At 35.0% G+C, this 227,709-nt stretch overlaps 9 protein-coding genes across 14 annotated transcripts; 4 read left to right on the forward strand and 5 right to left on the reverse strand.

The window, feature by feature from the left end:
* Window positions 1–1,557: 1,557 nt before the first annotated feature.
* Gpo1 (glycerophosphate oxidase 1) lies at window positions 1,558–52,018 on the reverse strand. The gene is made up of 15 exons (XM_089651509.1): window positions 51,882–52,018; window positions 20,222–20,339; window positions 17,292–17,460; window positions 16,523–16,745; window positions 13,431–13,594; window positions 12,471–12,604; window positions 11,491–11,648; window positions 9,677–9,870; window positions 7,436–7,630; window positions 6,729–6,850; window positions 6,460–6,596; window positions 6,168–6,321; window positions 5,711–5,899; window positions 4,009–4,107; window positions 1,558–3,277 (listed from the first exon to the last, which is right to left on the reverse strand). The coding sequence occupies exons 2-15, from the start codon at window positions 20,321–20,323 to the stop codon at window positions 3,143–3,145; spliced, it is 2,175 nt and encodes a 724-aa protein (XP_089507635.1). The 5' UTR covers window positions 20,324–20,339; window positions 51,882–52,018; the 3' UTR covers window positions 1,558–3,142.
* Window positions 52,019–59,255: 7,237 nt separating this feature from the next.
* Window positions 59,256–69,640, reverse strand: Spase25 (Signal peptidase complex subunit Spase25). The gene is made up of 5 exons (XM_089631319.1): window positions 69,476–69,640; window positions 69,065–69,133; window positions 67,778–67,911; window positions 63,129–63,281; window positions 59,256–59,535 (listed from the first exon to the last, which is right to left on the reverse strand). Exons 1-5 carry the CDS (start codon window positions 69,530–69,532, stop codon window positions 59,349–59,351), a joined length of 600 nt encoding a protein of 199 aa, XP_089487445.1. The 5' UTR covers window positions 69,533–69,640; the 3' UTR covers window positions 59,256–59,348.
* Window positions 69,641–73,712: 4,072 nt separating this feature from the next.
* On the forward strand, window positions 73,713–90,747 carry Spt5 (Transcription elongation factor subunit Spt5). The gene is made up of 4 exons (XM_089651510.1): window positions 73,713–74,080; window positions 75,585–75,660; window positions 75,813–75,944; window positions 87,859–90,747. Exons 1-4 carry the CDS (start codon window positions 73,845–73,847, stop codon window positions 90,745–90,747), a joined length of 3,333 nt encoding a protein of 1,110 aa, XP_089507636.1. The 5' UTR covers window positions 73,713–73,844.
* On the forward strand, window positions 78,616–84,274 carry LOC149424382 (uncharacterized). The gene is made up of 3 exons (XM_089631010.1): window positions 78,616–79,006; window positions 79,523–79,888; window positions 84,257–84,274. The coding sequence occupies exons 1-3, from the start codon at window positions 78,863–78,865 to the stop codon at window positions 84,272–84,274; spliced, it is 528 nt and encodes a 175-aa protein (XP_089487136.1). The 5' UTR covers window positions 78,616–78,862.
* A 1,872-nt stretch (window positions 90,748–92,619) lies between the features above and the next one.
* On the reverse strand, window positions 92,620–158,090 carry Acsl (Acyl-CoA synthetase long-chain). 3 transcript variants are annotated; one of them, XM_089651511.1, is made up of 12 exons: window positions 157,716–158,090; window positions 129,954–129,987; window positions 104,661–104,796; window positions 102,634–102,849; window positions 100,586–100,763; window positions 99,174–99,425; window positions 95,599–95,817; window positions 94,990–95,105; window positions 94,442–94,883; window positions 93,928–94,062; window positions 93,530–93,805; window positions 92,620–92,779 (listed from the first exon to the last, which is right to left on the reverse strand). In XM_089651511.1, the coding sequence occupies exons 2-12, from the start codon at window positions 129,974–129,976 to the stop codon at window positions 92,625–92,627; spliced, it is 2,148 nt and encodes a 715-aa protein (XP_089507637.1). In that variant the 5' UTR covers window positions 129,977–129,987; window positions 157,716–158,090; the 3' UTR covers window positions 92,620–92,624. The 3 variants fall into 3 exon arrangements, with proteins under 3 accessions (XP_089507637.1, XP_089507638.1, XP_089507639.1); XM_089651512.1 differs by lacking the exon at window positions 157,716–158,090 and adding an exon at window positions 131,780–131,898; XM_089651513.1 differs by lacking the exons at window positions 129,954–129,987; window positions 157,716–158,090 and adding an exon at window positions 111,601–111,759.
* Window positions 158,091–161,515: 3,425 nt separating this feature from the next.
* LOC149424384 (ATP synthase mitochondrial F1 complex assembly factor 2-like) lies at window positions 161,516–165,371 on the forward strand. The gene is made up of 6 exons (XM_089651515.1): window positions 161,516–161,684; window positions 161,789–161,982; window positions 162,494–162,604; window positions 162,693–162,873; window positions 162,963–163,078; window positions 163,464–165,371. Exons 1-6 carry the CDS (start codon window positions 161,606–161,608, stop codon window positions 163,614–163,616), a joined length of 834 nt encoding a protein of 277 aa, XP_089507641.1. The 5' UTR covers window positions 161,516–161,605; the 3' UTR covers window positions 163,617–165,371.
* Window positions 165,372–167,875: 2,504 nt separating this feature from the next.
* On the reverse strand, window positions 167,876–174,139 carry mTTF (mitochondrial transcription termination factor). Its single transcript, XM_089631320.1, has 6 exons — window positions 174,117–174,139; window positions 170,786–170,964; window positions 168,956–169,052; window positions 168,712–168,865; window positions 168,286–168,436; window positions 167,876–168,142 (listed from the first exon to the last, which is right to left on the reverse strand). Exons 2-6 carry the CDS (start codon window positions 170,927–170,929, stop codon window positions 167,891–167,893), a joined length of 798 nt encoding a protein of 265 aa, XP_089487446.1. The 5' UTR covers window positions 170,930–170,964; window positions 174,117–174,139; the 3' UTR covers window positions 167,876–167,890.
* A 5,078-nt stretch (window positions 174,140–179,217) lies between these two features.
* On the reverse strand, window positions 179,218–185,427 carry PlexB (plexin B). Its single transcript, XM_089651516.1, has one exon. The coding sequence runs from the start codon at window positions 185,235–185,237 to the stop codon at window positions 179,532–179,534; it is 5,706 nt and encodes a 1,901-aa protein (XP_089507642.1). The 5' UTR covers window positions 185,238–185,427; the 3' UTR covers window positions 179,218–179,531.
* A 1,480-nt stretch (window positions 185,428–186,907) lies between these two features.
* On the forward strand, window positions 186,908–223,142 carry Nipped-A (Transcription-associated protein Nipped-A). 4 transcript variants are annotated; one of them, XM_089651518.1, is made up of 40 exons: window positions 186,908–187,044; window positions 187,227–187,384; window positions 192,944–193,249; window positions 193,594–193,788; window positions 194,081–194,247; window positions 194,573–194,808; window positions 195,265–195,469; window positions 196,399–196,650; window positions 198,124–198,421; window positions 198,760–198,960; window positions 199,054–200,889; window positions 200,973–201,171; window positions 201,587–201,822; window positions 201,927–202,167; window positions 202,294–202,492; window positions 202,982–203,309; window positions 203,403–203,564; window positions 203,646–203,897; window positions 206,296–206,495; window positions 206,728–206,798; window positions 207,343–207,548; window positions 207,643–207,813; window positions 207,901–208,149; window positions 208,231–209,413; window positions 209,530–209,767; window positions 209,870–210,056; window positions 210,155–210,291; window positions 210,373–210,526; window positions 210,682–210,825; window positions 211,053–211,323; window positions 212,749–212,960; window positions 213,100–213,804; window positions 213,879–214,043; window positions 215,150–215,290; window positions 216,902–217,105; window positions 219,440–219,620; window positions 219,896–220,121; window positions 220,212–220,996; window positions 221,090–221,229; window positions 222,326–223,142. In XM_089651518.1, exons 2-40 carry the CDS (start codon window positions 187,238–187,240, stop codon window positions 222,620–222,622), a joined length of 11,727 nt encoding a protein of 3,908 aa, XP_089507644.1. In that variant the 5' UTR covers window positions 186,908–187,044; window positions 187,227–187,237; the 3' UTR covers window positions 222,623–223,142. The 4 variants fall into 4 exon arrangements, with proteins under 4 accessions (XP_089507644.1, XP_089507643.1, XP_089507645.1 ...); XM_089651517.1 differs by having other exon boundaries at window positions 186,910–187,090; XM_089651519.1 differs by having other exon boundaries at window positions 186,910–187,090; window positions 219,440–219,602.
* Window positions 223,143–227,709: the final 4,567 nt, after the last annotated feature.

Consider the following 227,709-nt stretch of genomic DNA (forward strand, 5'->3'; position numbering starts at 1 on the left):
ATTTTTTGTGGGGAATTACTTCCTTCAGAAATTCTTTAACTACCCCCTCCCCCCCACGGATTCGAATAATTTAGAAAATTTGTGGAAAATCGTTGTGGGCAGAAATTATCTGAGTACATTTTACAAATGACTTATTATCAATCAATCCTCAAGTCGGTATCAAATACTTTTGAGTATTTTGTAACCGGTATTTTTTGTACCTGTAATTCACTGTACCCAGTAACGAAAAATACTCACAGGACCCACCTCTAATTCATAGATTGAAAATTTATGTATTAGCTGTAGTCTAAAATACCCCAATAGATGTTCATATTCCTATCCTTACCTATAAAATGAACTAAATTCTAATGAAATTAGTATCAATAAATGCTCAGAAACCCTGCATTTTCCATACAAAATACCCAATTCCGCAAAAATCTTAGAAATTCCTATCAATTTGAGGAATTCCCCACGAATTGGCAACTCTGTCATAAATATACCACAGGTTTATGTATATGTGACTGGTTTATTTATGTGTATACTGATTGGTTTATTTATGTGTATACCACTTCATAGTATGGCTCAGGAGAATGGTTTATTTATGATGGCTCTGTATGGCTGCGGGAGAATGGTTTATTTTTGGGGAGTGGTTTATTTATGGCTGTGGTGATGGGCATAGTCGAAACATTTTGATAATCGAATCTATCTGTTTCGAAACTTTATAATAATCGAAGGTAATTATTCCCCTAGACGCCGCATGTAAAAAAATATATTACTTTCAATTGCAAAGTTTGTACGCGATGTAGGCACAGATTCTAGAAATTACACTTGGTATCAACAATTACTACAAAAAACAACTATTTATCTCCACTAAATAGATTATTAGGATGTTAGTTTGAGTTAATTAAGTAATTTATATATGAACAGCTACCCCCCCTCCCCTAGAAAAATTGGTGATAAAAAAAATGAAAGGTAAAGAAGACGTTTATAATTGGCGCCAAAACAACAAATCTGTTATTTTAAAATGCATATATTTGAGGAACAACTTTTTCTTTTTAGCTTATTTTGAAGGTTACACCGATCAGTTTAATATATCATTGAAGAAGAATACTAATAAATCTAAACGAAACATGAAACAGAACAAGACACAGAAAAATAAAAAGATAACGGTCACAACTAGGAATTGAACCCAGGATCTCTTGTCTTACCGGGACAGGCGTCTTAACTACTCGACCATTGGGACCTATTTATTAAGCGTAATAAATAAAAATCGGATTTGTTTATCCAAGACATTATCTAAATTACAAACCAATTTCATTATAAACTTTATTTCCATTTAAAAAGGTAGATGCCAAAAATATAGGAAAAATAAGTTGCAAGATGATATTGTTAATTCTAAATTTGAAATATGTTTCTGACAAATATCATATTTTAAATATATCATTCTACCTGAGTAATCTATTATGTTTGTTAACATATCCTGCGAGATCTGAATTGGAACATGTATCAAATTCTTACCCATACACCGTGGCATATTTCAAACACGTTTTTTTAACAAAATGATATAAAATGGACATATGTTTTTAAATATATTTATTAAATAACATTCATAGTTAAGTGTACACGAAATTTATTTAAACATTTATACATAAAATTGATGAAGATGCATGAAGATTGTGCGGTAGTTGCATTAAATAATGATACTTATATAATATTCTCGTAAGGTAGGAAAGCCAGATCTGCCCTCTGGCAATAAACAAGGCAACTTTAGGGCGGCCCTATGCCTAGGGACGAGTTTGAGTAGTTATATAGATTCTAATAATACACTGATAAATTCCAAAGTCCGTGTATAAGGCCAACACTTATTATTATAATACATTTCCGTAGTATAAAACACATATTTTCCAAAAGAAATTTCTATCTTCAATTAATGATAATCAAATCTCATAGAAAGACAGAATTTTGGGATTTACAAAAAATGGTCATTTTCAGAATGGTTTTTTCATATTCTCTACAACCCAGTTGATCTTTCATAAGTACCTACTGTCAGCGCCAGCTCTGTGCAGGCACAATTGGGGCAGTCCGCTCCAGGCAACAACTTGCCAAGATGATGATAATACGTAACACCTATTAAAACGCCCTTGTGCTTTTTACTAGGCCAGCCCTGCCTATTGTATACTCTAGCATAAAAATCAAAAGGAGATTTTTTTTTTTAATTACTTTGATATTTATTTCATCACGTTGAAACAGCATTTTCATTAATATTTAAACAAAAGTTCAATACTTAATATGTATTACTTACAAATAATATATTAGAAAATAACTGAATAATTAAAATAACTATGTTAAACACAGTGGAATTTTGAAATTATCATTTTTAAGTTATAAGATATTGTCTTTTCAATAATAATACAATTTATATCAAAATTCATTTTATCTACATAATAATAATGTCCTTTTTATCATGGAGGTGCTGTAACTTCTCAATTTGTAAAACTTCTTTTTTTGTTGAAATTTTATTTCTAACACAAAAATCTAAACAAACTGATATTTTTGTCCATTTAATTTATTTTCAATATTACTTACGATAGCTGTAAATCCATTTCTGTAAGTAAATCTATTATGTTTGTGCTGGAGCAAAATCAATAAGCAAATCCTCGCAAATAAATGTTAGTTTACCAAGTCAATAAAACAAAGATCACAACCTTTATGTAAAAATGATTGTGAATCAATACATAATATATTTGTACTTCAATAAGTTAATACTCAAGTCAACTATGTAATTAAATCTGCATTCAAACAAAAGTAAAAAATGCGACATTATCAATTTCTCTAGCCAATAGTGGTCGGTCAAAACTTTAAACAATGGTTGCCGTGTAAGTGGCTGATATTTTCTAGAAATCTGACTCTCGAGTGCCTTTCAATTCCCGTCTGAATGCAGCATTAAATTCGTTAAAGAAATTAATAAACATATTATAATTTAAGTAAGAGAACATTTAATCAATACTCCGTCTGACCTCAAATACATTATTGGAAAGGGATTGATCGAAAAGACACGAAAAGAATGATTCAAAATTACATTACATGTCAATACACGTAATTTAAAACTGTGTTCTGTTTGAAAAGTGTGCTTGAGAAGCATCGAAAACTTGGCTTATATAATTTAAAGACCGCCTCCACTGCGATCAACTGTTATCTGCTTCTTGAGAATCTCTTGGGCATGATGTTCTTCCTCCATCTCGGCCATCTTTGCAAATCTTGAATAAGCCACATGGCCTGACTTGATAGCTGACATCATCTGCGTAACACAATTATAAATTATCGCCTTGAACCATAATACATAATATTAGTGTAATAAGTTAATACAGAGAACCTAAAAAAACACAAAATATAGAGATTTAATGAATATAAAACAACACTTCATTTGATAGACAAAGTAAATTATATGTTTGTTAAAATGTTTGAAACAGTCATTCAAAGAAAGATTACACTTTAGCTTTTTTTATATTCCCATAGTGTGAAAGCGAGTGACTTCAAGTGAGTAATCAACAACAAGTGAAGTAAATCAGACTGGCAATCAACAATTTACTGCTTGGTTAAGCTTTACAAAATGTAATAATGAAAATGATGAGAAACACTGTCCATTATCACATCTATATCATCGATGATATTGATACCTACCAAAATGAGTCAGATTAAGATTATTTAAAACAACAACAAAAAACTGATGTATATTTCATATGTAAAACCAATATTACCTATATCCAACTGATGTAAAACTGGGCTTACCCCAAAAAAGAATTGAAGAAAATAAATTAATATAATTTTTTCCTTCTTTTCTTGGGCATGCGCAGCTTTACAGCTTCTTTGGATGCATACCCCGGAAATTCGTAAACCAAACCCGCTTTGATTGCTGTTTGCACTATAGGTAGGTATACAATGAAATATTTTAATTTTGTAAGCATAACTAATGAAATAAGGTTCTCCAGTGAATGTTAGTAAGCGTAAGCACACAAAATAAATAATAACCTGAAGATATTCGTCCAACTCGACTTGGCCATTCATATTGGTATCTATCTCCCTGAGGATTTCATGTAACTCTTCCCCAGGTACCTCTTCGCCAGTACTCTGTGGACAATGCAACACAAAGCGTGAGACACAATACGCACACATAAAAACCTAACATAGACCATAGAAAAAAAAAAACCAATATTGCACTGATATTTTTTGTTTCAAATTTTATAAAATGAAATCAAAATCATATAAAATTTAATGCAAAGTTTAACTTACAACTCCTTCAATTGTGAATTTATCAAGGAGTATGCTACAATAAGTCAGTGTGTTAGTTAAATTATTTGTGACTGCATTTTTCTATTCAAGTGCAATATCAGATCTGTATTTTCCTATAAAATGTAATAAAGTTTACAAGATGACAACAACATGTAAAGCCCCGTTCAATTGAATTTCTGTTTTTAAATACTACCTGTAGAAAATCAGCAAGTTGCATGTGTCCACTGTAAGTAAAATCTATATCGCTTAGTAATACTTTGATTTCTTCTTCTTTTAGTTTTACTCCAATGTCCTAAAATTTCCAATTATTTTATAACACAAATTCGAAAAAATTAAATAAAACGTCGTAGTGTTTAAATTTAATAAACATAAAATATTGTTCTCAATTGAATCTATGGTCAGATCTACAAAAATCCATCTAAAAATTATGATTAATTAATTTATTGTTTTTGATTTAATTAAAATCAAATTTAATAATATAATTATTAAGTTCTGCAAGTATTTTTTGGTTTTTGTTATTGTTACAGCTGTTTCGGCTTTCAAGGCCATTTTTAAACTTAGGTTTTAGCCACGTTTAGACTTATTTATATATATATATATTTTTTTTTTTTTTTTAAAAAGAAAGACAAACATTCCCAGGTTACGAATAACCCAACAATGTTTGAAAATCTCCTACTACCACCACAGAAAGCCGAAAATGTTGCTTGTGTTGTGATGGAGGACTTAGCCAGCCGAGGAATCGAACACGCAACGCTCGGGTGAGACCCAAGCGCTATGCCCACTCAACCACTGACTGAATATGATTCTATGACTTATTTATAGGAGGGGGTAAAATAGAATCATATAAATAAGTCGTCTAAACGTGGCTAAAACCACAGTTTGAAAATGGCCTTGAAAGCGGAAACAGCTGTAACAATAACAAAAACCAAAAAATACTTGCAGAACTTAATAATTATATTATTAAATAAAAAGATTAATTAATGCAATTCAGTTTATAGACAAAGCTTTGAGTCCAAACTGTGGTATCAATCCTCTGTTTTCTAAATCGTCCATCATTGCACAAGTAACAATTTCAGCTATTGATGATGGTAATAGAGATATTTCAAATAGTGGTTATGTGTAACCCAAGTATGCAAAAAATTAACCCATGAAAAAGTTTTTTTACTATTTTACATCTATTTTCAAATGTCTTTTAAAACTTAAAAACAAAATAATTGGTTTGACTGTGGATTGAACCTTCCTACACAGGAACTGGAGTCAAAAACTCTACCAACAGAGCCAAATCCCGTATTTATTGTGTATATTAACTACTGTAATGTTGTTGAATTTCAGAGAAATGCCTATAAGTCCATGTGTGTGTGCGTGATTGGCACCAAAAGTTGTCAAATTAATGCATTTAAAAAAATAATAATAATTAATAATATTAATAAAAATAATTTACCTTAAGTCCTCTCCTAATGTCATTAATAGAAACATATCCCTTTCTGTCCTTGTCGATAATTTCGAACCTCTTAATGTATGTTGCAATCTCTTCTTTCGTTAGGTTGATCGGTAACTTATCCTTACTGGCGCGGTTGACCATTTGTCCCATTTCATTCTGCAAGAATTCTGAAGCAAGCTTTTGCTGTTTCTGAAATTAAAAGCACACTTATGTAAATAACTCAAAAGTGATTAATTTTAGAGTTTAACGGATTCGATAAACCCGAAAGGTCACCCATTCGGGACCGGTAGCAGAGAACGAGTTATCAGTGGACGATAAGCTTGTGCTGCACAGAGAATTTGGTATGGTTTATTTACATAATTTGTGGACCATTATCTCAATAGTATGACCAGGTGGTACATTTCATATAGTTAACGAGTTAATTTAGTATAATAATGTAAGCTTTTCAAGATGATACCTTTTTCTCATCATTGGACCATTTGAGTTCCTCGGCCATAATGTCAATGATTCCAGGTAGAGCTTCTTGAGCTGCTTGCACGTTGAGGAAAGCGAGACGTAATCTTCTGGCAATCATATCAATGGCTGTGCATGCATATTCCCTTACTCCGTATCTGAAATAAGTTAAAGTATAAGTATAATATAAGTAAGTATATATAATATAAGTCAAATTATTATTAAACTAAACTAAAAAAATAGTAATTATTTAACCGGTTAAATAAAATAATGTAATACAGGTAGTGTTTTATTACCTGATTTCAGCATCAATGTAGGGGAATTCTGGATGTATTTTACGACCAATGATAGGCCAGCGTTTACCGGTCAAAGCTGCCAATTTCGCTACTGCAAAAGCTCGGTCACCGTAAGACATCGACAGATGTTGAGCAACCTGGATATAATACAAATTAATTAAATCTCTGTTCTTTCACAATCAAATCAATAAGTATCATAATGTCATTTAAATGGGATAAAATCGATTAAAGTAATATAGGCATTTGAAATGTATGCCAATAATTTATACCTCACATTCAAGACCAAAGTCCTGCACAAGGCGAATATACATGGTCGGTGTCCAGCCATGGGCGCCTTCAATGAGGAAACCATCCGTCTGGCAGTCTTTATACAGAGGTTGTAAGTTGGCAGCTGTAATAGGAAAAAAACAATAGTGTTATAAGAAGAAAGGAACCACAAATTTAAGGCAATAATTATGGTCAATTCCCCAGTATATATGACACTCATCTAGTATTCAAGACAAGATAATAATCTGTTAAATGGAGGTCATTAGCCCAGTAGATACAACACTCGCCTAGTATTCAAATGGATTCAGTTCGATACTCACAGCTCTACTGTTACCGACTTAATCCCTTCTCAGAACAAAGTAACTAACAAACCATCAGGGATAGGCACAGAGGACAAACCGTCAAATAAATCTCCCTTGGCACACATTCCTTGCTTCATTCAGATTCATACATCGTCTCATACATACTCTTTTGTTACTCTGATTCTTGACATGACCCAACTCAAGTTTTTGGTTCACTTTATGGTGCTTTTAAAAAGCCTGTACTATAAATCTTAAGGCTTATGGCGTTTTAAAATTAATTTTGATAACACAGGTAACAAATTGGTCCATTATCAAAACATGCTGTAAAAACAATAAAAAATCATAGACATGTTTTAATTTTTTATACACTCGATCTAAAAAACTCATTATGTTTGAAATATTTTTACATTTGATAGTGGCATCGATGGCATGAGCAGCCATGGCCCTAAAGGTGGTCCACTTTCCTCCAGCGATGGTCACCAAGCCAGACGGGCTGACGTGGACGATGTGGTTTCTGGCAAGAGACTGCGTATCATCCTTGTTGGGGTCAGACACCAATGGCCGAATTCCACTCCACGCGGACAAGACATCTCCACGACGTACTAGAATTCAACAAATATTCTTCAGTTATATATTTCAAATTTAATACATCGTTTTTTTAATGTATTTATCATTAGTATTCTAAAAAAAAACTTTTACTCTCTGAAAGCTATAACTTAAATTAAAATAGTATCCACTGTGCAGAGCAGGTACCTACCTACCCACCAATTACTTTTAAATGTCGGAAGGTAGTTAGGTACCTAACTTACTAAAGTTTTTCACTACAAAATAGCCAAAAAAATGTGAATTCACTGTCAAAACCGATTCTACTAAGATGGTGTCAGTTTTAGCCATAAATAAACCACTCACTAGATCAATATCTTCGGGCTTTTTGAATGAAACAAATTGGTCCTAAATAACCATATATATGCCAATATGTATATGGACAGTACAATTCTCATTCGGAGCCCACTTAGGATACGACCAACTACAATACCAGTTCAGTGAAATCATGACTACCTTCAGGTGCACTGCAATATGCAGTGTATAGAGCTAGGTTTTAGAAGTTTTGAATGCATTTCAATATTATCCATGAAAATTCATAAGTAAAACGTTGACATTATAGATGTCTGTCAATCATTTTAAATGTAATTTTCAATATTATTTTTGGCATTGAGTTTTTTACAAAATATTAGCTGTCTTCTAAGGGTTAAAAGGAACTTCCAGTACTTCCAGAACTTCCGGAACTTTTCACTAAGGGTTAAGACACAGTCCACCCAAAAAAAGGTGGTGGAACACCCACTCTATGGGGAAGGGGGAGGGGTAATTTAAAAAATATGCATGTTTACAAAATAGGTCGAGTGAGGTATCGTTTCCTATGTTTTCGTTTGTGCTGAATCGAATGAGACCACTCCCAAGTTAATAATATAAAAAAATATTTGGTGAGATAAAACAGTTGGCAGTTCTATACTTTTCTACGACATTATTGATGTTGTGATGTTATCGTGCACCTGAAAGTGTGTTTTATTTTTTTTAAATAAATTTTTATTTTATATTTTCAGCTACAGTTGCATAATGTCATATTTTTCAATCTTAGCACACTTTATATGGGCGAAAACAAGGGTCCCATTCGAAAAAATGGATTTATTTTTTAAACAAATATATCTTTGAAAATAATAAATATATTTTGGTGAATTTTTTTAACTACACCCCAACTATAAAATTGTAGTCTGAAATTAAGTCTACTTTTGTAATACGACTCTATAATCTGAAGTTGAAGCCAGTGTTGGGCCATTTAGTGATGTTTTATTTGTAAAAAATTTACATATTTTTTATTACGCTACAATTTTTTTTTTTTTTTTGCTCAAATCATTACAAACAAAACAAAAAACTTTCGAATTTCCGGTGCAATAATTGGAAGGATGTATTAGCCATCCTACGGATTTAAATATAGTTTACATTTTTGATAAAATATTCTTCCGTACAAAAGACAACGATTTAAAGATATGGGAAGGCTTGGTTCACATTTTTAAATACATATACATACAGTTGTATGTAAAATTATCAGACTGCAATGCCTTTTCCGCCATTCAAGCAGGACCGGCGTAAAAAGTAGAACTACCCTTCCCGGACAAAGTGTGTTAATATTTTAGCTCACTGAAAAGTCTACAACTGCCACTGAGAAAGTTTTTAGTGAAGAAACATGAAAATAACTAGGGTTAACCCAGAGAGGTTTTCCATCACTTTATGTTGGATATAAATGATGATCAAAGTTCATGAATGCACAAATTTTATCATTTATCAAACTCTATTTTACCTGTACTTTTAATGACGGTTTGGGTCCTTAAGACAACAAACAGTGTAAACGCTTGGATTTTTGAGGTTGTGGATAGCAGACCCCACTGACTAAACACAAAGTCATATTATATAATATTACACATTGTCAGTATCATTTTGTGGATGACAAATATTGAAGTGTCAGTGATATAAGCACATATAAGGCCCTGAGCCAAACGGCGCCTTGCGCTGTGTTAGGTTGGCAAGTACTGCACCTATTACGCCCGCACAGGACGGCCCCTATATATGTATATAGTTTTGGGTGTGTGTACCTTCAACATCTGGATTGAGATAGTTCTTAACCTCTTGCAGAATGAACATGATTTCGTCTTCTGTGGGCGTGGGGTTGTGGGTGATCTTGCAGGGGAGGTCGGTCGTTCCTGCGATGGTTTGTCTCTGCCAGGGTAGGAAGAAGATTACTCGCCCATCAGAAGTGGAAGGATCAAGCAGTCCCATCTGGTCAGGGCTGAAATTAGTTTTATTAATCTAACTAGTTTTGAACTGAAATTAGTTTTATTAGTCTAACGACCGGTTGGTGGCTGAGTTGACATCGCGTTTGGTTCCCACCCAGACGTAGTATGTTCAATTCCTCGGCTGGCTAAGTCCTCCATCACAGGAGAGTAGTAGGAGATTTTCAAATATTGTCAGGCAAATATTTAAAACTTTTTTTTTTTTTTTTAAGCGTAATCTTTCACCCCCTTTATTATTTTTTTTTTATTATTTATTTATTTATTAACATTTAAACCTGCTAAACTACTTATGTGGTTTGTCAGCTGGAAAAAAATAGACCATGAAATAAATAAAAAAATACTTCCGAGATACTTTAAATTTTTTTCACTACCAGTGTAATATATTTTTATCTCTATTCGCCCTGCTACTGGGCGATGGCCTGGAGTGTTTTCCAATCTCCAGTAGCGCTCACTCGTCCCGGCTATTCTGTGGCGCATCAAGGCAACAAACCCTCTTCCCTCTGCGAACATCTGTGAGGCGCTGCATCACCAAGGGAGGCCAAACAGCGCCCTGTATGTGTGGTTATACTTTACTCGGATTGTCTAGTGTAAAAGCTCAAGCAGTATGTCTGGAATAGTTGTTTCTTCAATGAAGGACTGCACATGTTGAATCTCCTGGCGGGCATATTGGCTCACACCCTCAGTATTCTTCTTTGACATTTTATGTCACTTTTATCGTTTACTTCATCAGTGACGACATGCTCCAAATATTTTGTTTCGCTGCAGATTTTGAGATATTTTTGGAGCTGACGGCCTTGATTTAAAGCTAAATCTGGCTCTAAAAGAGTTTCGACAACATTGTTTTCGATAGCTTTGACATTTTGCTACTAAACCATAGATTACAAGTATAGTAAGTCTGATTGATTTTTCACAAATACAATGAAATTAAATTTATTTAGAGTGTGGTTTATTTTTTTCCCAGAAAAGCATACAGTTATAAAACTTTTAGCGTACCTAACTTATTATTTATAAAAGTAGACATGGTCTTTTTGTATTTTCAGACCTCCAAATATGTTAATTTTTTAGGAAAGGCGATTGGTTGTTGATTTTTTGGCGTAAAATATGGCGAAACAGTAGTTTGAAAAATACATTAGATAAGCCTTAAATTCATTCAACTTGAGCGGATATGTAGGCATTTATGACATTAAAAAAAGAAGGTACATTATACAGTGCTTTCTGTTACTTAACACAGTGTCCAGGGGGGTAAAGTACACTAACTTCGGGGGGCGATTCTTTATGATTTAAAAAGTAAAAAAGTTAAATCCCTTTTTTCGAAATCAATGTTTTAAGGTAGTTCTCAGGTTAAAAAGTTGAATTTTTGTGTGGAAAAATAAATATAAAATATTTTTGTATGGGAAATAATCATTAGAATTTCCAAAAAAGTCATTCATATTTTTTACTTCTACCATCACGTAGAATCACCTCTCGAAGTTAGCGCACTTTACCCCCGGACACCCTGTATATATATAGGCACTTCTAGTACTAACCCCAAAATTTAAAGCCTTATACTTAATGATTATTGTTTCCAGTAGATCTGAAAGTGTATTACTAATGTAGTACATAATTAATTTGTATACCTGTAGTATCCTGGAAGTACAATGTGAACTCCGGAAGAAGGACAGCAGATCTCTTTGACAGTTGGGTCGTCCATCTTCCTAATTGTGTCGGTGAAGGGGCCTGTGGCATTGATGATAGACTTGGCCTTGACGTCCCATTCTTTGCCAGTGATTTCATCCTACAATGATCAAAGTCATTTAAATTGATAACCTAACAACAACAACAAAATAGGCAGGAACCTTTTTTATGTGTATTCCACACAAGAGTCGTAATTGCTCACATCCGTCTGGGGCCAGTGAGACTATAGCATCCCTAATTAGGATATGTTATGAGACTGAAGATAGTGGAGAGGGGAAGGAAATGGGGAAGAGGAGGGAAAGTACCCGAATATTCAGATCAGGTCACCACACACGGCTAAAGCCATTTCAAGCAATGTTTCAATTCTGATTGGAGGTATCACACCAGGGTGATACTGAGAGTACCACTTTGGAACGTGCCCGAAATATACTATATTATTTTAAATGTGTAAGTTGGGAAACAACACAAATTAAAGAGATAAAAATTACTTGTGCACGCCGGGGTTTGTACCCTCAATTTCCCTTAGCCTTACCCCTCGACCACGGAGGTCGTCTGTGATTTATTGAAAAAATAATTATTTTAAACAAAGGTAGGTAGATGGGTAATGCACCTTCCTCTAACCCATCTCCTATCCCAGCCCACTACCTTCAGCCCCACTTCATACCCCAATTGGGGATGCCATAGTCTCACTGGCTCCAGACGGTTGGGAGCAGACTCCTATGGCATAAAAAATAAGAAACTATCCCTTTTAAGCATTACTTTATATTTATAAGGTAAGATATTTTAAAGGTAAGTTCTAAATTTACAATGTGCAGCACCTAATTTACAGCACACAAAACTGGTAAAGAAAAAAAAAACAAAGTCCCTAACCTCTGGGAGAAAAGATATATTGCGAGATGATATTGATGTTAAGAGTACATACCCGCAATCTAGCACCACTAAGTTTCCCATCTGTTTTGTGTAATTTAGTTACAGTAACGTGATTAGCTACAGTCGCTCCGTGTCGAGTGGCAGTTAGGGCGATAGCTAAATTCATACGGGCATCGTCCTGTTGCCCTGGAAATAAATGCAATATAAATACATAATTTAAAGCAGTTCCTTTTTCACATAATACTATGTATAAGTTTGTTTATTCACTGGATATCTGAGCGTTCAATGACAAATATACATAAACGCAAAACGCTAATAGTTCCAATGTAACCTCCTCCTTTTCTCATTAATCCTCTTGAAAAATGAGGCATGTGTTACTGTTATAAGAGAGGTTAGAATGGCGCTCTCAGTGGCAAGACTATTGATAACTTTTGAGAAAAACTGTTTTATTTCCAATGGATTGTTACAATTATTTTATTAAGGTGCTGGTAAATAAAAGATACAAGATAAATTGCCTATTATTGCCAATTGCTAAAAATTCTTGACCATCAATATTAGCGTATCTAGAGAGGTTGCCGTAATGTATAAGACAAATCCACAACACAAAAATACAATCTCCAACAATAACTCTGGAGTATAAACTTGGAAGCGAAATTATTTATTAATCACCTTCGAAATTAGGACACTTTTGATATTAGGTAGGTGGCAAAAAGATACGCACATATGTAACGAAGGGAGATAGCCCCACAATTTTGTCGTAATATCATGAGTCAAATGAACTCTCCTGTAAGACACGCCAATTACAGCAACAAGAATAGTCAATACACAACAATCTTGCCCGACAATATGAAAATCTTATCAGTGTTCAAATGACATTCAATGACAAACACATTGCCAGCAAGAGATTTAAAAAGTTTCTCGTATACCAGAGCCTTTAGGTCGGTACTTATTTTTTTATTTACCTACTAGTTGAACAAGGTTCCTACTTACAATTTATTAAAATCTAACTTACCATCGTAGTAAACAATTGCTCCTTTTAGTTTATCGCCTTTCAGCATAGGGAATAATTCCAAAGCATTTTTCTTTGAGAGATAATAGGAACTCTTAACATTTCTATCGCCAGCAACTAAATCGTACATTTTTATTCCGAACCAGAAATAAGGGATTTGCCAATATCTGAAATATAAAAAATCTTTTATTCATATGGAACACTTTGTTTTTACTAAAATTAAAATTATTTTCTTTACACAGCAAAGCATTTATTTTAAATGGCACGTTGTGGCAAAATTGCATAAACCATACAACCGTGTAATGTACATTCAAACAATGATTCAAATGATCCAAACCAACAGCAGCGGCGTGTCATGATTTTTCAACTGATTTTCCAGAGAATTCAATAATTTTTTTTAAATTTCATGGAAAACCTGAAAAGAGTAATATCAAGATGGCTTTTCAATACAAAAAAATTAGAAATGCAATTCTAATATAAGATTAGGGGTAAGTCTTTATCTTTTACGTTAGTCTAAGGCTGCATTATTCGTGGAGGCAAACAAGATATCCTAGCTCTTCTTGGAACGAATTCAAATTTTAAATTCCTTTCGTATAGACTTTGCAACCACGCCGGTCCTGTGTAGGTGCAATTGGAGCAGTTGGCTCCGGGTGCTACCTTGCCAAGGAGCCAAGGAGCTGAGTAGCTAAGGCGTTGATAATACCTAAAACTAACATGGAGCATTCGTTCACTATACAAATCATTCAATATGGCTGATGCAAGAATGAAAAAAAAAAAATAAAGCTCTCGCCTCGCACATCGCATCAATCTATATTGTACCTATGCATCATTCCAAGGTATATGTAATATTTTATTTGAACGAAAAATTCACAAGTGTGAGTAACAAGCAGATGCAGAAAACTGCAGCGTGCCTACAGGCGCCAGCTGTTTCGATTATGAAACGTGTACATACTAACAAGTTTCTTTATGTGAATATGTACATGTGAATGTAAAAACGAAATAAGGAGATGTAGAAAATAACAGGGTAAAACGAGATGCTTATAGGCGTTGATCCGTGCTGACTATTCTAATGAAAGAGAGACCGTGTTTTATGAATTAATACTGTTGTCTCATTGTTCCAATGGTTTTGGCCAGCCAAATAAATTTATAAACAAAAATCAATTGGAAATACTAAATACAGATGGTACTAGTTCTGTCAGCTAGCATGCGCAGTGCATCCCTCTAGCATGTCCAAATATTATGGGATGAGTTTCGCTTTGCTCGGTACTCTGTGGGAAAAGGAATTCTATACACTACAGGATGATTTTTCTATAGTACATCCTCCCTCATACTTCACACGATTGTCTTAAGCAATTTTGGTTTTGACAAGGGGTGTCAAAATTATACCATCGCCAGTCGCCGTTTCGTTCAGGGATGGCCCTGCCCACGCCCACGCGTTAGTCTAATGCAAAAGATACAGAAAAGATAAAGATACTCATTCCCTGGTATAAAATGCATATGACAAAGCTTTTACTGTGGAAAATAATGAAAAACAAAAAAACTGTCACGGTACCCAAGTGTGACAGTCATATATTATGATACTGATTTGGCTTCCATCCCAAAATTGTCTCACTAATGACAGGAATGTGTGTCATATTTCTTGAATCACATGCAAACCTCGTGGCAAGATTTGTTGGTATGTTGCATAATATTTTATAGTTATTCTAGGTAATTATTATCTATTCACAATAGCATAGGAGGAAACTTCAATTGTAAATTTCAAACATGACTCGTTCATTCTCACTCGAAATGCGTTGCGTTTTTTTCATATGTATAAAGATTAGCTGATTTTAATAATATTGACAATTATCATTTTCTTATGAAAAATGATTAACCTGTGCAAAGCCCACTTGAAGCGTTTTAAAAACTTAATGGCATGTTATAAAATTTACCAAGAATCAATGTCCAATAAATTTAGGATATAATTTGTTTGAATGAAAAATATCATTAACTTAAAACATAGTATTTGATTAAACAAACTTAAAACATGATATTGGATTCAGCTCAGATCATAGTGTAAAAATGAAAGAATTGAAAAATTAAAGAATGCTTTAACCTCTTAAATGTTGGCGTATCCTTAAGGATACATCTAGAAATGTATTCCTCCAAATATAAGTAGCTATTCTGGCAAATCATATACTATTTATATAAATTTATAAACACATTATCTGGTAAGACGGTATGATTTACAAAACATGATTTTGCAAAAAATAAGTAAGTAATGACGAAAATATAATCAAATGGCGCACGGCGCAAACTTTGGGTCGGCACACTGAGAGTTAAAGATTACGAGAAGTGTGAAGAATCCATTACACGTAGGTAGGTACTAGGTACCTATTGAAAGGGAAAAACTCCTTTAATAACTGTCGGCTAATTTGTTCGCTTTTGGGAACAAACAGCTATTACCTATAGAGTCTATTTGTTCGCTCTGCGGAACAGCTCATAAGGTCATATAGAAATCGTTATGTCCTTACCGTCGTAGGTAGAAATATGAACTAAACGGTGTTAGAGAGAAAACACCAAGATTTATAAACAAAGTTTTTAGTTTTTGGATATGTTCAGATATATCTTATTTATTTGGATTTTATTGAGAAGCGGTAATACACACAAATTCTCCAACTTTTCGACAGCGTCTTTAAGAAATATATAACGGGCAATACTAACTTACTATGAAGAGAGATAAAGGTAATTTTCTTCTCATCTCTCCTACTTTCAAATTGGCCTATTTTATCCAATGCGCCTTTGATTCTAAGACCTTAGTTTTGATCTGTTTGATTGCAGCCAATAGATCAATCCTCTATTATATACAACCAAAACAGAATGCAACAAAATCTTAATAGGTGAAAAAAAAATATTTCTTCAAAACTAAACTATAACATATTTTTCTTTGAATGTTAAATCGTCTACACACACAACCGACTCGCCCACCATTATCTACGGTTTTTAAGAAAACATGTGAGAAGGGATCGAACAATAGGCTTGACTTTCTACATTGTGGCTTCAGTTAGTACTGTGCAAACTAGCCTTGTGTAGATGCCATTACAAATTTAACTTACGTGTATACTGGCAACATAATGGGGAGGGGATGTGTGAGGTGAGGAGCCGAGGCGAGCATGTTGGCCCTCTCGTGTAGCGCCTCCTTCACCATGTTGTACTGCTCCACGTCCAGCTGCATGATGGCCTTTTGCAGGTAGCGCACTCCGCCGTGGATCAGCTTGGTGCTGCGACTACTGGTCCCGCTGGCAAAGTCGTCTCCTTCCACTAAGGCCGTCTTCAAACCTGGACAAATTGATCAAATATTATTATCTTTGTCCTGTTGGATAGAAGAAATATCATAGACAATAATCTGTGTGGTGCTTATATTTCACATCAAATTTAACCATTACGACTTTAGGACATTCGGATGGAAAAAAAGGTTCCTTCCACGATGCACATATTCCAACTAATGTTTTAATGGACCGTGGACTTGCGTTTCAAGGGTTAAAGGACTAAGTACTACTTTTCTCTTAAGTTATTTTCTCATTCTTTTCTTAAAAGTTTCTCCAAATGCATCACATTTTGTCAACGTGACCTGTCAACTCTGACCTGCCCATATCAAATAAAATAGCACTAAAGGTCTGATGCAAAACAAAGCAAGCAGTAAAATTATTATTCAACTAATAAAATGGTCTTGTGACTAATATGGTTGTCGTAATACATATGTGTGGGTATGCCACTGAGAGCTCTATTGTAAAACTGCTCCCTATTCCTCGTTTAATTGAAAGAGAGGTTACAATTGGATCAAGCAGCAGTATCCTTTTGGTAGATACCTCCTATGAATGTTACCTCTAGTGGTGGCATCAAGGGCACATCCAGCTCCAGTGGCTCCCCCTCCAATGATGAGCACATCGAAGAGATCGCCGGACTGCAGCGAGGATATTTGCTCTGAGCGAGGGGGCAGTGGCCTTTTCTTCGGCAGACCGGCTGTCGCTGCGTGGACTACACCCACATTTTTCTGCAAAAGAAACACAATACATATTGAACATTAAATTATTTGGAAACTATAATTTAGAAACTAATTTTGTATAAATTCTGTAACAAAAGAATTTCAATTGCCAGCCTGAAGATGTCCATAATAGGATGAAACCGGTAGTGGTAAAATAAAAAAGTGGAAATAAGTTAAAAAATGTTTTATTTTCTATTTTAATTTAGAAACTACTAACCTAGGTACTTTTTTAGGACATTATTTTTTATTTTGTTTATTTTTTATTATTTCAAGGTTGGCTCATACAGGCACTTTTCGGAAAAAAAGAGGATGCTAGAAAAATTCGGGGAAGCCCAAGGAAGACTTAACGCATTATCTCTGACGGAAATAATGTACGCGGTTGAATTAAAGACGGTATATTTTTAACAGTAGATGACAATATGGTGTACAGAAATGAAAGGTAGAAAATAATCGGGTACGCCCGAGGAAGTCATGGCACGATCAAGTGAAACAAATACTTTACAATTCTTATCAACTATATTACGTATTTCCACCTTAACTAACCATCCATAACCCTGAGCAACTCATATATCCCTGTATCATATATCCCTTCGGCTCCGGTGCACGTGACAAACACGTTCCCAACATTTATACTTGGCCGACATTATTTATATCATGAGAACGGGTCGTTTCTACGACTCGTTCAAGAGTTCGGCTGTGGAAAGATTTTCGTGTTCCTCCCTCCTACAATATGGGTCTCTTCAAGACACATTTGCACAACCTCATCTTCTCAAAAAGACCTACCGCACTGCATCCCCAAAGATTACATGTGGAGTTGATGTTGAATTAAAGAAGAAGGTGAGAAAGTACCTGGTCACCAAATACAACTAAAGCCATTTCAAGCAATGCTTCGATTCCGAATGGTGGTCTTTCACGACTTTCACCAAGGTGATGCTGAGAGTATCTACCACCTTTTTGTATAAATACAATTATCCTCAACACTTAGTCCTCAACACTCTATCCACAACCTGTCATACATACCCTTGTCATGATAGTTTGCTAAATGAGACTTTCAATTAGAAAATTTGAATGTCTTCAAAGGCAATATGTACAAGACTCTAGTAAATAACCTCGATTCTTCAGCATCAATGCATAAGTAACACTACAAATATTCGTAGGATTTTCCCCTTTTATTGCGAACACTATTTTGAATATAATTGGTATAATAATACCAACGCATTATAAATAAATCATTGCAAATGCATTCTGTCACTTGTATTGCAGTATATTCAAATACAAATTTAGCGCTATACAAATCATACAAATATTATTATTTTTTTTTATTATCTAAGTCACGATTTTTCTAGCCAATCTTCGTTCTACCCCCTCGATGAGCTAACCTTGTTGAATACGTTTTTTATATATATTGGATCTATAATAAAGCAGCCACTGAGATAGTGGTAGTTTTACCTTGTTTTGGTTTTAGTTTTAAATAAATCTCTATTATTGACTATTGGTGAGTAGTGTATCTATGGACTATTGGCAGCTGATGGTGTAATTTGATATAGATTACAGAATATAGATGCCACTTTTTTTTGTAATTCAATATGAAATTCGAAATGTTATTTTAGAATAAAGTACCAATGATTTTGGCATGTTATTGTCAAATAATCACCGGAAAATAAAACAATGTAAATTTTCTGATCCATAGACAATGAATGATTCCATGTATACATGGTGTTCGGAAACTAGTGGTACAAGCGACTAAAATGGTGAATCTCCATCACGAGAGTCGATTTTGTAATATATGTTTTTTTTATTTGAGCTTTCTTTTTCGAGTAAATTGAGTCTGAAGTAATTTTGGGTATTTTTTTTTTTAATTATTCACTATGAGATTAATATCAGCTGTTTATTGTCTTTTAAAATGCATCAAAGCTTAGACATGGCTCTAAATTCGGGAAAAAAGTTTTTAAAATGTTCTCTACATGATGTAGCTTCCTCAGTTTCCTGATTGTACATACCACTTGTTTCCAGACACCGTGTATTTATGTGTCTATTTTTAAAAAGCACATTAAAATTTGTATAATAGAAATTTGTTTCCAATGCCAAGAAGAATTAAGACTGAGGAAAACAACTAAACATGGCTCTTGGCCAATTAAATAAAGTTGATTTCACAATACAAAATTCAAAGATACATAGCATATTAAAGTTAGTAACTGTGTCCTAAAATCTAAATATTATAAAAGATTACATTGTTACCTGTTTGTTTCGGAATCGTTAGAAATCTGTTAATGTATAGTTCAAAATGCCTACCTTTGTTATAACTATTTTAAAATGTCATCATGTGGAAATCAAAAGAATTATTTTTTCTTTTCTTACTTGCAAGTGTCATGCTCCAGAGTGGTAAATACTTTCAGTATTGCCATGGTGAAAGACCACCCGAAACGTAGCTTGAAATGGAATTATTGCGTTTAGTGACCAGATCTGAATAGACAGGTAACCTTCCTGCTCCCATTCCCGTTTCCACCCTCTCCCCACAACTTCACAACATAGATTGACTGGCTTCGGACAGTTGGAAATCTTGATCGGTATTCACATTTTAAAAAAGGAAAAGAAGAGAAGCTGTATTTTTATTTCTCACTCTAATAGATAGAGCAAATAATTAGTAAGCCGTATACATACAATATTTACATATCCACATAGTGAACACCTACTTCATTAGTGTTGCCCTAATCATTCATGTGAAGCTTGTAACAGTGTTGCCATCAAAGCGGAATAATGAATCACTGACCTGTTTGATGGAGTCATCCCCGGCGAACAGGTAGGCTGCGAGGGACACCCCCGCCGCCGCCCCCGCCCCCTTCACCGCCAGCCGCCGCCACCGTGCTGACATACTCTTTCTCCCCTATCTGCAAAACCACACAAAGACAACGTGTTTTATTAAATTGCTTAGTAGGCACCAGAAGAAAAGGAACGTAAAACATTGTCCACCAGAATAGAATGTAGGTGGCGAGCAGATACAAAATAAATAGTAGCGTTGTCTTTGGAACAAACTCAAATATTCCCAGTCGAAATGCAAAGCACTGTTCATTGCAAGTCGGTATGTAGATTCTCCGTCGCATGCGAGCGTTGTCAAAGCAATCACTCTTCGATGCACATACCAGAAATGCAACCAACCGGAGATGCAAGATGCAATGATCCAGAAAATGTATCTATTGTTTATTTGTGAAAAACAGTGATTCCAATAACATTTCACAACATTTACAATGAATAATATACCAACGAGTACATTTATTTATTTTTTATTATTAATAAAAAAGATACACGAATTACGTTACACAATATAATACGGTTATTAATTACATAATATAATATAAGTATTTAATGTACCCCCATAAATAAGCAGGGCTTGTGTGTATGGGGGTGTTGTTATATTGGTTTAAATTTGATATGATTCAGTTCAAGTGTTCGGAATACTTTTTAAGGTGGCCTTTGAATTCTTTTATATTTGCATTCATGTTTCTAATTTTTTCTGGTAATGAGTTCAAAAATTTAACTCCGAGATATTCATTGTTGAACTTTACTGTCCTATTGTTTTTTTTACATTTAGGAGTAGAAAGTATTGACGTGTGTCTTAGATTTCTGTTATTTTAAAAAGGGTGCAACTTTATTTTGAATATTGTTTTTATAAATTTGGAATGTTGCATGGTAGAAGCATAATGCACTTAATTTTCTGACCTTAAATTGTTTGAATAAAAGTTCGGACGAATATGAATAGGGTTTTTTTAATATAGTTTTTATTATTAGTTTTTGTGATATGTAAATCGTTTGTGTTTGATTTTTATATGTACCGCCCCAGCCTATAATGCCGTATTGTATAATTGATTGACAGAAAGCGAAGTATGTGGTTCTAAGTAATTTTTCGTTTAAAATATCTCTTAAACATCTAAATATATATGTTAGTTTCCTTATTCTGTCCTTCAGAATATTTATATGTGGAGACTATTTTAAACGCTGGTCTATTGTTATGCCTAGGTACTTGGTAATATCGGTCTTGTTTTCTATATTTGTACATAATATATTGCATTTGTGGTTTTCTGTATTTTTCAATTATATAAGTTGCGATGAGAATCGTGTTTAAAAAAACTTATTCTAACCTTGAATTCATTGAGGTTTAACTGAAACATGTCTATATCTGAATGAAGTTGGTTTAAAGGCATAGTGACGAAGTAAAATCAAAAACATATCATTCAAATATTTAATAGGTAATTAATATTATTATTGGATTCGTTGTTTTTTATCAGCATTTTGAAAACAGAAGTAACTAACTCAATTTGAAGTAGGCTAGAATTCGAAATAGTGAAGACAGCTTAAATTTATTCGACCGGATAGTTGATTGGATTCCTGTAGAAATGTTGACACACAAATATTAATGTGCTGAAACCATAGACTTAATAAGCCCTGGACGGAACTATTCGAGAACATTTTGAAGCCGCGGGGTTAGTGGGAAGATGTATGAAAAGTGCCAAAACTACTTTAATTTTTTAATGACATATCCCATTCCCTGTCTTATCAAATACCCAAAAAAATTATAAGCCGTTACAATTGCATTAACAGTACAAAAATAAAATGAAAATACTCCATTATATTCCACTTTGCTTACAACTCATTTCAAAAGTTGGTCAAACAAGATGGCTTCCAGTCATTTTCCCCTCACCCAGTGGCGGATTAACCCTAAGGCAAAGTAGGCACGTGCCTAGGGGCGCCAGTTACAAAGGGGCGCCGGCGGGCGCCCCTAGAATTAAAAAAAATATATATATAAACTTAATTTTGTAAGTAAGTATGCACCTGCTTACACAATATAAAAGATTATTTACTTCTGTAGAGATGCAGAGCTTCCAAAGCATACTCGCCTTCTTGATTATTCCTCCATGCCTCCATCGCATGATTTTTTAATAGAAGACCGCTCGCTCGTGGATTCGTTCGCGGGCGTTGCTAGATTGCAGGGCAAAGGGCGCAGCGGGGGCAGGGGCTAAGCGGCCGGCACCGGACTTCCGAACGGATGACGGGGTGACAGTCACACTCATCACTTTCAGCTTGGATGTCGCCGGTTACACGCGCTTCTATTGATTACGTACTCGCAGCGGTATTTGTGTGAATTAATTAGTACATTGCGTTTTAGTTCATTACCCAAATAATGAGTGAATTGAAGAAGAAACCTAGTGGTGCAGCTTATAAAAGGAAGGCTAAGGAAAAAGAAGAAAAAAATCAAACTATTATAAAGCATACGAAACATATTGAGACATTTTTTTCTAAATTAAAAAGTGATGATTCGGAATTTTCTAACGCAATTCACAGTGCGTCTTCTACCGAGTCTATTCAATGTGAAATTCATACTAGTTCTAAACAACACGATTTGTCCATGCTGCCTACTCCGTCAGCCGCGACTGGTCGGGCTACTTCAGAGTCAAGTTAAAAACATAATTTTCACGTAAAAACATCAATTTTAAACAATTCTCTAGCCACCACCCCCCCCCCCCCATGAATTTTTTTTTCGGGACAAATTTATTTTCTTGAAATTCTCTAGCCACCCCCCCCCCCCCACGAAATTTTTATTTTCACGTAAAACCCACCTAACTACAAATTCGGCTACTTTAGGTACTTGTTAAAATTTATAATATGTGGTCGCTAGAGGGGCGCCGATGAGGTGCTTGCCTAGGGCGCTCTCAACAGTTAATCCGCCTCTGCCCTCACCCTAGATTTGGCTTTAATGCCGCTCATATAAAATCACACTAATGCTAAATGCCTTAACTTTGGAGTACATTTTTGTATTTAAAGCTCTGTAGTAAGCGTTCAAAGATGGTTTGAAAGGGAGATATGTAAATACGAATGTCAGAGGGAGCGCGCTGATATTAAAAAAAAACGATAATACGCGAAAATGGTGAAAACATTCAATAAAATAAGACTCGTTTGAAGTAGAGCAAAAATCTCTCGACGAATGCTTTAGTTACATTTAAAGATACACTGTGAATTTCATGCGTATAACATATTAAATAAGAGAAAGAGCGTGTTTTTAATAATTTTCGGAGCTTACTTTGCGATTTTTTTGAATTTCATATAATTAACATTTCGGCATAACAAATGTATCGCAACATATTATGTACGTAACATTTATATTTGTTGTAACTTAAAAACTTATATTAGAGTTAATAAGAATCTTGTTATAAATCGATAGAAATTGGATATGCGGGGGCTTAACCAGTGGCGTATGTTCCCCTCGAATTGGAGTTTAAAATTTTGCTCCGTGCCGGGGGCGCCCCTCGAAACCGAATTCCAGGTAAGTACTGGTGCATTTCTTTGATTGGTCGAAAACAGGACTTTCGTTCTAAATTATGATTGGATTAGAAATATGGACAATGAAATAGAGCATCCTGAAGAATGAAGCATGAAGTTCAAATTCATGCCGAGTTTCATAAAAAATATTAATTTCAAGTGATTTATTCAAGACGTCAGTCTTTTTTACGAGTACCGCAAGTATTTGCAAGGTTTAGGGTGTAATATCTATTTGTGTTAATAAGAAAACATACTTTACTATATGTAACTGTTTTCTCGTAAAATAAACGAAGAAAAAAACAAAAAAATTTCAAACATTTATTTAACCCAATTTCTGTTAAATGTTGTCTTTTTTCGATCCTCCGTTTTCACCCATTTATCTCTATATTAACCTGTTGAATGTGGGACGAAATTTCGGAAACGGCGCGAAAATTACCTCGATGTGTTCTGCTCAAATATCTTAATGAAAACTAAGTATTTGCTTTTTTTTCGATTGTTTTCTGTTTACCAGATAATGTAGCTAATTATTCATATATAGTTCATGATTATATCGTAAGACGTTTTCCCAGAATAGCTAACTTTATCTGAAAAATTAATAAAAAATTCCCCCGTTCGGGAAACAATTGTCAAAAAAATTATGTATATGAATATAAACGGATTTTATTATTTCTACACAAACCTGAATAAATAGCCTATATGAAAAAAAAACAAACCAAAAGTGTTTTCAAAGAAATAATGGCATTTACGTTGTTTTGAAAATGTAAAATATTTTAGGCTTTTCAAAAAAAAATGTCAAGCCAAGCGTGCACTTTAGAATTTTTTTGTGTCGTATTGTATAAAGTTATGAAAGCAATTCTTTCAGTTTTTGGTAGTTCATACTATTGTTGTTACTAATAATATTTTTTTATACTAGAAACCTGTAAATAAATAATGCTAAAAATATATTTATGCACTATGATGTAAATTTTCGCTGTCACTTTAATAACCTGGTTTTTGACACAATTATATTGCGAAATATTATAAAAATTACATCAAAATAAACTAGATAGAATTACCTTTCTAATGGAACCTCACACCTATTATTTCGATAATGAATTTATATCCAAAACAATGCTAATATATACAATATTTACCTCAGACAGTTGACCAACTTCAATACATCGATATCCAAAATGGCCGCCATTTTTGTATACAGATATTTATCGAAATACAGAGTGGTGCAAAGAATCATGATTCAATGAGAATAAAAATAAATTTTAGTGATATTTTTTTTCACAATATTTATTTCAATTTTATATAACATAAAATGCATTTTTTCAATTTCAAGTAACTGGGTGGTTCAATAAAAATAAAAGTCGGAGATTTATGTTTCATCATATTTATTTCAATTTTATATTACATGAAATACATTTTTTTATTCAAGTGCTGTGGGGTTCAATAAAAAAATGTTTAGTAAAAAAAGTTTTTTTTCATCGTATTTATTTCAGTTCCTCTTATGTTATGTTCTCTTATGTTCCTCTTATGTGGCCGATTTGAAACCTGAAACAGTAAACATTTATTGTTACACTAATGTCTTTCAATTCTGGAAAAGATGAAGCGTACAATCAACCTAATATAACTACTACTAATACAAAACATACCGTCATGGCGATCGATGCGGTGTCTTTGGTGGTTCTGCCCCCTGCATCATGTTGTATTGTGGTCTCCATTCTGCAAAGCGATAGAAGCAATCAGACATATACTTGTATTTATATAATTTTAAAAAAGATATTTATAATTGCACACTGTTTTTTTTTATCATATATAAAAAAAAATCTTATAATTTTTTTTAGCACATCCTGTACACCTGATCTAATTTTGTGATATTTATTACGATTTTTCATAAAACAATAAATAACAAAAAAAATATTTCCGTAAATAAAACAATAGTTTTACATTTTCTAGTACACCCTGCTGTGGTGGATTCTTTTGTATGGAGATTGCAATATTCACATATCACTACAGGTGGCGACACTAGTCATTTTTCAAAGCTTTCGTAAAATTCCGTAAACACATACATTCAAACAAATTGGAAATCTTGATTGTATTGGTGTCAATTGCTGAGATGCAAAACTTATTTTTTTATAATATTTTAACTAAATATTGACTAAACAATGATTTTGAAACACAATGCCAATAGTTTTCCCTACATAATGACATATGAATCTCTACAAATAATATAATATTACGATGTCAATAATGATAAACAAAAACGAACTTTTTATAAGCAAGTTTTTTTTGACATTTTCGGCCAGTAATTCATTTTTCATAAAATAAACACTAAATATTGACAAAACAAAAGCTTTTATATATTCTCTCAAATGGTTTTTCTACACAATAACATGTAAATCATTCCAAATAATGTAATATATGACATAAATAACTTGATTCAAACACAATAAATTTTCAGAGCGAAAACACTTCCAGTTTTTGACAGGAATTTTACGTATTTGTCTTTTGCAAAAATGAATTATATTTATGAAAAACACATGACTTGTTCAATGAACTATGCATAAAATCATGTTTACTTACGTTTCTTTGGGAAAATCGTCGTATAATACAGTATTTACTGTAGCAGTCCGTCCACCAGCGAACGTTGAAAAAGATGCACAAAAAAGATGACAACGGCTTTTCATAGAGAAGTCAATTTGAAAGCTACCAAAGAGGCTACACTAATAAAATAAAAGGTATCTTCTAGACTGATATTAGCGCAAGCGATTTTGACCTTGTTCTTCATACAGTTTCTTTATAGATAAGGGTTAAAATAGCACTTAAAAAAAAAAAAACAAGCAAAAATATTTCTCGGATGCCGGCGTCCGACTCACAGTCGTTAAATTGAGTGGTTTAATACATATAAGTTCCTCAGTCATTAAACTTCAATATTTGGCTATACATATCCATCCTAATTTTATATACGTTTGGTGTAAAAATAATGATAAATCCTAATTTTATCCAGAAGATAAGGCTAGCGTCAGGAACTGCGATTAGCCAAAACATCCTAGATCACGGTTTTGGATTAGCTCGAACACTCAACGGGTATTTTCTAGACGTACATTATAATCCAAGCATTCATAGATTGTAAATTTAATTGTTTTATGAAAATACACTTTTTACATGTTATGTTTTAAAATATTTAGACGAATTATTTGTTTGCGCGTGTACATACGTAATATGCGTATGAATAAATAGTTTTCTCCGTATAAACACTAAATTCTTTCAAGAAAGTCATACAAATACTACAATTGATACAATATTGTACTTGTGTGCCTTTTTGAAATAATTGAATTTTTATACGAACAAAAATATTTGATCATATTCAAATTGCGTTTGTACGGACGCAAACAAATAATTTGTCTTAATATTTTAAATCATAACTTGTGAAAAGAGTATTTTCATAAAATAATTAAATTTACGCCATGTTCTTCTTCTTTCGTATGGTGGGGGGTCAAAGGGGAACATCTAATCTAGGTCAGTGAGAAGGTCTAGGACATCGGGCGTCGCCCTGTGGATCTCATCAATCCCGCCGGGGAGTGAATGCAGCGGGCATTCGTTGATTACATGTTTGGTGGTCTGTACTGCACCGCATTCACACATCGCCGACTCTTTAAGGCCCCACCTGTACATCATGTGGGCACAGCGGCATTGGGAGGATCTTATCATCCATTCTTACCATCTATGAGCGCGTAGATTGTAACATACGTTACGGGGATCTTTTTTTAACAGTTCAACAGTTTAAAAGTTATTTTTTAGGAACTATTAAGTCGGAATGCCCATTTTTTTACAATTAAATTAATATTTCAAAGTTTTTTTCTCATGATGGAAATAAACTGAAAATAAGTTCCACGTGTGATTTGTGATAAGTTGTGATAATTTAAAATATTCTGCCATGCTACTTCGTCAGTGTTACGCAGATTGCCTATAAAAAGGCGCACTTCATTATTGATGCAGTCCAACAGATTTTTTTCATACTTCTGAACTTGGATGCGAATGGAAATACTATTAAATTAGGTTCAGACCATAGACATATGAATATTAGTAGACCTGCCATAAGTGATTAAAAGCGTATTATCCCCACTCCCCATACCGGTTCCATTGGAGCCGGCTGTGCTCGCGTATGGCCTCAAGTGAAATTTGAAAACGTGACGTCATCATTCTTGTGCGAACTATGGTCGAGGCATCATCGGTTCATTTTACGAAATAACACGGCAAAATGTTGACTTGTACTATGAAAACTTGTAAAAATAGATATGAAAAAGAGAATAAACCCAATTGTCGTATTACATTCCATATATAAGCATTATTTTACTTTATTTTAAGCATATTCACATCGTATAATATGAATCAGTTGTTACTATCACATCGAGAAACGTCTGGACGCGAAACACAAAGCTGGTTGATTGCTGGGAAGTAAATTATGAACATTTATAAAAGTGTCTTAACTAAATACTTAAACGAAATATTCGACTCTGAAAATAGAACCGAATTTTTTTGCCGAATTTGGACTTCGCAAATTTGTTCATAACGTGGCGAGTAATTTGCGCTCCCATGTAAAAATGTCTATTCATTCAAAAGCAGATTTTACTTTTAAGAAGTAAATGGTGATATTATAATGCGAGATGCCTATATACTGTCAGATTGATTTATTGACGAATCACAGTCAGCTTCACTCCCTTCGTTCTTCAACAGTTGATTTTACCCCTCGCCATTATCTTCTCGTCTATTAATTCCTATGTCTGTGGTTCAGACGTTTCGATTTTAGTTGATCAACTCGACACTCAAAAGCATAATGATAAGTTGATCAAGTGTTGTTATATTAGGTTAGTTAGGTAAGTTTTTCGTTAGAAATCTTGACGTTCAATAAAGGTTGATCAACTAAAATTGAAATGTCTGAACCGGTGAGACATTTCATCAATTTGGGTATTCACCAGGTAATAATAATTATTAGTTTATCAATAAAGAAGTACGAACACGTAATGCGTTAAAACAGATGATGATTTTTTTAATACAAGTAAACCACAGACACATGAATATACATATGTCTATGAAGTAAACCAATGTCTAGCTGTCTAGTAAACGAAGTATGGGTAGAAATCCACATTTTTTTATATAATTTTCCCAGCAGGTTGAGTTATTTTGGTATGACATGGACATTTACGACTTTTATAGCTGATAATTAATATTACGTAATTTTCAAAAATATTTTTTTTTTATTCTGTAGAATTGTAAGAAAATTTACGACGCACCACTGGTATATGGCATTGGTGAAACCATACTGGCAATCGCAATCATGTTATGAATATGCATAACATATATTGAAAAAAATTATAAATGAGATTCTGATACCAAGGAAAAGTAATAAATAGGTTTACAAATCTTACCTTTATCTTGTATTATCATAATAGTAGGTACTGTTGTGTAAATTTCCTTTTAACCAAAACTACCTCAATTCAAGATGGTTGTTTAACACGGCCATAAAGATAAACCTCAAAGCAAGTAAAATGTAAGCATATTGCACATAGGTACATCACACTAACTTCCATAATCTAATATTCGCTAAGGTGGTGTTTCTGAACCTTATTTGCGCTATGCCCCACTTCAACACTTAAAAAATCTTTATGTTCCTGTACAAGGAGATTTGCTTGCAACCCATTGCTAGTTTAAGTCCAGTCTCATCCAATCCATTATTCTATGATTCCAGTAGTATATTCATTTTTTTTTCAAACAGCAGTTACCTAATGCTGTTGTCCGTCTCCTATCAGCTGATTGAACCCGAAACGTTTAGTGTACACTAGCATACTGTGCCAATAACGGCGGCGGAACAGCCGGGAGCAGGAATAGAATTGGCAGGACTTGCACAGTAAAGCACAGAGATGCAGTTCTAGAGCATTGTCATTGCGACGTGGCAGTATCATGCACATAACACATTAGCCCATTAGATCCGTCCACCTTGTTTGGTTGTATCACAATACTCACACAAATGCATAATATTTACATGCAGTGTGTTTCGTTTTGTACTTTTATTAAAAAAATCAATTATAGATAATTTCACAATTTAGAGTTCAAGTTCCAGTTGGTTAAATAAAATGCTTGTTTGTTTTACTTCAATATCTCTAATCTGTAAATAGCATAAAACAGAATTGCTATAAACCACGTAACGGATTTTGACAGGGTGTTCACTATAATTTAGAGAATTTCTTCCGGAAGGTATATATACACGGTGTCCGGAAACTCATAGTACAAGCGGGAAACTGGAGAATCTACACCACATGGGGAACCCAAATAAACATAAAGTTTTTTGATTTAAGCATTTTCACAAAAAAAAAAAAAACAAAAAAAAAATATTTTTCGGCTATTTTAGGGTTAAAGTTTTTTTTGGTGTTTAGGGTTGAACAACAGATGTTTTAACCCTGCAAAGCAGAAATATTTTATGATTACACCGGATTAAATGGAGGGTGATTTCAAAATAATGCTTCAAATCCGAGTTTCTTCATTTGTTTTACTTTCAAATAGTTTTTTAGTTGGGTACTTTGATCTTCAGTAATAATTTATAAGAATTTGATTAAAAATTTTAATAAAAAAAAAAAATCAACTTCTAACTCGATTTACTCGATAACGAAAGCTCAAATCAAAAAAAAATACTACAAAATCGACTCCAAATTTGATGTAGATTCACCAGTTTCCCGCTTGTACTACGAGTTTCCGGACACCCTGTATACATAATTCATGCATATTACATTTATAGAAAGTAGAGAAAAGTCGAGCAATGCCAGGTACTACCAATGTCAACTTAGTAAAATACTGATGGTTTTCAAAATACGCTATATTTACTTTACTAGATCTTCAGGACCTAATTTTTTTTTTTACATTATTTTATTTTTTATTTTTTTTTGTTGTAACTATGGAAAAATCGAATTTATATTTTAATTTTTATTGTTTCTCTGTGTAACTAACTCCACTGTATTGTTTTAGTATTATATAACTTTACAATTGAAAAAGTCCTCCACAACACAGGTGAACTCCTAGCGTGGAGGACAATATACTATACCTTTGTAATACAAATATATTTAAGAATAAATAAAAAAAATAAAAATTCAAATGGATATTAATAAATAATGATTATAAATATATACATGCATTTAAGATAGGCCTCCAAGAGTAGTAGTCCAATGCAATTATTTAATGACTAATATGGTAAATAAAATAATAATAGATTACTGACCCAAAAGTAAAAAATATGAACTATTAACACATACTATAACACATAAGTATTTACACTATGCATAAAATAATTAAACACACGGAATGAAATTTCACGACTTTGTTCATTTAATGTTTTGCCATGTCCCGTTTTGTTACAGGACGCCCGCCATGATGTAGTTATAAATATGGTTCCATGCTAACTCAACATAGTGACTATTCAACACACCTTTAAAAATTGATATAAAGTCATTAAAAACGATGAAAAAAATTTTTTTTTAACCTAACCTACTTAACCCAGTTAATAAAGTTTTTGTTTCATCACTTTCCATGACTTTATATAACTTTTTAAAGATGTGATGAATAAGGAAGTTGAGTGAAAAATATTTTGACTTATAAAAAATATGTTCATGTAGATCAAAAAATATCGATTCTAAATATATAAATATATTTCTATATTATTATTCTTACAATTAGTTAAACGTTCTTGAAAAAGCATTCAATAGCAATATACTGTATACGCTCCACGATTGGTCGAAAGAATTCTGTCGTCACATGTGTCGTGACTTGTACGTACAACGGAACACCTATGGTGCATCTCTTTCTATTACATGAGAGATGGTCGATTTAGATGAGAGAGGTGTATAGGCCAAAGGTTTATTTGGGTTTGTCAAATATATGTACGTATTTGTTATTATTATTATATGAAATGGATTTCTAAAGATACATATTCGTATAGTGCTTTATAATAATATGTTGTTTATTGCATAACTTAGATGTTTTTATTATTATACATGTCACAAAGCATGTGATACACTTCAGGCCGCCGGCCGCTCAGAAAAGTCTCACAGTGAACTGGGCTGTAAACCGTTATTTTACTTTTGGTCTTTACTTTTCTGCGCGGTGGTCCTGAATTCGCGCGGGGAACGTCAACAAGTAGCGACGGCGATACCGTACAAGTACCGTATCGGGCGTGAAAAGCAAATATTCTAACTTAAAATATTAATTTAACTATGAAATCTTAATCAATTTTCTTTTTTTTTTAATAACATCAATTATAATAGACGGTTAACATTGGTAAAAAAATTACTGGAATTCCTTGTTGAAGAATTAATTTTTTTTCCATACATAATGCTTAAGCGACGTGGTTTTCACAGTTCTAATGACGTCACACTACACCCCGCCTGTTACCGCTCGGATTCCGCTCGTTTTGGCGGGCTTAATAAAATTTAAACTTTGAGAATTAATTTAACTATGAAAACAAACTTTAAAAAAAAAAAAAAAAAATACCAGTATTTAAGTTTGAATGCGAACATTGATAAAAAAAAATAAAAAAAATGGACTCAACTTCCTTATTACCATTTTGATGATTTATCCAGTCACCATAAATATTTACACTAAAACAACACTGTGAATTGAAAATAACGAAAACTGGAACTATTTCACTTACGATAGGTACATGTATGTATACGTATACTCACACAACCCTTACGAACCAAATGATAAGCTGTAGGTACATATATTATATTTGGAGATCATAGAAACTTGCTGTCCCTTTTTCGCTAGTCATAATAATTGGGAGTAATCGAGTTATGGGGCCGTTTCCCACAGAGACACATCGCTGGAAAAGTATACCGATGCATTTATACTGGAAAGGCGAGGGTTCGAGTCCTAGATGCGACCGTATCTTTTTCTGATTTTTCAGTTTTAAATTTTCATTTAAGAATCGCTAATATTGTATTCAATAATTCAACAAATGCTAATTGTTGAATTATTGAATACGGTCCTAGATGTGACCGTATCCTTTTCTGATTTTTCTGTTTCAGATTTTCGTTTAGAAATCACTAATATTGTCTTCAATAATTAAATATTACAATTTGAGGTTTTACTCAATAAAGTTATTCCGAAAAATAATGATTTAATAATTGCAACCCCATTGTTTGGAGCCAAGTTGTGCTGTAGTAAGAAACTATGAAAAGCAAGGAAATTGAAAAATGTCAATAACCATAAAAAATATTAATATAAATATTAGGCCTATATTTTTCGGTAATCTCATATGAATGTTGGTGAATCTTGTACGTACAATCTAACATATTTATTGTAATTTTTCATAATATGATTAAAACTGGCACCTAGGCACTTCACAAACCTTATCTTCGATCTAATGTATGAGTTTTGTGGTTTAGAATTAATGCAAGGTCGGTTAAATGATTGAACCGATTAACATTTGTTAATATTTTTAATAAAACTAACAATAGTGACTACATTTTATACGGAGGTAGAAGTAGGAAGAAGGCCATAGCTACGGTAGCCATGCGTTCAGTTTTGAAGAACTCTCACTCTATTTAATCTCTTTGTGTATTAATAAATATATATATTTGGGTGTTTGCAATTTTAATAAATTTCTGTATACTCACCTTCCATAGTTCGCAAATCATTAACATAACCATAATATCCTAAGAGTAGACAAAACGATGCCCACTGCAATATTTTTACAGGACTTTTGATATGATCAAATCAGCTATTTTTGTAATTTGTATCGTCCGAGTATAACACAGTAAATACGAAGGTAATTTTACTTGCCGCGATATTTGGTAGAAGATGTAACCACGCAATTCATGTGGCAGCGTGCAATTTATGTGTCAGTATAATTATTACACTGCCGTGTGGAGCTCGATCAATTTATCTCGCAGATTATACTTCTACCTAACTCTTACCATATAATAATAATAGTAAATCGATCAAGTAAATGACGTCATTTATGTGAAAAACCACCTTCAAGGGCGCCTCACTATTATTATCGCCTTCCAGAGGTAAATAGTGCATAGCAAACAGAATGAATAAATACCTGGTAAACGTTACTTTATCAAACGATAACTAAGAAATTTAATTCTTATTGCCTTTGCGTCAGCTTAGTAGAAATGAATGAGCTACCACTACGCTACGCATGCGGAAAACACGACCCGAAGTAATGTCACCAAGTCATTGAAGAATGGTTAAGATTAGAGCCTGGCAATATCACGTTGAAGAAAACACGCGAGCGAAAGGAAAATGCCTCGCATATTAATCATCTACAGATCGAATTAGAAGATCTATAAAGATAAACACAGATTGGTTATAAAAGAACAATCATCAATTTTACAGGTGTGCAGATGCTGCAGACTAGATTAAAATTAAGCCATGGCATGCGACGCACATTTCACGGATAAGCTATTGAAATCATGGACTTTCTTAGAATAATAAGTTGAAAGTTGAGAGTCATTGCAATTACTGCATTGATTTTAAAATTCTAATATTTACAAATTCAGATTTTTACCTCTGATTTAATCAATCTATTTTAGGTCAACGATCTCGAAAATATTGAAATGTTTTATATTAGACTATCTGAAGTCCCCTAAGGGCTTTAGACAGAATTTTTAGAAATCAGATGTAGACAGTTATTTTCCTCTTATTTTGAACGTCAGGTATGCAAAAGGTGTCCATAAAAAATCTGCTTTAAGGGGGTGGGAAAGGGGGATGTGGAGTAGTTTTTCGAAATCCCATATAGACAGTGACCTTCTCCTTGTTTTGAAGGTCAAGTGTGCAAATTTTCATTTGATTTGTATAAAAATCAAATCCATTATTTGGAGTAAGAAATGTAATTGATCTTCCACATGTCGTCACTGAAAAATTGTGACCACTCAGCCTAGTAACCGACCAACCCCTCACCCCGTCCACCCTGTCCGATACCTACGGATTTCATGTTGTTGAAAAAGAGATTGTTGGAAAGGAAGTTCTGGGAAGGAAACGTGTATGAGGGTAGATAGGAATCTGGCGGTCAGTGTGTCCAAGAGTGCAGGGCTGGTCCCATGCGGGCGCAATTGGATCAGTCCGCTCCGGATGCCGAATAGCCACGGTGTCAATGCACTTATAATACCCAACACCTAACACATCGCCATTAATTGACATCACAATCAATTTTCAATTTGGGAGGCGTGTATGGGTACTGCCGCCCCAGGAACTACTTATTGGATAACCAACACCCTGCCATAGGTCACCACAAGTGGTTCTTGGGGTGAGGTTTGTCTAGGTTTTGGCAGCGGATGCGTTTGTCCACCTTCTGCGTGGCGCACAGTGGGCTGAAAATCGCCTTTCATAGACATAGAGACTTGAATTTTCAAGGGTATTTTTTTTTGGCTAGAAATGGATTTTTGGAATGGAGGGATAGATTCATACTTTCGTCACTCTGCCTTTTTTATTCCCAGAACTTCCTCTCCATCCTTTCCATAAAAAGATTCTCCACACAGCATCACCAAAAATGACACAGGCCCTGAGGGAATTTTCTCCTGTGTAGAGGTAATGCAAAAAAAATTAACATTATTTTTCATAAAAACGGCGCTACATAAAAATACTAATCATCCGTATATCATTGATGACAGTGCTCACCTACTTAGGTGTCTACTGGCTTTGAAAATGGGCGTTAAAATTTTACTCATTCCGTTTGGCTCAGGGCCGGCCTTGCCAGAGTGACGGATGTATTGATCCATTCCTCCAACTGCGGTACAAGGCAGTGGCTCGAGAGAGTCCGGCAGGAGAGGTCAACCAGTGTCTCTCTCCGGGACAAACCTCACCCCATGTACCCGGGCACTCCTGGTGATTCATCAAACGTAGCGAACCACTTGGGGTGACCTATGGCAGAGGTATTGGTTATCCAATAAATGTTTCCAAAGGTGGTTGTCAGTGGTACCCTAACCCGCCTCCCAAATTGAAGTAGTATTAATTACCCGATGAGTATTAGAATCATTTTTGCTTTTTGGTTCTCTTTGAATTGTCAACTCATTAATAGATTATCCTGATTTGTAACCGAATTCAGAGTGGAAGGTACTCTCAGTATCGCCCTGGTGTAAGACATCAGAATTGAAACGTTGCTTGAAATGGCTTTGGCTGTGTTTTCTGACCAGATCTGAATAGCAATACTTCCCCACCTTCCATTCCCCTTCTCCTTCCCCTCCCCGCTGCCTTCGGCCTCACAACATACCCCGATTGTGCGTTGGGACTCTTGTGCGGTTTATCTTTATATTTTTTTCTTTCCGGAATATTTCAGGAATATAATAATATTAAACTCATTCAGTTTAAAAAAACCTTCAGATCAGTAATTATTATTGTTACCCATTTATAAACGGCACCTACATGACGGTGACCGGATAAATCATCACAATGATAATTCATCACATCTTTAAAATGTTATATAAAGTCATGGAAAGTGATGAAACAAAAACTTTATTAACTGGGAGATTAGGTTAGGTTAGGTTAAAAAAAAAATTCAACGTTTCTAATGACTTTATATCACTTTGTAAAAGTGTGTTGAATTGTCACTGTTTTGAGTTATCATGGAACCCTACATGACATAAATAGAAACTGTTTGTGGCCTCCGATAAGGTACTCTCTTGCAAAATCATGAAAGGGAAAGAGGTAGAAGAAGTACCTGCCGGTTGAACCTATCTAGGTCATGATCATGAAGCAGAACTCAGCGGCTGTTTAGTTTAAAGAATTCTATAAACAATATTATAGGTATAAATACTTGTCGTAGACAGATTATGAGCTCAACTCTTCACTTGGTTATCAACTCCTCGTTTTGGAATTTCGAAGCTAGGTCGTATTTAGAATTTGCAGACCCCGGCTGAACCAGGGTCAAGTAAGGTAAGAGTCTGAGGTATAACCCTCAGTAAGCAAGTAACATCGCATTTCAGAGCACTTTTCGAACTAAAAACTTAAAACGAACGATCATTTAAAGTTAATAAGGAAACTGTAGAAAATTTTACTATACAGGGTGTATCGGCAAGTACCCGACAAACTTTAACCAGCTATTCCTCAGCACATTTGGAGTAAAAAATGTAATGGGCGCTTTGCTGTCCGGTAACATTTTTTTTCCATTAAAAACAAAAAATAAATAAAAAATCCACACTCCGTCACTGTCATTTGAATTGTTTTTCGTGTTCAAGAGCTGTTATTAGCAAGTGTGTCAAAAAGTGTCCTCGCTCTTTCGTACACACTAAATAATAATAGTTAAAAATGAGACGAATGGTGCCGTGCAATTCGTTGTGATTGTAAAAGCGCGCAAACGTAGGTACGTACGTACATTATTCAACGAAACTCGAACAAAATATTGCCAGACGGGTTTTCAAAGTTTGACAAAGGATAAAACATTGGTGACATGTGGTGAAAATATGAATAATATTTTTTTTATTAAAAAAAAATGTTACCGGACATCAAAGTGCCCATAGCATGTTTTACTCCAAATGTGCTAAAGAATAGCTGGTTAAAGTTTGTCGGGTACGTGCGGATACACCCTGTATAATCTCAGTATCGCGCCGGTTATTATTCATAATATATTACATTCATTCACGGTCTCACTGGCTCCGGACGGTTGGGAGCAGTTGGGACTCTGCATGAGGTGATGTAGTTTTAGAATATGTAGATACACACTGGATATAAAATATAAAAAATTTATAGTGAAATGAAATAAGCTTTAAAATATGTAAATTTATATATTATAATGGCAGAATTCATTGGCTAAAAAAGATACCGAAAACATTTGCACTTGCAATTTAAACACGACGTAGTTTTTAAATTATAAAGATTGTTAAGGTGAGGTAAAAGATCAAATTCTGGTTCATAATCGGTGTTTTTTAGCCAATGCAGCCTCAGCACACGAAATTGCTCGATAAATTGCTGAAAATTACAATCAAAATCAGTTTTCAAATAATTGCATCGCACTAAAATCTTAAACTATTTGCAAAATTAATCCCATTGAAAACGGAGGATAATTAGGTACCTAGTGAGGTAGCGGTTACCCTGGCAACGCGGATAAGCTAATCAAAATATGATAAAAAAACATAATGAGTTTAATGTAGATTCCATACACTCTTCTACTTTAATATTTAAACAAGTAATACTAATATAATAGTAACAAGAACAAATAATAATGTTTTATTAAATAAGACCTTCACCACTTTGAACTTCACCACCAGGCAAAGTGAATGCCTAATAAATTAAATCCATGATTTGGTCTTCATAACATGTTTTATAGGTAACACAGAATATAGGCTCTGCCACACGTACACTTCTGTCGCGCAGAAAAGTCTCACAATGGAGTGCGCTGTAAACCGTTTCCTTTCTTTTCGACTTAACTATACACCGCGGCGCCATCCATTTCTAGCCAAAAAAATACCCTTGAAAATTCAAGTCTCTATGTCTATGAAAGGCGATTTTCAGCCGACTGTACGGCGGCCTGGAGTGGCGCGTGGTACCGCCATTCCGAAGTGTACGTGTGACAGAGCCTAATGTATACGATGTGCCCATTTCTAATTCATTAATTGCATTGAATTCTCTATTCACACCACTATCCCAACACACCATGGATATTTGTTATTTTGTTTGCTGTGTTGGTCTATCCTCTCAAACGCAATTGTCACCACCTGCAATAATGCTCGCGATACTATAATAATCTATCCGATCCAATTTGAACCTCGTATGATTTATGTAGGTACTCACCTGTTTCACCTAAAAAATCTCTGACAAAATTTTCCATAACACGGTGGTTGTAGAACCATAAACAGGAGAAGACAAATTGAATGATAAAAAAAATATAATATTAGGTATTGTATTTTGTAACGGGGGGGGGGGTACTTTTAATGATCTCCTGTCTCCAGAGGATTACTAAGAGCGTCACTATCCATGCTGCCATCACATTAACCATCTTACTAATAAGATTCTTACACGCCGGTTCAACGTTGGTGTGGTAAAGCCGGCCTTGAGCCTGGTTTAAGACCGTTTTAACCAAACAAACGACATAGTAATAAGTCAAGTATTTCAGTGTTCTAACCCGGGAATATACCATAAAAAGTTATGTCCTTGGAGTAACAATATAAAAAATTTAGCCCAAGGTTACGTCGATGTCAATAAATAAGGATGCACGGAAACTTTTATCGACCTGTCGGTGTTTTATTAAAAAAATACTTTGGTACCTGATCGATATTATCGTCATATTATCAGCATTTCCTACCTTGTGAGTGTGTACTTAGGAAGTTATTTACATACTGACGAGTGTAGCAATTGAAACTGAATATAATACAACATATATTATTACTGAGATAATAAACCAATTAATAAATGAACATAATCGTTATCCCCGCTATCTGCAATATTGCATGTAATATATAATATACTAGGTTTACATTATATTACACACGTGTCAGATAAATTATGAACACCGACGTTGAGAGAAGAATGAACGTGATTGTCTTAATTATAAACAAGCTGAAGTTATTAATTAAATCTTAACTATAAAGTAGAAATTCCAGAAAAGTGCAGATTGGTAAGAAGAACTATTTCGTAAGAACTCTTTAAAGTGCAAGATAACTATTTATCCAGTTAAATTAATAGACCTGCTAAAATATCAAAGAATATAAATGTACCATACCTATCCCGATACATCTAAGGACACTGATTTGTTAGGACTACGTGCTCTGTGATGCAATATAAAAAAACGATACCTGCTAAATATCCTTCACCCATAAACATAATAATATAACACGACTTACGCGACAGACTTTAACCAGCGGTTCAGGGTTTATTTGAAGTAAAAAGAGTAGATTTCATAATATAACGTATAGTGTACTATGATTTTTTTACCAAATAATTTAAGAAATCACTGAAGCCTGCGGTTACGTCCTGTATTCCTATATACATGGTCCCATACATATTGGTATATATACATGGGTAAAGTGCACTAACTTCGGGACGTGATTCTACATGAAGGTAGAAGTAAAAAAATAAATAACTTTTATCTTTTCTACTTCTAAAATCATGTAGAATCACCCACCGAAGTTAGTGCTCTTCACCCCCGGACACCCTGTACCTACCTAATTTTTACCTTACACTACGAATACGCTGTTAGGACTACAATGTGATAAACGTAAGCACAACCAAGAATCTTAGTGGATTCTTCGACGACTAGTATAGAGAGATATGTAAATAATGCACTATGAATAAAAAAAAAAAGATCCGACCAACGATAAATCTAGTATAACCTAACTTGTTATTCAATGTACCATGTATATGCAATGTATGCGTCTACTTAAAGTTCGTCATCGTTTACCATGCAACAGACTGCATCTCTTATAAATTAAAATAAAATAGAGTTTTATAGTTACATATGTACCAGAAAGAGAGGTTACAACCGTCAACGGAGCTATCAGCAGTATTTACGCCTATACAACCGGTTTACTTGGAATCTACTGAGAAATTAAAATAATCAGCTGTTGTTGTCAGTATTACGAATATTATGACATCACCAGTTATAACCTTACGCTCGTAACGGCAGCCCGTCCCACGGTACTGTCTTCGCGCTTTGTTACACCGCAACGTAACACTTTCATGACGGTAGAAGAGTTGTTAAGTACGCTAAAAAATGAAGTTCAAAAAATACAAACCGTTAAAGACTCGAAAACCAAAACTAATATCGAAAAAATTATCATTGATCTTGACAATGAAGTGAAATCTGAAATATTAAAAATGCAACAACAAATAATTCAACTACAAGACAAACTTATCGAAAAAAACGACCAACTGGTGGGAAACTTTGAAAAAATAATGAAAAGCGCAACAACACCATCCTATGCACAGGTATTATCAACAACCAAAGTCACTCCTCGAGAAGAAGAGAGATTCTCAATCATCATTTCGTCGACCAAAAATAATGCTAAAGCAGAAGAAATTGAAAAGATAATAAAAAAAGAAATAAATTTAAGCAACATAAAGATAGGAATAAATGGTTTGAGAAAAACAAAAGAAGAAAAAATAATAATATCATGCCCAAAAAAGGAATATGCAAATACCTTAACCGCCGAAATAAAAAAACTGAATACCGATTTGGTGGTAAATGAAATTCAAAAGAAAAGACCAAAAATAATAATAAAAGGATTAAAATCCAATCTTACTGAAGACGAAATAGTTTGCGGAATAATTACCCAGAACGAAGGAATTGAAGATGTTTACAAGGAAAGTGAAGACAACAAAATCACACTTATAACGGAGATAAAAAACACAAACATAAACGAAAAGCAGCGCCAGTTCACTAGCTACATCATGGAAACTAGTGGCAAAATGCGAAAAAGTCTCCTTGCACTCGGTAAACTAAATATACAGTTTCAACGAGTAAAAATTGAAGATTGCGATCCACTGACTCAATGTTTTCATTGCTGTATGTTCATGCATACGGCTAAAAGATGCCTACACCGAACCAGCCCTCCAATTTGCCCACACTGCATGGGCGACCACATCCTTTCAAAATGTCCGGGAAGAGAAAAAACAGTACCAGCATGTGTAAACTGCACCAGACAAAATTCTAAATATGGAGAAAAAAACACCACGGACCACGCAGCCAACAGTATTAGGTGCAACTATAGAAACAAAATGCTGAAAATTGCGAGGGATCGCATCGATTACGACTAATGATGCATATTATTAATTACAAGTGTAACGAAAACCTAAATAATATGCACAATATTTCAAAAAAATATTACGAAAAGCCCGCCCGCAAAGTGTTAACACGCAGTGATAATGTACAAGCCAACACATATAATATTATAATTGCAAATGTGAAGTGTATTCCCAGCGCCAACATTATTGTTAATTTTATTACTACCTCAAAATGAACGACTTTATAATAAACGCAATAGATAATACATATAAAATAGACGAAAGGATTTTTGACACGGTAAATAATACAAACGATTTTATAGATATAAAACCTACAGCCAGCCTAATAATAATACACATGAACGTTAGATCTTTGGAAAAAAATTTCGAAGAATTTCTAATAACTATTAAACAATTAAATAGACTTGACTGTATAATATTATCAGAAACGCATTCATCGAGTGAAATTAATTAATAATATACCGGGCTACTCGTACTATGCAACAAAATATAAAATTAACAGAAATAGCGGCGTCGCCATATTTGTATCAAATATTTACGCTGTCACAAGTGTAAATGAAATAATGGTGAGTAATGTCAATTTATTAAACTTGGAGATAAATTTTATGAATTATTCATTTAATATCATTGCTATTTATCGGACACACTCTTCTGCTATAACCACGTACATAGAAGAATTAAAAAAAATATTACAACATCATAGAAACAAAAAAACAATACTCATCGGAGATATTAACGTAAATATCGCTAATGACTACTCCTCTAACGATAAAGATAACTATTTAAATATGTTAGCAGAATTAAATTACATTTCATGTATAAATTCATACACCAGAAACATTATCGGACAACGACCATCTTGTATCGATCACATATTCACAAACACCAAAGATATACAAAATATATCATCTGCGGTAATTAAAACAACTGTAACGGATCATTTTGCATGTATATTTAAATATGACTACAAACATCAAAACCTCCCATTACCAACCACAACGGCCGTTAATAATACTGATAAATACAACTATAATATTAATATAAATTCTCTCACTAAAATATTAAGTAACGAAAAAGAATGGCAAGAAATATATCAATGTAACGATGTAGAAGAATGCTGCAAAATATTTGATAAAAAACTGAGTTTTCACATAAATGCTTGTAGAAATATTACATCTAACAAAACATCTTCAAAACTAAAGCCAATCAAACCATGGATACCTCATGGATTAATCATCTCAATTAGACACAAAGAAACACTCTACAAACAATATACAAAACAACCGGAAAATATAACATTACAAAAACATTTCAAAGCTTATAAAAAAAAACTTACATATCTAATAAAAAACACAAAGGATGACTACTACAAACAAAAACTTGAATTATCTGGAAATGACAGTAAAAGGATCTGGTCCATCATAAATGAAATTGTCGATAAAAAACATTTAAAAAATAAAACAATCAACAGTGTAAACCATAATGATTCAAAAATCTGCTGTAAAGATAAACCTCTAGAAGCCGCAAATGTATTTAACAATTTTTTTGCTAATGTAGGAAAAAACCTCGCTAAAAAATCCAACAAGGCCTTACCCCAAATGACCCAAATACTACAGTAAATAATGAGCATAAATTTGAATTATTTCAACCGACAACACCAGAAGAAATTGAACAAATTATTTCAGGTATGAAAGGAGGTTCTGCCCCTGGTTTTGATGGGGTCACAATACAAACACTGAAATGTATAAAATCACAAGTATCAAAACCATTAACTCATATAATCAATACAAGTTTTCAAAGCGGAGTTTTTCCATCCATGTACAAACAATCTGTAATTATATTATAGAACTGAGGATTCTGTGTCAAATGATTTTGTGAATTACTTCTCGGATAGCATCAGCAACATGTTACATAAATGCAATCACAAAGCTACTAATATTGTACTGGAAGAACTGCCTCACAGTTTATTTATACCAAGAGCTACTATAACTGATATTGAAAACATTGTTAAAAAAATGAAAAACTCTAAAAGCACAGGTATTGACAATATAAGAATGTTTGATTTAAAAAGAAATATAAAAACTCTTGGGCCAATAATTACTCATTTAATCAATACGATAATAAAGCAAGCAAAAATTCCACAAGAATTTAAATGTAGCATTACTAGACCAATATTTAAAGGTGGAAAACACATTGAACTGGGAAATTATAGGCCTATTAGTATACTACCTGCGTTAGAAAAAATTCTCGAAAAATTTTTATCAAATAAATTAAATAATTACATTGAAAAATTCGCTATCATAGATCCAAATCAATATGGCTTTCAAAGAAAAAAAAATACTGAAAAATTACTGCAAGATTTTTCCAATTACATAAATAATCAATTAAATAATAAATTACATGTTATTGTGTTATTTATCGATAACTCTAAAGCTTTTGACACAATTAACTCTAAAAAACTGCTAGAAACCTTAGAAAAAATTGGAATAAGAGGAAATGTGTTAAATTTATTTAAAGATTATCTTAGAAATAGAAAAATATGTACCAAAATAAATAATACTTTTAGTAAAACAAAGAATGTATCTGCAGGAGTTCCACAAGGTTCCATATTGGGACCTACACTATATATAATTTATGTAACTATAATGAAAAAACTTTTCTCTTTTGTTAAACATTTTGTATTTGCAGATGATACGGCATTGGTCATATCACATAAAGATCTAAAAATTGCAATTGAACTCATGCAAATTGACTTTAATCAACTTTGTAAATGGTCACATGATGCAGGACTATTAATAAATGCTAAAAAAACCAAAGTTATGCATATAAGATCACCTAATGCCAGATTTCAATTTAATCCTAATATTATTTCTCATAGTTTTAATTGCATCCATAAAAATATCCCGACTAATTGTAAATGTGAAAGCTTAGAATTAGTTACAGAATATGTCTATCTTGGTGTTACAGTAGATTGCTTTTTCAAATGGGACAAACATATTAAAAAAACCTGTAAAAGACTCAGATCAATTGCTGGCAGAATGTACACATTAAATTTTTTCCTATCAATTGAAACACTTAAAATAATTTATATGTCAATGGCAGAATCTATTATAAGATATGGATTAACCATATGGGGAAATACTAGTATAACCAATCTGAAACAAGTCCAAGTTGTACAAAACGCAATTGTAAAATTACTAGTCGTCCCTAATATTTTTAAACAGAGACATAATACACCGTTGCTGTTTCAGAGTGCCAAAATTTTACCTGTTAAGGCTATACTATGGCAAAAAATCATAATTCAGTATATATTTACCCCGCAGTATAAAGAAAAATTAGAACATAAATACAGTACTAGATTCACGCGCAATGACGGGTTAATAGTTCCGAAATTTAATAATAAATACGGACAGAGAACGTTTGAATACAACATACCGAAGATATTTAATTTATTACCTGACACTATAAAGCAATGTAAATCTATGAATAAGGTTAAATATATGGTGAAAAATTGGCTATCGGAAAAAAAATATTTATTTTAATATGTATGAAATATTGTATGAAAAAATTGTTAATTCTGTAGATATAAGATGTAAATTATAACTTTAAAAAATGTATTTGAAACTAACTTTAAGCACCTGTTGACAAGCCAATTCAATCGGCTTAGCAGGACTTGTTTTTTGATATTATGTATTAACTATTTATTCAATAAAAAAAAAAAAAAAAAAAAAAATACCAATATTTAAAACCGGCAATCCGGAAGAACCAACCAATTACCGCCCTATTTCTTTACTATCAAACATTGCAAAAATATTTGAAAAAATTGCCAAAAAAAGAATAACTCAGTTCATAAAGATTAATAATATAATTCACGAAAACCAGTTTGGATTCATGGAAAACAAAAGCACAAAAGACGCCATTGCTAAATTATCTAGTACCATACAAGACGCTTTAGACAAATCTTTAAAATGTGTTGGTATTTTTGTTGATCTCCAAAAAGCCTTCGACAGCATATCTCATGTCAAACTAATACAAAAATTAAAGATCGTGGGTTTTAATGACACAGCATTAAGTTGGCTAAAAAGTTATCTTCACCAAAGAACACAAGTAGTAAAAATTAATCACGCATCTAGTCTACCACTCACAAGTGATTTTGGGATACCACAAGGTACTGTTTTGGGTCCATTACTTTTTATCATGTACGTAAACGACATTTTTAAACAAAACCTCAGTGGAACAGTTATATCTTACGCAGATGATACAATTATCATAATTAAGGGTAATGACTGGAAAATTGTAAATGAAAATGCAAATAATGACATCCAAATCCTAAAAAACTGGTTCGATACAAACCTACTTACAATTAACGCAAAAAAAACAGTTTATATACCATTCACAATAAATAAATTCAAAACTTACCCCAACATTCATATAATAATACACAACAAAAAATGTAACAAAGATGTTTGTAATAAATCATGTACCATACTAAACCAAACAACTGAAGTAAAGTACCTCGGTGTAATTGTAGACCAACATATGAAATGGAACAGACACATATGTGAACTTGTCAAGCGCATTAGAAAATGTATCTATATATTCATTAGATTAAGAAATGTTCTCAAGCTAAACAACCTGAAAAAAGTCTATTACGCACTAGTCCAATCATTACTTCAGTATGGAATCATTGGGTGGGGAGGTGCATATGAAAAAATTTTAAGCTCTGTAAAAGTGGTACAAAAACTAATTATAAAAGTAATTTTGAAAAAAAAACCAACATTCTCTTCAGCATCACTGTTCAAAATTTTCGAAGTACCAACAATTGAAGACCTCTATAAAAAAGATGCAATATTACAAATATATAAAGAAACTGTAATAAAAAAACTTAAATTTAACTCATCCTTAAGGCATAATTTTAACATCCAAATTCCTCTATTTTCAACACAACAAATGCACAATAATTACATTTACAAAGGCATAAGATATTTTAATAGTCTTCCCGAAGAAGTGAAAAAAATACCAGATTTTATTTTATTCAAAAAGAAGGTCAAATTTATCTTTAAAAAAAATTAATATCACCTATCAAATGTTATAACTTCAATTCATGTTACAACCAAAATTAACGTCACAATTCTCTTTTAAGTTTATATTTATTGTACCGTATTTATGTTAATTAGTGATATAAACATGAAATAATTGTCAAATAACTCCTACGCCAAGCTCAAGAGCTAGCACTCTTCATTGGAGTAGAAATTCAATAACTTATGTTTTTCACTATTACCTATGATCATCTAATTTTATGTAAAATGTAACAATGTTATAAGTTAAACAATAAAAATAAAAATAAAAAAAAACCTATAAGCTACAATCCACATTATCCACAATCATTTCAATGCCACACTTCATAGGTACGAGACGCTTTGGCCACAAGGCTTTCAAAGAGCTGGCATCTTTTGATGGCGAATTCTTTTCCTGAGGAAAATTATTTAAAGGGGCACAAGTTTTAATGTATTTAGGTACACCGATAGTATCGAAAGTTTTGAAATTTCACCCGCAAATGCCAATAGCGGTTTTGTCTAATGTGCGGATGTGCAGTGAATACCCAAAGAATACGCCAAAGGCTGCCTTCACATACGTAAGTTTTTTCCCGTCGCTCACGTAAGTGACTTACGGCAAAATAACCAGTATAAACGACACTGTCTCTTGCCGTAATTTATAGCAAGTTACAGAAGTCGTAAGAAGCGTAAGTTTTTGGCAGGTCTAATTGATTTTTTAAACATATGTAACCATGAGTTTTTTTTTTTCATTTTCTGTTCAAGATAAGCAGAAAAATGTCAGAATTCGACTGTCGTATATAAGCAAAAAAAATTTTTGCAAAATTTCTTCAGTGTTTTTTTTTTCATTCATTCAAATTTCTTGTTCCTTTTATAAATAAATTCAAATTTCAAGTAATTTTGGGGTTTTTCGTCTCAATTTAACAAGTTTCTACTGACAATGTTTCCTCTTGATAAAATAGCCGTAAAAGTTCATTTTCTTAGGTTGATGCTTTGTCGAATGAACCTTGCCCTCAGGAAAACCTTTCGATATTTTGCGGCTTCAAGGATATCTTCAATAGTTTTTTGGGGTAAATAATGAATTTGTCGACGCACCTTTTTTTAAATGGCCTTGAGTTTCTCTACCTTGTCTATCATCACCGCTCCGTAGGTTACATCAGTGTACAAACTTTTTGCATACAAAAAGCCCGAAGATCTCGATTTAGTGAGTGGTTTATTTATGGAATATAAGCCACTTGCACAAATATATATTATATTGTTTTCAAGTAAATGATTACGCATTTTATTTACTTGTTTCTGCATTTCAACAATTATTATTTGCACCGATTTCAAGTAGGTAAACTATTGTTATCGTTTTTAAAATTGCTTTATTCAATTCCACATATTCCCAATCCACCAACGTTCAATGGACGTATTATTTCAAGTCGCCAATGTAGTTGACTTATATTGGCACTGATATTTTTTTACAATTATTTTTAAACTTTATAAACAATGTGTATGGTATGTGCGCTAATTATTTTCGAAACTGTCTCCTTGATCTGAGTATTTTAAAATGACGTGACTCTATACATATATCATGAAGAAAAAGAGCTGCTCACAAAAGGCCGATTTTCTTTCCTTTTTAAATCGCTTTACTGTTGAACTCCCAGTGACCGCCATCTTACCAAAATGTACCATCTTTCCCGCAAAAGGTATTATATCCTCCTTGGAGGAAATTGTATATACGTATATACGTATTATTGACCGGTCAGTGGTTGAGTGGGCATAGCGCTTGGGTCTCACCCGAGCGTCGCGTGTTCGATTCCTCGGCTGGCTAAGTCCTCCATCACAACACAAGCAACATTTTCGGCTTTCTGTGGTGGTAGTAGGAGATTTTCAAACATTGTTGGGTTATTCGTAACCTGGGAATGTTTGTCTTTCTTTATTAAAAAATAAGAAAAATAAGAAAAAATATCCTACAAGGTACGTGGCGACGTTTATCAATTCAGTCGATATTTAGACCCTAGATTCAATTCGACAATGTTTTTATTTCATTCTTCAGCCGTCGAGTACTACACAAGCTTTAATTTCTTTAAAATGATTTACCTGTATTCGATATGACAGTATAGATAATTATGGTCCTCTAATATAAGTAATAATATCTAAGCTAGTAGTAGGTAGGTATAGCCTTAGATCATACCTTAGACCACTCCCCTCAACAGGTGAGCTATTTCATTCTTCCCGTGTTGTTTTTATTTTGTAGTAGGTCTCGTAACTGACGAACGATAGGTCCCGTACACATATTATTCTAACATAGACACTAGAGAGTTGTTCAAGAAACATAACTACCTACCTCAATGCAAAATAACAACAATGAAATCAATCACTAAACAGGCAACTTAGATTATTAAATATCCACTGTTCATGTTACCATGTATATAATAAGTAGGTAATAAATAAAATTATGATTTCTTAGGTAAATGTCCACATATGTGATAATTATTATTAATTATATTCATTATTTTGCGCTAATGAATAGGTTAAACCGGCGTTCTCACACTATGCCGCTAACATATAGGTACGTTCCACCAAACCAACTGTTACCGCTTGCACTTCATTCAACCGAATAGCATTCACATAATATTACCACGCTGGGCGTTATAGAATCAGTACAAAATACTTCATTAAAAAAATAACAACAACACAATCGTCCTGGCGGTGAAATCTTATAACCTACGCCAAAATAAGACGATCTTTGTGCGCCGCGATAGACAATGTTTGATGCCACGCTCCGGCAGCTGAACTTTGCACTACATAGATTTTAGTTAAATTTTATTTTTCATTATTAGTTTTTTAGCAAATTCTGTGCGTTATTATTAGTTTTTTAGTAAATTTTCTTTGCGTGTTCATGCATTTCTCCAACCGTTTGCTTTTAATAGCATTTGTAAATCTACTAGTAAACAAATTTTGTGTTCATCATCTTATGTTGCTAATAATTCAATATTGTGTTGCGCTATCTCTAGTTTGGTTTCGGATTTCGACAATAAAGTAGTTGAATTTAATTATTTTGACGCAGTTATTCTTGTTAGTTATACCTAATATTGCCAAATGGCGAAATTTAGTGTTGTTTACATATAAAATAATGCGAGTTAATGGGAAAGGGGGCTTGAAATTAAAAATGAGGGAAATCCGTAAAATTTTATGAAATGGGTATACAAATATAATAACTTCTCTTGATATTCTGAACCACCAGTGAAAAAGACTACGAACCGCCACTGGTCACATAATACGTATTTATTTATTTATAACTACAAACTACTAAAAACTACTACAAACTCAACTGATAAATAAAACGATAGAATATGTTAAAGAGGTAAAATTATGGCTGAATGACACAGATATTGAAACGCTTTTTCTATAAATTTATTGATCCTTTCTACAACTCACTTGCTGAAACTTTATAAACCATTGTACATAATGTTTTCTCTTTACTTTTTATAATAACTATAAAAAAAACTTTTTCTACTTATATATATTATACTTAGGCACTTGAAATATAGTAATCGTTTTATATTACCCACACTCAGGCAGTGCCTTTGTGGGTTTTCATATCTTGTGTACACTATTTGGTATTATATATTATGCTATTATATACTATCTATTAATATGTATAATATGTGTAAAGAAATGAAAATAAATAAAGTAAAATATATTTATTGTGAGCTGATGAGTTAGTCATTCAATCAATACAGTATATGTCTTGATATCAGGAGCCTTTACTCATGAAGTTGGTTAAGAAACTGTAGGATGATGTTTTGTACGAAAACGTTGACACGAAGATTTTATCTAGCCGAGAAACTGGTTTGAAGTCATCGTTGAATTTCTATACCTATCAAACATAAAATCAAAGATTCCTACGAAACGAATGCGGAGTAAATATTAGAAGTAATAAAAAAATAACAAGTGTTATTTTAATTTATTCCTATAATTGAAAAGGAGTCTTTTATTGTTTTTATGTGAACCGCACAATATTACAAACTGCCCGTAGCCATGTTGGGGTATGTTGTATGTTGTGAGTTGAAGAGATTGGGTAGTGGTAGTGGAAGGAGATGGGAGAGAAGGTTAGGAATTACCTGGATATTCAGATGTGGCTACTAAACAAGGCTAAAACGATTACAACGTCTCGATTCTGAAGTCTTTCTCCAGAGCAACACTGAGAGAATCACTCAACAAATTGTACCTAACATCTCTAAGTTATGATTTACAACTCACTGTTGTAAGTAGGTACATAATGGTAACTAATAACTAAACTTGAATTATCAATTAACAGAAGAGATAAAACATTATTTACATACCTAACCTAACCTAATCTAACATTGTACTGAGGAATTTGACGTAAAACTGTCCACAATAATCTAAGTATTCCGTCAAAAACAAGAAGTGTTAGGTAGGTACTAGGTACCCACAACGGTCTGAGCGAACGAAAATACTCTTCTATCATTTTGTAATTTATTTAGGTGCTTACTGTTACATACTGAATATCGCAATCATGGGCAACTTGCCATTAATTTATATGGGTTGATTGACTTATAACAAGTATTTTTATTAATTGCGAGTTAGACGAGACAATTTTTAAGATGTTGCAAAATAAAATAATGCTGAACGCACGAAAATTGCATATTTTTTAATAGAAACGCGTAATTAAATTTCGAACAGGTACATTTAAAATGTTGTATGATTGAATAACATTTTTTAGTATTACTAGAATTATGAAAATTGGTTTACCTAATTTTTAAATAAGTCGGTGGGTACTTTTTTAGGTGAAAAATAAATGTTTGGACGGTAGATACTTTGGTAATTAGTTTTGTGACTGAAATCAAATTGTGCCGGTGAACTCGAAGCTTGTATAAAATTAACTATGATGCAACCATTGAACTAATTCTAGGAATCGCACACGTAACACTATTGTACCTGCACTCATTAGAAACAATTAAATATTTTGCATGACAAACATATTAAAATTCATAGATGCAGAGAAACATCGCCCCAGACGTGGGCACATAGTTGCGTTTTATGTTAAAAAAAAAAATATTGTGCATGTATTTTATATTCACAGAAAGCAATAGACAATCAAATTTCATTTTATCGCCTCGGTTGTAATTTCATTGAAAACCCTTCGTGGAATATGCCAAACAGTTGATAATAAATACATAAATATAAATAAACATCTCTCGGCGAGAAGAATTAGTCAGACAAAATAAAGATACGTTTAGAATATTGATTGCTGAACCTCTCAGTCAAGAGAAATGCGTAAAACGTGGTTTAATTGACGGTGTTATTGATATAATATATAAATAATGTATTTACCTTATTCAAAACACAAATTAATGAAAAGGAACACTACATGAAACCAAGCTAAGCGTGTACTAAAGATGCACTGAATGACAGACTAAATTTTGTGACTGCGCCAGAGGAACTGCGCGGAAAGGCGGCGTGGTTCGGCTGCGAGAATAAAATAAATACTAAATGCCACGTTACAAAAAGAGCCAACGAACCAACTGCTTGTAAATACTTACGCTAAATAACGTTAATTTTGATTAGAAGCCGCTGCTTTATCGTGTATCAATCGGCGTATTTCTCGGCTTGGTGGAGACCATAGAATTTCCCTCCCGAAATAGCACCAATAGCGAACCCCCTCCCAACTCCTAACTGCCTCCCATTACCAGTGACGTAATGGTTCCGAACTTCGCATTAGTCATACATGTATCCGACGATCCGCCTCAATCCGACTGTTGTTGTCCCTCTCCTAGCGATTAGCGTGTGAGATCCATTCTATTTCGTTTCCTCGACATCCTTAACAAATCCGTAGGCAGGTACCGGTTTTGCGACTCCGTCAAATCAACACGAATTTGTATAAAACTAATAAGTGTCTACCTATTTATTTATTGTTTTTGTGTTTAATTCGTAGAAATCCATTTAATTTTTTTATAAATTTAATTTAGATTAAATTTGATAATATTATTATTAAGTTCTGCAAGTGTTTTAGTTTTTTATTATTGTGACAGCTGTTTCGGCTTACAAGGCCATTTTCAAACTGTGGTTAGTCCACATTGAGACGACGTTTTTATACTATTTCAAATTTAAATTTTGAAGGTGCATACATTGATTTATTACTGGTTACACCGATGACATGATCTATTGTTGGTTAAACCAATCTATGTTTTCCCCTCAGTAAATGGTAATGGGTTCTTAATTATTTACTAATGACTTTATTGCTATGAATTATTTGGGTGCATTATACTGCTTGGGTTTTGTGAAAATACTAAGAAGTGGTGAGTAAATTATTTTCCGTACTTTATTAATTAGTGTTAAATTTGGGTCATTCGTTCGTTTATTGATTTCTAATTGTTCAAGTAAATTTAATCTAATGCCCTTTTTTTCTATATGCAATGGTTTAGGACCCTTGTTGTTAAGTGGGGTATGATTATTCACCAAGAGATGTTCTGCGAATTTTGAGGATGTGTTTTTATTATTATAACATCGTATATGTTCTTGGAATCTAGTTGAGAATGCCCTCCCCGTTTGTCCGATGTAAGTGGCGTTACAATCGGCGTGGTCAAATTTTAATTCATATATGCCACTGTTGTTGAGTATAGGGATTTTACTTTTAGAGTTTTTAAGGCTTGTTCCTAAATTATTGTTTGTTCGAAAAGCTATATTTAAACCACATTTTTTAATTTCTTTTGCAATTTTTTCAGATATTGGGCCGAGGAATTCGAGACATGCAAATTTTTCTATATTTTTGTTATTTACCGGATATATTAAATTGATTTTATTTTTATATTTCTTATTTTTTATTATTTTTTCAATGTTATTTGCCTCATAGCCGTTATTAATCGCGATCGTTTTTATCGTTTCCTTTTCTTTTACATAAGCTTTATTGTCTAAGGGAATGTTAATGAGTCTATGTACCATTGAATGGTACGCTGATAATTTATGAGACCAAGGATGATTTGAATTTGAATTTATTGTTGTATCTGTAAAAATTCAAATTCAAATCATCCTTGGTCTCATAAATTATCAGCGTACCATTCAATGGTACATAGACTCATTAACATTCCCTTAGACAATAAAGCTTATGTAAAAGAAAAGGAAACGATAAAAACGATCGCGATTAATAACGGCTATGAGGCAAATAACATTGAAAAAATAATAAAAAATAAGAAATATAAAAATAAAATCAATTTAATATATCCGGTAAATAACAAAAATATAGAAAAATTTGCATGTCTCGAATTCCTCGGCCCAATATCTGAAAAAATTGCAAAAGAAATTAAAAAATGTGGTTTAAATATAGCTTTTCGAACAAACAATAATTTAGGAACAAGCCTTAAAAACTCTAAAAGTAAAATCCCTATACTCAACAACAGTGGCATATATGAATTAAAATGTGACCACGCCGATTGTAACGCCACTTACATCGGACAAACGGGGAGGGCATTCTCAACTAGATTCCAAGAACATATACGATGTTATAATAATAAAAACACATCCTCAAAATTCGCAGAACATCTCTTGGTGAATAATCATACCCCACTTAACAACAAGGGTCCTAAACCATTGCATATAGAAAAAAAGGGCATTAGATTAAATTTACTTGAACAATTAGAAATCAATAAACGAACGAATGACCCAAATTTAACACTAATTAATAAAGTACGGAAAATAATTTACTCACCACTTCTTAGTATTTTCACAAAACCCAAGCAGTATAATGCACCCAAATAATTCATAGCAATAAAGTCATTAGTAAATAATTAAGAACCCATTACCATTTACTGAGGGGAAAACATAGATTGGTTTAACCAACAATAGATCATGTCATCGGTGTAACCAGTAATAAATCAATGTATGCACCTTCAAAATTTAAATTTGAAATAGTATAAAAACGTCGTCTCAATGTGGACTAACCACAGTTTGAAAATGGCCTTGTAAGCCGAAACAGCTGTCACAATAATAAAAAACTAAAACACTTGCAGAACTTAATAATAATATTATCAAATTTAATCTAAATTAAATTTATAAAAAAAAAAAAAAAAAAAAAAAAAAGTGTCTACCTAATTTGCCAGTACTTACTCAAAGGGAATGAACTATTTATCAGATTTTTTTAATGATTTGAATCAAGATTCAATATACAATGACTGATTAGATGTGGTTATGGTGTGTCGGCATTGTGTCGGTGTACGCGGGTGGTTTCATACTAGCTGCAGTCGGATAAAGTAGGTACCCACTATTATTAAAAATCGAGGTCAATGTGATTTTGACCCTGCATGAAAGTTACGCAAATTGCCGACATTCAGTTAGCCAGGCGTTTGCAGTGATTTTGTTACTGTTTCTCTGGGATAGTAAGATGATCGTGTCTGGATAGACACGACCATGTGTGATTCAGATGTACGTATATTTTATCCGTGTTCTCACAAATTACAACTGATCAGAGCCAGTGGATATGTGGGTTGCCTATACTGAATATTATGCTGCTGAAAAAGTCGAAGAGAGAAAGAATGAGAAAGTTGGATGTTGTCTGGGAATAGCTAAAGCCATCTCAAGCAACACTTGAAACTAAGTGATGGTCGAAGCGCCGAATATCAGATAGCAAATAAGATAGATTTTTAATTAAAAAGTGCTCGTCCCAATCGTAAGACAAACAGGTCCGGATCTAAAAAACAAAAGACAGTCAGAAAACGTATCCAAGGTGCCCTTGGGGAGGTGGGAGGGGGCGCAAAACATACTTTTATTTTAATGAAAAAATCTTTTTATTGGAACGGCTGCGTGGCCTTATTCAAATACAACTTAATTTTGAATTTGAGGCCAAAATACCTAAAAAAATCTATGAACAGAAACCTTTAAAGCGTATCAGCTTAACAGGCTAGTGGCCAAGAGGACAAATGCTTAGGATTCCCACCCAGGCGTAGTAGATTTGATCTATTATTTTATTTACAGAGCATCACTAAAGATGACATATTATGTCCTAAGGAACTTATTTCCTATCGGGGCCCTATCCTATATGTGGTTCCATGATAACTCAACACAGTGACAATTCAACACACCTTTGAAGAGTGATATAAAGTCATTAGAAACGATTAAAAAAAATAATTTAAACCTAACCTAACCTAACCTACTTAACCAAGTTAATAATGTTTTTGTTTCATCACTTTACATGACTTTATATAACTTTTTAAAAATGTGATGAATTATCATTTTGATGGTTTATCCGGTCACCCCTATCTGTATGAGGTTAATGTTAAAAATAATGTCTTTTCAATTACAGACTTTTGTGTTATTTACATATATAATGACCGGTCAGTGGTTGAGTGGGCATAGCGCTTGGGTCTCACCCGAGCGTCGCGTGTTCGATTCCACGGCTGGCTAAGTCCTCCATCACAACACAAGCAACATTTTCGGCTTTCTGTGGTGGTAGTAGGAGATTTTCAAATATTGTTGGGTTATTCGTAATCTGGGAATGTTTGTCTTTCTTTTTTTTTTTTAAATATTAAAAAAAAAAAAAATAATGACAGCAAAATTATTGACATGTTATTTTTTAAGTAACCATTTAATTTATTGTGAGTATCGTAATAATAATGGGATGATTTGCTGAAATGCTGACCGTTAGATCCGCCCCTGATTAGACAAACCCTTACAACTGGTGGTATGCAAATGTTTATTGTTTATTGTGGTATTTTAAGTAGGTACATAGTTATCTATGTCCTAATACAATCCTTATATACATATACATATAATAATTATAGTAACACATTTAAAATGAATCAATCACATATTTTCTTAATTTAATTTTAAATGTTTTTATGTTTTCTTCTGATTTTATTTCTTCTGGTAGCTCTCCAAATATCTTCAACGCTCCGTACATCAATGACTTTTGACTCTGTGTTTTTTTCCTGAAGGGGAGTCTCAATTCATTTCTTTTCCTTGTCTCATGTGTGTGTTTGTTCTGTAGTTTATCAATTTTTCTTAGGAATTCACTAGACGTATGGCAATTGATTATCTTGTAGATTAAAAATATGTTATTAAAATAAATTATTTGTTTAAATGACAAGATATTTAACTCCTTCAACATGTTCTTAATTTTTGTGTATCTATTTTTCTTCAATATGGTTCTCATTGCTCTATTTTGTAGGATTGTCATTTGTTTCATTAAACCGTCGTTAGATAAGAATAGGATGCTGCTACAGTAATTTATGTGTGGTACAATAATTGCGTTGTACACATTTTTACTGGAAACTGTGTTAAGGAATCTTCTTATTCTTCCCAACAGTGAGATTTTTTTGGCAATCTTTTTAATAATTTGTTTTGTATTTTGAGCAAAAGTTAATTTGGAGTCAATTATTACCCCCAAATATTTCATTTCAAATACTTCTTTCACTTCACCGTCTATCAATATGTCTTTTTTGTTTGCGTTACTCGTTTTCCAATGTTCATGAATTTTGTTTTGTTTACATTCAATTTAAGTTTATTTTTTTTCAGCCATATTGATATATTATGTAGGTCTTCATTTATATGGTTCATTATGAGTTCATAATCTTCTCCTGTTATATATATCAGTGCGTCGTCTGCAAATAATCTTATTTTACAATGTTTCAATACTTTTACCATATCATTAATGTACATTATAAAAAGAATAGGTCCGAGAACCGACCCTTGTGGTACTCCCAATGTAATCTTTACTGGTTCGGATATTGTCTCACCCACTTTTGTGGTTTGATATCTATTACTTAAATAATCCCTGAACCATTTCAATGCCCTTCCTTTTATTCCATTTTTAGATAGTTTTTTAATAATTATATCTCTATCTATCGTTTCAAAAGCTCTCTGAAAGTCCAGGAAAACCGCGATCACATATTTATTTTTATCTGAGTCTTGTTTCCAGTCCTCCGGAACTAGATTGAGAGCCATTTCACAAGATTGGTTATTTCTAAATCCACACTGTTCTTCACATAATATATTCCATTTTTCTATAAAATCAACAAGTTGTTTTTTTATTATATGTTCAACTATTTGTTCATACTTAGGGAGCGTGTTCACTGGTCTATATTCTTCACATTTTTTTGTATTTTTTATTTTCGGTATTGGGATGACTCTTGATATTTTCCATGATTGAGGGAACTTTCCTAAGGTGTCCAAGCCTAGTTTGTTATAATTTGTCTTTCATCACCTTCCAGTAGTGTCTATGAGAGACATTTTTTTGAAGCCGGTATAGTCTACGAAGAAAAACGCAAATATCTGCTACCAGCAAACTCAGAAAAACTGTTTTTTTTCGCCACAATTTTCCTCTGATTGATTTTAAACGCTTATTAAATAGACACGTTTTGATAGAAATGTGTTTTTATTTTCATTATTAGGTATTTGGTATTCGGCCAAATAGTATTAGGTCGAATACTGAATTAATAAAATAGCAGAGTAAGCCGAATACTGAATATTCGTTGCATCTCTAGTGTGTAATGCAGCACTGTTGATTAAAAGTTTTTTTTCAACCAGTGAACTTTCCATAAAAACATTCCTGGCTTACAAATAATCAGACAATATTCGAATTTCTCCTACTTCGATCATTTTAAGTGGAGAATTTCCTTGTGTAAAGATAGAGGCATAAATAGAATAAAGTCTTCAGTGGGTGGAGTACTTAACTAGCGGAGGATTGAACCCACATGATGGAACCCGACGCATTTGTCCACTCGGCTACTAACTGGCTAGCCATTTACAAGGATCTATTCATGGACAACCTCCGTGGTCGAGGAGAAAGACTCTCGAATAAGAAGCCAAAGGTCGAGGGTTCAAATCTCAGGGTTCGCAAATAAATTTTATTGGATGAATTTGTGTTATTTTACAATTTATTAATTTAAAATAATGTATAGTATACTTGCGGCACGTTCCAGAGTGGAATATACTCTCAGTATCGCCCTGGTGTAAGACCACCATTCAGAATTGAAACGTTGCTTGAAATGGCTTTAGCCGTGTTTAATGACCAGATCTAAATAGCCAGGTACTTCCCCACCATCCTCTCGCCCATTTCTTTCCCATCCCCACTACCTAGAGCCTCACAACATACCCCGCTGGCTCTAGACGGTTGGGAGCAGTTGGGTCTTTTGTGCGGTATTCACATAAAAAAATTAGCAGATCTGAAGATGAGAAAGAGTTTGAATGATGTGAGAAATGTTAATAAGTTACCACAACATGAAATAAGTTGTTTATCTAACTATTTAATATACATCTTAAAATGAAGCAAAACTTACGAAATGTACAACATACTATGCAACAAACAACACTTCGCATCACATTACATATACACTTCCACACGCAAGTCAGCCGATCATTATTTCAGCCCGCGTGCGGAACCCAAAAACCATTGCTAGCTGAGGCTGTTTTATTTTTCAAGTCCTGTGTCCTCAACGTGTACCATTTTCATAGCATCCCCAAAAATGACATCTTATGCAGAAACTTATTTCCCATCGGGGCCTCCTGTGTGGGGTTTCAGAGCACGTTTTGGAACGAAGTGGGATGTTACCCTCGCTCAGAAACGTAGGCGTAATCGTCACTATTGTGTTACCATAAAGCTCCCTTCAAGTTTTAATGCTTACACCCATTTTTTCTGTATTAAAAGATAAGGTAATACACTTAGAAGGCTTGAAGTTGCTATCTATGTACATATATTTTGAAAAAAGAACATTCATGTAATTTAAAATATTTATTTTTAAAAAAACACGGACAGTGATGATAAGTTAGCCAAGAGTTAGTAAATTGACACTAAAAACAAAAAGTATAGACTCATTTGTCTTTTTTTTCTGCACTCAGAGAGTTCCACAGTTTGATGACTTCGTTTTCAATAAGATTATGCATGATGACGCCCTCAGTGTCGATGTAGTTGGCCACGGACTTGTTGAAGGAAGATTCCTGGGTGTGGCCAGTTTTAGGGTCGTACACGTTGAGAATCAGCTGATACTTATCATCGTACCTGAAAAAAAAAGAAATTGTTAGGGTGGCATATAGTTTTATACATTATTTGAATATGTATAGAACAACTAGATTAAGGGATTTTTTTTCCGAACTAGTGCTGAGTACCTCATCAAGATGCACTACAAATGACCCATACAAAAAATGTTAAATGTCCCGCCACCCAGGGCCGGTCCTGTGTGGGCGCAATAAGGAATTCCAGTGAAAAATATAATGGCATTAAATTATTTTTTTTATTTATTTATATATATTTTTAAATCCTCATTTAAAAACTAATAAAACACCATCTCATTAAAACACACGGTTTAGTTGGTAAGACTGAATCTGCTTATTCATCACTAACAGTCTACATGAGTAATATATCTATGGTCTACGTCTACAACATCCACATTAAGGTTGCCAATTCACGGAGAAATCAGAAATTGCGAGGAATTTCTAGGATTTTCAAGAATTGGGTTCTTTGCGGGGAGAACCTTTTTGTGGGGAAACTGCGGAGATTCAGGGCATTTCTTGAATATCCAACCATATTGAAAAATAATATTTACAACTAGCTGTACCCCGCCACGCGTTGCTGTGTCTGTTGTCTGTGCAGACAACAGCGCTTGTTGTTTTTACGTCCAACAGATGGTACTGTTTTTCAAAAAAGCATGATTTACCTGTCGCAGGTGACATCTATATAATGTATTTGTTTAAAAACACATGCATATTCAAATGAAGCAATCGGTGAAGAATTTTCGGAGATTTAAGATTTTGAACAAACAAACATTAACATTTTTATTTTTATAGATAGAAAGATGATTGTAAGAATGTACTATATTTAGGATGGGTTGTTTCATAGAATTTAAACAATTCATCAAATTTCAACCTTCATTTGCGAGTTCTGTGAATGTCCAATTCTAGTTCTGTTATTATATTATTATAGGCCAGTTGACAGAACTGAAATAATGACAGAACTCGAAAATTAACTTTGAAATTTTAAGAAATGTTCAAATTCTACGAAACAACACATCCTTAGTTTTCTTTCGTGGTAAATTTTTTAGTTTATTTTTAAAGCATGAATGAAAGAGAAAATTCGAAAATGGCTAGATAATAAGAATTTTGTTTCATTTTGGAGGTATAGGAACTTGTGGGGAATTTGAGTATCTCTTTATCTCTTGTGGGTATATTAGAACATTATGCGTTGGCAACTCCGGTCCACATTCACATTTGAACCAATGAAAAAATTTTAATGCAGGTTTTTAAACACGGGTAAATTGTTTATCAGGTGCGGTCATAGATGCATTTTTGCACTTTGGTTAAATACGATAATATTAGTGACGAGATAATAACATTTTACCTATTGTTCTTCAATGTTAAAAGCGGGTATTCTTAAGAATAAAAGAGTCTCGACTACCATTCAAAATAAAGCACCGGTTGAAAAGAAAACTTAGGCTTTTTGAGACTGGTAACGTCACGGGTCATGTCTATAAATTTAATGCATTAATATAGTTATTTGAACTATTCTTCTTCTTTCGTATGGTGGGGGGGTCAGAGGGGGACATCTAGGTCTGCGAGCCAGTCTAGGGCCTCAGGCTTCGCAAAGTGGATCTCATTAACCCCGCCGGGGATTGAATGGACCGGGCATTAGTTGACCACATATTCGGTGGTCTGCACCGCACCACATTCACGCATCGCCGACTCTTTAAGGCCCCATCTGTGCATCATGTGGGCACAGCAGCTATAAGAGCACCTTAACCTATTGATGGCGGACCAGGTTTCGCCAGGCAATGAGAACTCAGGCTGTCTCTCGGTGGGGTCCTGTATGAGATGGGCATTTCCCACGTTGGCCATTTGCCACTCAAGTTTCCACCTATCTTCTGGGGTGAGAGAGAGGTAATCGGAGGAGCCTCTCTCCTTCCGCCCAGAAGGGCTTTCGGGACTTTAAGCGACATACTGGGTGGGAGACGACATCTTCGTGCAAAGGTATTGCGCTTTTTTGCAGCGCCTTCTTGAATTTTCTCAGCGTTGCAATTTCTCGCCTGATGTTTGGCGGGGTTATGTTTGCAAGTATGGGGAGCAAAGGGAGAGGAGTAGATTTTAAAGTCCCGCTGATGGTTCGCATTGTGGCATTAAGCTGAACATCTACCATGGAAGTGTGGGCGCTTCTAGCCCATACTGGAGCACAGTATTCAGCCGTTGAGAAAACCAGGGCAATGGATGCTGTTGTTATTATTTAAACTATTAAAACTAACTACCTACCGCAGTGCCCTTGAGGTTTTTACTAGCACAAGGCGCCCTTTGCCTTAGGGCCAGCCCTGTTGCAACCTCACAAAATATATATGTCCCAACTCCGTTTATTTGTATTACTACAAAATATTTACTGTCTTAGTAAAAAATGTGGTGAAAATTTTAATCAATTTATAAATGACAGTGTATGCGAAAACCGTGTATGTATAATTGGAACGTAAAATATGAACCGACATAAAATAGTTCATGGAAAGATACATAAGATGTATACATTGCTGATCCAGTCAAAGGGGTTAGTAGTTTATTTGTATGTATAGTAATAATTTCAAAATTCTTCCAAGGTATTTTAAATTTTCTTCATTTTGAAGATGTCGTAAAAACAAATACCAATTTGGAAACTAGATAAAATTACCTTTTAGATTTTTGTATTTGAAATATACTTTAATGTTTAAAAATTGCAATATTTTAATTTCAAACATACAAAATTTACAAGATTACCTCACTTTTTATCTCATTCAAGCAATTAAAAATGATTAAATATTATAGTGACAATTCCCAGAGAATTACAAAAAAATCAATATGAACGTTGATTTTTTTTAAACTTTGTATTTACCCACACATGTATAAGGCATTTATGTTATCAAACAACATCACTTTCAAGTAAGTTTTATTAAATTAACGCGGTGAAAGTCAATTAAAAAATAATAATTAGGATATACCCCCCATTTTCTGATAAGATGAAACTATGTTTTTCACAATATGACATTATTAACGGATTAAAACTGACACACAAATAATAGTAAATATATTTAATCATATAATAGTAAATTTATCAGAATAGAAATTATTATTAAAAACATGATTTTAATCACAAATAACTAACCAACACAGTCATTCGCGGGGATGACATCATGCATGAGGCGCATGCGTGTAGGTCTGATAATTGCAATGTTGTTATTGGTAATAATTCCAACTAAACAGTGTACAATATATAACAAAAACACCGTTTAACGAATGTTAAGTATTTTTGTATTAGAGTTGTATCTCAGAATTTGTCTATTCTCTAGCCACCCACAACGCACGCCACTAGTGTGTAACAATCAAACTTACTTCTTCATGTAGGAACTGGCCTCCCACATCCGGTACCCGCTGCTGGTGGTCTCCTTGACAACCACAAAGATTTCTCTATTCTCTAGCCACCCACAACGCACGCCACTAGTGTGTAACAATCAAACTTACTTCTTCATGTAGGAACTGGCCTCCCACATCCGGTACCCGCTGCTGGTGGTCTCCTTGACAACCACAAAGATTTCTCTATTCTCTAGCCACCCACAACGCACGCCACTAGTGTGTAACAATCAAACTTACTTCTTCATGTAGGAACTGGCCTCCCACATCCGGTACCCGCTGCTGGTGGTCTCCTTGACAACCACAAAGATTCCCTTCTCCTTGAAGGTTGTGTAGAGAGTAAGGATTCCCATCAGGACAAAGTATGCCGACACGCAGATTATAAGCACCAACCTAAAAAAATAAAAATAAATTACATAAAGGTGATTTTGACTTGATGGGTAATATTGAAGCACATGCAAGTGCATGTCAAATGTAGAGGTTTATTTTTTTGAAAATCTGCTGAAAGTTACATTTTTCACCAAAACACCGCTCAACACCGCTCAACACCGCTCAACACCGATATCCACACTGCGGGGGTTGATTTTGATACTTTTAATTTATCATTATAGTCTAGGATCCCGCTACAATAATTCCTTTATCATCGGGTACACAGGTGTAAATACTTTGTAATGAGAAAGGACATTTGAGACAATAGAGAAATATTATTGTGACAAGTCATGTTTGAATAACTATTCCAGATAAAATACTCAACCTAACTAACAATAACGTACCAGTTAGACGAGCGTACATACAAAAGATAAAAACTCCGACGATAAATACAAGCTTTGGACAAAGACACCACAAATTCCAGGCAATAAAAGTGTTCAACAATCTGACACTCAACACAAAAAAATGAGGGAAACAAAAAACATTCCACAAACAAAATTAAGATATGTATAAATAACAAAAAACGCTATAGTATTACAAAACAAATTTATCTTCAAAGAATAAAAAAAAATTATAATTGACTATTTTATTTTTATTACTTTAATTTATTTTATTTTGTTTTATATGTTAATATTTGATTTAAATTCGTTTAATTTTATTTACCTATATTTAATAAAATGGGGGCCTCAGCACGGGTAAAGCACCCAGTGAGGCTCACATTACAAAAACATATTTTATAAAAAAATTAGTCTAATAAAAAATATATATATTGTAAGCCATAAAAAAATGGTCTACTGGTGCCTCTTCCCTTCCAAGGTTCCGCACAATTATGGAATTAGTGAACGAATTTTTTTAACAAAATTACGTCATAAGGTAGATGAACGAGAATGGTTTCTTTTGATAGGGGTCAGTGAGTAGTTGATAAAAAACAGGTCTGCCGACCGGCAGCCGGATTTAAAATTGGGTCAAAATTGATAAATTTTACTTCAACCATTACATGAATGAAACCAACGAATAACTGTAGTCTAGATCAGTGTTCCGCAAAGTGTGCTCCGCGGCACACTGGTGTGCCGTGGCCATTTGTAAGTGTGCCGCGAGTCCCGCGTCACTTCTCACAAAGTGCTCTGTAAATGGGTCTTTACTTTTCTGTGCGGTGCGGCGGCCGGAGGTGGCGTGGGTGGGACTCGATCGCTGCGAAGTGGCCGTGTGCTACGCCGCTATGCTACATTATTACGTGTGCTACACTACATAAGTGGGGTGATATTGCTACATTATCACGTGATTGCGCACAAGCTATCGGGGTGCATGCGCGTGACAACATAACATACGAATTACGACGGCGAAGTTGCGCCCGCTTGTTTAGTAGTCATTCGTTAATGCTAGTGTTTGGTTGTGTCGTCGCAAATTTAATTGACTTTTTTAATTGCAAAAAAATATCCCATATTACGTGTATATAATGGATAAATTCGTCAAGTGAAACTAATGATTCCCAAGAAGAAGCAGAGTCAACAAAGAAAAAACCTAAGCTTTTTGATCGGAAATACGATGAGAGCTATGTGCGTTATGGCTTTATATTGCGGTGACGAATCGTGCCCAATCCCAAAATGTCTTGTTTGTGGAGAAACTTTGGCTAATAATTCGATGGTGCCCAGTAAACTTTCACGACATTTAACAACTAAACACCCATCGGTGGCTCACAAAGATAAAGCCTTCTTTCAACGTATGAAAGACCAGTCTAAGAAACAGGTAACTCTCATGAGTTCGTCTTTCAATACATCAAGCAAAGCGCAAAAAGCAAGCTACGTGATCGATAATATGCTGGTTAAATCGAAGAAACCTCATTCTCTCGCTGAAACTTTAATTTTACCTGTCTGCAAAGAAATCGTCAAAATTATGATTAGCCAAGAAGCCGCTAAGGAAATCGAAAAAATACCTGTGTCAGCAGATTCGATCTCAAGTCACATTAATGAAATATCCACCGACATTCAATCAATGTTAATTGAAAAATTAAGGCTAAGTGGAGTTTTCGCGCTACAAGTCGACGAGTCTACTGATATCAGTGGTCACGCGCATCTCATCACAAATGTGGTACACGGATGGATATGAAATAAAAGAGGAGTTTTTATTTTGTCTGCCACTACCTGGTTATACCACCGGAGAAGAAATATTCAGAGTAACAAACCAGTACTTCAGTGAACATAATTTGGAATGGCGCAACTGCTTAAGCATTTGCACAGACGGAGCAACAGCTATGACAGGAAAAATTAGGGGATTTATAACCAGGGCTTCTGAAAAAAATCCTAATATTAAAAATTTACATTGCTTTTTACACAGAGAGGCACTGATGAATTGTTGTCTGTCTTACAAGAAGTCGTCAAAATTGTCAATTACATCAAGTCGCGACCGCTGAACTCTCGTCTATTTAATGCATTGTGTCAGGAAATAGGAGCAGATCATCAGTCACTTCTGTTTCATACAGAAGTACGATGGCTTTCTCGCGGAAAAGTGTTTTCTCGGATTTACGAGCTGAAAAATAAGACCCAGACATTTCTAGAAACCCAGGGTTCAGACTTTGCTTCTCTATTTAAAAAAGAAGAATGGGTAGCAAAACTTGCATATCTGGCGGACATATTCGCTCAATTAAATGAGCTGAACAAAAAAGCAGATGAAAAAGATGCAAAGAAGAAATTGTAACATTTTAACGTCTTCGGACAAGATTGAAAGCTACCAATGGTAGTAACTAAATGTTTCCAAATGTCATGGCTGCCGATTCAGAAAAAAAAGTGCAGGCTTTGATAGTGAAACACTTGGAGCTGTTAGCAGAAAAAATGAACTCATATTTTCCTAAGTGTGACCTACAACCTATGGACTGGGTAAGAAATCCATTTTCGGAAAGCATTTCCCTTGGACATTTACCAATAAACAAGCAGGAAGAATTCATGGAGCTTAAAACTGATCGGACACTAAAATTAAAATTTTCTGAAACAGAGTTAGCACATTTTTGGCTCCACGTAAAAAATGAGTATCCACTGCTGTCAAAGCGAGCTATTGCAATTCTATTACCATTTGCCACGACCTATTTATGCGAATTGGGGTTTTCAACTCTCACAACGATAAAGTCAAAAAAAAGAGAACGCCTGAGGACGATCGACGAAGAGATGCGAGCAGCGATATCAACGATTGTTCCAAATTTTGATCGTCTGTGTTCAGTTAAACAGGCTCACATTTCGCATTAAACATCTTTTCATGTTATATTGATTTTAATAATAAATATTAATAAAATATTGTTTTTGGTAAATTTTGGTTCGGAGTGGCCACTCTTATTGCCAATATTTTTTAGAAAAAAACTTTAGATATGCCGTAATTACTATAAAAGGAAACTTTTTGGCTTGGTGGCGGCGGAAAAAGATGCATTTTAATTATCAATTGCGTAAAATTAAAATTCACTTCTCGAACCGATTCGGTGACAGTTCGCGGTCATTCTGTCACTGTTATGTGATAAATATCAATCATAATTACACAAACCCGGCTAGACAAACCCTGCTTTGCCAAACAAACCATTCAAAACCTGGGATGTTTTTTTAAATTATGATGACATGCAGCTTTCGTAGTTTAACCTCAAAGTTCGCCGTTATTCGTAATAAGCCTAGCCAATCCTATCCAAAATTTACCTTGTTTTTTTTTTCTTTGGTGTACCGTTAAAATTTCTTGATTAGTTAGGTGTACCGTGAACATAAAAAGTTTGCGGAACACTGGTCTAGATCATCCCATTGAAGAAAATTTTTTGGTCTGCCGACCAGCAGTGTGATTTTTTTTATTTTATATAATTGTTTTCATTTTCATTATCTTCTTTATTATTTTTATTTCAATATGATTTTAAAAACTTTGATTGCCAAACATTAAAAAAATAAGTTATATAATTAAAATTAATTAAATTATAATATAATTAAAAACAAATTGAGTGTTCCAAGTGTTCTAAATGGTTGAGCGAGCCTTTCGACGTGAACCAACTTTTAAGAACCTGGCCGCGGTGCCCCTCACCGCTGTCGCATGCTAATATCTTAATATATAAAAATTTAGATATAAGGATGCGACAGTGGTGCCAGGTTTCATGGTTAGTTCACGTCGAAAGGCTCGCCCATCCAATTAGAACACCCCGTTCTAATCTGATGGGCGAGCCTTCCGACGTGAACCAACTTAAGAATCTGGCCGCAGTGCCCCTCACCGCAGTCGCATGCTTATATCTAAATATATAAAAATTCAGCGTGCAAAACCAACCAATACCAATATCTATGAAAATATCAAAGTTTGTTGTTATTAGCACCTTAGAAGAAGTCGGAGACGCTCGAGTCGAATTAAACTCGATGTAATGTAGTTTTTTAACAGTAACATTGTGGTATACAGTAGTTAATGGTGGAAAAACTTGCGGGGTCCACTAGTTAGATATAAAAAAATAGTACCTGGACTGTGGGAAGGGGTAGAGATAGTCCCAAAGCAGGGCGTATAGGGCAACTCCCACAGCCAAACCACAAAGCACGAGTCTGCCATCCATCAGGGCAAAGTTCTCCTCGCAAGCCAATTCGCTTTTAAGGACCTGCAAGCAAAAACAAGTTACGTATTGATATTGAGCGCCAATTATTGTTGTATTTTACTGCTGGGTGAAATTTAATGCAGCCTATTATGGAAAGATGTGAGGAACAGTGGCGGTTTTCTCTAAAGTGCGTTTGTGCGGCGAACCCCCATTAAAAAGATGAGAAAATAAAACAAACTTGTTTTATAATAATATAAGCACATTACAGATAGCACGCTATTAAAATTTCGCCTTCAAAACCCGCGCCACCGAAAAATACGATACATATTCCAAATTTTGTGCGAGTTGAAATCCGCGCCAAACTCTTCATACAAAAGAATTTTAGCCGGTACAGATCCTATGACGGTGACATATACAAAATTTGGTCTTTCTTTGCAAAAGTAAGACAAATTGTGTGCGCCGAACACGCGTTATGTTATCACGTGACCTCCGAACATTGACGAATGTAACCGAAGAAACCCGAGAACTTCGCGGTCGACCTTTGAACCATAGGGAAGCAAGTGTTATTTTTTATGTTATATTATGGTATTTAACTTTGTAGTCATTTTTGTACATATTTTTGTTTTCTTGTTTCTGCATTTCTCCAACCGTTTGCTTATGGCATTTGCAAATCTACTACCTATTGAAGTAGACTTAGTAAATTTATTTCGTGCCACCTTTATTTGTTTTTTTTTATGTTTTAAATATCTTTTATATATTCTACGAAATTATTCTTCTCGAAAAAACAATAATAATTAGCAACATACATTGAGTGCTATGAAAACATTAAACAATTTAATTCCTATAAAACTTTTCTCATTATCTAATATTTGTGTCTAGTGTAAAGTGATTTAAAAACAATAATATGTAGGTACCCCTCCCACTAACTTAATTTAAGTTGTGTGACTGCTGCCGTATTCGACTATTTGACGAAGGACAACAGTAAGTAAATTTTAATTAGATATGTTTATCTTCTCTTGAATTTCTGAACCCCCTGTTAAAAAGACCACGAACCGCCACTGGTGAGGAATATCATACTTTCGAGCATGCTCGTGCCACTCAACCAAACCATGGCTCAAATAGAAGAATCCATTAGAAAATAAAGAGCATAGACTGCATAGAGTCGCCATCTTCATTCAATTGAAGGGTTTGAAAATATCAAATATATATGACTTACATCTTTTACAGCATCATCTAGAGCATTTTTAACTGCTGATCCATCCCATTTGTTAACTTTGAAGACAATCTGTAAAAGAATAATAGTTTTGGCCACTGAATCATGAAAGTACAACTGTTTAGACTATTTCTAAACAATCGAAGGAACTAAATAAAAAAACAATGAATATATATTATGCACAATAACCTCTTGAATACCTGCCTAAATAGTTGCAAATAATGAGATCCATTATTGGATTAAATTATTTCAAATGTACGTTAATTTTAGTTACATTAAAATGATAAATCAGTGTGCATTCGTTCAAATGTCCGAGTAAAGTAAAATATGCTGAAGTCTGACGTGTCAGTTTAAAAATTTAACACCTTTGTACAAGAGAAAAATAGTGTTATATTTCATTTTACATCGCAATACCTCTGAATTAGCTTCTTCTTTTCTGGCTTCAGCCGGGGCAACCTTTTTAGTAGACATCACTCCAATATTTTTTAAGTTTTTAGTCAAAGAATGAAAAAAGAAAACGAGAAAACAATACTCAATATTCGACAGCCGGCAGTGATACCATGCGCCGTAAACACGAAGGAGTAGCCAGATGTGAAAAATTGTAATTTCAGCCTTTCTTTTTATTTTATGGAGGGCTTGTTTTTGTTCTTTTATAACCCACACAATCTTTTAATCTATCAAACCTTTGCAAGAAAGGAGATAATTGAATACTTGGGTTCTATAGAGAGATCCTCTTGCAAGAAAACTAAAATAAAAAAATATCTAACAATAGTTTGTCGTTTCACATCTTACCACTTCTTACCTTGGTAAAAACGTAAATCTATACCTAATCAGAAAATTCGTGCAAAGGATTTTTTAAAGTATTTAGGTACTTAAAAATGTACTTAAAGTGTTTAGTAAAAATGAAATTTTAAATAAACTAATAGTATTATAATCCATGCGGGTGTGGAAAAATCGACTCTTTTTAATTTATGTGGATAACATGAGTTTTAATTTATGTGGATAACGTGAGTAACATGAAACATCAGGTTTAAACATTTAAAAGAGTAAACATAAAAATATCTTAAAAAGTAATTTCGCACAATTCTTTATATGATAAAGTAAATAAATATGACTTTCACCACTAACAACCAAAGTTCGAAGAAAAGATAAACTTTTGAAGGTTGGCTCATCGAGGGGATAGAGAGGTGATTAGTTAAAAAGTTGTGATGTAGCTTGAAGTTCATTTTCCATTGGTAGATTTGAATTTACTCCAATACAAGTGGTGTCAAGCAACTATGAATGTAATTATTATTTTTTGGTAAACTAATGTTTAAGACAAGATTTTTTATGCATAGCACAAAGGGTAACAACTATCGAAAGGACACGAGTTCAAGTCCCGTTGGCGTCATGTATCTTTTATCAGGAGATTTTTCAATGTGGATGAGTGTTTCAGGCTAATAATTATTGCTTATAAAATGACTATGAATGTATTTTCAAATTATTTATTTATAATACGTTGGTATAGGCGTCGACAGGTGGAGGAGCGGGAGCGCCCCCCCCCCCCCCCTATAGTCAAATTGGTGAGCAAAAAAATTAAAGGATATATATTTTTTTTAATATTAACTTCACACATGGGCCCCGATAGAAAAAAAGTTCCTTTTTTATTTATTTATTTTATTTTAAGAACTTGTTGAACATTTATACATATTTGTGATAATACATCCGCCATGCTAGGGATGTCTCTGTGTTATGGCGGACGATGTTTACAGATTGGATTTATAAAATAAGTTAATTATAAGTTATAAAGTTATGCAAATTAGATTAAAATATAATTTAATTAGATTATACAATTAAATTAAATAATAAGTAAGTAATAAAAATATACAAATTAAATAAAATTAAAAGTTATTTAATTATACAAATTTAATTGCATTACAAATATTAAAATCATGGTTTCTAAATGTATTTATAGTAATAAGAATAGTATTAAATATTAAAAATAATTGATAATTAGTTGATAAAATTATGATATAATTTAATTTATGTACCAATTTTTATATATTGTAGTCTCCAAGTGAACATATCCATTTTGGTATTAGTTTTTTAAATTTATGGGGTTGGGTTACGGTTTTTAAGTTTTCAGGGAGAAGGTTAAATATTTTGGGAGCTAGGTACATGAAATGTCTTCGAGCTGACATGGTATGTAGTGTAGGTACGTTGTAGTGTCGGTTGGTTATTGTTCTGGTGGTGTAATTGTGGTGTACGAGGGTTTTTTCTTATATTTGTACAAAAAATGCATTAGAGTAAATTTTATGTGGAGTTGCCGTATGTTTAAGACATTGTATTCAGTGAAGAGTCGAGTGGAGGAGTATCTTGTCGGTCGCTTGTTGATAGCACGTATTATCGTTTTTTGGGCTTTTTATAATGGATCAATAAGATAATGTGCACAACCGCCCATATGCTAATTGGGATTGGCAGAGAGCATAGTAGACTGTTTTCAGTATTGTAGGAGTAAGGATATTTCTTAATGTTCGAAAAACATAACAGAGCTTGCGAATTCGGGGAGTTAGGCTGGCTAAGTGCTGATCCCAACGAAGATGATGATCAATTTGGACCCCTAGGTATTTTATATGGGATACTTTTTCTAAGTTTGGGCAAGTACAGGAAGAATAAGGTCTTGGACAAGAGTGAATTGTTATTTTCTGCTTGTTAGTAGGTTGGGTTGCAACAGATAGACTGAAGGTTAGGAATTTTGTTTTACCAGCGTTGAGGGTCAGGAGATTATCATCTAACCAATTCTTTACGAGGCCTATGTCGTGTTGGGCTATGTCAAATGCTCCTTTCCAGTTTTTATGACGAGCTATGAGCACAGTGTCATCTGCAAAGGATATTAGTTTTCCGGTTATGGGTAGGTTACAGAGTTTGTTGATGTAAATGAGGAACAAAATAGGGCCTAGGACACTCCCTTGTGGGACTCAGAATTGAATTGGTAGAGTTTTACTTTCAGCTGTGTTGTTAATTTTTACAGTTTGTGATCTACCACTTCTACCAGTTAGGTATGAGGAGAACCAGTTAAGAATTGAGTCCCGGATGCCTATTTGAGATAGCCTTTCTAGGAGTATGGGGTGGGAAACCGTGTCAAATGCTTTGGCTAAATCTAAGAATATGGCTAGACAGGAATCGCCTTCATCCAGGCTATTAGAGATGTTCTCAGTCAAATCTAAGATTGCAGATTCTGTACTAATTTTTTTTTTGGAAGCCAAACTGATTGGGCGAGAGAATCTTCTGGGTTTCCAAATGGGAGATAAGTTTACTTTTGACAATTTTTTCGATGATTTTTGATAGGACACTTAGCAAAGAAATGGGTCTGTAGTTTTCGATATTTGTTTTGTCGCCACTCTTATAGATTGGGATAACCGTAGCATGTTTTAATTGGTTGGGGAAGGTGCCACTTTTGAAACTTAGATTAACAATGTGTTTTAACGGTGTGGTAATTAAGTGAGCTATGTGTTTTAGTATTTAAGGTGAAATTTTGTCATTACCTGCAGCACTATTTGTTTTTATAGAGAGTATAGTGTCAACAATTTCTTTGGTGGATGTGGGGGCTAGGATAAGTGTGGGATGTAGAAAGTTCTGTTGTCTTACCCTTGAAGCTAGAAGATTTTGGGTTTTATTTGTGGCTTTCAGAATTTTGTTGGCTAAGTTTGTGCCGATATTACTAAAATAATGGTTGGCGTGATCAGCTAAGGTTTCTGGGTCTTCGTGAACTTGGATATTTTTCCCATTTATAACTAGTGATTGAATGTTGAGTGAGGTTTTTTTTTATTTTCTGATATGTCGTTGACTACGTTCCAAATTACTTTGCTGTCATATCCTGATTCTTCAATTTTTTTATTATAATATTTTTGTTTGGTTATTATTATCAGGTTATTGCAAATGTTACGATACTTTTTAGAGAAACGTGAGAATTGGGGGTCAGGGTTATTTAGTGCTTGTTTGTGGAGTCTGTCTCTTTTACGTATGCAGAAGATAAGGCCGTTCGTAATCCAAGGTTTCAACTTCTTGTTTTTGTTGGAGGCTGTTTTGGTGGGGAAAGACGCGTAATTAATGTGGGCAGTTAGTGATGAAGAAAACGTTGAGTCCTTGAGGCATAATGCTGAAGGATTTAGCAATGGTTTAAACTCGCGATGCCTGGATGGGATTCCAAAGCACTCAGCTACTAGCCGGTTAAGCTGATGTGTTTTAAAGGTTTCCGTTTTAAACAATATAAGTTTTTTCCCTTGAAGAAAATACTAAAGAATTTTCGTCTAAATATTGTTGAGATACCTCTGACTTGTCGGTATAATAATTCCATCTTCACTCCATTCACCCACACAACTTACTACATACCTATCGCAATGGGATACCATGGAAAAAATTGGTGCTTTTCCGTTTCTTTGTGAGGGTTGTAACACTAGGAGGTTTTGCTTCTATCCCCCGGAGGAGCTAACCTACAAACCTTGCACATGGCCATAAATCAACCATCTACACATGGCTACCAAAGAATATTTTTAGGCAACGACATTTTGTATCTTTGAAATCTTTTTTAACCAAAGACAAGAAGAATATAGAAGTTAATTTATGTCTATGACATGTAACTACTTTCATTATCTGTGGTAGATAGTTGATTTATGATCTGTGGGTTGTGCGTTATATTTGCTAAAACTGCTGAGCATCTGGCTTTGCGGCACCAAGTTTGGTTATTTTAATTTAAGTTGACATGACAGTTTCGCTGTCGAATCGTGATTTATAATAACAAGAAATGTCTGATTCGGAAGCAAGTAATTATTCCGGCAGCGGATCAGAGGCGGGAAGTGCCGTATCGAACCATTCGAGAGTCAGCGTAAGATCACAGAAATCAAATCGATCTGCTCAATCAAATAGATCGCGTTCAGCTTCAGGTTCTCGATCTAGATCGAGGTCTGGTAGCCGATCTCCGTCTAGAAGTCCTTCCCGGTCTCGTTCAGTTTCAAGGAGTCGATCGAGATCCCGATCCAGGTAAACCTCGCCTGTTTTCCCAAAACATAATTATGTTGTCGTGTCAGTTTGTCTTAAGTTTTGTTTTATTTGTAGGTACTAGATCTCAGCGTAATCGAAACGTAAATATTTAGCAAACCGGAAATCACGATATTAGCACCTAACAAAAAATATTTTTTCTGGTAAACAAAATGTCTTCCAATGTCTGTTGTATTATTTTGACGTTTCGATAAATATACAGAAAATAGGACATTTATTTTAAAAACACTTTCTATGAGTTAAGTTGGTAATTATTCGGGATCGCTGGCAATGCTTAATACGTTTTTTTTTTTAAATAAAACCTTTTGATTCACCTTAATTACTATAAAAGGAAACTGACTGCATTTTGGAAATTTTAAATTTTTAATTACGTAAAATGAAAATTCGCTTTCGTTGTATGGGATGACAGCCATTTTAAAGAATTTCTGTCAATTGGTATTCATGATTCGACGTTAGTAGCTAGAAAACGAACGGCTAGAGACAATTGAATTACGTTAATTAAAAAATATATATATAGTGTAATTTAATATCCGGCAAAATAGTGCCTACCTAGAAAGCATAAATTATTTATTTAGGTATTATTATTATTTTATTTAACCTAACCTAAACTATCCTAACCTATCCTTACCTAACCTAACCCAACCTATAATAGACTAACCTTTTAAAAAAATATTTATTTATTTATAAAACATGCCTAAATACCTTTATTTTATTTTCAGAGTTTGGCCAAAATAGTACCTAATTTGTATAGAGTAAATGGTAACTCTAGCCACTTTTATGGTATTACATATACCAATATAAGAAAATGTCATCAACAGAAATTATTTTGGCTGTCATCCCGTATGACGAAAGTGAATTTTCATTTTACTTAATTAAAAATTTCCCAAATGCATTCAGTTTCCTTTAATAGTAATTAAGGTAAATCAAAAGGTTTTATTTAAAAAAAATCGTATTAATCGTGGCCAGCGATCCCGAATAATTACCTTTATATTTTTAAAAGTAGGAAGTAAGTATTTCAGTTTACGGAAATGGAAAATAATGCAATTAGGTATTCTTCGCACCATGTTTTGACATGAAAATATTAAAATACTTAGTAATTTCTATAATCTGTGCCTATTAAAAGTGCAGAGATTACGGAAATATTTACAGCTAAAATTTACAGGACTAAATAAGAGAAGAAAAGCTAATTTAAAACTTTAGCATCTAAAACAATAGCCACCAAGTGAACAATCGATTTTAATTTGAATGAAATAACTATTAAAATGCATTATTTTCCATTTCCAGAAACTGAAATATTTCTCATTATTGTCTAACTACTGCATGTTCCTATATTCTGCATGTTTACCGACGTTTCTCCTTGTACCTTGTGCGGTTATTTCCTGTGCTCAAAATTATGATGCAGCATGAATAACAATTTCTTTGGTCCGAGTTTAACAAAACACTGTTAGTGCTTACAGTAATTTATATGAAATTATATTGTTTTTAGGTCAGGTTCGGCAGCATCGAAAGGGAGTGTTCAGAAAGATGACGAAGCCAAAGAAGCTTCTGAGCCCGAAGTAGAAGTGAGTGTCCATTTTAATTTTAACACACCAACTCGAAATATTAAGCTTGACCTATCTATGCCCAGACGGTCATTACGAATGCCAATGCCATCCAAGGATTGGTCTTTATTTATTATTCTATCGATTTCCACCATGATTTTGTTGTTTTCCAGGATGAGCAAGAACCAGAAGGAGAAGACATTGTGGACTCTGAATATGACGAGGAGGAAGAGGAGGATGAAGATAGACCGAGAAAGAAGAAGAAAAATGACCGGTTTGGAGGATTCATTATTGACGAAGCTGAGGTATGAAATATTCTATTATTTGTCTTATATTTTTATTTATGTTATATATTTTTATAACATAAATAAAAATGGCTGACTTTACGTTGTAACTAAAATTACTGGTAACAAAAATATATAATAAAAAAAACACATTTTATTACACAAATGTTTTAGAAACTATTCTCACCTCAATCTGTTGTTCAATATAAAATGTACAAGATTCATAAGTTTTTTTGAATTGCGGTCAGAACCTTTGGTTTCATAAAGGTGTAAATTTTAATTCTTCTTTGGTTAATTTCTAGAGTCGAATATAAATTTTTGGTTCACCTGTATATTGAAATAAAAATTAATTGTAGGGCATTCATCCTGCCAAGGGAGCTACATCAGAATCATGTGAAATTATTTTTTTTTCCAACCTCAATCCAACGCCCTCTCCGCTAAATGCTTTCTTATATTATAGTTATATAAACAAATATTTTTCCACCTCCAGACCAAATTTAACATTCAAATCATGATCAGACACCATTTTTGTAAAAATGTGTAGTAGATGCTTACGAAACTAGCTTAGCGTGCTGCCAGCACTGTCAGTAGCGTGCAACTGACGTCAAACCCGTTTCCGACGCGTCGCGTTGTGTACGAATACAACTGTCTGACAGATACTCACTGTATGTACATAGTATCTTCGTGTACGGATGGCCTAACTCTAAAAAGCTGATTTCATAATTGCCTATTTCATTTTGTACTAATTGATATCTCTAAATAGTATTAAAGTTTCTATCCGCATCTGTCTGTTTGTACGCTTAGTTCTTCTACTCAATTACGCAACGCATTTTTATAGAGTTTTCACTATCATTTAGAGATTTTCTTCTGGAAGGTTTATATATATATATATAAAAATTTATATATATATATATCATATTATATTTATAGAAAGTAAAGAAAAATCTATGTTTTGTAATAAGTCGTAAAAAAAATATTTTTGGGTGATTACATCGGTAACGCTGGCTAAACTTTATGAGGTAAATCAAAATAATGTACTAAAGAATTGTATATCTTAAAAAGGCCTACAGAAAAGTCCTTGATGTTATACACGGTGTCCGGAAACTCGTAGTACAAGCGGGAAACTGGAGAATCTACACCACATGGGGAACCCAAAAAAACATAAAGTTTTTTGATTTGAGCATTTTCAAAAAAAAAAAACCAAAAAAAAATATTTTTCGGCTATTTTAGGGTTAAAGTTTTTTCTGGTGTTTAGGGTTGAATAACAGATGTTTTAACCCTGCAGAGCAGAAATATTTTATGATTACACCGGGTTAAATGAAGGGTGATTTCAAAATAATGCTTCAAATCCGAGTTTCTTCATTTGTTTTACTTTCAAATAGTTTTAATTAGTTGGGTACTTTGATCTTCAGTAATAATTTATAAGAATTTGATTAAAAAAAAAAAAATCAACTTCAAACTCGATTTACTCGATAACGAAAGCTCAAATAAAAAAAAAATATACTACAAAATCGACTCCAAATGTGATGTAGATTCATCAGTTTCCCGCTTGTACTACGAGTTTCCGGACACCCTGTATATCTATCTCCTAAGAATAACCCACAGTAATAATTTTTATCTTTTTATATATATAATTGGTTATTTGCAAAGCTATTTTGAGCAATATAATATTAATCCTTATCCAAATAACACATTAGTCTCGTTGGGCATTTCATGTGGATCAAAATTGCCCTTTGCAGAATATCATTCAAATTAATATCTTAGAAGATATCATAGATTTAAAATTGCCCACAACAACAAAAAAAAACAGTTAAGAACCGATATAGTTTAAATCCTTACCCATTTAGTCATATTAGTTATATTTGGCTTTAAATGTAGATAAAAATGCATCGAAAAAAAAAATCGCAATTTGAAAAATCACTCGCAACAAAACGGTAGGCCGCACGCACAAATGCAGGCACCTCTACGAAGGTGGACAATCTGCCACTGTGCGAAACCATGAAATTGACAACCGATGGGTCGTTCCCTATAACTCACTACATACTTAATAAAAATATTCTTTGTTAACCCTTCAGTATTTTAAATATGCATTCAAAGAAGTCTTAACCGTCATTGAATTTCTCATGAAATTTTCGAATGTTTCCGATGTATTTTAAACTTACTTTTTGTTTCTTATTTTAGAAGTTGTCATAAAGACCAATACCATTTAGAAACTGGATAAAATTGTCTTTCATATATTTGTATTTAAAAGAAACAATAATATTTCTAAATAATACATTTTTAATACCAAACACGAAAAATTAAAAAAAAAAACTTACCGAAATATTTTTACTCAAAACGCCAATAACATGGAAATTATTCCATATTTAGAAAACAGTTTCATAAAAAGGTAAAAACATGGTCACTTCACTTTCTATGCTGTTATTACAAACTTGTGAAAATTATTCGACATCAAGGAAACAGCAAAACAATATTTACACTTAAAACTCGATTTTCAATCAAAACGAGGTTTCATTTCTTAAATGTATATTAGCACACACCTGCAAAAGGCATTTATGTTATTAAAAAATATCACTTTAATGAATTTCTTTGATATACAGGGTGTATCGGCACTAACCCGACAAACTTTAACCAGCTATTCCTTAGCACATTTGGAGTAAAAAATGTTATGTACACTTTGCTGTCCGGTAACATTTTTTTTCTTTTAAAAACAAAAAATAAATAAAATTTCCACACTCCGCTACTGCCCACAGTATAGGGGTAAAATAATTGGCAACGCCGCGCTACTGTCATCTCTTTCACACATATTCTGTCTCAAGTCCCGTGTGGTTCCCGCCACCCCGTCTCGTATCAGTGGTCAGTGCTGTTTTGGGAGTTCGCATGTCATCAAGTTTCTAGTTTCGTTTTTGTTTTGTTATCTAAGTTTTTACTGTTGAAATATGCCCCTCAATTATCCACCTGCCGAGCAAGCAGATATTGTTTTTGTTTATGGATTTTGCAATGGAAATTCACGAGCAGCCGTAAGGGAGTATCGCATGAGGTTTCCTGGAAGACGCGTCCCACACCATGCTACCTTTGTCCAGGTTTGTACCCTATCAATTGTTTATTGAAACTATTTACATTCATTGATAATGCCAAAAAGCGATTTTGAAATTTAAACTGGGAACATTAAAAACATAACAAGGGGCCACCAACTTTAAAAATGTAAATTGTACTTTAGGTGATTTGTGTTCAGTGGTCACTAAACGGCGTTTTAAAAAGTTAATTAATTTTAATCTCTAATAAATGCATCATTCACTGCAATTGAATTCACTCCCTTTCTCACCATGGGATTATTTAAATTACTTGAATTCAATTTCACCCCTGTGAATCCAAGATATCAACCGTACCTAGTTAAGAAAATTATAATTTAAAACACTTTGTTATACATTTTACTATAAAAAAATGAAATAAATGAAGAGAAAACGTAAGTTTTCTGATATGTGCCTAAAATAAGTGTTCTTTAAAAATAAAATGAGTGAAAAAGCCCGCGATTGTTTATTTGACATTATTACTGAGCTGAATAATAAAAGCAGTTGTTATTTGTTGTTTTGTTTCAGATGTATCAACAATTGCGTGACTGTGGCATCGGACGGATTGAAGGCGCCGGCGGAGGACACAACATCGTTCCTGTGGCAGTTGAGGAGAGAATCCTGAACTTAATTACCGAAGACCCCACGCTGTCCGTGCGTCGGGTCGCTCTGATGATAGGACACAGGGAACACATGGCGGTATGGAGAGTTCTGAAGAAGCACGGGCTCAAACCTTTTCACTATAGGCGCTGCCAAGGCCTCATGGAGAATGACCACTTTTCCAGAGTCGTGTACTGCAGAAGAATGCTGCATAATGTCATAAGAGATGCAGACTTCATGAAAAACATATTGTTTACCGACGAAGCACAGTTCACTAAAACAGGAGTGCTAAATGTGCACAACTTGCACCATTGGGCTGAACAAAACCCCAAGCTTGTTCGGGAGTCGTCGAGCCAGGACAGATTTTCCATCAACATGTGGGCAGGAATCCTGGGAAATCAAATACTCGGTCCAATCGAGTTGCCTCCCAGACTAAATGGACCGATGTATTTGGAGTTCTTACAAGTGCAACTGGGCGAGATTCTGGAAGATGTGAACCTCGAATTACTACGGAGAATGTGGTTCCAGCACGATGGAGCCCCACCACACTATTCGATTGCCGTGCGGAACTACTTGGATGTCGAGTTTCCTGGTCGTTGGATAGGCCGTGGAAGTCCGGCCATTGCTTGGCCACCAAGATCACCCGACCTGACCCCCCTGGATTACTACCTGTGGGGGGCTCTCAAGGAAAAAGTGTATGCTAAGCCAATAGCCTCAAGAGAGCAACTGCTCGAACGAGTGATGGAAGCCGCTGCAGAAATTAAAGCAAATCCTGCAAACTTAAATAATCAAAATATAACAAGACTACACGCTTGCATCGAAAATAATGGTAGTCACTTCGAACAAATGCTCCAATAAAAAAATTAACATAAACTACATGTCCGCATTTTCATTTATTATTTATTGGTAAAATTCTCACAATGTCATTCATTTACACATCAATATTACCTACATATCAATATTTAATAAAATCTGTAGAAGAGTATGCCCGTCGGCATTCAACAAGTTTTTCGACAAGTGTGTCGAAAAGCGTCTTCTCTCTTTCCTACACACTAAATATTAATGGTTAAAAATGAGACGACTGATGCTTGTAAGCGCGCCAATACGTAAAAACAACGAAACTCGAATAAGAATTGCCAGGTGGGTTTTTTAATCGCTTTAATCTGACTTTAAACAATAATTAAACACGTAAAAATTATTTAATATAATATTACAGTACAGTACTTTGAACCTTCGCAATAAATTTATTTGATTTTAAGTTTAGTTTGTAGAACTCCATTTCAATTTAGAGATTTTTTTATTTTAACAGTCTTATTAAAAAATTTATAAAAACAGTGTGTTTATAAACAAGTTCTGCTAGTTGTAATTATTATTACGCGTGACAGCTGTTTCACCTTCTGACGGCATTATCAAACTTTGGTAAAGCCACTTACAGACGACGTAAGTGATAACTTTCTTTTTTTATTATTCTGGCTTTATTGATTTCCGAGTAAATTGTCGTAAATTATTATTTGCTAATCCCAATATTATTTGCTAATGCTAATAATTAAGTGAAATTTTAAACAATGCAATAATAGGATTATTGCATTGTTAATTTCACTTAATGTCGTTGGTATTTCCAACTGATGACTCAGGGGTTTATTTCCCTGAATAATTAAGTATTTTGGGGTCTAATTATTATGCATTTCATTACATCCGATAATTTAAACAATTTTTATGTTGAATTGGGGTAAGTTTTATGGCTAAGGGAAGGAGTGGAAGGTGAGGAAGTACCTGGATATTCAGATCTGGTCACCAAATACGGCTAGTCATTTCAAGCAACGTTTAAATTCTAAACCTGGATATTCAGATCTGGTCACCAAATACGGCTAGTCATTTCAAGCAACGTTTAAATTCTGAACCTGGATATTCAGATCTGGTCACCAAATACGGCTAGTCATTTCAAGTAACGTTTAAATTCTAAACCTGGATATTCAGATCTGGTCACCAAATACGGCTAGTCATTTCAAGCAACGTTTAAATTCTGAACCTGGATATTCAGATCTGGTCACCAAATACGGCTAGTCATTTCAAGCAACGTTTAAATTCTAAACCTGGATATTCAGATCTGGTCACCAAATACGGCTAGTCATTTCAAGCAACGTTTAAATTCTGAACCTGGATATTCAGATCTGGTCACCAAATACGGCTAGTCATTTCAAGCAACGTTTAAATTCTAAACCTGGATATTCAGATCTGGTCACCAAATACGGCTAGTCATTTCAAGCAACGTTTAAATTCTGAACCTGGATATTCAGATCTGGTCACCAAATACGGCTAGTCATTTCAAGCAACGTTTAAATTCTGAATTAATTAATCAATTACGAAAAAGCGTGGGGTTAAGAATATTTTTTTTAAATTATAGTTGTAATTTATTGTCGATTTTTTAAAAAAATTGCGATATTTTAAATAAAATTTAATAATTATTGTTTAAATAAATTAGCAATCTGGCAGCATTCATTTGCAGGTGGTCAATCCAATGCAGTCATGACGTTTGTGTGAGTGCTTTCCTTTGTCTCAGTGTGTTGCGCAGCAGTTTTATATGAACCGTTTTTTGATTCATCGGGATTGTTTTTAAAACTATACATTCTTTGTACCTTCAAATTAGTGGAAATAAACTTAAGTGTGTCAAGCTGCTCGTTATATTCCGGTAATTCTGGAAGGCTTTTAACATAAGCAATAATATTCATAAATCACATTCCGCGAAGTTGTAAATAACTAAATTTATTAAAAAATATACGTTGTAGGATAGCCTAGCAAGTAACATTTTGACAGAGCACTTACGGTGATTTAAAAAACAACGGCGCTGTTCAAATAATCCAATTATTATTATTGATAAGTACCTAAGTGAGGAAAATTGTTTTTAAAAGTGCTCAGAATTATTGGACTTCGATTATAAATTCAGGAAATCTACTAATTAGTTTCTTAGTTTCAAAATTAGACTATTTAATACGTGAAACGCGTAAGAGGTGAAACCAAAGCATTCCAGAGGTGAAACAATTTAGATACAAAAATAAAACTGATGTGTACAATACAAGAAGACAATCAGTGATTCGCATACGAAAAATGTGAATAATCATTATTGTTAAATAAAATATTTCTTTTCTGGTACTGGATTATGTAATACGGGCTTCGTTCGCAGCAACACGCGAGAGTTGCGATGTTGCTTTCAAATTTTGACAAAGGATAAAACAGTGGTGACATGTGGTGAAAATATGTTTAATTAATTTTTTATTAAAAAAAAACGTTACCGGACAGCAAAGTGCACATAACATTTTTTACTCCAAATGTGCTAAGGAATAGCTGGTTAAAGTTTGTCGGGTTAGTGCCGATACACCCTGTATATTATAATTTAATAACACAATTAACATGTCCTACGTCAAATAAGTCAACTTTTGTTGCTGGCACAAAACAAACAGTAAGGCACTGACAAAAAGATATTTTAAGATAGTTCCATTTATGATGTTCATAATAACATATTTTTAAAAAAACCGAAGAAAAAGACACGAAATAACAATTAAAAACGGAAATAAAAAATGTAAATATTCCGATAAAGGGGCCGTTCAAGTATTACGTAAGCAGATTTATTACAATTATTTACCCCCTTGTCACCAAAAGTAAGCAAAGCTCTTACCCCCCCCCCCCCTCCCATGCTTACGTAAAAATTGGTACCTATATGCATTTTTCTGTTAATGTATTCTGTTTTTTAAGCGAGTACCTAAACATATTAATTATTTTGGGAATCCCCGAATATGTATTCGGTTTTCAAACATAGACAATGTGTGGGTTGCCAATGTATAAAAAAAAAATAACTACTGCTGAGCAGTGCTGACGTAATCACTATCTCGACCCCCCCACCCCCCCATGTCATCAAAAATAAGCAAAGCAAAGACCCCCCTGCCCCCCTATAGTGCTACATAATACTTGAACGGCCCCAAACTCGCTCACTTCGTAAACACATTGGTGACCATTTTGGAATAGGGATGGGATGGATTCATTACGCTTCGAATGTTCACATAATCTCAAACCTCGAGCTTTAACACGTTGTCAGTTGTATATAAAATTAAAACGATTGATAAACTAATGTTTATAAGACAACGTTTTTTATGCATAGCACGAAGGATAACAAATTATTATAAGCAATAATTAGTCGCCTGAAATATCCATACAAATTATCATTAAAAAAATAATAATATTTGGCAAGTCAAAATATTTCACCAACAAATGTAGATATAATATGTCTCGACGCCTTTCCTACAAAAATAAAGTTGGTTGTTTTCAGGTGAAAAAATATAATTAGCAGTAATTGTTGATTGAAGTACTAGTACATATTGACTTATTTGGTGGGTTGGGAATAAGCCGACGTAGCTCAGTGGTCCAGAGCACCGGACCGGACATCAGAAGGTGCGGTGGGAAGGGAAGGTGTTCAATTCCCGTCGGCGGCATTTATTTTTACTCGGTAGATATTTTCAATTTGTATGAATACTTCAGACGACTAATTATTGCTTATAATAATTTGTTATCCTTTGTGCTATGCATAAAAAACCTTATTTTATAAACACTAGTTTATCATTAAAAAAATAATATTGACTAACAAACTAACTATTCGTCACGCCGTTTTAGCCCCCCGTCGAGGGGTAGGCAGATAAAAGTAAAAAGTCACACAACTCTGTATTGGCATACACTGTTCGCCTCAAGCACATTCATGCATATTATATTACAAAATTTACATTTCAAAACTACAAAATATTCATAGTCTTCACAAAACAATTGTACACCAATATAATATTACCGAGAAGATTACAAATTTAGAACACATAAGTATAATAAATGATAAATGGATTAAAAAAATCGGTTGTACATGAGTGAAATGTGAAATACCCCAAAGTAAAATTATTCATGATCCATGAACTCAAATTTGCTTTGAATTTAAGTGTCATATTCAAAATTGGAACTGCTTATGTGACGAACATTTCAGATAAGCGATAAAGTGGGTATATACCCATAATAATATATATATATATATATATAGAATTATCTATTCTATTGGAATAATTTTAGGTAGGCAGTTGACTACAAATTAATTGAAATTAGATAGCTTTGTTTAAACTGAAACACACGGTATTGTCTTTACTTGAAAAGTTTTTATAAAAACATAAGATTGTTCATTTTAATAGTAGATTTATTTTTTTGGTAATTATATAATTTTTTTATGTCTTTTTAAATAAATATTTTTTTTACAATGTTCCAAAATTTTTTACAATAACCGGTGAACGATTTGCGTGTTTCGAATTTCAAAGATGATCTGCCCCATCACTAAACACAGCTGACCAGAGAGCTAACAGAAAAATGACAAACTTATCGTAATCATTCGTAAAAATTAAAAATGATGACTTAAATTTGATGGAGCCCCTTGTTTTTCTTGAATAATGATTATAGTCCAGTCAGTGGGGGATAAAAAAGGGCTCCACCTTGCAAAAGGTTAGGTAGTAGCGATTTTCACATATGTTGTTAAGATTGGGACTCTAAAGAAAAAAAAAAGTTTTCGACCTTGGGAGGGTCGAGCTCGATCCGCCATATTGGATTGAAGGTGCCAAAATTTGGTTTTTTCAAAATGATTATGAAGTGGTTGATTTTACAACCAAATTGTTGAAGGCAAACTTAAAGACAACTAAATTACCTACATTTTTTGTGTAAAGTTTTTTTTTGTAAGTCTAATAGGTAACGAGTTACAGCGGTTGAAAGAACAAAATTTTGACAAAAAATTGTATAAGTCCAGTTTTCTTGATAAATTTTGTACGAACATATTACACAATATCATTTTAACGTATTTCTACGTTACAATATACTTATATAGCATCATCCGTGTACTCGATGACGTTGATTTGTTATAGTGGGATCCTAGTCTACAGCTGACTTGGCAACACTGATTGAGTCCTGGTTACAGGACGTTGCCTGGATGCTCATGTCTGCAGATGTTCTTTTCGATGAAACAATGCCAGTTCAAGTTTCACAAGAACGATTTTTAGCCACTGAAAATAACAAAGTCCGTCTGATTTCGATGCTTACAAAGCAATTTATACAGGATGATTTTACAGTTAAGCAGGCTGAAGAAGATGCTGATGAGTTGATTGTCAATACTGCGATTTCCTTGTGTTCATCATATGACGCTGTTTTCATTATTGGCGAAGACGTTGATCTCCTAGTTCTGCTGACAGCATTAGCACCACCCAAAAGTAGTATATATCTTCGCAAACCCGGGAGAGGCTAAACTTTTGAAAGACTGTTCCGCGAATAGTGTGAAATACAAAGAGGCGGCTGAGAATATTCTGTTTCTTCATGGCATTTAGCGGCTGCGATACAACATCGTCCTTCTTCAACCAAGGAAAAACAAAATTTTGTTCGCTTGTGCAAAACGACACAAGACTCAATGCCATGATAGGAATCTTCAAACAACATGATGCAACACCAGAAGACATAGCAGTTGCAAGAACACGCTTTCTTGTTGCTTTGTACGGGGGTGACATGGATAAGGAAACCTTGGAAGAAGTCCGCTACAAACGTTTCGCAAAGTCGACAACAAAAAGCAAATTCAATCTTGCCTCTTTGCCACCAACGAACGACGCTGCACGGTACCATGCATTTAGAACGTACCATCAAGTCCAAAAATGGTATGGAATCCAAAAAAATCCAGAAACTGGGGCTGGAAACGTGACACCAACGGGCTTGTTCCAGTAAGAATGACAAAGAAACCAGCACCCGAGACTTTATTAAAATTTATTTCATGCAATTGTAAAAAAGGAAGCGGCGTTGCATGTAGCTGCACGAAAGCTGGATTGAAGTGTTCTATTGTATGTGGGTGCTGTAATGGTCAAACATGCTGAAATTCGCTAGAGGTTCACATCGATGTCGAGGACGAAGAAGAAGAGATGTTGTCAATGAAAGCCCAGAATCTCAGTATCACAGGCAATGAGTTAGATGATGACATTGATGACGAAGACTGTTATTAAGTAACATAATTTATAGTAACATAATTCATAGTAATGTAACATAATTTCGAAATCTACCATAGCTGGTATATCTGTGGAGTAGACCTACTGGTGATACCACAATAAAAAAATGCGCCATGTTCTATACCTCATGGTAGTGTGGAAATGAGTTTACAAAATTATTATAATTATGTAATGAATAACCCGAAAAAATTACAAAGTTGGGAATTTCATCATTTTTTAGAAAAATATTCACATTTCCGCCACTGTAACTCGTTACCTATTAGACTTACAAAAAAATACCGTCTACAAAAAATGTAGGTAATTTAGTTGTCTTTAAGTTTGCCTTTAACAATTTGGTTGTAAAAACGACCACTTCACAATTATTTTGAAAAAAACAAATTTTGGCACCTTCAATCCAAGATGGCGGGTCGAGCTCGACCCTCCCAAGGTCGAAAACTTTTTTTTTTCCTTAGAGTCCCAATCTTAACAACATATATCAAAATCGCTACTACCTAACCTTTTGCAAGGTAAAACTCCCCACTGACTGGACTATTAATAATAATTACATACTTTCACGATATTCACATAAATATAAATCATGCACTGCAAATTCAATGCGAAAGACATTCACTTTTAACAAACTATTATTGTATGATTGACCAAATGATTGACATGACCAAAAACACAATTTAATCACGGAGCTCTATTTGTCACTTTAACGGTCAACGGAATAATTCCGTCAATTTGTAATCATGCACTTTGTCATTTTTTAGGATTTTTTTCTTGGAATCGAGTATAAATATTTTAGACAAACTTAGAAGAATAATTATTTCTCTTTCTAACTGTGATCAAATCACATATCTCCGTATTATGGAAATAAAGATAAAATACTTTTATAATGTACGGACCCTTCCGGTCAGATCTATCCTTCCGAGGTTTGAAGGGTTAAGCTGTGTAAACAAATGTATGTCTATAAAAAAAATTAATAAAAATAAAGATAAAAACGCATATGTGAAGTAGAATTATTTTTAAAACTAAAAAATGCCCTTTTTAGAACTATAAACTGTCAATTTCAAAGAGCCAAAAGTGGATTGGATATGTCTAAATCACTCGGACACTTATGATGCCAATTTACACATTGCATCCGTGTGAAGCCAGGGTGGGTCACTAGTTATATTATAAGTAATAATGTCGTTATTTGATGTGGAGAACTAATGCAAACATATATTTCAGGTTGACGACGAAGTTGATGAAGATGACGAGTGGGAGGAAGGTGCGCAGGAGATGGGGATAGTGGGGAACGAGGTGGACGAGCTGGGCCCCACGGCCCGGGAGATAGAGGGGAGGCGCAGAGGAACCTCTCTGTGGGAGTCGCAGCGGGAGGAGGAGATAGAGGAGTACCTGCGCAACAAGTACGCTGATGAGTCTACCGCCACCCGACACTTTGGCGATGGAGGAGAGGAGATGTCCGATGAAATCACCCAGCAGACCTTACTGCCCGGAATCAAGGACCCCAACTTGTGGATGGTCAAATGCAGAATCGGAGAAGAACGTGCCACCGCTTTACTCCTTATGAGGAAATTCATTGCATACCAGTTTACAGAAGATCCACTTAAGATCAAGTCGGTCATCGCTCCAGAAGGTGTCAAAGGATATGTATATATCGAATCCTTCAAACAAACCTACGTGAAGGCCGCCATTACAAATGTGGGTAATTTAAGAATGGGTATCTGGAAACAAGAAATGGTTCCCATCAAGGAAATGACTGACGTGTTGCGAGTGGTGAAGGAGCAATCAGGCTTGAAGTCCAAGCAATGGGTAAGGCTGAAGCGAGGTCCCTACCGGGACGACATAGCGCAGGTGGACTACGTGGACTTGGCTCAGAATCAGGTTCATCTTAAGCTTCTACCGCGTCTCGATTATACCAGACTGCGCGGGGCTTTGAGAACAGCTCAGAGTGAATCTGACGCAGCCAAAAGAAAGAAAAAACGACGCCCCGCTGCCAAACCGTTCGATCCTGAGACAATTCGTTCTATCGGAGGAGAAGTAACATCAGATGGTGATTTCCTCATCTTTGAAGGAAATCGTTATTCTCGCAAAGGTTTCCTTTACAAAAACTTCACTATGTCTGCTATTTTGTCCGAAGGTGTGAAACCAACCCTCACTGAATTGGAAAGATTCGAGGAACAACCGGAAGGAATAGATATTGAACTTGCAGCACCCTCTAAAGATGATCCATCCAGCATTCACTCCTTTTCCATGGGTGACAATGTTGAAGTTTCTTCAGGAGACTTGGCCAACTTGCAAGCTAGAATCATTGCCATCGATGGTGCCATGATCACTGTAATGCCCAAACACGAAGCTTTGAAAGATGCTCTTGTTTTCAAGGCTAATGAGTTAAGAAAATATTTCAAGCAAGGAGATCATGTGAAAGTTTTAGCCGGGAGATATGAAGGAGATACTGGCCTTATTGTGAGAGTAGAACCTCACCGAGCCGTACTCGTGTCCGATTTAACCATGCACGAATTGGAAGTCTTGCCGCGTGATTTACAGCTGTGCTCCGACATGGCTACCGGAGTGGATTCTCTGGGTCAGTTCCAATGGGGTGATATGGTTCAGTTAGATCCGCAGAATGTGGGAGTCATTGTACGACTAGAGAAAGAAAACTTTCATGTGTTGGGAATGCAGGGTAAAGTGATAGAATGCAAACCACAGGCACTACAGAAGAAGAGAGAGAATCGGTTTACTGTCTCCTTAGATTCAGATGAGAACACCATTCAAAAGAAAGATATAGTCACCGTCATAGACGGTCCGCACGCTGGGCGTCACGGAGAAATCAAACACTTGTATAGAAACTTTGCTTTTCTACAATCTAGAATGTATTTGGATAATGGAGGTATATTCGTTTGTAAAACCAGACATCTTCAACTGGCGGGAGGTAACCGATCAGCATCTGGGGCTGCTAATGGCGGAGGGCTGGGCTTCATGTCCCCGCGCATCCAGTCTCCCCATCATCCCTCTCGTGGGGGTGGCCGCGGTGGTGGGGGCGGCGGGGGCAGGGGAGGAAGAGGAGGAGCAAGGGTTAACAGAGATCGGGAACTCATCGGAACCACCATCAAGATTACCAGTGGTCCGTATAAAGGAAATGTTGGAATTGTCAAGGACGCTACAGAAAGTACTGCCCGAGTTGAATTGCACACGCAATGTCAAACCATTTCTGTCAACAGGGATCACATTACCAACGCCGGGGTGCCCTCTAAGGATGGAGGATTTACTTCCTACAGGACTCCGGGACGAACTCCCGCTCTGGGAGCCACCACTCCCCATTACACTGGAGGCAACAAGACTCCCATGCACGGAGCACAGACACCTTCCTACGAGGTCGGCTCTCGCACTCCTCATTACGGTTCTGCTACTCCCTTGCACGACGGCAGCAGGACTCCCAGCGGTCACGGAGCCTGGGACCCCAATGTCACCAACACACCAGCTCGTACCAACGAGCACGATGCATATAGCCTTGAGGACGCATCTCCCAGCCCGGGATACAACCCCAGCACTCCCGGGTACCAGGCTGGTGGCCCTTACACCCCTCAGACTCCGGGCAACATGTACGGCTCGGACCCGTCCTACAGCCCCTACCAGCAGAGCCCCAGTCCCAGCGGCTATCCGGCAGGGTACCTCAGCACCCCCAGTCCCGTGGGCTACTCCCCTGCCGGAGCTCCGCCTTCTCCTTACAACCCTGGTACACCGGGGGCCGGTCTAGAGTCTCTAGGAGACTGGCATACTACGGACATTGAGGTCAGGATAAGAGACTCCCACGAGGACGAGGGTTTAATAGGCCAGACGGTGGTAATTCGAGGAATAACAGGTGGAATGTGCTCCGTGTTCCTGCCGCTGGAGGGTCGAGTAGTGAACGTGGACTGTGAGCACCTGGAGCCAATAGTGCCGCAGAGAGGCGACACTGTCAAAGTTATCATGGGGGAAAACAGAGAAGCTGTGGGACAACTGCTATCTATAGATAACCAGGATGGCGTGGTTAGGTTTAAGAAAGACGAGTTGACTATGTTGCAGTTGAGGCACTTGTGTAAAATGAGAACAAATCCTGGCAATTTTGAGGAATGAAAGGGGATCCAAAAGCATCAGGAATAACTTTGCATGTTTACATCACAGCGAATAATGTAATCTTGAGCACTTTGAGCATTGAAGCTTCGTTAGATAAATAAAACAATTGTATTTAAAGATTTCTTTTTATTTATAACATTCATAATTCCCCACAAAACAGTCGGCATAACGGCGCAAGCTTGCTTCAAAGTATTTTACAAATTTACATTTGGCAAATAATTACCAACATGTTAATCCTAAGCAATCTACCCGTGCATACTTTCAAAACTATGTAAAAAATATAAAATAAAATACCTTAATAATTATTGCAATACTCGTAAAATAGTGCGTATATTACACTGTGCACATTTAGCTTTATACCCCAACCATTGTTTAACGTTCGATTGCAACCTAATCTCAAATATAACATCCTTGTTTTAATAAAACATCACGGGACAAAATAAATCAGTCTTAACTATCAACAACGAAAAAACATTTATATTAATTAGCTTTTATAAATTTACTATTTACAATAATAAGCCGGATTTACATAATGTTTCTTCCTTCCATCCGCACAAATAAAATATATAAAGTAATGAGTGACACAATTATTACAATATAATAAAATGCAATAATTATTGGTGACTTATGCTGGTATATTAATTAAATTGTTATATTATAAATGATTAATATAAATTACAGTACTCTCACAGTAATGCGTCGCTCGATTATCTAACTACTACGTTATTGTTTGAATAGTTGATAAAATGGAGTCTTCTAGCAAGCATAAAATCAAGACACCTTCACTTTAAACGGAAATATGGAAGTGGTGTACATTTTATAATCACTTTCACAATGAGTTTCACTTGCCTGCTTTTCGGGGAGACGGATTAGTGACAGAGTACTGTAGACGAATAAGTATTTTGTATTTGTATTTTGCAATACAATAAAATTGCGCAAACAATATGTAGCTTTTTGAATTAATATGACGTGGAGACTATTAAAATGTGGGATTATATGAATATTAGTTAATATTCCAAGTAGTTACAAAATTGATACATTCACACCAATATACTATTTATAGTTTTGTGAAATCATTCACAAGGGTACAATAATTAAATATTAATTGAAATATTTCTCAATAAAATATGAGTAACAACACTCTTTGTTGACATCCTTACAGGCCATCAATATTTCAGTATGCAATTAAAGTTACATTACATACTTCTTTACTTTATATTATGCAGCCCTGATGTGAGAACACACATTTTATGTGAACAATAATTTTATTATCCAAAAATCACTTATATTCAAGCACATCCAAGAGAATTTCACTTCTAGTGACTGAGAGTTGGGAGAGGAAAATGATTAAATGTAACATTTTCACTATTTAGCACCGTATCATCGAGTCCTTCACTCTGACAGGAATTGAATATAGACCTATGATGTAGTGTAATTAAACCAGAGATCACCTTCATCACAACTACCACTGCACAAGACTGTTTAGAGTTTACTTTAAGATAATGACCGGATAAATGTACATTATATTTTTCATAAAATACTATTCATTATTGGCCACCAGGTGGAGCTATATCGTTGTCTCAGATGATTGCCAAATTTTGTCAGATGGATTAGAAACGTGTAATAAATGGAAATATGTATATGAAATCGTTCAACATCCAACAAAAATACCTATTATTTTTTTTTAAATAATGTCCCTAAATATGTGTTGTGAGGTCAGTATTTTAACACAATAAATAATTATACAAAATTCTGCAATCATGTGAGGCTGCCAACAAATGAAGCTGCCGTCAGGTAAAGCGAGGTAATGAGACGCTCTCTCAAAGGAACCCTCTCCGTGAGCGGCCAGCGGAGCGATCAGTGGAATAGGTTTACTTTCAGGAGGCGTACATGCGGTTGATGTCCCCCTGATACCGCTCCTGGATGTCCTTGCGCTTCAGTTTGAAGGCGGCTGTGACCAGACCCATGTCCGGTGACCACACCTCGGAGCAGAGCTTCACCGCTGCGGGCACCTCAAACCTTTCCAGTTTGCCTGAAAAATAAAATAAATTACTATTTGAGCAATTAAGGGTATAGGAAAGATGAAGGTTGGAAAGCATGTGGCAATTCAGATCTGGCCAATAAAACAGTTGTAAAACCATTTAAAGCAACATTTTTATAGCTCACCAGAGCTATACAAACATAGAATAAAGAATAACACTAGAAGTGCCTTCCATACAAATCTGAATGGAAACAATAGTTCCACTTAGCCCAATAGTCCAGAACTCCGACTCACTCATCTGACATTGTAGATCTTCATCCCATTTGAATTTCGTAAACACAGTTTTGTATTGGAAATTTAAGCCTCGTAAAAGCTTGTTATGTAGTATGTGAACATAGTTAATTGGTGTTCCGATGGTTGAGTAAACAGGTGAGCAGGTTTTGAACATACTCGCTACTCCATCTGCCACTAATACATTTAATTATTCTAAACACGAGACATATACTTGTATATTAATGGTTGAATTAGACAGGATGAACAACAAACAATGCAAACACTACTAGCTAGCCCACTAGCATACACTGATATTAATAACTTTATGGCAGTTTATCGGTCATGTAATTCTCAATGCCAGAATGCAAAAGAAAAAGTAATACATTAACAGCCATTCTAATAAATGTGTTTTAAATTTTACACAACTGATGAACAACCATTTATATATGATAAATGGTTGTTTATCAGTTAAGTAACATGTTATTAATAGAACTGTATAAGACGATGAAAAAGAAATATGTTTATTACATTTCTTGGCATGTTCTGCCAACTCCTTGATGACGGCCTTCTCAATGGCCGTGCTCTGGCACAGCTGGTCGAAGTTGAGTGCAGAGAGTCCGATCTTGGTGGCCAGTTCCTCGATGTGGGTCTGGTTGGGCACCACCAGAGCCACTGTGTACTGTTTGGTGGAGTCACCATACACGCAGATGTTCTCTACGATGGGACATGTCTTCAGTTCGGCTTCTACTTTGCCCAAACTGACGTACTCTCCAGCTTGGAGTTTTACAAGGTCCTTCTTACGATCTGTAAAAACACAAGTTAGATTAATTTATGTAAATTTCATTCTGTACTCTTGGAAAGCAAACACATTTAAAGATTCATTACATTATGTGTAAAAAAAAAAAAAGAGCATTGAGACGGCTTACCAATAATTTTAATGCAACCATCATCGTGGATTTCTCCAATATCACCGGTCTTGAACCATCTCATTCCATCGGCTTCCAGGAAATCTTCATGGGTCTTTCCAGGGAGCTTGAAATATCCTAGAGATACTGAATCTCCTGCAAATCACAATTAAATATTTTTTTTATATTGTATTAATAAAAATAGTATAAAATAAAATCGCTATTTGTGTCGGTCTATTTGTGCGCTTAGTTATTCTAAACTACGCAACGTATTTTAATAAAGATTTCACTATCATTAGAGAATTTCTTCCGGAAGGTTTATGTATATAATACATGCATATTATATTTATAGAAATTAGAGAAAAGTCGAGCAACGCATGGGTACACATCAGCTAGTTAATAACAGAAAACTTATTCAAATGAATTAAATTACATTTTAAATCAAGCTTCAAGCGATATAGCTGCTGATGAATCACATACGTGACAGCAGCATGCCTAGGTTATAATTATATAATTAAGAAGATGAATGACTTACCTCCAATGTAAATCTCTCCTTGCGGGAATGGTTTATTAGTGACTCGGTATTTGCCCTCCTCCCAGTTGACCAACTTGATGGCGGCCGTTGTGTTTGGCACTCCCACCCTTCCTGTTGAGCGATCGTGGCAGTCCATGACGGTGGCCGAAGAAGTGGTTTCCGTGAGTCCGTAGCCGGAGACAACATCGCAGCACAGGCAAATTTTGATCTGGGTGTGGGTATCGGGGGCAAGGGGGGCTCCTCCGGAGATCATTAGGCGGAGTTTTCCTCCCATCAGACTGGACACTTTGCTGAAGACGAGGGCATTGAGGATAGGGGTGTCGTATCCCCTCTTCATCCACCTGTCTTTGTACAAGTATGCCCAACGGAAGAAGGCTCCAGCAAATGGACCTCCTTTGGAAACTTTCTCCGTTATACCTTTGCATATCCTATCCATAATGAGCTGAAAATAAACATAATAAATTATTAGGTGAAATTAATTATTTTAGCAATATTACTATCAAAATGAATAAATGGTTGACGTCATCATTTGTAAAAATAATACTTACGGGGACTGTAGTCAGACAAGTTGGCTGCAGGACGGTGGCGTCACCTTTAGTGCCTCGCTTTATTTTACTGGAGCTATCGATCATGGTGAGTGGGGTAGAGTAACCGATTGGGACACCTAAAAAGATGGAAAAAAACCATTTAAAATTTATGCTAGTCTTCTTCAAATAAAAGGTTTTTATTATTAATAAAATAATAAATACTCCGAAAACCAATTGTAAATCATTGATAATATAATTATTACAGAACCTCTAGACCCCATACAGGGTGTCCGGGGGTAAAGAGCGCTTTGGGGGGTTATTCAGCATGATAGTACAAGTAAAAAAAATTAATAACTTTTCTCAAAATTCAAATGTTAGTTTTTAGGTAAAAAAAAAAAAAAAGTTAAATTGTTTGTATGGGAAAATAAATATTCTTCGATTGAAAAATCACAAAATCACCTCCCGAAGTTAGCGCACTTTACCCCCGGACACCTTGTATAGATTAATGTAGACACAAGATTCTTATAAAAAGCTTGCATGTAGGTAGTGGCAGTAACTCTCGTCTCGAAAGATTCTCTCTTTTGATGATACGTAGACAACAATCCCTAGATTGTATTAAAATATATTTACCGGTGAGCAAGCATAAACTCTCGGCAACCAGTTCGAAGACGTGCGCCAGGGGTAGGAAGCCCATTAGGGTGTCGTTGGTCTTAATTGGTACTACGTCGGCAAAAGCCTTCATGGTGGACAACAGGTTCTGGTGCGAGAGGATCACGCCCTTGGGGATACCCGTGGAGCCAGACGTGTACATGATGATGGCCGGGTCTCTGGGGCTCGGGGGCACGGAGGCTGCAACAACAAATACAAAATAAGTCATATGTGAACCATGCCGGCTACTCCCGTACACGTATGTAGCATAATATGTGATCCATGAAGTTTCACAAAAACACATCATCACAAAGTGTCGCGTGGTGGGACAGACTGTGGTGAAACAGCCAGCGTAGTGAAGGTTAAGCCTCTGGTATGGGAAAATACATGTGTCAGCAAAAAAGGATGAGTGGAGAAACTTATTTTTGATTCATTATGTCAGACCAGTTTGTGTTACACAGGGTCATTGACAAATTAATTAACAGTCCTGCCATCGTTGCCACTATTAAATTACTTGTGCTGACTAGGAATACAAGACAAAATATAACATTCCTATGCAATACATACACAACCAACTATCAGACACACTCACTGACCAATAGGATGCATGACTCAAGTATGGGGGTACTATTGATATATTATTGACTCCATTTATAGAATTAAGCGTAATCTATACCAGCACTTTGTTGAATCTTACAAATCAGAGTAGCGTCGATGTAGTTTTAGTGATTTATCTATATATGTAGTATTTTTCTAGTCTCTATAATATTTTATGTTACTGTTGCATGTTTTACTGATCTTGTTTTATATTCATTAGCTTTAATTATTTTTTGTATTATTCTCGATAGCTTACTGTCTATATTCTGTTTTAAAAAGCATGTAAAAGCCCGGCTGGGCGTAAAACCTAATAAAATAAAAATTAAATTAAATTTTTGTTTAACCCCTCAGGCTAATTTATTAGCTTTTGGGAACAGCTAATAATGGTCACACAGAAATCGTTGTGCTGTCATGGTGAGAAATATGATCTAAACTGTATTAGAAAGAGAAACCATCACGCTTTATATTCAAATATAGAAGTTAACTATAGAAGAATTAAAATTTACACCTTAACCTCTCAGACAAAGACATTTATATACTATGTGTTCCTTTGAGAACTGTCAAAACGTGATAATTTTTGTGTTATTTACGAGTTTTGCTAAAAGCATCATAACTCACGTCTTGGGAAACGTAGCCTCATTCTAAAAAATGTTTTGGAAAGATTATGAAATCCACTATTGCATTGTGTTGTTATAAGTAAATATTTGCGTTTCTAAATATATATTTTATGAAAACGTCAAAAATATGTAAGAATCGATAACTATTATTTCAAAGCCGTGAAAAATGTACTTTTTTCTGAGTATCATAAAGAAATAACACTTTATATATTGAAGAAATATAATTAAAAACTATTAGTAACCTCAAAATATTAACCGTCCAAACTTAAATATTTTTAATAAATTATTTAGAAACGCAATAAATTATGAACGAACAAGATGACAGATTCAATCGGCTTAGATAATGCAGTTCTACGTTCCATAGATATTGTTGAATACAGACGCGTAGCGTTATTCATTATCGATAGATACTCTGTTTTTTAAATCATGGCAATCCGTATACTAGTGATGGAAATAAATCGATTTTTGTAAAATCTCGCGCGTTTACGTGAAAAGACGTTCTAATGTCTTGACCGCTATTATCATATTTACGTCTTTTGACATTTTAATGTTCTGAGTGGTTAATGTAACCAAAGGTTCTGACCGCAATTTGAAATTTTTTTACCAATTATTTTTATATGAAATGACAAAAAAGAGAGGTGACACCTACGTTTGTAATAAATTTTTTGTCTAATAAAATATGTGTTTTTATTTTATTTTTCGTTATCAGTAATTTTAGTTACGAAAAAGTTTGTCATTTTAAAAAATATTTTACGTTTGTATTCAATGTTAGTAAATATATTATGTATTAGTAAAATTTGATGTGGTTTTTTCTGAAGATAATGAAATTATATTAGAAGAAAAAAAAAGTGATTTGATAAGACAAGCCTATATTGCATGCAGCATAACTGTGCAAACACACCCAAATTTGGAAATAACTGTGCTGTTGGTTGACAACATCTATAATCCGTTATCTATTGTCATTTGATAGCAATCAAAACGAAACAAAATAAAGATTATAAATCAAAGGGCAAAAATATCGGCACTTTAAATAACTAAGCATTTTCCTTTCCATCAATTCAGGCCTAGATTCATAAGATTTAATATTACAAGTACATATCTTTATTATGATGCATGGTGGAATGGCAAAATGGAACATGCGGGATACTTATTCCAGAAAAGAGAGCCTTCACAACCTTGGGCCCCTCATTTGCCTGGCATTTAATAAAAATAGATGATTTAACCATGACAGGTGTTGTCGGTGTCCATGAAATAAAATATATATATAATTGATAGCACGATAGTAAAGAATCATATAAATTGAAGATTCAAAAGTTGTCAAAGAAGAAAAAAACATAATTCTACAGATAGCCATTTTATATTATGACTCGAACTCAGAAACCAAGAGACAGAGCTGCCCATAAGGGCGAGGGGAATAAACCAAGTGCGCGGAGTGGGGAGGTGGCGTGGGCGTGTCCCTTTCAGTGATTTGTCAATAAATTAATCCAACAGTCTTCGGCAACTCGTTTTATAGTACCACTATTGAAAATAAATTTTGCTTAAAAATGAGTAGTCATTTTTACAATGGCGCATGAATTCTTCCCTGCCTAATAATCGTAACTGCGGGTGAAAAAAATTTAGCTTGTATTCAAAATTGAATATTTTGTTTAGTTTGAAACTTTTATAAATGTTTTATAATTTACTCACCACAGTTAACGAACACATGAACAGCTAACGGTCCTTTTTTGTTATTTGTTTTTGGGGTGTTATGCGCTAACTCTAGCCATCTTTAACTTTAGCCAACGTTTCGGACAGCATTGCAGTGTCCATCATCAGGGCAGATTATTATATATATTGGTTATATAACACATCTGCCCTGATGATGGACACTGCAATGCTGTCCGAAACGAAAACAAATAACAAAAATACTTTTGGCCGTGAAAATCTTAAATCATATTTGGCTAACGGTCCGGTTAGAAACAAACAGTCAAACCTTGCACAGAAAAGTCCCTCCAATAGACTGTTTTAGCGAACATTACTTTTCTGCAAAGGGTCTGGTTAATTCGATGAGCGCCTGCCGGCGGTCGATGTACGAATGGTGTCTTGGTTTATTAAAAAAATGCTTGCACCCCTGGTGCCAAAAAGATTGTAATGTGGTTTGCCTCAAGCTAACGTCGAAACAGTACCCAGATTTTGCGTTAGGACATGTCTAACTCTTGTGATGTCAGTGCTTGAACTAAATTAAAATATTGGCCCAAAAAGTGCTACAAATGAACACAATAAAGAGCTTTTGTATGTGGAATTTTAATAAATAATCAGTTAATAAACATAACAAAATTTATAAATTAAAATAATAGTACTTACAGATCTTAGATGTCTTTCCGATATTTAGAACATCATTGTAAGAGATGATGGTGATTCCATCCTTGAATCCCTTGGTGTCCGTGGGCCGGATCTGGTCCTCGATATAGATGAGGGTCTTGACTCTGGGGGTGTTGGGGAGGATGTTCCTGAACTTGGACAGGAGGTCATGGGTGGTGATGACCGTTGTGACCTCGGTTTCATTTATTCCGTGTGCGATGGCTTCGTCACCTAACGTGGCGTAGATGGTGACAACTGAAACAACAATGAGATATTACAGTGCATAGATACAAAATATGCTAAAAATTAGAATAGGTATTTTGTAAAAGAAAACAAACACCGCGAAAACAACGATCTTTCGTAAAATTACCAGTTTTTGGTTTGAAGTTAAGGTGCCATGTCTACACGCTTGCGAGAAGACTACATTGTGTAAACTTATTCAAACAAAAACATGGCTGAACAAATTAATAGAAAGAAACACATGCAACAGTCGCTGGAATACATAGAAGACTAACCGAAATGCCCTAAAACTACAATAATGAATCCTGATGACTGGTAATATGATCAGCGAGAGCAAGCTAGATGGCGGTATAGTAACCGAGAATGTGAGAGTAAGATAATCCAGCCCATCGGTGTATAAAGCTTAATGCTCTAGTCTAGGCACGCAGCGAACTACTGAATATGGCCTATGAATGCTGGCAAATTATACTTATAGTCAGATAATAGAGTAGCTAAATACTGAGAGAGTGTATTAGTACTTTCCCTTTTTTATTTCCCATTTACATTGCCATGAAATATAGGTAAGCACTTTCATAGCAGATTTACTTTAATACTTAGAAGGTGGAAGGAAAATCAAGTAAATATGAGCGCTTTTATAATTCCTACAGCGATAACAATGGGGGATTTAATTTTTTTTGCTTCCTGGAGAAAATATTGATAACAATGGCAACAATTCACATCAAGTGTATTAATTAATTCGTAAGTTAAATTAAACCTTGCCTTACAGATTAAATGGAAAAAATAGGTTTAACAAGAGATTAAGAGAGCTTAGGATGGTTTTATCACAAAGGATTTAATGATCAGAGCATGAATGTACAAAGAAAACAGATTATTATTCAGCCAATCGAATCCGTCTTAAGCTTATTTCAATCTACACATATCAATAAACATGATCGTAGAACTTGTATGTACAAGCGCCCAAGTAGATAATCTAACAATAACGCAGATCTAATGGGCCAAATTAAAACAGACAATACAGATTTGCAGATGCTAATCTCTTGCCATGCGCAGAAAAGGCGCGGTTTATTAGTAGTTCATTAGCGCCCGTTGGTGTCGCCGCCCGCACCTCCCTTCATCGGACAAACTCTGTAGGTAATGTAATAACTTGAAGATATGGTAGACAGTTGTTTGGTTACCTGGAATGCTCTGCTTAAAGCAGCCATGGGCGGCGATCATCCACTCAGCGCGGGTCTCGGCGAAGATGACAATGCTCTCCTTGGGCTGGTTCTTCAGCTCGCGGAGGCCACTGCCAAAGTAGCCGGCCAATCTCTCCACGTCCGAGAATGTCTTCCATTGATATTCACCCATGTTGTACTGGAAATGTAAGAGAAAAAATATTAGATAAATAGGTACATACAATTGAATAATCTTACAATGCTTGTCGCAACGCAATCTATCACAGCCGCATAAATCAGGTTAATAAATGCAAGAGATTCTTGTAAAAAAACCTTATTGTCTGACTCCGAGAGTTCCGTTGTAACTATTTTTTCATTACCTGTTACAGATGAGAAAAGGGGAAAGGTTACAATGTGCTATCAGCAGTACGCCTATGTTACTTTATTCAATATAAATAAGTCAAATTCAACAGCTAATGGTAATTTATCGACATATGTAATATAATTTATTTAATAAAGTATAGTTTATTAAAATTAAAATAGTGTTAATAGATGTTTAGGTCGTCAGTAGGATTTAAAATAAATTGAGTATTGGCTCGATGAAAAAGAGTTACGTTTAATTTCATGCATCTTTAAAAAAATATTTATGGTTGTAACTTTGTTTTTAAATTATTAGTTTGCATGCAACATGAGCTTTTTGCAGCTACTAAATCATGTTTTTCTCGGAATATGTATATTATTGGATACAATGTGATTCCGTGCAAGGTGTCAATGTTAACACAGTAATAAAATAAATTATTCGATATTTAATCAAATAATAAAAAAGTCTTAACCTCGTCACCTACTTTATTTACTCCTCAAGAGAATTCTACCATATTTTCTTTTTGTTTAAATTTTCACACCAGATACTTCCACATCTAACAGTCAACTTTAACAATCGATACTTCCTCATCTAACAGTCAATTTGAACACTTGATACTTTACATCTAACAGTCAATTTTAACACTGGATACTTCCACATATAACAGTCAATTTGAACACTCGATACTTCGACATTTAACAGTTGATTCCGTTCAATGTCATATTTTTACTTCGCTTAACATTCATTCCACATCATTTTTCCTAGAAAATACTTCACATAATACTTAATATTTATGTTTAGTTTTACAATCTTAAATCATGGAAATACATTTAAAATTATTGTAATAACCATCCACAGGCTTTGCCTTTGTGGGATTTTTTGTTTACACTTTTTTTTACACTACCTTGTAATTTTTATATTTTCATTTTGTATGACCCCTCTATTTTATAGCATTAATAAAAAAATATAAATATATGTGATGCTGTAACCGACCTTGTTCAATAGAGATAATATTTCCAGTTGCAGGAATCACAAAACATAGGGCCAGGGTCGGCTGCACATAATATGCTTGTGATATATTTTAAGGTCAAATTAGTTACAAATCATGGTAACAATCATTTTCTTGATTTACTATGTCACTAATTTAGATCTGATAGACATTCTTGTCAAAATATAATTGCTCTGTGGTGCCCTGGAACAATTGGACTGGACGACACATTAACTTTAAACAAAAATGATGCTCCAAAATGAATGCAGCACATATCTTAGCGACACTTTTCACTGGCATTCAATTAAAAATCATTGCAAGTTAATTCTACCCCAACTAAATTTAGAGCAGAAAATCTGAGAGATCAAAGCATATAACTCTCAAATGATGAACTGTGGCATCATGTAATTTGTAAACACTTTTCTGTCTAAAGTTTCTTTCATTTAAGAATGTTGTTTATTCGACTCCTTGAAAATGACAAACAAAAGTTTACCGGTAATAATTTTAAATTGAAGTTCTTGTAGCGAGTAATACTTCCTTACTTAAGACCGGGAATACATAGGCAGCACCTTGGGTGACAGTCACATGTCATTTTTCATACAAAAGCAGCTGCCAGGGAGACAGCAGTCTGTTGCGCTCAGTAAAGAGATTTGATGCTGCCCGTCTATTCCAGGCCTTACTTATCCACGACAAACATGAAGTGTGTCTAGTACGGCTCACCTTCTTGAAGATCCTCCCGTTGGGCTGTACCTCGTCCTCCTCATTGAGGATCTGTCTGGTGCCGAGGCAGCGGCGCTGGTTGTGCTCTTTAGCCACGGTGCGCAGCATGCGGTCCATGGTGTCCACGCCTTCGCGCACCAGCCACACATGTGTTGCGCTAGGTTCCGCCACCGCACGTACTATAATGGACTCTTCATCCTTGTACACCGGTTTCGCCTGCAAACAAAAATATATATTAATTATTTACTTAGATTTTCATGTATATGTCTGTACCTGGGGCCGTTTTGTTTCACTTTTTAGGCGTGGTTTAGCATAATTTATATTTATATCCAAAACTTCTAACTATCATTTTGGCCTGCTTGGGATGATTAACGTATGCGTAGTTTTAAATGTTATGTTTTATACATCTACACAGGACCGGCCCTATGCGGGCGCAATTGGAGCAGTCAGCTCAGAACGCCGACGCCAACACTCCTAATGCATCGTCCTTGAGATTATTTTTCGCAAAAACGGCGCTACATAAAAATACAAATCTTCCGAATATTATTGATTACAGTGATCACCTACCTAGGCATCTACTGGTTTTAACAAGGGGCTTTAAAATTTTACTCAGATCCGGCCCGCACCTACATATACTTCTGTCATTACATTGAATTGGAAATAACTTTAAATATTCATATATGGAGGAAAAAGTGCATTAGTTCTGAATTTAAATGTATTTTTTTATTAAAATGACCATGATGCCTTACACTTCTGTCATTACATTGAATTGGAAATAACTTTAAATATTCATATATGGAGGAAAAAGTGCATTAGTTCTGAATTTAAATGTATTTTTTTATTAAAATGACCATGATGCCTTACACTTCTGTCATTACATTGAATTGGAAATAACTTTAAATATTCATATATGGAGGAAAAAGTGCATTAGTTCTGAATTTAAATGTATTTTTTTATTAAAATGACCATGATGCCTTACGAATTGGAAATAACTTTAAATATTCATATATGGAGGAAAAAGTGCATTAGTTCTGAATTTAAATGTATTTTTTTATTAAAATGACCATGATGCCTTACAGATGCCCAGATACAGATGTAATTATAACAATGTATCAACACTACCTCAGCAGTAAGATGTTAATAGGTTATTTAAACTTTGACACAATTGTACAGAAGAGCAAAATCAAAGTTTCTAGGCATTGTTAAAGGTGATTCCAAGTATTTTATATCAAAGCCAACATACTTGACATCTTTAGCACAATCATACAAGTTTCGTACTTAAAATATTGATTTTATATTGTTAGAAATGACATTCTGAGAAGTTACAACTACCTGTATCAACTGTAAAGTCTTTAGATGTTACCATAAATACACATCTATTCAAAACTTTGTAGAGATAACAGTGGCGAATGTATATCTTATTGTAACAATATAATAACCATGTGGAAGACAGTGGATTAAATTATTGGAATAAGAAATAAATAAAAACTACCTATTTTCATCAGAGTAAGTAAGAACCGAACAAAAGTTAAAGAAATAGGCTGTTTTAGTTTCAATATAATAGTAAAGGGATTTTGTTGGGTTAAACATGAGTAATATAGCTAGACCGCAAGCAAAAGGTGCGCAGACGCAGTTCTTGAGTTATGCATAGAAGGAGCATGATTTATCAGTAGTCTGCTAGTGTTCGTTGGTAGCTTACCAGGCCGTACTCGCCTGCCGCACTGATCCTTCATTTCGAATGATGCATTTGTTTTTGGTTAAACAATAAAGATAATTTTTGGATTGCTTTAATCCCTAAGGGACAGATCCCTGCATGTGCATACACAAGATACGTGTGTACTTGTATACACATTGTGCCTTCTATTATTACCTGTAGGTACTAGGTTAGTTAAAGACAAAAAAAAATGTCACACAACAAGTATGGTGATGTCTGCGTGTTGGCTTTATCAAAAATATTTTTTTATTTATTGAAGTTTCTTGTCGGCGAAATAATGAAATTAAACATTATGACAGTTTGATGTACTAACCTTGACCCTGCGTGACATGGCTCTCTTCTGCCATGGCCGCTGCAGTACGAGGTGTACGGGGAATGTGAGAATGTCGCAGAAAAACACAATGGCTCTGATGGCGTTGATGGCAGTCTGCACCCACACACTTTCAACACTGAAAAAAATATGCAATATTAATGACATGTACACAATTTGATGAACATAAAAAAAAATCTCAAGTGTCTCGAAAATTACAGTGAAACCTCATCAATTCAACCTTATCCTTATCATTATAATCAGTTTTAGTTTGAATTAGTTAACTCGTGGTTATACTGCACTGGTTTGGTTTCTGAGTACCGTATATGACATTACAAATTTATGGGATGAATATGTACTATGAATGTTATTTTGCTTTGTCTTTATAATTTAAAAAATTGAAAAACACTTTTTCTTAACTGAAATTTATGTTTGAACATAATGTTATTTTCTACATGAAAAGAATATAGAACAATGTATTTATTAATGAAGAGGTTTTAGTAATGGAACATAGTATTGCAGTATTCATATTTAGTATAGTCAGGAATCAGTTGAATTGGATTGTGGGAAAATATATGATGATCCCGCAACTTGAAAACTTAAATATATATCGATAATACGAACAGCATCAGAATCATTTGAACCATTCTGGAGAAGACAAGATAGAAACATTTAGGGAACCTATTTAGTAACTGTCATTATTAGCTATTTTTTTATTTCACTTTTGCTTTCGTGAATGAATGGAAATCTTGGAAATCAACCCACTTCCTGACATCCGATCAAGATGAAACCTAAAGTTAAATAGTTATTACTTAAAGGTAAATAGACTCGTCATTGATGACAATGCATTCTATCAACTTTTGGTGGTAATCACGAATACAAAAGCAGACATACGCAACACGCATTTCTCTGAAATTGGATGACATTAGAGCAGTTAACATAGGTACTAAATAAATGTCGGTCCTGCCCAATCGCGATTTAGCGCAGTTGTTAGCGCGGTTGATTACAGTCCCTGGGGAGGAAGGTTCAATCCTCACTCAAACCAAAACAACAACAATAATTATATATTTTATATACATCTATTAATAAAAATACATGTCGTAAAAACAAAATTATTATTTTTAAGGGCTATTTTTTAGTTAAAGTAAGTGATCTTTTGGGTGCGTTTCTCATTTGCAAACTTCAGTTAATTGCACGCTGAGAAGTAAAATAATTATTATATAGAATTATTCTGTTATCACTATTTTGATATTATGTAATTGAATATCTTTGACCTTTTTAAAAACGAGTGATTGTGAGTCGGTACAATATATTATGTTTTTGATTTGGTGCACAGTGAACCATCAAACATTTAATGCAACAGCTGCGCCTGCTCTCAAACCGAGATTAAAAAGCAGCTGAATTACCAGCCCATAGCGACATGAAGTTGAATTTAATATTGGTTTATTTTATTCATAAAGTCACGGTTAAAGTAAAGTTTTATGCAGAATGATATCCCATGTTATTGCTATCCAAAAATAACCTTGAATACAACAATTTAAAAAACAAATACATATATTTGTTGAATTTAGATAAGCGTATCTTACAACTGTCAATGGATTATGTAGTTTATAAAAATAAACTATTAAGCTTCTTAATTATAATTACTGTTCTTTACTTACTGCTCACTTATTGTTACATGTATTAGGTAGGTGACACATTACGCTATAAGCTTCATAGCTTGGCCTATTTCATATCGCTTGCCATACACTACCAATGGGAATGTATGGCGAGCCAAATGCTGAAATAGGCCAAGCCACGAAAATATAGCGTGGTCTGTCACTTTGTGTTTAATGTTCACAGTATGATTGTTAGGATGATGAGGTAATGTTTGTTGTATTAATAAATAAATAAAAATGTACTTGGAAGAATGCAACAATAATTTGAAATTTATTATAGAATTCAAAGAACTGGAAATATTATTGTTTTTTTTTTTTGTTTTTAATTACCACACAATAATAATAACATGGCATGTATTTATATAGCGCAGTTTAGTATCATTTCACTTCAATTGTACTTTACTTTAGCAAACTTATAAATGGTAATTCAATATTAGTTGTTCTTAAAATTATTCCTACAGTGTGCCTGAGGCCTTAAGGAAAATAATTTCCCTTAGGGCCTATGTCATCTTTTGAGATGCTGTGTGGAGGGTTTGTTATAAGGAAAGGAAGGAGAGGAACTTCTGAGAAGGTAAAAGGTATGAGGGTTGGGTAGTAATCTAAGTATCAGTGTGTCCAGGAACGACGGACATTCAAACATATCCCTCCCACTGCGATGGGTCGAGAGACCAGTTGAACTTGTAGTTGTAATTTAGTAAAAAGGAATAAACAAGAATAAATCGTGTCATATTGATCAAGAAAAGTGCATGTCAACAAACATAATAAGATCATATAATTTATATTTCCAATTGATCCAATATGAATGATAACACTTGTATTTTTAGATAGACAATTGAAAGAATTAGTGAGAGTGGGAGATTTATTATTTTATAACTAAAGCTATAAAATGAAAATGTATTGACAAGTGAAATATTAATTGAATTTCATTAAAAAAAATAGGTAAAAAGTTCTTTAGAAATGGGCTCAACTCTAGGTAAATCGTATTATTTTAATGGTACAAATGTGAAACTACTTTTGTAAACCTAAATTTAATAATAGGTAAACAGATAAATTATTTATATTTTTCTCAATGTCAATTTTCATAATCGTGGGAAGCTTTTGTTACAAAATAATGTTTCATAGCAAAAAAAAATAACTATAGAATGATGACAAGGCTCTGGCATTGAGGGACATAAATGACTTCTGCAATAAGCTGCTTATCATTTAAATGTAGGAATGAATTATTATTTATAAAGCATTTATTACAAAGGGTTAAGAAACAATACATAAAAAGTGTATTCTAATAAAAAGTAAACTCAGTGTGTTTAATAGCCTGGTTTTCAACTGGTTCGTTTTCATTGGCTTCATCTCTCATCAAACCCCAATATCTATTGTGATAACATATTGCTTGAAATACCATCCCAATGGGAATGTATGGCGAGCGATATGCAATATGCAAGTCAAGAGAATATAGCTCGCTAAAGCATGGTCTGTCACAAGCTTAAAGCATTGGACATTTATGGTTTTCTCTGATACTGGTAATTTTTGTATTAACGTTTAAACGTACATGTTTCACCCAGTCTGTGAATGCACAATGAAACTATATCTATGACTAACAGATTGCATAGTTAACTCAAATATGAAAAAAGTGTGACTTTCATTGTTTTCTCCCGATACCCTTCCATTTAACTCCAATCGTTAAACATACCTACTAATTTCGGTTGTTTGCGAGTAGTGTTTTTCCCGTGAAATCTGTGAATTGAAATGCTTTGAATTGAAATGCTTTGAATTGAAATGCTTTGAATTTAAGTATAATTTTGAAAATTGGAATCATCAGTTGTGTGAAGAATTCAGATAAGCGATAAAGTACCTACCACTAATTAAATGGAGGCCTCGGCATTGGTAAGACATGCAGTGAGGCCACATTACTGGATTATACTATGAAATGTAAAATATTGTACCAAAATAAAAAATAATGTGTTATTATATAAACAATTGGAACTGACTTATCAAGATTCAATAATTCAGACTAACCTGTAGTTTTTCAAATGTGTAGTATATTTAAAATATTGTTGGGCTGTGCTATTGTTACAGCACCTGATAGTTATTGAGCCAAGAATATTTAGTGTATTGCTGTACGAAAATAATGCTATGTTTTCATGAATGATTTTTATGATTTTCACGGCCAAAAGTATTATAGTGATTACTAATACCCCAAAAACAAATCACTATAACTATGTTTTCACTATTGTAAACCAGCTTTTTAAAAATATTTGTAGAATAAAGTCTTGAAATAGGATAGTGGGTGGGGTAGGCTAATTTAAAATCATTTTTATATTTTTTGAATAATTTCTAAGGCAAGTTTTGAATGTTGTTAACAATTCCATATTGCAATACAGATTGAAAAGGTAAAATTAATGATTTTAATAATCTAAAATTAAATAATGTTTCTCACGGCCAGTTGTTTCATAGATTTTGAACTCTGAAGCAACTGGCCCATAATGATATAATAACAGAACTTGAATATAACTTCCACAGAACTTGAAAACCTTGAAATTCGATGAATTGTTCATATTCTATCAATTCTACTAATCGTAATTTTAACAAAATTTATAAAAATACTAATTTCAGCTATGTTTCTAACTCCGATTCAATGACCTCTAGAACTGGGATTTGCTTCGATTTTTAAAATTGGAACATAGGATTGTGGGAACAGTTCAGAGAAGCAATAAAGTAAGTATAATTTGTTTTCATTAGTTTGTTTTATTTCATTTGTTTAAATTTTTTACAAAATGTCGCAATTTTTCAAGTTATGTTTATTTAATATTTTGAAAAATATTAATTTTTCAAATTCACTAAATTCGGAATGTAAATTTGTGAAATCTCCAAAATTGACAATGTTTGTTTTTGAAAAGCAATAATCGTAAAGCAAATATTTTCATCTTCGCAAATCCTACAATTTATAACCTGTGATATTTCACAAGTCTACGCTAGTGTACAATAACTTTCTTAACCTTTCTACTGAAGCATTAATTTGTAATTTCTACTTTTTTATTATTATACCTAGGAATCTTATATTAGTTTTGACGGTAAGCACAGAGTAAATCAATTTGTAGATTTGCATTTATATTATAATTATTACATGAGTGTATACATGTGTACAAATTCTAAGGAATCGCATTTTTATCAATAGTGGAAATGTTTTATTAGTATTTAGTTAAAGTAAATAAAATAGGTCTCAGTGCGGTTCCCTGCGGAATTCCAAGATCCGTGGTCTGAGAATCGCTCAGAAAGCCATTCAACTTGACAAATTGCTTTCTATTAAAGAGCTAACCTTTGATTCACGGTAAAGCACTATTAGTTATATTAATTTTAACCAGTTTGATGATAGGTTTAGAATGCGATATAATGTCAAATGGTTATCTACAAGTCGACAAATGTTCCAATGTATTTTTTTATGTTTATATATTTCAGATGTTAAATCTATGATAGCATCTTGAGTACTTGAGTAAATTTTCTCTAAATCCATATCGATTTGAGATCTCTACAACACAAATAAACAACTTCAAGTAAATATTTACCAGGTGGATTTTAATCTTGGTATCACAGTGGTAGAAAATGATAAAATAATAATGTTATGGAACACCTGGTAAGTTTCTACAACTAAAAGCATGGTTCCAGATTAAAAACCGTCACTTTGAAATAATGAAATCGATGTCTGTCTCATTCCTATGGACGTAATGATATTTTTATTTTTATAATCCATTAAGAAATATTTTTTACACTTATTGTACCCAGTCCCAGAGGGGTTTTACGTCACATCATCGTTGTAGTATCTTATAACTTTTAGGTTTTCATACAAGAAAATGTAGAAGGAAGATTTTACGTCGATGATGTACGTATGACCTCTCTCTAGGACTACTATAAATTCACAATTAATATAAGAGAACTTTCATTGTGATTATTACTGTGAACGCTTACGACGGTAAAAATGAAGTACATATTATATCATGACTGATAATAAAGCGATAAAAATAATATGAGTTAAACTAATCACCAATTCATACGAAGTAATTACCGAAATATTATACTTTTTATTTTTATTATTGGCAAGGTAAATTAATAATTCAATATTATTGTTACAATCCTAAATTCTGTACTCGAGAAGCATATGGATGCAACGCCAAAACACGATAAGTTCTAGCAAATTTAAAAACAAATAGGTTTTCGGCTCTCCTGAACATTCGTTTTTTGGAGTTGCATCAGTATGCTTCTCGGGTACAAAATTATTAGACCTTACCCGATGTCAAAATCCAGTTATTTCAATGTCATGCGAAGATTGATGATTTGTCTATTGTAAGGATTGCGGACCCGAAAATATATAACAGGTTATTGAACTCGCGAATTATTGTTGTCTACCTACACTCAAAATACAACTTATATATTATTAGCGTACCATCGGTAATATAATCTAAAGATTAAGACTAGTCCCTTGTATTTGTTAAATAGGTATCTATTATTGTATGTGGTATTTATAAATACTGAATAGTATTTTTGATCGAAGTATTTTTAACGAAACGAACAAATTGTTGCAAAGCCGGTTTAAATATCCAAGATTCACACTCGCATTTAATGTGGCATGCAAGACACCTGTATATTCATTTTATTGTACAATAATGTAGTTACATATCACTGAATGTATATCCAATACTTACTGTACACAAGTTGATAGAAGGCCAAAAAGCCGGTTTTGCAAAAAACTATATAATCGGCAATGTCTAAAAGATCTGCCTACCTACCGGTTATCATACTTTGTGAGCCGACAAAACTGGCAAACTTGTTCAAAAGACGATAGAGAAATAAGTATGAAATTAAAAAAATTAAATCCACCTGCAAAACCAACGCTAATAAGAAGAGAAAAAGCAATTTTGTTTTATTATTAATTTGTATAAACATCGCTTTAAAAGTTGCAAGAGAAATGCACTGTTGGAAAATTTAAATGCACTGAAATAGATGAGAACTTCATTAGTTTGTTTTATCCATTGAGTCCAGTAAGGTAAATAGGCATTACAGCAATAAGAATCCGCACAACCGTGGACAATATAAAATGTACCTACAGCATGTTTGACAAACACCTGATACAGGTAAAAAATGAAATACGTATACAACAACGCCACGTGATTCTCAGTTGTTACATTACACAACGCCTAACGAGAGAAACGAAAACGTATGCAGGTATATTGTACAAATTACACTATTGATAAATTTTCAGAACAAACGGAACATAATAGAAAATGACAACTCACGTGCTCTCGTCGATGTACATCTTGGGTTCTAGTACAATCCACACAGATAATTTAAAACAAATAAATAATAAAAATAAAACACTTAATAATAATTAACTGGTTATTATAAAAAACTAAATAAAATGGCTGACGCGTTATGGTTAGCGCGCGCGGAGAACCGTGCTAACACTGCCGACTTGCGAAGGTGGGCAGTAGATTTTGTTGCAAGTAGCGATATCGGCAATCAACACCGGGCACTCCGCTCCAGTGTATATCTGCGACTTTAGACGGTTTACAAGCGTGGAAGCGATAGTGGATTTAACGCCTTAAATCATTATCAGCTGTTAATTAAGTTGCGATAAGAGTGTCGAAAAATTAGCGCGGCTATTACGACGATAAGTAATTATAATTATCAAGGTCGACGGAATGCCCGCAGTTTTTTGGCGAAAGTAATCCGATAGAGTTGAATGATTGCGGCTCCGATACACAGGGCCTCGATTCTGGACGAAGTCATTCCACTCGAACAACGAGTGGGTCGAACACTTTGATGGCTTTTTACGTTTGGTGTAAGTATGTATCTTCGACGAGGCTCCAGAATAGGAATTTCGACCAATGTATGTACTTTCGACGACGATGGCGAGCGGCCTGGATTGGAGAATCCATGCCCTGGTACAGTACGGAAGACGCGCCTAAAAAGGGCATTTAGGTATTCCTATAATAGCAGGAATATGTTTACAAAAATGCCTAGTTAACCTGCCTAGTTAATGCATATATTATGAAAAGCGTAAAAGACGACCCAAACTAAAGTCACGTGTTATTTTGTAAAATGACGATTTGAATGTAAGGAATATTACCCGAAACCAGTTAGACTATACCGACGCCATTTAGTAATGTTGTGAGACGAATGAAAATATGAAAGAGAAAGTTTGGGAAGCACCTTGCTCTTCAGATATGGTTCCTAACAATCCTAACCGAAGCTAATTTAAAGGAAAATCACCAGGGAAATCCCGAGATCATTATCCACTCGAGAAATAATAATTTTGAATGCGAAAAACAATACAAATATATTTTTAAAACTTTGGAGAATGACGGATATTGAATTTTAATTTTTATTGTTATTTCTTGAACTTTTTACACGTCACATTTTATTTCAATTCTTTCGACCACCATACTAAAATTCTTTTCAAAAGGCAGGAATGTCCATTTCTAAATAAATATTATATTTTGATTGCATGGGATTTGAATTAGCTTATATAATATCATCTATCCTTCCTTTGGACTGTGCAAAAAAAATTAGGTACTTAATAGAACATGTCTTATAAATATAAATAATACACGCATGTCAACTGGGATTAAAACACACGGTAAGATCGGTAACTATTTATTTCGCTTATCGGGTCGTTCAAAGTATAGAATTATCGGGTATTTATTAAGCTGGGTCCTGTGAACGAGCCAAACAGTATAATATAATGGACTATGATCTGGTTCTGTTGATAACCTAGTGACATTATTTTTGAATGCACTGTGATTGAATGTACCTACCCACCTATTCTCAAATAATATGAGTAACCAGTAACTCGGTATCAAAGGTAGTTCATTAGTTAAAAAGGAAGCGTGTGAAAGAACCCGAATCAAAGATCAATAAACAAAGTCTGGGAGTAGGAGTAGGATTCTAGTCTGGAAAACGGTGAAAAATTGAATGACTCCGAGTGTAAGGAACTAGGTTGGTAGTTATGATTCGATAAACAATGGAATAGTATAAAGGGCTGTTTAAAAATAGACAAAGGTCAGTTACAGAAAATGAAAGAGAATTATAAAGAAAGTTCAAAGATAATGTTATATATACTCACTTTGTGAGTGAAGTGGATACCTACAAGTTCTAGCGTTTGCGAATTTAAATTTTTTTGTTACCCGTACAACGCGGGTAGGTGCAGGTTGCAGGGTGCAGGTAGTGCAACTTTATCTTTACCTGTTCTATTGTTCTACAGATCATACAACGAGAGGAGCATGGTCAAACAGCTTATTTTTAATAAATGCCACCATAAAGGGCAGACATGAAAGACTAAAATAGAGAAACGGTGCTGGACCGAAAGCAAAACATTTTTTTGAATACCGTACTAGAGTCCCAACCTTTTGAAGTCAGCGAGACTGGCATCCTCAATTGGGGTATGTGTGAGGCTAAAGTAAAGGCTAAAGGGAGGTGAAGAGAAAGGTGGGAAGGTCCCGGCTTAAGTTTATTTTCACCCCACTCATCTTTGGGGATGCTGTGTGGAAGGTCTTTTTTAAGGGTCTCCCGAAACCAGCCTCTCCCGATGAACCCGGGCACCCCTGCTAAATCACCAAACATAGCGAACAATATGGGGTGACCTATGGCAGAGGTGTTGGTTGTCCAATAAATGGTTCCCGGGGCAGCGGAACCCAAACCCGTCACAAAACACGGCTAAAGCCATTTCAAGCAGCGTTTCAATTCTGAATGGTAGCCAGTCTTACACCAGAGCGATACTGAAAGTACCTTAGACTCTTGTCGCAAATATTCCTTATATTATTTAAAATGAATAAGTTGTAAAATAATACAAATTGATCGAATCAAATTTATTTTCGCACGCCGGGATTTGAACCCGCAACCATTTGATTGACTAGACGAGAGCCTTGCCTCTCGACCACGGAGGCCGTCGAAAAATGCTTTCGGAATCAATAAATTTAGAATATGATTATAAAAACTCGTAAAAATGTTATTAAATTTATAATGATATATTTAATGAATTTTGATATTCCATTTTACATGGAATTTGACAGGACATCATGGAATGCACACGGAATGCGAAAACGACTTCACAATAATATGTAGTAAAAAAAAAACTTTCTGTATGAATGGAGCTTTATCTTTTTATCCAAACGAATGAACGGTAAAAATAATGACGAAGCAATGTGGTTTCTCTTTCTAAATAATCTCTAAACAGTATAAAATAAAGTCGCTATTCATGTCTGTCTGTTTGTGCTGTCTGTCTTCTAAACTACGCAACGGATTTTGATAGAATTCCACTATCATTTAGATAATTTCTTCCGGAAGGTTTATGTATATAATACATGCATATCAAATTTATAGAAAGTGGAGAAAAGTCGGTCTAAACCTTATGAGATACATCAACATAATGTACTACGGAATTGTATATCTTAAAAAGGCCTAAATAAATGTCCGCGATGGTATTATGTCTATCTCCTAAGAATAACCCCCCAGCAACGCCGGGACACGTCAGCTAGTAATGGTTATATTTATATTATTTCTGGTTACATGTGCATTTGTGTAGATGGGGCTTAGTTGAGGATGATCACTGGTCTGGTCATACCAGATGCGGGACAAATAAATGGCACGTGGGTGTTGAGACGAAACAGCCCCATCCGGGACTAAATTGGATTTGAAATAAGGTGGATTTAAATAGTGGATTTCTTAGCTAATCGTTCAAATCGTTCGTTTGTTAAAAGTTTCACCGTCTTATAAAAATGATTTACACGTCATGGGATGAATTGTTTATATTGAAAGCAAACAAATTGAATTGTTGAGGTTGGAAGATGGAATTGAGACGTGGAATGATGTCCGGGTATACTAAATTTGGTGATAATATTATAATTATAAATGCTCCTTTGCGAATATGGGTAATGAAATAATTACTAATCCATAAGCGCCAAAAAGCGCCCACTAGATTAACGTTAAGTATTTTTTTTAAATAATAAACAATTAAATTAATCTCGAGATAATCTAAATTCTGATAAACTGAAACAATGCGCTAGATTAACCTTTAGACACCAAAATAAGTATTACAAGTACTTACTCAGGTTTTAAAAATATTAAATAACACCATTTGCCTTTTGTACCCACTACGTATAATTTAATTCGCAGAAAAATAATGAAGTATGAAAATAATATTCACAGCGAAAGTGAATGGTAGAAATTTGAGAACGCCCGAGGGAGACGTGGCATGTTCAAATGAATCAAATACTTGAGTCGGGTCATGTCAAGAGTCAAAACAACAGAAGGGTATGTATGAATTTGAATAAAGCAAGGAATGCGTGCTAAGACAAAGTGGCGTGTTGGTTAGTTAGTTAGTTAAATGCCGGTAGGTAATTAAACTCACAAGTCAGTGAACTCCTCTTGAAATTATTAAAATATTGCAAAAACAGAATGTATGTAGTGGAAGGGAGTAGGTACCTACTTGCATATTTTCTATAAAACGTACAACATATACTTACATTTGTATGTCAGCGAAAATGTGCTTTTAAATATCCTGTAGCCATGGGGTTTTAGGAAATTTTCGCTTGGCCATAATCGATAATAACAATCCTAAAAGCCCAGCTACACTACTCGCGAAGTTGATCGAAGTTGACCGAATACGATAGTGTGGGCACAAACTTCACTTCGCTTCGGGCAACTTCGCTTCGCTTCGCCCGACTTCCGATTGTTGTCGGTAAATGCGCCCGAGTCAAAGGACTCGAAGCGTTACTCGCGAAGTTGCACGAGTGTGTGGGCACGCACTTCGAACTTCGGCTAACTTCGTCGAGGACTTCGTCGAAGCGTCGAAGCGAGTAGTGTAGCTGACACTTTATGTATGATATCATCCGGAAACGATTGCCCGTTGAACCCGATTATCGGAAGTGTCAAGTTAGCTGTAATTGGCAGATCGGACATCCGACCGTAGTCGCGGGTTATAAACAACAACCCTGGGGCTCTATTCCTGAATCGAGGGCGCTCGTAATCGCCGTCGAAAGTACGTACGTTGGTCGTCGTTGCTATTCCCGAAATTGGTCGAAGGTACATACTTTGACGCCAAACGTCAAAAGTCATTCCACACAACAACTACTGAGTATAACCAGTAGAAACAGGGCAGCGAGTGGTAGATTGTTGGCGTTTCTATGGAATTGGCTGTCAAAATCTAGTCTAGCTGTCAATTTTTGTTTTACCGCGCGGATTCCGCAAATGTAAAAGTGGGTGAAAATTTCCGACTTACTAAGTCTTTATCGGAGCTTACAAGCTTAATTAAGAGTTGCTTTTGGCAATTTGTAATATGTCCCGCAGCCATTTCTGTTTTGAATAACGAATAACTGTTGTCTGTTTGACAGTCACACCATAGAAATCCCAAAAACATCAGGAACATAGACAATATTCACAGGGGTGCCAATATAATCATCTCTTCTACCAACTTCGACCGTTCGACGCTCAAGAATACGTAAAATTGAAATATTCGAAAAAGTTAGTCGCGGCGACTAGTAGTTTTTCACTCGAAGACGGCGCATACGAAAACGATTGATCGTTTAACTCCAGAATAGCAGGCCAGGTCAGGACACTAATCAAGTTGGCTTATTTCTATAAGATCTCACCATATTGTGATGAAAACAGTTAATAACTTTATTCTACTTATTTTATTTTCAGACTGGTCCGGTTTCAACCTATTACGGTTATTACCTTCTATTATTACGTTTATTATTACATTATTACGTTTGACGAAAGTAATGGTATAAATATATTTAGAAGTCAGGGGTGGATAAAAGGCATATAATGACGTTATCTCACTATTTTATACATTGTTGAGTTTAAGATCCTATAATTGACTAATAATATATCAATTACATTACACCGAGAGTCGTTAATATTCTCCTCAATGATTTGGTTAATCACATCACAATTTGTAATTTTTCTCTTCAGTTTATTGAAAAAAAAACATTTGTAAATGATGAAGTGCATATTTACTATCTATAAATCTATCTTCTTTATAAATAAAAATGTAAATGTTCGTCTTTTGAAAATCTTAAATCTCCAAAAGATGCTTAAATACTGATTAGCTGGTAAATTAAATTAAATTAAATTCAAATTCAAAAAAAATTTATTATTTTATTATTGCACAAAAAAAGCACAAAGGGTATAGCTTATAGGTTACATCCTATTTCTCCCAGCTAACCCAACAAATACACATTATATTACATAACCCAACAATTACATGTTAACAAATAAATAAAAATAAATAACAGTAAATAAAAAATAAATAAAAAAATAAAAATAAAAAATAAATAAACCGTAGGTTGTAACCAAACACCCCAAGTAAGCCCTACGCTTATAACCAAAACCACCCCAAGTAAACACTGAATAAAAATCGGTCTCTTATTTTACATTTACATACTAGCTGTACCCCGCCACGCGTTGCTGTGGCCGAGTCTCCTGTGCAGATAGAGAAACAATAGCGCGTTTTGCTTTTATGTCCAACGGATGGCGTTTTCCAAAAAAACATGTTTATACAGGTGACATATACATATATGTCACCTGTATAAAAACACGCGTATTCAAATGCAACTTTGTGTCAAAATTTCAAAGCAATCGGTGAAGAACTATCGGAGATTTAAGGTTTTGAACAAACGAAGATTTACATTTTTATTTATATAGATAGAAGATAGATAACTGTTCCAACGACATGAATCGAAACTTTTAATAAATACAAATAAATAAAAATGCAAATTTAAAATGCATTTACATATTGGTATTTTTCTGCAAGATTTGTAACTGTAACTATGTCTAACAAGTCTACATACTTACACATTGTAGACTACTTGTGGTTTACCCATGAAGTAAATGGGCCAGTGATTGGTTCATCAAGTCTCCTTTCGCATAAATAGGAGTGAATAATGAATCCTAGGACAAAGTGATCATATCTGTCAGGTACCTTTTGCAGCTATTAAACCGATCAATCAACCTCAGCGCTACATTATGTCGGAACTGTGATCTAATTATTCTAGAAGTAGGTATTATTTCAATAGTATAACTAAATGTGTTGATAATGATTGATGGGAACACGCCCTGGTGAAAGAGCAACATTCAGAATAGAAACGTTACTAGAAATGGCATTAACTTCCAGACTTTCCTCTTTACCATCTTACCACCACCTACAGCCTAAAAGAGTATTACATCTGGTATGTGTGGGATTGCACTAACCTACCCACATTCCAGAGTACAAATTAATATTATATTTCCAGTGGCTATTTATTTATTTTAATATCAACGGTATAAAATATACCATATACAGTAAATTATAAACAGTGACATCAGAAAATATACAATTGACAGAAACTTTAGATGGATATAAAAAGTTAGAGATACAAGTACATGCAAAACTTATAGGTAGACTAGGTTAGATTAGTATTCATTGAAATATATGATAGTATAGATACATGATATAATATATTACAATAGCTAAAATGTATGCATTTATATTCAGGTTTTGGTTGAAAGTAGGTAAATGCCAATCAAGCTGTTGGTTCACCTTATTGACTATTTTTATTGATCCAGGTTTCCTCAGTTGCCCCAGGCCAGGCAGTTCATTTTATATACATATTTATTTGACTTTTTACGTAAGTATGAGTAGACTTACATTTTATTGGTCATGATTTAAAATATATAATATTAAAGGCTATAGACATTTTGGACGTCTTGTGCGGTAATGAAATATTTTTTTAAGAAATAAATTTTCACGGGGATTTATTCAGATTAAAAGAATAAATTAAATATGGAAATAAAATTTTCTATTTATCCGAATGGTTTTATAAAGGAAACGGTAGAAGGTAACTAAAAGTGACAATATTAACGTTTAAAATGAAATTAACCTTACAATGAATTTACTTAAATCAAAACTATTACTTCTTTATTGTTTATTTATTCTTATTATTCTTTTTTGCTCATACTTTGTCATGATATAACTTTTAATATATACTTGCTTCCTAAACTGTAACCATAACAAAAATATTGTAAATGGAACCTGGTTTATTTTATGTTCACCATTAAATGTAAAATTAATTTATATATAAACTGTATGTTTAAATAAATAATATTGAGGCGTAGTGTGTTCAATTCCTTGCCTGTCTAAGTTCTCCATCACAAGACAAGCAACATTTTCCGCATACTGCGGTAGTAGTAGGAAATTTTCAAATATTGTCAGGTTATTCGTAACCCGGGAATGTTTGCCTTTCTTTTTTAAAATAAAATAAAAAATGTTGGAAACCAAGAAAGAGAGGGAAAGAAAGATTAATTGATATTATTGAAGCGTGTTTGTTTCTAAAATTTAATGACCGTTATCTCCGGTAAAATATTATCTTTGAAAAACAGCCGAAACGTAAGAACCGGCTATTTTTTTAAAGAAAACAACATAAACAAATATGCCATTGAGGTGTGTTTCTTTATAAGATCCATCAAGCAATCAGGGACCAGCGATCATCACAGTTGGCTCGTGGCTCATAGCTCATATCTCACCGCGTTTCGGTTCAGAGTCCGGGATGAGATGTGAGAGCATTTTTTTAATGTCAACATTGTTTCTATCGTTCTTAGACCTTGGACTCGGTTCCAAAGATTGTGTAAGCCATGCTAAGCACACCGGTGTGATTGATTGGCGCAGTGGCGTCCGGTGGGAACTGTCAATTAATAGGTAGGTACACAGATGTGGATATATTTTTGATTGTTATGGATGAACGGGTAGGCATTTATGTAAATAACGAATCATTGATTGGATAAATAATGAATTCAAGCAGACCATTTGGGTATGGAGTGCTGAGATAAGTATTTTTTTTTTAATATTTATAAGACAATATTAAACAAATGCAATACTTTGACCACCATCAGAATTTACTTTTCATAATAATGAATACATAAACAAAAAACTAACTGCACGTAGAAGAGATTTGTTGTTACCACATTTTAGGGTATATCAAAGGTGGTTTAAACTACTCCAATTATTAAAATTGTAATTTTTGAACGCATCATTGTGTAAAACATCTACAGTAAGAAGATTTAAAAAAAATAATGGTATTTTAAAAATCTTGATTTATTTTGCCAAATTAAGGAATGGACCTGCAATGGATGGAGGCTATTGATATAGCGCAGGACGGGACACCTAGAGGCTCCTTGTCGAAGCGATAGGTCACCGACCAAAACAGGACAAGAGGAAGAAGATGATGATGATAATGCACAAACTAGAGGCTGGTCCTGCAATCGATGGAGACTATTGATATAGCGCAGAACGGGATACCTAGAGGCTTCCTTTTCGAAGCAATAGGTCGCGTTCTCGCGTTCTGAAAGTAATTTTTATATTATTTTTTTGTGGTCAGCAGGCCGTACCGAAAGCCCTCGCGGGCCGCACCGAAAAGCGTCGCGGGCCGCAGGTTCCCCACCCCTGATCTGTATGATATTTTGAAGCCATAATGTTTTTCACTGGAGTTCCATATTTAAAGTTATTGAAGAGCTTTATCTTTTAATTCATTTACCTGAATAAGCAATAAAATACAACAAGAAATTAATTAATATATTTTTTTTAAATGACACTACCAAAATATTTAATTGAATAACCAGGTTTTCGAATAAAAAAATCCGGTAAAAACGAGTATAGGCTGCAAAAATAGAAAATGATAAAAACGTGGTCTATTTTTGATTTTCGATGACCAACACAACAAATGTGTGAGTAAAATTATACAGCAGGAAACGATAGAGAAAGCGCTGTGTTCAAGAAATTATTATCCAACGATTTTATTTCATTAGCATACTGCCAAAACCAAATAACAGGTCGTAATTTTTCTTTAGCGGAGATGTCAAAATTCGCAAGAATAAACTTTTGTAAACGAGAATCTGTTGACAGTAACAGTGTGACCAACAGACGGAAAAGGTTGAAAATGAAATAATAATAATATAATCAGTTTTATGATGTTTGTAACCTGTAGCGTTTTTCAAGGTCATGCGCAAATAAGCAAATATAAACACACAACTAGGCTCATTATTGATTTCTTCGAATTCACAACTTCAGGTACATAAATAATGCTAATGCTCGAAATGAAAGAAAATCCCTTAAAAACCTTTCATTCCCTGTTTCAAAATTACATTTGATGTATCAATATTTGTAACATTTTGAATTTTTCGCATTTGAACGGTCCACGTTAAACGTAATTACTCGGCCCGTTTTAGCGTTTAATCAAATTGTGATTAACTGTCTAACATAAAAAAACACTAGAGTTGTGTTTGACAGCTGATCACAGTTTGATTAAAAGCTGAAACGGATCGAGAATCTGCGTTTAACGAGGACTGTTCAAATGTAAACAAAATAAAAAAGGGCGCTAATGGTTATCAAATATGTAATGGAGTTTGAAACACCCAAACCAAATTACAGACTGTGTGTCCATTTACAATACACATGTAACATTAACTACATATAGATGATACGAAACAATGAAAGAAAAAAGAATAGAAATAACAAGTTATAAATAGTGATTTTTGGCATTGACATGCCTCTTGAATTCTTCAAGGCTACTATTAAAAATATCGATAGTCTTGGAGGTGTTGTTTAACAGCGCCATACCTCGTGTCATGCTATGCCGAGCCAGTACGTCCGTTCTGCCACGTGGGATACATAGCAGATCATGGTGCCGTCCCTGGTTGTAGTTGTTCGGTACGAACAAATTATAGCATTCCAGAAGGTATGGGCTATCTATTAAATTATTAAGAATTTTGTACGCCGTTACTGCAAGGGCCCCACTCCTCCTCGAGTGGAGACTTTGGTAGCGCGTGTCGGCAAGCAAATCTTCGTGATGCATGTATCGCGGGTACTCTCCGTGCATTCTCAAATACATAAGCATAATTATATAAGCATTGTCGCGTTTGATAGAATCGTCATCTGATGTAATTATGACTATACTAATATCACTGTACTAATATACTAGGTCTAGGTCAGGGGTCGGCAGACTTTCTAGTGAGAAAAGCTAAATATTAAGTTAACAGAATCCCAACGTTTTCGTAGGGTCGAAACATTAATTTTCACTGTGGCGTACATAATAATATCGTGAATATATTTTGGGAGGTCACGCCATGTTGCGCCTATAAACGCTTGGACACTGTACCGCTTGCGGCGGTATAGTGTCCGAAACGTTGGCTAAAGAAGGAAGCGCAAAACTGTTATCCCAAAAAAAAAAATTACGATAATACTTTTGGCCGTGAAAATCTCAAATCACATCAACCATACGTAATATGACGGCGTTGTGTTTAATAATATTCGTACTGCTAAAAATAAATCTAACAGTGTTGACGAAAATTTTCGTGCGTTCCACCGTGGTAAATAAAAACACAGCGTCTTCCTTGAGTCTCAAGGAAGACGCTGTGTTTTTAGTTACCGCTGCAGCGTTGATGGCATCTAGACTATTTTCAATAGGCTCGTACACTTCGGAACGATAATATCACGCGCCACTCCAGCCCGCCGCGCACTAAATTTTGATAAACACAGTTTGAAAAAGTATGTATTTAATAAACATCACTTTACACTTAATTGAAAAGCTTTTATTAATTTTTACCAATTTTATATTATTGTACTTTGTGGTTTGTCATATTTAATAAAATTTAAAAAAAAAAACACTTATTTACCAACACCTCATTTCAGTGTTTGAGCACCTCGTACAAACACATTCTGAAATCGTGTCCTACCCCACAACTTGGAAGGACGAACTCAGACAATTGGTTCGTGCCTTCATAAATACTTGGTACCTGCTCGATAACGTTTTGTAAGGGCATTGTTAAGAAACTGTATCGAGAAGCATCTTTGAAAAATAAAAAGAAAGCCTATTCACCTTTCGTTATTATTTGTATTTCGACATTTTTGTGAATTTTGGAATGTTATTGTGTTCTTAGGGCAGTATAATATTAATGAGGACATTGACCTGAACTCCCTATAGGGAGTAAAGTTGATTGTTTAATGAGGCAAGGAAGTCCTTAGCAACAGTATTTCGAAAGATAAATAAAAGTGTTGAATCGATAAAAAGTTAATGTAATCAACCGGTTAGTCATTTAGCGGACTGGGAGATTAGTAGGTAGAGCGGATGAAATATTTACAAATATATTTTATTAAATAAGCTAACAATTATTTGAAAATCTAACGAAGGACGCTTGGGTGGGAAACCCAAACGCGATGCCAGCTCAGCCACTGATCGGTCTGTAGATATTTTAAGGTGATTTTGAACTACTCTATCTAAGGGCAATACTATAATATACATGTTTTTATGCAGTGTAAATAATACACTGTTGGCATCTTTGCATTGCGATTTCTCATGGGAAATCACGCTGCAAGAAGCACGAGTGGGTTTTGCATAAAAGTTTTATATTACACGCAGAGAGAGACATACCATTTCCTGTCAACGATTGACTAGAAATGTGAATGGGAAGTGAAGAACCTGCAGAACCATCAATTCTAGATGTGGCTTGTCTTACGAATTCGACCCATTAATGAGTCATTTCACAACAAAAATCCCCATTTAATTTCGTCGACTCGACAAAACATAAACCTAAAAAGCCATTTAATTTAATTTTAGAGATAATTTCAAAATCCCTATATGTTTTATCATTGACCCTATACCATATGAGAAAAAACACAAACATTTATTGACCTGTGATAATATCTTCAGGTGGCGCGGTTAATGTTGTGATTGTATTAGCATGTGAGGGAAAATTGTCTAGCAGACTTCTTGTATGAAAACTTTTTAAATGATTTGTATATGATGAACTATCATAATTTCGTCTTTGTGTTGTTAATGCAGTTATACTTATGGGATGTCATTAAAAAAAAATAAGTAGATTTGGCATTTTTCACACATCTTCCCCTTCACCCCGCGGCTTCAAATGTTCGTGCTTCGAAAGCATAATATCTCGGGAGACAAATTTGCTCGTTGCAGACCAACAAAAGGTAAAAAAGCAGCACTTCTTACGATCTTTTGACTGCGAGGTAATGCCGTTTCTTTTTGAAAAATTATTTCGTAACCCAATTTTCGAAACCAATGATTTTGGTTTTAGTATCATTTTTAACATCCCACCGCCCTCTCTACACTTTGTTGGTCGATGTGCAGAATGAATGAGAAGTCGTGAATGGTGAGGATAACAATCAATAATAATTAATTTATCATATTGATTAGTCTACTGTAGTGAGCAAACTGTTTCAGATCACCTATTATAATTATCTGCGTATTTCATCAGAAGACATTAGACCTAGATAAGAAATAAGAGCAATTACTATCAGTGCAATTTTTTGTCATGTTTATCATTGATCATGTTTTACCTTCCCGTTGTCTGGAGAGTAAGAATAATAATATATCAGTCATTACCGTTCAGAGTCTAATTGCCAAAGTGAAAATAACATTTTATTGATTACACACATAATATTATAAGGAAGGTACAAGATATTGTTTGATTATTTGGGATTTTCGCGACGGACGTGGAAATTTGCGTGAAAATATTACAAATCGTTACAGAAAACGTATTCGTAAACACTAAATATACCTTCATCGGCGTATTTTTTTTTCGGAAAAAAAATAAAACAATGAAAATATCCTATTCTGCGTTGGCCATTTGATCTTCCTTTTAATGTGAATACCACACAAGAGTCCCAACTGTTAGTTACCGTCTGAAGCCAGTGAGACTACGTGTTATGAGGCTGAAGGTAGTGGAAAGGGGAAGGAGATGGGGAGGAGGAAAGTGGGGGAGTACCTGGCTAGATCTAGTCACTAATCGCGGCTAAATCCATTTTAGGCAACGTTTCAATTCTGAATGGTGGTCATACCCAGGGCGATACTGAGAGTATGTTTCACTCTGGAAGGTGCCGCAAGTACCTATACCACAGGTTCTCAAACTTATTTCTACCACCGCCCACTGTAGAATTTAAAAAAATTCTGGTGCCCCCCATATTTTTGAACTTGCCTTTTTACATACTATCTGTTGTCTTAAAAACAGATATTGCAAACATAATTTTTAAACATGCATTATTATATGGATATGATTGATAGTGTGTGTTATTTCTACTATTTCTGAGATAAAAGAATCAAATAATGTTTCAATGAGAGGAAATAAAACTAATACTTAATCATATTTACAAGTATTTTTATATTAAAAGAAGGCTTTGAATTCTAAACTTATCTAATGTGAAGAAGATAAGGCTCGAATTAACTTAAAAATAGCCGTAAGTCACCGCATTCAGAAACTTGCAGCCGATTTCTCTTTTTAGTTAGCAACGTTGCTACAGCACTAAATCCACGTTCACACAAATACTAAGATGGCAATGCTATCAGAAATCGTTACCGTCAACCGACCATAACCCTGGGTATAGTTGGGAGATTCGCTTTATTTGAGAATTTTTTGTTATAAGGAAGTAAAAAAATACTATTATTATTTAATTCAGCTAAATTTCGTCGGTTTTTTATACTTAGAATTTGCCTGCCGTCGCCCCTCTAGATTTCCTTAACGCCCCTTAACTTTCTTTCGACCTTCTACTGCCCCATTTAACGCCTCCAGCGCCCACAAAGGGGCGTTATTGCCCACTTTGAGAAAGACGAACCTATACTACATATTATTTTTAAATTCATCTAATATAATTCACTTACGCACGCCGGGATTTGAACCCGCGAACTTCGGATTGCTAGTCGAGAGCCTTACCCCTCAACCACGGAGGCCGTCAAAACTAGATGGACGTGGAAATTGTCGCAGCCGCGGCAATTTACGTGTACAGCACGTTAAATTATTAAACGTAAATAATCATTCACGCAATAATCAACACGACCGTCTCCGCAGAACGCATATTGCGAACTGAAGACAGGGCCAACGTGTGAACGCTCTTTGCGGGTTAGCCCCAGGATCCTCTGATGTGTGACCGGCCAACGCATGCAACGGCCAAGTCATTGGGCAACGCATTGGCCCAATGCATTGGACCAACGCCAACGTGGACTCGCTGCTTTAGCGAGTTTGCGTGTTTGCAGTTTAGTCACAAGCAAAGCACGGGAAGATGGTACAAAAAACAAAGATCATGGTGACAAGCTTAGTAGAAACTAGAGCTGTAGATAACTGGCTCTTTACTGCTTGACACACTTGCAATCGGTCAAATGAGTACGAAAAACAAACTACCAAAAAATAGTTGAAAGGCTAATTCTCGGTTGTTGAAAGGCTAATTTTGAAGTAATTCAAACAACATTGTTCTACCTTAAGGCATTAAATTCAGCGCATCTTCAAAGTGGTTTCTTTCCCGCGTCTCAAGCAACGGGCTCCAGGCCAGTGGCGGCTCGTGACTTTTGGGTGTACTAGAATGCTAATATTACAAAAAATTACATTATCGATGTTGTTGTAGCTGAAAACGTATTTTTTTAAATTCGGTTTTTTGTACGAAGATTTTCAGGAAATCCGTGCGGTGCACGGCCAAGCTGAAATGACATGAAATTTTTTTACAAAAAAATCGAATTTTCTAAAAAAAAAAATGTTTTGGACTAAACAACATCAATAATATCGAATTTTCAAACTATAACACTCTGTCACACTCAAAAGTGACGAGCCGCCACGGCCCATGCTAACTGACATGGTCCAATTATTGCGATATATTCCAAAGGAATTTCAGAGTACGCCACGCATACTGCAGTTACGCAGGTTATGTTCGCAGCCGTTCGCCGCCGGGGCTATTTATACCTTATACACGTACCGCGGTATGTATTATGTGCACCAGCCACACCTCCAGACCAAATGCCACTGTTTACTGTGGGCTTAGGTTGCAGAATCAACACACAACATTCGGATGCGTGGCACCTACGTCACTCTGAACCCCATCGCAAGGAAGCAAATTTTTATCAACATTGTGCGCGTGTGTGTGAGAACTGATGAAATAAACCGAAATAATGCATTTTGTGGGCGTGTTTACTGTACCCGAAGTATGGGAAATTTTCCTTACTTCAGGAGTATGTTATCAGATTATTTCAATTTCATTGGCTGGGGTTTACGAGTTAAAAAGTCGGAATTGGTGAATGGACGGCATCAGTTTACTTTCAAATGGGTATTGATCACACTTCTAAAGAATATATCTGACATTATTTAAGATAATTAGTTCACTCTAAGTTTGCTCTAACATTTCGAAAAGATTGGGCCTATTAAATATTATCATAAGCACTTCAGCAGACGAAGAGTTGGGGCGCCAAAATTGTCAAAATTTACACTGTTATTTCAAGTGTTAGGTCAATCAAATATTAAAAAAATATGATTGTAATCATTATCGTATTCCCCGTCACTAGCACTTGGAGCCTTTTACGTTACAATCCATCCATCGGTAATGTGCTAAAACGCAAATTATTAATCTACGCTCCTGTCATATTGCTTTAAAAATAACGAGAATGGCAATGCGTGGAAAATCTTCTTCAAGTTAATACATTCTAAACCTTAACGATGTGCAAGAGGCCATAATAAAAAATAATTCATAATAGGTACATAAGGTAAACAAAATAATAAATGCCGATAAAGAACAGCCGCTGTCTCAATACGAGTTGTTGATATTTCCAGGGAAGTGAGCAAGTACTGAGAAAAAAAAACAAGAATTTAATTTCCATTACGATCAGTAAAAAGATTAAAGAGAACAGATTTGTGGAGCACGAGCTGATTTACGGAGAAATTTAGACATCACAATGATATGAATTCTAGAAATGAACAATTTATTGAAATCGATTAACAATATGACGATTCGTAGAGAAAAGCCGATAAGTCAATCGATTTCATAACCAAAGTCCAGCTACTAGAAATATCCATTCTTTGAATGCGAGTATTTTTCAAGCATTTTATCTTCTACTAATGCTTTCATGAATCGAAGAGATTTCCACTAAATTGCACAATTCACACCTATCCAAAATAATTGAGACGTGTTTTCAAATTAAAAATGTCTTATAATGTTTCTAAAAAAATTCTACATTCTTTTATTTATCAACAAAAATTCATTACAAACACATGTTTCATATTGGAGGACATAAACGTTGTAACAGCGCCTTTGAGGTGATTTAAAAAAAAAACGGCACTATACAAATTATCCAATTTTTAGTATTAATTATCCTATGCACAACAGTTTGGATCGCAACACGAAAGAAAAACCGCGAAAACTTTGTAATATTTTGGTCACAACCTTAGCAATAAATTCTCTCAAACCTTCCGCTAAATCACTATTATGATTAATCTTTATAACGACTTGGTGTACATTATGAAAACCAAAAAATATGCTTTAGATAAATTAAAGGGTTTCCTATCGTTTCGCTTGAGTAGAATACAAATAAATTACTCAATAAAAAATATAAATGTAAACTACTAAAATAAAAAAAAAATTTCATTAGAAATATATTCGCATAAAGGAAACAACTTTTAAAAAATACAGTATATTAGCTAAGATTATCTTTGACAGTTTCACTTAATTATTTTTTTTTCTTTCTTATAAAATTATTTACAAAATAAACAAAAACCATTTTTGTGCTAGAAACCGAACGTTTCTAGACTCCGTTTGTCAAGCGATTTTAATGCCTATTACCTACAATATAAGGTATACCAAGAATATACACATATTTGGCTTGTAACTTCCTCAAGATACCAATAATATCGCTATCGAGTCCGAACTGTCAGGAACCAGTGGGAGATTGTGGCATCCTAAATCGGGGTGTTTTGTGAGTCTGAGTGGGAAAGATGAAGATGAAGAAGAAGAGATGAGAAATAAGGTTTGTTACTTTGGTTAAGATTTTTCAGAGAGATTCCCTGATTGATAAAAAAATATAACATTGAGAATGATTGAAAAACGTGAAATCTGAAGGTGGAAATTGCCATGATTGAGGAATCTGATAAAATGATGTGATTATTTTATGTTGAAGATGATGCAATACAAAATCACGCCATTGTCTCGCCGAGGAAAGCAGAGGGCGTAACTAAAGTCCAGCAATTCTAGGCTACAATAAAAGGCAAGTGAGCCATGCCATTTGCTATATATGGTATCCACATCACGATTTCGCTGACACCTGACGCGATTCCCAGTAATTACCGTTAGGCGCGTCGTAATAAACAAACTTCTTGTTCTTTACGCCGCGAAGAAAGGAATGTGAGAGGTATGAAGCTATGCCGTGTGGGCTATGGTGGGCTATGCTGTGCTACGCGGCCAAACCGCCGTTAGAACAATCCACGCGAACAAACGTATTTACGATCAGTTGAAGCGGGGCGAATTTCGGGTCGAGACATTAGAACACATTGGGCTCAAATACTACAGGTAGTGAGTGCGCAGCTTATATGGCATAATGAATTTTACTGCTGCTTTAACAACCCGGTTGCGCCCGAGATTTCAAATATCCTTGTTGTAAGCTTTTTTTTACTAAACATTCTTATTTTTACAGATAAATTCAGATTTAAAAGCTAAAGCACATGATTGAAATGACATTACGAGCTTAAGATAGTTAAGTTAGCCCATAAATAACACATAGCATAGCATTCAAAACGCCTGAGCTCACCGTTAAAGAGTTTTCACTGCATCAATAGGAAAAATGTGGGTACTCACGTTTCATCTTCATCAACGAACATATTTCAGCTATCTGTAACAATAACAAAACATACAATGAATGTGATTTCAATTACACGATCAATGATTAAGTTCAGTGTCAAATCTATTGAAAAAAACAACAATATTATGTAGCATTTAAAAAAGTACTATACAAATAATAATTAAGTAAGATGATCAGAAGTAGAACACGTAAGTACTAAAGTACAAAGGCTAATAGGTATTTGTAAAAAAAATTATACACAAAACTAAAACAATAATATTATGAATTATTAGCAAAACCTCTGAAGACACTGAATTCAAACATATTACTTAGTACAACGGCCAATTCATTTGTAAATAAATCAATAATTGAAAACAATAAAATAAACGAGTAAATCGAACCTCGTAATCGATGTAATTAGTACAACAGGGGCTAATGAATTTGTAATAACTCATAAAAATGACAATTCAACACACCTTTAAAAAGTTATATAAAGTCATGAAAAGTGATGAAACAAAAAGTAAATTAAATATGTTACATAGGTAAGGTTTACAAGTTAGTTTTTTTATCACTTTTAATGACTTTATATCACTTACAATTGTCATTGTGTTGAGTTATCGTGGAACCAATACATCAATTATTGTTGAAATTTAAACACATAAAATAAAGACACATTACGTGGGTACAAAAAATAGAGCATTAAGACCCTAAATAATGATCAGAAGTTGAGAAAACTGTACAGGCACAAAGAAGCTAACATAAAAAAAAACATTAAAAGTATTCATCAAAAGAAAGTAGGTACTACGACACTAAATAAAAGAACAGCTGATCGGCATTTAAATGGGGCAGTGGTGCAATAAACAGTACAGAGAAGATAAAATTTGTAAATAAATCGTTTGATAAAAAGTAAACAAAATACAACAGCAGAGAGCTGGCTTGTTTCATTGCCACCACGTGCGTCTGATGATAATTGCTCCATTCAGAACATAAACATCCGAGTGTCATCAAAATACTCATATGAAGCGGGACCTTGACCCGAGCTGATTGAGGCTAATGCCTTTATCGGGCGGCTGGAATCAATTGAAGTATGCGAATAAAAATAAAGCAGACCTTGAATTAATTCCTATACCTAGGTGGAATTCCTTTTTTTAATTTTACTGCGCTATCGAATCCAGCGTCAGAAAGATAGTATATTTAGACGTTTTACAGAAATTCGCGATTCTAGATTAGTATTTTCCACAACATTGCGCAATGCGTGTCAGGGAATCGAATGCTTTGCCAAATTATTATTGTATTTTGCCAGCTTGGCAGCTTGCGTACTAATTATTTTAATAGAAAAATCAAACAAAACACTTTGAATAGGAAAACTCAATTGATTTTTATAAAATACGAGACATGATCAAAATCAAACATTAAAAAAAATAACTTCATGTAAAATTAGTGTTTAAGGAACTTGAAATCCACGATGCCTAAGGCCTCATTAGTTGTTAGGTAGTGGAAATAAAACTGCTATGTTCTGGCGTGCGAGACTTAGTTATACAGGGTGTATCGGCACGTACCCGACAAACTTTAACCAGCTATTACTTAGCACATTTGGAGTAAAAAATGTTATGGGCACTTTGCTGTCCGGTAACATTTTTTACTCCAAATGTGCTGAGGAATAGCTGGTTAAAGTTTGTCGGGTACTTGCCGATACACCCTGTATACGTTTTTTAACCGCCCGCAAATAAAATACAGAATGCAGTGTATTTATAAAACTGAATATCCAAACAGTTGAGTAAATAGTTTTAGCAAACAGAAACATCACGCGTGCAGCCAATATAAGATAAAAGTAAATAGGTACCTTGTAAAAATTAGAAACTGCTAAATAATATTTAAGAATTTGTATATTTTAAAACAATTTAACACATCAGCGGAAAAGTAAGGAAAGGCGAAAGCAACCGACCGGTGTGACCGCCGAGTAAGAACTAAATCACAGACGAGTAAAAACAATATAATCACGTATAAAATCGTAGGAAGCTAATGAACTATATGAAGTCCCATCCGGGGTTCATACTACCGTCTCGCGGGAGTCCGATCTTCACCCCGTTCAAAGTTTCCAGGGCAATAGGAAAACTGATAACAGGTCACCGCTGAAATGTGTCTGTCTGCGTTCCATTTTTCCAGTCAAAACATGGCGTTGCGATAACGAAAATTATTTTATATTTAGTCTGTAATATTGAGTCTACACGTGATTATTTATTTAATTAAGAACGGAGTACGGCAACGTTAGATGAAAATTACATAGTATCATGACGTAAACACGTAGACCAATTTCATATTCCCAGTCAAAACACTTGCATAATCCTTGCAGAGTGTCCGCTTGCGGAAGTGGTACTAGTGTCGAGTAGGTACTCGAGTGAGGCTTCATACTTCATACGAGTGTAACGTACGTGTAGCGTACTTTTATGATGTGGGTAATATTTTTATATAATTAAAATTGGCCAATGTTGATGACGGAAGAGTGTGACGTTCGGGAGCGTGAAAATGAAAGGTAGATCTATTCATGTAAGACTTCTAAATGCGGTAACGTAGTGTACAGTATTGTACACTGCAGATGTATATATATGTATATGTATATACATATGATACATATATGATGATTTTTTTTATTATTATTTATACCCGCTAAACTGCCAAAGCAGTTTATCAGCAGAAATTAAATAAATTTCTGCTGCATCGAATTAAAATAAATCCGGGAATAAACATATTCTATGCTACGAAAAAAATAATAAAATTATTAAGACTGTGAGTCATTATATAAAACTGAAGACCTAGATGTTACTTGGAAGTATTTATTGAACACTTTCAATTGAAATACAAAACCACATTTCAATAAAAACCTCAACCACATCCACACAATAAAATTATACCTGACCTACCTTAAGTGTATTAAAAAGGTCCAAACCCCACCTACAATAAAAAAAAACAGTCCTTATGACCTTTCCCTGAAACTATTCTACAAAAACTATAGAAATATCTGCTCTAATCTTACTAAACGGCAAAACAAAATTATTACAGAACTAAAATAGATTAATCCAATGAAATCACCTACACTAGCCAAAACAAAACAAACCCATTGGAAGAAATCGACCCCGATAGCGGTATACTCTCGCTCGACCAAAATATAAATCAATTAGTAAACTACACAAACATTTTTTTTGCAAACAAATTCTCGAATTTAGCGAACAAAATAATCAAACCTCAAAACTTTAACCGGAACGTAAAAAACATGCTAAAATTATCAAAAGAACAAATTTGCACTAAAACCAATCACTTAACACGAACTAACACTAATTTTATCTAAATTCAAACAAACATCTTCATCTGATAGTGATGGAATCGCAATGAAAACAATAAAATACTTAAAAGACGAACCGATACTCTTCCAAATAAACAAAAAATCCATTACGGAAAGCAGATTTCCATAACAATTTAAAATAGTGACTATCACTCCAATTTTTAATCAGGTAATTAATTATAAAGACATCAATAATTGTAGATCAATTACAATTCTAAACACTTTATCTAAAATCTTAGAAACAACGAACAAAAATCAACTCATCGATTACCTAGAATCAAACAAAACTATTATGACAGAAAAATATTTGGTTCAAAAAAATCTATCAATTTAAAAAAAAAAAATTATATGATTTTACGCCCAGCTGGGCTTTTATGGGGATTTTAAGAACAGAATATAACTAGTGAGCTATCGAAAATTAAACACAAAATTTTGAAAGCATGATATAACAGTAAACTGAATATGAAACAATATTAGTAAAACATGTAACAGAATAATATAGAATCTAGAACAATACTACATATAAGACAAATCACTAAAACTACATTACTGACGCTACTATAATTTGTAGGATTCAACAAAGTGCTGGTATAGATTACGCTTCATTATTTATTATTATAGTCAACAGGAAAACCTTGTAAAGTGGAAAGATGGATTCTCAGAACTCAGAACCCTATTTCTTGAAAAGCGGGGTCCGACAGGGAGGATGTATGTCCCCAGTACTGTTTAACATATACATGGATGAACTAACCCACAGGTTAAACAATGCTGGAGTGGGCTGCCACATCGGAGGTCTGTGTATTAACAATATGAGCTACGCAGATGATATGGTTCTGATGGCACCGTCAATAAGGGGATTACGAATTCTCCTAAAAATCTGTGAAGAATTTGGACACGAAACCAACATCATTTATAATGCGAAAAAAACAGCACTGTTGGTCATAAAACACGGGGAAGGCCCAAAAAACATTCCCCCGCCTTTTTGAATGATGAACTTCTGAAAACAGTAAAAACCACTAAATATCTAGGACGTGTCATCAACAATAAAATCTAACGGATGATGAAGATATTGACAGGCAGAGGCGTGTATTGAGTATAAAATGTAACATGCTCAGTAGAAGATTTCGGCTCTGTAGTCCACGAGTGAAAAGGACGCTCTTCATAGCCTTTTGCACCACCCTGTACACATGCGAGCTCTGGGCAAACTTAAAAAAAAAGAACAATGGAAAGGCTTCGGGTGCAATATAATAACGCATAACCGACTGATGTTCGGACTTCCCAGGCACTGCAGTGCCTCCTCAATGTTTACAGAAGGGCGAGTTCCAGGACTTACAGCTCTATTAAGAATCAGGATTGCAGGACTGAGGAGAAGGATAAACCATTCCAGAAATATTCTTATCATAGAATCCCGTCTGACTTCAGGATACTTGCTCCCACAATCTTAGATCCGATGGATTCCCGTGCTTCTCTGCTTTAATCTCATTTTTAATCTATTTTCTTTATTTTCCTATGATGTAAATATTATCTGTACTTACACCCCAGGACAGTGTTGAGTTGGTGTGTTGTACTGAGGCTTAATTAGAAAAAAAATGATAAAATTAATTTGAAAATAAACTGTAAACTGACCAGAGTTTTAAAAAGTTGTAATTGCTCGCAAAACTGGCTAGGTAGCTATTATATCAAGTCAAAACCAGAAAATAATTTGTCGTATGCATGTCTAACCAGTACCTCCTTACAGTATATTACAATATTAAATAGCATTAGTTTTATAGATCTCTTACTCACAATTCATAATGTTCTATTACCTTATAATATATATACATATATGTAAACAAGGACATCTTTTGATTATGATCTGTGAAGATATTTCAAGAGGATATAAAAACAGCTGTCAACCGCGGCTTCCGCGCTTAAAGAATAACATAATGCGCATGCGTGAAGTCGCAAAAACATTGGTGCCAAATTTAAAAAACATAATTATTGATATATCGTATCATCTTAATAAAAAAAGTTAAATTCCCAGAGAAAAGCAGTTGAAATAGATTTTTTTTTTAAATCAACTTTATTATTATTTTAGCTGGGATATAACTGAATAAAAGTAGCTGGACCTTTAATAATATTTATTATCTCAGAATCAACATTTTGTTTGTTAATGACTTCTGGCCATTGATGTATATAACCTCATTGCTTCTGGCAGTAGGTAAGCCGACGATATGTAAATACATTATTCAATTCTTTCTAAAATGCTTATTTCGACTGTTATGTATACTAGTTCTGACGATAACGACATCATACAAGTAGGAATTCAATATAATTGTGTGCAGTAATCAGTGAAACGCAAAGAGTCGCGATATTATCAGTAATAAAAATAAACCCATAAGATGATAAACCAACTTATCTCAGACACTAAACCCCCCCGGGTTCAACCGACTTCAACATCTGGCTTAGTCAAAATAACACAAATTTATATAACAACAAAATCTATAAAGTGCATGACACGACGATAATTCAAAAGGAAAAGGTCAAATGGCAGAGATAGCTTTAAAAAAGAAGATAATAGTATTATATTGATAGACAGTGTAATCTACTAAGTACACCCCTTATATAAAAATAAAAAAAATAATGATAAACAGTGTGGACAGCATTCCAAATAACATACGATCAAACATAAAGACATTGATAATACCAAGATTAATTATGTCAATTATTCTCAAATTCTCTAACAATAAAATTATTGTAATCATTTCATCGATTGCCGGTAATTTCAGTATTGCTTTTGGCTTCGTTGGGATTAAGCTGATAAAGCGTATATGGGAGATGAAAACAAAGACAAAATTCGCTTATCTGGCCAATCAGAAAAAATGTGGTCAAATTGGACATATTTGGTGTGACTCGAATATAAAGTGGGGTTACTGCCAAAAGTTGGTAACTAACAAAAACATGTTTTAAAATAAACTCAATATTAATGTTTAATCTTCATTATGAAACAAACCTTGGTTTTGGTAAATAATGTTAATGCTAATTTGGAAAAAAACATTACAGCGTTGTTTCTTAAACAAATATGCTAATTTTTATAAGTGCTTTTACAGTGTTTTTCTTGTCTATTAAATATTTAAAAAATAAGTTACAAAGTTTTATAAAAAAAATCTATTCCTTTTAAAACTACTTAATGACATAAGAGACGATACAAACTTATTACAGACATATTATAATAGATAAACATTAAAATCATCGCTAACTAAAAAAACACAAAAAATGTAGTCACCAACTTTTGCAGTAAGCCCCCGATATATTGGTAAACATCTATTGATCGCCAGGTCGTTTGGTTCAAATGAACGTTATTCCATTTAATAGGACTTTCTTAAAATACGTATTTCTACCTCAGAAGTGTTATGAAGGTGGCAACCTAAGACCAGATTTTTTTCTGTTCTAACAAGTCAAGGTAGAAACTATACACTGAGGTTAACTACATTTATCGAGTAATGTATTATGCATATTGATACGCACGATGATAATTATTTTTGTAAGGGACAACTGGTATTAAAGAGGTCATAGAAGAACATTCACAGCGAGAAACTAAGCCTTCAACCAAAACCTCCTAGATCACAAGGCCGGGACACTGAATCAAATCAGCCTATTGTATGAGAACATCCAAAAAACATTTTTTTAATTTTATTTTTTTTAAATAAGTAATAGATTTCAAGATGTTTTCGTAAGTAAGAAAAAAATGTTTTTTTTTGTAAAATCTCATACAAGTTAGGAGGCTGCTTTGAATGAATGTCCCGGCCTTGTGATTAAGTTTTGCTTTAACAGTCATAAAATACAGAAGGTTCTCCGTTTTACCACACGGTGAAAAATTACTGATAAAAAAATAATGCTAGTTTTTTAATTATCTCTTCAAATTATTCGTAATCCGGTTAAAAACGGGATTGCAGGCCCATAACAAATGAATTGATTGGTTTCCTGATAAATTCATCATTCTATGTATATTATATTATCAAAACGCAGGTGCATGAACACGTCCCGACATTATTACGAATTTACCAAAAGTTTATCAGGAAACGGCCAATAGGATGTCAATAGGATCTATGTGAAAAAAATAGCTCCCAGCTATTGTCAAATATTTATGTAAGTATTTGTTGTTATTATTATATAAAATGGATTTCTAAAGATACATATTCGTATAGTGCTTTATAATAATATGTTGTTTATTGCATCGCTTAGAAGTTTTTATTATTATACATGTCACATTACATGTGATTACACTTCAGGCCTCCGCGCAGAAAAGTCTCACAGTGAACTGGGCTGTAAACCGTTATTTTACTTTTGGTCTTACTTTTCTGCGCGGCGGTCAACAAATAGCGTCTTCAATACCGTGCCCGGCGGGAGAAGCAAATATTCTAACTTAAAATATTAATTTAAATATGAAATCTTAATCAATTTTCTTTTTTTTTAATAACATCAATTCTAATAGACGGTTAACATTAGTAAAAAATTACTGGAATTCCTTATTGAAGAATTAAATTTTTTTCCATACAAAATGTTTAAGCGTCGTGGCTCTCACAGTTTGAATGACGTCACACCCACACCCCGCCTCTTACCGCTTGGATTCCGCTCGTTTTGGCGGGCTTAATAAAATTTAAACTTTGTGAATTAATTTAATTATGAAAACAGACTTAAAAAAAAAAATACCAGTATTTAAGTTTGAATGCGAACATTGATAAAAAAATAAAAAAATGGACTCAACTTCCTTATTACTATCCTTCATTTACCAGCTTAAATAGTGATTTTATTAAATTGGCATTTTTTGTATACCCACACAATTAATATACACGGCAATATTTATTTATGGGGTATCTCAGAGACCCCTAAAAATAAAACAAGTTTTCTTTGCATCTTGGCACGTCGAAATCAAGATGTATGGAAGTGGACCGAACAACCTCAACCTCAACCTGACCTCATGTCATAACTATTTATTTTAGTTTGTGACATGACGGTATCACACAAAACGTTTTTATAAGTCAACTTGCTGAAAGTCGTAAAAATTCTAGATTAGAGTAGCTTTATCTAACATTTAAAAAATGATATGGGAGTATTGATTACATTTTAAATTACGTTCAATCTCTCGGTAATAATGTGTTTAAAAAATATTACGAAATGTAGAAAATGGTAACATCTTAAAAGACTACTAGCATTCCATAATATCAACAGTAGAAGATAGAAGAAATATATTCAAACATTTTTTTAAATCATCAACAACGCTGTTGACAATGACTACCTTCTAGAAAACATTAATTTCCAGTGTACATACGATTAAACTATTCCACATCCCACACTCAAAAACTAACTACACCCAATAATAGTTTTTCAGAAGAACGTACACAAAAAACAATAACATCTTTTCAGACGCTGATATTTTCCGTTTGTCATCAGATCAATTTACTAATGAAAATTAGAAAAAACAAATCAAAATGTTAATTACAAACCCTCTACCCCTGCTATGTTTTTTTTTTTTTTTTTTTTTTTTTCTTTATTCATGAAATATTAATGTGTACAGTTTTTACATGCTTTTCGACTACCACACTAGACACACGCCCGTATTATGGTAGTCGAAATGTATATACATAGGTTTATATAATTATATAAATGTAATATTTGATAACTTGTTAATCTAAGTATTTTTTTTCTTACATGCAATGTATGTGTATAATAGGTGACACTTTTACTGGTTCCCAGTTCAGTAGATTGCTCAAGTGTACATCAACCGTGAGTGTGAGATCTTTACGTTATTATTCTCATTTTCCTTGTGTTGTTTTTCTTTCTTTATTTTGTTTATCTTTGAATACTATTTAAATTAAAGTATTGAAGACAATATTAGTGATTTCTAAACGAAAATCTGAAACAGAAAAATCAGAAAAGGAAACGGTCACATCTGGGACTCGAACCCTCTGATTTTTCTGTTTCAGATTTTCGTTTAGAAATCACTAATATTGTCTTCAATATTTAAATATTACAATTTGAGGTTTTACTCAATAAAGTTATTCCGAAAAATAAAAAAATACTATTTAAAGTATCTATCTATATACATTTAATGTGTGTGTTTTTAAGATTTTCTTTTTCTATCAATTCTACTTTATGTTTATTTTTATATATAATATGAATCTTATGAGGAAACTTTACTGGTTCATGCAACCATGTTATTGATTTAATAAAAATATGCATCACTGTTTGTTTTTTAATAAATAAATAAATACGTCTTCAAAATAGCCGTCACTAAGGGCATTGACCTGAAGAAGACTTTACCACTTCGATGAGTCCTCCAAATCATGCTCTTCTCTCACTGCATACTGCACGTACTGTTAACCTCCAATAAACAGAGTTCTTATCTAGGTCTAGTGGAGGTTAGATCCGTGCATTCTAGTTTATTATTATTTGTCGATGTGTAATGATAATTGCTTGTATAATAATTATCTGTACCTCACCCTTTGAGTTGTACCGGACATGGGACTGCTACGTGACGCATCAAAACGTGTATGACTTATTCGATGCAAGCATAATATGTATCGGTATGGTACGATTCCCAATGATCACGTTCGCGAGGAAAATGATACGGAATTTTCTGAATACAGGAAAAAATACGGTTCTCCGAAGAATAATAATGAAAACACGCGTAGTTGATAAAGTCCTCACACCCAAAGTAAGCTGCACGTAAAGATGATAGTGAAAAAGCATATTATTTATAATACTGGTGAGAACTGAAATCGCTTCATGTTAAAAAGGCAAGAACTTTTAAAAATAATATAGGCATTATCCATTATTTAATAAAAATGTTCCTATATTTTCTATTTAGGCGTAAGCCCAATATGTAAGTTTGTACCGGAGGCTGTCAGGTTCATTATTTTGTTCCAATTAATGGGTATCGATTTATTAGTCGCCAAGAGGAACAGGTGACAAGACTGACAAGTATAGTGATAAATACACTGTTGTGTACTACAAGAGGGTTAAGGGTCGATATATTTTTTTAATATATTTATGTATTGATTCGAATAGGTACCGAGTACTCCGATCCTCGTGAAAGGGTGGGTGATCACCAACACACAGATTGTGTTGGAAGAAAAAAAATGAGTGAAGCAACCGTTAAAGATAAGTGGTCTGTAAAATACGTCAAAATTACGTTAGTACAAACATATATGTATTAAAATAATTACTTTTTAATTTTTGTGTCTCAACTCTTCACAATTTGGGTATGATTCGAGGCTTAAAGTACGTGGAGAAGGGAAGGATGGATGGATGGAAGGATTTAAATACATTGGAGGTTGTCTACACTTTCACACGGCGTTCTAAGGAATCAGATGCTTTCCTCCTCGGAATTTTTAGTCGGAAAATTAATCTGAATTATTTTATTTTTCTGAAATAATTCTTTCGGGAAAATTGCTGGGAAAATGGTGTAAAAGTTTTTCAAACTGAGAAATACCAAGTGTTTGTAAATTTAGTAAACTTGTCAAGACGCCAATGCGCCAAGGAGATAAGACGCTGATAATACCTAATATAGCGCCCTTGAGGTTGTTGATAGCGCCAGGCGCCGTTTGGCTCGGGGCTGGCCCTGCATCACAGTGAGCATAGGCACAACTTCAGAGGAAATAAAACTATTGTGAATTATCTACATCTTTGTAAGGCCAAGAGTCCCAAGAAGCCAGTGAGACTGTGGCATTCCCAATAGGGGTATGTTGTGAGGTTGAAGGTAGTTGGGATGGGAAGATGGGGAATATGAAGGTGGGGGGGTACCTGGCTATTCAGATCTGGTCACAAGTCATTTCAAGCAACGTCTCAATTCTGAATGGTGGTCTTACACCAGGGCGATACTGATTGCATCTTCCACTCTGGAACGCCCACAAGCATACTACATAGTATTTTAAATGAATAAATTGTGAAATAACACAACTTAACCAATTAAAATCTGTCAACAACAGCAGTATATCAATACCATTAATTCAATCACGTGTTGGGAAACTCTAAATGTATGTTATCTCATCAGATTTCCAATAGATAATAAATTAAAAATTTCTCCATTGTTTCTGAACAATAATAGCACGATGGATCCCCGTGATGCCAGTTGACATTATTAGTTATAAGACTATCGGCAGTATCCACACTATCGTTGGTGCATTAATCGACAATTCAAAACGATTTTCATAACAAATTCGGCCGTCTCCCGAAAAAGAGCTGAAAAAGGGCATTTTGCAACTTTTTCTCCAAATCCCGGGGGTTGCTAGAAAGTTTCGGGGAAAACTTATTCCCCACAATTAACTAATTATGTACGTCAACGTTTTCTCAGTTTCCCTATATTTTTATAACACGTCAAGTCCGTCCAGCTTGAACCCGGCACACGTACCAGACTCGTGTGATAATCCACCACTCGATGGCTCACTGATAATGATAATGGAACAATTCAGAGCAATCGCGATCTTTCTGTAAGCAACTAACGCCAGCCATCAATAATTGGATACCTATGTACATTATGACTACAAAACATGACATCGATATTATTGATAATTGACAAATAATTATTTGATTTCATATTCTTATACTTTACACAATATTATACTGATTAGATAAGCACGAAAATTATAAAAAAATATTTATTTAATGGCTGCAAGAATATCAAATGAGCTGTTCATATTGAGAGTAAAGAAAAACAACTTCGTCTTTTTCCAACTCTCTTATGTAATGTAGCTTAGCAATTTTGAATTACTATAAGTCACGTGGGGTAACCGTACGCGGAGTGTAAGTGTTCGCAGTGATGTTTCCGACGAGATTGTGCCTGTTAAGCGCCCACGCGTTCCTTAATTCGGTAGCCTTCTGGATCGCGCCGAAGCAGGACATGTGTATAGTGGATGCTGATTTGTCAATAAAAACTGGTAGGTAAATTACTTTTTTTCGTGCTTTTCTTAAATTTTTCATCTCTGTTACCGATGTGTGCTATTGTGTAACCAGCTGTGTCAGAGCGACGTGGTCTATGATAATTTTTATTGAAATATTGTTAGTTAGACGGGTGCAAAGTGATAATTCTAATAAAGATAACCACTAATCTGATTTTTAAAGTTTATTGAATTTAGGTGTGATGGGGTAAGTGTGCTGGGGTAAGCGTTCGCAGTTGGATGAGTGCGAACACTTACCCCGATAGATAAAATTGATTTTATAGCATAATATTTCAACTCTCGTTATTTTTTTACGGTGAAATATGCCACGTGTGTACGTGAGAAAGCACCCGGAGAGGTCAGTTTGCACTCAAGAGCAAAACGAAACTGCAAAAAGGCTTATGAAAGAGGGGAAGAGTCAGCGGGCTGCTGCAGATATTGTTGAGATCAGTGAAGCCACTCTGCGTAAACGCCTAAAACTAAAATTAATAGCAACTTCAATGGGGAGATATCGTCCGACATTTACACCAGATAAAGAGGTAGATTTTTTAAGATAAATAGATACTCAATTTATCGTGCAGATATCATTTTTTTGTGAAACTATTGATCTAATAATTATTCATTTATTTTCAGGCCGATAAAGTTGATTATGGTAAAAAAACTGACAAAATATTCTACGGCCTGACTATGCAGACAATGAAAATTTTTTTTACGAGTATGCTGAAATCAACAAGATCGAGAACAGATTTGAAAACATTACAAAAACGGCTGGCAAGGATTGGGTGTATGGATTTCTAAAACGTAACCCTGTTTTAGCTTTAAGACAGACTACTCCCACAAGTATTGCGAGAGCTATTGGGTTTAACGTTGTTCAAGTTCGGCGGTTTTACGCAAACTGAAAAATGCTTGCAAGTCTGAAATAATTATCTCAAGTCCCTATAAAAAGAAACTTCAGCAGAAGCAGACAGATGCAGATGCAAAAATCGTACGAAAACCAATATTCAAAACCATGGAAATATGACGACCACCTCTTTTCAAGAAAGTCACACCACAAAGAATCACCACAAAGCGTAAGGCGGGAGATTCCAGCGTGCATAACTGTTTAAAGAGCGCACAAAAACAGGCTTCTAAGGACTATTTTTGCCCACAATGCAAGGAGAAATATCGAGATCCACCAACAGAAGATTGGATAGAATGTATTGTGTGTAAAGCATGGTGGCATGAGAACTGCACAGACTACGATAAGGGGCAATTTAAGTGTGATAATTGCAATGGGGGGTAACTCTTTGCGGTGCGAACACTTACCCTACGGTATGCGTATACTTACCCCGCACACGGGGTAAGTGTACGCAATCGACATGCATGTAAACTTTTTTATATAACTGTTTGATTTATGAACCATATGAGGTTTTTATGGTTGTTTGAGATGCCTTAATAATCGGTCATATTAATAAACAAAAAAATTGAGTAAAATACCTAAAGCTTTTTAATACAAAAATCCCAATGTAAAAATTGCGCACGGTTACCCCACGTGACTCTACTATTGATTTGAACTATCGTTTCTCAAATCTTTGCAGAGTCCAACATCAGGGTAGCTATCAAGACTACAGACACAGAAGGGGGAGAAGAATAATATTGCAATTATCCGCAATTCATAAATAATAGGGTCATTTTTTTTTAAATGGTGACTTTAAAAAGTGATGAAAAGTGATATAAAGTCATGAAAAATGATGAAACAAAAACTAGTTTTTTTTCATCGCTCTTAATGGCTTTATATCCCTTTTTAAGGGTGTGTTGAATTGTCATTGTTTTTAAATACATGTGTTTGAATTTCACTTTAGTTTTTGTTAATGAATGAATGCAAATCTTGGAAGCGGAAATTAACCCACTTCCCGAGATTCGATCGAGTTGAAACTCGTCAGATAGATTCTTTGTCGATGACAATGCATTCTATCAACTTTGTGGCAATCGCGTACACACGCGCGGATTTTTCTAAAATCGGATTAGATTACAGCAGTTAATCCACAAAAAAATACACGTCAGTTTTACCTTATCGGCATTTGCCAAGGTTGGTTGAGTCGTCGACTCCGGTTCCTGGCTAGGAAGATTCAACCCTCAGTCAAACCAAAAAAAGGTATTAAAAGAAATTTGAAAATAGTAAATAATAGGTTAAAAAAATATTTATTACTAGTCAATTTTTGTACGTAAGTTAAGAAAAGGATCTTCCTAAATAGATAAAATAACAATATAATCTGCAATTTGTATGATTTTTTACTAACATCTCAATGTGGACGGTTTGCCAACAAATTAACAAAATAAGAACAGCGTAAACGCTAATAGCCAATGAAACCAAATAGCTCGTTAAGCCATATTTAATATTGCAGTCGAATATTACAATCGAATATTACAATCGAATATTACAATCGAATGCAGCATAAGGGAAATTTAGAAAAACATGAAGGTCATAAATCATCAACCTGAAAGCAAAAAGCAATACTGCACGTTTTAAATATCTTAGCACTGAATAAATACAATCAGTAAATAAAATAAGTTATTAATACAATTTTACGCTGTGTTTCAAAGTGTTTTCGTGTTTATGCAAATGAAAATAGTTTAAACGTTAAACAACGAAAAGTTTTATGGTCGATTCTAAATAACACGAACATGATGCCAGAATGGAAAATTAAAGTGAGAGTCTTCCTAAGTTTTTTTGATGATAAACTAATGTTTATAAGACAAGGTTTTTATGCATAACACAAATGATAATAAATTATTATAAGCAATAATGTAAAAAAAAACCTTTTTATTATTTTCAATTTTTATTGATATTACAGGCGACTAATTATTGCTTATAATAATTTATTATCCTTTGTGCTGTGCATAAAAACCTTATCTTATAAACATTAGTTTATCATAAAAAAATATATTTTTGATAAGTCAAAATATTTCACCTACAAATGTAGATATAATATGTCTCGACGCCATCTAGTGGGAAATTTAGCACTAACAAAGCTTTTCCTGCAAAAATAAAGTTGGTTGTTTACAGGTGGGAAACATATAATAAGCAGTAATTGTTGATTGAAAGTACTAGTATATATTGATTTATTTGGCGGGTTGGAAAAAAGCCGACGTGGCTCAGTGGTCCAGAGTCTCAGCGTCTGACCGGACATCAGAAGGCGCGGGTTCAATTCCCGTCGGCGACATTTATTTTTACTCGGGAGATATTTTCAATTTGTACTTATATTAGAGGCGACTAATTATTGCTTATAATAATTTTTTGAAGTCTTCCTTTTATTCACAGTGGTGTGCACCCGGCAATATCCCCCGAGATTATTCTAATATAAATTTCCCTAAGTCGTTAATTATTTTTTGTAAAAAAGTTATTCTAAATGAGGTGGTCTTCTATTTTTTTTATGAAAATGTATTATTTTTTTTTTGAAAAAAATAATATCGACGGCAAAATTAGTTTTTGAATTTCTCGAAACGTCACGCGCTTATCGGCCGGCAGCAAATATCAACATTTTGACGGCTTATATCTTCGGTACTATTCGATTTTTATTATAATAAATATCGATATCTATATAAATAAGAGTTCATGTTTTCAAAATCTTAAATTTCTGAAAGTTAAATTTCTTCACCGATTGCTTTGAAATTTTGAAACAACCTTGCAATCAACATACGCGAGTGTTTTTATATACCTATATTATATAAATGCCACCTGCGACAGGTAAAAACTTTTTTTTAACAGCGCCATTTGTTGGACGTAAAAGCAACACGCGCTATTATTTGTCAATCTGCACATGCAGACTGAACCACAGCAACGCATGGCGGTATACAGCTAATAAATAATATATAAATTCTAAAAGTTCTGTCTTCAGCATGATCTAATTTATATGATTACATTATTTGTAAATATCACGAAATTTCGTTGTAGGAGGTCATGTTTAAATTAGTTAGTCAGAGGATTTCACCATTTAGATCAGGGCTGTCCAAACCACGGCCCGCGGGCCGCATGCGGCCCGCGGTTTAGATTATTGCGGCCCATTGAACCTTTTTTTAACCGACTTCAAAAAAAAGTCCGGTTCGGTTACACCGACTACAAAGAGGTCTGTAGGTGTACCCACTGCATATAATAATACTTTATTAACACGCTTTTATATTAACTTCACTTGTATGTTTGTTTGTTTGCTTGCTTGCTTGCTTGTTTGCTTGCTTGTATGTAACTCTCCTGCTGCCTTCCTCGGCCCTAGTGGTAGCCGTTTCTCAGGCTCCCTCTCCGGAATAAAAGTTACCTGTTAGAACCATAGTCGGTAATAAAGAAACTACCATTAAATAAATATAGTTTAAAGAAACTAAAAAAACACGCTTTTGTAGCATACGAAACTAAAAAGTGAAAAATAAATATAGTTTAAAAAAACTAAAAAACACGCTTTTAAATAATATCGAACTAAAAACTTCAAAATAATTTTTAAAATAAGCTTAAAGCAATAATGAATGAAAAATGATAGTATTATTGTGAAAAAGCGTCGGGCGCACGATATACGAAAAATATGGCACAAAGCGCCCACGCTTTTTAACAATAATACTATCATTTTTCATTCATTATTGCTTTAAGCTTATTTTAAAAATTATTTTGAAGTTTTTAGTTCGATATTATTTAAAAGCGTGTTTTTTAGTTTTTTTAAACTATATTTATTTTAATTAATAATTGCTTTAACTTAGTTACTTTATTTATTTCTTGTCACATTTTGTATGAAAGCAATTATTATTCAGATTTTAGTTCATTATCTTCTTTGTTCGAAGTTTTAAATACATTAATGAGCAAACTATTTTTCTCGCGACGAAATTCAAACGTTTTGGGTATGTTCGATCACGTCGCTCACATCACTATTGACTCGAGAATTCGGGGAATTCCCCGAACTCAAAATAGGTACCTACCGCGCATCGTTCATTGGGCATTTGTTTGTCACTTGTCATTCAACGCAATGAAAGTTTTGATTGGGCAAGGTTACTCTCAGGTTATTAAAGACTTTTACATTATTTTAAAGTTTGGTATTACGTTGTTCGCTTTGTGTTTGAGTATATTGAACTTTTCATCATGTCTACAAAGAAGAGGAAGTTAAGTGAAGAAAATCGTACATTCAATGCGAAATGGGAGTTAGACTACTTTATCTCCAACAATAACAATAAAATTCAGTGTTTGATTTGTATGCAAGTTTTATCTGTAAGTAAAGAATATAATGTTAAGCGACACTATACTTCTTTACATGAAGAAAAGTATAAAAAACATGTCGGTGAAGCAAGAAAAGTTATGGTGGCTGAGTACAAAAAAAAACTAATACAGCAAACAAGTATGTTTTCAAAAGTAAGTACTGAGAATGAACAAAGCTTGGCTGCCTCATATGAAGTTTCATTACAATTAGCCAGAGCAAAAAAACCATTTAGTGATGGAGTTTTAATAAAAAAATGCGCAGTTGAAATGGCTAAACGCTTTATGCAGCCGAAATTAGCGGAAAAGTTTGAATCTGTTGCATTATCTCATCAAACGGTGGCGCGACGAATAGAGGACATGGGTAATTATATTACAAAAAAAATATGTGATTACTTTGTAGATTGCGAATACTATTCAATATGTTTGGATGAAAGTACCGACCAGACCGATGTCAGTCAATTAATAATCTTTATACGTTGCATTTCCAAAGATTTTACAATCACGGAAGAAATGCTGGATTTAATACCATTTCATGGAACAACTAAAGGCAGTGATATATTTGAAGCGGTTTTTTTTTTTTTTTTTTTTTTTTTTTTTCTTTATTCATGAAATATTAATGTGTACAGTTTTTACATGCTTTTCGACTACCACACTAGACACACGCCCGTATTATGGTAGTCGAAATTTATATACATAGGTTTATATAATTATATAAATGTAATATTTGATAACTTGTTAATCTAAGTATTTTTTTTCTTACATGCAATGTATGTGTATAATAGGTGACACTTTTACTGGTTCCCAGTTCAGTAGATTGCTCAAGTGTACATCAACCGTATTTTAAACTGTTGATATTAATGAGATAAAATGAACACATTCAGCAAATAAATAGGTTACTTTACTTGTTAAAATAATGAAAATAAAGTAGAAATTATGAAAATGAACTTGTTGAAATAATGAAAATAAAGATTAACAAAACTATAGTAGAATATGGAGGATTTCGTAAGTGTTCTTGTATTGTGACCGATGGGGCAAAAGCTATGACCGGGACAGTGACAGGATTCGCGGGACTTCTAACACAAAATGGCATTGATTGCCCGTTGTTGCATTGTATTATACATCAGGAAGCCTTGTGTGGAAAATCTTTGCGTCAAATGAATGCTATGAAAGTTGTTATAAGGATAACCAATTTGATTAGAGGTGGAAACAGGGCATTGACATTTTGACATTGCACATAGAAAATTTAGAGACTTTTTAAGTGAAATCGATGCAAACTATGGAGATTTACTATTGCATTCGGAAATCAGATGGCTAAGTGCTGGCCAGTGCTTGCAACGCTTTTTCGCCTTAAGAAAAGAAATACCTTTATTTCTAAAAAATGAGATATCATCTGACACTTCTGAACTACAAGATAAAATGCGAGATCCTCAGTTTCTGGCTGATCTTGCGTTTTTAACTGATATGACGCAACACTTGAATGAATTAAATTTAAAATTGCAAGGTAAAAACCTCAATATAGCCAACATGTACGGAAATGTGAATGGATTCAGAAGTAAACTGAAATTGTTCAAAACGTCTCTACAACAAAATGATTTTTCTTTTTTTTCAAGTTGTAAAGAACATTATTTAGAGATGAAAAATTTTGAAGAATGTAATTTTTTGGACCACCTCAAATACATGGACGAAATAATCGTCGAATTTGAGCGGCGTTTTGCAGATTTAAAAAAAATTGAGAGTGATATAGCTCTCTTTACTCATCCATTAACGATCGCAGTTGCGAGTGTGAAGATTGATTATCAATTGGAACTGTGTGATCTGCAATCAGACCCCTTTTACAAGGGCAGAACAGAAACAGGAATTGATTTTTTTAAGCTCCTCGCTGAACGCTTCCCGAAACTGACGAATTTCGGGCAAAAAATGGGCTCGATGATGGGCAGTACCTACCTTTGTGAAAGTGCATATTCAACAATGAAGTTTATTAAATCGAAATACAGGTCTTCATTGACAGATACTTCACTTAAACATGCACTGCGCCTAGCTACCACTAGTATTGAGGTTGATGTTGACAGAATTGTAAAAGACAAATTAATGAAAAAGTAGATAATAAAATAACGATATTACGTATTATTACCAGTATTTTATTTTTATAAATATTTTGCGGCCCACCAATGTATTTAGTCTTTTTTATTGGCTCTGGGTCCCATCTAGTTTGGACACCCCTGATTTAGATGAAAATGCCAGCAATATTTCCCGTTTCATAAATATTCCCCAAAAATAAATTCCAGGGAATTTTCCCATCATCAATAATTCGGGATTGATTTAAAGTGTAGGTACTTGGTTTCTATAATACGAAAATGAGAACTATAATACTTTCCTTGCATGTCTGAATTTCTAGAGGAGTATTACTAATAAAATGAAAACAGAAGGAGCTAGCACTCAAATACTGATAAGAAAATAAATAGGTTACACGTTTTAAGCACACAAATCGTGTTGAAAACACGATAAAAGATAAAACAAACGAGGTTTCCCTTGCATTTAAAAGTACCTATCTATCCATCAAATTATATTCTTGAAAAATTCACGGTACAGTCTGAAATTTTTTAGTAGTAAACAATAAAATGATGGCGCTGCGATCTTTTGAACGGTTTTAAATGGTCGACTCTCGACGCATCACCTTGCGCCGCAGTGGGAGGGATATATTCATACATCCGTCACTCTTGGATACATTGATCCCTAGATTCCTACCAAACCCTTATACCCTTTAACTTCCCAGAACCCTCCACAAAGCATCCCCAAAGATGACATAGGCCCTGAAGGAAATTATTTTCCCTCAGGGCCTAACACTCCTGTGTGGGGTTAATGTACAAAAAAATCACCAATATGGCTCATAGGAAAATGAATGTAAGTTGAAAAAAGCACAATGAGCTAAGTGCAGATTTTCTTATTTTAGCCAAACGGTATCTAATTACCATTCATTATAAATTAATGGTACTTTCCGTAAGGAGATGATTCTATATCACATTCTAAGACAATTATTATTTTATTGATTTTTCGTTATTTCGTATCAAAATAGATGTCAAATAAAAAAAATCTAAATCATAGATCAAAATTATAAATTAAAAAATATTTAAAAAATCGTGATGGTGTTTTACCTCGTTTGTTTAAAAATAACTAACTCTAATGTAAAAACATATTTTAAAGACAAAGTGAGTAAGTAGCTTTGTGTTGCCATAGTTATGTAAAAAATTAGTACCAATCGAATATATTTCTAGAATATTATGCCCAAGCATTTATCCATCGAATAAATGATGACTGTGTATAAAATGATACAGCACAATTCATTAAAAAAATGGAAGTCATGGATGAAATCAATAACATTTATACTTAATCGATGACAGTGATTGTTTTCAACAAAATAGTGTGCGATGGATTAATCAATCAGAGAACATTCAAGAAATACGTTACAATACTAGAAGAAGATTGCTGATATCGCAAAAGTCTTACCTTCAGAAAATAAAAACAAAAATGAAATTTATAGAGTACGTACATTAGTCACAATTCTTAATATTATCGCACATGAACCAATAATACAAATGATATAATTAGTTATCTATTAGAATTTATTATAGCAGATAAAATGCGGATAAGAAACGTTGCTTTTACTTCCAGTTCACTGCCTGACGATAAAAAAATTATAGCTGGAAAGTTTAAAAGATAAATCAACGGCAAAGGGTAAATGACTCGATGTCTAGCAGTTGATAAAGCTTCTCGATTGTTTAATTTTCACAAAATACAAGATTTAATAACTACCATCACGTCGTTTCTCCGGAAGGGTTGGTTAGAGAGGATATACTGCCACACAACTCTATCTTCGCACACACCCTTTGCTTTATTTACAACAACGTCCCATACATACTATTCTGTTATTCTGACTCTTGAAATGACCCAACGCAAGTATATGATTCACTTGATCATGCCAAGCCTTTCTCGGGCGTCTCGGACTTCTACTATTCACTTCCACATTTATACCATCGTGTATCATTTTCTTCCCGCGTGTATGTTTGTATATGTAATATGTTTATTATGCCATTGTTTTTTTGTAAATTTCTTTATCGCTTTTGCAATGTAGTGGTTTGTATAATGTTTTTTTCAAAATAAAATAATTAAACTAAATAAATGATATCATGGGATAAGTATTACAACAAGGTAACTTCTAACTTATCGAGCTACACACAACACTATAAGTTTCCTTGCCCATGTAAGCCACAAACACACAATGTGTTGTGCCATACATGAGCGAGTAAATAAATGTATGGTTTTGTGCGTAACTCGAAGAAGATGATTTCGGAGTTACCTGGAGTAGTAATTACAGTGATTATTATGATATGGGCTTAGTAATCAAAGCATCTAATACTACTAAGAATGCTCCTGGTTGGGACTAATAATGTAATACTTTTCTATTCCACTATCCCTTAATGTGTTCCAATAATCGATTTGTTAATATCGTGTATGACTTTTGTCGAGCTGGTTTGTTATACACGGTCTTCCGTGAGTCGGTCGGACAAAGCCTTTATTTCCTTCCCGTGAGAAAACGCGACGAGAAAGTTTTACCGTTTGCAATCTTTACATGAAAACCACGACTAATAAGCCTCATTCACAAAAGAGTCTTTAAGCGCAATGCTATTTAACAACGCAGGCCTCTGGCATATTGACGGTTATAAGTTCGGAAAATTTGTGTCATTTCCAACTTGCAATAACATCCAAATAAATGGAACATTTCTGAATCTATCTGAAACCTAAAAGCGGTTTTTGAAAGGTAATAAGAATAAGATTTCAAATTTTATTGTTAGAAATGAATATATATTTTTTAAATATTAATCATACAAATTATAGTAGCGTAGTATGCAGTACAATTTAAGCCAACCTGATTTTGTCTGACAGAAGTATTCACATTCGCAAGAGAAGTCTAATGGAAGAGCGTATAAACAGAACAAAATTTCCACGAGCCGAGACACGAATTACGGGAAAGAAACAAAGCAACCAAACAAATTTTGTCGTGTTTATACGCAGCATAAGCGAAGTACATTTTGTATGAAAAAATCAGCCAGAAGTGCGTATGAGGGAATAGTTCGAGGATGTTTGGTTACGTGACTACTACAAACTCTTTGTACAATAGATAAACAGAATATCTTTTGGAAACTTATTTTGTACTTAAAGTGGCTTATCATCGCTCTAATTATACAAATTAACTCATTGAAAATCAAGAGCACTTCAATTCAAGCACAAGGATTCTTGTGGAAAAATCCATGGGGTGAAGTTAGCTGCATATAATATGTAGTAAACCCAGCTACCTCAAATTTAACTTTGATCAACGATTGATAAAAAAATAATATCAATGATATGTTCGAAATGGGACGGATATAGAATTTGATCGTTTTGCCCGTCGAACTGAAATCCGAAAAAAGACTTGTGGCACGGTGGATGACATTGCGCCAACTCCCACGATAATAAGAATATTATTATTATCTAAGTCTTGGCGCTGAACATTTTACTCCCTTGTGAATGAGGGTTTTAGTTGCTAGACATTTATATTCTGCTAGTAATTTAAAATTGGTATCATCGTGAAGGGTGGTAGTAGAATTAATTAATTGGCTATTTAATTATTAATCATAAAAACATGTTGTAATCTCTTTTCGTCTTACAAATGTGTCAAAATACATAAAGGTCTTTCGTAAAATGGAATCACCAACGACTTCTTCCAAGCATGGTAAAGGGTGGTATCCTTAACAAAATTGGAATAATAGTCCACCGAGGATGTGGCCTTGGAAATGAGTGCATGAAGACCAGAACCCGCATAACGAAGAAACGACAGACAGAAAGAACAAGGTAATATTTTCTTCAGGGGGAATGGTGAATAAATTAACAATTATTAAACATTAAACCAATTAAAAACAGATCTACATAATATGGCGTGGGACGGCATTCAGTACGGTGACCTTAGCAACCTCGGACATAGAATTTATGCGTAGTTAGTGATTCACCATGTTATTTTTTAATCATATAATGTGTGTAAAATCATGTAGATTCAATTTAATTGGCATATTTGCAATAATTAATGAATAAGTCGATCAATTACTGTGATATAAAAGTATATATATTGTTCTGAAGGTACAAGAATAACTCTTATCAACCTGGGTCTCGATTCTCGACGAACAACGAGCGGTTCGACCTACTCGTTGTTCGAGTGGAATGACTTTTGACGTTTGGCGTATGTAAGTGTGTACCTTCGACGAGACTCAAGAATAAGTACGTCGACCAATGTATGTATTTTCGACGGCGATTGCGAGCGACCTGGATTGGAGAATACCCAATTCTGAGGTTGGTTAATATGGAAAAGAATTCGTAAAAAAAAACATAAAAAAACTTAAAAAATAAACGTGCACTTATTTTTATATCTTCAATTCTATCTTGTTTTACGCTGCCCCAAGTCTGTGCAAGTTCCCAAGGTTAGTACGATTTTGTTTGATAAACTGCGTAATTAAATCTGACGCATGAAGTAGGAATACTTTACTACCTACGCAAAACTTACAGTCAGTCTAGTGGCGTGATCTGTTATTTGTTTAAATTGTAACGAATAATTTGTTTACGATGATTCAATTAATTCAATGTAAACATGTTGTCTCTCAAAACGTCGAGAATATGTGACACAGTTGAATCGATGAGTTCGATTTCAGGTGGGGAGACACAATGTGGGGTGATGTGGGTTGTTTATCAGGAGTAATAATGAGATGAGTTCGTTTCTTATCGAGGACTTTTAATTTCAAATGGTGAGGAACAGTGTGGAGTGATATGGGGTGACGTGGGATTGTTAGGTTGGATGGAATCACAATAATATGACACAATAGTAAACAGATTATTTGACATATTATTATATTATCTTAATCATAGGGAATAGTCGCCTAAGCTGTAGAGTAAATAAATTACATATACATAGATAATTCGATACCGAATGGAGCTGAGAGGACAATAGGACACAGCAGATATAGCTTCTCATTTTCGTATGTTTTCGATACTGCGCGTAATTTTTAGCAATAGCTAACAATGACAAACTCGTGCTTGGGTGTTGTTTGGTCTACATTTATATATAATACGGTTTTTAGAGTGGTGTGTGAAATAATTGAAATGCAATACAATATTATAATATCGAGTTCAAAAGTCGCCAGCAGTGTTATCGATATTTTTACGACAAATATTTCAATTAATAAGAAATTCCAGTCATCAAGAATGTGTGACCTTCAGAATATATTTTTTTAATAATCAGTTCAAAGTAGTTCAGTCTCTCGTAGACGAAAAAATATTTTTTTATAAATTGAATCCTTGGACAAGCGTATATGTATATAAAACTAATATGATAAATGATAGTGTGTTTTTGTCATTCTTTCACGCCGCAACGTGATCGACATTTTTTTGCATAGGGATAGTGTTGGAGGACTGGGAAGTGACATAGGCTACTTTTCATCTCGGAAAAACATCTCACTCCCGTGGGAAAAAAATTGTACAGTAATTTCTCGCTGATACCACGCGAGCGCGGGTAAAAGCAAATATCGAATAAATACCAAACTGTGAGGCGTAATCATTATAAGTTTTTGGGGTAAATACTACTCCTATTAAATAAAGGTACACTTTTTCCATTCATATTTTTTACGAAAATAATAAATTATATACACATTTGTAGTGTAAAAATAAGCCTTACATTTCTAGTATCGTGAATGAGTGAGCACCATAGAGGAATCTCTCGACACTCGACACGGAAACTAACACTCGACAAATAAAGAAACAGAGTGAAATAAACTTCCCAAGGCCTGCACATGGCTTTCCGCGGTGGAAAAACTGAGAAATTTCAGACATATTAAATGTACACAGTAACAGTACACACAATGTCTGAAAACATAAATATTCACCCTGGAACGATGACAGTGTACAATAGTTAAATAAGTGCCATGTTATTTATTTTCAATCTAGAGCAGTTAAGGCGTTCTGTGCGCGACTCCACACTCCGCTCCAGTTTCAGGCAAACATCTATTGTTCTGTTGCTCCATGCTCCATGCTTCGTTCCAAAACCCTGATTTAAACACCTCTACCACATTCCATGTTATTGTGAGGTAATTATTTGATTTACACCGACAAAATGACATATTGAGCACATCCAATTATAAATATTGAAAAATACCGGTCGTATTGATATACTATACAGGTCAAATCGAATTTCTTTATCATAACGTCACATGAAAGCCAAACTAACAATATAACTGCAACTCTACATTATTGACTGAGTGCAGCGAAGTTCTGTTTTAGCTCGAACATTTTGCATTTCGTCTATCTGTACATTCCGTTTCAAAATGATGGCCGTTATTGGTTTAGTTAATATTATTTTATCAAATGTGAAATCGTCGTGTTTATTTGGACTTTCTTGTTTGCATTTTTTTTCAATATTAAATGCCTGCCTGAAGATGGTTTGAAAAAATATGGTCATGTTTACCAATGTTTCTCAGAGTGGGCGATAACGCCCCCTTGCGTGGGCGCTGGAGGTTTTCAGGGGGCAGTAGAATGCTTAAAGAAAATGAGGGGGCGTTAAGGAAATCTAGAGGGGCGACGGCAGTCAAATCATATCTTTAAAAATCCGACGGAATCTGGCAAAATTAAATAATATTAGTTTGTTTTACCTCCTTATTACAAAAGTAATTCGGAATTCGAGCCTGCTATTAAGGCGAAGCTTAATGCTAAATCATTATTTTGATTAATCTTTATAACGAATTTGTGTACATTATGAATACAAAAAAATATGCTTTAGATAAATTGGAGGTTTTCCTTTCGTTTCGCTTGAGTAGAATACAAATTAAAAAATAAATTACTCAAAATATAAATGTAAGCTACTAAAAAATATATTTTTTCAAAAGAAATGTATGATGGCGTAAAGAAAATAACTTTAAAATACACAGTATTATAACTAAGATTATCTGTGATAGTTTCACTTGATTAACTTTTTTATAAAATTATTTACAAAATAAATAAAAACCAATTTTGTGCTTGAAATCGAACGTTTCTAGACTATGTTGTCAAGCAATTTTAATGCCTATTACCTAAAATACAAGGTATACCAAGAATATACACATATTTGGCTTGTAGCTTCCTCTTAACAAACTTGTCGAAATGCATCAGATTCATCCTTCACATTAGATAAGTTTTAAATTAAAAGCCTTATTTTTAATGTTTATAAAACTACTAATAAATAAATTGTAAAGATGATTAAGTATGTGTTTTAAATGATGATATATTTTATAATAAATGATATTTATAAAATATATAAAATGATAATATAAATACCTAGTGGTGAAATCACAGCAAAACGTATCATAACATGCAAATTCTGTTAAAAGATTGACAGTTGATAGATAAATAGACACACTAGACATTGACAACATTTATGACACATCACACATTGACTCATCAATGCCATCACATAAGTATTTGAATTTTCTCACAAATAAATAATTCTGTTGTGTTTTTTTCTCCATAATATTTTTCTCGCTAAAAAAATTTAAGCATGTAGGTATGTGCAAATAAATTATTATTTACACTGGAAAAATATTATTTGAAAATTATGACGAAAACAATTAATACCATTATTTACTTACTCTGTAAACTAGTATGTAGTAATAATCTGACAGTAAATAAACATAATATATTATCAGGTAACTAAGACATTTTTGGGTAATAAATGTGCAAGTGACATGTTCTTATCTGTCAAATAATATTGTAAGAATTCTCGTGGGTATCGAATATGTTATAATTTTTTTCAACGGTAATTTATAACAATTATATGATCGATGAAGTGGCTCTGTTTATATAACTAATATTGCACTATGTTTTAGAAAAATATGAGAAAACATTTGAATCGTATTTATTACAGCAAATAAAACACCGGTTTTTTATGCTAGCCCGACAAAACATGTAATAATTTATGTAAACAGAATATATGTTTAACTAAAATATACCTACTTGGGTAAAATAAAAATTAGCGAGCAAAAAAACTGTAGGAATTGAGATTTTAGGTTGACATAATTTGAATAAACGTCAAAACCTAAAATATTATTCTGTTTATCGCAGTAGTATTATGAGTATAAAATAATAAAACACTGTTAAAAAGCAGACAAAGCATTGTAAATAAATGAATTTGAATTTTGTTGAGGTTAAAAACACAAATTTGATAATATAACAAAATACCATAACAAAATAGCGGTAGACTTACCGGAATAGCAAAGATTTCAGGTGGTGATTTATAAACACTTTTCTTGTCGAGTTGTATGACTAATAGTTGGTCACTTTATCGTAAAATAAACAACACAAAAGTTAACTCGTTGCACAAGACGAAGACCATACGCGCACGGCCAAGTATTTTTAACCTCCACGATCACAACGCCGGCCAATGAGAAGGCTGTATTGCTCGCTGGAAAAGTGGCGTGATGTCTACGTCACACGAGGTACCCAAACCATTTCTAGGTTCGTTGCTACATATTCCCTGATCAATACTCCCAAAAAGGTGTTCGTCGCGCGCAGGTGTTTCAAATGCGTATAAAAGTATTTGTATTAGAATAAATTTATTTAAGATTATCAATTTATGTCCTAAATTGTTAGGAAAAAATGTAGCAAACAATGAAACGTCAGTTGAAAATAAGTTAAATTTGAAAACACGCACTTTTGACGCAAAAGCATAAATATACCACTCTCTAGATCGATATCTTCGGGCTTTTTGTATACAACAGAATTATACAGTACTTAACCACAGATATACAAGCAGTACCTACCGTGCGGAAAAGAGCAGTAGACAAGATAGAAAAAACTCAAGGTCATCTAAAAGTAAGATGCAACCATAGACAATATAATTGCTCTCGGCCTACTCCATTCATTCACTAGCCCAAAAAAAATATTTTAAAAATAAAAATGTCCTTGAAGCAGAAAAATGTCGAAATGTTTTCCAAGGGCCTGACTAAGAAAATAAACTTTTACAGTGCATTTCCTTGAGATGTAACTTGTAAATCTGAGAAGAAGAAACCCAAAATGACAAGAAATTTGCAAAAACACTGAAGAAAATTTCCAAAACATGATTGTCCGACAGTATGACGAAGAATTCCGACATTTTTCAGCCTCATGAACTCATGGTTACATATGTTAAAAAATCTTTAATTTCACCAAAACAATAAGATAATACAGGATAACACTAATCAATAACATGAATAAGTTTATCGATATAATAAATAACATTTATACGTTGTGGAGGAAGACATAATGTCAAGTATGAAGCATTGTTCAAAAAACCGAACGAATAACCTAAAACTGTTAATTCACTTTAAACTTGAACTTACGTAGGTAGGTTGAATATAATATGTTTGTAACTCGCTAACACTATACTGGCTTATATTGTATTTTTATCACGAACAACATTAACACGCAATATTTTCGACGGAAATGATAGTATTTCGGCAGAAAATGACAACCCGCGTGTATAAATAAACCACTGTCATTTTGTTTGAATGATTTGAAACTGTCAAAATTCCGTCATCTCTTTCTGTTACACGAGTCATTATGGTAGAGAGCGAGAGATCAAACCAATCCTTCTGTTCTCACCAATGAGATCTGAGCTTTTAGCCATATTATTCGTTTTCTATAAGAATTTTGAGGTGGGCGTGGCGGTTTCAAATGAGTTTCGAGGCCAAAGCTTAGTTAAATGCCCCTGCGCAAAAGTGTCAACTAGCGGACTCTGTGGGCGCAAGTTGTAAAGTGGGCGATTCCTTTTATATCTTCTTTCAAATTTTCTTATTTTGTAGAAAAAATACAAATTGCAATAAAATTTTCTTAGTTAATTTATTTTAAATGTTAGTTGACTATAATCATTATTTTATTAGTATTAACTAGTGTACTCTATAGGTGTGCGATTCCTTTTTTACCTATTTCATAATTATAATGTTGAAATTATATTTCATAAATAGCAATAACAAGGAGCAAATCTTGTACTTATTACCAGCGATGGTAGATCTACCAAAATTTCGGTAGATCTACCGATTTCATCATAAACATAGTTATTCGTAGAAAATCTACAGAAATCTTTGTCGAAAATTTCTGAAAATCTACTGAAATTTTTGAAATTCAACCGAATTTAGTAAATATCCACAGATAATGTACCAAAGTTTTTGAAATCCGGAATCAACATTTTAGAAATTTACAGTGGGGATAATCGAAATTGTCTAGCCACCCCCAGGTTAGCAGGTTGCCATCATCAGAATGTATGGAAAACGTCAGAGATTGGAGGTATTATTAAAATTCTTTAAAATTATAAGTATTTGATTCAAACCTTCTGATAGTTGTGGTAATGTTGCTGAATAGTTAATTATTGTAAAAAAATTATAGGTATATTTTTTTACTTACAACTACCGTTTTTAATACGCATTTAAATAAATGTATGACTTTTTGCATTTACGATCATTGAAAATAGTGATATTTAATATTATTTTCGAAAATAATAAGACAAAATCCTTCACATTTGACATAACATCGTGGAAGCTAATCGAAGCGAGGTTCATTTACATAATATTTTGAAAATGATTCTGGAGGCTTGTTTGATTATTTACAATACATCATTATTAATTTCTTTGGACCAAAATTCGAACGAGATGGATCCTGCGTTTATAGCCCCTGGTTAAGTGATTTTTTTAAGTTTGGTATTTTACATGAGGTGTTTTAATTAATATTTCCGAAAGTAATATTAAATGTCACTATTTTAAATAAATGTAAAAAAAAAATGTTGTTTTTTGTCATTAAGTTGAATCGAGGGTTTTTTTAAATGCGTATTAAGAACGGTAGTTGTAAGTAAAGTTTTACCAAATAATGTATTACGGATTTTAACTAAATACTTCTAGCTCGTTATTCTCAACTCCATATTGATTCTCTCACATGGTATAGAAAGGCTGCATTGTAAAGGTAGCAAGTGCCATGTTTTATATGGCATTCATATTTCAGTAGATGATTGAACATTACCTTTTGGTTTTTTAACTCTTCCAGTTTTCGATGATTCCTGAAAATCCGTATCCCGAAGAATAATATTTATTACTGAAATAATTAATAATCCAACTTTTTAAATCTTTTTCCAGTCCTTAGGTAGGTACCTAACGTACCTACCCAATATGTATTAAGTGTCTTTGGTAAATGCTTTTTGTTAGCGACTTTTTTTCTTTTTGACAGCCTATATTTATGGTAGTGATGGGCATGAGAGAAATATTTCAATCGAAACTTCAGAAGAATCGAATGATTAATCAAATTAATCGCTCGAAGTTCAGCGGGAGAAAACAATGAAAATATTTCATCCCCGCGGACATGAAAACCTGTACGTAATTTAAAAATACATGTCAACATTAGATTCTTAATACAGCGCCTCGAGGTTATTTTTTACAAAAACGGTGCCAAAAAAATATCAATTTATTATTTATTTACCTCCGCATGTATTATTTATTTACCTTCCCAATTTATGGATAAGAATGCCATTTTTACACATGCTAAATGTAATGGCATCGTAAATCGTAACCTAAAATATTAATTAATTATTCACATAACTTCTTTAGATGGTAGATAATATTGTAATTAAACACCTGATATCTAGTACCTAACATTGCCAACATTTGACAAACAGCAAAGACTAATTTATGTAATCCCAAATGCATATAAAATCATACGAGGTAGTACGTAAAACAATGTACCTTCGGAAGAATATTTCGTTTGTGGAGCAATCCGAAATACTTTTGACATTTCTCGAATTATAACCTCTCGGATTTGACAATCGATTTGCGTTTTCGAATGAATTCTGAGGTTTGAAAACGATTGTCTCGATTTCGGTTTTCGATACAATCTGACTTTTCATAACGATTGTCTCGGACTGCGTTTTCGAATGATTTTTGACATCGAGATGCGAGAATTGATTTCCAAAAGTCGATTGTTCAAGAATTGAATTGTCTATGACAATGAATCGAAAAATGTCGATGGTCAAAAAGGTCCAGAAAATCTATGCGTTTATTTTTATTGACACATTGACAGTATTATATGAGTATTATTATTGTTTTCTTTTTGTTCAAGCAGTAATATTCCATAAAAATGTCAATGTCATTTTTTGGTGGCTTATTATTCTCGAAAAATCTGTCAAAAAATGGCCAAGCACTTTACAGACACATTGGTATTTAAATTGCCCTTGAGAAATTTAGCATTAGTTCATTATCATTATCAATTTTTCTAAATCTTGAACATAACCAAAAATAATTATATAAAATGTTTTTGCAGCAACAATAAAGAGGTTTTATAAGAAAACAGGAATTCTTTGCAGTGATGGGAGATACGAAATAACTTTAGATCAGAAAAAACTTAAAACACCGCTAGGAAAAGCATTCTATTTAGAAAGTGAGCCCCTTGCTATTGCCGTGGCAGCAGAATGGGACGCACAGACTGAAACAATACAGCAAGGCTCAATGCATTTGGTTTGTAAAGCGTATATTTTTTAAATTTGAACTAAACCGCCCAATCTTAAACTAAAATAGTTGTCTGAGACATTACTAGTGTTTTATAGGGTAAATATGCAAGGGGTGCCTCATCCTGTACATACATTATTTTAAAAAAGCTATTCATGTCAGTTAATAACAATGAGGAACATTTATTCCAGTCCACGAAAAAGAAAAACAATGTATTCTCATTAATATTTGTCAAATTATCTTTGTGGCAATTTTTACATCCATGTGATAAGTGGGTTTTAGGTTTCGATTAGAGCACCCGCTGATATGAAACTTTAGTCGCGGCGACAGTTGCGGGCATATTACCGTATACGGAGGTGCGCACACGAGCGTTGTGACACTAGGGAGACTAAGTCTCTGGTCTGCGGGCTCCTTTTGTTTTTTCTTTATGAATAAAACGCAAACTATGAACCTTTTTTGTGAAGTATGTTCTGCACATTTACCTTTTCTATTAAATATAATACATAGCATTCTATTTCAGGCTGCACTGTGCAACACCTCCCTGGATAATCCTAACCACCTTAGTAAATATGACATGGTTAACTATATAGTCAATTATATTGCTACAGATACACTTCTCTTTCATTCAAGTGTAAGTTTTCTCCTGGATATATACTGATTAAGAATACACTGCCTGATGAAAACTAACTAAAGGACCCACAGCAATTCTTAATTTTCAGGAGGACGATGGACTGTATGAATCCCAACAGAAGCAGTGGGATCCGGTAATTCAGTGGTTCTGCAATCGATTCCACGTTGACTTAAAGAAAACACGAGGCTTTGTAGCACCAACTATCAGCCCCGAGACTAATGCAACCCTGAGCAAACATCTTATGTCCTATAACATTTCAGCAGTCAATGGTACTATTATACTTTCATAATGTGAGTGTTAACGTAATTTTGAATTTATTGTAGAAGGGAACGAAAAATTCAGACATTAATTTTTCCAGGATTCATTTACGGTGTGGACACTCTCAAGTCCGTTATATTGATGTTGGCATGTGTTGAAAGATTCATGACGCCAGATGAAGCTGTTTTTCTATCAAGATTGGAGGAAGAGCACCAGGTAAAAATGATGCAAATTTGTTATTCATGGTTATATTTTCTGAAATATTATTTTTAAAGCTATATTTGGGTTGCAACACATTCCATCAATTGATTCCACAGTGAAAAATATAATTGCATCACCCCAGTAAAATACTATGTGAAACCAGCCTTTTCAGTACTATTCTTCTATCATAAGTAAAAACACAGTATCATCGTGGTGAATATAAGGATGATACTGTGGTTTTACTTTTGACGGCAGTATTGCACTACGAATTTTCCTGATTCTTGGACCTGAATGTCTATCTTCTTTTTACTTGTGTATTTTGTCACTTGCAAAATAATTAGTTGAGAAGTAATATTTTGTGCAAAATGTTAAAAATTACAAATTGTTACTATTCTTGTAGGTTGGTCACTGGGGACGTGTTGAGTGGTCACACGATCTGAGCCAACAAGAGTTGCAAGCTCGACTCTGTGCGGCCGTTCTATTTGTACACTTAAATTCATTTCAAGCTACAAAAATCACAAAAAAATCTACCAAAGGAACACTGTGCACTTGAGAATACTTAATTCAATGTTTATAGTTGAAACATCTCAATACCATCTCAACCATCATAATAGAACTATCTTGACAAACAAGAATTATTAGTTAAATAAGTACAAAGTACAAATAATTATTGTATGCTTTCATGTTGATAATATTAAGAAGTATATTAATCAGAAATCGAATAGTATGACAGTGCAAAGGATGACACATTATTATTAAGGATTTAACTCAAAAATAAAAGTACTTTGGCCTATTGGAAGGCTCCAAGAATTACTAATTATTAATTAATTATTATTAATTATTAATTAATTACTAATTACTCCAAATTATTGATTCGGTCCTTCTATTTTTTAAAATTTTAGGTAATCAGATAAAACTGTCCATTAGGTAAATTAATTTTTATTAATAATGACGTACTGACTGAAATAACAGCATTTTTATTTTCAAAGTTTTAATTTTTCAATGCCCGTTACGTCACAAGGAGCCATGTTCACAAGAGCTTTTTGTATCAACAGGGTCAACTTCATACTAAAAAGAGACAGACCCATAATAACAGTCGTTCTATTTCCTTTCGTATTGCGATGAGATGGGCAGTATGATTTGGGCAGTGTTAGAAAGAGATCACACCATGATTGTAATAAATTCCAAAAAGTCATTGGCCGTAAAATTTTGCATGTTTGCGAATGATTTGTCAAAGTTTTTTATATGAAATGAAAAAAAGGAAGTGACAATAAACTTTATAATACGTCTGTGTAAATAAATATGTTTTTGATTTCGTAAATTGGTATGTATTTCTACAGTATACAAGGAAAAACAATCATAAAAATATTACTTTTTTTTTTTTTTTTTTTAAATCATATTTTCAATTGCATATTTCCGTTTGTAATATTAAAATCTGAAAGAGTCATTCACCTGCTTTTAAAACCAATTTTGTTTTATATTCAACAAAATCAAATCTATTAGATTCACAAATTTCTGAACAAAACATAAAATTTGTCATACGATACCAAAATATAAAACCTGCAAAAATTTCAGCAACTATATGATTTAAAAACTTTTGTAACCAGGTCTACGATTCGATGCATTTTTAAAGACACTAAAAAGACGATATTAATCCCGTAGCGACTGACCAAATTTTCAAATTTGAATATAAATTTCAACTTATTATGCGGATTCGATTTATTCGAAAACGAGAGCTAAAATCAAAAAAAGTTATACCACAAAATCATTTGTAAGTAACGATTTATTAATTCTCTGCATAATTATATACACGCTGTCCAGAAACTCGCAGTACAAGCGAGAAACTGATTAATCTACATCACATTTGGTTACGATTTTGTGGTAGAACTTTTTTTGATTTGAGCTTTCGTTTTCGAATAAATCGAATCCGCATAGAAAGGAAATAGAACGACTGTTATTATGGGTCTCTCTCTTTTCAGTATGGAGTTGACCCTGTTGATACAAAAAGCTCTTGTGAACATGGCTCCTTGTGACGTAACAGGCATTGAAAAATTAAAACTTTGAAAATAAAAATGCTGTTATTTCAGTCAGTACGTCATTATTAATAAAAAACTTATTTATAACGGATATAATCATTGGAAAATCAATAAGCAACCAGTGAAATTATGAAAACCTAATATATATTATAAAAAGAAACCTGTGTCACCAAATCTTTTTATCCGTACCTATGTAGTTCTGTTGTCTATGGTCAATCTAATTGTTACGTGCATTGACGAACATCAAACGAATAAAAAACTATTATTACATTCTTTTGTTTGTTTTACTATTTCCAATCGCCACATCCACTTAAGGGTTTAATATAAAATAAAATTGTCTACGATAGAGCTAATTTTTTAATTGAGTTTGAGATGGCTGTATTTCTACAAATTGGTACGATCCAATAACAATAGTGACAAGTCATTGACATTTTACAATGTGTTCTTCCATAAGCAGTTAAATTTGAGAATAAACAATGTCTCGGTACTGGGTGCTAACGACACTATCGAAATAAAAACTACACTCACTGTGAAGTCACACCCGACATGCGATAGATCTTGTGTTTTTGCGAGCCTTAAATTTAAAAAAATTTTAACTGTAAAAACTAACATGTATAAATATACTGGTTCTTTTCTCAATATAATTTTTTTTTCTTTCTATGTGTACTTATTTGTATATTTTTAAATTTGTTAATTTTTTCAGTATTAATCCCACACAGGAGGACCTGAGGAAAATAATTTTCCCCAGGGCCTATGTCATCTTTTGGGATGCTGTGTGGAAGGTCTTTTTTAGGAAAAGGAAGCAGAGGAAGAAAAGTATGAGGATTGGGTAGTAATCTAGGTATCAGTGTGTCCAGTAGTGACAGACAAGGGTCTCCCCAAACCAGCTTCTCCCGATCTGGCACGCCAAGCAGATATAATAAAACATACTTTTGGGATGCTGTGTGGAAGGTCTATTTTAGGAAAAGGAAGCAGAGGAAGAAAAGTATGAGGATTGGGTAGTAATCTAGGTATCAGTGTGTCCAGTAGTGACAGACAAGGGTCTCCCCAAACCAGCTTCTCCCGATCTGGCACGCCAAGCAGATATAATAAAACATACTTTTGGGATGCTGTGTGGAAGGTCTATTTTAGGAAAAGGAAGCAGAGGAAGAAAAGTATGAGGATTGGGTAGTAATCTAGGTATCAGTGTGTCCAGTAGTGACAGACAAGGGTCTCCCCAAACCAGCTTCTCCCGATCTGGCACGCCAAGCAGATATAATAAAACATACTTTTGGGATGCTGTGTGGAAGGTCTATTTTAGGAAAAGGAAGCAGAGGAAGAAAAGTATGAGGATTGGGTAGTAATCTAGGTATCAGTGTGTCCAGTAGTGACAGACAAGGGTCTCCCCAAACCAGCTTCTCCCGATCTGGCACGCCAAGCAGATATAATAAAACATACTTTTGGGATGCTGTGTGGAAGGTCTATTTTAGGAAAAGGAAGCAGAGGAAGAAAAGTATGAGGATTGGGTAGTAATCTAGGTATCAGTGTGTCCAGTAGTGACAGACAAGGGTCTCCCCAAACCAGCTTCTCCCGATCTGGCACGCCAAGCAGATATAATAAAACATACTTTTGGGATGCTGTGTGGAAGGTCTATTTTAGGAAAAGGAAGCAGAGGAAGAAAAGTATGAGGATTGGGTAGTAATCTAGGTATCAGTGTGTCCAGTAGTGACAGACAAGGGTCTCCCCAAACCAGCTTCTCCCGATCTGGCACGCCAAGCAGATATAATAAAACATACTTTTGGGATGCTGTGTGGAAGGTCTATTTTAGGAAAAGGAAGCAGAGGAAGAAAAGTATGAGGATTGGGTAGTAATCTAGGTATCAGTGTGTCCAGTAGTGACAGACAAGGGTCTCCCCAAACCAGCTTCTCCCGATCTGGCACGCCAAGCAGATATAATAAAACATACTTTTGGGATGCTGTGTGGAAGGTCTATTTTAGGAAAAGGAAGCAGAGGAAGAAAAGTATGAGGATTGGGTAGTAATCTAGGTATCAGTGTGTCCAGTAGTGACAGACAAGGGTCTCCCCAAACCAGCTTCTCCCGATCTGGCACGCCAAGCAGATATAATAAAACATACTTTTGGGATGCTGTGTGGAAGGTCTATTTTAGGAAAAGGAAGCAGAGGAAGAAAAGTATGAGGATTGGGTAGTAATCTAGGTATCAGTGTGTCCAGTAGTGACAGACAAGGGTCTCCCCAAACCAGCTTCTCCCGATCTGGCACGCCAAGCAGATATAATAAAACATACTTTTGGGATGCTGTGTGGAAGGTCTATTTTAGGAAAAGGAAGCAGAGGAAGAAAAGTATGAGGATTGGGTAGTAATCTAGGTATCAGTGTGTCCAGTAGTGACAGACAAGGGTCTCCCCAAACCAGCTTCTCCCGATCTGGCACGCCAAGCAGATATAATAAAACATACTTAAACAATTTTTTTATGCCAAGATAGTATTATTTCTGTTAATTTCAGTTTATAACTATTACTTTTTTCGTAATAGTGGTTTACAACTTTAAGAAATTATTTTTTGCAACCATTGTTTATAACCCTTATGCACAAAATTGTAAACATTTCAATGTACCACATGTAAAAGCCCCATTGGTGTATAAAAAGAGTAGATAAATAACAGATCCTTTTGAAAATAGTAAAATTGTTGTAGATCCGTCGATATAATTTAATGTGCACTAAGCTAATAAAAAACCCAATTAAAAATCATTCTTTTTAATTTATCATTTAAACTCACAAAATATTTTGTTAATACATATTATGTATTTTTGGAAAATGTTTTCACTGTGGGTTGGCCTATTAATGGTGATTGTAACGAATCCAGATATTTCTTAAATTCCTTTTTACTTTTGCATAAAATGTTTAAATTCCTCGGGCGGTTTCCAGAATTTTCCAATAGTTCCTGTCTGGTCTGCATTGTTTTAAGGGAGTGAGCAAGGACCCTCGGGACATAAATTATTTCTTTTTCTGAATATCCTTTCGAGTAAAGGTAATCTATAACATCTTTCACCTAGAAGAAAAGTAAGAAATATTAACAATAAGCTGTCTTCTATTAGCTTCGAATAATCATGTCCTCTTAGTGTTTGGTAAGTATAACATAAAATGTTAGTAGTATTATGTTGTAATTAGAGGTAAAACAATAATATAATGTACCTTGCTAACTCTAACTGTTTGAATAGCAGGAATTTTAACTGCCATTGTATCAACTGTTTCCCTGGAGCAGTTCAGTCTCTCTGCGAGGTAATTAAATGTGTGATTTTTGTCTCCAAGAATGTCTAAATTAGTTTTCCTGAGATTAATTGACCTAGAAAAGATTTATTTTGATACCTAATATTTAAAAAAAAAGGTTAAGTGAATAAGCAGACTCAGGAGCTCAGTGGTTTAGGATTGTCACCCGGTTAGCGTAAGGTCCTGGGATTTAATTCCTAGTTACACCTATAATGTGCTCATTTACGTATGATTTCCTAATAAGTACTATAAATATTGCAACAATTTATTGGTTTTAATTTAGTTAGATTAGATAAATATGTATATAGAGATTATTCATAGTAAATAATATAAGCAAGCATAATTATTTACCTATCCAAAATCCTCTCCGGACATCTGATCATCCATGTCATAGCTCTCTCTTTGCCGATTGTTTTGATTTGATCCAGTCTCTCTTTAACCGTTTCTGGCTTATACTTCAGGGACCACCAATCGTTCAAAATATTTTCCGGTTTAACACCCAATTCTATTGGAAAAATTGGAACGTATTAAGAAGTTAATGTCATATAAACTGAAATCAGTACATAGTGATCAAATAAAATAAATACATACATACCCAAAATAGTCCTCAAAGTATTCTGCAGGTTCTCATATGGCATAGTGTAAATAAATAATCTTTTTGAAATGCCTTTCGCGATTTGCAACGGCTCCACCTAAAAATATTAGGTACATTAATGGATGAGCATAAATAAATTGAGAAGGAATCTGCCTGAGTTAATAGAACTGTGCGAGTGTGGGTTGAAGATTTATTTTTTATATTAACTCAACACAGGAGGCCCTGAAGAAAATAATTTCCCTCAGGGCCTATGTCATCTTTGGGGATGCTGTGTGGAGGGTCTTTTTGTGGAGAGGAAGGAGTGAACATGGGTCTTGAAGAGTCCCATGTTGTAGGAGGGAGGAAACACAGAGGCCGGCAGTTCGTTCCACAGCCGAGCTGTTGAACTTAAGAACGAATCGTAGAAGCGACCCGTTCTCATGTGACAAATGTCAACTGTGTACAAATGTTGGGCGCGCGTTTGGCGTGTATCCCGACTACGCACCGGTGCCGAAGGGATCAATGACGCTAGTTCCTCAGAGCATCTTCCATTGTAATACCGATAGAACAAGGACAGCATACCTACCTGACGCCTGTGCTCTAAAGATTGCAGTCCGTTTGTTAAGATTGGGGAATCTATCAAACGGACTGCCCGTTTTTGCACAGAGTCAAGGGTTTTTTTCAGGTATTTAGGGGCTCCGGACCAGAGATGGCTGCCAAATTCGACAGTAGGGCGCACTTGCTATTTGTACAGGGTCAGCAGTTGTGTATTATTAAAGTATCTGCGGGCCCTGTACAGTACGCCTAGCTTCTGAGAGGCCAACCTGAGCTGGTCACTTATAGTTATACCAAGCATATCAATGGAAGGCCTGTTCGGAAGATTGCTTCCGTTGAAGGAGACTAGATTATCATTTGGATCCCTTTTAGACGTAATCAGACAGGATTGGGTCTTTGAAACAAATGGAGAGAGAATCTGTCTGCGACCCCGGACTGTGCCTCTGTTTGTGCTGAAGTTGCAAATGAGGCTGTCTCTTATCCGTGTTCCAACAATTATTATGTCAATTTAATACAGGGGAATTCAGCACACAAATTACCTGTTTTTCCACAAAGAAACTGAATCTAATATTATCCTATGGAACAAAAAGGTCTCGTGATTTAATACCTCCATCGTGTGCCGATGCTAAATTTTCGCATGATTTCATAATAACATTTTTATTGGCAAATTGATTTTTTGTAAACTATACCATCTTTCCAGGCAAAGTGCTTATATATTTATAAAAATAATATATAATCTATCATAAGTAGTTTCCCCTGAATAACTACTTATATGCAGATAAATGTTTTTTTCTCTCATGTTATAAAAAAATATTTTAAACAAATATGAATATTTTCTTAAAGTTTTTTTTCATATTTCCATATAGCTAAATAAGTGATTTTCTAAACAAAAAAATAAAGAAAACACACAACAAACTACGCATTGAAGAATGACGCAGTAGTAACATTGTTATTATTTTAAAATGGGTGCTCTTTACGGTATGAAAAGCACGAACTCTTGTCTCTTTGTTTATTTTGTTGCCAATGGAATAAGTTTTATTTTGTAAGCTACAAACATTTTTTAAGATGTGAAATCCCATGAAAAGAAAGTGTGTTTTAACTATGCCTGTTGATTTTTACCTGTTGAATGACGCCGTGGCCGATAGTCACTCACGGCACACAGAGTTAAATGTATGATTTTGCCAGTTTAAAAATGAAAACTTAATTCATCATAATATTAATGTTCTGTTAATGTCTAACTAAATAAGAATAATAGAAAAGAATCTTACTAATATTCGTTTGATAATTTTTACTAACCTTCATGGTTTCACTGAGAAAATAAAGTCTATTACCGCCCGTTACTAAAGCCATTTCATTTTTGATGGATTTGTATAGACTGGCTAATCTTTTTGAAGATAGTCTCAAAAACGGGATTCCATGTTCCAACGTTTTAAAATTCATTTTCGAAAGCAGTTGTAACTTATGCTTCAAGATATCTAGAATAGGAAAAAAATCAATGATTGAATTGAGAAAAAGTTAGCAATTATACAATTAAATTATTACTCTTATGCATTTGATAGGCTTTTGGATTCCACTGCGTCGTACTAGAAGTCTGGATTTATTTCAGTACAGAAATTCTGGGACTAACTACCATATGAATTCCTCATTGGAGATTGGAGTTGGAGACGTAAAATGGTCTCCCCAAACCAACCTCTCTCTTCACCTCACCCGATGAACCCGGGCACCCCTGCTAAATAACCAAACGTAGCGAACCATTTAGGGTGACCTATAGCAGAGGCGTTGATTATCCATTAAATAATTACCGGGGCGGCGGTACCCAAACCCGCCTCCCAAATTGATATGTAGTTAACAAAGAAAAAGTTTAAAAAATCACACATTGGCAATGTCAGTGCATGGGAATTGAGCGAGCGGGTTGACATCACCCGAGTCCCTCTGGCGACCCGGGCAGTGTTGCCAACTCAACTACTTCAAAATATGCTAGAGTGATGGGGAAAATATGCCAGAAATATGCTAAATTCCTTTAAAAAATGCCAAAAAAAAGCCAACATAAATTTAACTTAGTATTTATTGAGAAATAGAGTGATTGGAAAAATATGCCAGAAAAATGCTAAATTACTTTAAAAAAAGCTAACATAAATTTAACTTAGAAATAAAATCAGTGAAATAAAATAACAATATCTTCATCTTCTTCATTAACAGCAGCTGAAGTGGAAGGCTGAGAGACGGAGTCATAACTTTCTTTGGTCCCAATGCAGCGTAGTACTTCGTCAAGAACAGTGTAAGAATAACAGCACTTTCCTGCTCTCTTTAGGCCAAATCTCACGTACAAAATGGAATTTAGGGTTCTCACCGCCAAACGATTTCGGAGTTTTGTTTTGACCAGACTAATTTGGCTAAATACACGTTCAATGTCCGCATTTCAATGCGGCAATGTTAAAATAGACATTGCAAACTGACATAAATCACCGAAGGGGTTATTATTAGCTGCATCTTTATATTGCATGACTTCATTCCAAAACTCTACAGTGGAAGACAAGGATTCCCATTTAATGTGAACTATGTTTCTCCATTGAGACACCAGTTTTTCAATCGATATCATTTTTGTTAGTTAAAAAATTGGTTTTTATTATTTTCATGTTTCTGTAAAAATAAGCCAAATAAATATGCTGTATGCTAAAAGCATAATAGTTATGCTAAACATGGAGTAATTATGCCAAATTTAGCATATAATATGCTAACTTGGCAACACTGCCCGGGTGCCGGGTGCTGGTGTGGCTAGGCGAGCCAACATAGACAGATGTATGAGTGAGAAAGCGGGTTATCAGCACCCGAGTCTCGCGACCCACTCTGGCGATCAGGGTGTTGGCTACCAGTGTGGCGAGGTGAGTAATTATAGAAGATGTATTTTGTAGACCGTCTTCTCTTTTTGCTTTTAATATCTTTTGCTATTTTCTTTCCTGTCTAATCTGAATCTTCTCTGTATTATGCATGTATATTGAATTTAAGTTTTTCTTTAATATGATTAAGATGTTCTGACTGATGTGCAAACACTGCAATTAAAATATAACCTTCATAAAATATCATTTAGGTAACCTAAAGAGTAAAAATGATAAAATCGTAAAATAAAATAAATATCTAGCAGATATTATTTCTTTTGTACACCCGGTGTTTGTATCAGTCGGCCCTATGCAGGCGCAATTTAAGCAATCTGCTCCGGGCGCCAAATTGCCAAGGCGCTGGTAACACGTAACACATCACCCTTGAAATTATTTTTCAAAAAATGGCGCTATGCAAAAATACAAATCATCCGAATATCATCGATTACGGTGATCACCTAAATTACGCCAAAATTTTACTCGCCAGGCGCTGTTTGGCTTAGGGCCATCCCTGCTTGTACTCCGATCCAGTATCAACAAGAATCATAATAATCCATGTGCACGAAGCTGAACCCGCAGTGACAAATCATCTCAGTTTCAGAATAACCATCTCCATTTCTGTGTTGCGAGAATGAGACTTGAGTCCCTTGAGACGTCCTGTCTACACAATTTCACATCTATGGCATGGTCTTTAAAGTTACAGGATCCACTACCTACCTACGTCGAACGAAAGTGAAAGTAGCCGGGTGATGGGTAATCGGGTTTCGGGACATGTATGCGGCGCACCTGTAAAACCCACGCAGAGGCCAGTGGGTCGTGCAAAACAATTAATTGACCCAGCTCTATATTAAACCTATGATCCTAAAATAGGTTGTTAGTTTGGGTTTAATTAGGAACTATTTTAATATTATTATATCAATTATGTGGCGTGAAGAAAAGGCGTCCAATTATGCTTTTTTTCAACAAAATACCTACTACAATGCATTATTTTCCATTTCCAAAAACTGAAATACTTATTTCTTATTATTATCTAACTACTACGGGTGTTTTTAAATAAAATGTGCATATTAAGCGTATCCCCATTTTCTGTATATTTACCCCATATTTTAACACTGGGGCTTAGAATTAGGAGACATTAAGTTTACAAGTACTAATTGAAAAAAACAAAATTAAAATTACCGTGATCGAAACTTAAGACTGTCAAATGCTCTCTTATAACTTCTTTATTCACATTAAAGTTTTCTAAAATTTCTAAACTTTTCTGAACATGTGCACCGTGTAGTTTCTCAATAAATTTATTAGATTGGATCAATTTATCGCAATCATCAATAGTCATTTCAAAATAATTCCTCAAAACTTTTTTTAAATGATCCCTCTGCTTCGAAGACAACTGCTCTTGAAGCTTGTTTACATCTGGTTTGATAGCCATGCTTCGAAAAAATATTTTTTCATGAGGATTTATCAATTTCTTCAAATGGATACAAACTTGTGGTTTCAGAAAGCAAAAGCTCACAATTCTTAAACTATTTATCAGCAGTTTCGTTGACATTTTGCAGTTTTTGTGATTATTAATTGTGGTTATGAAATCAATCGATTTTGTCAAATTAAACAAAGAATAAAAATCGAAAGCTCGTATTCATAAAGTGATATCTGTATAAATTTGATTTAATTTAAATATTCGTAACAAAACTTCTCAAATACAAGAAAAATAAATGTCTGACAGATTGAAATATAAATATCCATAGATATACCCGATATAACACTCAATTTTGAATTCCATAGATGTTATTTAAAAATTATGACAGTGCAGTAGTCATTATTTATGGCAGTAGTGGTGGCAAAACCACTCGAGTGGTGTGTGCACTTTGCACAATCGAAATATGTATTTAAAAAAATCTTTTTCGATATAATCGATTATTTCAATAATCGAAATATTGCTGAACAACAACATAAAAACAATTCTCAAAATTTACAATCGATGTATTCCAGACTTGTAATCATAATTTATAATTAGTATATTGAAAAACTAAAAGGAGACAATAAAACAAAATTCTGTGCAAAATATATCACGAAAATACCGGAAGTATTGTGAAATTTTTATTTATTTTTATTTTTATGTGACACCTCACAAGAGTGTCCCTGCCTGTGCAGTGTACAGACAGGGGAACTATGTCACCACCCGGTTGGGCGGCGTTGTGAGGCGGAATAAGGTAGGGGCTGTAGGAAGGGATTTGTTAATGCCGGCCTTGAAGAGGCTCGGATTATAGGAGGGAGGAAAAACAGATGCCGGTAGCTCGTTCCACATACGAGCCGACTTACACAAAAACGAGTCGTAAAAACGGCCCGTTCTCATGAAGCCAACGTCAACCGTGAACGGGTGTTCAGTTCGTGTCCGTCGAGTTTCGCGCACGTGCACCGGTGCATCAGGAATCAATGCTGCTAGCTCCTTGGAGCAGGCTCCATTGAAATACCTGTAGAACAGACACAGCATGCCTACATTGCGTCTATGCATTAGAGAAGGCAATCGGTCTGTTAACAACGGATTGTCAATCAGACGGATCGCTCTCCTTTGCACAGATTCAAGCAGGTTTATCAAGTATTTTGGGGCACCAGCCCAAAGGTGGCTCCCAAATTCAACAGTTGGGCGGACTTGAGACTTGTACAGGGTCAGCAGCTGGTCACTGTTGAAGAATATCCTAGCCCTGTACAAGACGCCCAACTTTTTGGAGGCCTGATTTACTCGGGCTTCTATGGATCCCCGATACTTGAGCTGGTCTGATATAGTAACTCCAAGCATTTCAATGGAGTCTTTATTGGGGAGAGTACTCCCATCAAATTGCATCAGACAGTCATTGATCTCCCTCTTTGCCGAAATCAGACACGCTTGGGTTTTTGAGACGTTGAAACTGACCAAGTTGGCCTTACCCCAGGCACGAACCATCTTGAGGTGGTGGTCAATTTTTTGCTTCAAAACTTCCCGAGCTGTTCGGAGATCATAGGTGGAAGGGGGCCTGTCAAAAATATAACCCTCGTGAACGGTGCTGTCATCAGCGTAGCAGTGAATTGGTGCACATTCAACGAGATCGTTGATGTGCTATAAAAACAGCGTCGGAGACAGCACAGATCCTTGTGGCACCCCCGCATTGATTTGGTGCGGTGAGGAAAAAGAGCCGTCAACCACGGTTTGAATTGTTCTTCCCCTCAGAAAGTCTGCAATCCAACTATGCAGGGTTGGATGGATCCCATACGATGGTAACTTCCCGATAAGCGCCCGGTGCCAGACTCTGTCAAAGGCTTTGGAGATATCCAACCCAACGGTTTGAGTTTCACCAAAACGTTCCATGTACCGCCCCCAAATATGCGTCACATATCCGAGTAGATCGCCACACGATCGGTTTCGACGAAATCCATATTGCCGATCGCTTAGGATATTGTTATTCTCCAGATATGTGAGCAATTTGATGTTAACCACCCTTTCTAATACCTTCGAGAGTATGGAAGTGATGGCTATGGGGCGGTAGTTAGAAGGGTCGGAGCGGTCCCCCTTTTTTGGGATTGGGTGGACGATTGCCTTTTTCCAAAGATCTGGCACCTTTCCACCTTTGAGAGAGAGCCTAAATAATTTCGCGAGCACTGGAGTCATTTCTGCAGAACACCTCTTGAGGACCAAGGCAGGTATTCCGTCCGGCCCACTGGCTTTGTCGACTTTCAGCTCGTTCAAGACTCGGAGAACCTCTCTGTTCCGGATCTTCGGTTCCTCCATTTGAAAACCGCAGTGCGGAATGGAAGGGGGAGTCTCTCCGTTATCTTGAAGAGTTGAGTTTTCCGCGAAAATTTTGCCTAATAATTCATTCATCAGGCTTGGTCAGAGGTGGAAAAGTGGTTCTGCAGAAATTTCTTCCGATCGAGCTAGCGAGTGACCAGAAAGCACGGCTACCAGTGGGGCAGTCAGCCAGCTTTTTCGCAATTCTCTGGTCGTGATCGCTCTTAGCTCTATTTAGAACTCTCTTACAATTTCTTGGCAATGTCGAGTGCTACTGTTTGGGTATCAGCAAAACATTTAGTCACCACTTCCAAACGCACCACTATATACTATATACATACCTATGAAAGAACATTTCCACTGAAATCCGTACTGTGGTTGATAATTTTGTCATAATGAGTTTTGGAAATAAATGATAAAAATCCTACAAAATGTAAAGAGAAATCCTATCAAGGTGTATCATACACAATGACAACACGATGTACAATATAAATTCCATTAGTCAAACAGAACAAATATAACTAAAAAGCTCGATTACTAATTTGAAAACCAGGCCAGCTTAGAAAATTTATACCCAGATCTTGTACTTCAAAAATTAAAAGTATTCTCATATTTTTTTTTTTACTTTTACAATCTGGCATTTGTTTAGCATGAAGATAAATAACTAGTACCTTTTACTTCAGAGTGCCCTATTGTAGGCCTAGCGGAACGAGCCTGCCTCTTCAGGACGCCACGCAGAAAAGTCCCACAATAGACCGAGCTGTAAACCATTACTTTACTTTAGCGGACTCATTCCGAAGCATTTGTGTGGGGTTCGCTATTGCTGGTGCCAAACTTCTCCCTGTTCTCAGCCAACCAGAACAGCTCCTCCACACATTGGACACCTGCCCACTGATGGATATGTTAAATAATAGAAACAAGGGAGACATTATTTCATGAAACATTATTAGGATTATACAGCACGCTCAAAAGTGTCTTTAACATCATTCACCATACTACTGCAAAATCCAATCTATGTGCAGCGGTGACCGCCTAATCCAACACTTTCATTCTTTCTGACTCCACTGCTTTGATAGTTCGTGCAGTTTGGTCATAGCTCGGCGACAGTATATACACCTCCATATTATATACAGGGTTTTCCAATAAGAGGTGTTATTTTGATATTCAATCGTAAAAGATCAATGGTTTCGTTGCTTGTGTGGCACGTAGCGCCGTCTTATTGAAAGTAAACGTTGTCCAAATCAATACCATCCAATTCCGGCCATAAAAAATCATTAATCATCTCTCGATAGCGATCCATTCACCTTAACTGTTGCTCCAGCCTCATTTTCGAAAAAATAAGGTCCAATGACTCCGCCGGACCATAAACCGTACCAAACAGTCACACGTTAAGGATAGAGAGGCTTTTCAACAATAACTCCTGGGTTTTCCGAGCCCCAGATTGTATAGAATATAATTGTATAGATAGAATTTTGCTTGTTGACGAAGCCACCGAGGTGGAAATGGGCCTCATCACACAAGATGATTTGCATTTGATTCACTCAAGTGAATTTTAATAATTTCAATGTGTTTTTGAAGCGCGTATCGTTCCATTTTTATTAATGGCGTAGTTTCTACTTGTAAAGTGTAAAAAAATGACAGCTTCAAAAGTAACATCTACCGAAATAGCGGGCTATTCAAAATAACACCTCTTATTGGCAAACCCTGTACATACAGTTACGTTTAGTAGCCAGATACTCCCCTATCTACCCATCTTTCAACTACACAACATTCGTCAATGAAGGATGCTATAGGCTTTAATCTTACTGGAATAAACAGGTAGTCAGGAGTTTATGCAGTATAAAAAAAATAATATTACTATATAAATAAATATAAATTTCATTAGTGTGTCTACTGTTTTCTCACACTGTAGTGCTGCATATAAAATTGAGGCTCGGCTCGCAAATGTATTTGCGCCATAATAAATTATATTATTAAGCTCTTAAATGCCAGAGTATCCTTAAATCGTTTAAAAAATCATTTATCTGAATATAACTATGTACTATCTATTCTGGGGAAACTATATAATATGGTAGATTATATACATGTATACACACATTATCTGCTAAGACGGTCATTTTGCAAAAAAAAAGTGCAGCAAAAATTTTGCAGCAGCGCACCAAGAGTTAAAACACAATTATTTTGTTTACATTCCTTTATACACGCCTACTAGTTTGTGTTTAGGCAGTATTATAATCGCAGGATAAAGAAGAGATAGAAATGCATTCCTTTAGATTTGAATTGGAACTAATGTCGCCAATGACTTAGTGCCCTTTGGTTCTAGCACATTTAGCACAAACTCTGTCTCTCTTACACTTACCGGACATCGCATATCGCCATCGTGTTTGAATTTCATAATGATGAAACACAGTTTTGTATTGGAAATTTGAGCAAAGAATAGTTCGGCTTTTGTATCACGAAACACGCCCACATCACATTTCTTGTGTTTTTCTTTATTCTATGACCGTAAATTTTATTGTCAATATATTATTTAGATTTACAATTTTGCTTTGATGGAGACATGGATACCAGTTGGCATTATATAAGAAAAGTAAGTGATGTTAACAAAATAATCATTTTATAAAATGAATCATCACAAAACGATGGTTCATTGAAAAACTTAAAAAAGAAAAAATAATTAAAATCTGACAAACTTTATGTTTTAATTCTTTCAGGACAAAACCCCTCATTAGATTTTTTTTCTATTTTTCAGGGGAACAGAAAATAAACAACACATCAATATTTTACAATAAAACATTGTGCATTACTTATCACATCAATTCTTTTCCCGTAGAAGCAACAAAGTACTCTAGTAAAAGAGTCACAACAAGAGGGGAGAGACTATGCTTAATTTAAAGAAATCAAAGTTTTTAATTACAATATTTAATTGACAATTACGTAAACATTTTTACAATCATGGCAATTGTTGATCACTTAATACACAAATAAAAAAGAAAATAAAGACATTCTTAAATCCTCCTCTATAATATTATATATAAATATACAGTAAATGCTTATATTATTTACATTAATATAATGTATTCGAATGTCATGGATTTATTTGATCTTACACAAAAGAAAAATACTTAAATGCTCTAATAGTTTAATTATATATAATATATAGTACATTCTAATTCAGAGATTTATTTATCAACTTCTTCACAGTAAAAAAAAAACTTATATCTTATAAATTGTAAAAGTATTATAATTTAATATTGATTTGTTGATAAATCAAATCACACTATTACTGTCAGTTGAGGCAGCTATAAGCTTAAGATTAAAAGTATGTAAAAAAAGTGTAAAAGTCTCTACTAAACACAATCACAAAAAGTTAATTTATGAAGTCACGCTGGCCGCTAGAGGGTCAGCATAGTGAAGTGGGGTCTCCCTCCAGAGTGCAGGCCACAGATTCCAACTTGTGGGCCAAGTGCATCTTGTTACAGTGCGGGTCCATCTCTAGCGCTATTAATACTTGATCCCGGTACTTGTTCACGTAGATATATAGTTCTTTGAGCGCAGATATAGTATCGAACTCATTGACTTGCTGCACGGACAACTGCTGCATGGAGGTGCTCATCTCCTGATCCGTGATCTGGGGCAAGCTGGATACGGCCTGGTAGAACTGGAACACCATGTCTCGGTACACGGGGATGTCCTTGGCAAACAGCAGCTTGTTGGAAGGCGAGTCCTTGCAGAGGCGATGCTCCGTCATGGAGCATGCGTCCATGAACGTCTGCGCAATCACAGATAGGCAAGAATCTACAGTCATCGTTTTGTTTATGTCAAAAATGAAATCAGGGTTTTTAATGAGATTCACCCAAAACCTTAGAGGAAGACTATTAGATTTCCAGGCATGAACCACTTCTGGGTTGGCAATACCGTGCATGAGAGCGGCTTCGTCGAACAAATCAAACAACCATTTGACAGCGGGGGGTAAGATCTCATTTACTGTTAAAATTGTGCTAAAAAAGTCATCCACAAACTTGTTAATGGTTCCTTTCGTCGATAAAAGTCTAGTTAAAAATATTTCAGGAATGGCTTTATGCATATGCTCAGATGTTTTACTGGCAAAGTGATGGTAGTCCACCGGCTTGACAAGATGGTAGATATGCGAGTTGTTGTCAGAATCCATATCACCATTGATTATACGTAAGTGAGCATTGGAGCAGTACATACCGGTGCAATTTCTACATGGCTGTTTAAAATTAGAATTAAAACTATCATTTTGCCTCGGAATCAGAGACATGATAGCTGATTCTTTAACGCCATAGTGTGCTAACGTGTTGAGCTTTTTCCAACCATTAATAGTTTTGGTGGTAAGATCTTCATCCTGCAAGATGAGGTGTCCGCCTCGACCGTGGCGCCATTCTAGATCTACTTCATGGACGGATGGACGTAAAGAGAAAGGGGTATTTTTACAAAGGGCATCTAAAATCTTGGATTTCACCTGAGAAATAGTATCGCAATCTAGTACTTTGCATTGTACTTTTTCATCGAGATCATCTTGTAAGATATGAAGGGTAACGACTTGATGATCAATTTGCTCCTTAAGCAATCTTTCTTCAGAAAGGCAGTACCTAGCTTCATGGGTGATTGCATCTACCAGCCCTTTCTCTACTTGATGCTTGATGGCTTTAAAAAGCAGGAATAAGGAGGAGCCTGCGTAATCCTTCAAGTAATAATACATACACAAAGCCATCCAGTTGGTTAACATCTTCTCTACAACACTTTCTGTGCGCCGCAACATGAGTTGTGGGTGTTTGGTACAGACCGACTTATCGATTAACCTCAGTAATAAGCACTTAAGTATATCAGTGGCATATTCCATTTTGCCCATTAGGACGACCATCAAGAGAGAAGCAACATTTACTTTGTCTCTAATGTTAAATGATTTCTGGGCCTCCAATGTATCGATAAAGGATAATAAGAAGCATTTATTGTTGATAAGCTGCTCGAATTGAAGCATTGCCGCATCATAGTTAGTTCTTGGACCGTTAATCAAGGACTTTTGAATATTCAGTATAGGGTGGTCAGAAACGCCCGGGAAGAATACGTTCATCACATAATTGACATGATCTAATGTAGGTATCCCAGAATTTTCTAAATCGGCAGCCAAATCAGACATATCAGTTTGAAGTTCGGCAAATGCTTGCTTACATTCTAATCTTACATTGCTCTCCAAGGTATCCATTTGTATTTGGATTCTTTTATATTCCCTTTCAGCTTTAGTACTTTTCCTCCTGTACACAACCAACACAATCATGAATATTAAAACCAAGAAAAACGTTCCCGCAGCTGTTCCAGCGATAGCTTCGGGAGGAAAGGTGTATGTTTTCATTACTTCGTATCTCAGATAACCCAATGAGAACTTCAAAGATTTTCCAATTTTAATTACAACCAATGGAAGATTTACTTCTTTGATTTGAATCCCATTTTCATCAGTATTAGCTGGTTGCATTTCCGGAGGAGTACAAACCAATTGGTTCATGGTGAGACTTGTTAAGTTACATGAGCGGATACCAATTGTGACAGAGACATCCGTTTCATCACTTGCGCGATTTAAATTTTCTCCCTCGATCACTAAAGTATCTCCCTTGTAAGGTTTAATTTTGTTAGGAAATGTATATACTTGGGGATCATCAACATAAACCATTTGAGTTCGCAACGAATGGAAATACTTTTCCAAGTCTTGAACAGTCTCTACAGAATCCATGGTGAAACCGATTCTCATGACTACTTGAGGTTTAACTGAAGGAAGCTTCACAGCTGAGAGTTGCGTGATTTCCGAGAACTTGTCATTGACAGCGGGACTGGGGCACTCCATTTGGTTGGAATTCAGTACGATACACACCGTACTATTTGCTGGAGTTACGTCAGTGCCATGAAACACATTCATTTCGGGCTTTTGTATGCTGTGCAAGTTTGTGCCGTGTATTGTTATCATTCGTCCACCAGAAATAAAACTTTTAAGTGGTTTTATTTCCATAATAGTAGGATCCACAACATAATTGAAAAGGTTACCAAATAAGGTTCGGTTTGCATTATCTATGGAAATAGTAAGCGTTTGGATCATCCTGGGGATATGAGATTTAGAAGTGACACAGATAAGTCGGCTATTTGATGTTTGAGTGTTGTTAACGAGACAAACTAATTCATCCAAATAAGCGAAAATCTTTGAGCCAATATTGAGATGCTGCCCCGTAATTGCAAGTTGAGTACCTCCGGATACGGGTCCTATGGAGGGGTATATTCCATGTAACTTGATGTCCTTGTAACTAAACTGAACGGCTGACTCGGTGTAACCAGCCTCGTTGCCTACAATCACTGGAGCCACAATGGACTCATTAGATGCTCCCGTCCGACAGGTTATACTAACAGAAACTTCAAAATCTACTATCTCGCAAGGTACATCTCCTATGCGTACCTTTCCAGTGACTTCAGCTTCCTTAAGCCCGAGATTGCTACCCTCAATGGTCACCAGTGTGCCCCCTTCAATAGGGCCGCTCAGGGGCTTGATCATATCGATACGAGGACGAGGACAATCCTCTACGGGAGGCTCCAAGCAGGATTCGCTGTAAGAGCATGAGTTGCTGCACCAAGTACACTTGTAGATGCTGTTTCTGGTGATGCATAGTGAACAATCAGCGTGTTCCCTGTGAGAACCCAGAATCTCACACTTGTATAAAGTTATCTTTATAGTATCGATGTAATGCTTCAGATTCCACACAACCTTTACACTGACATTATACTCTCCTATGTTCTCTTCATAAGAATAAGTAGTTTTATCGCAAACTATAAAATGGTTGGATTCTACTCTAGCCGGTACAATCATTTTGGCTACTTCTATGCTGACCACACACTGGAAGCCGGTATGTCCAGATTGAAGATGGGGAAGATTTTCTACCTCGAGAACCAGTTCTTTAGGAACATTATTGGGGATGAGAATGGGCTTGGGGTAGTGACGGATACGGGGACAGTGGCCGGCACCGTGGTTTAAAAGTTTGCTAGGATTATTTTCTCCACTTATCACTGTTCTCTGACACATGGAAGAATTGTGAGTACATTTATTATCGTAGACACACCAGTTACATGCCCACTGGCTAGTTACACACTTGTAGCACGTTGTATGCACGGAACAATCGAAGAATGAGAAACTTCGAGAAACAAAGTCTTTGTTAGTTTCAGAGGAATGCACTGACAATGGAACAAATATATGATCGAGAGAACCAGGAATGTTAGGCCTGTGGTAAACTGTGGGAGTGGGACAAGCCAGCCCATTAGTGGTCACTGTAGCATCAATAGGAGGCGCAGTGCCAAACACACACTTGTATTTAGCTCCAGTGGGCAGTTCAGGGAGAGTGCGAATGGTCAGCTTGACGGTGGCCATCTCGCTGATGGGGATCCTGTCGGGCACAACTTGCTCAAAGTCAATGCACTGCTGGCCGGTATACTGGGACAGCCAGCGTGGGGCGCTGTGGGTCCCCTTCTGGCAAGCACTCTGCAGGGTGCATCTCTTCTCCAACGAGCACCAGCCGCAGTATGGGTCATTAGATTCTAGGCAGGCCGAACAGTTGGTGTAAGAAGAGCAATGTTCTACAGGAAGAGAGAAGATGGCGTGCTTTGATAGTACGTACAAGCTATTCTTATTAGTGGATAAGGTTGTATCGGGAAGTATAGTATGTCCCGAAGACAATGTGATTTCTCCGTACTCTAGTGCTGTGGTATTACTTAGTACCACTTTTTTTAGCGTTCCATTTTTAGTGCCAAAAAATCCTATTGTATGGGCCCCGGTGACTCCCACGGTAACTGAAGTCAGGTGAGTATTATTATACTCCTTGATGGCAGTAGCAGATATGGGAAACATACCACTTATCTTAAGCCCAACTTCGCAGAAGTTAAGTATGTTACCCGTAGTTCCCGCATTGGGACATTTTCCATCCGATATCATTCCGGACACATAGGCCATATTTCTGGACATTACACTTCCATTGAAGCACATGTGAATGTTTTCATCAAATTTAGCCTCGATATCTAAAAGTGAGAAAATGCAGATTGCAGAGCGAGATGAGGGCTCGTTAGTTATTCCACGGGAGGGACTGAAGACTCCAACCAGGACAGGGTCATGGACTTCGATACCCATCTCTGCCGCCAAGTTCTCTCCTGCAAACGCCACCTTGGCATCTTGGACAAGATTATAACTTTCCAAGCCCTTCTTTCCACTTACAGAAACCAGACACTGAAGAGTGACTTCCGTGTAACTATTGTAGTTATCATCGTTAACACAAGTTCTCGCGAGCCGGGTTACGTATCCCTGCTCCTCATTTCCCGGTAAGTAAGATTGTTTTTGTATCAATACAAAGTAAGCGTAATCACTGGCATTAAAGCCATACATATATTGCACAAGAAAATTGTCTCTATATTTAACATCAATTTGTATGAGTGACTGTTTTGAGAATGAATACTCAGCAACTTCTAAAGTATATAAGTTCCTGCTAGTTATCGCTGGCACATCATGGCGAAAATCTCCGTTATTTGTAAAGGTAGTTCCCACATACAAAACATTAGATCTATCCCATGTATTGTAACGCTCAGGTCCAATGTAGGCATAGGTCGAGGCATCTTCACTATTGGCCGCAACACTGATTGGGATGAACTCCGGCTCGGCCGATATGTCCGTCAGCTTATACTTCTCGCAAGCCCCTTGGGCCACAGAACCACAAGCGATTAACACTTTGCTTTCTTGGTCTATCACCAGCACTTTATTGATATTATTGGTGAGCATAGCTTGAATATCCTGCGCGTTACAACCGCTGGCATGGCACATGGGATTATCATTGACAGGCCCAGTGGTTACTACGTGTTCTATGTGAAGATCCGGAGACAGTTGCAGGATCTGGTTGGCCGCTCCAGCGTATACTTGTCCCGTCACTTCGTCTAACGCCAAGTGCGTGAATCGTATTGTTTTATTTGGAGTTGGTGGGTATCTCCCTATAATATTTTGGGTTGAGGCCCCGCAAACGATAGCCAGGAGCCAAAGCACCAAAACAACCCGAGCCCTTCCCATGATCATTATGCCATAGCCTACGTTTCCATGCGATTTTTTGATACAATCATCAATTAATCAAGATTTTAATAGAAGTCTTTCATTTTCAACCCATAATCGGATACAGGACACGCAATTGAGACGAGATATAAGTACTTTTTTCAGTTAAAACTTTAGAAATGAACGACATCAGACTTTCCGAACACAACAAAACCATTTTGAAAACCTTAGTAAAAATGGATGTCATAGAAGGGTTGTTGTTAGAGAGAGAAAGGTAAGGAGTATGTTTTCGTCTTTGAAATTTTCATAATTTTACGCAAACTAATAAAATCTATTGAAGTTCGAAAATTGAGATTAAATATTGGAACGAAGTAAAGAGAGATTTTATTAAAAACTTCGCATTTGATTTTTATGTAAATCTTTGAAAATAAAGTATGCGAACAACGATTCGTCAAATAAAAACGCAACTGTGCGAATATATCTTTCTCACACTTAAAGCTCTTGCCAGAGCTAAACTTTAAAGCATTGTACATTCAGCCAGTCCGCAATCATAAAGCATCGTAGAATGATTCGAAAATAAAATGCATTGAAAATGATTTTTTATCAAGTAAACATTATTTTTGTTGTTAAATAATATGAACTAATCTCATCTTGAAGTGAAGATGAATTCAATATTATAAGGTTAGTGTCCGATGCTAGTTAGTGAAAATCTATTATTTTGTGTTAAAAATATTCATGACGATAAAATAAAATTCATATTTTTTATCCAAAAACACTATTATAAATGTATTACTTTATAAGTACATACGTGCTTAAATTTTTAATATCTTACATGGTATGTTCTTTTTTAGTATATGTCAATCAATCGACATCAGTTTCTAATAAAAAGTGGATTTTTATAGAGCGTTACAATAAAATTTGTAATGATATGGGCATAAATAAATGGGTCAAGTGAAAACAACAATAATTAATAATATAAAAACATACGTTACTACCCTTTTACTCATAAAAAAACACTAAATTGATGACCCAACTCACAGCCCTGACTTTAACTTTAGTTTATAGGGTCGTGTTAAGTACGCTTTAATTTAAGATTTTTTTTTTAGCTGGAATGTGTTGAGTTCCAGTTCTAATGTTTTTCGTATACTGATACTATACGAATGTACCACCCCAGTCAGAAGTAGGTACTCCTGTGACATAAAAAATAACGACCCCACCACGTTACATATTTCATTACAACCAAAAGCCCGAGATTCTTATGGAAATCGGTTTATCTAACTAACTTTGTTACCGCTCAGCTTTTTCATTTAAATTTGAATTATTTTGAATACATTTTTTATGTAAAAATGTATTCAATTATGAACATGCATTATTTTCAATGATTTAGCGGTTAGGTCAAAACCATTTTTCACAAGAGACCCTAGGGGTTCGATATGTTCATGATGACGAAACCGAGACTTGTTTTCGCCTTCATAAAGTTTGATATTATAAAAAATAAAACAGTTAATGTTATGATTATCACATCAGTTGTTGTTGAGTACGATATTCTAATTTTAGATAAAAAAAACAGCATTATGCGTTTAAAAAAAACGTTTCGACCCTTTAAGACCCTTTCTCACTTTATAATTTTGTTACAATAATAAAATTGTCTATTATCCATAGAAAAATAAATGCCCATCTTCTATGTTTTCATGGTAGCCGGGCGCTGTCGCGAATTTGTTTAATAATTTGTTTGATGTTTGATTTATTTTGACAGTGATCCGGTCACACTACAGTTTCTTTGTTATCAATAAACATGCCAATAAATATGGTGCTTAAATAGATGATTTCTTTGGTGAATATGATTAAGCATTGATAGGTTTTGCCCATTTTGCTCACCGGTGGGTGCCTTTTCCTATCAAATTATACTAGTGTATTTTCACATTATTGCCTTCCGCGCGTTGCAATGCCTATGCTCTCGCTATCAATATTTCTATCTACAGATATAATATGATACTAATACATAATTTCAAATAGGAATTACCACCATGATGGGACCGCCAACATCTGGGGTGTCTGGGGACCCCTTGGCACAAATGAATACTTACAGGAGTTATGTTACTATGCTTGCTGACCCTGGAGCCAAAGACGAGATCAAATTAAAGGCGGCCCAGGAATTGAGTGAGAACTTTGAAGTAAGTTAATATAAATAATTTTACTATAGAATCTGCACAATTACAAAATTTTCATACCTCCTGAGGTTATTATTATTGACACATTTTTTTAGAATCGCTGGCTATGCTCAATATGAACATGTGATAGGGGGGAGGTATCAACTGGGCTCAGGAAAAACAAGTGTCTTTGTTATGGTAGTTTTATTTACAACTGTAATAAAGTCTACTGGAATTTGTACAAAGACGGAGGCACAAATTAGTTCTGTATAAGAAGGTACGTAATTTCCGGCAATCCTAAAAGATTACCCCTCAAGCTGCACTGCCTGTGTGAAATATTATTGATAATGAACAGCGCAACCTAGTGCCTCCCACCTAAAAAATACGCTGTGGGAATCGTTTGAAGCCATCTGGTCACCTAACGAATGTTACCATAAACAGTGAAACTCTCATTTAAAGTTTTCCGGGGGACTAACTTTTGGTAAATATCCAGAATTACTGAACAAAAAATAATTACGCACAGTTAAAAAAAAAAACCTTTGCGTCAGTTTAACAACAATAAGAATCACCGGAAGTCACCGGAAATGGAAAATAATGCATTATTACAAATTTCAAATACAATTCTGCCACTCTACAGCTATATCTTTTTCCATATACGCAACGTATATGGATAATTTGATGTCTTTGTTCACACCGTGCTTTGATATAATAATATGAAAATAGTTAGTTTTTATTTAAACCCAAATTGAATATATTTTAGGTTCTTAGTAATGGGTTAAATAAAAGAAGAAAAAAACTAACCTAAAACTGTCAAATCAATTATCATACATAACATCTGCCCTGGTGATGGACATCCATCATGGAAAGGGGAACAAACCAAGTTGGCGCTGGTCAAGGAGGCGGTGTTACCGCTGATTTTGTTGTGATTTGACGATAAATTAATTTGACAGTATATAAGCAACTCGCATTTTAACAATTAAAATCTGTTTACGAATTAAAGTAGAGCCTCGATAATCCGTACCCAGGCTAATGCGAAACGAACCTCTCTCTCGGCCGCTAACTAGAGCTCTTGCGCCATGTCCACTACTCTGTGTTGCATGTGCGTCTCATGGTGTTTTAGCTTATAAATGTGGTTCTTGCATTTTTCTATCCAACAGCACCTTTGGGGTGATTTTTCACAAAAATGGTGCTATACAAATCATCCAAATATTATGATAATGCGAACGCTTCACGAGTCCAAACAGGTGTTGTTTTTCATTAGTATGGATTATCAAGGCTCTACCATACTACTCCTTTTTACAATGACGTGTAAATTGCTGGCTGCATAAAAACTTTGGACGTGGTAAGGAGACAAATGAAAGATGTTGTGAGGTCACAGCGTTTATTTGAGTCAGTAGCGCAGTTGTGTAAGATAACTCCGGACCGATGCCCACGCATTTGATGGACGTAGATCGATGGTGATTTCCCGGGCTGGAGATTGACACCGTGTCGGTGGATATTGTCAGCGGAATCCTCTATGTTGAAGAGCAACACCAGGTGTAAGCGGTGTATGACGTTGGTGGAGTGGTAAAAATCGTCGTTTGACATTAAGAACTAGGGCGACGGACCATAACATCCGAAAACAACTTCGCTCTCAATAATCCAAAAATAATCCAAACAATCCCGGCACTTTTAATTTTAGTTTTGGATTTTTTTTTTAAAGTTCTAACATGTTCGTAGGTGAACCCGCTGTACGTAGTCAACAAAAGTTCTTGGAAGTTAAGTCCTGTTGCAATTGTCGCAAATTCAATGATAAGCAGATTTCATTTTTGAATTTCTCGTCTTGTAAGATTGTATCGAAGACAGATAAAATTATTTGATTTGTAAAAGAAAACTTTACTCGTAACGAATTGATACTGTAGTAGAAATTGCACAGTACGTGTCGGGACTCGCTACTAAACTGAGCTATTCATTCGGTTGCTGTTTGGTATTTGCTTGGTCTAGAATAGCTGCCTGCCGCCAGTGCCGCAGTGTTTCTAATGAATAAAGAAATGACAAGATGTATTTTTGATGCAGAGTATAATATTAACTACATAACTATCTTATAGTATTATTACGCTAGCGTCTGGACGATCTAGGCCATCTGATTGGTCGAATTCAAATTGTATGTTTCGGGTAAATCCCGAATGTCTGCAGGCAAAATTTGAACCCTCTGCCCCGCAATTTTAACCAACCGTTAGGTTCATTTCGGTTTGCAGGCGACCGGATCCAAAAAAATAAAACTTTATAAGAACAAACCAATTGACTGGCGCGAATATTTAAATATGCATCTAACAATACACATAGTTATGCAAAATTACTTGACCATTAACAAGAGTTTAATAAGAAGATTTCTTCTGGAAGCTTATCACTTTGCGATGGCATTATTTATTTTATTAAAACACAAATAACTTTATTATATACAACCTCTACATGATTCATGAACGCAGTTCACCTCATCAGGAGTATACACCGAAGTCAAAAATTAAATATAGATTACAATTGGAAAGAAGAAGTGGAAGGAGGGGGGAGGGGTAAGAGTGGGCGGAGTTTATCAAAATTAAGAATTACAATATCGTTAGATGGGAAAGACCAGTTAAGTGGGAAAATATTTAAAATAAAGTTTATATTTTTTTTGCTTATTAATTATATCTGATTTAATATTGACATGTTTTCTAATTTCTAAAATTTCTAAATTATTTATTTGCGATGCTTTATATCCGAGTGAAGTATTTTAAGACCTGAATTTTTATCGAAAGTGTGACCATTATTCAAAAGATGATTTGCAAACTCAGATTCACTATTTCCATTTAGATCCCTGAGATGTTCTTTAGTTCTGACTTTAAAGTTTATATTGGTTCTATCTTTGTAAAAGAAATTACAATCATCCCAATTGAGTTTATAAACTCCTGATTTTCGCTATCTTTATTATTAAGAATATATTTCTTCATTTTGTTATTAGTGTAAAATGCCGGTTGAATAGTACCAGTAATGTTTTTATTTATAATTTTAGAAGTATCGTTATCCACAAATAGAATTCTACGCCATTGTTTATTTCTATCTTTAGAAATAGGATAAATATACCGTTTGAAGAGAATATGTTTAATTTTTTTATTTAGTATTTCAACTATCAAATTATTAGAATAACCGTTATTAAATGCCATTTTTTTTTATGAATATATAGTTTTACGGTTATATGCTATTTGTTTTTTTCAGGTCTTAAAATACAGGATATAAAGCATCGCAAATAAATAATTTTGAAATTTTATAAATTAGAAAACATGTTAATATAAAAGCAGATATAATTAAAAAGAATTTTTTTTTTATAAACTCTCTTTTAATATTTTCCCACTTAACTGGTCTTTATTTTTGATTTTGGTGTATACTTACTCCTGATGAGGTGAACTTCGTTCATGAAACATGTATTGGTCGTATATAAGAAAGTGATGTTAACAAAGTTATTTGTTTTTTAATAAAATAAAGTTTTATCGGATAACATTATTTTATCTATTTCCGTTGTATATCAATGCATATGTACACAATAAAATAGAAACATTATATTTATTTATTTATTGGACAATTTGCATAGCGCCGCTTTTGTGAGATATCACCTCGGGGGCGCTATATTGTAATAATCTACCTTTATATATATATATATGCTCAATCTCATACCTGATGCATGGAAGGCAAAGAGTACTAATATTCTGCGTATGCAGGTAAACAATTGGCTTCTGGTCTTGGGGAGAGCTGAATGCGAGAATATGCTAAAAAACAGTAATTGCATTGTAAATTTTGTTTTTCTTTACATTCTTCTTTACATTTTAATTTATATTGGTATTATATTAGCATTACAGGAACTGTATTTTTACATAAAGAAAGTTCGAAAATTGCTCAATTCTTCGTGATATTTTTCCTTAAAGGAAAAGTTCCTTCTTTACTTTCATTTTTTATTTTTTTTTTATTTTTCATTTCCTTGTTTTATCTATTAATATTTCTTTAGTTTATTATATCAGCTAAACAATAGTAAAAAAAAAAAAATGTCGTGGTATAACTGAAAGTATACTAGATTATGAATATACATTTGTATTACTTTACCAACAGAATTTCTTCAATTCAGTTTCATTTTCAAATTCATTTTCTTGTTTTTATCTATTAATATTTCTTTAGTTTATTATGTCAGCTAAACAATAGTAAAATATGTCGTGGTATAACTGAAAGTATTCTAGAATATGAATATACATATGTATTATTTTAACAACAGAATAGTCAACACTATAATTTACTATAATTTACATGTAAAAACATTATCATATTGGAATGTCCTAAAACGGGCAATCGCCTAGTTGGACATTTTAAGTTCATTAATTGTATTATGTAATATTTACAAACAAACAATAAATAAAAATAAATATAGATTTTTACTCTCCGGTTGAAGGTGTATATATAATCTAACTTTAAACTTTATTAGATTCAGTAACAGTTGTAGGTAAAGAATTACCATCAGTTGGAGTAAAATTAACACCTTTTAATTAAACCGACTGCTAATCTCATTGCACAATTACCCTCCTTTTATTCATAAACACGGGTACAATTAATCAATATGTAATAATCTATTATTTCAGTCAACTTTGTTATAACTCTCTTTAATTGTTGTGACAAACTATACAATATGGATTCAAATTATAGACATTGAAGGTTGTAACACATATTTAAGCACTGCAAGTCTCCTATGAGCAAATTATATTAGATACGATAACAGTTAATATCAGTTTTAGACATGTAGTCAATAATAGTGTTTCATTTGAAATAATCCATCACAAATACGTAAAATTTCATTTATTCAAACAACTGTCATTCTTATTATGCTTATATTTAGCATGTTATTTATTCATCAACTCCTTCCTGTTTCGTGTTTTAACAATATATACTATAGGGCCTAGCAGAGCGGGTTTTTAACTGCTAGTAATAATTATTATAAGAAGTGGGGTGACACCTTATATAGCATGATATTATTGTTCCCACTACTGCAACTACTGCAGTTGTCGTTCTCTACTGAACTGGTAGCCCAGTAACCCAACGGATTCGGTTTATCTGGAGAACCATCTTGCCAGAATTTGGTGGTGTTAGCATTTCTAGCGGTGTGGCGTACAGTGTAGGTCATTGCCTCCGTGGTGTGTGCAGTAGATAGAGTTTGTAGCTTCCCATATGATGCATGGCCCGCAGAATTTTGTATTGTTTCTCGGAGACTGTTAAATAATGCTTTGAAATTTTTAAAAATTTGTTAAGTTAAATTGCTTTCTTAACCTAACCCTAAAAATAATATGTGGTGGGCGATAACCCACAAGTACCAGTTTATCTTTATTTAAAAATAAACCGGTCAGTGGCCGAGTTGACAAATGCATCGGCTTCCTACCCGGGAGTCGTGGGTTCAATTCCTTTGCTGGCAAAGTCCTCCATTCTTGCACAAGCGACATCTTCCTCTTATAATGATGGTAGTAAGAGATTATTATGGAGTCAGGTAATTCGTAACCCGAGAATGTTAATGATATTTTTATTTCGTTTCAGGTTATAATAAATTCACCGCAATATCCACAGTTCCTAGATCATTCCATCAAAATATTTTTGAAAATACTCCAAGATGGAGATACCCACTTTATAGCGGAGTACAACATCCAGCAAGTGAGGAAGCTCATCTTGGAGATCATTCACAGGCTGCCCATCGGCGAAGTATTGCGACCTTATGTCAAAAATATTTTAATCCTCATGTTGAAGTTGATGGAGATTGAAAATGAAGAGAATGTTTTGGTCTGTTTGAAGATTTTCATGGAAATGCACAAAACATACCGACCTGCATATAACCCAGAAGTTGATGTGAGTATCAATTATTTAGTATTGAACCTGTCATTTTTATATTTATTTATTATTATTGAAAACCCAATAACATTGAGAACATTTTTTAAAATTTACATTTAATAAAACCGCATTTACACATTTTTATCACAGGCCTCATCCTTTTAATTTTGTATAATTCCCCCCACTCCCATTGTAATTTTTTTTACTCCTCTGGGAATGTAAAATTAGCAGTAATAAATCAGTACTAACTTTTATATTTTTAATATTATTTAAAAGAGGTCTTTGGATTGTTTAGAATTGAGGATAAGAGAATGATGTGTTAATGATATATATATATAACATGGGTTATTTTTTTTTTGCAGATTCACAAATTTTTACAATGGGTTAAAGCAATATACTCTGATTTGCCCAATCATTTGCCAAAGATCTTTGAGCCCCGGTCCACTTTGAGAGTTAAGGATCTGTCTGAAGTAAACATTGAACAGTTGTTGCTGGAGACTTACACAGTTACTCCCATTCACACAGAGAAGAAGCTGGTTGATGGGACAGTGGTCACGGTGAGTTATATCCTGCTATAAATAATAATAATACATATTTGTATAGCGCCGTTTTTATGCAAAATCACCTCAGGGGCGCTTGTGTTCATATTCTTCCAGGAACAATGTCTATAGTGGTGATCCATCGGGTATCCACTCCCTCATCATGATCAAATGGCCAGTTTTGACTTGACTTGCTTTATTAGCAACTAATGTGGCAGAATAGATAACTGTTTCAACATTGATTAATTAACTAGTTTTTAATAATAATTAAAGTGCAAATAGGTTACATTCTTTTATATTTTATTTCCAGTATAACTTGATTCCAAAGTCAGTTTTATCTTTGAAAGTTCTCCAGGAGTTACCCATCATCGTAGTTCTAATGTACCAGCTTTATAAACAAAATGTTCATGTGGAAGTTGGAAACTTTATTCCCTTGATTATGGAAACCATAACACTTCAACCTTCACTCATCCATAGGTAAGTTCAACATTAAATATCCAGGCACGCATTATTAGTCAAATAGTGCTTCATACTACAGTACCTTACTTCACAACACAGTATCTCACTTCATACTATAGTACCTCACTTCATACTACAGTACCTTGCTTCATACTACAGTACCTAACTTCATACTACAATACCTTACAATATCATACTACTGTACTTTACTTCATACTACAATACCTTGCTTCATACTACAGTACCTTACTTCATACTACAATACCTTACAATATCATACTACTGTACTTTACTTCGTACTACAATACCTGAAATTTTAATTAAATTACTTTTTCCTGTTTAGGCAATCCCCAAGCTTCAACAAGGAAGTGTTTGTGGATTTCATAGGTGCCCAGATAAAGACTTTGGCGTTTTTAGCGTACATTATCAGAGTGTACCAAGAGCAGGTCTCGAACCACGCCAGCCAAATGGTGAAAGGAATTATTGGACTGCTCACTCTGTGCCCTCCTGAGGTGGCCCATTCACGCAAGGAGTTGATTGTCGCCACTCGTCACATATTGGCCACTGATCTCAGAATAAGTATGTGTCCTTTTTCATCTATAAATCCATACCCTCAACTGAGGACTATGGCATCCCCAAGTTGAGAAATGTTAGTGAGGCTGAAGGAATTAAGAAGAAGAATACCATTTGGCTAATCAGTCATTTTAAGCTACTCGGATAGTTATTTTGAATCAATTTGGTTGCAAGGATTGCGCAAATTTTGCATATCCATTTAAAAACAATAATTGGCCGTCTTTGGTGACTTCTTGGGTGCTTGAAGAGTGCTTTGAAAATGCTCTCCAAATACCCGTAAAATGTTTAGGATACAAATAAGTTTGTTTTTCTCTCAATAAAGCCTCTAGCCTGAAAATGCAGAAAAAGTCAACACCTGTCGATGCGTTAGGTTGAATGTGATAATTGTTTTACTTTAAGAATTCGTGCCCTACATGTCCGCTTGTTCAACGAGGAAGAAGTGTAAGAATATTTGTTTTTCAGAATTTGTGCCCTACATGGAGCGCTTGTTCGACGAGGACGTTCTGCTGGGAGGCGGCTGGACCGTGCATGAATCCCTGAGACCGATTGCCTACTCGACGCTGGCCGACCTTGTGCACCATGTCCGCCAGCACCTGCCACTGTCCGACCTCGCGAGGGCGGCGCACTTGTTCTCCAAAAATGTCCACGACGAATCTTTGCCGACTAGGTGAAGTTGTATAATCTTCAACATGTTACGGATCGGTATATTTATTTTCTATAAGATTCCAGATAGAAAATCTGTAGAATTTCCATGAAGCTTTTTAAGAATTTTTTCCAAACTTCAGACCAAAAAAGTTTTACTTCTTAGTTAACCCCTCAGGCCTCTGGTATATTTTGTCAGAAGGAATATTTCTCCTTTGCAATAAAATCCAAATAAATGAAATGTATCAAAAACTAAAAACAGGTTTTGAAAGGTGATGAAATACGCTATAAATGGATAAAAAGATTAAAAATAAATATATAATTTTTGAAATATTAAAATTTTGAATACAAACATTATTTTTTTTTTAAACGTCTCAAATTAATATTTTTGTGCCTAAAATTACTGATAAAAAAAATAAAACACACTCAGAAAAATGTATTACAAGCGTTATCGTCACCTCACTTTTTCATTTCATGTAGAAAATTAATAATTCATAGAATTCTCAAAGGTGCATAAATTTTTTTCAAATTGCGTTCAAAACCGTTGGTTTATGGGACCTTAAAGAGCTATTATCAAACCCGAACAAATTAGCACGAGGAGTTGAAATACATCAGCATCCTTTATGAGTGAGGTGGATGAGTAGCGATAGTCAGACGAGTCGAGTGCATGCCCCACAACATATACTCCCTTATCAACACTGGTACCATCAAAACCATACTCATCAACAACACTGTTTACTTTCCTTTCCAGGGTGGAATTTGGTCTCCACAAATGCCCTGCCTCGCTATTTGCCTCCAGTCCCCCGTCCTTCCCACCCTGCACCAATCACCCTCCACACACTCATCCACCTCTTCCTTGGTCTGCCTCTGACACAGTCATAACTTTGGGCATCCTCATTGTTCATTCCTCATTTTTCATCTGGCATACTAATTACAATAATTTTTCTCTCTCAGTATTCAAACAATGTCCTGCAAGCTGCTGCTGAACCTCGTGGACTGCATCCGCCAGTATTCGGACGAGGCAGCGACCCCCGGGGCGGCGGTGGGGGCGGGGGCAGCCGGGGGTGCCGTGGTGGCAGCCACCGGCGCCCCCGGCACTCCTGCCACCATGCAGGGCCGCCAGCTGCTGCTACGGATCCTCGAGGTGTTTGTGCTCAAATTCAAGACTATATCCAAGCTGCAGCTGCCCATATTGATGGCCAAATGGTGCATACTTCTTTTAGTTACTTATATTTTATCCACTAATGTATGGCAGTGAGGTGTGGAACTGGCAGAAAAGGATGAAAATAGACTAAAAAGCACTAAAAATGAAATCTCTTCCGTGTTAAAAAATGCAGATCTGATAAAAAGTGAAAGGTTGATGTAAGCTAAATGGTTAAGATTAAGAAAGGGACACTAGATGGTTTGGGCATGTAGAGCGAACAAAGAAAGTAGTGTAAGGCGAATATAATATAATTATTAGTTGGAGCAGGCATCATTCTGCTAATCCACTTATATGTAATTTCAGTTTAATGGTAGTTAAGTTAATTTAAATAAGTCAATCCTTTCTTCTCTCCAAATGAGAATCCAGTCGAGCTTTATATTAATTTGTAGCATCAATGACATATGTTGTTAAAGTTTGTTCCATGCTTCCACTACTCTATTTGCAAGGAAGTGGTTCCTAGAATTAAATGCAAAAGGTGTTTTTTTATGTCCATGGAGATTTACATTTGTGTTAGTGATGAAGATTGTCCAGATAAAATTTTGAAAGTCTCAATCATGTCACCCCTATGACGTGGAAAAAAGATAGACACGACGCCCGACAAAGACATTGCACTTAAAGTTAACCGAATACATACTTGAGTCGGTTCATATCAAGAGTCAGAATAGCAGAAGAGTATGTATGAATGTGAATGAAGCAAGAAGTGTGTGGCAATCTATCCTCTCTGCCCACCCTTGCAGTAAAATGATGCAGTTGTTAGTTAAATAGCTAATCTCATTTTTCTTTTAACCACTCAGAACATTAGAACGTCAAAAGACGAAGAATAGCGGTCAAGACATTAGAACGTCTTTTCACGTAAACGCGCGAGATTTTACAAAAATTGATTTATTTCCATCACTAGTATACGGATTGCCATGATTTAAAAAACAGAGTATCGATAATGAATAACGCTACGCGTCTGTATTCAAGAATATCTATGGAACGTAGAGGTGCATTATCTAAGCCGATTGAAACTGTCAAGATGTTCGTTAATAATTTATTGCGTTTCTAAATAATTTATTAAAAATATTTTAGTTTGGACGGTTAATATTTTGAGGTGACTAATAGTTTTTAAATATATTTCTTCAATATATAAAGTGTTATTCCTTTATGCTACTTAGAAAAAAGTACATTTTTCAAGGCTTTGAAATAATGGTAATCGATTTTTACATATTTTTGACGTTTTCATAAAATGTATATTTAGAAATGCAAATATTTACGTATAACAACACAATGCGATAGTGGATTTCATAATTTTTCCAACACATTTTTTAGAATGAGGCTACGTTTCCCAAAACGTGAGTTATGAAGATTTTAATAAAACTCGTAAATAACACAAAAATTATCACGTTCTGACCGTTCTCAAAGGGACACATAATAAATAAAATTCTATGTCTGAGAGGTTAATAGACATTATTAAAATGTGTATTCTTTTCCAGCAAATCACCGGCTCCCTCATTTCCTTCCACCACCAATCCTCTGAGTGGACTGCCTCCGAACACTCCGCAGACACCAGTGCCCATGTCGGCCAGCGCATCTGAGCTCCGCAGTGAGGAGGAGAGGTCCACTCAGGAGGCCATGGACCCATTTGCCACCCAGAAGACTGGCGAGGAGAAGTCCAAGTTTGGTTTCCCCTCATCGCAAATCAATAATTACAATGTGGCAGATTACAGAACGTTGGTCAAGACTTTGGTGTGCGGTGTGAAGACTATCACCTGGGGCTGTGCATCTTGCAAAGTAACTCAAATATTTAATTCATTGCCTAAAAATATCTTAACCTTATCTATGCGGCTGTGGTATATGTTATCCACCAGTGGCTATCCCTGCACGCGGATGTCGTGTATGTGATCAATGAAGTTTCACTAAAACACAAACATTGTGTCAAAAGGTGCCGCGTAATGGGGTAGCTGACATTGAAAAGGCCAGCGTTGTATGGATTAAAGCAGATTATTATTTTTGTTATTTTTATTTCTTTATTCAGTAACTTCAGAGAATTTAGTTCTAGTTATCTCAGAACCATCAGACTTTTGTACGTATTATGGCATATATACCTAACCTAAACTTAATCTATTCAGGGTACACCAGACGGGACTACAAGTTCAAAACAATTCCTGCCACGAGAGACTCTGATGTTCATACGCCTGGTGCGATGGGGGCTGCAGTCTCTAGACATTTACACGCTGCAGCCCTCCGTGCCCAACCCCCTTCCTCGCCCCCCCTCCGCCATGATCCGCTCCAAGGAGGAGAAGGAGGTTTTAGAGCATTTCAGTGGAGTGGTAAGTCACCCACACAGCACTTTAACTCTAATTATCTTTCCCCATTAATAGAATTTTCTGATAATTAGTATTTACATATCTTTTGTCTTTCAGTTTTCCATGATGAATCCACAAACATTTCAAGAAATATTCACCGCCACTATATCTCACATGGTAGAAAGAATAAATAAGAACATGACCCTGCAAATAATCGCAAACACCTTCTTATCTAACCCGTCAACGTCGCCTATTTTTGCTACAGTCTTGGTGGAATATTTACTAGAACGAATGGAGGAAATGGGTTCAAATGTTGAACGTTCCAACTTATACTTGAGATTGTTCAAATTAGTCTTTGGCTCTGTCAGTCTATTCCCTTCAGAAAATGAACACATGCTTAGGCCACACCTTCATAGTATTGTTAACAAAGCTATGGAATATGCCATGACAGCCAAAGAGCCTTATAACTACTTCCTACTTCTGAGAGCACTCTTTAGGTCCATCGGCGGTGGGAGCCACGATTTGTTGTACCAGGAATTCCTCCCCCTTCTGCCAAATCTTCTGGAAGGACTGAACAGGCTACAGAGTGGGCTACACAAACAGCACATGAAGGATTTGTTTGTAGAATTGTGCCTCACAGTCCCAGTCAGACTCAGCAGTCTGCTGCCATACCTTCCCATGTTGATGGACCCCCTGGTGTCGGCACTCAATGGCTCCCACACTCTCATATCGCAAGGCTTACGAACCCTAGAACTCTGTGTAGACAACCTCCAGCCTGACTTCTTGTATGAGCACATACAACCCGTGAGAGCAGATCTGATGCAGGCTTTGTGGAGAACTTTACAAAATAATGATGTGGCTCGTATAGCTTTTAGAGTTTTGGGTAAATTTGGTGGTGGTAATCGTAAAATGATGATAGAACCTCAAAGGTTGGAGTATAAAGAAACCGAATCTGACGGTCCCGCAGTCATTGCATACTTCCAAGAACACCACCGGCCGATTGAATTTTCTGTGTCCAAGGTGATTGACACAGCATTCAGTGCTCTAAAATCTAGTACCACAGATCCATTTTATAGGAGACAGTGCTGGGAAGTGTTGAGGTGTTATTTAGCTGCTTCTCTGTGTTTAGATGATGATAAGCACACATTACAAAAGCTCTTCCTTCATCCCAGTTTCTTGGAAGGGAAAATATCTCCCATGACCAGCCCCCATTACAAGTGCACAGATAATGTCACTAGAGCAACACATCAAACTGCATTGACTGGCATGTTTGTGGCGGCGGCTATTAAAGAACTACGCCACCTTGTGCTGCCTACAATGGTAGCGCTCGTGAGACACTATACCATGGTGGCGATTGCCCAGCAAGCCGGTCCATTTGCTCTAACTCAAAGGAAAGGACCCATGGGCACAGGTCTCGATCCTTTGGTTCTTATTGATGCTATAGCCGTAATCATGGGTCATGAAGAAAAGGAACTATGCAAACCTGGCCATTTGGCTCTGGTTTTAATGATGGAAACCGCTGCCACTATATTGGGAGGGAAAGAGCGAGCGTGTCAACTTCCACTTATGGAATATCTTGCAGAAAGGATGTCACTCCTTTGTTACGAAAGAGCATGGTACGCCAAGCTGGGTGGCTGCATTGCTATCAAGTTCATGTTTGAAAAGATGGCAATCAAATGGGTTTATCAGCACATGTTTACCTTCCTGAAAGCCTTCCTTTTCGTAATGATGGACTTGACTGGCGAAGTATCCAGTGGAGCTATAGATATGGCTACAGTCAATTTAGAAAAGATGATCAGAGTGTGTGTGACGGGATCATCAGCCGGGGTCAGTGAGCAAAGCTTCAAAGTGCTGGAGCCAGACGTGATGATGGCCAGAAACAAAGCTTTGCATGATGTTCTCCATGAGCTTGTAAGACAGGTCACCAGTCCACATATTCTCGTAAGAGAGCAGGTATGTGTTATTTACAAAATATTTACAGTTACTTTGCAACACATTTTTTAAAACTGATACTAATTATTTGTTGTATATTGTAGGCCATGCATTCGCTTCGACTTATTTCTGAGCTTCAAAATAAAACAGTGACAGAAGTGATGGATCCCCACAGAGAAGTCCTAGTTGATATCATTCCACCTAAAAAGCATCTACTCCGGCATCAGCCAGCTAACGCTCAGATGGGGCTCATGGATGGAACTACTTTCTGCACTACACTCAATCCTCGTCTTTTCACCATAGGTTCAATTAAACTACATACCTAAATATTATATTATGTTACAAATTTTTTGGCTTATGAATGAAAACAGATAGATGGTTTTTTTTTTTTTTTTTACCTTTTTGCTGCGTTCAAATAATAAATCGAAAATCAGCGCACGTTTATTGCGCCTGTGTGCCGAACAAGGCCGTTTGTACCGGCACGGGAGATTTGATTCGAACTGAAGGGGAAAATATGTCTGGGTCGTTTTAAATCCTTACCCAAGATAAACAACCAATTTTTTTTTAATGTATTTCTAGAAATGTGTAGATATGGATGTAGAATTTTTAGAAACCTAGAAATGACTTACGTCAGCTCCCGCTTGAGAGGCAAGCGCGTTGGAATGACTTTAGATGCTTTCCGCAGGCTAATAGTTAAATAAGTTTATAAATTTTTCAGATTTGTCCATCACCGAGCACAAAGTATTCTTCCACGAGCTGATAGCCATTTGCGAAGCCGACGACGCTGTGCTGGGGAAGTATGCCTGCTACAAGAGCGTGAGCCTGGTGCCCCTCCGCAAGTCTGCGCTGAAAGCCCTGGCTTCCTGCCACTATATTCAAGGGCCGACGTTCCGAGAGAAGATATTCAACGTTCTGTATAAGGCTCTTGAGAAATCTGACCCAGAATTACAACATGTAAGTGTAAACATTTTATATTCGATCTATCTATCTAACTAAAACTTTATTCACTGCCTTTTACTTCCACTAAACTTGTTCATTCATTACATTAACCTTAACAGGCTGGCTTCGAATGTATGCAGAAGTTCTTGAGTGGTTTCCAAATAGATATGGAAATTGTTCACCCCATAATGCGACCCCTGTTACTGACGCTGGGTGACTATAGAAACCTTAGCGTGAATAGCGCCAAGAGACTCTCCTACCTGACGCAACTTTTCCCCTCTTCATTCAATGAAAAGCTTTCAGAGCAACTTTTACAACTTCTGAAAAAGCTTTTGGACTATGCAATCCAAACAAGCAGAGGTGAGCACTTATCCATCTGTTAAATCTAAATACAATATGTAATCTTATTATTATGTAGTTCTTTGTACGCATTTCATTAATATGAGATAACCTGGCCTCACGTAATGTGGTAAAAAAATATTTCAGGTACCAATTTCTTGGGTGCATCAAAGACTGGTGAAAACGAGCAGAAGATCATTCTATTGATAGGTATATTCCATCAAATACCCGCTGCGTCGAGCAAATCTTTAGAATCCCTGTGCCGTTTAGTTCTCCAGGCTGAGAAAGCTCTCATGATAGAAGCTGGGTCACCATTTAGAGAACCTCTTATCAAATTCTTACTGAGGTAATTAAATATCTAAAATATTCAAATACATACTTAGAAATAAGACTTACTCATGTACACATAATCATACAATGTTATAGACATAGACTTAAGATATTTTGATTCGGTGGATCCTGCAGACAAGCTGGCATGTGACAGCTTTGTTGGTCTACCTATTTTGTTAAATTAAAAAAAAAAATAAAAAAATATATATATATTTCATATTTTGTGATGTTAAATCCAAAGTTCGCTTTAGTGACCATACATTGAGATGTAGTCAAGTACTTCCCAACCTTCCTATTCCCAACTTTCTTCATCCCCATCTCCTTTCAGCCTCACAACAGTCCCCTATTTCCGATCCACAGATTCACTGGCTTTGAGCAGTTTGATTCTTGTGCAGTATCAAATTCAGTTTTTTAAAATATTTGTTTATTTGAAATGTTTTTTACATTCTAAGATGATAGCAAACTTGTTTTTAAAATCATAACACCTGCAAAAATAAATTCTCAGATTCCCCAAAGAAACCTTGGAGCTCTTCCTCGGCGATAACAGCATTAAGGACCAGCAGTCCAGCCGCTTCCTGCAATACCTCATCACCCATGCCAAGGGTAAGCCTTACCGCGACGTGCTGCAAACGGTGAAGAAGCCCCGTCTGGTCACGCTGCTGCTTGCTCACACTCACGCTGCGCCCGCCCTCACGCACACCGACAAGAACGAGATGCAGTACCAGGCCATCCGCATCATTTCACTGCTCATCAAGCATGATGACCAGTGGCTGTCCACTCAGCCTGATATTGTGGAAGCTCTGAAGAGAATATGGTGCAATGATGCTTACCAGGTTAATATCATTCTACTATAATTCAATCATTTCATGTAAGTGCCTTTATAAACCTTCATCGAAACTTCTAATTTTATTTATTTTTGTTCTCAGGAAACTCACAAAAATGTTGATACGGTGGATTCTACCCATTGGAAAGAACCTAAATTGATAGTAAAGATACTGCTGCATTATTTCTGTCACCACAACACTGAAATCGACCTGCTATTCCAACTGCTGCGAGCTTTGTGCAATCGGTTCATTCCAGTCTTCCAGGTAAGTCAACATACCTACATTATATTATATATTTTTATGTTAGTATGCATTTTTGACTTTCATCTTATGAACCTTTTACAGTTCCTTCGCGACTTCCTTGAAAACACTGTCGCTCAAAATTACACCGTGGAATGGAAACGCCGAGCGTTCTTCAGGTTCGTGGATCACTTCCAAACGGACACCATGTCCCAGGACCTGAAGGCTAAAGTCCTGCAGATGATCTTGATACCCTGCTTCGCAGTCAGCTTTGAGAAGGGACACAAGATAGTGGGAGGACCCCCTGCCCCCTACCAGGACAATCCCGATAATGTTGTCTCGGTCTTCATAAATAATGTAAGTTTTACTTATACATATTTTATTCTCTATCAAATTTTACAGTTGACTAATCCCTAAGAAAGAACTTTTTTACTACTGAATTTTCCTAAAGAATAGCAAAATATGCACAAAGTTCAGAACCATAACACAACGCATTCAAGTGCACCAAAATTTCCCTACGCTTTTCTGACTTCTAATTAAGTGAAAAAAGGACTGAATAGTTGATATTAACACACTTCAGGCGGGTATCTTTTGCGCCGGTGGACCGTTTAATTTGTTTGAAATCGCCATATCTTCGAAAATGATGAAATTATTTTATTAAAAATTTCTACATACTATATTATTTGTAATGAATCGAAAACCAAATATTATTTGTAATGCAACTTAATTAATCGAAAACAAAGTCACTGTTGGGTCATTATGGTTCAATTTTTTTAGTATAAACTTGGTCTCTATTGTATAAAAATTATTATTATTTTCACTAAGCCCAAATCATCACAAACGTAAAACAATTGTCACATCTCAGTGTTGTCAGTGTAAACCCATTCAAATACTCTATGAGCACATCCCCCTCGCACGGTCGAGGTAATTGCAGCGGACCAAAACCATTAGTTTTTTTTCAAATTAAATGCGTAACACTTTTGGAATCAGTTGGTGTTACGCAAATGAATGACCTACGAATGATTTGATGTTTGACGGATTATCTATTTGAGTCCACTCCTCTTCTTCTTCCTCCATATCACTTTCTTCAGAATCACTGAACTGTAATGGCATCACTGGCATTCTTCTACTGCAAAGAATTTCTTCCCTTTCACTAGTATCTTCTCTTTTACTTGCTAGGTTATGAAGTGGCCCCACCATGGGCGACAGTTGCTAGGTTATGAATGCGCCGTGTTGAAAGCCAGTTGCTATGTTATAAAGTTGGGGATAAAGACACGTGCCCGCTGGTGTCGAACCAGGGGGCACCAGGGCATCAGGGTAGCTCAGTAATCGGAGGTGGTGAGATTCTTTTGTCTACAAGGCGTGGGGGACTCCTTTGTTCTCACCGAGCTCTCCACGGTCAGTACAGAGAAAGGTTATTTTAATATCACAAGCCAGGATGTGGTGAAAAAAAGGGTTTATTTCAGTAGTATTACAACGGGGGTACATCCTAACTATAAAAAACAGTATCGTTTCTCTCTCTTGTTCTCTCAACAGGGTGAATGGTACTACTGAATTTACTAAGTGAACACAAAATAAAGGGGAGTTTTAGGTTGAGGATAGCTTACGAGTACGCCAAATCATGATGCAGGAAGTCGCACTTGCTGTTCAAGGCGGGAGTTGACGGTACACACGCGGATTTAGTACTAGGTTAACTCCTAGGACCCGATTATAGCGGTCCTGGTCCATGATCTAAAGATACCGGCAGTATTATCGTTTCAAAACAATAGATTCTATTACGACGCGGCTTGACCGCGTTGTTTGCGATCTCGGGGAGAATGCGGCGTGCTCGCTAGACCGGGGTCTGATTTCAATTGGGGAGCGCTCGGGTGCGTGCCGGCGTATATGCTTTGTGCGGGAATTTTGGGAAGCTTCTTCTGTTTAGGATGGCTTTAATTTGTGTATTGTGTATTAGGGTGGAACGTGCTTCGTAACACACTATCAAATTCAGGCAAATATTTACTAGAACACCCAGATAAATTATCTGCGACGATTTCATCATCACTCTCGTAATTTTCAGAATCCATTTTCGAAAGATTTGTAAAAGTTAAAATAATCTCCTAGAAACACAACTGTATGACAGTTTGCTTTTCAAAAACTGAAATACACTTTATCACAAATATTTATTACGGTCTGCCTATCAGGGTTTGCCTATACCTGCTTTCTTTATACACCTGACAATTTGTTATCTAAATTACTTATTTTGTGTTAATCTTCAAATGCATTACTTATCAAGTGTCAGGTATTCAATAATAATAGGTCCCTTTGTTGAAATACCGATGTACACGAAAGAAAAACGATTTGATAATTATGAACATATAGTTGGGACCTTTAGAAAGAGATTGGCATATAATATTCATATAGAAACATTGGATAATTTATTCTTTTCTGCCATTGAAATGAAGCCGGCGCAAAGGTAAAAATACCCTTCCCGTCCTTAAGCAACAATCGACCCAACGGGTAGAAATACCTTTCCCGTCCGAAGTGTGTTAATATTGCCAAACACTTGGGGCCATCAATTCCCTAGGCTGTTCCAACTTCTAATTAAGTGAAACAAGGACTGATTAGTTGATATTAATATTGCCAGACACTTGGAGCCATAATTTCCCTGGGCTATTCTAATTTCGAATTAAGTGGGCAACTTAATTAAAAGTTAGAACAACAAGACTTGGAGGCCATAATTTCCGTGTTTTCTGACTCCACTGTATTCTGGCAGGTAATTGATCCTGAAAATCCGTTTGGCTGTTCGGACAGTGTGCGAATCTCCCTCCTCCAGTTTGCCTGCTTGCTCCTGGAACAGGCATCTGCCCACATTCATGACGCCAATAATAAGAAGCAAGGGAACAAACTGAGGAGACTCATGACCTTTGCATGGCCGTGTTTGCTGGTCAAGAATTACGTTGATCCCGCAACAAGGTTGGTTCATTTCTTCATTAGCAGTGGAAGAAATACTGTTGAAAGTTTTATTATTTAAGATATGATGAGATTGGTGGGCTATCAGTAATTTGAATTAGCTATTAGGAAAGTCGAGATAATTCTGATTACATTTCTTTTTCCCTGTTGACTCTTTAATTGTTGCATTAATAGTATAAATGGCATTATTGTGCCGTAAATAAATAAATAAAATAATACATTTTTCTTTTTTCAGATATCATGGCCACCTTTTGCTCAGTCACATAATTGCCAAATTTGCTATCCATAAAAGGATAGTCCTTCAAGGTAGTAAAAAAATTCAGACATAATATAATTTTCTAGCTGACATGTACCCGGCATAGCTCGGAGACTTTTCTCTACTTTCTATAAATATAATATGTGTGCATTATATACATAGTCTCCGGGGGTAAAGTGTGCTAACTTCGGGGGATGATTCTACATGATTGTAGAAGTAAAAAAGGGAACATAACCTTTTCGAAATTTCAATGTTTTAAGTTAGTTTTTAGGTAAAACAAAGTTCAATTGTTTGTATGGGAAAATAAATATTCTTCTGCCGAATTTTTTTTTGTATGGGAAAAAGACTATTTATTTATCTTTTTTATTTTTACCATCCTATAGAATCGCCTCCCGAAGATAGCGCACTTTACCCCCGGACCCTGTATATAAACTTTTCAGAAGAAATTCTCTAAATGATAGTGAAAACCCTATCAAAATCTTTTGCATAGTTTAAAAGAACTAAGCGCACAAACAGACGGACGCGGATATAGACTTCGTTTTATGCTATTTAGAGATTGTTAAAGTACATATTATAGGTGAATTTGTATTTCAGTGTTCCATAGCTTACTGAAGGCCCATGCTGTTGAAGCCAGACAGGTAGTGAGACAGGCTTTAGAGATACTGACTCCAGCCATGCCGTATCGAATGGAAGATGGCAACACTATGCTAACACATTGGACCAAGAAGATCATTGTTGAGGACGGCCACACCATGCAACAACTATTCCATATTTTGCAGCTCGTTATTAGACATTATAAGGTAAACTTTAATTACTAATTTCGTGAGAATATTTCATATTGTATTAGATTTGAGTTCTGTTATCATAAATAATATCATTATTATGATGTTTTAGGTTTACTACCCGGTGAGACATGCTCTCGTATCACATATGGTTGGAGCTATGCAGAAGCTGGCTATAAACGCCAGTCCTTCCATAGAACATCGGCGATTGGCTGTGGAACTTGCAGAAGTAATCATCAAATGGGAATTGCAGAGGATCAAGGATGAAGCTGATGAACAAGAGGTTTAAATTTCACTTTAAATTTCACCCATTAATTTCTCAATTTAATAAACTTGTTCTAAAAGTGCTCTTTCATCATTTTTTTTCCAGGGTTTGACTGCAAATTTGACTCTTGCTTTTGGAATGAAGAGACCTTCCACAGAAGACTCTAATTCCCTTAGAGGGTTTGAGCCCCCGCGCAAGGCCCTCAACACTGGCTGGACTAGTCCTTCTCAATCTTCTACATCGAGCACTACTCCTTCTATTACTAAAGCAGATCCTGAATCCCTTAAACCTATTGAAAGAGGTCAAGCTGATATAGTCTTAAATCTGCTCTTGAGGTTGGCTTGTCAAGTTCAGGTAAATATGAAGTTATTTTTTTGTGAATTTTTCGTGGACTTTTATTTGGCAGAATTGTTTATTTTAATTATTTGTTTTTAGAATACGGAAGTCACTCCTGTAGGCAGCTCTCCAGCAGAGCAGCTGGCTCGAAGATGTGTCACCCTCCTGAAGACGGCCTTGAAGCCCGATGTATGGCCCCAGCAGTGTGATCTGAAGTTGGCATGGTTTGACAAAGTGTTCACAAATGTTGAAAACACCGCTCCCAACTTTGGAAACATTTGCACAGCTCTCGAATTATTAACTTTCCTGCTTGGAGTCATGAAGAGGGAACAAATTCTAGCATCCCTTAAACCCTTGCAACGAGGCCTCGCTGCCTGCATCACCAGCACAAACCCCAAAGTTATCAGATTAGTGCACAGCCTCCTGGCCAAATTAATGGAGCTCTTCCCCACCGAGCCCACAGGATCCAATGTGGCTTCAAAGTACGAAGAACTCGAAACTCTTTACGCTTGCGTTAGCAAGATGGTGTTTGAAGGATTGGCTAATTACGAGAAGAATGCTACAGCTAACCCGAGCACGCTGTATGGCACTCTGATGATGTTGAAGGCTGCCTGTATGAAGAATGAATCTTACATAGATCGACTGATAACCCCCTTCATGAGAGTGTTGGGACGTATGGCTAAAGAGCACTTGAATCCCGCAACACCCGAGGCCAGCCCGGCTTCCTCTGAACTACTCACCCTAAGTTTAGATCTTATTAAAACCAGGGTAGTAGTCATGGGAGGGGATATGAGAAAAACCTTTATCGGAACTATTCTAGTAGGTCTGATAGAGAAGACGCCAGATGTCAAGGTAATGAAGGCTGTCACCAAAATGCTGGAAGAATGGATGAAGAATCGTAATCCTGTCACCCTGAGTCAAGCTCCTTCCATACGTGAGAAGTCTATTCTACTTGTGAAAATGATGCAGTATGTGGAAAAGAGGTTCCCCGATGATTTGGAGCTTAATGCCCAGTACTTGGAACTAGTCAACTACGTATACAGAGATGAACACTTGAAGGCTTCCGAGCTGACTTCCAAACTAGAGCCGGCCTTCCTGTCCGGGCTGCGCTGCCCCCAACCTCACATCCGGGCCAAGTTCTTTGAGGTGTTTGATGGTTCCATGAGAAGGAGACTCCACGATAGGTTGCTCTACATTATTTGCTCTCAAAACTGGGATGCTATCGGTCCACATTACTGGATTAAACAGTGCATAGAATTACTGATTGTCACTGCTGTGTCAAGTAAGGATAATATTTTAATTTAATAATCACCATTTTTACATAGGTGGGAAAGATTTATTTCTATTATTTTATATCTAACTACATGGTTATCCTGATGAGTTTTTTTTGTATTTCAGGTACGCAAATTCACATCTCCAATGAAATCAATCTTTTGCCCAGCATTGCTTCTGTGATAAACCTTGCAGACTGTGATGAAAAGAAGAACTTTGTAATTTACACGAGCATGGAGGAAGTTCCCGACAACTATGATATCCTGGACCAAGATAAAGAAGATGTTCTTGATATGGATTTGTCGAGTGTAGATTCCAATTCTAATAACCGGCGGGATGAAATTGACAAACAAGTTCCCAACCGGTATGAATTCAAGTGCATGATATCAATGTGCAATAACAATACCCTTGGCAATTTGTAAGGAACATACTCACGCTCATAATTTGTAATATTATTTTGTTGTAGACACCACGCCATCACAATGCTCATCGGGAAACAATCTGATTTCTTGGAGACAGCCCGTAAAGTCCGTACGGAACAACTGCTGGTTGCCGCTGCCCAACTCTGCCATATGGATGAGCAGTTAGCCCACTGGGTCTGGATTAACATGTTCCCCAAGCTTTGGTCCATATTGGATGAGAGACAGCTTACTGTAAGTTTCCTGCCATTACATGTTTTAAGTTTATACATATTTATTAGTACTTGTACTTGATTTGTTATTTAATGTTTTCTTTTCTTGTTTTTTTAAAGACTCTCATATCAGAAATGGTTCCATTTATATCTTCTGGAACCCATGTAATTCAGAAAGAACATCAGTCCCAATTAAGTGCAATCACAACATTTGTAGAAGCTCTGTCCAGGTGTAGTCCTACAGTTGTGATCAAACCGTAAGCCCTTTTGTTATTTTCACCATAAATTATGTTATGTATGTTTTTACTTATTTTATATGTATTTAATTACTATTTTAGGGCCCTTATGAAATATCTAGGAAAATCCCATAATTTATGGCACAGGATGACATTAAATCTGGAACAAATGGCATTTGATGCCACTGTATTGGCCAAAATTAAAAAAGATGCTTCGGACTGTTATGACTTTGAGCCAGAAAGCACCCCGCAAACGGTATTATTTTCTGCATTCTGTATGTTTATAGAGTATTATTTTTTATTAACATTTTAGTAGTTTGTACATATTATGCTCTTAGGGTATTTTCTTTAGTCATTGCTATTACGATATAAGTTTATGCTGCTATTCTAACTGCTACTTAATTTCTCTAGGACATATTGGATTCACTGAGTGATATGTATGAACTGCTCTTCGAGGAAGACATGTGGTCAGGCCTGTGGCAAAAGCACGCTCACTACCGAGAGACCAATGTAGCTATTGCTTATGAACAGCAAGGCTTCTACGAGCAAGCACAGGTAAAAATTACTAATTTATAATATACCTGCATATCATTTTTCATTCAATCAACCACAACAGATGATTGGAAAATTAACAAAAGTCTATATTGTCGTCATTCAGGCAAAGTTAACAAAACCACAACACACATTTTAGAGATCCTGCAAATTTGAGAGCTGAAATATGTTACATAAGCATTATAAGAGTTTTTATAATTTAAAAATAATCATGTTCCTATCTTTTTCAGGGTGCCTATGACGTTGCAATGTTCAAACTGAAGCAAGACTGCTCCATGGGTCCCGCTCCGTACTCCATCCAGAAGGAGTGCATGCTGTGGACCAACCACTGGATCAAGTGTGCCAAGGAGCTGAACCAGTGGGACCTTCTCCTGGAGATTGGCCAGACCCGCGGAGAGCGGAACCCCTTCCTCATCCTGGAGAGTTCTTGGCAAGTCCCCAACTGGAAGCAGATGAAAGAGGCGCTCGCTGAGGTGGAATACAGTTGTCCCAAAGAAATGAGTAAATATTTCACATTATTCACTTTTCCGTACTGTTGTAACTGCTACTACAATGAGCTAATTATGTTTCAAACAAAATTGTTTTCTGCATCAATGTATCTGGCTTCAGTGGTTCTACCATGATTCGCAGATCCATCTGCGATATTGATGGCAGCGGTGCCCAAGCTATTAAATGCCGGGTGAATATGGGATAGAAAGTCGATATCTGTTGGGAGTAATCACGTTTCTTTGATCACTATGACGTCATGTAATTCGCAAAGATCATGTAAGAATTTTTCAGAGCTGTGAACCGATCTTCAGTTCACAGAAATAATTTTTAATTTATTGTTTGACATTTTGATTTTTCGTTGATGCACGCGATTCTATAAATCTATAGAATACAATTCCCTCTGGCCATAGTTCTTCCACAAGGTATTTGGGTACTTTGATCGCTTTGATAGAAAGTTTAAAGGCATTAAACGGCGTGGGATGGAAAGGCTTAATCTGTTCGATCTTGGTACCTTTCCGACCGTTTTCTGCAAGGTAAGTATTGATGTCATCCAAGTATTTTAATCTTCTCTCCCCAGTCAAGTATTTTTATATTCGATGATAAAATTTGCTTATGAACAACCGCCCCTTTTTACAATGGTGCGCATATTCCTCTCTGTCCTGAGCCGTAACTAGAAATCATAGATCTCGTGAAAAATGTTTTACTCATTTAGAAAAACTGAATATTTTTTAACTGAAGAAAAACTAAATAATTTTAACTGTTATTTTGTATTTTGCATCGCTCTACTTACTCCTTGATATTATGAGGGTGACTCTCTGACTTCTCAAAATCTTTTTATATTAAACTGAATAAGCTTTAAATTAAGTAAAATAACGCTTACTGTGGATTGTAATGCAATATGTATTACAGAATATTGTCATTACCATTTTTATATTTACACAGTTTGAATATACAGGAAACGATAATTGCCGAGTTACTCCGCAAAATGTTCCGATGTGCTCAAGCCGGGAGTCAAAATACAAATGGTGACGTATTCTATATAAGCACGAACCCCACTGTTTCCAAAATGAGGTTGTCACGGGCTGCCGAAATTGTATGCTAATTTGGCTTTAGGCAAGTCTATTTATTTATTTATTCTGATGCCAGTGGTTTCACTATAAATGCTTATGGAACAAGATTTAAATATGTACAGCTTTGAAAATATGAATATGACTCCTATTTAACCCTTAAGTTGCTACTGGCTACAATACGGGTCACATTATAAATACCTTACTGCAATTCATAGTGTTAGGTTATCGATAATTTTATTTGTTACGTAATACATATATTATCCCAGAATGTTTCTATTTAACTCGTTATAGAAGCATGTTATCACTTCGATATTCTTTTCCTTCCTGGGGGTTATTTAAATATGTTTCTATTGTGTTTTGTTTCCAGTTTGGCAAGTGAACCTTTATCGTGGATTCCTGAATATCTGCCAGCCTGGGGAGCAACACCTAGGGGCTGTGGAGCGCCACGTGGAGGGGGCATCCTCGCTGTGCATGCGCGAGTGGCGCCGCCTGCCCAGCCTCGTGTCCCATGCCCACCTGCCCTTACTGAGAGCTGCGCAGCAGATTATGGAACTCTCTGAAGCGGCGCAAATACATCAGGTACCACATTACCGGTTATCTGTCAAACTCAGTAACCAGTTCTCTACTTCTGCATTCTCTTTATTATTTATCTACTTTTTTCAACTGATGATATTTAAAAAAATGTTTACTTTTTTCAAAGCTTTATTTCTTTTGACAGGGACTTCTCCATGGCAGACCAACATCTTTACATGACATGAAAGCCATTGTGAAAACTTGGCGCAATCGCCTTCCCGTCGTTGCGGATAATCTCTCTCACTGGGGAGCCATATTCACCTGGCGGCAACACCATTACACCTTCATTGCCACTCACTACGACTCTCAGACAGACCAAGCTTCCAACCACTCCATGCTGGGCGTGCACGCCAGTGCGCAGGCCATCATCCACTTTGCGAAAATAGCCCGCAAACATAACCTTTCCGGGGTGTGTTTAGATTCTCTCCAGAGAATATACACAATACCAAGCGTGCCTATAGTAGATTGCTTCCAAAAGATAAGGCAACAAGTCAAATGTCACTTGCAGATGGCCTGGACTAATGGAAAAACAGAACTCCAAGAAGGTCTCGATATGATCGAGTCCACAAATTTCAAGTATTTCACTAAAGACATGACTGCCGAGTTCTACGCTTTCAAGGGATTGCTTCTGGCTCAGCTGGGCAGGTCCGAGGAAGCTAACAAAGCATTCTCGGCAGCGGTTCAACTGCACGACACACTGGTGAAGGCGTGGGGGCTGTGGGGTGATTACCTGGAGCAAATCTTCACTAAAGACCCACGCCAGATAACGGTGGGAGTATCCGCAATGACGTGTTACTTGCACGCTTGTCGACATCAGAACGAGTCCAAATCTAGGAAACATCTGACGAAGGTAATAAATATATAATATTATCTTGGCTGACTGCAATTTGTATTCAAATGGATTATTATGAACTTATTCTTCAGGTTCTCTGGATGCTGAGCTATGACGATGAGAAGGGCAGCCTGATGGAGGCGGTAGACAAGTACTCGGTGGGAGTTCCGCCCATCCAGTGGCTGCCGTGGATCCCTCAACTGCTCTGCTGCCTCGTGCAATATGAGGGAAATGTTATCTTGAATCTCCTCATTCAGGTATCTAAAAGCACATTAATGGTCTTACTTAAAAATGTGGTGAAAATTTTATTCAATCGATAAACATAAAATAATTCATGGAAAGATACATAACTGGATAAGCAATGTGCGCAGGGGGGGGGGTTATTTTATCTGTTGTATAAACTTCAAATAATAATAATTTCTCATTGAATTTCGGAATTTTTCGAAGGTATTTTAATGTTCTATATTTTTCTTAATTTTAAAGATGTCATAAAAAAAAATACTATTTTGGAAACAAGATGAAATTACCTTTTACTTTTTTGTATTTGCAATTTACGTTAATTTATAAAAATTGCAATATTTTAATTTTAAATATTCAAAGAACATAGTCCTTTTATTTAAAGATTTTGCAAGATAACTGTCACTTCACTTTTTATCTCATTCATATAATTAAAAATGATTAAATATTATAATAAGAAATTATTATAAGCATTAATTACTCCCCTAAATATCCATACAAATTGAAAATACCTCTCGAGTAAAAATAAATGCCGCCGACGGGAAAGATATTTTCAATTTGTGTGGATATTTCAGGCGAGTAATTAATGATTATAATAATTTGTTATCCTTTGTGCTATGCATAAAAAACCTTGTCTTATAAACATTAGTTTATCATTAAAAAATAATACATAATAACAATTCCCAGAAAATAACTAAAAAATCAGATATTTTGGATCCATTTTGTCATCAATATAAACATTATTTTTTAAACTTTTTATTTACCTTCACATGCACAAGGCATTTATGTTATTGAACAACATTACTTTCATGGATAAATTCACGCGGTAAAAGAAAATTTAAAAATAATTTGTAGGAAATAATCTCACTTTTTCCGAAGATGAAACTATATTCTTCACAATATGACAAAAATAACACAAATAATACTAAATATATTTAATTATACTAATATAATAGTGAATTGGTCATTACAATAGAAATTATTATGAAAAACATCATTTTAATCACACATGACAAACCAACAGTCATTGCACGCAAAGGAGTGCCTGTGGCGTTTGTCTGAAAATTGGAATGTAGCGAGTCATTTTTGTGTGATTGATATTTGTAATGGTATATGGTGTGTACAGGTGGGCCGCCTGTATCCCCAAGCCGTCTACTTCCCCATCCGCACTCTCTACCTCACTCTGAAGATAGAGCAGCGGGAGCGCTATAAGAGCGCAGAGCTGGCGGCACAAACCGGGGGTAAACCTCTGTCCACCACACCACAGGTTAGTTGCACTCATACAAACAAGAAATCATCATTATAATTACCCTTATTCCTAATTCACTCCAGTATCACCATCACCACTCTTTTTACATAATAAATATAGTATCTTGTCTAAGATAGTCACGTGGATATTTCAAAACTTCATCCCTCCCAATGGAAGTGAGGGGCTGAAAATAGTTGTGTTGATCTTGAAATTTCATACAGAAAACCTAGGTCCATTATACATCTTGACTTTTATATTCCCTAACCTTTTTTCTAATACATTTATTTATTTATATACGCCCTAGTGGGCTTATACATGAAATAAATGTAAGTAATAACTATTAACTATTTGTTGTGCATAGTAACAACGGTAGAGTAATTATGTCCATAGTATTAATTAATAAAATAAGTAAAGTTCCAAAGCATAACACTTCTTTAAAATTAGTAAATTAAATTAAATAACAGTCAGTGTACAATATAAAATTAATATATTTTTAAAAAATATGAAAATAATGAAACAGAAAAAAATGTGTATTCACTACGAAGTGGTAAACTCGTATATTTCAGACAAGTATTTGTGAAGATTTCATTTCATCCAAATACGGAATCACTAAATATGTTTACAACATTCCCAAATCTGTTACTAAAATGATGAAGTCGTTTTATAGGTGTTAAATTTGTTTTGAAATTGTCACAGAAAAAAAGTAGCATTTTGTGTCGTATTTCTGGTCAGTACATATAATTTTATTTTGGTGAGAATCATCCTCCGTTTCGGCAACTAATGATTGTATATTACTTTTTGGCGCTTATTAATGGTGTGTAACCAGAGATGTGCTTTATTTCAAATAAATCCATTTCAAATGGAAATGCAAAATGCAAAATGGGTATTTTCCATTTTGCATTTTAAATGCTTTTCTAAAAACCATTTTGCATTTTGCATTTTAAATGCTTTTCTCAATGCATTTTCCATTTTAAATGCTTTTTTGCTACATTCTTCCTACTATCTCCACTCATCTTTTTTTCATAAGCCCCAAATATCAGTCGGTCCTCAACCTCGCTACGAGAGATAATTTTCATTTGTCAAGTTGCTCCCTGGTAGGAGCCCTGGTAATTGAGTGATACCATTACAAAAAATACTGATTCAAATACTGAACATGGGGCCATGACGCTGTAATATTAAATGTTGGATAGCAGTTTCTATGTTTTTACGTTGGCAACATTAGTCCCGCGCAAATTTTTTGTGGTTTCATAATCTGTAGTCGTGGTGTTTTTGGGTTTACCATCATGTAATATGTTTGTTCTACATTGATGTCCATTATTAAATGACAAAATTGTTTAAAAGTTCTATAATTATTTTAATTGTTTGACCTGAGAAACCATTTTGCATTTTCAATGCATTTTGAAAATAGGTATTTTGCATTTTGCATTTGAAATGCTTTTCTAAAACCCATTTTGCATTTTGCATTTTCAAATGGAAAAGTTTTGACCCATTTCCATTTTGCATTTCAAATGGTTTTGGGTACCCATTTTGCACATCTCTGTGTGTAACTGATAATAATAGACACAACATCTTTACCGGTATTGTTGAATAAATTCATCCATTATGATATATCTCATGTTATATTTCCAGCCGAGCGAATTGAGCGACGCGAGCAGCTCCCAAAGTTCCACCACATCCGGGGGAGCTCCGGCCGCAGCTCCCCCCTCGGCCACCTCTGCCGAGACAGGCCCCATCAAGGCCACCCTACCTATGTGGCGCTGCTCCAAGATCATGCACATGCAGCGGGACCTGCACCCCACCATACTATCCTCGCTGGAGGGGATTGTTGATCAGGTGAGTGCTATATCAGTGCATCATCAGTGTTCACTGACAATCCAAAATAAATACAATATGACAAAAAGATATGGGTAAAAATAATTATTCCACCTACCATATTTGTAGATAAGGTCTATTCCATGTTGTTTGTGCAGAGTAAAAACTTCACTTTTGAAGTGAAATTTGCGATTGTTTGCAAAAATTTTTTTCAATACTAAGTACAGATAAAGCATTCAAACGGTCTTGACTCATCGTGTTTCGCAAGAATGATTTAATTTGTTTTAGGGTAGAAACCAGAATTTTTAATTAATAATTTATTTTCAAACAAACTGTTATTATTTATTATATATTCTTCACTGATTACACTCATTTTTATTTCTTATAAAGTTACAAATTAAAAGGATTAAGTTCAGTATTTAGCTTGATCAAATTACTCGATAAATCAATACCAAAACAATGACAATAATTACGTCACGGCTCGCGATAATGACGCTAGCTGATCTGTGATCTATTGTCCACTATCGATGAAGTTCGAAGTTCGATGAAGTTCGAAGTTCGACGAACTTCGGATGTATTCGTGTAACCTCGGGTCAAGGTTCATCGATCGGTAATCTTCGGCAATGATCGGGTTATATCGGCGGCGTGTGTCACACGAGAATCAGCTAATTCCTGGTACAAATGGCTAGATTGACTTGCTTCCAGTGTTTTAAAAAATACATATAAAAACGTATTTTCGTCAGTTTGCAAATCTGTGCACACGGCCGATCCGAGCGCCGCGCAGCGGCCATATTATACTTGGAGAGATTAAAATCGCTCTCCCTGATAATATTCATTGCATTGTATTGGTAAGTATTATTTTTAAATGATTTTTATAGATTTTATAGTCTTCAGTAAGATATTATAAATTAATTTAGCCATTACAATTTAGATAGTGCTGCACACAAACGCACTATGCGACCAGCCGCCACTGGCTACAAGCCAAGTGTAAGTGTTGGTATTAAGTGTTTGTTTGCTAAAACAGTGAAACTCGCTTGAGTAGTTCCCGCTCAAGAAGCTTGGTTTTAGGTCCTTTGAAAATCCATACAAAAAACACGATTTTTTCCCATAAACAAGAAGTTTTAGCTAAAACTGCTTCCCGTCTAAGAAGTTTTAAATTTCACCGGTGAATCCAATCAAATACGAAAACTAGTTGAAAATGTCCCTTTTTCCGAAAGTCATAAAATTTATCATTTTTTATTATTGTCTGCATCCCATTTGAGCTAAAATCCGTACACTACGCAAAATGGCTGTTTTCGAAGCAAAGTTTAGACAATTTCTATTTTGTTTATCACAAAATAAAATTAGGTCCTAAATGATAATATGTTTTTCGATACCTCGGTAGATGAAAATGTGTTGCAATGTTTAAAACAATTCCATAAAAAAATATTTACAGAACCTCTTAAAATGACTTAAAGTTCATTTATATCATTTGATTCTAAAAACAGGAGAGTTATTAAATTACTATATTTTTCAACATCAATGATTTCTAAACCCCCCTATTATTTTTATTATTTTAAAAGGCACTTAAAAATTCCTTAAATAACAGTATTTCAATATATAAAAAGCTTCACAAGCAATTTCCAGTCACTTGTCGAGCTGAAAGGACATCTATTTTTTTCACAAAAAAAAAATTTCAAACAAATATCATCACTGCTAAAGTTAGTGCACTTTACCCCAGGACACACCTTGTGTAATGGTCAACTTTTTATAGTGCGATAGGAAAAATAGAAAAAAAAATCTGCGATAAGGGGGCTGACAGATTACGCTATACGCATCATGGCTTGGCCTATTTCAGCATATCACTCGCCATACAATCCTAATGGGAATGTATGGCGAGCAATATGCTGAAATAGGCCAAGCCACGAGAACATAGCATGGTCTGTCGCAGGCATAAAATATTACTACTCATTGTCTACTTATGTATCAACAACAGTAGACCTCGCGTCCAAAAAAGTATGCATCATATTTTTTCTTATTTAATAAATTAAAACCAAAATTTCTTCTGAAATCATAAAATTTGCGAGTTGGTTCTTAAATACCTAGCTTCTAATAAAAACCATATATTTTATGTAACATTTTTATAAAAAAATGAAAAAGGAATTATTCAATTTGTCCACTGTCTATTTTGTGGCAATACACCGATTATATTCAGCAAAAAATTACCGAACAAATACAAAACATAATTATACAATACCAGAAAAACATTGCTAAATTTGGATGCCACTTAAGAAGATTTTTTTGTTCGATTCCTTGGAAAAGTTCTTAAGAGAGTTTCAGTGTAGTAATATGCCCAATTTGCTCGGTCTGTTGCAGATGGTCTGGTTCCGGGAGAACTGGTATGAAGAGGTGCTGCGCCAACTGAAGCAGGGACTGGCCAAGTGCTACGCCATTGCCTTCGACAACCGCGGCTCTGTGAACGAGGCCACCATCACGCCGCACACCCTGAACTTTGTGAAGAAGCTCGTCTCAACTTTTGGTATTGGAATTGGCATGAGTAGGTGGCAGTGTTTTTGCATAGTGTAGGGTTTTCGGCAGCTTAGATAGAAATATCGTTGTAAAAATACTTTTGCCACATATGCGCTTATTTCATCATTACTTTACTCCGGACGTTCTATATCGTTTCTCAAGTTCTTCCGCCCACCCTACCCTTTTCTTTCTTCTCAAAATTAGTTAATCATTTATTTTAAATGTGCCGTCTTGTTTTTTCATTTTACAATAGGCTCTTTATGTTCCCTATGATTTCAGTATTTTATGTAATTTTAATTTCAGAAAATATATCAAGTTCTGTAAGTGCAACATTCTCCTCTGCAGCGTCAGAGAGCCTCGCGCGCAGAGCTCAGGCTATCGTCCAAGATCCGGTCTTTCAGAAGATGAAGGGACAGTTCACAACGGACTTTGACTTCACCCAACCCGGAGCCATGAGGCTGCAAAACCTCATTATCAAACTCAACAAGTGGGTCCGCATCCTGGAGGCCAAGACCAAGCTGCTTCCCAAGTACGTCACTGCACTGCACTGCACTGTACATTATTTAATCACAATCCACGTTGTTCACTAAACATTCACTGCTCTGTTTGCTCTTTCCAGGTCTTTCTTAATTGAAGAGAAATGCCGCTTCCTGTCCAACTTCAGTTTAAAGACGGCCGATGTAGATCTTCCAGGAGAGTTCCTGCTCCCCAAGCATTCACATTACTTCATTAGGATAGCCCGATTTATGCCAAGAGTTGAAGTTGTGCAAAAACACAATACAGCCGCAAGAAGACTTTACATGAGAGGGCACAATGGAAAGATCTATCCTTATCTCGTGGTCAATGATTCAGGCCTGGGAGATGCTCGAAGGGAAGAGAGAGTACTCCAACTTCTCAGAATGCTCAATTTGTACTTGGGCAAACAAAAGGAAACATCTAGAAGATTCTTACACTTCACAGTACCTAAAGTTGTGGCTGTTTCACCTCAAATGAGACTAGTGGAAGACAATCCTAGCTCTATGGCACTTCTGGATATCTATCGCTCGGCGTGCAACGTTCACAATGTGGAGCATGATGCACCTGTGGCCAGGTACTATGAGCGCCTGGCCGCTGTGCAGGCCCGGGGCTCTCAGGCCTCACACCAAGTCCTCAGAGACATCCTCAAAGAAGTCCAGACCAATATGGTTCCACGGACGCTACTCAGAGATTGGGCTGCGCAAACATTCCAATCTGCCACCGATTACTGGACCTTCCGGAAGATGTTCACCCTCCAGCTGTCACTTTTCTGCTTTGCCGAGTATGTGTTGCATCTGACAAGACTGAACCCTGACATGATGTACATACATCAAGATTCCGGACTGATTAATATTTCCTACTTCAAATTTGATGTTGACGACACTACAGGTATTCTAAATTAATGATTATAACTAAATGAAATCGATACATGCACAAAATATGTTGTTTTTTTTTACTAATGGTTTGATTATTTATTTTTAGGAGAATTAGAAGCAAACAGACCAGTACCTTTCAGATTGACACCCAACATAGCTGAGTTTATCACTTCCATTGGAATATCTGGTCCTCTCACCGCATCGGCCATCGCCTCTGCTCGCTGTCTCGTTACACCCAATTTCAAGGTTTATATCCTATAATTATTATCCTTGTTCAATAAGATCCAAAACTACTAGAGTAATGCTGCATTACAAGATGGCTACATGAAAATATTTTTTGCACTGTAAGCATCGATGTCATAAGACTAGATTTTACCCTCTGAAGTTAATTCCAATCTGAAAATAACCCCACCTTGGAGTAATTTCACAATACAACTCCTCTTCGAATTCCGCAGCCTCGCTTAGAAAGCCTAGATAATATAAATGCGCTGGTTAAGGTAACATTTAAAAAATTGCTCAATAGATAATAAAAAAAGATATGTTTCCCTTTCAGTTTTGTAATATATATTTTTAACAATAAAAGGGAAAATGTATTTAACATACGCACATAGTGCACACAAAATAAATTACTGAAAGGTGCGATTTTTGTATATAATTTATTCCATAAATAATTGAGAACGTAATACATACAATCCTGAATTAGACAAGCCCAAATAAATAACCCATAGTTTGTCACACGTAACAAGTAACCAGTGATTTTAACCAACATATCAATAATTATCATGTGCCGGTCACATGCCATACCATATTGTGTATATGTATTGGTTGATAATGTATCACACACTGCATGACGTCATGATTGGGATTAGTGTGAAGGATGACGTCAGAAACTTTGCTTGAAATAAATTTAACACTGTTAATTTCTTACATTTGCTAATATGCCGCCTACAAGCTATATGTAAGGTATATATATATTTTTTTGTATTCAGATAGCTGATTACATTTTCTAAAATAAAGTCCGCAATAGGTACCTACAATCCAAAACATTTGGAACTTGGTTATTTTTGTGATTGAAAAAATGAACTTGCTCAGCATAGCTGGGAGACAAAATAGCCTAACTCTAGACCAACTAAAGGCAAAACGCAATGCACAGTTTCCTCTTCGCATTGCTACACAATGCGCGCGCTTTTTCATAGATGTGCATGTGAACCAAATCAAAATTGGTTTGGGGTATTTCAATGTCAATACGCCGTGTCTAGTTGTAATTAGTCAATGACTGTAAGGGTAAAGGAAGGTTAAACTTTCATGATGTAATACCTAAAAATGAATGGTTGTTTTTTAGATTCAAACTATTCTACGGACGATTCTCCGTGACGAGATGATTGCCGGTTACAAGAAGAAGATGGAAGACAAGAACAACGTGAGCAACATCACCGGCACTGTGGACACCAAGATCCCCGAGGTGGACAATGAGACCATCATCAACATGGTGACCAAAGCCGTCACCGCCATTATGAACCGGCTAAACTCCTTGGCTCAGTTTGACGGCACCGACAGTAAAGTGGCCACACTGGTTGCTGCAGCTAACAGTCATGATAATCTATGTCGGATGGATCCGGCATGGCATCCGTGGCTTTAATGCATGTTGACATTTTGCATTTTTTTGTTAGTCAAAGTATATATTGCAATATTAAAACATAAAGACTCTACTAGAAAAGTTGTAAGCAGCAATTGTTAGAATTTTCTATTGTTTTTGTCAATTTTAGGTTTATTTTGAAATAATTTAAAAATCATTTTGGTTGTTGAAGGATAATGTTTTTGAGTTTCTTTTCGAAGGCAATGCAGCTTTATTATCGATCTTTGAGATTGTTATATCTCCCCATTAAGGTGATGACGGGGATTTGCCCCGACGCTCACATTTTAATTATTTCTGATGAACGTATTACTAAAATGATAAAAAAAAAATTTTAACGTTCATTAGCCCCTATCAAAAGTTTCCACCAAATTTCACTATACGTAGATACCACGAGTTTCAGAACTAATTAATTATTTCCAATTAATTAACTAATGCTAAAAATAATAATTATTATTATTATCATACCGAAATTTATATTTATAAAACTTGTCCGTGTGAAATCAAACCATGTCGGCAATGATACTTGATACAGTAGAACCTCGTTAATTCGAAATCCAGCGGACATCAAAAATCAAATTTCGAATTAACGAATTCCCACGTAATTCGAAATTTTATGAAAAAAAAAACAAAAAAAATACGCCGAAAATCGATTTTCTCGGCCGCCTCTTCAAATCCGGGTGGTATTTTAGTTGTAAATTCGTATTAATACCAATTATTTCTTTATTTTCGCGGTCGATTACCGTAGCGGGCGGCCCTTTAAATTCAGATATTCGCAATAAATTCGTAAAAATGCTATATATTTAAGCGTAAATCGAGATTTTGCTGCTGATTTCGGTCGCGGCCTACCCTTTAAATTGAGATATTCGTAAAAATACAATATATTTCCGCGTAAATCGAGATTTCGCGGTAATTTTCTGTCGCGGCCGGCTCTTTATTTCAAATATCTGAATTTGAATTCGTAAAAATACGATATATTTCCGCGTAAAACGAAAATTCGCGTCCGTATTCCGTCGCGGCCAGCTCTTCAAATTCAGATATTCGAAATAAATTCGTAAAAATATGATATATTTCCGCGTAAATCGAATTTTGTCGGCAGTTTTTCGTCGCGGCCGGCCTTTTAAGTTCAGATATTTGAAGTAAATTCGTAAAAATATGTCATATTTCGACATGGATCGAAATTTTTCGGCCGATTTCCGTCGCGCCGTATTTTTTCAACTCGGATATTCGAAGTAAAGTTAGTAAAAATACGATATATTTCCGCGTAAATTGAAATTTCGCGCCCGATTTCCGTCGCGGTGATGAAATACGATATATTTACGCGTAAATCGAAATTACGCGGCCGAGTTTCGTCGCGGCCGACCCTTTAAATTCAGATATTTGGCGTAAACTCGTAAAACTACGACATATATCCGCGTAAAATGTATTTTCTCGGCCCTTTAAACTCGGATATTCGAAATAAATTTGAAAAAATATGACATTGCAGTGTAAATCGATTCAGATTTACAAAATAATAATACTAATTAGGACGATGTATAACCACGTAAAAATACATTTTTCGGCGTTTTACCGCCACGGCAGACTTTTAGATTCAGATTTACGAAATATTACGATTTATTTTCGCAAAAATCAAATTTTTTCGAATTACACGAACAAATTTTCGTGCGCGGACAAAAATAAATTTCGAATTACGAATTAACGAATTTCGAATTAAAAAAAATTTTGTATGAAAAAATTTTTCAGCGGAAATTTTTTTTGCGAAAATTTCGAATTACGCGTTTTTTCGAATTATCGGGGTTCGAATTAACGGGGTTCTACTGTATTCAAAATACGAAATGGTTTGGTCTCTTACTCCACCCACTGGAAGCTCGCCCACTCTTAACTGATATTTTTTAAGTCTTCCTTTGCCTTATGTTCGAGTGCTCTTATTTGGACGCTTTGTATGTTTATAATTTTAAGAAGACTTTATTTATTGCTCCCTCATTGACGAGATTGTGGTACACGAGGCAATGATGGAGTTACTCCTTATCGATTAAATTTGAGAAAATGTGATACTTTTTATTGAAAACTAGCGTAGACTTGTAAAAAATCACAATTCTCGACAATTCAGTTCCAACCCCAATTCAGTTAGAAAACGCCAATTAAAATAATTTTATAGGTATCTACTATATCCCTTGTCTAAATTCTTAACCCAACTGATTCCAATTTTGAAAATATAACTTAAATTCAAATTTGAGTTCATTGAACCAGATTTTACACAGGGAGATTTCTCTTAGGACTAACATTTCACGCACAGACAACTGAAATTAGATTGTTTACTATTTTAAATGCACTTAAAATAGTAAATAATATTTGTGGGTGAGAATGCATGTGATAATAATTAAATAAAGTGAAAATAAAACAGGTCGAAAGTTATGTAAAAACAGAAAAATTACCTACATCATTTCCTGTCCAATATCAACCTGTCAGATTCGGTAGTCAAACATAAACTTGCATTTAAATCTAATATAATTTATTCTTAAATCGGTTTTACCTTTTACGATGAAAAACTTAAGCTCCTTTTTCTTAAATTTCTACACTTGATGAAATTTAGATGACCGAGGTACCTGGTTATAAACACTTAATATTTTGACATAATATATTATGTTGGTATTTCACCATCCTCTTGATAAGTATCCGTTATGAGAAATAAATACTTGCGATAGGTAGGAAACTAAGCTTACTTATCTGATATATACTCAGGTTGTCTGGAAGCTCGTAGTACAAGCGGGAAACTGGTGAATCTACATTGCGTTTGAAGTAGATTTTGTGGTGTGATTTGGGCTTTCATTTTATAGTAAATCGAATCTGAAGTTGGAATTTGAAAAAAAAAATCAACCCTAGGGGGTAATATCTGCAGGCAAATGTCAAAAAAAAAAAAAAGTGTGCTCTTATCGAAAAAATAAACGTTTTTGGGTTCTCTTTCTGACGTAAATTCACCAGTTTCCCGCTCGGGTAGCAAATGGTAATCTCGGACTTTACAAATAAATAAATCGAAAATATACGTCGAAATAGTATAAATCGAATATATATCGAGAGGATGGTGAAATAGCTGCTATGTAGGTTAGCCTGATTCAGGAATCTTTATAACCCACCGGTTAGGATGGGGAATTTCTTTTTATTAGTTTTGTCAAGCTGAATATGTATAATAAATTAAAGTTGTGTTTTATAACGCCATTTCGTGAAGAATTTACCACGTAGGTGGTATATTTTAAATTGTAATAACTACTCTCAAGCAAAACAGGTGTATTGTTTGGTGCATAAGGCCTCGTATTCGTCTTCGTCTTATGGATGCATTGTGATAAATGTAATTGTAATTGTTAATATTGTACAAAGTTATGTATTTAATGCACTTATCGCAATCCCTTGGGGTCAAAGAATCAAATCATATTCAAGTAAAAGGCCCTCCACACCATCCGACTAGCATAACCCAACACGTTGAACTTATTATTACCAACCGACTTATTATTATCCGACGGCCCCACAGGGAATAATAATAATTCGGTCGGAGGTGATTCGACCCAACATGTCGGGTTCTGCAAGGCGGATCGTGGTAGAGCCTATAAATTATAATTTTCCTGATTTTAACCAGTTTTTTCTGTAGATACAAAGAAAAACGATATGTATTTGAATAATTAAAAGGTGTGTTTCATTAAATTTTAAATTATGCGCCCCATAATATTCTAATTGTGTATCCGAATAGACCCTCCACACAGCGTACCCGAAGGAGACATCGTAGGAACTCAACATCGCCTGTGTGGAGTTGCTATAAATATTATTAAGTATTGTACCTACATTCAATTAAATGCGTTGTCATAAATATTTTTATAAACATATAGATAGTGTTTTATTTGTATTAGTTATAATTTATTATTGTTTGCTTCAAAGACAACAGCAGTAGTGGCCATGGGATTAGAACTTTAATTTTGGGATGTGAGGACAGGTTTGATTCCCAACAAAGTTTTTCTGCTGACTAACTAACCAACCACTAAATACATGATCTCCGGAAACTCATAGTACAAGCAAGAAACTATATAATCTACGAATCCACCTCACAAAGAACCCAAAAAAAATTTGAACCAACATTGAAAAAAAAACAAGTTTTACGTTTCTGGTAAAGAATCCGCTAGTTCCATTCCGTGACGATATTTATTTACTTTAATTTAATTTAACTCCCTTTTTAGGGGTTTTTACATAGGAAGCTGTCATACCCTTAACCTTTTAAATGCCAGTAGGTAGAAGTGTAGCTGTGCACAGCAGGCCAAGAATGCGAGTTAACTCGCTCTTGGCACAGAAGCGGTTAAATTAAATATATCATTCCTGAGAGAAAGTCCAGTTATATCCAATTATGTCCTAAATCCTGTATCTAAATTTCGCTAATAAACAATTAGTTAATGTTAATTAAGTGTTAATCTCATGTGACCTACCAGGTAAGTATTGTACTTTATATTATCTCCATAAATAGTTAGTAATAACAAAGATCACTGTAGAAATGTATTATAAATTTGTACAGCGCCCTTGAAGTGATTTTGCACAAAAACGGCGCTATACAAGTCATCCAAATATTATTATTATTATTATAATAGTTTATAAAATTATAAACAGTTGTATTACATACTACTTATTTTTTTTTTTTTACATAACTGAAATGCACCAGCAACAAATTTTTGCATTTATTAATTGATGGTTTGAAGATGTCCACTGAAGAATCAACGTTATTACCCCCCAATAGAATTCTGGGCAGTGAGGAATACATCTTGTGGTAGTTAGACTTCTAGTAATCTGGTATTGGTGGAACTAACTAACTAACCATCACGCCGTTTCCCGCAGGTGTAGGCAGAGAGAACGGACCGCCAAACAACTCGGTCTTGGCACACACTCCTTGCCTCATTCACATTCATACATCGTCTCATACATACTCTTCTATTGTTCTGACTCTTGACATGGCCCAACTCAAGTATCTGATTCACTTGGTCGTGCCATGTCTTCCTCGGGCGTCCCCGACTTCTGCTACCATTCACATTTGCATCGTATATTCTCCTTACACTCCTTTC

This window comes from Hesperophylax consimilis, chromosome 4 (assembly GCF_061612785.1).
Source record: "Hesperophylax consimilis isolate HC1 chromosome 4, BYU_Hcon_1.0, whole genome shotgun sequence".
Classification (NCBI taxonomy): domain Eukaryota; kingdom Metazoa; phylum Arthropoda; class Insecta; order Trichoptera; family Limnephilidae; genus Hesperophylax; species Hesperophylax consimilis.

Coding starts and splice junctions, on each gene's coding strand:
- Gpo1 (XM_089651509.1), bottom strand. CDS start 20,323: ATGTCAGCACGGTGGCGGCGGCTGGCGGTGAAGGGGGCGGGGGCGGCG. Junction 11,649..12,470: donor TTAGTGGTGCTAGATTGCGG/GTATGTACTCTT, acceptor TGATCATTGTAG/GATGAAATCACTGGCAAAGA. Junction 6,851..7,435: donor CATCGATGCCACTATCAAAT/GTAAAAATATTT, acceptor TTCCTATTACAG/CTGCCAACTTACAACCTCTG.
- Spase25 (XM_089631319.1), bottom strand. CDS start 69,532: ATGTCTACTAAAAAGGTTGCCCCGGCTGAAGCCAGAAAAGAAGAAGCT. Junction 67,912..69,064: donor TAGATGATGCTGTAAAAGAT/GTAAGTCATATA, acceptor TTTTGCTTGCAG/GTCCTTAAAAGCGAATTGGC. Junction 59,536..63,128: donor GCCAGTTCCTACATGAAGAA/GTAAGTTTGATT, acceptor TTTTTTTTTCAG/GTACGATGATAAGTATCAGC.
- Spt5 (XM_089651510.1), top strand. CDS start 73,845: ATGTCTGATTCGGAAGCAAGTAATTATTCCGGCAGCGGATCAGAGGCG. Junction 74,081..75,584: donor CGATCGAGATCCCGATCCAG/GTAAACCTCGCC, acceptor TATTGTTTTTAG/GTCAGGTTCGGCAGCATCGA. Junction 75,945..87,858: donor TCATTATTGACGAAGCTGAG/GTATGAAATATT, acceptor CATATATTTCAG/GTTGACGACGAAGTTGATGA.
- LOC149424382 (XM_089631010.1), top strand. CDS start 78,863: ATGCCCCTCAATTATCCACCTGCCGAGCAAGCAGATATTGTTTTTGTT. Junction 79,007..79,522: donor ACCATGCTACCTTTGTCCAG/GTTTGTACCCTA, acceptor GTTTTGTTTCAG/ATGTATCAACAATTGCGTGA.
- Acsl (XM_089651511.1), bottom strand. CDS start 129,976: ATGTTCGTTGATGAAGATGAAAC. Junction 100,764..102,633: donor ACGGGAGGATCTTCAAGAAG/GTGAGCCGTACT, acceptor TTACATTTCCAG/TACAACATGGGTGAATATCA. Junction 94,063..94,441: donor AGGAGAGATTTACATTGGAG/GTAAGTCATTCA, acceptor TGTGATTTGCAG/GAGATTCAGTATCTCTAGGA.
- LOC149424384 (XM_089651515.1), top strand. CDS start 161,606: ATGTCAATGTCATTTTTTGGTGGCTTATTATTCTCGAAAAATCTGTCA. Junction 162,605..162,692: donor CACTTCTCTTTCATTCAAGT/GTAAGTTTTCTC, acceptor CTTAATTTTCAG/GAGGACGATGGACTGTATGA. Junction 163,079..163,463: donor GATTGGAGGAAGAGCACCAG/GTAAAAATGATG, acceptor CTATTCTTGTAG/GTTGGTCACTGGGGACGTGT.
- mTTF (XM_089631320.1), bottom strand. CDS start 170,929: ATGAATTTTAAAACGTTGGAACATGGAATCCCGTTTTTGAGACTATCT. Junction 168,866..168,955: donor TACTTTGAGGACTATTTTGG/GTATGTATGTAT, acceptor TTTTTCCAATAG/AATTGGGTGTTAAACCGGAA. Junction 168,437..168,711: donor CCGGAGAGGATTTTGGATAG/GTAAATAATTAT, acceptor AATCTTTTCTAG/GTCAATTAATCTCAGGAAAA.
- PlexB (XM_089651516.1), bottom strand. CDS start 185,237: ATGATCATGGGAAGGGCTCGGGTTGTTTTGGTGCTTTGGCTCCTGGCT.
- Nipped-A (XM_089651518.1), top strand. CDS start 187,238: ATGATGGGACCGCCAACATCTGGGGTGTCTGGGGACCCCTTGGCACAA. Junction 196,651..198,123: donor CCCATATTGATGGCCAAATG/GTGCATACTTCT, acceptor ATTCTTTTCCAG/CAAATCACCGGCTCCCTCAT. Junction 215,291..216,901: donor CTCTGTCCACCACACCACAG/GTTAGTTGCACT, acceptor TTATATTTCCAG/CCGAGCGAATTGAGCGACGC.